Genomic DNA, 288,358 nt, shown 5'->3' with positions numbered 1-288,358 from the left:
GGTGCTCTTCAAATGTAAGGACTTATTCTTGCTGGTAGTTAGAATCTTTAATATTTGCAAACAAAATTAAGGTTTCCTATTTAGCATAATAAGCTGTCAGGTTAGTAAAACAGTGATATCAGAACTGATTCAATCATACAGTTTGTAGTGTACATATATTTACAAAACAATGGGCTAGAGGAATATGCCTGAACTTTTTGTCTCATGGTTACTGTGAAATTGTGTGAATGCATCAATGCAGTGCATGTTATACCGGCTTGCAGAGCTTGGATTCATTGAATGAATTTACCAAAAATGTAAATATTGCAGAATATACATCCTCACGCTACATAACTAAACGTTGAACTGTAAAAAACCTGGCTGATTCTGCCACTTCCTGTATCCCCCTCTCTGCGCTGACCATGATAACCATGGCCGCTGAGCACTGGCCACCGTGGTCAGTTTGCGTCCTTCCATCATCTGCAGCCCGATTCTCAGCTCTCCTCTCTCCCCCTCACCCCCTCTTCCCTGCCTGTCAACTCTGTGTCTCTGCCCCCCTCTGCCGTTATTAGTAAAATAAAAAATGATAAATGCTCACTGCCAGTCCCTCTATTATAGCCTGGTTTAGCATACTGCATTCGTTTTTTATAAAAATGAAATACCTGTTTAGCGTGATCTTCAGGCCGGTAATGTGACTCTCAGCCAGTTTCCAGGGCTACTACAGGAGGAGCTGAGCAGCCAAGTGATCTCCTCGGCTGATATCGGAGGGAGATCTCAGCCCCTCTTGCAGGAGCCATCCATCGGAGCTGTACAGTGGCAGTGAGTCATGTGATCGGCCTGAAGATAGGTCTAAACAGGTATTTACATGGCTAGTTTTTATAAAAAACGAATACAATGTACTATGCCTGGCTCTAATAGAGGGGCTGGCATTGACTTAAATGAATGGGTTAACAAGCACTTTACGATACTTGCCATCACTGTACATCATTAGTGGTGGTTGGAACCCGGTTCTTTGTGACCTAGTGGACAGCAGCCTATTGAACTAGCCCATCTACTGAAGGGGTTGGCAACAATTGATTGTAACATTATTTTGTGTATGTACTATAGATTGTTTTATGTATGTACTATAGACGCTTGGCTGCAGTTTCTCTTCCTGATGAAGCGACCTGTGAAACGTGTCAAGTCACAGCAAGCAACCCATCACCCATTTTTGAATAGGGATGATGAGGCAACTATTACATAGTACTATATTAACTTTGTGCACTTGTCATTGTCTGTATTGATATGTGTTTCTTACTGTGAATAAGTTTTTATCCTTGTACAATAAATATTTGATATTTTATCATATTCAAGTGGTACCATTAAAGTCCTCATATTTAGCTTCTAGGGTTTTTTTTGTGTTAACTAACCAAAGTGTATTGGGTTAAAGCCAGACTAATGACTGTGACCTGGTCATGTTCCAGGACAAGTCAAAATAAAAAGGTCTTCTTTTCCTTGACTAGTATGAGAACTTTGTGAACCTAGGGTGCAATCAAAGTGGGCAGCCCATAGTACAGCATCATGGATACCTAAACATGTGCTTATTATAATAGTGTAGTAATTTAGAAGTAGCTGGTCATCACTGACTGTTGATATGGTCTTTGGCAAAAATTGCTCTAGAATAGAGATGAGCTCAGATATCTTACAAACCTCCCCTATGCGCTCTTTAAAATATCAATCAGCTGTGGGCTGAGTCATTCCGCCCCGCAGCACACAATGACATTGTCTAAATTTAGGCATGTGTCCATATAAGGGCACTGACATCACCAGGATTACCCCTTTTGTTTATGTGTGCTGCGGGTGGGGATTTATCTGCCATGTAGCTCATTGGACCTTTGGTGAACACCAAAGCTCATCTTTACTTTAGAAATGCTGTGTATAGTCACCATGAATAAACTACTCGACATTGCTTCATTTGTAAACTCAGAAATGGCCTGGCCTGGGTTGTTCAGTTCACTTCTTTGTCCATTGCCATCCTTTTAGTGGTGTTTGAATTGTACATTGGAACTCATAGCGTTACACCCTAAGGGGGCATACCATTTTTGGCCTTGCAATGTTTCATGGAATGGACTACTCCATTCTCCCATAGGGGCATGCTACCAACTGTTCTTGCATGTAAGCATGTGTGCAAACATTTAATGTGCATCAAAGCATTATAATCAGATTGTACAGTCTTTTACATTCGTCTTAGGGGACGTATCTGAGCAGGTAAAAATGTAACTGTTTTTTAAGGTAGTCCCCCATGCAACCTAGTTGTCATTTAATTCAAAGGTGATTGTTTACAGATTGTAATGTATGCCAGCTTAAAGCCCCATTCTAGGTACCAGGAAAAAAAAAAAATCCTTATAGGGCGTACACACGGTCGGACTTTGTTCGGACATTCCGACAACAAAATCCTAGGATTTTTTCCGACGGATGTTGGCTCAAACTTGTCTTGCATACACACGGTCACACAAAGTTGACGGAAAATCCGATCATTCTGAACGCGGTGACGTAAAACACGTACGTCGGGACTATAAACGGGGCAGTGGCCAATAGCTTTCATCTCTTTATTTATTCTGAGCATGCGTGGCACTTTGTCCGTCGGATTTGTGTACACACGATCGGAATTTCCGACAACGGATTTTGTTGTCGGAAAATTTTATCTCCTGCTCTCCAACTTTGTGTCTCGGAAAATCCGATGGAAAATGTCCGATGGAGCCCACACACGGTCGGAATTTCCGACAACACGCTCTGATCGGACATTTTCCATCGGAAAATCCGACCGTGTGTACGGGGCATTAGTGTGCAGAGTTGGGGGCATGGCCCACTGCAAGGGCGTTCGCGTTCAAGTAGAACTATAGGCAAAACCCTTTTTTTTTTTTTCTCTTTGGATTGAGCAATGGAGGGTTGTAACCCTATCAGTCTATTTTTGGCATCTGTGTCCCATTGGGGAGATTTTCCTTCACTTCCTGTCCCGTAGGCAAATCAGAAAGTGAGATGAAATAGCTACAAATCAAGGGAATTCCTTGTGGACCCCCAGGTAACCAGAGCTAGTGTCCCTATCGAAAAATTTCCCCTCTGTTACTTTTCTGAGGACAACCCAAAATTGGGGGTTTCTTTTACTTTCCTTTTCATTGATAATGGTAAACAGGACATATATAGAAAGGGTGAATCTCCCTAACGGGGACACAGACAGCAATAAAAACCTAATCGTTGTTCTTATCCATCTCCACTCTATCCTAAACTATAAAAAAAGCTTTGCCTTTTAGTTATACTTTAAGTCTAGGGGTAGAGGAATAAGCTGTAATACTTACCTTATTCCTTGCTCCAGCAGGCTTCCTCCAGGCTTTATGACTGATCACCCTGAAGCTTTCTGATGGTGGTTGCCCGCTGACATCCTCACATAAAATGCAGGACCAATAGTCCTACATTGTACATGAGGGTGAAGAGGGCCTGTCTGAAACCCATAGTGTTGGAGAGAAGAGGTGAGGGGAGAGAAGAATAGGGCAAGTATTGCAGTCTTTTATCTACCCCTAGATTTAACGAGCATAGAAGTACCAGGTATTTTGCAGGCAACTCCCTCCTCATTGGATTACCTGTACATAGGCTATCCCTCCTTCAGTCCGTCATAAATGCTGCTGCCAGACTCATACACCTTACCAACTGTTCAGTGTCTGCTACTGCCCTCTGCCAATCCCTCCATTGGCTTCCGCTCACCAAACAAATAAAATTCAAAATACTAATAACAACTCTGCCCCCAGCTACATCACTGACCTTGTCTCAAAAAATAACCAACCAAATCGTTCTCTTCACTCCTCTCAAGACCTCCTGCTCTCTAACTTCCTTGTCACCTCCTCCCATGCTCGCCCTGAGGACTTTTCCCAAGCATCTTCCATCCTATGGAACTCCCTATCCAAATCTGTCCAACTATCTCCTACTCTGTTTTTATATGATCCCTAAGGCTACATTCACTAATAAGCGTTTCAAAGTCGTTCGTTTTTTACTGCAATTTTGTACAGGTCACCAATGCAAAAAGCAGAAAAACGCCTGTAATCTGCCCCAAAGAAGCTAATGTTTTTTTTTTGAGCTTAAGGCATTTTTCAGGCGTTTTGCTTCAGGGGACAAAACGCTCAGATGTGAACAGGTGCCATTCAAATGAATGGGATTTTGCTTGTTGGGCGTTTTTTCGGGCATTTTGCAAGCTGAAAACGCTCAGGTGTGAAGGCAGTCTAAGGCCTTATGTACACTGCTGCTACTAAACGGACGTTTAGGAGCAGGTGGGCATTCTTTTCAACTGCTCCTGAACTCTCCTTTACGTTATCTTATCAGTACACGTACATAGGGTTGTTTCTAGGCAGTTGAGCTTTAGAGGCCTTTTTTTGGAAAGCAAAAAAATGAGTTTAGACGCTGAGTTTAGAGGCATTTCAAGCGCTAAACGCGGTAACTCGCATTTAGCCGCGTTTCGTTTATAGCCGTTTTTCATTTTTTGGCTATTTTGAGAAAAAAAAAAAAAATATATATAACGCTTCCAAACGCAAACGCGGCAAAACTGACTTTTTAAACGTGGGTTAACATGTCGAGTTGAATAGTTCAGGAGAGGTTGTAAAAACGTCCCCTATACATGAATCCTAAAAAGTGAAAACCCCTCTCTTCAGAGAAGCCTATCCTGCACTCGCCTAACAACTGTACTGTTATTTTCCCCATCAGCTCACCCCCCACAGCTATGACTTTTTTGTATCACTTGGCCCTCCAGATTGTAAGTTCTAACAAGCAGGGCCCTCTGATTCCTCCTGTAGTAAAGTGTATTGTAACTCTACAGTCTACCTTCATGTTGTAAAGAGCTGTGCAAACTGTTGCCGCTATATTAATCCTGTATAATAATAATAATTTCTTCACTTGTGGAAGCTAAATAGAAACTGTGGAGAGCATCTGTAGAGCAAAGGAACACTAAATATATGCTGCTGGGGAGGGGTGACATTAAAACAAAGTTGTTTCTTTGCATTGCTTGGAATACCATAGGTTTGCATTAAAGGAGAAGTACAACAACTCATTTGGCTGTTCTTCTCCTGTGGATCACAGAAGTGCAGTTCGTTATGCACTCCTGTGAACCGTTTTCAGCAGACAGTGGGCTTAAGCCCGCTGTCGGCTGATGTCACAGAGCCGGTCCAGGTTTGGGCAAGATCGCAGCAATATGGTCGGGATCCACCCACAACCCTGGGCTGTCACCTGCCTCAGCCTCTCAGCAAACCACTGAGATCCTGAGCCAGCCGGTCCCGTCCCCTCCACAGCCCAGCGTTCCAATGAGCGTGATGGGGGGGGGGGGAGAGAGCAGAAAGCGGTTACTGACAGTCACCAGCTCTCTGCTCGGGAAGCTCTGAAAACCAAGCGATCGCTCAGTTCTCAGTATTAGAGTCTGCAGGGGATAGATGCAGCATTGGACCAATGCTGCATTCACCTAGGTAAGTATAATTCTTAAAAAAAAAAATACTTCTCTTTTAAAGCTTAAATATGACCAAAAACTATTTTTGTATATTTGCACAGTAAAAATGTGCCGCATCTCTGGCCTTTACCTTTATTGAACCAGCATTCCCATATCGGCGTTGAACGTCAGGCGCTAAAACTTGTAGTACAGATATCATGTGAGGCTGCTCACTTGGAACTTCCTCATTCAGAAAAAGCTGTGTATCCCTTTTACATTAAAGTGGAGGTCCTGACGATTTTTTTTTTTTAAAGTCAGCAGCTACATATACTGCAGCTGCTGACTTTTAAAATATCGACACATACCTGTCCAGCGCGCCCGCGATGTCGGCACCTGAAGCCGATCTGTCCCTCCGCTCTCGGATGGAGGCGCCGCCATCTTCGATTCAGGAAGTGGAGTCACGCTGACTTCTGGGACTGGTGTGTCTCCCAGAAGACAGCAGGGGGGACGGAGGAGGCACCGGATATGGCATAGATATCCGCGGGTACCCTCGGATATCTATGCCCGGAAGTTGGAGCAAATACCTGGATTATACAGGTATCTGCTCTCCCCTCCCCCCTAAAAGGTGCTGACTTGGCCATTTTATAGATAGGCAAAATGTGACACCGGGGGGGGCGAATTCCGAAAAGCGGAAGTTCCTTTTTTGGGTGGAACTCCACTTTTAAATTACAATATGGCTTGTGTTGCAATTGTATATGCTATATTATTTTTTTTATTTATTGTTTTCCAACGAAAGTGGAGTTACTCTTTAATTCACAGTTACATGAAGATTAGTCACAGTAGTAGTGTAAAATTTACAGGCGTTAGTCCAGCACATCAACATCGTCAGACGTGTTTATTGGCAGTGAGAGCGCTGCGTTGGGCATTAACAGGTGCCGTGATCACACTGTTGTGGCCGCAGATCCAATATCTTGCTGATCACTTCCCACAAATTCCACCTCTCTAATTGTTCCCAGCATCTTGTGGAAGTTTCCTGAGTGCAATCAGAAAACTGGGACAGCAGTTGATGACATTTTATTATTTATTTATAAAACACTGAATTTATTCATGAGATGTTGTGCAGATAAAAAATGCTAATTTTATATGTGCAGCCAGCTAGAAAACTGGAAGTAAAAAAAAATGACACTTTGCTTTTATGGAATGCCAGAACTGATTTATGAAAGTCAGAACAAACACATGTGTTTATAGAAACCAGTTTGATTTCATGTTTCACTCCCCCTTTGCCAGAAAGACAGAGAGATGAAAGCTGATTGGATGCTGTGGGATATACGTTTTCTTTGCTGAGATGTTTATTGAACTGTGATTTAGGTGGTAGCAACCTATCAGGAAGAGTGAAATGAAATGACATAATACAAACAGCACATGTCAACTAATTTTGATGTTTGATTTTTCTCAATGGTTGCTTTAGGTGTGTGTTTAGGTTACATATATGCATGGACTCTTTAGCCCTTTCAAAGGCATGGAGCTGGACTGGAGTTGATACATCTGCTAAAAGAGAACATGCATACGTAGGTCATATAAACCATTGAATAAAGCTAAACACCAGGTATGATTTTTATTGATATTTTCATTAGTCCTGTTTGGCACACTGTGACCCTACATAATTTGTAAGATTCTGCGCTTAGGAATGGGCTGGACTCCTGCCTCCCTGAGAAACTCCAATAATGGAGCGAATGTTTATAGGTAATAGAAAGAGGTAAGTGGCGCTGCCTGTCACCTGAAGAGTGAACCTTCGGGCCGGGTAGTCAATGGGCTGAAGTAGGATCAAAGTTGGACCAAAGTAGTACAGGGAGCATTTTCAAAGTCGGTCCAACTTGTCTCGGACCAGTTAAGACGGCTCCCATAGGGAAACATTGATTTTCACACGTCAAGCGACATGAGCGCCGAATGTCGGAACGTTTGTCGCATCAGTGTGAACCCGGCCTTACTGCTGCTGTAATCACCATGACGGATGTCACAAGTCAGATGGTTAGGACAAGGATCCTACTTTGATCCGACTTCAATGATATTCAATGGGCTGAAGTAGGATCAAAGTCGGACCAAAGTAGTGCAGGAACCTTTTTCAAAATCGGACCGACTTGTGTCAGACCTGTTAAGACAGCTCTCATAGGGAACCATTGAGCGAGTGCACCCCCCCCCTCCCACTCCTGAACCATACCAGGCCACATACCCTCAACACGGGGGGGTTGGGCGCTTTGGGGCGCGGGGTGCCCTGCGCCCCCACCCCAAAGCACCTTGTCCCCATGTTGATTGGGACAAGGGCCTCTTCCTGACAACCCTGGCCAGTGGTTGTTGGGGTCTGCGGGCGGGGGGCTTATCGGAATCTGGAAGCCCCCTTTAAAAAGGGGGCCCGCAGATCCCGGCCCCCCAACCTATGTGAAAAAAAAAAAAAGTGTCAAAAATAAAAACAGCACACAGGTTTTTGACAAAGTAAATTATTAAAGCAGCTTCGCCGTCTCTTCTCCTTCCGATTTCTTCTCCCTCCGGCGATGTCTTCATCCTCCCGTTCTCCCTCTGCTGATGACATCTTCCTCTAGTTCTTCTGCTGCCGGTTCTCCTCTCTTCGCTGTCTTCTCCCTCTGCCGGGTCGCCTCTCTCTGCTGTCTTCGCCCTCTGTTCTCTCTCTGTTCTTCCTGTTCTCCTGATGCTCTCTCCCACTGTAATACTGGGTCTGCCGTGTCCCATTACTTATATAACCATGGGGCATGGCCACCTAGTGACGTCATCCGGCGGCCCTCCCCCTTGTGACGTCACCACCCCATCATGCCCCGGGCGGTGATGTCACAAGGGGGCAGGGCCTTCAGATGACCTCACCGGGTGGCCACACCCCACGGCTATATAAGTAATGGCACACGGCGGGCCCAGCATTACAGCGAGAGAGAGCGCCAAGAGAACATCAGAGGAAGAACAGAGGGAGAAGACAGCAGAGAGAGGAGAACCCATGTGCTGTTTTTATTTTTGACACTTTTCTTTAGGTGAATGGGTAGCGGTACAATGTAGGGGTAGGGGGCCGGGATCTGGGAGCCCTCTTGTTAAAGGGGCTTCCAGATTCTGATAAGCTACCCGCTTGCAGACCCCAACAACCACCAGTCAGGGTAGTCTGGAAGAGACCCTTGTTCCCATGTTGAGGGCATGTGGCCTGGTATGGTTCAGGAGGGGGCGCTCGCTTGTCCCCACCTGCTTTCCTGACCTCCTGGGCTGCGTGCTCGGATAAGGGTCTGATATGGATTTGGGGGGGCATGCAATTGTTTTGGTGTGGGGTTTCCCCTTAAAACCCATACCTTCGGTCTGGTATGGTCCTGGAGGGGGAACCCTATGCCGTTTTTTTTTTGTTTTTGTTTTTTTTTTTAATTTGGCGTGGAGTTTCCCCTAAAGATTCATACTAGACACAAAGGGCCTGGTATTGTCGGAATCAAAGTTGGATCCCGTTCATTGAAGTTGGATGGAAGTCAGACTTCAATTCGCAGGGCAAAGTCGGATCTAGTCGTATGACTGTCGTGTCGTACCAGTGTGAACCCAGCCAAAATCCTAGAAACTGATTGGTTTCTATGCACAGCTACACCAGATTTTGCACTCTCCAGTTTTAGTAAATCAATCCCATAAGTGTTCATTAACCACTTGACGACCGCCTCACGCCGATTTACGTCGGCAAGGTGGCACGGACAGGCAAAATCACGTATATATACGTGATTTGCCTTCCGCGGGTGGGGGGTCCGATCGGACCCCCCCCGGTGCCCGAGGCGGTCGTTTCTGGTCCCACGGCGATCGGAGATGAGGGGGAGGCCATCCGTTCGTGGCCCCCCCCTCGCGATCGCCGCCGGCCAATCACATCATTCCTTTGCTGCTGTATGCTAAACAGCAGCAAAGGAAATGATGTCATCTCTCCTCGGCTCGGTAATTTCCGTTCCGGCCCGAGGAGAGAAGACAGGTATGTGAGTGCACAACACTACACACACACAGTAGAACATGCCAGGCACACAAAACACCCCGACCCCCCCCCCCCCCCGATCGCCCCCCGATCCCCCCCCAATCACCCCCCCCCCCCCTGTCACAAACTGACACCAGCAGTTTTTTTTTTTTTTTTTTTCTGATTACTGCATTGGTGTCAGTTTGTGACAGTTACAGTGTTGGGACAGTTAGTATTACCCCCCTTTAGGTCTAGGATACCCCCCTAACCCCCCCTAATAAAGTTTTAACCCCTTGATCACCCCCTGTCACCAGTGTTGCTAAGCGATCATTTTTCTGATCGCTGTATTAGTGTCGCTGGTGATGCTAGTTAGGGACCTAAATATTTAGGTTCGCCGTCAGCGTTTTATAGCGACAGGGACCCCCATATACTATCTAATAAATGTTTTAACCCCTTGATGGCCCCCTAGTTAACCCTTTCACCACTGATCACCGTATAAGTGTTACGGGTGACGCTGGTTAGTTTGTTTATTTTTTTTAGTGTCAGGGCACCCACCGTTTATTACCGAATAAAGGTTTAGCCCCCTGATCGCCCGGCGGTGATATGCGTCGCCCCAGGCAGCGTCAGATTAGCGCCAGTACCGCTAACACCCACGCACGCAGCATACGCCTCCCTTAGTGGTATAGTATCTGATCGGATCAATATCTGATCCGATCAGATCTATACTAGCGTCCCCAGCAGTTTAGGGTTCCCAAAAACGCAGTGTTAGCGGGATCAGCCCAGATACCTGCTAGCACCTGCGTTTTGCCCCTCCGCCTGGCCCACCCAAGTGCAGTATCGATCGATCACTGTCACTTACAAAACACTAAACGCATAACTGCAGCGTTCGCAGAGTCAGGCCTGATCCCTGCGATCGCTAACATTTTTTTGGTAGCATTTTGGTGAACTGGCAAGCACCAGCCCCAGGCAGCGTCAGGTTAGCGCCAGTAGCGCTAACACCCACGCACGCACCGTACACCTCCCTTAGTGGTATAGTATCTGATCGGAGCAATATCTGATCCGATCAGATCTATACTAGCGTCCCCAGCAGTTTAGGGTTCCCAAAAATGCAGTGTTAGCGGGATCAGCCCAGATACCTGCTAGCACCTGCGTTTTGCCCCTCCGCCCAGCCCAGCCCACCCAAGTGCAGTATCGATCGATCACTGTCACTTACAAAACACTAAATGCATAACTGCAGCGTTCGCAGAGTCAGGCCTGATCCCTGCGATCGCTAACAGTTTTTTTGGTAGTATTTTGGTGAACTGGCAAGCACCAGCCCCAAGCAGCGTCAGATTAGCGCCAGTACCGCTAACACCCACGCACCTCCCTTAGTGGTATAGTATCTGAACGGATCAATATCTGATCCGATCAGATCTATACTAGCGTCCCCAGCAGTTTAGGGTTCCCAAAAACGCACTGTTAGCGGGATCAGCCCAGATACCTGCTAGCACCTGCATTTTGCCCCTCCGCCCGGCCCGGCCCAGCCCACCCAAGTGCAGTATCGATCGATCACTGTCACTTACAAAACACTAAATGCATAACTGCAGCGTTCGCAGAGTCAGGCCTGATCCCTGCGATCGCTAACAGTTTTTTGGTAGCTTTTTATTGAATTGGCAAGCGCCAGCGGCCTAGTACACCCCGGTCGTAGTCAAACCAGCATGGCAGTAACACTTGGTGACGTGGCGAGTCCCATAAGTGCAGTTCAAGCTGGTGAGGTGGCAAGCACAAGTAGTGTCCCGCTGCCACCAAGAAGACAAACACAGGCCCGTCGTGCCCATAGTGCCCTTCCTGCTGCATTCGCCAATCCTAATTGGGAACCCACCACTTCTGCAGCGCCCGTACTTCCCCCATTCACATCCCCAACCAAATGCAGTCGGCTGCATGAGAGGCATTTTCTTTATGTCCTCCCGAGTACCCCTACCCAACGAACCCCCAAAAAAGATGTCGTGTCTGCAGCAAGCGCGGATATAGGCGTGACACCCGCTATTATTGTCCCTCCTGTCCTGACAATCCTGGTCTTTGCATTGGTGAATGTTTTGAACGCTACCATTCATTAGTTGAGTATTAGCGTAGGGTACAGCATTGCACAGACTAGGCACACTTTCACAGGGTCTCCCAAGATGCCATCGCATTTTGAGAGACCCGAACCTGGAACCGGTTACCGTTATAAAAGTTAGTTACAAAAAAAGTGTAAAAAAAAAAAAAAAATATATAAAATAAAAAAAAATAGTTGTCGTTTTATTGTTCTCTCTCTCTCTATTCTCTCTCTCTTGTTCTGCTCTTTTTTACTGTATTCTATTCTGCAATGTTTTATTGTTATTATGTTTTATCATGTTTGCTTTTCAGGTATGCAATTTTTTATACTTTACCGTTTACTGTGCTTTATTGTTAACCATTTTATTGTCTTCAGGTACGCCATTCACGACTTTGAATGGTTATACCAGAATGATGCCTGCAGGTTTAGGTATCATCTTGGTATCATTCTTTTCAGCCAGTGGTCGGCTTTCATGTAAAAGCAATCCTAGCGGCTAATTAGCCTCTAGACTGCTTTTACAAGCCGTGGGAGGGAATGCCACCCCCCCCCCCCACCGTCTTCCGTGTTTTTCTCTGGCTCTCCTGTCTCAACGGGGAACCTGAGAATGCAGCCGGTGATTCAGCCAGCTGACCATAGAGCTGATCAGAGACCAGAGTGGCTCCAAACATCTCTATGGCCTAAGAAACCGGAAGCTACGAGCATTTTATGACTTAGATTTCGCCAGATGTAAATAGCGCCATTGGGAAATTGGGGAAGCATTTTATCACACCGATCTTGGTGTCATCAGATGCTTTGAGGGCAGAGGAGAGATCTAGGGTCTAATAGACCCCAATTTTTTCAAAAAAGAGTACCTGTCACTACCTATTGCTATCATAGGGGATATTTACATTCCCCGAGATAACAATAAAAATGATTAAAAAAAAAAAAATGAAAGGAACAGTTTAAAAATAAGATAAAAAAGCAAAAAAATAATAAAGAAAAAAAAAAGCACCCCTGTCGCCCCCTGCTCTCGCGCTAAGGCGAACGCAAGCGGCGGTCTGTCGTCAAACGTAAACAGCAATTGCACCATGCATGTGAGGTATCGCCGCGAAGGTCAGATCGAGGGCAGTAATTTTTGCAGTAGACCTCCTCTGTAAATCTAAAGTGGTAACCTGTAAAGGCTTTTAAAGGCTTTTAAAAATGTATTTATTTTGTTGCCACTGCACGTTTGTGCGCAATTTTTAAGCATGTCATGTTTGGTATCCATGTACTCGGCCTAAGATCATCTTTTTTATTTCATCAAACATTTGGGCAATATAGTGTGTTTTAGTGCATTAAAATTTAAAAAAGTGTGTTTTTTCCCCAAAAAATGCGTTTGAAAAATCGCTGCGCAAATACTGTGTGAAAAAAAAAAATGAAACACCCACCATTTTAATCTGTAGGGCATTTGCTTTAAAAAAATATATAATGTTTGGGGGTTCAAAGTAATTTTTTTGCAAAAAAAAATAACTTTTTCATGTAAACGAAAAGTGTCAGAAAGGGCTTTGTCTTCAAGTGGTTAGAAGAGTGAGTGATGTGTGACATAAGCTTCTAAATGTTGTGCATAAAATGCCAGGACAGTTCAAACCCCCCCCCAAATGACCCCATTTTGGAAAGTAGACACCCCAAGCTATTTGCTGAGAGGCATGTCGAGTCCATGGAATATTTTATATTGCGACACAAGTTGCGGGAAAGAGACAAATTTTTTTTTTTTGCACAAAGTTGTCACTAAATGATATATTGCTCAAACATGCCATGGGAATATGTGAAATTACACCCCAAAATACATTCTGCTGCTTCTCCTGAGTACGGGGATACCACATGTGTGAGACTTTTTGGGAGCCTAGCCGCGTACGGGACCCCGAAAACCAAGCACCGCCTTCAGGCTTTCTAAGGGCGTGAATTTTTGATTTCACTCTTCACTGCCTATCACAGTTTCGGAGGCCATGGAAAGCCCAGGTGGCACAAAACCCCCCCAAATGACCCCATTTTGGAAAGTAGACACCCCAAGCTATTTGCTGAGAGGTATAGTGAGTATTTTGCAGACCTCACTTTTTGTCACAAAGTTTTGAAAATTGAAAAAAGAAAAAAATAAAGTTTTTTCTTGTCTTTCTTCATTTTCAAAAACAAATGAGAGCTGCAAAATACTCACCATGCCTCTCAGCAAATAGCTTGGGGTGTCTACTTTCCAAAATGGGGTCATTTGGGGGGGGTTTTGCCACCTGGGCATTCCATGGCCTCCGAAACTGTGATAGGCAGTGAAGAGTGAAATCAAAAATTTTCACCCTTAGAAATCCTGAAGGCGGTGCTTGGTTTTCGGGGCCCCGTACGCGGCTAGGCTCCCAAAAAGTCCCACACATGTGGTATCCCCATACTCAGGAGAAGCAGCTAAATGTATTTTGGGGTGTAATTCCACATATGCCCATGGCCTGTGTGAGCAATATATCATTTAGTGACAACTTTGTGCAAAAAAAAAAAAAAAAAAAAGTGTCACTTTCCCGCAACTAGTGTCAAAATATAAAATATTCCATGGAAAATATGCCTCTCAGCAAATAGCTTGGGGTGTCTACTTTCCAAAATGGGGTCATTTGGGGGGGTTTTGTGCCACCTGGGCATTCCATAGCCTCCGAAACTGTGATAGGCGGTAAAGAGTGAAATCAAAAATTTACACCCTTAGAAATCCTGAAGGCGGTGCTTGGTTTTCGGGGCCCCGTACGCGGCTAAGCTCCCAAAAAGTCCCACACATGTGGTATCCCCATACTCAGGAGAAGAAGCTGAATGTATTTTGGGGTGCAATTCCACATAGGCCCATGGCCTGTGTGAGCAATATATCATTTAGTGACAACTTTTTGTAAATATATATATTTTTTTTTTTTTTTTGTCATTATTCAATCACTTGGGACAAAAAAAATAAATATTCAATGGGTTCAACATGCCTCTCAGAAATTTCCTTGGGGTGTCTACTTTCCAAAATGGGGTCATTTGGGGGGGTTTTGTACTGCCCTGCCATTTTAGCACCTCAAGAAATGACATAGGCAGTCATAAACTAAAAGCTGTGTAAATTACAGAAAATGTACCCTAGTTTGTAGACGCTATAACTTTTGCGCAAACCAATAAATATATGCTTATTGACATTTTTTTTACCAAAGACATGTGGCCGAATACATTTTGGCCTAAATGTATGACTAAAATTTAGTTTATTGGATTTTTTTTATAACAAAAAGTAGAAAATATAATTTTTTTTCAAAATTTTCGGTCTTTTTCCGTTTATAGCGCAAAAAATAAAAACTGCAGAGGTGATCAAATACCATCAAAAGAAAGCTCTATTTGTGGGAAGAAAAGGACGCAAATTTTGTTTGGGTACAGCATTGCATGACCGCGCAATTAGCAGTTAAAGCGACGCAGTGCCAAATTGGAAAAAGACCTCTGGTCCTTAGGCAGCATAATGGTCCGGGGCTCAAGTGGTTAAAGGTGACCTCTGCTTATGCTTTTTAAACTCTATTTTTGAATAAATAGAACATGTTGGTAACAGATTTATTTATTTTATGCTTCCCTGATCTCTCTGCCATTGGCAGAACCACAGCATGGCTCTTTCTGATGCTTATATTGCAAAAAAATCTGGCCTATTTAAATATTTCCTGGTTATTTTTGTACTGGCTGAAGCTTAAAATTCCTGTTATTTTTAACTTAAGAACATAAGAGAAGAGATCTGTGAAGTTAATCTATTTTAAAAGGAGATTTTTGTTCTCTTAGCTTTGGGGAAGTCTTAAGCCTCATACACACGATAGGACTTTGTACAAACTTTCCCGTAGATTTTTGTACAAAGGGCGTTGGCCATAAGTTTGTATTGCATACACACGGCAGAACTTTTTCAGCCAACTTTCACCAAATCACGTGGTTTTTCATCTCTTTACCACCACCCTTTGGTCAACTTCTGTATTGTCTGATATTGTGTCAATTGGCGACATTGACACCTTGCGAGCCGGGTTCACACTGGTGTGGGGATCCGACTTGGATCCCCGCCAATGCCAGGCACTGTGTTTGGTATGAATCATGAGGGGGAACTCCACGCCAAATTTTAAATAAAAAACTGGCATGGGTTCCCCTCCAGAGGCATACCAGGCCCTTAGGTCTGGTATGGATCTTAAGGGGAACCCCTTACGCTGTGTGGGGGTCCCCCCCCAAATCCATACCAGATCCTTATCCGAGCAGGCAGCCCGGCCGGTCAGGAAAGGGGGTGGGGACGAGCGAGCTCCTGAACCGTACCAGGCCGCATGCCCTCAACATGGGGAGTGAGTGCTTTGGGGGAGGGGGCACCCTGTGGGCCCCCCACCCCAAAGCACCTTGTCCCCATGTTGATGAGGACAAGGGCCTCTTCCCGACAACCCTGGGCGTTGGTTGTCGGGGTCTGCGGGAGGGGGCTTATCGGAATCCGGGATTTAATAAGGGGGGCCCCCAGATCCCGGCCCCCCACCCTATGTGAATGAGTATGGGGTACATCGTACCCCTACCCATCCACCTAGGGAAAAAAGTGTCAATAAAAAAACACACTACACACGTTTTTAAAGTAATTTATTAGACAGCTCCGGGGGTCTTCTTCCGACTTCGGGGGTCTCTCCGGCCTCTTCTCCTGGTGTCCGGTTCTTCTCCGGCCTCTTCTCCCAGTGTTCAGCCTCTTCTCCTGCTCTCCGGTTCTTCTGCCGGGCTCCTCCGCTATCTTCTGCTCTTTTGCCGCTCTTTTGCTAGTGGTGGCCCGGTCTTCTGCGTCGTCTTCTTCCCTCTTCTCTTCTTCCGATGTTGACATGACGCTCTCTCCCGCTGTAATGCTGTGTGAGCGCCTCTCAATGACTTATATGGGCATGGGGTCGTGGTCACCAGGTGATGTCATCCGGTGACCCCGCCCCCTTATGACGTCACAGTCTGGGGCATGCTGGGACTGTGATGTCATAAGGGGGTGGGGTCACCGGATGACATCACCCGGTGACCACGCCCTATGCCTATATAAGTCATTGCGCAGCGCTTACACAGCATTACAGCGGGAGAGAGCGTTGTGTCAACATCGGAAGAAGAGAAGAGGGAAAAAGACGACGCAGAAGACCGGGCCACCGCTAGCAAAAGAGCAGAAGATAGCGGAGGAGCCCGGCAGAAGAACCGGAGAGTGGGAGAAGAGGCCGGACACCAGGAGAAGAGGCTGGAGAAAGTGGAGAAGAACCGGACACTAGGAGAAGAGGCCGGAGAGACCCCTGAAGTCGGAAGAAGACCCCCGGAGCTGCCTAATTACTTTAAAAACCCCATACTCATTTACATAGGGTGGGGGGCCGGGATCTGGGGGCCCCCTTATTAAAGGGGGCTCCCAGATTCCGATAAGCCCCTCACCCGCAGACCCCGACAACCAACGGCCAGGGTTGTCGGGAAGAGGCCCTTGTCCTCATCAACTTTGGGACAAGGTGCTTTGGGGTGGGGGGGCCGCAAGGTGCCCCCCTCCCCCAAAGCACCCACCCCCCATGTTGAAGGCATGCGGCCTGGTACGGTTCAGGAGGGGGGGGCACTCGTCCCCACCCCCTTTCCTGACTGGCCGGGATGGATTTTGCGGGGACCCCCACGCCATTTTTTCGGCATAGGGGGTTCCCCTTAAAATTCATACCAGACCTAAGGGCCTGGTATGCCCCCAGAGGGGAATTCCCTCTCGCGCTTGCCGCAATAGGAAAATGTGTTTTTCCTATTGCAGCCAGTGCGAGATGTACAGTACCCTGTCGCCGAGAACCAGCGCGATGGGATCTCGCTGGAAACATTCTCGTGGCTGCGTTCTGTAGTTTGTACAAAAGTCCGATGGTTTTGTGTACACACCACCGGACTTTGCTCTATCTGACTTTTGTTGCCGGAAAGTTTGTGCGTTCGCACAGCCAACAAAAGTCCGATGGAAACAGAAAAAGTTTGTCCGATGGAGCGTACAAATGGTCGGATGTTGCTCCAAAACAGCTAATTTGCATGTTGTCAAAAAGTCTGATCGTGTGTACGGGCCTTTAGAATGTCTGTTTAATTCTTATAGATGTTTGGATGCGTTTGGGGAAATTCCCCTTTTCTTTTTATTGTCACTGGGCTATCCAAAACTGGTGGTTGTTCAAGTGTTTTTTTCAGTGACATTTGCTAAAAGGAGGATTTTACTTTACTTTGGGGAGACTTCCCCTTGCTTTCCCACCCTTATGGTTTTCAAAGCTAAACAGGATAAAAACATATTTGCTGGGTTTCCTTTTTAAGGAAATTAGAAGGGTGACGATAGAAAAAGACTAAGTGGTCCATCAAGTCTAATTTTAATTTTTTTTTATTTTATCCTTTTGTCTAAATATAGATCTAGGTTTGTTCTAAGACTGTTTGTTTAAATTCACTTTACTGTTGACTGACTCACTAATTCTCCTGGATGTCTGTTCCAATCATTAACTAGTCTTTCAGTAAAATAATACTTTTCCATGGTTCGTTTTTTAACTTTCCTCCTGCTGTTTAACTGTAATATCCCCGTGTTCGTGACCTTGGCTTCACATTGAAAATACGTCCCTTCCTAGAGATGTAGAATTTCCAGAAATTTTAAAGCCATGCAAAAAACATGTATTTTTTTTTTGTTTTTTTTTTACTGGAAAAAAATTGCAATTTTTAGAACAATGTAAGAAAAAAAATAGTAGTTTTACAAATTGAAAGTTATTTTGTTACACTGGGAATTTAACCTCTTGACATCCGGAGGCCGTCATATGACGGCCTCGACTTTCGGGGGCTATATCTGAATGATGCCTGAGGCTACAGACATCATTCAGATACTGGCATTTTCAGCCGGCGATTCCGTACACCATAAGAATGATCATAGTGGCTGTTCCGCGCTTGATCGTTCTTACGGGCGGCGAGATGGGACGTCGCCCCACTCCCGCCGCCCTCCGGTGCTTCTACCGACTCACCTCAGCGATCGGTGAGTCGGAGAGCGGATCCGCCGGCGCCGGATGTACATCATAGAGATTTCCGGCGGACCAGATGGTCGCCAGAGTCTCTATGATTGTTCGGAGGCCAGACGCGATGTTATGACGTCACGCCCGGCCTCTGCATTCAAAAAAACGGCGCCGCTTCGGCTGGGAAGCGGTGATCTTTTTTTTTTTTTTGATTTTAGGCTTCCCAGCCTAGAGGTGAGATGTGGGGTCTCATTGACCCCATATCTCACTGTAAAGAAGACCGATCATGTCATATTCCTATTACAAGGGATGTTTACATTCCTTGTAATAGGAATAAAAGTGATCAAAAAAAAATTTTTTTTTAAAAAGTGTCAAAATAAAAAATTTAAGTAAAATTAACAATAAAAAAAAAAAAAAATTTTTAAAGCGCCCCTGTCCCCGTGAGCTCGCACGCAGAAACGAACGCATACGTAAGTCCCGCCCACATATGAAAACGGTGTTCAAACCACACATGTGAGGTATCACCGCAAACGTTAGAGCGAGAGCAATAATTTTGGCCCTAGACCTCCTCTGTAACTCAAAACATGTAACCAGTAAAAAATTTTAAAGCGTCGCCTATGGGGATTTTTAAGTACCAAAGTTTGGCGCCATTCCACGAGTGTGTGCAATTTTGAAGCGTGACATGTTAGGTATCTATTTACTCAGCGTAACTTCATCTTTCACACAATGCAAAAAAATTTGGCTAACTTTGCTGTTTTGTTTTTTTTTAAAGCATGAAACTGTTTTTTTTTTTTTAAAAACGCGTTTGAAAAATTGCTGCGCAAATACCGTGCAAGATAAAAAGTTGCAATGACCGCCATTGTATTCTCTAGGGTCTCTGCTAAAAAAAAACATATATAATGTTTGGGGGTTTTATGTAATTTTATAGCAAAGAAATGATGATTTTTGACATGTAGGAGCGAAGTGTCAGAATTGGCCTGGATGCGAAGTGGTTAAAGAAAAAATAGCTAAGGGGGTACCACATCCATATGTAAACTGTTTTAAGAGTGTAGGACCATTTGAGCCGACTTTGTTACACTGGAAAGTATTCTCTGGTAATAGTTTAAAATAATTGTCTTCCTGCCAATATCCATTTTCAGTTTTTGACAAAGCTGATCCAGAAGCATATATATTGCTCTTGCAAAAGCTTTATTGTCTCCTGATTTTCAGGTGTAATTTTCTCTATAAATGAAGGGATTGTGTATTTGTGGGAGACCGTGGTGTGGAACATTTCCTTACTTGAAGTTGCTGCTGGTGAAGAAACAATTTGTGATGACCCAGAAGCAGCAGAAATAGTGTTTCTGGAATGAGAACACTGGAGGGAAAAGCTACTTGCACTTTCATTCTGGTTCTTATTTCATTCCATAAAGGATTTTTTTAATGTCTTTAGGGCACCTCTTGCATGCCAGGGTGTGTTTTTTCATCCATGTAGCATTTGGAAAAGAATATTCCTTCTCACAATATTTGCAAATAGCAGAAATTGCACTGTGGAAATGTTTTCTGTTTCAATCATTTTTATTCGGGTTTAACAAGTAGTTAACGTGCAAAAGTTCCACCCACACAGGGGCTAGCATTGATGTTTGTAGCAGAAGTTAGCCCACTAAGGATAGCAGAAATAAGGCAGTATAAATAAGCAAGAAAAATGAGAGCTATCACAACAGCAGTAAATAGGCTTGTTCGTGAAGCCATAAGGACCAAGGAGTCCTCGAGAGGTTACCCACAACAACAGGGTGTCCCCTGGGCCCGTCAGTAGCCATACATTGGTGCAGTATACAGCCTATACAGATCTAAAAAAGAGCGGAAACCAGAAGGAAATGTTTTCAAACCCCTAGATGTTGGTCTCATCGTTTTACTGAGAGAAGGAAAATAAATACCAATTTACTGATCAGACTATAGGTAAATCCTATGCTGTGATGGTGGAGAACATTAATGGGAATCATTTAAATGTTAAATAAAATTAACTGATTTGTCAAATTTACCCTCTTACCTGTCAATTAGGGCCTGAGAGGACAGAAACTATCATCTACTGTATCCCAACAATCGCCCAACTGTAGGAGGTACAAGATAGAACGCAGACGCAAACTAAACTGGAGACTTTCCCCTGTAGTGACCACTTGTGACAGAAATGCATATTTCTCTTGTTTGAGAACTGCATTGAGAAGTACAGTGTTACTTGAACTGTATTCCAGGATTTGCTTGTCTTCAGCTGAGAACTTGCAATAATTTAAGCCTTTATGTAAAGTCTCAGATATCAGATATCTTTCATTGGGGTCTTCATGTTATATAGTGTGCATGCCTTGTTATATATATATAATTTAGCATTCTAAAAGAGCATATTCTACATTACTGTTTTTTTCCATTTTTTTCGAAAAAACCCCACAAAAAACAGCTTTGAATAAACCAGGAAAAAAAAAAATTTTCTCCCCTTCTTTTTTTTCCCAGGCCTTTCCATCTCTAGGCCTTCCTGAAACTTCTTCACATCATTTAATGTATTAAAGCAGGACTAAACTCCCTCAGTTAACATTATCTATTTTGAATACTTATGCTGCTAGCATTAGTAAATAGATGGGAAGTTATATTATTTACTGTTAAACTAATGTTTTTAATTTTTTTTCTTCATTTGCTTCCTGGATTTTGACCCAGTCCAAAATAATGGCATAAATCCAATGAGTCTTCACACCCTCCTGCCTGCATACCTGAGCTAGGGGAAGATGGATTCCAGGAAGTAAATGCATGAATCATCTTCCCTTACTCAAGATGGCCATGGCTAGAAATGCTTGGGGTGTTTTTTAATGTGATTTCTCAACAAATAAAGCATGGAGACATGGATTGATAGGAGACTTTGCTTTGAATATCAAAAATGAATTACATAGCTTTTTCAATTTGCAGTGCTCAGATACAGTTTAGTTCTGCTTTAACGAGTTCACCATCAAAGTTAACAGAAACACATTAATACGCAAGTCATTGTAATGTGTGACAACATGCATTTTTATATTAATTTTAATAGAAAATGCCTTAGGGAAAAACACACAAAACACAGACGGGTGAATCAGGTATTTGGGTTCCTCCTTTCTGGGATGTTGCTTTTGTATGATAATATTATGATGTGCCAGGTGTCTCTAATGCCCTATTATTATTGTAAGCCTGACAAAATTATGCTTCTGTACCTTACAACGGGAGAATATTCATGTTCTGCCTGCAATTACCTGGGATTATGTTTTTTGCCACTTTGCCGTAACCACAGTAGAAACAAAATTTATAGTTTAATGTATACTGTATGGATTCAAGGTTCCTTAGAACTATGTATTGTTGGTCTGATTTATCTATGTCTTTTTTTTGCGCTGTTAGGCCTCATGCACATGAGACGCTGTTAAACTCGCGTTCAGAGGCAGTTGGATACTTTTTTCAACTGCCCCGAACCCATTCAATGTTATCTTATGTGTCCATGTACACAATCTCGTTTTTTGGCGTTTTTAGGCAGTTGCGTTTAACCTCATTTTTTCCAGAAGCAAAAAAATGGGTTCAGACGCAAAAGTTTTCCACGTTTCAGACGCCAAACGCGGCTAAACGCGGGTACCGCGTTTAGCCGTGTTTGCGTTTATAAGTGTTTTCAAAGGAACATTTTATGACCCAAATTTGGGGCCCCATATCTCGAACCCCAAATTTAGTGTGCTAACACAGTTGGACTATAACATATCTAAAACTTGGGGTTCCTAGCACTAAGTGGCCCCAAGTTATGGGGCCCCAAAGTCGGGTCACAAAATGTCATTCTCTGCTGCAGAAAAGTGCTTGACATTTTGCGACCCGACTTTGGGGCCCCATATCTCTGGGCCACTTGGTGCTAGGAACCCCAAATTTGGTGTGCTAACACAGTTTAACACTGTTTCATAGCCAAATTTTGGGTTCCTAGCACCAAGTGGCCCCGAGATATGGGGCCCCAAAGTCGGGTCACAAAATGTCATTCTCTGCTGCAGAAAAGTGCTTGACATTTTGCGACCCGAATTTGGGGCCCCATATCTTGGGGCCACTTGGTGCTATGAACCCCACATTTGGTGTGCTAACACAGTTGGACTAACACTATAACATATCCAAATTTAGGGTTCCTAGCATCAAGTGGCCCCGAGATATGGGGCCCCAAAGTCAAGTCGGAAAATGTCATTCTCTGCTCTGCAGACGCTTCTAGACGCAAACGCGGTAAAACGCGGCTAAACGTGGCATGATGGGTGTTTCTAAATGCCGGTTTCAGCTTTTAAAAACGTGTTCAGCAGAGTTTGCACCGGCGTCTTGTGTGCATGAGGCCTTACTGGTAGTTAGGCCTCGTACACACTAGTGCTTACGCCCATGTGACACATCTTGGTACAGCATCTGGATATTGAGTATTTCAGCCTGTCAAATATTTTGACAGGCTGCTGACGGCAGGGCTGAAATCTGCAACTGTTCTGCTCAGGCGCCTGAATTCGCTGGGATTTCATGCACATGGTCTAAATGCCCAGTGTGCATAAAGCCTTATGCCCCGTACACACGGTCGGACTTTATTCGGACATTCCGACAACAAAATCCTAGGATTTTTTCTGACGGATGTTGGCTAAAACTTGTCTTGCATACACACGGTCACACAAAGTTGTCGGAAAATCCGATCGTTCTAAACGCGGTGACGTAAAACACACCCGGGACTATAAACGGGGCAGTGGCCAATAGCTTTCATCTCTTTATTTATTCTGAGCATGCGTGGCACTTTGTCCGTCGGATTTGTGTACACACAATCGGAATTTCCGACAACGGATTTTGTTGTTGGAAAATCTTATATCCTGCTCTCAAACTTTGTGTGTCGGAAAATCCGATGGAAAATGTGTGATGGAGCCTACACACGGTCGGAATTTCCGACAACAAGGTCCTATCACACATTTTCCGTCGGAAAATCCGACCGTGTGTACGGGGCATAAGATGATCAAGCAGCCCACTTTTTATTAACCAATTGCATATAATGTCACAAATCTGAGCAATTTAAACAGCGTATGGGGAAAGATACAGATGTTAGGGCATGTCATTTGTTCAGTAGATCCAGAAGTATAGGCAGTAGTAGTTATATGCAAATCTCAACTTTTATGCAAAAAATAGAGTTTGGCCCTGCCTGATCCTATGCCTCCCTATTGATAAGTGAGGCTCTCAAACTCATAAAGTGACCAATAGGAGGCCCAGGAGGCAGAAGGGGCGTGCTAATTACATGGGAAAAGTAATGAATGGCATATCACTTCAACTAAGATGGACAAAATGAAAACAAGATCACGTTTTTTTTTTTAACTAAAACTGGTTCAGCTCTGCATAGAAACCAATCCGCGTGCAGGTTTTATTGCCAAAGCTCAAGCTGAAGTTAGAAGCTTATCTACTATGCACAGCTGCGGCAGATTCCGAGTGCACCGGTTTTAGTAAGGCTCGGTTTTTATGCATTTTGCGTTTTTACGTTTTTTTGCTTTCTCTTTAACTGCTTGCTGACCAGCCGCCATCATTATACTGTGGCAGGTACATTGGCTCCTTTAAGAGCTATAGTTGGCTCGCGCCCGCTGCACGGCGGGGAGCTGATGACTGTGGCCGGCGGCCACGATGTCCGCCGGCCACCTGTGATCACCCCACAGAGAGCCAGAATGGGGGTCTGTCAATGTAAAAAAACAGATCCCCATTCTGACAGGGAAGTGAAGTCAAAGCACGGTCTTTTTTTGTTTATAGCACAAAAAATAAAAACCGCAGAGGTGATCAAATACCAACAAAAGAAAGCTCTATTTGTGGGAAATGGGTACAGCGTCACCTGCAATTTTTTTTTTTTACATTCAGCTGTCAGCAGAGAACCCCGCTGACAGCTGATGACTCACTGGTTGTTAAGAATGCGGCGGCCGGCTTCCCGACCCCCTCCTTAGCAACCAGCTATATACAGTGTTTAACCACTTCCCTACCCACATATAGTCATATGACGTCCTGGGATCTCCCATCCTGGGTGGACGTCATATGACGTCCTGGGATTCCCGGCCGTCTAGGGGGCACGCGCGCCCGCCGCGTTGCTCGGGAACCGGTGCGTGTGCCCGGCGGCCGCGATGTCCGCCGGGCACACGCGATTGCCCGTTAACCGGGCCGGACCGTGGATCTGTGTGTGTAAACACACAGATCCACAGCCTGTCAGGTGAGAGGAGAGCGATCTGTGTTCCCAGAACGGAGGAACACTGATCGGTCTCCTCCCCTTGTACGTCCCCTCCCCCTACAGTTAGAAGCATTCCCTAGGAAACATATTAACCCCTCCCCGCCCCCTAGTGGTTAACCCCTTCACTGCCTGTCACATTTACACAGTAATCAATGCAATTTTATAGCATTGATCGCTGTATAAATGTGAATGGTCCCAAAAATGTGTCAAAAGTGTCCGATGTGTCCGCCATAATGTCGCAGTCACGAAAAAAAATCGCGATCGCTGCAAAAAAAATAAATAAATATTTTAAAAAAAAATGCCATAAATCTATCCCGTATTTTGTAGACACTATAACTTTTGCGCAAACCAATCAATATACGCTTATTGCGATTTTTTTTTTACCAAAAATATGTAGAAGAATATGTATCGGCCGAAACTGAGGAAAAAATTTGTTTTTTTAAAAAAAAAATTGGGATATTTATTATAGCAAAAAGTAAAAAATATTGTGTTTTTTTAAAAATTGTCGCTCTTCTTCTGTTTATAGCGCAAAAAATAAAAACCGCAGAGGCGATCAAATACCACCAAAAGAAAGCTCTATTTGTGGGGAAAAAAGGACATCAATTTTTTTTGGGTACAACGTTGCACGACCGCGCAATTGTCGTTTAAAGTGCGACAGCGCTGAAAACTAAAAATTGGCCAGGGAAGGAAGGGGGTGAAAATGCCCGGTATTGAACCGGTTAAACAGAAAAATGAAAACCGCACAACACATCAAAAATCGCATCACAAACACAACACTTGCGCTTCTGGTGCAATTCCATTTAAGGCTTATTACATGCAAAACAAGGAAAAAAAGTCCCCGACCCTTTCCAAAAATGCACTTGCCGCAAAACACATAGATGTGGACGTGTACCATAGGAATCCATCTTAAATGGACTGTAGTGCATTTTTACAAACTGCAAAACGCTCTAAAAAATGCATAGGTGTGAACCTAGGGTTAATCAACCCCAGTATGTCCTGTAATGGATGTAAGGAGAACCATGCTGCTGCTTGGCATTTATAATTTTTTTTTTAAGTTTAAAAATGAGCATTCAGTGCTTTAATACTTCATTGTTTACTCCTATTGGTTAATGACCATCACTACCACAACCAATAGAGAAGGCTTGGAAGGAAGTAGGGGGACTTTTACAAGAAAGCTGAATATATGTATCCGGTGCCTGTAACTCTGGATCTATTGATCATTTTGAACATGCAGTTTTCTTTATTCTTTATATTTTCTTTATATATACAATCCCTTTATTACAACTGGCTAAGAAGATTGTTGGGTTTCAGTGATAACATATCTTAGAAACAGAAATTTCTCATTTCTCAAGGAACCCTTAGCAACCCCTTGATGAACCCTGCTTGAGAAAAGCGGCTATAGGTAATCTCTGTGTATACATTTGTTTATGCATACTTCACCTGTATGGGTCTCTTGAAAGCGTTCCACTATTAGGTGTTTATTACCTCTCAAAATAAATAAAAAAAAAAAAAAAACAGTTTAGCTAACAAAACCTTTCTCTTTCTACCCAGAAGGTAGTCTGTTCTTTGTTCAGGTGTTGCATAAGCATAGTCACTTGACTGGTGCTCAGTTATGTTATTTTGAAGATATACCGGAATTTTTTCTTTCTACTTTTGCTATTTTAGACATTTATTCACTCATATTTAAAGTTAATAGGCTGACTTTAAAACTTTAGGAATTTACTGTTTTTTATCATGGACTCCATAGAGTGAATATTATCGCCTTTGTGTTTATCTTCAGTTTGTGTGCTTGAACCCAACTTAATGTAATACATTGTAACATTATGCAACACATTTTATCAGTGTAAACATAATGTAATACACTCTATACAGTTCATGCCTAATACAGCCTATTTTGATTGCCCTAGTTTACACTTTAGCATATGGCACGTTCATCTTGGCTGCAGACTTCACGGCTCCTTGGGCGGTAGCAGCTCAGGCAAGACCAGAGCCACATGTGGCAGGAATGGTTTGAAAGAAGTTGTGGTTTTCTGAAGTTTATTCACTCACTAGTTTTTAAGTGCTTAAAAAAGCATTTTGATCAAAGTTATTATGATTGCAGCTTACTGCACAGCCAAGCCGTGCCTGACTATTGCAGTTGCTGGCTCAGAAGGTCAGATCAGCCACATAAAATGTTTTTTGAGCAATTAGTGGTTATGTTGTACTTTATTATTTCCATACCCTGTATTTTCTTGGTATTGTGTTTGCACAAGTAGATTGAAGCAGAACGAGGCTGCATATGTTCACTTGTTGAAACTGTTTTCTTAATAATGCCCTAACTCTTCTGAATAAATTACCAGTAGCCCTGGAATACAGCCCTCAAATTTTCCACTCACCTACTCGGGCTGGCGAGGAGCTGGGCTGCCTGGGAGCAGGGGGGCGAGCACCGCCGCCGCGCGGGGTTGATCGGGGGCCGTTCTCCCAGCGATCGCCCCGGGGGAAGAGAGTACGGAGGAAGAAGAGAGCCGCAGGATCACAGAGCACGGATAGCACGCTGTTACAGCTTACATTACGATTGCCTCCACTCTGCTCGCCGTCATACACATACACAGGTGATAGACAGAACGGGAGTCCAACGCTGAGACGCGTTCTGTCTATTATTACTATTACAGGCGCAGGTCAGGAGGAGGCGGGGCTGTGTATGATGGAGAGCAGAGCAGAGGCAATTGTAATGTAAGCTGTAACAGCGTGCTATCCGTGCTCCTGCAGCTCTCCTCTTCCTCCAGTCATGATCTGGCCGCTCTCTCTCTTCCTCTGCCCAGGCGAGGCTGCAATGGTGGGCGCAGTGTGGCTGCAATAGTGGCTGCAATAGTGGGCACAGTGTGGCTGCAATAGTGGGCGCAGTGTGGCTGCAATAGTGAGCGCAGTGAGGCTGCAATAGTGGGCACAGTGAGAAAGCAATAGTGGGCACAGTGAGGGTGCAGTGGGCACAGTGAGGCTGCAATGGTGGGCGCAATGTGGCTGCAATGTTGGGCACAGGTGAAGCCTGCATTAATGAGCACAGGTAAGGCTGTGCTGAGGGGCACTGATAAAGTTGTCGTTTAATGTTTATTTTTGTAACTTAAAGCGGAGTTCCGCTGAAAAAAAAAAAAAAATTAAAAGTCAGCAGCTACAAATACTGCAGCTGCTCACTTTTAATATTAGGACACTTACCTGCCCAGGGCGCCCGCGATGTCCTTACCCGAAGCCAATCTGTCCCTTGGCTCCCAGGTGGAGGCGCCGACATCTTCGGTAAGGGAATCAGGAAGTGAAGCCGTGCGGCTTCACAGCCTGGTTCCCTATTGCGCATGTGTGAGTCGCGCTGCACGATCTCACTGGTCCCTGCTGTCTTCTGGGACCTGTGTGTCTCCCAGAAGACAGCAGGGGGGACGAAGGAGGGGCCGGACATGGTGTAGATTGCCGCGGATACTGCGGTGATCTATGCCCAAAAGTGGGAGCAAATACCTGGATGATACAGGTCTCTGCTCCCCCCTCCCCCCTGAAAGGTGCCAAATGTGACACCGGAGGGGGGGAGAAATCAGAAAAGCAGAAGTTCCATTTTTGGGTGGAACTGCGCTTTAATTCTGCACAAAACATTTAAGTGTCATTTCATGAGATAATTTATTAAGGCGTGTTTAGGGGTGGAGTAGGGTAGGGGTTGGGTGGGGCAATTGGTGGCGAGGAGCCCTTAAGGCCTGGCTAGTAGCTCAGGACTTGAAATTTTGAGCCCTGCTGTAATACACATTGTTACATATAAAAGTAAGAGAATGAAAATCACATTTTTTCAGTTGTCGCTGGACCAAAAATAAAAAGGAAACTTTCCAACTGCTGCACTTGTTCCAGTGACAGCTGTCAAATGTGTGATTTGTCCTTAGGTAGATTTCTGCTTGGTCCCTGTCATTTATCCAGGTCAGAAAGTGAGTGGGAAATCTTTGCAATTAGAATGGAACCCAGCAATAACAACCTGACAAACTTAAAAAAAATAATAATAATTAACATTTCCACTGATACAGATATGTCAGCAAAGACACAATAGGTGGACAGTTACATACAGTAAAAATGTATCAAAAGACAGATCTGGTATTACATAGCCTTTAATCCCAAAAAAGAAAAGGGTTTAGTGCAGGGGTGCTCAACCTGTGGCCCGTGGAATCCTCTGATGTGGCCCATGACCTCAAACGAGGGAAGCGCATGCTCATGCTCTGGTATGGTGGGTCGTCCAGCCTAGGTCACGATCAATGAGTTACCTGCCTGCCATCCCAAAGAATCCAAGTGCATGGACAGCAGCACCGACAGTGGAGGAAGCAGGTGGCTGCGGACTGAGCAAGAGCCGCATAAGCTGATGCTTCCTCTGTAGCGCTGAAGAAAACAGGTGTTCCCACATAAAAGCTCCAAGCCATGACTAAGGACTAACGTCTGGAATGCATATGTTGTTTTACAGCTTTGTACATGTCTACGTAATAAAGAAATGCTATTTTGGATGTCATCCTGAGTGCTGATCATCCCTTTCCTTACTCTGTAGCGCTGACTTCTGTCCAAGGTGGAGTGATACCAAGTGCACTTTTGGAGAAATGCTGCTTCCTTCTCATAGTTATTAGTTACTGGCTGGCAGGAAGTGGAAACAGTATGTTTCAATGTACTATGTCCCTTACACAGTTCTTCAGCAAAACATGTGGATCTTTAAAATGTATGGAGTTTTGGAAGGAGATTAAAAAAGTGGGAGAGCTGAAATTGTGTACAGAATCCTGGTTCGGGGGTGTCAGATGGAATGAAGGTCTGACATTGCTTCCTCCATCCGTAGGCTAAACACTTATCCACTCTCAAAAAAGCTTGGGTATATTCACGACCTAAATACCATGGGATTGTTTTACTAAGCCCTGGTTCACACTGATGCAATTTCAAGAACGCATGGAATTGCATGACAATTGAATTCTATGGAGGCCGTTCACATATATGCAGCACAATTCTGATGCAATGTTGAAAAGTGTCCTATGTGAGTTTAGAGCAGTGTGAAGCGATTTTTAACTCCCCATAGGTTTGAACCGCATGCAAACGATTATCTGTCCTTGGATATACGATTCCAGTACTTTTATACAAGTCTATGCTTTCTGTCTTATCTCCCATCCTTGGAGAGAGATTGAGAAAGACCAGAAAATTCCAGCTGTATTCAAATGGCATGAAAATCGATTTGGTATTGCCTCTGGCATCACTGCAAAATGGAGTCAGCTCACACTGCATCGGTGTGAACCTAGCCAAAGGCAAATTGTTTTCTTTGCAAATGCAATTGCATTCTGAAAGGGCATTTGCACCAGAGCTTAGTAAATGAGGGGAAGCTCTGGTGACTTCACCAACTTTCAATCATGCACAAGCAAAAATGCTGTTTGTGTTTTGGTTTTTCTTCCTTGCATGTGATTGGGTATTTTTCTGCAACGTGAAGCTTTACCTCATTTACTAAGCTCTGCACTTGCAAAGTCTATTTGCCTTTGGTAAATCAACCCCTTTGTCTATGTAGCCTGGTACAAACTTGGGGTGACCCAATATAGGGGTCTGTAGGTTATTTAAATTGAAATACTACACAGATTACTGTAGAGTAGGCCCAATGAGTGGGTGTTTTTTCACCACCATCAAAGCTCCAGTCCCAGCCCAAGGGAGTCAACAACCCATTGATCACAGGCATGTAGTGGGTAGACTGTAACCAACCCTGCAGTGCTGCCAGGTCGTAATTGGGTGGACAGATGGCTGTGAAGGAGCCAGACATCGTGCAGAGCATTGCTACAGGGAGGCTACTCAGCCTCCTCTTGAAGTAAATAGATTATTTTATTAGTTACTTTTATCTCACCTATTCTAATGTAGGTAGCCTCATAGCTAGATCAGTGATGCACTGCATGGCATGGTCTAATTCCCTGTGCACTGCCATTTCAAGTCTGATGTCCAGGGCCTTAAAGTTGGCTCCAGAAGGTAATGATTTAAAGCAGTGGAGGTCAACTTACCTTTATAAGAGGGTGCCTCAAGACCTTGACATCACCAGAGGGCCACACATAATATTCCGTGAACATAATACTACAGAAAACTGTCAGAACAAAGACGTGCAAAATGAGATGGTCAAGGCTACATACAGTCAGGTCCATAAATATTGGGACATCGACACAATTCTAATCTTTTTGGCTCTATACACCACCAAAATGAATTTGAAATGAAACGAACAAGATGTGCTTTAACTGCAGACTTTCAGCTTTAATTTGAGGGTATTTACATCCAAATCAGGTGAACAGTGTAGGAATTACAACAGTTTGTATATGTGCCTCCCACTTTTGAAGGGACCAAAAGTAATGGAACAATTGGCTGCTCAGCTGTTCCATGGCCAGGTGTGTGTTATTCCCTCATTATCCCATTTACATGGAGCAGATAAAAGGTCCAGAGTTCATTTCAAGTGTGCTATTTGCATTTGGAATCTCTTCCTGTCAACTCTCAATATGAGATCCAAAGAGCTGTCACTATCAGTGAAGCAAGCCATCATTAGGCTGAAAAAACAAAACAAACCCATCAGAGAGATAGCTAAAACATTAGGTGTGGCCAAATCAACTGTTTGGAACATCATTAAAAAGAAAGAACGCACCGGTGAGCTCAGCAACAACAAAAGACCGCGGAAAACAACTGTGGTAGATGACCGAAGAATTCTTTCCCTGGTGAAGAAAACACCCTTCACAACAGTTGGCCAGATCAAGAACACTCTCCAGGAGGTAGGTGTATGTGTGTCAAAGTCAACAATCAAGAGAAGACTTCACCAGAGTGAATACAGAGGGTTCACCACAAGATGTAAACCATTGGTGAGCCGCAAAAACAGGAAGGCCAGATTAGAGTTTGCCAAACAACATCTAAAAAAGCCTTCACAGTTCTGGAACAAGATTCTATGGACATATGAGACCAAGATCAACTTGTACCAGAGTGATGGGAAGAGAAGAGTATGGAGAAGGAAAGGAACTGCTCATGATCCAAAGCATACCACCTCATTGGTGAAGCATGGTGGTGGTAGTGTCATGGTGTGGGCATGTATGGCTGCCAATGGAACTGGTTCTCTTGTATTAATTGATGATGTGACTGTTGACAAAAGCAGCAGGATGAATTCTGAAGTGTTTCGGGCAATATTATCTGCTCATATTCAGCAAAATGCTTCAGAACTCATTGGACAGCGCTTCACAGTACAGATGGACAATGACTCGAAGCATACTGCAAAAGCAACCAAGGAGTTTTTTAAGGGAAAGAAGTGGAATGTTATGCAATGGCCAAGTCAATCACCTGACCTGAATCCGATTGAGCATGCATTTCACTTGCTGAAGACAAAACTGAAGGGAAAATGCCCCAAGAACAAGCAGGAACTGAAGACAGTTGCAGTAGAGGCCTTGCAGAGCATCACCAGGGATGAAACCCAGCGTCTGGTGATGTCTATGCATTCCGGACTTCAGACTGTAATTGACTGCAAAGGATTTGCAACCAAGTATTAAAAAATGTAAGTTTGATGGATGATTGTTAATCTGTCCCATTACTTTTGGTCCCTTAAAAAGTGGGAGGCACATATACAAACTGTTGTAATTCCTACACCGTTCACCTGATTTGGATGTAAATACCCTCAAATTAAAGCTGAAAGTCTGCAGTTAAAGCACATCTTGTTTGTTTCATTACAAATCCATTGTGGTGGTGTATAGAGCCAACAAGATTAGAATAGTGTCGATGTCCCAATATTTATGGACCTGACTGTACATGCTTTACAATAATTGACCTTTTGTATTGTGCTGCAGTGTTGGTAACAAACTACCTAACATTTTCATGCTTGTGCTTCCTTTAGCCCCCTTTAAAAAAACTACTGTCTGAAAGGGCTCTGAGGGCCGCACAATAAGGGCAACAATAATTGCCAAAGGGCCCCGGGCTGCAGGTTGGTCTCCATGGTTTTAAAGTATAACTAAACCCAAGTGCAAAAATGCTATATGTTGCAGCTTATGTTCCTTATATGTGATGGCTGCATTCATTTTCTTTTCTTTTTTTTTTTCAAGCTAGGAACATTTTCAACAAATAGATAAAATACCATTTGATCTTGAAATGCATTTCTTTATTTTCTGTAAACAACCAGTCTACGCTCTAATTCATCCCAAAGGTGTTCTGTTGGGTTGAGGTCAAGACTCGGTGCAGGCCAGTCAAGTTCCTCAACCCCAAACTCGCTCATCCATGTCTTTATGGGCCTTGCTTTGTGCACTAGTCCAAATCATTTGGTGGAGGGGGGATTATGTAGTGGGGTTGTTAGTCAGGGGTTGGGCTTGGCTCCTTAGTTCCAGTGAAGGGAACTCTTATGGTATCAGCATACCAAGACATTTTGGACAATTTCATGCTCCTAACTTTGTGGGAACAGTTTGGGCATGGCCCCTTCCTGTTCCAACATGACTGCGCACCAGTGCACAAAGCAAGGTCCATAAAGACCTGGATGAGCGCGTTTGGGGTGGAGGAACTTGTAGATGAGACAAAACATTTACCACTGGCAGGGGTGCTTACAATTATCCAGCTTTTATTTATGTAAACAATACAATAAAAGGTAGCCTTCTAGGATGAGAGCGAGAGAGAGGATCCGAGCACCGGACCCAGTACCTCCCCACCCGAAGAATACATATCGGTATCCCCTTTGTCTTTTTGGAGCGCTGCATACCATCACTTTATTGGCTTTTGGAGGCTTCCCCCTCTGTTTCTGGATTTCTCTGCTGGACAGGAGTTCCATACATTACGATTGAGGATCGACCAAGCCTTATGGGAGGTTTGCACCATCCCTGTGGGGATACACGCGCATTTGACCTTCTGTGGCAGGGAGGTCCACCATCTCTGGTAAGCGTATCTGGGCTCATTTGGTGAAGGATATTGTCACTTACTACATCAGAAGGACTTTTCTCACTTCTCCACGAGGAATCTTATCATTCCTTCTGTCCGGTGATTGGAGTTTCCATCTGGATTGGACTTTTATATACATATTTTTCCCTTTTCCTTTTTTTTAGTTATATGCGCTGCACTTACCTTTTATTGTATTGTTTATTTGCTAGGTATATGTGATTGCCTATAGTGTTCAGCCTGCAACCTTCACGTTTATATTATTGTGTTTGCGCTGATTGCTCTTCTTATTTTTATATATTTAAAACATGGATCTGAAAAGGAAAAAAAAAATCGTTTGCTGTAATTCATTATAAAATATTATCAGGAATTCAGCTTCAGTTTGTAAATCTGCTAGTCCATCAAACATTTCCCTCATCTCAGACTGACAATGCTGCTGTCCAAAGGTACCCCTGTGCTCCTTCATCCTGAGTGGAGAAACTCTAATGCAGATGTGTTACTGGCCAGATCTCCAGATGAAATCAGATTGGAAAAAAGCCCCCCAAAAAAAGAGAAGAAATGTGGCCACCACATCTAATGATTGGTAAGCTGAAGTATATTACATTTTTGGTTTTGGGTTTAATACTGCTTTAAATGTGTTCATCTCTATGGTCTTAAAGTGATTGTAAACCTTTGTTTTTTTTAAATTTAAAATAACAAACATGTCATACTTACCTCCACTGTGCAGCTTGTTTTGCACAGCGTGGCCCCGATCGCCCTCTTCTGGGGTCCCCCGGGGGCTCTCGTGGCTCCTCCCTGATCAGATAACCCCCTAGGAGAAGCGTTCTCCCGGGGGGGGGTTACCTTGCGGGCATGCTCCCGAGTCCAGCATTTACTTCCATAGACACGAATGCCGGACTCGGCCCTGCCCCCCACTGCCTGCGTCATTGGATTTCATTGACAATCTATCCAATCAAGAGCCGGGACACCGTGCAGAGAGGGACAGTGCGTCTATGCCAAGGGAAATACTGTTCTCAGGTAAATAAAACGGGGGGGGGGAGGGGGGGGCTGGTCACTGACAGAAGTTTTTTCACCTTAACCACTTCAGCCCCGGACCATTTGGCTGCCCAAAGACCAGAGCGTTTTTTGCGATTCAGCACTGTGTCATTTTAACTGAGAATTGCACGGTCGTGCGATGTGGCTCCCAAACAAAATTGACGTCCTTTTTTTCCCCACAAATAGAGCTTTCTTTTGGTGGTATTTGATCATCTCTGCGTTTTTTTATTTTTTGCGCTATAAACAAAAAAAGCGACAATTTTGAAAAAACTGCAATATTTTTTACTTTTTGCTATAATAAATATCCCCAAAAAAATATAAAAAAACATTTTTTTTTCCCTCAGTTTAGGCCGATACATATTCTTCTACATATTTTTGGTAAAAAAAATAGCAATAAGCATTTATTGATTGGTTTGCGCAAAAATTATAGCGTCTACAAAATAGGGGATAGTTTTATGGCATTCTTATTAATAATTTTTTTTTTTTTACTAGTAATGATGGCGATTTTTTTTTTTTATCGTGACTGCGACATTAGGGCAGACAGATCGGACAGTTTTGGTGCGATTTTGGGACCATTCAAATTTATACAGAGATCAGTGCTATTAAAAATGCACGGATTACTGTGTAAATGTGAATGGCAGTGAAGGTGTTAACCACTAGAGGGCACTGCAGGGGTTAAGTGTGTCCTAAGGAGTGATTCTAACTGGGGGGGCTGGGCTACGTGTGACACAACACTGATCACCGCTCCCGATCACAGGGAGCTGTGATCAGTGTCACTAGACAGAACGGGGAAATGCTTGTTTACATCAGCATTTCCCCGTTCTTCCGCTCCGTGAGACGATCACGGGTATCCCCGTGGACATCAAGTCCACGGGACCCGCGATCACACTCACGGAGGTCGCGGCGGGCGCGCACGCCCACAATGCCGCGTCTTAAAGGGCAACACGTACAGGTACGTTAATATGCCTGTACGTGCCCTTCTGCCGATGTATATCGGCGTGAGCTGGTCGGCAAGGCATTAATGCATAGGATGCATTAACCACTTAGGGACCAGCCTCGTTTTGGAATTTAGGTGTTTACATGTTTAAAACAGGTTTTTTTGCTAGAAAATTACTTAGAACCCCCAAACATTATATATTGTTTTTTTTCCTAACATCTCAGAGAATAAAATGGCGGTCGTTGCAATACTTTTTTTCACACCATATTTACGCAGCGGTCTTACAAGCATGCTTATTTTTGGAAAAAATTCACTTTTTTGAATAAAAAAATAAGACAAATAGACATATATTGTGAAAGATAATGTTACGCCGAGTAAATTGATACCCAACATGTCACGCTTGAAAATTGCGCCCGCTCGTGGAATGGCGTCAAACTTTTACCCTCAAAAATCTCCATAGGGGACGCTTAAAAAATTCTACAGGTTGCATATTCTGTGGTACAGAGGAGGTCTAGGGCTAGAATTATTGCTCTCACTCTACCGGTTGTGGCAATACGTCACATGTGTGGTTTGACCACCGTTTTCATATGCGGGCGCTACTCGTGTATGCGTTCGCTTCTGCATGCGAGCTCGTCGGGACGGAGGTTTTTTTTTATTTTATTTTTTTTTATTTTTATTATTTATTTTACAATATTTTATTTATTTTTACACTGTTTAAAAAAAATGGTGTCACTTTTATTCCTATTACAAGGAATGTAAACATCCCTTGTAATAGAAAAAAGCATGACAGGACCTCTTAAATATGAGATCTGGGGTCAAAAAGACCTCAGATCTCATATTTACACTAAAATGCAATAAAAAAAAAAGTAATTTTAAAAAAATGACATTGAAAAAAATGTGCCTTTAAGACGTATGGGTGGAAGTGACGTTTTGACGTCGCTTCCGCCCTGCAGTGTCATGGAGACGAGTGGGCGCCATCTTAGCCTCACACGTCTCCAGGCACAGCAAGGAGACAGACGCGATTGCCGGATCGCGGCGGGAGAGGGGGGCCCCTCTCCCGCCACACATAAAAGTGATCTCGCAGCGAATCCGCCACAGAGAACACTTTTATCTGAAAGCCGACCGCCGCACGAAAATGGGGATACCGGTGTTATGGCAGCTAGCTGCTGCCATAAAAACAGTATCTGCCGCCAAACTTAGGACGTACATCGGCGTGCGGTGGTCAGCAAGTGGTTAAGGTGAAAAACCATGCGGGTTTACAACCCCTTTAAATGTGGTAAATTATTCTGCAGTAAGAACTCTTTATAAAAACGCAGTGCTCTGCAGTACAGTTGTGTGAAATGTCTCATTAAGTGTTCTTGCATAGCAAGACCACTTACTGTTATCTCACATATATATTATTATTATTATAGCCAAATTTACCACCCTAACTCCTCCCACAGTTTTTACACTACATAGACAAGTAATATACCGAAACGTGCAGATTGTACCTGATTGGTGTGCTATTACTTTGTGGAACATTTCACCAAATGGTTCATGAAATATCGCTGTTTTTGCGGCAAAATTATTCCCATAGGAATGAATGGCGAAATGTTCAATGTAATTTAATTGGTGTGCTATTACCTTGTGGAACTTTGTGAAAAGCTGAAAAATACCAGTGTGAATCTGGAATCAGTCATTTAATTGGTGTGCTATTACTTTGTGGAACGTTTCGCCGAATGGTTCACGAAATATCGTCGTTTTTGCGGCGAAATTGGTCCCATAGGAATGAATGGTGAAATGTTCAAAACTAGCGTGGGAGGTGACAAAAGCTGACAACCCCATGATCATACAACCCTAACTCCTCCCACAGCTTTTAAACTACATAGACAGTAATATACCGAAACGTGCGGATTGTTCAAGATTGGTGTGCTATTACTTTGTGGAACGTTTCGCCAAATTTTTCACGAAATATCGTAGTTTTTGCAGAAAATTGGTCCCATGGGAATGAATGGCGAAATGTTCAAAACTAGAGTGGGAGGTGACAAAAGCTGACAACCCCATGATCATACCACCCTAACTCCTCCCACAGCTTTTAAACTACATAGACAATAATATACTGAAACATGTGGATTGTTCCCGATTGGTATGCTATTACTTTGTGGAACGTTTCGCCGAATGGTTCACGAAATATCGTCATTTTTGCGATGAAATTGGTCCCATAGGAATGAATGGCGAAATGTTCAATGTCATTTAATTGGTGTGCTATTATCTTGTGGAACTTTGTGAAAAGCTGAAAAATACCATTGTGAATCCGGCCTCAATGTCATTTAATTGGTGTGCTATTACTTTGTGGAACGTTTCGCCGAATGGTTCACGAAATATCGTTGTTTTTGCGGCGAAAATGGTCCCATAGGAATAAATGGCGAAATGTTCAAAACTAGAGTGGGAGGTGACAAAAGCTGACAACCCCATGATCAGCCAAAACATTATGACCACCCCATGATCAGCCAAAACATTATGACCGCCCCATGAAAAAAAAAAAAAAAAAAAAAAAAAAAATCATTTTTGAAAAAAATGTTCAGCTCTTTCAGCTAATGATGGGACTTCGTCAACTTTTTTACTATATACTTTTTAAAATATTAAGCTTTTTAACACTTTTCACAGTAACTCCAGCCACTCCAACCACACAACAGTTACTCAAGCCACTCCACCCAGTTACTCCGCCCACTCCAGTTGTAGAGGCAAGAACACGTTTCACAATTTCCCCAGAAATTGTAGCTTTTCTAGTTTAATTTGTTTCCCAACTATCATGTGATGGTGGCATGTGTTAAACTGCTGGAAGGGTGAACTTAACTGTTTACTCCTGTTAAAGAGACCCTGTCAGTATTACAACAACAATCTTTCCATGAAATTGAACATATTTGATGCATGTTATTTATCTATAAAATCCTTCCATGTTTAGACCTTTAAAAAGCCTGATCATCTTGGATGTGATATCAGCAGCCCCATCAGTCTCAGCTGTCACTCTTGGTATTCCCCCTTGCTCTTCCCCCTGAGGTTACATAAAAGGTAATGTGGGGAGGTGAGAGGAGGGGCAGAGGAGCTTGGCCCGCATAGGTCTAGGGAATTAACTCCTTCCCAAAGAAGTAAAATTTGCTAATTAGTTCATTAAACATTGCAAGTGAATAAAAAAAGAAATCAAAGCTACATACAGAAGGTTTTTACCTTAATGAGAGAATGTATTAGGGTAAAAAATATTCTACCCTTAGGCTAACGATAGACAGTGCAAATTTCTTTCTTACAGCCACAGGTTGCAAGAAAGAAATTTGTACGATTCCCCTATCAACACAGACAGCGCTGACGGGGGAATCCCTCCTTCCGAGACATTGTATTCTCCCTGCCAGGAGAAGACAGTAATTACTGCTAGCTGCTATAGCAGCCACTAGGGATAATTACAAGTAAAATCCGGCAGGTTGGTTGTACCCATGTTGATGGATCGATCAACTTGATACATTCATCCTGCCCATATATGGTTCAAATCTCGCCCGGTTCCTGCTGAACCGTCTATGGCCGGCCTTACACTCTCTTTAATTCAGTATGCCTGTAAAATTGCTGCCAGTACACATTAACTTTGGTACCCTGCTGAATATCAGAATAGGAGACTGGCTGTTCAAATCAACATACATTTGGCCACCCATGTGTGCATGTGCAGAAATCTCCAGATGAGCCGCAGTGCTCTCCCTGATTCCAAATACCTGGCAGAGCCCTTGGAGCATGTGCTGGATTTGTGAAGATGGCCGCATGGAAGAGGGGTGGGGAGAGGGGATTAATGTGCCATGAAGTTCCGCTGTAATGTGAATGCAGTTTGAAGTGTGAAGAGGCTCTTAAAGCTGAACTCTAAAAGATACTAGAAAGTTACAAATGATTGCAGACCTGTAATCCTTAATACATCCCTAACCCCTTCCTGCTGACTGTACACATACGGCATGTGCGTCTTCAATTAAGTGAGACTTTTTTCATGGGGTTGCTTACTGTATATGCATATGTGTGTTTGTGCTGTGAGCGTACTGCATGTGTGTTCCCAGCACAGAGACCGAGCTCTTCCTGGGCCCTACTACAGGTATAAACAACAAATAACATACACATATGTGGTATCACTGTGATCATCAGAAGTAGGATCATTTGTTTGGTGTTAGGTAATGGTAATGGCAAGTAATATACAGCTAAAAAAAAATATATATTTTTTTTACGGTTTTGGACCAGTTTTCCCCTGATTAAAAAAAAATTAAATTCAGGAGATATCCGATACAATTTACCACCAAAAAAAAAGGCAAAATTTGTCCTGGGAAAAAAAAAAAATTCTCTCGCATTAAGGCCCCTTTCACATGACCGTTCCAATCAGGTCCGCCTCCCAGTTTTTCATTCCATTTACATCCACCTACCTCCAATATGATTCGGTCCGCTAAATAAAACAAAACAGAAATCCGTCATCCCCCTTCTAGGCGGTCGGGTGTAAATGGATAGCGGAGTCAGTTAGAGCAAGCCCTGTGTCTGCTCTGGATAAACTGAGTAGACACAGACCTGTCATCTGCCCCGCAGATCCCCTGCTGATCAACCACCCTGTGAAAGGGGCCTTAGTAGTTGCGATGTGATGTGCAGTTTTTCTAACACATGCCAAAGTTGCAAAACTGGTTTCAAGCATTAGGATTTGTTTTACCTTTATCATGAAGGGATTAGGCTCTGTTCACACCCATGTAGGCAAGCGCACCAAAACGCATAGTACTTTGTTTCCACAGTGCACAAATATGAACTTAACCTTAACTACTTCCAGCCCAGGCTGATTGTGACATTTCTTCTCTCCTACATGAGAAAATAATTTCTTTGCTAGAAAATTACTCAGAACCCCCAAACTTTGTGTGTGCGTATGTGTGTGTGTGTATATATATATCAAGTGGGATTGCTGCACAAAAATAGTTTTTAATGAAAAATTGTCAAAAAAGACATCAACAAGATAAGGCAGTCCTGGTGACAGTTTCGGGCTAATACAGATCATGCCCTTCTTCAAAACCTCATGCCTATAAATGACCACATACATGGTGGAATATATAGCTCATCGTCAATCAATTTAGAAAGTCAAACAATCTGGAATCGATTAGTTAATTAGTAAATCATTGCATGAATCTCTGTTTAAGTACATGATATAATACAATTCTAGAACAAAAGGTCATTGTGGTCATTTATAGGCATGAGGTTTGGAAGAAGGGCGTGATCTGTATTAGTCCGAAACTGTCACCCTGACTGCCTTATCTTGTTGATGTCTTTTTGATGTCTTTTTTGACAATTTTTCATTAAAAATAATTTTTGTGCAGCATTCCCACTTGATTTTTTTCTATATTTAAGCCCTTGGGAAGGCTTGATTGCTTTAGCACATACTGCTGCGACCGACCTGCACCTCACCCCTTGGACTTTTTGTGTGTGTGTGTATATATATATATATATATATATATATATATATTAAGCAGAGTCTTGAAGGAATACATTTTTTGTGTCGTACAGTATATGCACAGCAATTTTTCAAACGCAATTTTTTTGTTAAAAATACACTTTAATTTAAATGAAAAAACACAATATATAACCATAGTTATTTGTAAACTATAAAAGATGATATAGGGAGTAAATATATACTTATAACCTGTCACACGTTAAAATGGTGCATGCTCGTGGAATGGCAACAAACATTAATATTTAAAAATCTCCAATGCCAGCGTTTTAAATTCTTTACAGGTCACCAGTTTTTTTACACAGGAGGTCTAGCACTAGAATTATTGTTCTTGCTATAATATATATATATATATATATATATATATATATATATATATATATATATTATAATATAATGTTTGCGGTGATACCTCACGTGTGATGCGATCACCGTTTACATATGCGTGCGTAACCTACGTATGTAGGGGGGGGGGCTTTAAACATTTTTTTAAAATTATTTATTTTTTATCTTTACACATTTTTACACACCTTTTTATTGTGTTTTTTTTTCCTTTTAATCACTTTTATTCCTATCACAAGAAATGTAAACACCCCTTGTGATAGAGATAAGGCATGACAGGTCCTCTTTATGGAGACATCTGAGACCAAGAAACATGACATGTATTTGGGAGTGCCATAACATGTATTTGGGAGTACATAAACATCATAAAATTCCTACCCCCTCTTGTAGTGTGGCATGTTTAACCCCTTCACTGCCAAAGCCATTTTTGCTTGTGTGTTTTTTTTTTTGTTTTTTTTTTATTAAAAAATAATTTTTGCCCTAAAGACTACATAAACCCCCCAAGCATTATATATTTTCTGAAAGGAGACACCCTAGAGAATAAAAATGGTGGTAGTTTAAATTTTTTATGTTACATGACATTGGCACAATGGCTTAGGAAATGCAAAATTTCTGTAAAAAAAATACACTAAAGTTAATTTTAGGGCACACAAATTAACAACTTTTGGGTACATTTCAAAGATGAGGTTGCACTCAATAAATAGATACCCAACATGGCAAGCCTTAAAATTGCATGCACTTATGAAATTTTGACAAACTTCATTACCCTATATTTTCCATTGACGACACTTTAAAGCCTCTACAGGTCATCAGGTTAGACTTACCCAGGAGTTCTGGTCCTAGAATTCTTGCTCACGGTCTGGTGTGCACAATGATATGTAAGATGTGTAGTACAATCAATATTTTTGTGCGTAGGTGCTCCCCCAACGCATGCATTTACATTCATGCGTGCGTGTATGTGGGGGGAACCACAAATAATTTTAGTAGGGTTTTTAAGTGTTTGGTTACTGTTGTGTTTTGTTTTTTGTCTTAAAGAGGAGCTCAAGTCTCCTATGTTAAAATTAAAAGTCTGCAACTAAAAAAACTGTAGCTGCTGACATTTAATAAACAGCCACTCACCTGTCCCATATTCCAGCGCTGTGCTTGGCCCAGCCGTTTCTATCCCGTGTGTCTTTTCCCGGCATCTTTACTATGGGCACCTGGCTGTGACAGCGTGCGGCTTCACAGCTGGGTGCCCACTGCGCATGTGTGAGCGGCACTGCACACTGTGAATGGTCTAGCAGTCTTCTGGGACTTGTCACGTGACTGCAGGGGGGAGGAGAACTAGGCGATCAGAGCAGATGAGAACCTGTCACCAAAAAATGATCTCATAGTTAAAGCGGAGCTCCACCCAAAAGCAGAAGTTCCGCTTTAAGGCTTCCTTACCCTGGTTGTGAAATGGAGCTTTTGGGGAGGAAGGGGGTTGCAAGTACCCAATTTTGACAGGTACCCGCTCCCCCTGGCCTGCAGAGAAGCTGATATATGGCTGGGGAAAGTAAAAGAGGGACCTGAAAGTGACGTGGACAGGTGTGTGTGTGTGTGTGTGTGTGTTTTTTTTTTTTTTTTCCTTTTATTTCCCCTGGTACCAGTATCACACTTCATTTTTAAGGATGAACTCACACACTAGTTCATAGATGGTAAACATGGATTTATACAAATAAGACATATAGTGACATAAAATCTCATGAAGTTCATTCACTTATGAGTGTGCATACTGCATGTTCCTAAATAATCGCACGGAGGATTGCTTTTCTCTGACTACAGACACTTGTCTCATACTGCTATAATTACCCATCTCTTTAATCTTCTCATGATGTCACCACTAATGTCTAGCTGTGATTCATACTGCATTGTTTACTTTGTATTTCAAGCATGTTGGTACCCAAAAATTGTTGTGCCAACACACTGCCAGGAGACAAGTGGTTATAGCTAAGTCTTTCAGATTTAGTAAGAAAAAAAGGTTAGTAAATTTAACCTCCAAACACATTTATGATGCTAAGAGCAATTATATACCATAATTCTTTGCAACCATTCATTGCTTGAATTTCAGCTTTAATTCATCTGCCTGTGCTAAAATGCTGACTTCTGAATAATTACCTTACTTTATCATTGCTTTTACTCCATTATTAATCAAAAGGCATAGGTAGGTAGTAAAATCCATGCGCTACCGATGTTAGCTTGGAAACCCTGCAAGTCAAAAAGTTCCCCCAATTTACTTTTCATCCAGGTTTATATATAGTAAGTTGCTGCCATATGCATCAGGCTAGTATTATGGCTTGTCCCAGGGAGCGTACACCCTTTTCGTAGGAATGGAGATTACAGTAGCCTTTCTGGTAGCCTGTGGATCTGGAAGAACTGCTTATATACAAATTATATAATTGACAAAAAAGAAGAAATGAAAAACACTTTACATCCAAGATGACTTAAAGCAGAGCTCCAGCAAAAATTAAGTCAGCAGCTACAAATACTGTAGCTGCTGACTTTTAATATTAATACACTTACCTGTCCATGAATCCAGTGGTGTCCTCACCTGAGACGATTTTTCAATTGGTTCTCAGGTGCTGCTCCACCATCTCGGCTCAGGAAAACCAGCAGTGAAGCCTTGCGGTCCAAAGCCGGTTCCCTACATGCACCCTCCCAAAAAAAAAAGGAAAACTCTCTAGCGGTACACACCAAACTGAGCATGTACAGAGTGCCCCAAGGCTCTGCACTATCAGCAGATGGATTGGGGACAGTAGAAGGGGAGGATCAGAAGACAGGTTCAAACCTTTTTACACAATGTGCAGGATTAACTCCTTAGGTTCCACAGTGAGTATAACCAGCATGCTTTACTGCATATACAGACTGATTTTACTGATGTGGGTTTAGTAACCCTTTAAACTTATAGGGAAACAGCAGAAGCATTCTATGTCTGGCATCACTATTGACAGCCATGCTGAGGAGTAAGTGTGGCCACACACAGCTCCTGTGTCAGTTATTCCATTTGTGTGGTTGGGAAGGGCACCCCTCACTTAAAAGGGATTTTTCAATAAATTTCTTTTTTTTTCTTTTTTAATTCGTCTAATAAGTAGATTTAGGCTTTAGATTACTAGAGGCCAAGAAGGTTTTCTTTATCAGTCTTCTCCATATAATATGTGATCATTGCTTAATGTTACCCAGCATACCTTTGATTAAATAGGGAGCAGAACTTCACCATTATGATTTTCACATTATTCCTCTGTAGGTATATGCGAGCACAGCAGATTCTGAATGCCGCTAGCATATTTCTTTATCACTATACAGCACATAAATTCTAAAGGGTTGTGTTCTTCTTTTTGCATTAGTTAGGTGAACCCCACCACAATACAATAGCTGTTTTCCATATGTAGATAATCTAAGAATACAGGCAGTCTTTAAAAATCATTTTGGAAAGAGTTGAAGAGTACAAAGACCTGTGCACTGATTATAATATGACAGATGTGTTGTATAAGCAAAACATTTTCATAAATGTTAGCATGCTTTTCTACAGAGAAATCGAGTGACTGCATCACATTGTACAGCTGGTTTTACCATTGTGAGAGTATTGTGTTTGATAAATCCAGATGTCTTTGGTGCTGCATTAAAGGATGAGGGTAGAGACGCAAATGATTTGTGGATCAAAAAGGTGCCATCACAAACTTGATACTAACTTTTACCATGCATGGAGTGCTGTGACCACAACAGGCATTGCTGAGTGTTGATATTTTGATTGGGTGGATTAGAAGGTTTGTCCAGTTTTCTGTCATTGTTTACCACTTCGACATGTTACAGTCTGTCCAGTAGCCGTACTATATGGTACACCTTTAAATAGGCTGCCCGCCTTCAGTCTATTATGAGTGCCATCAGACAACTTTCTCAAGGGGATAGGGATGTATCCCCTTGAGAATATCCTCCAATAGCGAAACACATTGGGGGGTGGAATTTGGCAAAGTTCTACAGCAGGTGGAGAACAAGTAGCTGTACTGTGTTCCTGTAGAGGACTTTGCTTGTTCTCTGGGATACCACTGAGGCTGAACTTATTCTGCTCTACTTTTAAAAAGATTGAGATTGCACTTTCTCAAATACATGTAAAACGTATTGACCTAGGTGCGCTTCTACTCTATTTTATGTGCTTGTCATCGGCTGATCTCATGGACTTGGAGAGACTACCTGTTAGAAGTCTGCAGCCAAAATATCAGTAATGATGTATTTTGGAGTCTTAAAAGAGACAACTTCTGTTGTATGTCACAGGAATGAATTTACATTTGCACTCCTGTGACCCAGAATCAGCCAGCAGTGGGCTAAAACCTGCTGACATTACCAAGCTGCTTACAATATCGGGATCCACCCAGATGCCTTACAGGCTTACCCTCTCAGCCGCTCCTGTCCCCTCTCCTGCCTGGTGCTCCTGTGAGTTCTGGAGAGGCAGAGCAAAGAGCGGTGACTGGCAGTCAGAGCAGACCGATAACTAAGCGTTCAGTGGTCATGTGTTATGGCTGGTACCATAGCTGGTCAAATGTTCAGCACCATGACAACCGCAGATCCAAATAGAAAATGATCAAATTAGTTATTTTGCAGGTATATCTATGTGCATGGTTAGACTATTCATTTTTCATTTTGCCCCAGCAGGAGATGGGACAACTCTGAAAGAGGAACTCATGACAACCTTGTCTTTTTGTTCTTTTTGGATTAATGTTAATTTCCTGGGAGTGCTGGGTTTATCCTATACATGGAGTATGACATATTAGGAGATTGGGCCTAGTTGTGGGGTGTGTGGATACCTTGAGAAAGTGGAACCTTTTGTGAAGAACTCTGAAATCAGAGGTTAAGTGATCAGTTGTTTTTTGTTGAAAGTGAAGCTGATCAGGAGATATGTGTCCTGATCAGAGGTCACCTAAATGCTGCATAGATTATGCTAATAGCCGCACTAATATAGTGACAAGACTGAAAGAGCTTTGTAAGCGTCCTGTATAGGATGGTATTGGAATTTGTGTCACCAACTGGATAAACCTCTGTTACTGATTTTTGTTTAGAGCTGCAAGTAGAACCTGCAAACTTCACTCAATAATGTTGTCTGCAATACATAAATCACATTAACCTGACATTTGTGAAGGAAGTCACGAAGAAAGTCCTAAGACAGGGTTTTACAAATTCTGAGCTATTAATTATATTGGGATGAAATGGTAAAGAAGCATTTGATAGGGTATTATTATTATTATTATATTGTGGGACTCCTGCATAGAGCTACACAACTCTAAAACCCAGCTAATGTCAAGTATCATTGCAGAAGTAAATAGTTTTTTAAGGCTATATTAATAAACATCCAGATTAATTTACATTATGTAACAATCAACCAACTCCTGTGCACACCTATAGATCTGTTTAGCAGCCTGCAAATGCAGATCTGCAGGATGAATCTTTTTAGTGCTGGATACAGCAAAATGCATCACTAGTGCAATGCTGAAGGGTTTTTCAGGCAAAGGAACAGAGTCTCTTACTAGCCTACCCACCGACTTAGTTACATCTTACTCCAGTGGCAGACTGGCCTGCAGGGGCCAGATTATGTGGCTGAACAATTATGTAAAAAATCCCTGGGGGTGTGTGTCTGTCATTTTTTGCTGAAATTGTACCCATCACTTCCTGTCAGTGGCATGCCTGCTGCTGTGCACTGATCATTCCACCAGGGCCCCTAGCTATTTCATACCAATCAAGTCTATCAAAGCAGATCATCTTCAAAAAGATACTAACTTGAATGATGGCTGCCACTGCAACCCATCTTTCATGCACTGTGCCTGTGACCTGTATTGCTAGGTAGCATTGATGGTAATATCAGAAGAAAGGACCAATGTTGAACCACCTCCCATCAGCACTTTCTGCAGCCACGCAGATACTCTCTGGGAGATGCAGAGGAACACACTGCTTGGCTCTCCGGCCTAGGTGTCCAGGAAGGAAAAGACACAGAAGAGACAAATGGCATCCAGTTGACCATCTTCTTCAGTAAGTGAACAAAGAGCTAAGCTGAATAATTGACTAACTAAAATGAATTATCAGTGTCCTGTTGGGGCACAGTGGTGGTATAATTTTATGGGTGGTCTGCTGTTTGGTTTGCCTGGATTTGTTTGGGAGCTTCAGGCTGCCATCTAGCAAGTAAACCAGAAAGCCTAAACCGATCTGAATAATTGAACAGACTAGAAATTAATTTGGTCATTTATTTTTTCACTTATTCACTTGCACTGCATGGGCTTCTTATAAAATGGCCTTTTATACCCACACAGCAAGGCACTTCAATAATCTAAAGCATGTGGGAAGGAACTAAGAGCTCCCATTGGTGACTGAATGTTATTTATAAGCACAGGCCCAATGGAGCCACAGGGAGTGCAAATCTCTAAAGAATTAAAACTAACATTTGCAAATTTACATGTTAATTTGACTAAAGTTCAATAATTTAACTGCACTTTGATCTTTTTTATGTATGTAAATCTTGTATCGAATGTAATGTAATGTAATTTTGCCCCCCCTAGGTATTACAACCTCAACATAATGCTATCCTCTAGCCAGCCTAGCAGAACTGGTCTATTCTGGAGATATCCCCAAATCAGCACTGAACAAATAAGATGTAACACAGCAATGTTCTGAAGCAGCATTGCTGAGCAAACAACATATACCAAGTAAAATGCACCACAGGGATTTCCTCCAGCAGTGGTGTCCCATTCCTGATGCCATCACTAGGCCAGCAATTGCCAATAAATGTATAACACAGAGAGGTAAGCATAGCATTTTTTCTTAAATGGAAGCCAAACTTTGTCCACACCTCTACATCTACTTATGTTAAAATGTTTTTATTTTTTTCTTCCTAAAAGGCTGATTGCCACTACTAGTGCGGTCAACAGGCGGCAAGCTGAACACAATACAGAGAAAAGGCCTTCTCCATCTAACAGTCTTAAGGCCTAGTCTAAGGTAGGTACCAATATTTCCCAAAAATGTTTACTACACTTGTACAAATACATGCTGCAGAGGCATTTCAATTAACAGTATTTTATGCGATGTTAATAGGTTGTGCTTACACCTTCTTCTAAATGAAAATCATCCAGTCAGAAAATTAAACACCAAAAGTACAAAAAAAAATTACAAAAAAGCACTGAAGTTAAAGTGGGATCAGCTGCTGGTCAGTAAAAAGTACACCTGCAAAAACAATCTACCATTTCCAACACTGTACAATCTGCAATGTCAAGTTTTTTCAGTGACCTGGTGATGAGATGCCAAACACCAAATTTTGCTCAGGGATACACTTTTAAACCTAACTACAATGGAGGAATCAATTATCTCAAAGTGCCCTTCTGGAGCATTTGGTTAATACTGCAATTGAAAGGCACTTACCTGAGAAGAAGCTCTCCAGGAGAAGAAATGCCTGGAGAATTTTCAGAGGATGAAACCTATTCTAACCCACTTGACTCTTTTTCAATATGTTTTCTATGTAGGTCTTCATCAGGAGCCAACCAGACTGGAAGAAACATTCTCAAAAAATGAAACTAAGTAACATGCCACCCACTGGAAAGGTTAAAAAAAAAGGACCAAGCCCTCCTCAAAATCTCATTGATGGTGAAGCTGAGAATAAAAAACTTGAGGATGGGAAATGTTTAGCATGTAGAAGATTTCTTACTTGTTGCTGTGATATTTTGAGTCACCATAACTTGCAGTCTGCTACATAAACAATTTTTTTTTTACAGTTTATCAAGAAATGTTTGCTCTTGCATGCACTCAAGTGTCATGTGAAAGAGTATTTTTAAAGTAAAAAATTGTAAAAAAAATGAATTAGGTCTTCATGTTTTTCATAAAAAAAAATAATGCTTCTTTAAAGCTGAATTCAAAATCCAGGCAATCATCACAATTCCATAGAACTCTCCCCTTAGAGGCATAGGATAGTCCTGCAATATGTCGGCATTTCCAGCAACATGAACAGTAACAAAGCTGGTAATAAATACATTCTAAGGATATTTGAAAGAGGTTAAAGGTTGAAATTTTAGCTGAAAATGTTGTGGGTACAGCTGAAGAGCACAATAGCTCACTAACCATTGTTAGTCTATAAAATGAATATCAACATCCTAAGGACTGGATAATACAAGGAAATGAGCTCTATACCATTGGGCATCATCCTCATAATACCTATCGACACTTGCTTGCATAATTACTGGTCATCCTCCACTTACTTAACAACACTTGACAAGTTACTGTGTAAAATTTTATTTATCAGATGAGATCATTTGTCTGAGTAAAGTTGTACAGTTGTGTTCTAAATAAGACATGACTAATATCAACATTTTGAGGACTGTGTAATTTAACGTTTTCAGCTATGTACCATTTGTCATCGTCCTCATCATACTTGGCAACGATTGCTTAACCAATTAATGTGTGTAGTTTTTAAGTCATGTGTTTCATTGTTGTTACATACATCATGAATGTTTTCACTGAGCAAAACTAAGTAAAAATCCAACAAAATCATGTGTCTAAACACATTTGCATGATAATGTTATAAAATACAATGCCAATTACAAATCTTTTCTGCAAAAACTGAACTCGTGGCACAATAACTTTCATTTAACTATATTCCTGATTAGCCTTAAAGGATATAAATTTTGTTTATGTGCACAAAGTTAGTTACAATCTTCTAAAAGTAGATATGACTTCATCGTGTGCTGTACGTGGCCTGTTAAAAAATAAGAGCAGTGGGAGGGATGCAGCGGGCATTACCCACTACAGGGTGCTTGCAGAAAATTGCAGGAGTGGGTAGCTGCAAGACCAGTAACCTTGCACAAGGAGAGAGCGAGAGCAGTAGTGACCAGTCTTTATTACCAGAAACCCCTGCACAAGGCAATGTTTCATGCTGGATTACTGCATATCTGGACGAAAGCCATAAAGCACACTAAGGAAGAATGCACATGCCTCTTGTCCATTGTATTTAGACATTATTTGCTTATCCCAGCTGTGGCATCATTAATAAAGAATTGGATTAAGACTGTAGTTGTGTTGTGTTTAAAACTTTGATAGGTTGGCAAAAGAGCCCCAGATCTGAAATCCCCCTCTGGACCCCTAAGCCTCAGTTCGCTCCTGCATTATTGCCCCACTGATCTGTTCCTCTTCAGGCGCCATCACACATACCTAGTACCTCCAAGTATGAGGAAGCTTGTAACATCCTCCCAGGATGCATTTCTCGGTCCTAGACAATGCTCTCAAAGCTAAATGTTTTATTCATGTATTTTTATTGCTAGTAACAGGACAAAGAAGTCTGTCATTAATATTAGATTAGAACAGTATGTGTTTGATTAGTACTTCTGCTTCAGTAGTCATTTCAGGGTTTTAGTTCTCTAATGTTAATAAATACAGACGTGATATTCCAGAATCAGAATGTCCTAGTTTCTGTAAGTAGGAACAGCACAGCTTGAATTATATCTCCTTTTTACAGCAACCAAACTTTCATTCAAAGAAAGGAAATGGCCACCAAGGGTAACAAGTTGTCAGGTATCTACCCAGACATATCACATCTTCCCCTGGGTCCTACATGATGAATGTTTTGGTGACAGGTTCTCTTTATTGAGACATCAGTGGTCTAAAAAACCCTAATGTCTCACCTGTCCTCCAGTGATGCTAATGGCTTGCAGATAGCACTCCCTTGGCTTCTTCCCTGGCCAACTTACATCAGGACCCGGAAGTGATGTAGAGACACGTCTCCCCCCAGGTCATTAGCAGGAAAGGGGAAAATTAGCGAACAGTTGTTTGCTGATTTTCCTCCCCTCTACCTGGAAACACTTACCATGCTGGTTCCAGGGGTGCTAATGGGCACGCGGAGCCCGGAAGATATGGTGGGGACATGCACGTGGGGGGGGAGGGTGGAACCGATCCATATGGGATGTGTGGAAGCAGGTTGGCTTGTCAGACTTGCACACACACTCCCAGGGGCGGCACCTGTTGGGAGTGTGTGTAATTCCCCCCCACCGCCACCACTGTACTAAATACGGTGGTGGCAGTAGTAGGGTTAGAGAAATGAAATGTCATGTAGCTTTTTTGCTTTAAAGGAAATGTGTAGTGGTTTTGTAAGTATTTTCCTAGAACCAGAAATCAAATAAAAAAAATGTATACTATATATTTGTCAGTTAAACATGAAATCTTGCGTAGGATTTTTTATTTTAGCCGGTCAGCATGTGGATCGTAACCACTTAAGGACCGGAAGGATTTGCCCCCTTAATGACCAGGCCATTTTTTGCGATACGGCACTGCGTCGCTTTAACTGACAATTGCGTGTTCGTGCAACGCTGTACCCAAACAAATTTATATCTTTTTTTCCCCACAAATAGAGCTTTCTTTTAGTGGTATTTGATCACCTCTGCGGTTTTTATTTTTTGCGCTATAAACAAAAAAATAGCGTAAATTTTGAAAAAAACACAATATTTTTTGCTATAATAAATATCCCAATTTAAAAGAAAAACAAAAAACAAATTTCTTCATGAGTTTAGGCCAATATATATTTCTCTACATATTTTTGGTTAAAAAAAAATCACAATACGCATATATTGATTGGTTTGCACAAAAGTTATAGCGTCTAGAGGCATTTATGGCATTTTTATTATTATTTTCTTTTTTCACTTGTAATGGCAGCAATCAGCAATTTTTAGCGGGACTGCAACATTGCGGCAGACAGATTGGACACTTTTGACACTTTTTGGGACCATTCACATTTATACAGTGATCAGAGCTAAAAATAGCCACTGATTACTGTAAAAATGTCACTGACAGGGAATGGGTTAACACTAGGGGGCGATCGAAGGGTTAAATGTGTTCCCTCATGTGTGTTCTAACTGTGGGGGGATGGGACTGCCTGGAGGAGGATTGCTGTTCCTTATCTTTAGGAGCAGCAGATCTGTCTCCTGACAGAACAGAGATCTGTCTGTTTACATTCCTACAAGGTCGTTATGTGATTAAAGTGTTACTAAACCCACAACAGTAAAATCTGTCTGTATATGCAGAATAGCATGCTTGTTATACTCACTGTGGATCTTAAGGGGTTAAAGTGGAGTTCCACCCACTTTTAAAACTCTTCAGCATCCCTCACTAAACTGTGCACTGTAAACGAATTGGATATTTTTTTATTTTTTTTCTCAGCACTTACTGTATATCTGCTGTATTCATTTTCACTTCCTCCTTCCTGGCCGCGGCCCATCGCATCATTTCCTGTTTGCAATGCCTTCTGGGAAGGGGCGGCAACTTCCTCTGAAACTGCCGTTGCTATGGAAACCTGACCTGAATCCTATTACACTGCTTGTGCTGCACTGAGCATGTGCGAGATCTGCAAGGATGAGATCTAGGAAGAAATGCAGTCTGGCTTCAGATGCCCAGACTTAAGATGGCCACGGCCTGCTGTAAGTTTATAAAATAACAAACTACTCCTATAAACTAACAAAACAGACCTTAGTTTACAGACTAACTTTACTAGAATACATTAAGCTTGTGTATTATAGGGGTATTTTTATTTAAAAATTATCATTTCGGCCGGAACACCACTTTAATCCTCTTCATTCTGTAAAAAGGCTCTTTGACACTATATGGACAAATCTCTTCCCTCCTGCACTGTCTATCTTGCCAAGGCCATATAATACAGTGAGGGTTGCCATCCTGCACATGCTCAGTTTAGTCTCTATTGCTGGAGGAGAACATTTCCTGTTTCAGTTTAACTGTCTAGGTCACATGATAGTGACATCACACATGTGAGCATGTATACAGGCTGTAGTGGAAATCTCCTATCTGGAAACTCAGCACTGGACAAACTGTGCAGTTTATCATGTGACCTTGGTATACATATCAGCAAAAAAAGGTATATGGTGGCAGTATTTTAATGTAAAAAGATTTATAAGCTGTGGGCACTGTTGGGGGGGCAGAGGAACTATTTTCATATTACTGGGTTTAGTAACACTTTAAGGCTTCTTTTTAAGTTTTGCAGTTTTTTGTTGTATAAAAATAAAACTGTTTTACAAATCTTGGTAGCTGTATTTGTGCTAGTCGGAGCAATGACCCATTCCCCTCTCACTCCCACTTTCTCTCTCTCTGGCCTAATTTGTATGAGTATACCAATGTGTATATATACCCATGCGAAAGCCATCTTCTCCTGTGTGGGATGCTTATATGTTCCTTGCAGCCGCATTCAGGCAGCCCATTCAGATCAATGACAGGCGGGCAGCTGCAGGGATCTCCAAGTGCATCCCCCAATGGACATCCACAGCGACAGATGCAGGGATCAGAATGCAGACTGGTTTCTGATCTGTGCATTGGTCACACAAAGATGTATGGTTGGTGATGTGCTTGGAGATCAATGCATCTGCCAACCATCATTGATTTGAACAGGCTGCTTGCATTGGGGTGCATGGATTCCTTGTGCATCCTGCATGGGTGAAGATGGCCCTTCGCACAGGTGTATGAATCTCATGAATTCATCCGCATGCTGCTCAAGATAGTTTCTGTGCATCACGTACCCTCAATAATGTCTCTAGAGCCTGTACCCAGACCATGCTGGACTGCACAATAGGCGGGGCCTTCCTGTATGTGACCTTCAGGCACTGGACTCTGCTTTGTGGTGTTTTCCAGTTTTTTGTGCACTGTGGGGTTGATTTACTAAAACGGGAGAGTGCAAAATCTTGTGCAGCTGTGCATGGTAGCACATCAGCTTCTAACTTCAGCTTATTCATTTAGGCTATGATAAAACAGCCTGGAAGCTCTTTGCTTTCTATGCAGAGCTGCAACTGATTTTGCACTCTCCAGTTTTAGTAAATCGACCACTGTGTTGGTAAACTGCAGATCACTTTCTTCTTCCATAGCTTCATTATATGAGTAGGCCATGTTGTCCAAGCATCAGGAGCTCCTCAGTTTATTAGAACCATTTGGCACCATTACTACTAACATAGAGGAATGTGTTATTAGTCTAGAAATTTGTGGAAAGAGGTCAGCACCAAAGGAAAAACATAATATACAAACGTATCAACATCCCTAAAGTTAGTGAGCAAGAAATTTATTGAGAATGGGATTTTAAGGGTACTTCATATTGAAGGCAAGACAATTGATTAGTATAAAAATATATACCGTAAGTCATTTATTCAAAAAACATACAAAAATGATAAAAATATGACTACAGTTACATTCATAGTCCTGGGTATGCACGCCTATCTCAACCCTGACCTAATGAGAGAACTGAAGTTACATATATATAGTTCCTACGTCCTGAAGTTTCGACATGTTTCGCCGGAACGACTTCATCAGGAAAAGGACGGAGGCATTCAATAAATACATGTTAAAAACAGCAAATTGTGCATAACCTTAGGCGTAGAAAGAAAAAACAAGCAAAAATTAATACATCACGATACACAAAATAAATTTTTAAACACAATATAACATTGCACATGCATGGTTCATATTGGTGTACCAAGAGAGAGAAAATACCCCCAACCCACCCACAAGAAAAAACAAAAAAAAAAAAAACAAAAGCCCAGAGCCCAGCCCCCATACCTTGCGTCCCTGAATGAACTCCAAACTAAAGTATTTTATTGTGAGTAAAAAAAAAAATATTTTAGCTTTAGTTTTATGTATCGTTGTTGCAATTAGAACACCTGTCAAGTTTTTTTTCCGGCGTTGTGGGGTAGTGTTAGCAGTGTATTTCTCTCACATACTATCCTGGAGGCAATGGTTTCACCACACAGAAAGTAAAGAAAAAATTCCAGCAGCAACACAGACAAAAATAAAAAGCTGATAAAGGTTGTAGCCCTCCCCTATTCTACAAACATGGGGGAAAAAAATCATTTTTAGTTTTATTGATGTTGAAGATTTACCCTCATGGACTTGTTAACCTGATATAGTGCGCTCCATGGCAGCACAGTGCAACACAAAGATTTGATATTGTGTTGATAAGGTAAGCTCTGTAATGTCACCTCCTATAGTGTCACTCCAGCATGCACATTTTAGATGGGGCAGGCCCCATCCACTTCTGACCCGTCTACCTCTGCAGCAACAGCTCTTTGCAATAGTTATGTATTGCTTGCTGATAATGAGCAATAGATTACGGTTTTAAATGATCTACTGCTCTAGCGTTGCACAGGGAGGCTAGACCTCTCCCAGACCCCGTATAAAAATGAAAAAAAAAAAAAATAGATAAATTGTAAATCAATCAATAAACAAATTAAAACATCACCTCTTTCCATTAATCTACATTCTACAGGTTCCAACAATGTCAGATGCTCTGGATGATTTCCTTCGTGAGGGTCAAACACACACTTATGCGAGTGAAATGTGAATTTTAAGCTGCAAACTTGATTGCATGAATGAGAACTCCTCAACCCTATCCTGAGCTTATCTATAAAGTGCTACTCTACCCCCCCTCTTTGCCCTCCCTTCCTGAAGTTTTCCCCTACCCTGCTACTTTATCTTTTTTTTCCAGCTGGTCTCCCTTTCTTTTTGAACTAATGGATGCCATCATAATAGGTGATAATAGCCAAATTATATTGCTATTTTTTATAATACATTATATAAAAAAAGAGTCCCCAAGAGATATAACCATTAGCCTGGTGGCTTTACTCTCCATCAGTAGGTATAAACTGACATATCAGCCTGGGGTGGACCAACATTTTTAAAAATGTTATGGTTTTTGCTGGTTTAAAGCGGTATTAAACCAAAGACCAAAAAATGTAATATATTGCAGCTTACTGATCATTAGATGTGGTGGCTGCATTTGTTTTCTCTTTTTAGGCTTTTTTCCCCTCTGTTTTCACATGGTCATCTGGCCAGTAACACACCTGTATAAGAGTAGCTCCACTCAGGATGAAGTAGCACAGTGGGCACCTTTGGACAGCAACATTGTTATTCTGGGGGGAGAGGAGTGTTTAGACTACTTCCACACAGGGGCCTGGGGGCATTAGCAGTAAAGCGCTGCTAGTTGTAGCGGCGTTTTACCGCTGTTATAGCGGCGCTTTTAATCCCCGTTAGTGGCCGAGGAAAGGGTTAAAAGTGCCCGAAAAGTGCCACTGCCTAAGCGCTTTGCAGGTGCTTCAGCAGGGCTGCCCATTGTTTTCAAGGCAGTGGCAGGGGTGGTTTAGGAGCGGTGTCTATACTGCTCCCGCACTGCCCCAAAGATGCTGCTTGCAGGACCTTTTTTTCCCATCCTAGAGAGGCGCTTCTCAGGTACTTTACAGGCACTATTTTTAGCGCTAAAATGTCTGAAAAGCTCCCCAGTGTGAAAGGGGTCTTAATGTACTAGCAAATACACTAACAAACCTGAACTCCAGCTCACACTTAGGCCCCTTTCACACTGGGGCGGTAGGGGGCGTCGGCGGTAAAACAGCGCTATATTTAGCGCTGTTTTACCGCGGTATTCGGCCGCTAGCGGTGCGGTTTTAACCCCTCGTATAGCGCGGCTATAGCTGCGCTGTCCCATTGATTTCGATGGGCAGGAGCGGTTTAGGAGCGGTGAATACACCGCTCCTTCACTGCTCCAAAGAAGCGGCTGATGGGAGATTTTTTCTTCTCCTGCCAGCGCACCGCTTCAGTGTGAAAGCCCTCGGGCTTTCACACTGAACAAACAGCGGAGGCTGTTTAGGGGCAGTTTGCAGGCGCTATTTTTAGCGCAATAACGCCTGCAAACCGCCCCAGTGTGAAAGGGGTCTTAGTGTTACTAAACCCAGGACCTTGCATTCACTATATCTGGTCTCCCACAGTACACAGAACATGGAAATGCAATTATTTTAACAAATATAAACTGCTAAATACCCTTTCCCATCAGCAGTATATAGCAGTCTTATGACTTCTATTAGTGTCTGATTAAAGCTTGTAGGAGGAGTTTTCATTCTCTGACTGTCCTATGAGGCTGCATGACACCACACACCTAACTGAGCATGTGCAGAGTGCCTCTGAGGCTCTGTATTATCGGAAGATGGTTTGGGGACAGTAAAAGGAGGAGAGGATCAGAGAAGACAGGATCAAACAGCCTTTTTACACAAAGAAGAGGATTAACCCCCTTAGGTTTCACAATGAGTATAACAACCATGTTTTACTACATATACAGACTGATTTTACTATTGCAGATTTAGTAACCCTTAAAAAAGAAGTTATAGCAACAATTTATTTTTCTTTTGGGATAAAGATTTTCCATAAATAAAAGCTGATCATTGTAAACAACAGACTTACTGGCTGGATCACCAAATGAAATCAAAGCGAGATCTCCTTATAAAGAAAATGAATGCAGCCATTAAGAATTGGTAAGCTGAAATAATATAATAAATGTTTGCTTTTGGGTTTATTCCTGCTTTAAGGAAGGTTTAGACACTTGAACAGAAGAGTGGAACTTTTAGAGAGTATTGCATTACTCTACATCAGGGATCTCAAACTGGCGGCCCTGCAGCTGTTGCGAAACTACAAGTCCCATGAGGCATTGCTAGGCTGACAGTTACAAGCATGACTCCCACAGGCAGAGGCATGATGGGACTTGTAGTTTCCCCTGCTCTACATGGTCTGGCTCAGTGTTTCTCAACTCCAGTCCTCAAGTCGCCCCAACAGGTCATGTTTTCAGGCCTTCTATTATTTTGCACAAGTGATTTGATCAGTTTCACTGCCTTAGTAATTAACACATCTGTTTCATCTGAGGGAAATTCTGAAAACATGACCTGTTGGGGCACCTTGAGGTCTGGAGTTGAGAAGCACTGCTCTGGCTTACTCGGAAGTGAATAGATTTAGTATGAAGCAAAGGAAGAGCAAATCTGTGGAACACTCAGTTTAGGAAGGGCTGGGCAAAAAAAATCTTGGGTGGGGACATATTTTGGGCACATGCAGAAAGGAAAAGCAGGTTTGGGATGGATGAGCTATTTATTACATGCTTTTAGGGAATGTCTATTAAAACATCCATGAGTTTACGTTCATTAATGTTTGGTATTCATTATTTTGCATGCAGGCATTGGAAACATGTTGTAAAGCTGGATCTTTTTGTCTGTGATTATTAGCAGATGTGTTTGTACAGGAAAAAAAAAAAAAAAAAGTTACATTTGGGAGGTAGAAGCTGATTTGTAGGATATATTGGCACAGTTGGATGTGAGCACAAAACGTAATCCCTAAAGGACGGATTTGCCGCAGATCTTCCTGGCACAGATTAGATCCAGTTAATAAGTACTGCACATTCTGTACAATGGTAGAGTACAGTGTAAAATGATGTGCAAACTGCCCTATTTGTTTCTCAGAACTATCTTTTTCATAATGTGGTATGGGAAAAATGTGGATTAGTTTATTTCTAACAAAGCAGATTTGTTTAAAAAAGCAAACAAAAAAGAAATTGAATTTTTGGTCCACTGGTTTGCGTGAAAGTGATTTTTTCGGAACATCACAGAAAATATTGATTTGGGTGCCATTTGTCAGGAGTGATCATTCATTTTCATGAAGTTGAAGCCAAATCAATTGTTATCTAATGTACTCTTCAACTAGATGGACTTGTTTCTGTTTTTTCCACTACCGTATGTAAGGCTGGATATACATTATACAATTTTCTTATTCAATTTCCTTTAGATTTACCTTCAACTATGTAGCGCAAGGGCCTACTTGATTGCATACAAATTGAAAGTGTTTGGGTTTGACCTTATATTATACTGTATGGTTTTGGTAAATCTAAAGGAAAATTGTATAATGTATGGCCAGCCTTAGTATGACCTTTATTATATAGATTTGGTACCCATTAATTGCACCAAATACAAGGCTATGTTTAGCATTCCTGCTGGCCTAGGCACATGGAAATGTCTCCTTCGCTAATGTCTCTTCCCCTTTTGTCACCGACCATATTAACCACTTGCTGCCCGTGCTATAGCAGAAAGACGGCTACAGCACGGGCTAAAATTGCCGGGAGGGAGTACATGGATATCCTCCTATTCTCGTGCTCTGTGATCACCAAGTCTGTGCGCTCTGGGTTTGCCAAGTCCATGAGACCCGGCTGATCATAAATCGTGTAAAAGGCCAATCACAACAGGTTTTTTACCATGTGATCAGCTATCAGCCAATGACAGCTAATCACGGAAATAAACAAATAGCGGTTATCGGTTTTTGTTTTTCCTTAACGCTGTCAGTGTGAAGGAAAAGAAAGCCGTGGCTTCTGTTACTGTTCTGTTGCTGCTAATCATTGACATCTATCAGCGCCCACCAGTGCCACCTATCAGTGCCAAATCATCAGTGCTGCCTACCAGTGCCCATCAGTGCCATTTATCAGTGCCTCCTGATCAGTGTCCACCAGTGCTGCATCAATGCCCTTCATTGCAACCTGTCTGTGCCCATCAGTGCCACCTCATCAACGAACGTCAGTGAAGGAGAAAAATGACAAAATATGAAAAACATTGTTTTTTCAAACTTCTCTGTCTTTTTTTGTTTAGAAAAAAATAAAAACCCCAGTGGTGATTAAATACCACCAAAAGAAAGCTCTATTTGTGTGAACAAAATGCTAAAAATTTCATATGGGCACAGTGTTGCATGACAACGCAATTGTCATTCAATGTGTGAGAGCGCTGCAAGCTGAAAATTGGTCATCGCAACCGCCGGCCACGTTCATCGGCACCCCCGCAGTACAGCGGGCGCGCGCCTGCTATCCCACTTAAAGGAGCCGCCGTACAGCTACGACGGGTCGCGGGATTGTGCCGACCTGCCGCAGTATAGTGGTGGCGGCTGGTCGGCAAGTGGCTAAAGTGTGTGTGTACCGCTTCTTTGTCTGTTTGTGCGTGGTGACTTTACAGTGTCAGACTGCTGTACATGTTTCGTCACAACTGATATCATGGGCTTCTGGGACTGAAGGTCACCATGCATGTACGAACAGACAAAAAAGTGTTTTTTACACACTCTCGAGTATTCTGCTATACAAAGCACTGTGTTGATTTTAACATGTGAGTATTTTTTTTATTATATAACATTTTTTGTATGATTTTATGCGATGTAGAGCATTTTTTTTATGTCTTATTATATGATCCTGTGAATTGTGAGACCAAGTTGTCTAGTGGGGAGAGGCTAGACTCAAAATCAGTTTACTGAATCAGATCAGGCAGCAATTGCGATCGGTTGCCAGATGTTGCAGTGTATCATTACCTCTCACTGACTGGCTGCTAGAGATTACAGCACATGACTTCTGCTTGTTGATTGGTTGCTAGAGATTACTGTACATCAATACTACTCACTGGTTGCTAGAAGTTACTAGACATCCTTACCACTCACCAATTGGTTGCTAGAGGTTACAGCACATTGTTACTGCTCACTGATTGGTTGCTAGAGGTCACTGCATATCCTTACTGCTCAATGATTGGTTGCAAGAGGTTAGTGCACATCATTACTGGTCAATGATTGGTTGCTAAAGGTTACAGCACATCATCTCCTTACTGCCTGCACACCATGGACTGGGGAGGTGAGGGGACCCATCAATAGACAGAAAACTCTTAGGGATCCTAGGACTCCTAGCATCAGTGGCAATGCCAGGGGAGGGGGGTGTATGATCAGTGGCAATGCTGGGAGATTGATGGGATCAGTGGCAGTGGTGGGGGATTGGGATTAGTTAGGAGGCAGTACACTGGCAAATTCTAAATCAAGTAGAGCAAAGCTGGAAATTTGGCAAGTATATACAGTAGTTGGGAATTTACACTGACCACCAATTTGAGGGGGAATTTGCACTGACCACCATGTGAGGTGGGATTTTACGTCACCCACCAATATAAAGAGGGATTTCTACACTGACACCAATGTAATAGGAGCATTTACACCAACCACCAGTGTAAGGGGGAATATACAATGACCTCCATGTAATGGGGGTTTTACACTGACAGCCATTGTCGAAGAGATTTGTACTGACCACCAATGTAAGGTGACACTTTTATACCAACCACCAATTTTAGAGGGGATTTACACTGACCAGCTATGTAAAGGGGGCTTTACACTGACCATCAGTGTAAGGGCAATTCTGCAATTACCACCAATGTAAAGAGAAATGTACACTGATCACCAATGTAATGAAGAATTTAACGTACAATGTAATGGGGGATTTTACATCAACAACCAATAAAGGTGGATTTCTAGACTGGCCACCAATATAATGGGGGGGGGGGGGTTACCTCTCACCGCCAATTTAAAGGGGGTTTCTACATGGACTACCAATGTAAGGGAGGTTTCGAAACTGACCACAAATACAAGTTTGGAATTTTTTTTACCAATATAAAGAGTTTATACAATATAGAGTTCCTACACTTGCTACCAGTGTAATGGGGGTTTACACTGACCACTAATGTAATAGGAGCATTCACAGTAACCACTAATGTAAGGAGGGATTTACACTGACCACCAATGTAAGGGGGACCTTCACACTGGCCACTAGTGTGAATGAAAGGATTGTACACCAAGCCCCAATGTAATGAGAGGATTTACACTGACCACCAATGTAATTGAGACATTTAGCCTACTTTCACATTTGTGTGTGGGAGGAACGCGTGCAAAATCACTTTCCTGACACCACAGAAACATGCTGCCCTTTAGCAGATACACAGCAGTGCCATTAATTGTTAATGACACCCTCACAAATCTGCTGAGATGTGTGCTGTGGCACCATGTTATTTTGAAAAAGAGTTCCACCTCCAATTTGCTTACCTTTGCAGAACAGGCGGATGTTGGGCTTAATGACCACAGTTGTAGGCAGGACTTTCAAGCATGCCCCTTTATTTCCCCAGTGGGCAGCATTCAGCTCAAGTGATGGGGGGTATGTTATACATATGAATGCTGCCTTTATTTACATATCAATGCAGGTTATTTACGTATAAACACAGGGTCTTCAGGTGAGTAAACTGTACACAGCAATAGGGCAGAGCTGGGCAGTATTAGTAGCAGAACTTCACACTGAGAAATCGGGACACAGGATGAGACTAAAACTTTAAGGGACAAGGGAATTTAAACTGGGATAGTTGGCAAGTATGAGGCAGCTGCTTTGGGCCCCACAACAACGATGGGGCCCAGGCCAGCTGCCCTTTATGCCCTGCCTTAAAGACGGCCCTTGTTACATCAACCTAGGTGCTTTATGACCTCTCTGATTCAGGGGGTTCAGCCTCTTGTGTGAAATTAGGTGTAGGAGCACGCAAGTGGCATGGTTCACCTGAAATGAAATCCCCTTTTATATTTGCACATTGTTTGTTTGCACTGAGATTATTATTATGAGACTTTTTTGGCATATTCATTTATCTTCACATTTATCTTTTTTTTTTTATTTTTTTTAAATTGTTTATTTATGCCAGGAAACAAGTCCACAGGGACCCCAATTACACATTACATATATACAACATGTCAATGATATATACATTGGGGATCTATTATTACAACATATAATATTTAAAGTTCTGTTGGATCCGTAATGACACGATACCATATAGTAAATTATTAGTGTGTATTGTAATATTTAAACCTGTGTTTAGTATTCATATACTTCTTCCCTCTCCAGTCCTCTGAGAATGTTTGTAGGTTAACGGGAATTATTCTCATATCTGACATTGTTAGCGTGCGATTTTGCTGCTCCGTGGACACGTCTCCTACTCTTTTTCTAAATAACCTAAGAACATGAAACATGGTAAATAATAAAGGAAAAAAAAAAAAAATAATTTGTGGGGGGGGGGGGGGGGTAGTAGTTAGAGTGTAATAAGAAAAGGAGGGGAAAAAGTGAGGGGGGGGGTTCACGGTCATGCACAGCTCCGTTTATGTGTTATTGCTACCTTCGGCAGCACACCACTTCCCTATCATCGGGAAGTGTCTTATGTGCTCGTGTTGTGGGGGGTGCTCCCTAAGGCTTGTCCTTCTTCTGAGTACTTGAATATATTCCACAGTTGCCATGTCTTGGAATATCTTTCCTGTCTATTCTGGTGTGTTAGGATAAGATCCTCCATTCTGTTTATTTCCTCTATTTTCCTAAACCATAGGTCTATAGGCGGCGGGTGTGTTGATTTCCAAGTGAGTGGAATGCATGCTTTGGCTGCGTCAAGCAAATGGCGTACTACTGATTTTTTATACACTCTTGCCGGGGTATCTGTTACATGTAGGAGGAAGTAAGCTGGATTGTCTGGGACTTTGCGGTCGGTGAATTTTTGTATTATTCGACGCACCTCCCTCCAAAAAACTTTGATTCGTGGACAGGACCAAAAGATATGAAGCAAAGTTCCTTTATCCTGTGTACAGCGCCAGCATATATCTGACGTTGTTGGGAAAATTTTTTTGAGAACTGATGGGGTTCTGTACCAACGTGTGAGGATTTTATAATTGGTCTCCTGTATTTTGGCACAGATTGATGACTTGTGTGTGAATGTCAATATGTGTTGTTTCTGCGTGTCGGTAAATTGACAATTTAAGTCCTCCTCCCATTTGTCAATGTATGTGTTTCGGCAGTCCTCTGTAGGCGTTATTAGCAGTTTGTACATGAGAGATAGTGTGTGTAGAATTGTTCCCGTCTCTGTACATATCTCTTCCAGAGTCGTGAGTGGCATGTCGGTAGTGTTAGGTGGGGTCATCGTGTTAAGAAAATGGTGTAGCTGTAGAGCTCTAAAGAAGTCTAGTTTGTATTGGCCTGTCGAGTCCGAAAGCTCTGTTAATGTTCTCCAACGACCCGCGGTACTGAAATGAGATGCTTGATGGAAGCCTAATTCCTTTAAGGTGTGGAATTTCAAGTCGGTCATTCCCGACGTAAAACGCGGGTTGCCTAGAATTGGCCGAAGCGATGAATTGACATGTGACAGGGAGGTTCGGGAGAATAGGTGGGCGCACAGGCTGATAGTACATCCAATCAATGGGTGCCGTCTAGTGTCAAAAGGCAAATCCGCATGACACCAAGGTGTTCTGTTTAAGGGAAAGCTACTTTGTGCCTGTTCAATCTGCGTCCAGAGTTTGGACTCTCTATGCCTGCACCAGTCAATAAGTCTGCTCAAGTGCACCGCGTGATAGTAGGTTTTGATGTCAGGCATCGCTATGCCTCCTTGCAGTTTTGGAAATGATAATATTCTTTTGCTTATTCTGGGTTTTTTCCCCGCCCAAAGGAACTTTATAAATGCAGTGTTCACTTGTTTAAAGAAGGATGCGGGAATGTGGATGGGGACTGCTTGCAGTAAATAGAGGAACTTTGGCAGAATAGTCATTTTGAGTATGTTACACCGGCCGAACCACGAGTGGAGGCCGCTATCCCAGTTGGTAAGTAATCTTTGGACTTCTTTCAAAAGGGGTGGGAAATTTAATTTGAACGTTTGGGCAATTTTTGGTGGGATATATGTTCCTAAGTATTTCAATGCTGTGTTCGTCCACTTCAGGCTAAAATTGGCTTTGAGATTGTCTAGTTGTGAAGGCAGGACTCCTATACCCATTGCCTCTGATTTGGTGAAATTTATTTTTAGGTTGGAAAGTCTTCCGTATATCGCAAATTCGTGCATTAAATTGGGGAGTGAGATGTTTGGTTTTGTGATTGAGAATAACATGTCATCTGCATACGCAGATACTTTATACTGTGCGTTGTTAATTTCTATTCCCATGATGTCTGGGTTTGAACGGATATGGCAAAGGAATGGCTCTAAGGATAATGCAAACAGTAATGAAGAGAGTGGGCAACCTTGCCTAGTCCTGTTAGTGATCGAAAATGGTTCTGAAATTACACCATTTGCTCTAACTCTCGCCGTCGGGTTTGAGTATGCTGCCCTAATCCAATTAAGCATTTTGTTGCCAACTCCTATATGTTGTAGAGTAGCAAACATGAATTGCCAGTTCACACGGTCGAACGCCTTTTCGGCGTCCGTACCCAAGAATATGCTCGGTATGTTGTTTTTATTGGCTAGATGGAGTAGGTTGAGGACTTTGATGGTGTTGTCCCTAGCTTCTCTGGTCGGGACAAAGCCGACTTGGTCTAGATGGATTAGGTTTGGAAGATGGTGTTGTAGTCTGGAGGCAATGATTTTAGTGAAGAGTTTTAAGTCTGTATTTAGTAGAGAGATGGGGCGGTAACTCCCACAATGTGAAGAATCCTTCCCATTTTTCAGTATCACAGATATCTGTGCTTGTAATGTCGAATTATGTAGGTTCCCTCCTGTACTGAGGTCGTTGAATAGATCGACCATATGGTTACCTAAGGAGGGGAGTAGGGTTTTGTAATATCCGATGGTAAGCCCGTCCGGCCCTGGAGCTTTCCCTGTCTTCATTTTCCTTATGGCCAGTTGGAGTTCTGATAATGTGTTCGGCTCTTCTAGTATGGTTTGGTCTTCGGTCGCCAAAGTTGCCATATGGGCTGTAGTTAAATAGTCTAATGTTTCATTTAAGTGTGCGGACGGATTATCCAAATTATATAGAGAGTCATAAAATGATCTAAACTCCTTTGATATCTCTTGGGGTAGTGATAATTTCTGGCCTGCGGAGGAAGTGATATGTGGTATATATGATGCCTGTTTCTGTGTTCGAAGGGACTGAGCTAATAATTTCCCGCACTTGTTTCCCGACTCATAAATTTTCTTCCTGCTAATTTGTAGAGCCGCTTTGGCCTTAAAATGTAAGAGGTCTGTAATCTGCCTGCGAGTAAGATCCAGTTCTGTGTTAACGCTCTCGGGCGATGTCTGTTTATGTTTCAACTCTAGTGTGTGTAGTTTGTGAAGCAATGAGTTTAGTTGAGCCGTCCTCTGTCGTTTGAGTCGGGACCCATGTTTAATAAGAATACCCCTAATGACAGTTTTGTGTGCCTCCCAAACCACCCCTGGTGTGCTGTCCGGAGTGGTGTTAGAAGGGAAGTACTGCCTCAGTTCCTGCACTATCTCTGTTAAGACCTCAGGGTCTTGAAATAGGCTTTCGTTTAATCTCCAGGGTGGTCTCTGTGTTTTGTATATGTCTGTCAGTGCATACCGTAGTGTAATCGGGGCATGGTCTGACCAGGTGATCGATTCAATTGTGGTGGCTTTTATTGCTTGTAATTGTCTATGAGGGATCAGGAAATAATCAATGCGCGAGTAGGACTGATGCGGTCTCGAGTAGAATGTATAGTCGCGCTCCCCGGGGTGGAAAAGACGCCACACGTCGATCAGTTGCGCAGTGTGTAATGATGTAGAAATTCTTTTTCGCATTTCCCGTGAGGTCGAGGACAGTCCAGAGGAGGTGTCCACTGTTGGTGACAGGGGGATATTAAAGTCTCCTCCAATAATGAGTTGCCCTTCTGCGTATTGTGTGAGACGGTCTAGATGACGTGTCAGAAATGTGTCTTGGTAGGTGTTTGGAACATAGAAGTTTGCCAAAGTCACTTTCACCTCTCCAATTTGCCCTTTTAAGAATAAATAGCGCCCGTCTTTGTCAGTCTGTATGTCTGTCAGAGACCATGGTATCTTAGCCGAGATTAGAATGGAAACCCCTCTGGATTTCGACTCGGTATACATAGAGTGATACACCGTGGGGTAATACCTGTTTTTGAGTATTGGGAGGGCATTTTTTCTAAAATGGGTTTCCTGTAGAAGGACAATGTCGGCCTTCAAGCGCCTCATATCATGGAGCAACATCCTCCTTTTTTCTGATGTATTTAAGCCCTTCGCATTTAGCGAGATTATATGTAGTTCGTCCATGTCCGTGAATTTATGAGTGGGTAAATAGGTAATATATAATAGGGTAGGTAACGAGGGAGGAAAAGAAGGGAAGAGAAGAAGTCCGGACTACTGGTGAAATTAGTCCAGAAAGAAGGAAAAAAAAAAAAAAAAAAAAAAAAGGGGGGGGGGGAGGGGAAAAAGGAGGATAAAAGATCTACACAAAAGTGCAGGACTACTAGAAAAGGTAAGTGCTAATGTAGCTGTTCACAGCTATTACGCTCCCCAGTGTTTACTGGACTATGAGCGCAGTCCTAGGTGGGTTAGCGGATAGATAGAGCCGTGAAGCGAGCCCCACGGCCCCTCCCCCCACCCACGGCAATTGTAAATATGATGCCTGAATTCGCAATGCAATCGAAGTAAATGATAATAAACTGTTTTTTATTACCGTATATAACTCGCCACATATGTTAAGGCAACTAGTGTCCTGAACTATGAAACACTATAAAGTATAATAAACTTGTGAGCTGGTTTTCTATCCATGCTTTACTGTATGCACCCTACCAAGGTCTTATTAAGGTCACCTGCTCTCCCTCAGGTTTCAGCAAATCTCAGTCATATCTTAGAAAGTCTAATCCCCAACACATATGCTGCTTTCCTTCTGTTCCCTCCTAAAAACCAGTTATAATGAACATCAGAAGAAAGAAAAAAAAAAAAAAGGGGGGAAAATATCAGAACCAAAAAGTGGGGGACATTGCAAGATGATGATCGTGGATGTTGGGAGTGGGTTAGAGTTCAGTTCCTCACATCTCACAGTCTCCCAGTGGCCCCCCCTCCCCAGCCCCCGCCCCGAACAGGGCTTCTCAGGGAAGAACAGGTGTATCTCACACAGAGAGTTAGTGCAGATTTCTGTCAGATGCTTGGCAAAAAAAAAAAAAAACCCCTATATTGACAAGAGATCCCCCTTTACTATGTTCTAGGAGCTTCCAATTGCCTACCACAACACAAATCAGAAGGGAGCATCTGGTGTTTATGTCCTTCCCAATCCTGTGTCCTCCAGCCATGTTAAATCTGCTTACAGGCACATACCCCTCACAAAACATAGGTGGAGCTGATGTGTTCACATTTATCTTTATCAATTATTTCTACTGCACAGAATTGCGTTATGACGATATACATTTTTTTAATAGTGCAGCACTGTTTTTTCTACACCAACCATATTACATAGTATACAGTCCTTTTGGGAAGGAAGAACGTGTTTTTGCAGTTTACATTCATTTGTTTTGTGTGAAGACCTCTCCTTTGGTTTGTACAGACCAACAGTCAACAATTTACAGAGACAGATGACTCCTCTCAGCTCCCCTGAACCCCTTTGGTTTTCCTGCTGAATGTACCCCCAAGTTTTCATGTGAAGTCAGGTTCCAGAAAATAAATATATAAATAAATGAACTCCAAAGTTTTATGTTTTGGATCTTTCTCCTTTTAACCCCTTGCCCCTGGAACTGACTTTCAAAAACATCCTCAAAATCACTAACAGATTGGATAATTCATAGGAAACAAAAGAAAAGTTTTTCAAAAATTACCTAAACTTAGAAAAAGAGGGCCAAAATACCATTGAACTACAGATCTAAGAACCTGTCTTAAATGCAGATTAAGAAATTCAAAAAACAATTTTTGTATACTTTGGGTCTCTGACTTGCAACAAGTATAGAGAAATATAATTTTGTATTTTTCATAGGCTATGCCTCTATAGAAATGTAAAGGCCTCCTGAATTGCCAACCCATTTTTTACATTTTGATATGGCACCTGGCATGTTACATGTTATGAGGGTTATATTGCACACCTAATAATAATCTCCTTTAAATCTGGTCTCTGTTGGCCTATATTGCAGACCTAATATTAGCCTTTTTTACCATAAAAAAGTTAATATAAGACCTAATAAACCATGGTGGTCAGTAACTCCAATAGTAACTTAACAGCTTCTTATTACACCATTAGCACCGATCAGTCTAAAAATTATAAAATTGGGTTATGCACATACCTACCAAGAAGAGCAGCTTAAATGACTCAAAAATCCACATAGGATCGATCCACATGCTTGCCTGTTCAACTTTGGATGTGTCATGTACAGATCATCCATACTCCTCCATGGCAACTAGCCTGATCTAAGCCAGTCTGGGTGGATTAATGCAAAGAAAGTAGTTGTTGCTTTTTGAAGCAAGCTTTAATTTTTTTTCACAGTGGGTAGTGGCTTGAGAAGGGCAGGTATTTGCAGACCCAAATGGGCCTCTAAGCCCCATAAAGCCAACATGGGTTTCTATAGCTACAGATCTGCTCTTATGAAAATAATTGACTTTCCTGTTAAAGAAGATTTTATACCAAACTACAGTAGTAGTCCCAAGATGAATTTGTAAAAGGATCCAAAAGTTGAGGCTTGCATCTGCCCTTGATCTGTTCACGCTTGGATCATCCTCTGCTTCCACCCTTTGTCAGAGGAACAAAATTGTAAAATATGCTGGAATGGGTCAGCCAGAGAGGAAGCGGTGCTGAAATCTTTACAGTCATTACACAAGCAAATGTTCTGCTAAGCAGGAAGGTAAATGGGTAGATGGAAAATCTTAGTTTAATACTTGCTCAAGGAAGGAGAGAGGTAGGATTTTCATTAATTTATCAGTAGTGGAGATGAATGATGGAGCATTTTCAAAGGTTAGTTAAAACTTTACTCTCCATCTATATATGGATTGGTATGCTTTTGTATAGGCCAGGGGTGTCCAATAGTTTGTAAAAAAACATAAGTAATAAAAATAAACATAAATCTTGTGCAATATGTGTCACGGTTTTTGATAAACTAGCACATCAATATATGATGTTATGGATGTAGTAGCAATTCTCAGAGTGCTGATCAGATATTTTGGTTTTAACCTTCTCCTGAATGACGGCTACAACGCGGACCTTAATTGCTGGGAGGCTGTCATATGACAGCCTCCCGTGCATGAGCTGTCTGCGTGCTCCCTGTGGGCCCCCTGTACGGCGCGGCTCTGCACAGGGGATCCCAGCCCTTACCACGTGATCAGCTATCAGCCAATGACAGCTGAGCATGTGATCTAAACAGAAGATCGGTAAAAAAAAGCCAATCACCGCCTTCTGTCAGAGGGACATCTGTCCCTCACACAGAGAGCCATGGCTGCCTTATCTGTGCCCACCATTGCCACCGATGAGTACCTACCCACAGTGTCACCTATCAATGCCCACCAGTGCTGCCAATCAATGCCCATCAGTGCCACCGATCAGTGCTGCCTATCGGTGTCACCTACCAGTGCCCATCAGTGGCACCCATCAGTGCCACCTATCAGTGCAGCCTCATCAGCACCCATCAATGAATGAGAAAAATTACCTGTTTTAAAAATTTTAAAACAAACTATGAAACTGTGTTTTTTTTTTTTTTGTTGAAATTTTCGGTCTTTTTTCATAATTTTGTTTGTGTGAAAAAAAAATGATAACAATTTCATTTGGGTACAGTGTTGCATGACCGCGGAATTGTCATTCAAAGAGTGAGAGCACTGAAAGCTGAAAATTGGTCTGGGCAGGAAGGGGGTTTAAGTGCCCTGTAAGCAAGTGGTTAATTTTAGGGACGCACCGAATGGGTTTTTTGGTGCCGAAACCGATACCGAAAATAAATCTTCCTTGATCCCGAAAACCGAAACTGATACCGAAACAACACCGATACCGAAAGTGACTGTTTTTTAAAAATATTTTTATACAGGAGATGGACAGCTACTGGGGACATGGTACAGGAGATGGTCGGAGACTGCAGAGATGGTACAGGAGATGATCAGAGACTGCAGAGATGGTACAGGAGATGATCAGAGACTGCAGACATGATACAGGAGATGATCAGAGACTGCAGAGATGGTACAGGAGATCGTCTGAAACTGCAGTCATGGTATAGGAGATTGTCAGAGACTGGGGAAATGGTACAGGAGATGGTTAGAGACTGCATACATGGTACAGGAGATGGTCAGAGACTGAGGACATGGTACAGGAGATGGTCAGAGACTGATGACATGGTACAGGAGATGGTCAGAGACTGGGGAAATGGTACAGGAGATGGTTAGAGACTGCATACATGGTACAGGAGATGGTCAGAGACTGGGGACATGGTACAGGAGATGGTCAGAGACTGGGGACATGGTACAGGAGATGGTCAGAGACTGGGGACATGGTACAGGAGATGGTCAGAGACTGGGGACATGGTCAGAGAGTCAGAGACTGCGGACATGATACAAGAGATCAATGCAGCCTCACGAGTGCCCGTCAGATGCAGCCAGCCAGTGTCCCCAGTAGTGCAGCCTGTGTCCCCAGTAGTGCAGACTGTGTCCCCATTGCAGCCAGTGTCCCCAGTAGTGCAGCCAGTGTCCCCATTGCAGCCTGTGTCCCCAGTAGTGCAGCCAGTGAAGGGAGAGGAAAGCCGCCGCCTGTTTGATTACAGCGCCAGGAACATCACAGCTTTCATTTCAATAGCTGTGTGTTCCCCACTGCGCGCCGTCACATACAGCCCCTCCCTCTTGTCTGGGCACTTTGATAGACAGATCACCCGTCCCAGGATTGGACGGGTGATCTGTCTATCAAAGTGCCCGTACAAGGGGAAGGGGCTGTATGTGACGGCGCGCAGCGGGGAACACACAGCTGTTGAAATGAAAGCTGTGATGTTCCCGGTGCTCTAATCAACCAGGCGGCGGCTCTCCTCTCTTCTACGATATAGGAAGCCCCCCGATAGGCGGCACCAGGGGCGGAGCCCCGCCCCATTTTCGGCGCCAGTATCGGCAAGAATTCTCTTTCGGCTTTTTGCCGAAAGGGCCATTTTCGGCCGATATGTTTCGGTGGTGCATCCCTAGTTAATTTTGCCCTTTGTGTGCTTCATCCTTGAAAATAGTTGCTCACAAATGTGCTGCTGGAAACTGATGACATGAATAAGGCGTGATTGTGAAGACGGGACAGCAATTTTTTTTTTCTTCGGCCGGTTAGGGTCGCTAAGTGTAAAAGCATTTAAAAAAACAAAAAAAATGTTTTAAGTAAGTTTATGATTTTGTATTGGGGAGCATTCGTAGTCATTTTGGGCCACAGGTTGGACAGCCGTGATATAGACTATCATATCAGCAGACATTAGAGCTACACTATCATAATGCCCAGCCCAATGGATTTTCCTTTATTGTGCACAGACACATTGATCTGGTCATACAAGAAACAAACAGATCCACAGATGAGACCACTGATCAATCATGGTCCATATTGGCTGTTTAATATCCAAGTAAATACAGAGAAAGGTCTCTTTTCGTGACCTATGAATGCCTTGTAAAGGCCACCTTTATGTACATCTGCCAGATTTACAGATCAGAATAATATGTGCGCAGTGATGATAACATGAAATAAACACATCACTGAACTGTTCTGAGTTTCTGACCCTATGACTGGTTATGTATGAGTCATGCTGTTGTTTTTGGCTCTATATAACTAAAACATCTCCAGTGATTGTTTCTGAAAAGTCAGCTGCACAGGGACCTCCTATAGGATCCACACATCTGTAAAAGCAGGGTGGGGTTTGCCAAAAGGATTTGATAAAACACCTGTGAATTAACCCAATACTTCCTGAGGGTATTGTATAGCATTTATATAGTGTGTGTGTGTATATATATATATATATATATATATATATATATATATATATATATATATATATATATATATATAGTGTGTATATATATATATATAATATATATTCTCAAATGTATTGAATAAAGGAAAACAAAAATGTGCTGTTACATGATTATGATTATTTTTGTAATGTCCCAAATCTTTTATTCTATCTTGTGTATCTTTTTATCATATAAATTTGTATTTGAAATGATTTGTGGTCATGATGTGATCCCATATTTACTCCTAAGGCCCCCTCCATGATTGGTCTGCCCGTCATTTTTTTTTTTTTTTTTTTTTTTTTAGGCAAACCCGATCAGAAAATCCATTGCTCTCAATGGTGCAGCAGGTGTCAACGGACATGTGTCACACTGATGCAATCTCGCACTGAATCGAAAAACAATGGAAATAACTTTGCTTCCAATGGTGCCCGTTCACATCAATGCAGCGCAGCTGTGATGCAACTTCTGGAAGGGGTCTTGTGCTAGTTTGGCGTGATTTGGCCCCATAGAATATGCAAACAACATTCAAAATGTTGTTTGCAACGTCGCTCTATATAGTCGCACTACACCCTCTTTTAGTGGCCTGTGAGCGTCTGCCTCTCCTTGGGGGCCTTCCAGACATGATGTATTTTTTGTTTTGCAACACCACACTACACTGTATTAGATACTGTGTACACCACCTGAAGTGTATTAGAAACTGTACACACTGTATTAGATACTGTGTACACCACCAGAAAAGTAGTAGAAACTGTACACGCTGTATTAGATACTATACCGCCTGCGCTGTATTAGAAACTGTACAATGGCTGCACTGTATTTTATACTGTGTACACCACCAGTAGTGTAGTAGAAACTGTACACACTGTAATAGATACTGTGTACACTGCCTGTACTGTATTAGAAACTGTACTATGGCTGCACTGTATTTTATACTGTGTACACCACCAGTAGTGTAGTAGAAACTGTACACACTGTAATAGATACTGTGTACACCGCCTGTACTGTATTAGAAACTGTACTATGGCTGCACTGTATTGTGTACTGTGTACACCACCAAAAAGTGTTGTAGAAAATGTACACACTGTATTAGATACTGTGTACACCACCTGCACTGTATCAGAAACTGTACACACTGCCTGAAGTGTATTAGAAACAGTACACCATAGAGTGCACTGAAGATATAGGCTACATACGTGTGTGTGTGTGTGTGTGTGTATATATATATATATATATATAATCTATATCAGGTCTCAAAATTTCACATCCTGAGCTACTAGCCAGGCCTCAAATGTTACTCACCACCAGTTGCCCGTCCAACCCCTACCTTGCCCTGCCCCTAATCAAGCCCTCATAAATTATCTCATGAAATTACACTTAAATGTTTTATGCAGAATTAAGTTATAAAAATAAATATTAACAACAAATTTATCCATGTCCACCAGTGGAGCCTGTGTCCCCCCCCAGTGCAGCCTGTGTCCCCCCCCCCGTGCAGCCTGTGTCCCCCCCAGTTCAGCCTGCATCCCCCCCAGTGCAGCCTGCGTCCCCCCAATGCAGCTTGTGTCCCCCCAATGCAGCCTGTGTCCCGTCCCTCCCTATGCAGCCTGTGTCCCCCCAATGTAGCCTGTGCCTGCCAGTGCAGCCTGTGTCCCCCCAGTGCAGCCTGTGCCCCCCAGTGCAGCCTGCGTCCCGCCAATGCAGCATGCATCCCCCCAATGCAGCCTGTTTCCCCCAGTGCAGTCTGTATACCCCCCCTGTGCAGTCTGTGTCGTCCCCAGTGCAGCCTGTGTCCCCGTGCAGCCTACCTGTACAGGAAAAGAGAGAGGAGAGCCGCCGCCTGGTTGATTAGAGCGCTGGGAAACATAACAGCTTTCATTTCAATAGCTGTGTGTTCCCCGCCACACGCCGCCATAGACAGCCCCTTCCCCTTGTCCGGGCACTTTGATAGATCACCCGTCTAATCCTGGGATGAGTGATCTGTCTATCAAAGTTCCCCGGAGAAGGGGGAGGGGCAGTATATGACCGCACGCGGAGGGGAACACAGCTATTGAAATGAAAGCTGTTATGTTTCCCAGCGCTCCAATCATCCAGGCGGCGGCTCTCCTCTCCTCCTCCTCTTCCCCTACAATCGCTGGGAGAATGGCTCCCATACCATCCAGGCTGCCGGCAGTGCTCGCCCCCCACTCCCAGGCAGCCCACACTCGCCAGCCCTCAAACTCCTTTCGCAAAATGCGAGCAGGCGAGTGGAATTTTTGAGGGCTATATATATATATATATATATATATATATATATATATAAATTATTAATACACTGACTGAATATCAAGTAAACACTGAATATATAGTCTATGCTAAATGCAGAGTATATATATATATATATATATATATATATATATATATATATATATATATATATATATATATGGCTTTTTTTCTTAGAGAATAGGTGCAGGAACTCCCCCCGTCTGAGTCACATCTTGTTTCTCTGCCCCCTACCCACCTCTGACCACCGTCCCTTGATTGCACCCCCTACCCACCTACTAGTACTGCACCTTTTAGAAAATCCAGAACCAAGTATCATTTTGTGGTGTTAAATCATTTGTATGGAACATGTAAATGATAAAAAGAAAAGCAGTAAAATAGATCCCCTGCAGCCAGGAATAGAATCCCAGCAATAGATTCCCACACAACAATAGACTCCCCCAGCAACAATGGACGCCACCCCAACAACAACAGATTCCCTGCAGCAACAGTGAACTACCCAACAACAAAATATCCACCCAATCAACATTAGATCCCCCAGCAGCAACAACTGATCTCCCAGCATCCAGCATCAATAGATCCTCCAGCAGCCAATAAAAATAGACCTCTCCCTCAACGGTAGATCCCTTCCAGCAACATAAGACCCCCCCAGCAACAATAGATTCCCCATCAGCAACAATAGATCCTCACACAAAATCAGATCCCCACCAGTGACAATAGATCCCCCAGCAGCCAACATCAATAGACCCTCCAGCACACCCCACACCCCATGCTATTACATACATTCAGTGCTGGAGGTGCCGGAACTGCGTTCCCCCGCATTCCCGCTGAAAAAAAGCCATATATATATATATATATATATATATTAATTACACTGACTGTATGTATATATATCTCAAATACACTGCCACTAACTGAATAACCTTCCTGCTTAATCTAACTCAAGTTATCTCTCTGTCCACACCAACAACACTACACACGCCCGCCGTGTAAGCAGCCTTATATAGTGTGGGGCGTGGACTTAGTCCCCCTGAGCCATGATTGGCCAAAGGCAAATGATAAGAAAGAAAAAGAGAGCGCACCGGCCTAGTGCATTATCCTTAGGAAAATGATTTATTAAAAACAAGATTAAAAACTACTCACAAAAGGTAGAAAGTAATAATCGCACTGTAAGCAGCCACAAAGTGAAAAATCCGCTGGTGGCAGTCTCCAGGTCCTAGGAGGAGGACGCACGAACCGCCGCTGGCTGACGCGTTTCGAAGGTGTCCCTTCTTCTTCACCAGCTCGCAGATAACCCTGCCTTTGGCCAATTATGGCTCTTTCATCAGAGCGTGCTGTGATTGGCCAAAGCATGCAGGTCAGGTGCATGCTTTGGCCAATCATCATACAGCAATGCAGTGCGATCTCGCAGTGCATTATGCAGCATTCTGAGGCACTCGAATTTGCTGCAAACGCCCCATAATGTTTGCTGTTCTGCGAACGGGCGAACACCCGATGTTCGAGTCAAACTTATGTTCGACCCGAACATCGAGCTCATCCCTACTCAAGACCATAGTAGGGTTGGACTTTGACTCAAAAGCAGACAAAGAATTTGAATCATCCTTGATAGGGATGAGCTTCGTGTTCGAGTCGAACCCATGTTCGACTCGAACATCGGCTGTTCGATCGTTCGCCGAATTGCGAACGTTATGGGCCGTTCGCGCTAAATTCGTGTGGCGCGTCACGGCCCATAATTCACTGCGGCATCGCAGTGCATTGCTGGCTGATGATTGGCCAAGCATGCACTATGACCCGCATGCTTGGCCAATCACAGCGCCGTCAGTAGAGAGAGCTGTAATTGGCCAAAGCCAGGGTGGCTTTGGCCAATTATGGCTCAGGGGATTTAGTACACACCCCACACTATATAAGGCCGCCTGCACGGCGGCCCTGTATAGTGTGTGTTCCGGTGTGCTGAGAGATAGAGAGAGAGAGAGACAGTGTCATTTGATTTGAGTTAGATAGATTAGGCAGAACAGTCAGTCAGTTAGCTGCACTTACAGTGTATTGTGTATATATATGCATCCCAGGTGTTGCATATATATATATACACTGTATTCAGTTTAGCTAGATCCGTTCCTGTTATCTTCTATCTAGACTATTTACATTTAATGCAGTGCGTCCTGCTCACAGTGTTCAGCTAGATCCGTTCCTGCTATTTACATTTAGTGCAGTGCGTCCTGCTCACAGTGTTCAGCTAGATCCGTTCCTGTTATCTTCTAGACTATTTACATTTAGTGCAGTGCGTCCTGCTCACAGTGTTCAGCTAGATCCGTTCCTGCAATTTACATTTAGTGCAGTGCGTCCTGCTCACAGTGTTCAGCTAGATCCGTTCCTGCTATTTACATTTAGTGCAGTGCGTCCTGCTCACAGTGTTCAGCTAGATCCGTTCCTGCTATTTACATTTAGTGCAGTGCGTCCTGCTCACAGTGTTCAGCTAGATCCGTTCCTGCTATTTACATTTAGTGCAGTGCGTCCTGCTCACAGTGTTCAGCTAGATCCGTTCCTGTTATCTTCTAGACTATTTACATTTAGTGCAGTGCGTCCTGCTCACAGTGTTCAGCTAGATCTGTTCCTGTTATCTTCTAGACTATTTACATTTAGTGCAGTGCGTCCTGCTCACAGTGTTCAGCTAGATCCGTTCCTGTTATCTTCTAGACTATTTACATTTAGTGCAGTGCGTCCTGCTCACAGTGTTCAGCTAGATCCGTTCCTGTTATCTTCTAGACTATTTACATTTAGTGCAGTGCGTCCTGCTCACAGTGTTCAGCTAGATCCGTTCCTGTTAAATTCCTACTGACAGGCAGGCTTGTCTGGTTACAGTATATAAAGCTACCTGAAGAAAATTACAGGTGTTCTATTTGATCCTATTAGTACCACGGTCAGGCAGCTAGACTATTTACATTTAGTACAGTGCGTCCTGCTCACAGTGTTCAGCTAGATCCGTTCCTGTTATCTTCCTACTGACAGGCAGGCTTGTCTGGTTACAGTATATAAAGCTACCTGAAGAAAATTACAGGTGTTCTATTTGATCCTATTAGTACCACGGTCAGGCAGCTAGACTATTTACATTTAGTACAGTGCGTCCTGCTCACAGTGTACAGCTAGATCCGTTCCTGTTATCTTCCTACTGACAGGCAGGCTTGTCTGGTTACAGTATATAAAGCTACCTGAAGAAAATTACAGGTGTTCTATTTGATCCTATTAGTACCACGGTCAGGCAGCTAGACTATTTACATTTAGTACAGTGCGTCCTGCTCACAGTGTTCAGCTAGATCCGTTCCTGTTATCTTCCTACTGACAGGCAGGCTTGTCTGGTTACAGTATATAAAGCTACCTGAAGAAAATTACAGGTGTTCTATTTGATCCTATTAGTACCACGGTCAGGCAGCTAGACTATTTACATTTAGTACAGTGCGTCCTGCTCACAGTGTTCAGCTAGATCCGTTCCTGTTATCTTCCTACTGACAGGCAGGCTTGTCTGGTTACAGTATATAAAGCTACCTGAAGAAAATTACAGGTGTTCTATTTGATCCTATTAGTACCACGGTCAGGCAGCTAGACTATTTACATTTAGTACAGTGCGTCCTGCTCACAGTGTACAGCTAGATCCGTTCCTGTTATCTTCCTACTGACAGGCAGGCTTGTCTGGTTACAGTATATAAAGCTACCTGAAGAAAATTACAGGTGTTCTATTTGATCCTATTAGTACCACGGTCAGGCAGCTAGACTATTTACATTTAGTACAGTGCGTCCTGCTCACAGTGTTCAGCTAGATCCGTTCCTGTTATCTTCCTACTGACAGGCAGGCTTGTCTGGTTACAGTATATAAAGCTACTTGAAGAAAATTACAGGTGTTCTATCCCAGCTTAGTGCAGCTACAGGCCATTAGTATGTCTGGAAGGCCAAGAAGGAGAGGCAGACAGTCACAAGCCAATAAGAGAGGGCAAGCAGGCTCTGTGTCTAGTGCTGGTCGTGGAGACGGTGCATCCTCATCAGCACGTGGCCATGGGACACGCTTGGCCTTTTTTTCGGCAGCTGGCCGCGTTGAGCCGCAACATGCGGAAGACTTGGTCGAGTGGATGACCAAGCCGTCCTCATCCTCCTCATCCTCTCTCACCCATGCCCAGGGTGCTTTGTCTGGCAAAGCAGCGGCCTCTTCCCTCAGCTCAATGTCATCAGTGACTCCTTCCCTAGCTCCACCATGTCCTCATGAGGATTCCCTCGAACTGTTTGACCACAGTGTTGGGTACATGCTCCAGGAGGATGCCCAGCGTTTGGAAGGCTCTGATGACGATACTGAGCTCGATGAAGGCAGTAACATGAGCGCGGACAGAGGGGGTGCCCAAGAAGGACAGCAATCTGGCAGTCATGCTCCCCCTGCTGCAGCATACTGCCAGGTTTGCTCCAGTGATGAGGAGGGAGGGGATGATGAGGTCACTGACTCAACGTGGGTGCCTGATAGGAGAGAGGAGGAGGAGGAGGAGGAGGAGGAGGAGGCGGCAGCACATCACCAACGAGGCAGGATGCCCTCCAGGGGCCAGCCTAAGGGCAGCACATTGACTGCATCACACCCCAAAGCTCCACATGTGCAGGGCGCTGCAGTCTCTGCGCGTTATTCAAAAAGTTCTTTGGTGTGGGCCTTTTTTGAGACGAGTGCATCAGATCGCACCGCTGCTATTTGCAACATATGTCTCAAGCGTATCTCGCGTGGCCAAAACATCTCCCGCTTGGGTACCACATGCTTGACCAGACATATGTTGACCTGCCATGCAGTTCGTTGGCAAGCGTATCTAAAAGACCCACACCAAAGAACAAAGAGGATCTCTCCTTGCTCCTCATCAGCTGAGATTTCCAACCCCACTAGACCTTCAGTCCTCTCTGAGACCTGCAGTGAGAGGAATGAAGGTGTAGAATTAGGTGTGTCACAGCCAAGTACTTGTGGGCAATCTGCTTTTGGTACACCGACGTCAGATTGTACCAGGCAAATTTCCCTGCCCCAGCTGCTGCACCGCCGAAAGAAGTTTGCTCCCAGCCATCCACATGCCCAGCGGTTGAATGCTAGCTTGGCAAAATTGCTAGCACTTCAACTGCTGCCTTTTCAGTTGGTAGACTCTGCCCCCTTCCGTGAGTTTGTGGAATGTGCGGTTCCTCAGTGGCAGGTACCCAAACGCCACTTTTTCTCACGGAAGGCGATTCCGGCTCTCTACCGGCATGTGGAAGGCAATGTCCATGCCTCGCTGGACAGGGCGGTCAGCGGTAAGGTGCATATTACCGCTGACTCATGGTCCAGCAGGCATGGACAGGGACGTTACCTAAGTTTCACGGCGCATTGGGTGACTCTGCTGGCAGCTGGGAAGGATGCAGGACAAGGTGCAGTAGTGTTGGAGGTTGTTCCGCCACCACGCCTCCAAAATGCTGATTGTGACACACCTCTCTCCTCCACCCCCTCCTCTTCTTCTTCCTCCATGGCCTCTTCCTCGGAACCAGCGGTGCTCCGTAGGCGTTCAAGGGGCTACGCAAGTACGCAGGCCAAAAGATGCCATGCGGTGCTTGAGCTGGTGTGCTTGGGGGACAGGAGCCACACTGGGGCAGAGGTTCTGTCAGCTCTGCAGGGGCAGGTTCAGAGGTGGTTGACGCCACGCCAACTTAAGGCAGGAATGGTGGTTTGCGACAATGGCACCAACCTCCTCTCTGCCCTCCGACAGGGACAAATGACCCATGTGCCCTGTTTGGCTCACGTCCTTAACTTGGTGGTGCAGCGGTTCTTGGGCAGGTACCCGGGCTTACAGGATGTCCTGAGGCAGGCCAGGAAAGTCTGTGTGCATTTCCGCCGGTCATATAATGCCAGTGCTCGGCTGACGGACCTCCAAAAGGAGTTTAACCTGCCCAAGAACCGCCTAATCTGTGACATGCCCACCAGGTGGAACTCAACGTTGGCCATGCTGCAGCGGCTGCACACGCAGCAGAGGGCCATCAATGAGTACCTGTGCGACTATGGCACCAGGACAGGGTCAGGGGAGCTTGGTTTTTTTTCCCCACGCCAGTGGGCCATGATCAGGGATGCATGCACTGTCCTGTCACCATTCGAGGAGGCCACAAGGATGGTGAGCAGTGACAGTGCATGCATCAGTGACACTGTCCCCCTTGTCCACCTGTTGGAGCACACGCTGCGTGGAATAATGGACAGGGCACTTGAGGCAGAACAGAGGCAGGAAGAGGAGGACTTCCTTAGCTCTCAAGGCCCCCTTTATCCAGACAGTGTTCCTGCGTGCCCGCCGATCACACAGGAAGAGGACGAGGAGGAAGAGGAGGAGGAGGAAGATTGTGTCAGTATGGAGGTGGAGCCTGGCACTCAGCATCAGCAGCAGTCTTTAAGGGATCAGTCCCAAGAAACACATGGACTTGTACGTGGCTGGGAGGAGGTGGCTGCGGACCATGTCGTTCTTAGTGACCCAGAGGACTCCGGACCAAATGCCTCAGCAAACCTACGCTGCATGGCCTCCCTGATCCTGCAAAGCCTGCGTAAGGATCCTCGTATTCGTGGTATCAAGGAGAAGGACCAATACTGGCTGGCAACCCTCCTTGATCCACGTTACAAGGGTAAGGTTGCGGACCTTATCTTGCCATCGCAGAGGGAGCAGAGGATGAAACATCTTCGGGAGGCCTTGCAGAAAGGTCTGTGCAACGCGTTCCCAGAGACTGGGAGGTTACAAACTCCTGTTTCTGGACAACGTGTTGCTGAGGCTTCGGTCAGTCAAAGAAGGAGCGGTGGAGAAGGTGGCCGTCTGACCGATGCGTTCAGACAATTTTTTGGTCCGCAGCCCCAAGGTATGATCGGTTCCAGCAACCATCGCCAGCGTCTGTTTTACATGGTGCAGGAATACCTAGGGGCAAGATCAGACTTGGACACCTTTCCCACCGAAAATCCTCTGGGTTACTGGGTCTTGAGGATGGATCACTGGCCAGAGCTTGCACAGTATGCAATTGAGCTACTGGCCTGTCCTGCATCCAGCGTTCTTTCGGAACGCACATTCAGTGCTGCTGGAGGCGTGGTAACCGATCACAGGGTGCGTCTGTCCACCGACTCGGTCGATCGGCTGACCTTCATAAAAATGAATGAGTCTTGGATCACCACCAGCTACCAAGCACCTGATGCTGATGTAACCGAATAATTTTTTTTGAAATCTCAGATCCCTTCAAAGACTGCCTATGCTGATGCTGAGTGACTATCCCTGAGTAATTATCCTCTTCCTCCTCAATCATCACGCTGATAGCTTGTAAGAACATTTTTGGTTCTGGGCGCCACCACCAGTGCCTAAGGCACAATTTTTCAGCCCCTGTTTAACAGGGGCGTGTAATTACAATTTTTGATGTAATACTTTGCAGCAGGGCTCGTTCCTGCATTCCAACTAGAGTGTCTGTGAGGGGTTGCAGTGTTGTGGCACCAGCACCAGTGCCTAGGGCCCAATTTTTCTGCCCCTGTCTAACAGGGGCGTGTAATTACAATTTTTGATGCAATACTTTGCAGCAGGGCTCGTTCCTGCGTTCCAACTAGAGTGTCTGTGAGGGGTTGCAGTGTTGTGGCACCAGCACCAGTGCCTAAGGCCCAATTTTTCTGCCCCTGTCTAACAGGGGCGTGTAATTACAATTTTTGATGCAATACTTTGCAGCAGGGCTCGTTCCTGCGTTCCAACTAGAGTGTCTGTGAGGGGTTGCAGTGTTGTGGCACCAGCACCAGTGCCTAAGGCCCAATTTTTCTGCCCCTGTCTAACAGGGGCGTGTAATTACAATTTTTGATGCAATACTTTGCAGCAGGGCTCGTTCCTGCGTTCCAACTAGAGTGTCTGTGAGGGGTTGCAGTGTTGTGGCACCAGCACCAGTGCCTAAGGCCCAATTTTTCTGCCCCTGTCTAACAGGGGCGTGTAATTACAATTTTTGATGCAATACTTTGCAGCAGGGCTCGTTCCTGCGTTCCAACTAGAGTGTCTGTGAGGGGTTGCAGTGTTGTGGCACCAGCACCAGTGCCTAAGGCCCAATTTTTCTGCCCCTGTCTAACAGGGGCGTGTAATTACAATTTTTGAAGCAATAATTTGCAGCAGGGCTCGTTCCTGCGTTCCAACTAGAGTGTCTGTGAGGGGTTGCAGTGTTGTGGCACCAGCACCAGTGCCTAAGGCCTAATTTTTCAGCTCCTGTTCAACAGGGGCATGTAATTACAATTCTTGATCTAATATTTCACAGCAGGGCCCTGTGAGGGCTTACAGTGTTGTGGCCACAGCAACACCTAAGGCCCAAATTTCTGCTGAGTATATAGGGCAGGACCCTACTTTCAAACATCTAACTTACAAACGACTCCTACTTGCAAACGGAAGGAGACAACAGGAAGTGAGATGAAATCTACCCCTAGGAAGGGAAATTCTCTCCTGTAAGAGTTAATATGGGAAAACAATTTATCCTTTCCACTGATGCTTTCCAATCCTTGTTCCACAAAAAAACCCAAATTTTCAAAAAACATTTTTCATTGGGACAAAAAAGTGAGGTGAAATCTTCTGAAGAGGAGGAAAGACAGCAAAACAAATGTCACAGGGGTGATAACCCTTCCCTATGTTTTCCAAAAAGCTTAGAAAAGATTTTTTGGCTGGAGCTAAACACGTTAAAAATGTTCAAAATTACAAACAGATTCTACTTAACAACAAACCTACAGTCCCTGTCTTGTTTGCACCGCCTGTATACTGCTGTTCAGAGTATATAGGGCCTGGTGGCCCCACACCTTTCCTTATTTTAATTTGGGTGCGGGGTTCCCCTTAATATCCATACAAGACCCAAAGGGCCTGGTAATGGACTGGGGGGTACCCATGCCGTTTGTCTCACTGATTTTCATCCATATTGCCATGACCCGACATGACATTAAACCCGCAAGCAGTTTTAAATGAGATTTTTTCCTTTAAAAATGACATTTGGTGCAGGGACTGTTCTAAACATGGGAAACATGCGTCACTTTACAGGCATACTATAGACACCCCCCAGGTACGATATTTAAAGGAATATTTCACTTTTTTTTTTTTACTTTAAGCATCATTAAAATCACTGCTCCCGAAAAAACGGCCGTTTTTAAAAGTTTTTTTTGCATTGATACATGTCCCCTGGGGTAGGACCCGGGTCCCCAAACCCTTTTTAGGACAATACCATGCAAATTAGCCTTTAAAATGAGCACTTTTGATTTCGAACGTTCGAGTCCCATAGACGTCAATGGGGTTCTAACGTTCGTGCGAACTTTCGGTCCGTTCGCGGGTTCTGGTGCGAACCGAACCGGGGGGTGTTCGGCTCATCCCTAATCCTTGATAAGATTTCTGTACATTTTGTAAAATTTGCCAAGCCAGTGATCGATAATATATGTATGTTTCCAGGGTTATGTACAGAGTGTGCATTACCTGTAGTATGTTTTCAGATGCACACAGTGATCACTGAGATTGAAATACTTTCAAGTGTAGTTAAGCATAACAGTCTTCCCAAATGCAAGATTGCGTAACTGCCATGGCCTGACCCAGAGTGGCCAATCAGGTTTCAATTTATTACAGTCAATTCAAAAGAGAAGTATTGGATTTTTTTTATTTATTTTTAAAAAAATCATACTTACCTAGGTTGATGAAGCATCTGACCATCGCTCGGTTCTCGGTGCTCCCTGAGCAGAGAGCTGGTGACTGTCATTGGCTCTCTGCTCTGCCCCCTATGCTCACTGGAGTACTAGGCTGTGGAGGGGGTGGGAGCGGCTGGCTTAGGCTCTCGGCGGTTTGCTGACCATATGATCACGATCTTTCCCCAGCCTGGACCAGCTCCGTGACATCAGCCGACAGTGGGCTTCAGCCAGCTTACTTTTCCTTTAAGGTGCCTATACACTACTGTGCAAAAGTTTTAGGCTGGGGTGAAAACATGCTGTAAATTAAGAATGCTTTCAGAAATAGAAGTGTTAATAGTTTATTTGTATACATTTACAAAAATGTTTTTCAATTTACAAATTGTTTTGAGACTTCTAGTTCTGTAGCCAATAGGATGTGTCAGTTTTGCACGTTAGAATGGCCTGAGCTTTGACCATAACAGCAAAGCTTTCATTGCTGCTTTTATTTTCTGTTTTCTCAGGACAGAGTCTCTTTTGCATAACACTAGCTTCAGGCTGATGATAACCAAGCGAATTTCAAAAGGTGTCTATTGAGTAAAGAACAAAATAGAGCTGTTTATGATGGTGATAAAATCACGCTTTCTTAGATCTATGGAAAAAGAAATCAGGATTTCAACAATAGAATTCATATAGAAATAATAATATTTATATGACACTAATATTTATGTTTGGGAACTGGATTTTTTTTTTTTTTTTAAACATCAAAAGTTTTATTATGAAAGTTTTATGAGCAATACAAATCAAAGCAATGGATAAGTTACAGATCATTTCAGTAACATATTTCTGATAACTGCCATAGCGTATATTGACACTATTTCTAGATAAAGTTGAGCCAAGTTAGTTTTAGGATTGTCTAGCATATGACTTACATTTCAGCGTAACTATCTATTATTGAGTATCGTATAGTCATTGTTAACTCATATTAATGTCTGCTTTTATGGCTAGCTTTGATTTTGAGTGTATAGAGATAGGTAGAAGAGATAGGAAAGTAGATAGGGGTACAGAGAGGGAATTGGGGTACGAAAGGATATCTTGTTATAAAATATTTTGTTACTCACTTTATGTTGTATGTATAGTCTGGTGGAGAGTGGTCGTTATAGCTTACATATATCCTGAATTTCTTATCTTCATTTTATTTTAAGTTTCTTCACTGATTCATTAACGCATCATATGTGTTAGAGACCCTAAAAGCAAACCACGGGGACCATGTCTGTTGGTATTTTTCTGCTTTATCTGTGGATTGGGCTAGGGTGTCTTCCATGTAGCAGATTTCAGCAACTTTTTTTAACCAATCTTGGATAGTTGGGGGACTCCTATTTTTTCAATTAAGTGGTATTAAGGACTTAGCCACATTAAGTAGGTGTTTTGTCAATGATTTTTTGTATCGTTTAAGGGGGAAATTTGATATGTGAAGCAGACAACAAGCTGCATTAAGTTTAAGACTAGTCTCCCTGATTAGCTTCACAAGCTCCCCGACTTTGTTCCACAATGTGCTTATTATTGAACACTCCCACCACACATGTAGTAGAGTTCCTTTCTCTTCCTCACATCTCCAGCATCTGTCCAAGGTGTGTGGAAACCATTTCTTAAGCTTGTCAGGTGTAGCGTACCAGTGTGTCAGGAGTTTGACGTTTCCTGAGTTTTAGTACTAATAGAGCATTTGTGTGACATGATGCATGCCGATTTCCACTGTTTGTCAGTGATCTCTGCTTGTAAATTCCTTAGACCATGCAACCCTGAATCTATCATCTTTTGTCACTTTTGCCTTTTGTAGCCAGGTGTAGGAGACCGAAGTCGCTCTGCTGAATTGTGAGCCATTTATACAGATTTTCTCTAGTTCTGTCAGCTTCCTAAGAAAGAAGGGCTTTCTTGATTTGCTATCGAGGTAGCTACGTATTTGAAAATAGGACCATAGGGGAGTCCTGCGAGGTCATTATCTCTCTTGAGTATAGTAAAGTCTTTAATTTGGCCCTTATTTATACAGTTCATCGCTGTGAGTGGTCGTTTACAGTCTGGGGTCTGTAGAGTCTTGTTCTTAAGTCCTGGTGGAAAATCTGGGTTGTTCATCAATGGGGAAAGTGGACTGAGGACTGAAGTCAGTTATGTGGTGTTTGCTATTTTGTGGACAAGCTTAGTGTAGTGCCTGTCGGTGGGTGTTTTCTGAGGAAGATGCTTTGAGTCTTCCATGGTATCCAGGGGGAGAATTTCAGAGGGGTTTGACTCAGTGAGGCCTCTAATAAGACCCAATGTTTAGACTCTGCATGGCAGTGCCAATCAATCACCCTTGTGAGGTGTGAAGCAAGGTAATAGTTATAAAAATTTGGTATCCCCATAATGGCATTATTGCAAGTCTCTACCCCCACCCCAACCAATTTAACACAGAACAAGGTGAGGCATGTTGGAAGGAAGACCTGCTGCGCAGAGATATATAATACATTTTTAAAGTTCTTTTCTTTTCTGGGCAATGTGCTAATATGTGGATGCCGGATGTGAGTCCAGGGGAGCGATCTCCACCATCTAAATACGGCTCCTATTGTGGTCATCAGCAAGCTTAAAGGCCTAGGCTGGGCTAAAGCCACCTGTCCTTTAAAGCTTGCCATCCGGTAAGCTCAATCTACAGCTACGGTGGTCGGGCACTTTATTTGTGGATGCACACTGTGGTGTTATTATGACCCTTTGTATTTTTTAAGAACACTCATCTGTTTTGATGGATTTTATTTTTAGCGCAGCTTTTTCCAATCCATAGACTGTCGTAATATGTGCCTTTGAGAAAGACGTATCTGCCCTCAGGGTCCACTAGGCTATCTCTGAGGCTAAAAGGGGCATCTCTACTCACCAGGGTCGAAACTCTCTTAGTTTTGGCGGTGTCATTCATCGCATGATAAACTGCCGTAAAGTAGGTATTGGTGAGTTTTGGTACATGTCCTGTCTTAAAATGGGTCTCCTGAAGGAAAACAAAGTGTGGCTTACCCTTCTTCAGTTCCCTAAGAAGTGATGTCCTTTTCTCTGGGATATTCAGTCCTCTTATGTTGTGCGAGATCACTCTGGGGGAATTCCCCAGTAACGAGTAGGCCATCAGTGTAGTCGGGTGGTTGAGGTCAATAGTTGTTCCCTGTAATAAATTCTGAAGTGCTTGTTAACGACCAATCTCCACCGCAGTTTTTTTATTGGTTGGTTAGGAGGTAGGAGGGGGAAGGGTAGAGAAGGAGATAGGAAAAAGAGAGGAGTGTTTTTAGAGAAGAAAGGTATTCAACAACAGAGGTGAATTCACCTTCAGATAGAGTAATTATATATACTTTACTCAAAATACAAACTGCGCTAAAGTAATTAAATAGTATTCTGGAGTCGAGAAATCTCGGCTCAGGTATACTTTGTGGTGACGTGGGAAGTCAGCGCCCGATATTTAGGTAAACCTGTATTAAACAAGGTAACTATTAGGTCAGGTAAAACGGAGAAAGAGAACGACATTTGTGTTTGGGTCCGGAGAGAGCATCCCGCCCCAGAACCCCCTCCCACAGTTCTCATATGTATATGGTGCACTGTCCATATCAACTGGTAACCTGTGTGTTAAGTAACTGTCATCTTCTAGAGGTCATCTTCCGGGTTTTGGTGAATTTGGAATTGGTAGTCCGGCCTAACAGACCCGTGGTCCACTATAGTCCATGATAGTTGACTTAGAGTCCATGTCCTATGAATATCTGGTACGGATCACGGATACCTGTATATCATCCTATTAGTCCTGTACCGAAACACATCTTCTCAAATTGCAACTGGTTAGTAACCACTTCAAGGCCTTAACTGCAGTGGACCGAAATCAACCTAAGGATAAAACCTCAACTCAGTTATATTTGCTTTGGCCGTTAACTGAGATGGTTTACATGAGTCTTTTTGTATTAAAATGTCTATGCATATGAGAAAATGGCCAATAGTAATTACATAACGTGTTGCTCAGTCATTAGTGTGGGAGGATGTTGGGCAGAGTTCAGGTAGGAAGAGTGCTTGATTAGTCTAACTTGCGTAACCTGGAAGGCGTGGAACGTGGTGCGGGGGTCCCCCTTAGTGTTCCTCCCCCTCGACCATGTTTCATTTTCTTGGGGTAGAGAAGGGGGAGCTGGGAGGGCTTCTGGTGTGAGGGGGTAAAGTAAACTCCTGATTCCATTCAGGTAGATCAATTAGCTCCAAATCCAGGGCTGCACAGAAATCAGGGAGGTCATCCGGCGTGTGTAGCACAAGTTGTTTCCCTGAGACCGTAACTACAAGGGCAAAGGGGAAGCGCCATGTGTATCTTATGTCTCTTTCCCTGAGTTTATCCAGGAGGGGTCGCAGAGCCCTGCGGTTCTTCAGTGTAATCTGTGAGAGGTCTTGGTATAACATAATGTGAGCCCCATTGAAAATGATGTAGTCATTCCTCCTTGCTTTCCTCATGATATCTTCCTTAAGAGGAAAACTCTGCAGGCAGCATATTATGTCTCTTGGGGGAGCAGTGTCTGGGCCTCTAGCTCTGTGTGCTCTGACAAATTCTATGTCTGAGTCTTCCTGTCTTTCCAAGAGACTGTTAAATACTCGTTTCAGTGCAGGAATTATCTGTTCACTATCCACAGACTCAGGAATCCCTCTTACTCTGATATTGTTTCTCCGTCCTCAGTTATCGAGATCCTCTATGTGGCGATTCATTTCAATATCTTGCAGTCTTGTCTAATCTGACTAATTCTCTGTCTCTGTGCTTCCCCTGCACTTCTACCGCCTCCATCTTGTCAGACAGCACTAGCAGATTAGACTTTAAGTCTGTGATGGCTGCAGAGAACGTGGCTTTGATGTCTGCTGCAAAGTCAGACATGTCCATGTACGTGAGGGGTTTGTTGGAGCGTGCCCCACTCCTACCTGTGTCCTCCAGAGCAGATTGTGAATCCTCGCTAAAGTCTTCTTCCTCCTGCTGAGAACGCGCCATCTTGTGTCCTGCCACGCTGCTACGGTCCGCGGGTTTGGCTTTCAGTGATTCCGAGATGCTCCTGGACGAGGAAGAAGCTGGCGTTTGGCGGGTTTTGGGGTGAGGGGTCTGGTGAGTCAGTCTGCCCATCTCCCGACCCAGGCAAGCAAGGTAATGTGCTGTCAGCTGTGTCCGTTTGCGGAGCTCCGCTAGTGTGCTACCATCTCAGTCGCTTGCTAGGCCACTCCCCGGGAACTGGATTTTTTTTATAAGAAAATAATTAGAGGAAAAATGTGTGGAGTTAAAGCTGAACTCTAGGAAACCCAAAAATTCTCCCTTGCAGTGAAACAGTTTGAACTGATCCATCTTGGTCTCACCATTGTCTACTAGGCTTGATTCACACTATGAAGTGCATGTGAATCGCACAGGAACAACACCACCTTCCTGTTCAATTTACATGCGATTCAGTGAGGTGAGATTTGAGACCATTTATTTTGAATGGGCTCAAATCACACCGCATCGCACCAAAGAAGTGCAGACACCTTTTTTTAAACCGCACCGCAACCAGATTGTATGGTCCTTTTATACCATGCGTTCCGGTCCAGGCAAGCGCACTGCATTTGCAACCTGCATTTTGGATGTCATTAACTTTGTTTTGATGGCTGCAGCAGATCGCAAGGGCAGTGTGATTTGCATGCGGTGCAGAAAGCGCTAACCGTTTGCATTGTTTCACGTACCGCATATGTGTGAACCTAGTCTTAGGCAAACTAGGGGAGACTCTCTGTTTAAAATATATCTAAATAAAGCAAAACTTTTTTTTGTTTTACATAGAGTGGAGAGGGATTAGAACACCTGTCAGGTTTTTATTGCTTTCTGTGGCCCTGGTAGGAAGTTTCCTTGCTAAAAGTGAAAGTAAAAGAAAAACGCACATTTTGGGTTTATATCAGAACACTAATAAAGGTGAAATCTTCCAATGGGGACACTGGTGACCCTGGTGAAAAAAAAAAAATAAAGATTTGCCTATGTCTACTTTAAGCAGTATTACAATAAATAAAATAGCATTTACTAGTGTACCTGCCTTTTTTGCCCATATAGTTTATGGGCTGTATTACCGGTCAAAACGTTGTATTTGGCACAGAATCATTTAGTACATTCTTTAACCTGGGCTGGGCCATTTTAAAACCTTTTATATACCAAGAGATCTTTGCTTTATTACTTGCTGGAACCACTTAAAAAATGTTGAGATACACAAAGGCTTTAACTTGGATTAGATAATGTAAACATTAGGAAATTCTTTATATATTACCACTTGATAATGGAACATGTTCTGGGCAAATATGTTTTTACTGCTGAAGTTATAGACTGGGCATCACTAAATGGAAGACTGTCGTCTGGATCTGGATTGAGTCACTTGCCCATCTGGACTGCAGTGGCCCTTTTCCCCAGCTCCCCAGTTGTCTTTTTTTTACAACAGAGCGAAGGGTGCTAAGCACAGCAAAATTAGACGGAGGGTGAGAGCGTGAGCTGCCCACGTTAACTTTTCTGGTTATTCAGCAGCTGACTGGTTGCTAGGATGCAGCTTCTTTATATGAAAAGTTAGCGCCAGCAGCTTCCGCCCCGCCCTATCTAGTGCTACTCTCTCCCACCCTTCGCTCTGCTGTGAGTCCCTGTGAGGTAGGAGAGTGAAGGGGCTAGGACACAGCTGTGAAGGATGGGGGGGAGATGATGTGAAGGGGGCAAAGGAGGACACTGCTGTGGGGAAGTAGAAGGGGGGAAGGTGACGTTACTGGGGGGATGAAGGGGGGCTTAGGAGGACACCACTGTGGGGGGGAAAGGTGGACACTACTCTGGGGGAATGAAGGGGGGCAGAGGAGGACACTACTGTGGGGGGGGGGGGTGAAGGGGGGCAGAGGAGGACACTATTGTGGGTAGGATGAAGGGGAGCAGTGGAGGATACTACTGTGGGGGGGGTGAAGGGGGGCAGAGGAGGACACTACTGTGGGTAGGATGAAGGGTAAAGAGGAGGATAGTACTGTGGGGGGGATGAAGGGGGGCAGAGGAGGATACTACTATGGGGGGAGTGAAGGGGGGCAGAGGACGACACTACTGTGGGTAGGATGAAGGGGGGCAGAGGAGGATAGTACTGTGGGGGGGGATGAAGGGGGCAGAGGAGGATACTACTATGGGGGGTGAAGGGGGGCAGAGGACAACACTACTGTGGGGGGATGAAGGGGGCAGAGGAGGATAATACTGTGGGGAGATGAAAGAGGGAGAGGAGGACACTACTGTTAGGGGATGAAGGGGGTAGAGGAGGATACTACTGTGGGGGGGATGAAGGGGGGCAGCGGAGGACACTACTGCGGGGGGGGGTTGAAGGGGGGCAGCGGAGGACACTACTGTGGGGGGATGAAGAGGGGCAGAGGAGGATACTACTGTGGGGGGGATGAAGAGGGACAGAGGAGGATACTAATGTGGGGGGATGAAGGGGGGCAGAGGACGACACTACTGTGGGGGGGATGAAGGGGGGCAGAGGAGGACACTACTGTGGGGGGGATGAAGGGGGGCAGCGGAGGACACTACTGTCGGGGGATGAAGGGGAGGAGGACACTACTGTGGGGGGGGATGAAGAGGGGCAGAGGAGGATACTAATGTGGGGGGATGAAGGGGAGGAGGACACTACTGTGGGGGGGATGAAGAGGGGCAGAGGAGGATACTAATGTGGGGGGATGAAGGGGGGCAGAGGACGACACTACTGTGGGGGGGATGAAGGGGGGCAGAGGAGGACACTACTGTGGGGGGGATGAAGGGGGGCAGCGGAGGACACTACTGTGGGGGGGATGAAGGGGGGCAGAGGAGGACACTACTGTGGGGGGGGGTGAAGGGGGGCAGCGGAGGACACTACTGTGGGGGGATGAAGGAGAGGAGGACACTACTGTGGGGGGGATGAAGAGGGGCAGAGGAGGATAGTAATGTGGGGGGATGAAGGGGGGCAGAGGACGACACTACTGTGGGGGGGATGAAGGGGGGCAGAGGAGGACACTACTGTGGGGGGGATGAAGGGGGGCAGCGGAGGACACTACTGTGGGGGGATGAAGGGGAGGAGGACACTACTGTGGGGGGGATGAAGAGGGGCAGAGGAGGATACTAATGTGGGGGGATGAAGGGGAGGAGGACACTACTGTGGGGGGGATGAAGAGGGGCAGAGGAGGATACTAATGTGGGGGGATGAAGGGGGGCAGAGGACGACACTACTGTGGGGGGGGTGAAGGGGGGCAGCGGAGGACACTACTGTGGGGGGGATAAAGAGGGGCAGAGGAGAATACTAATGTGGGGGGATGAAGGGGGGCAGAGGACGACACTACTGTGGGGGGGTTGAATAGGGGCAGCAGAGGACACTACTGTGGGGGGGATGAAGAGGGGCAGAGGAGGATACTAATGTGGGGGGATGAAGGGGGGCAGAGGACGACACTACTGTGGGGGGGTGAAGGGGGGTAGAGGAGGACACCACTGTGGGGGGATGAAGGGGCAGAGGAGAACACTGCTGTGGGGAGAGTAGTGCAGCATTGTTGCCACACTATCACGGCTGCATTAGGTAGACTTCTCTGGCAGACTCTTCTGGTATCTCTGGGGAAATTAGTGCAGATGCACATATAATTGTGTGTTGCCGCATGTTTTTCCATAATGTGAGGCCATAGTTCTTCTTTACGGGGAGGAATATTCTACTTGCACATGCTACAACTTGGTAGAAGACATCCTAAGGTACCAGAGAGTCGTTTTGTTTTTGAAAAAGCCCTCTTAAAAGCACATCACCCTTGAAATATCTTGACTTTGGGGATATGTGACTGTGTGTGTGGTGTGTAAATCACCTAAAACAAAGCCTAAGCAATGTCACTGTGGACATTTGTGCCTTTGCAAGAACCTCTATGGCCTGTGGTGTTTTATAAAAATTAAAGAAGATTCCAGCAACTTTAGGGCTTCAAGTGTATCTGTGCTTTATTTATCATAGTGATTTACTAAGAGTTAAGGTAATACAGAAGGCCAATTGTTCTCAGGTATTACACTGCTTTTGATGACCACTGCATAAAACAGGAAGTACATAAATCATTTTATGGTGTGGGGACATAGAACACGGAAATATCCGAAGGGACAACTGTTGCAACTCTGTTGCTTGTAGCAGTCAGTGATATTGCACTATTAATTCTTATTTTTGGTTAGTGTTTTGTTATAGGCTCAAATTTCCTCATTACCTAAAAATGGGGGCATCTTCCGTACATTCAGAAGTACCATTTATTTTAGCAGAGAAGACTAAGCCCATCAGTTTAAACACAACAGTATGTAGTATGGCATTATTGTATATAAAAGCACAATTGGATGATTTATGGGTCAGCATTCTGTGTTTACTGGTTTATTCGTTTCTAGAAGAAAATGCATTGATATAGACCCCACTCTGTATTACTAGTACCCAGCATATACAGTACGTCATTGTCCATATTCATGTATGAATTATGTCACCACAACACATTGATAAATGTTTTTCATATAGCTTGCTGGAAGCAGTGATGACATCTGTAGCCCGGATGAAAAATGCACATAACCTAACCTTTGTCTGCAGTAACTAAACGCAGTAACTAAATCTTTTAGTTGTAAAATATATTCATGTGCCTACAAAGAAATGCTAATGGTGTCTGTAAATGTTCTTTATGATCAACATCACATTTAAAAAGCTCAGGGCCCTTTCACATGGGCGTTCCGCTGAGCAGGCGGATGACGGGTCCGTCTCCGTTCACTGTGCAGAGAATGACCTATCAGAGTCCCGCTCTACTCTATGGGGAGATCGGATGAAAATGGACCGCCTGTCCGTTTTCATCCTATTCCTTTTTTTTTTTTTTAAGAAAAATACATGTGTGATAAGTGTTCAGTGAAGGCTTCTGGCTTGTTTCACTACAGTTTTTCCTTACAGTAGTTTTAATTGTTTTTTAAATTTGCAGCTTTGAAAATAATACCTACCATGAAGGTCCATCTTCAGGCACTTATCAATCCTTATTGTTATTATACATGATAAAAAGGGAGACAGTACAGTTCTAATATAGTGGGGACGAAAAGTATTCAGACCCCCTTAAATTTGTCACTCTTTGTTATATTGCAGCCATTTGCTAAAATAATTTAAGTTCATTTTTTCCTCATTAATGTACACACAGCACCCCATATTGACAGAAAAACACAATTGTTGACATTTTTGCAGATTTATTAAAAAAGAAAAACTGAAATATCACATGGTCCTAAGTATTCAGACCCTTTGCTGTGGCACTCATATATTTAACTATATTTAAAGATGCTGTCCATTTCTTCTGATCATCCTTGAGATGGTTCTACACCTTCATTTGAGTTCAGCTGAGTTTGATTATACTGATTGGACTTGATTAGGAAAGCCACACACCTGTCTATATAACCCCTTACAGCTCAAAGTGCATGTCAGAGCAAATGAGAATCATGAGGTCAAAGGAACTGCCTGAAGAGCTCAGAGACAGAATTGTGGCAAGGCACAGATCTGGCCAAGGTTACAAAAAAATTTCTGCTGCACTTAAGCTTCCTAAGAGCACAGTGGCCTCCATAATCCTTAAATGGAAGACGTTTGGGATGACCAGAACCCTTCCCAGAGCCGGCCGTCCGGCCAAACTGAGCTATCGGGGGAGAAGAGCCTTGGTGAGAGAGGTAAAGAAGAACCCAAAGATCACTGTGGCTGAGCTCCAGAGATGCAGTCGGGAGATGGGAGAAAGTTGTAGAAAGTCAACCATCACTGCAGCCCTCCACCAGTCGGGGCTTTATGGCAGAGTGGCCCGACGGAAGCCTCTCCTCAGTGCAAGACACGTGAAAACCCGCATGAAGCTAAAAAAAAAATCACCTCAAGGACTCCAAGATGATGAGAAATAAGATTCTCTGGTCTGATGAGACCAAGATAGAACTTATTGGCCTTAATTCTAAGTGGTATGTGTGGAGCAAACCAGGCACTGCTCATCACCTGTCCAATGCAGGCCCAACAGTGAAGCATGGTGGTGGCAGCATCATGCTGTGGGGGTGTTTTCCAGCTGCAGGGACAGGACGACTGGTTGCAATCGAGGGAAAGATGAATGCGGCCAAGTACAGGGATATCCTGGACGAAAACCTGTGACTGTTCTTGAATGGCCCAGCCAGAGCCCTGACTTAAACCCAATTGAGCATCTCTGGAGAGACCTAAAAATGGCTGTCCACCAACATTTACCATCCAACCTGACAGAACTGGAGAGGATCTGCAAGGAGGAATGGCAGAGGATCCCCAAATCCAGGTGTGAAAAACTTGTTGCATCTTTCCCAAAAAGACTCATGGCTGTATTAGATCAAAAGGGTGCTTCTACTAAATACTGAGCAAAGGGTCTGAATACTTAGGACCATGTGATATTTCATTTTTTCTTTTTTAATAAATCGGCAAAAATGTCAACAATCCTGTGTTTTTCTGTCAATATAGGGTGCTGTGTGTACATTAATGAGGAAAAAAAATGAACTTAAATGATTTTAGTAAATTGCTGCAATATAGTGAAAAATGTAAGGGGGTCTGAATACTTCCGTCCCCACTGTATATTTCAAGACAAGAAAGTTAGGAGAACCCTGCTTGTGAGAGCTTACAATTTGAAAGGTAGAGTCAAGTGACACAAAAAAGAATAACTGTTAGGCCCCTTCCACATAGGGTGGGCCCTGCTCAGCGAGAAATCTGTCTGCTGATCCCTGCTGAGCAGGTGAATGGCAGTTCCGTGTCTGCCCTGCTTATGCAGAGTAGACACAGCCCACTCTACTTTATGGGTGGTCGGATGTAAATGGATGGACTGTCCATTTACACCCAACTGCAATCTGATCCAATCCACCAGCAGGGGCGGATCCAGGGGGGGGGGGCAACGGGGCAATTGCCCCCTCCGAGAAATGCGGGTGTGTCAGAGAGCCGGCGGGCGGCTCCGTAAGTGACAGAGCGGCTCCATAGGTGACAGACTAGGGGCGGATCCATGGGGGGGCAACGGGGCAATTGCCCCCTCCGAGAAATGCGGGTGTGTCAGAGAGCCGGCGGGCGGCTCCGTAAGTGAAAGAGCGGCTCCATAGGTGACAGACTGAGCCGGCGAGCGGCTCCGTAAGTGAAAGAGCCGCCGGGCGGCTCCATAGGTGACAGATTGAGCCAGCGAGCGGATCCGTAAATGAAAGAGGTGTCGGGCGGCTCCACAGGAGAGAGACAGCGGGCTGGCCCGGCGGCTCAGTTGGTGAGATGTGCCGGCGCCGCTCGATGTGTGAGCGGGCTGCTGGCCAATCAGGGGGCGGGGGAGCAAAGAGATGACATCATCTCTCACCGCCCGGCGCCCGCTCTGCATCCCTGCAGTTCCCCCCTCACCATGCAGGCAGCTGCGGCAGCAGAGAGATTACATCATCTCTCTGCTGCCTGTCTCTGGGACACAAGAGACCACCTTAGCAGGTGGCAAGTGACAATCTTCATCTGGTGACAGGCGACCTGGCAAGTGACAATCCGCAACATGTGGCAGGCGACGTGGCAAGTGACAATCTTCATCTGGTGACAGGCGACCTGGCAAGTGACAATCTGCAACATGTGGCAGGCGACGTGGCAAGTGACAATCTTCATCTGGTGATAGGCGATCTGGCAAGTGACAATCCGCAACATGTGGCAGGCGACGTGGCAAGTGAATCTGCATCTGGTGACAAGCGACGTGGCAAGTGACAATCCGCAACATGTGGCAGGCGACGTGGCAAGTGACAATCTGCATCTGGTGACAAGCGACGTGGCAAGTGACAATCCGCAACATGTGGCAGGCGACGTGGTAAGTGACAATCTGCATCTGATGACAGGTGACGTGGCAAGTGACACACTTGGGGCTCCCACTGATTCTGCATTATGGTGAGTTAAACTATTTAATTTTTTATAACAATGTAATAATAGTAATAATGCGCTTCAATCATCCTGACACCATAACAACCATGGTGCCGTGATGATTGAAGCGCCAACACCAGCCATTTCCCCGATAGATGTACCCCAAAAAATATATATTTTCTGGCAGTGCCCCTCCCGAGACTAGACTCTGGATCCGCCCCTGTCCACCAGAAGGATGGGGAACGGATCCCCATTCGTCTGTTTTTAGCTAGGATAGGATTGGATCAGATTTGGGTAAGGAGTTTCAAAGGATAGGAGAGGTTCTGTGGAAGTCCTGGAGGCAAGCCAGGAAGGAGGTGAAGAGGGAACTAGAGATCAGGAGGTCTTCGGTAAGGTGACGAGGACTGTTTGGGTGATATTTTGAGACATGGTTGGTAAAACAGCTTGGGGGCAGAGTTGTGTATGGCTTTGTATGTTAGGATTTTTAGTTTGGTTGGGCAAGCAGAAGCCAGTGGAGGGCTTGGCAGAGAGGGGAAGAGGACATTGACTGGTTGGTAAGGTAGATGAGTTGGGCAGCAACATTAATATAGGATTATAGGGAAATGGAAATGGTCCACTTTTGTCGAAATTAGGAAGCTGGACCACAATAATGTTACAATTGCACATGCATTTAGACAGACGACCGAAAGAGCCAATGAAAAGAAAACCATGCAATTAAATTTGGTAATGATACGTGGTACTTTAGTAAACCAAATATAATCTAGTTAGGGTCAACATCTACTGTTTTTATGAGCAGATGTCATTGAAGCCTTGAATGACCAATTCAGTAGTGTCAGTATGCACTATTTACCTTGACAATAATATCTATCAAATTTTAGGCTGAGGCTAGGGTCTGCATAAATATGACAAAAATTAACCATACATAAAAAAATCTGCCCTAACAGAGACATCCTTCAATGACGATATCTATATCTGTATCAAAATTTAATTTTATTTAGACTAAAAAATAAAAGACCATAACATTCTCTCCCTAACTACAGTGGACTAATAAGTGTTTCATCCGGAATTCCGGTTATGTAAATATTAACTGTCCATCGTAGCTTAGCTTCTGGTTTTTGAATCGGTCAAATGTTGCAATCGATGCAATACTTTTTGATAAATGGCACACTATAATTTATATTTTTAAAAATTTTTATGTAGGTGTATATGCACGAAGAAATAAGTTACATAGTGAGATAGTATTGACAGGTTGTGAATATATTTCTTTTTGTTTAAATGCTATAAAAGAAATGTCTTTGTGTGCAGTGAATGCAGAGAGCAAGAAATATAGTGCCAGCTGCCACTGTTGTGCCATGGTGGTCACATGACCAGGAACTATGCTAATTGTTTGCTGATATGAGTTGAGATCAGGAGCCATTAGTGACAGCACAGTCCTACCACTAGCAGCACTCAGCATTGCACACTCCTGTTTGTCTAATTGGAACATTGATTAACATTCTCACAGCATGGGGCATCAGGCTGAGTGGAATAATAGTCTACAGATTGTGAGCAAAAAGGGGTTTACCACCTTGATGACTTGTCACCAAAGACTCTATTGATACATACTGTATTTATTGGCGTATAACACTCACTTTTTCACCATGAAAGTTGGGTGCAAATAGCGTGTGCTTGTTATACGCCAATACTTCAATTTTAGCTGCCTTGGAGGGGACAGGGAGGGGGGGCGGGACAAGCGCCATCAGATTACATACAGTGAGAATCTCCTGTTTACTTGGCGGCCTCTGTAATAGAAAGTCCTGTCTCCTGGGCTGCCATTGGACCACTGTTCTGCCTATCATAGGAGATTCTCACTGTATGTAATCTGTCGGCACTCGTCCCGCCCCCCTCCCTGTCTCCTCTAGGCTGCATATGGGCATTGTTCAGGCTGCACTGATGGCAATGGTGAGGCTGCATTGATGTGGACTGATAAGGCTGCATTGATGGCACTTGTGAGGCTGCAGACGGGCATTGATCAGGCTGCATTGATGGCAATGGTGAGGCTGCAGATTGGCACTGACCCTTATTTTGCTTCAAAGTCCCTTATTTAAAATTTGTTTTTTTCCTGAAACTTCCCTCTTAAAATGAATGTGCGTGTTATACGCCTGTGCGTGTTATACGCCGATAAATACGGTAGTTGCCCTTTGTTTTAGGTCAGAAATGCTCTACTGGATCACATTGCATTGTGTAAAGATGCTGGTTGGTGTATGTAAGCCATGCTGGACGAATGGACGCAGGCTTGTGTGTGTGCTGTACTCCAATTTTTATTGAATATTACATTTTCTGCTAAGCAGTGCATGTATGAACAAATGTGTGGATTCTTCGTATCTTGTTTTGTACTGTTATGTATGAAGACTTCTTTTTATCAAGTTTTAACTGCCATTTTTCTTCTACATGCTGGATGTAATCCTTTGATATACTGAATAGATCTGTGCAAACTGAAGCTATGTGCATTGATTTGAAGTTCTATACACACGTCTTCAGGACTAGTGAACCTTTTTTTGCTCTGGCACATCTATCGCAGAGCAGCTGCATTCCCGCAAGCATGAAAACCTTTCCATATATTATTAATCCATGCTATCTTGTACTGTCTGGGCTTACACTCTGTGATTCTGAGTCATAGAAAGCATGCAGAACAAGTGAGATTGGGGGCAGGTGTTCTTTTCTCCCCCATCCAAAGGTACCAGTAAGTACAATTGTTTTCTAAATTGTTGACTGCAAAATCATTGCCACTGTTTAACCACTTCAGCCCCCAAAGGATTTACCCCCTTAATGACCAGGTCATTTTTTGTGATACTGCGTTACTTTAACTGACAATTGTGCGGTTGTGCATCGCTGTACCCAAATAATTGATGCCCTTTTTTTTCTACAAATAGAGCTTTCTTTTGGTGGTGCTTGATCACCTCTGCGGTTTTTATTTTTTGCGCTATAAACAAAAAAAGAGCAACAATTTTGAAAAAAAAAAAATATTTTTTACTTTCTGCTATAAAACCTATCCAATAAAAATATGTAAACCATCTAATTTCTTCATCAGTTTAGGCCAATTTGTATTCTGCTACATATTTTTGGTAAAAAAAAATCCCAATAAGCCTATATTGATTGGTTTGCGCAAAAGTTATTGTGTCTACAAACTATGGGATGGATTCAGGAACTTTTTTTTTTTACTAGTAATGGCAGCGATCAGTGATTTTTAGTGGGACTGCGACATTGCGGCGGACAAAATGAACAATAAGTGGCACTTTTTGGGGACCAGTGACACTAATACAGTGATCAGTGCTAAAAAAAATGCACTGTCACAGTATAAATGAAACTGGCAGAGAAGGGGTTAACATCAGAGGTAATCAAAGGGTTAAATATGTTCCCTGGGAGTGCTTTCTAACTGTGTGGAGGATGCTGACACTAGACAGAGAAAGAGATCTGATTACTAGGAATCACAGATCTCTCTTTGTCTGTGACAGAACGATAGTCCGCCTTGTTTACATAGGCAGACCGGTGTGCTGTCATTCCCGAGAACGATAGCAGGTCGCTGGCGGCATGCGCGTACGCCCCAGGCCAGGGAGAGCGGACAACATACAGGTACGTTGTTTCATGCAGCCGGGCCGCCCTGCCACAGTATATGTGCGGTGGACCGTCCAGAACTGGTTAAAGTATTCTGTATTTCTGGGTTTTTCTTTTCAGTTTAAAATTTAAAGTAGATGAAAATCCTAAGTGAATGACATTTAGTTTGCCTAAAGCTAAATTCCAGGTATGGGTTTATTGCATTGTCTGATCTAGCTTGAACTAATGTAAGTAAAATGCCTTACCTGCGGAAGCAGAGAATGAAAAGGGGGCACAATATGGGCCCACTTGGGTGAGAGTGTGGCCATCCCACCCCTGGTGTATTTAGTTAGTGAAGTTAAATAGGAAGGATACTGCACCTTTAAGGATAAGGAAAGCAGATTGCTGGCAGGATCCAATAAGAATTCAGGGAAGGTTCTGGAATACTGAAGAGGCTATATAAGGGGGTTATGCATAGGAATTCCCCCTCTTCCGGGAAACCAGCTGAGAAGACAGGAGCCCCCTCCCGCCCGCCCTTGTCGCGAGCACTTTTATGTGGTAGGGTCACCCTGGAGGTCAGGGGGGACTGGTTATTGATATCATATTGTGGATGGCTGCTCGAGTTCTGATAACTGAGCAGATAATAATAAAATAATATTGGTTGATCAATGATGTTATTGTTTGTTAATAAAAGAGTAATAAATATTTATGTGTTTAAACCAATAAAGGTGCCGCGGCCATATTTTTGCCATAATTCAATGTTTGGTGTTGTTTATTATGATGGTTTAATGGGTTTAGATTGTAGTTGGGTGGTGTGGCCTACAGTCTCATCACATGTCAAGTTGCTGACCTGCTACTTAGGGTATTGCTGGATCGGTACGGACCAGATTTAAAGAACACCACCTTGCATTTTTTTTTTTTAATTAACGCACAGCTTTCTCTGATAGGATGAGGTGGAGAGGCTGGGCAGTGATGTCATGATCTTTACCTCATCTAATCAAAGAGTGCCTTGCATTCATTGAGAATAATGCAAGGCACTCTGTGAATGGCACCCATGCTGCGCAAAGGACCCTGACTCAGGATGCGGAAGGCAGCAGCAATCACTGTTAAAGCGGCGACTACTACAGTGATTCTCTTCTTTAAAGTGGATCTATAGTCACATCATATACTTTATTTTAAAATATCAGCATTTTAATAGCGATACAACTATTTATTAGTTATTTTTGACAATCCAATGCTCACCTTTTGATTGCTGCCTGTCTGCTGGCCATCTCCTCACAACTTCCCTGCATGCTTTTCAGCTTCTCATTTGCATTCCTTTGATTTACTTTCAATTTCTAATGACTACATGTCCCATGATACCTTGCTGCCTGCAAGCAGTGATTCCTGTGCTGACTCCTCCTTCAGAAACTCCTCCTCTCAGCACCTCTGTAGTTCAGAAGGCAGGCAGGAAATGGAAGGAAATGGGATGCTTCAAAAAAATACTGTACAGTAAGTTTCTACATATTCACAAGAGAAGGCTATACATATTTGACATTCAGCCCTTGTTCACGCTGCCGTGGCTTTGAATCCGACATCCCTGCGCGACTTCATCGCGGCTTGCATACGACTTTTAACAGAAGTCGATGCAAGCCGTGTTGAAGTCGCCCCAAAGTAGTGCAGAAACACTTTTCTAATTCGGAGCGACTTGAATCGCACCGATTTAGAATGGTTCTGTTGCCGCTAATTTGTCATGCGACTTTGAAGTCTCAAGTCGCACCAGTGTGAATCGGGGCTTAATGTGGAAATGAATAGCTGAATCTAAATTTTGACCATAAACACACTTTAAACAATTTGCATCTAGAAATAGATTTTGTTGTTTTTCACCTTTTTCTTCTTGGTTGCACCTTCAAGCAAATTTTTTAAAAATCCAGCAATTCTATGAAGACATATGGCTTGTCTGCACAGCAGAGATTCTTGCGCATGCACACAGATACTGCTAGTTTCTGCTATCTAGGACATGGCAGGGACCCATGGCATCTTTGTGCATACATGAGAACCCCTGGCAGACAAGCTTGTGGGTCTCTGCAAGGTTTGATTTTCATGGGTTCTCTATTCAAACCACATGCAGCTGTGTTCAAATGAAACAATAAAAGGCTGACTTTGATTTGCTGCAACAACAGTATAATTGCACCTCTATAGAGCATGCATCACCCAAAGAAGCACAACGCAATTTAGCTCAAATGCAGCCTCTAAAATATTATGTGTATTGCTACATTATAGTCAAAGGGATTTTGCTGACCTGCGTTTGACAAGTGGTTGAAACAAAAGAAAACAATGCCTGAGAACGTGGGCCCTTACAACAAAGCTTTGGTAAAACGAAAAATCCTACTGCGTCTCTACTGCAAGGGTTAACTACTCGTTTAGGTCTAGGCCTAGGGGGACTTGGTACAGCCGTTTTACACCTGGAACTACTCTGTTTCATTCATCTGCAGATTAACCCCTTGGGTTTTACCCCCTTCATGAGCAGGGTATTTTTTGCTTTTCTACTTTTAACTGGCAATTCAGCAGTCATGCAACACTTTACTCAAATTAAATCTATATCATTTTCACACAAAGTGAGCTTTCTCTTGGTGGTATTTGATCACCACTGGGTTTTTTATTATATAAACGAAAAAAGACTGAACATTTTGAAAAAATATATACTGTATATTTTTTTACTTTAAAAAAAAAACAAAAAAAAACATATTTAATAAAAAAAAAATCAAAATTCTTCATACATTTAGGGCAAAATGTCTTTGGTTTGTGTAAAAGTTATAGTGTCTACAAACTATGGTGTGTGTGTGTGTGTATGTGTATATATATATATATATATACTTTTTTTTTATTTATTATAAGTGACTTATAGGCTACTTTCACACTGAGGTGCTATAACACTAAAAATAGCGCCTGCAAAGGGCCTCTTCTGTCTCTCCAGTATGAAAGTCTGAGTACTTTCACACTGGGGCGGTGTGCTGGCAGGACGCTAAAAAAAGTCCTGCAAGCAGCATCTTTGAGGCGCCTAGGGAGCGGTGTATACTTTGCTCCTAAAGCACCTCTGCCAATTGAAATCAATGGGCAGCGCTGCGGAAGCACCAGCAAGGCGCCACTGCAGCTGTGCTTTGCCGGTACTTTTAACCCTTTTTCGGGCGCTAGTGGGGCTTAAAAGCGCACCGCTAGCGGCTGAAAAGCGCTGCTAAAAGGACAGTAAAGTTCCGCTAAAAATAGCGGCGCTTTACAGCCGACGCCCCCGCGGCTCAATGTGAAAGTGTCCATATATAGTGGGACTGTAATAGTGTGGCAGCCAATCTGACACTAACTGACACTGGGTGGGAAATGAGTAACTGACACTGACATCACCAGTATCGGTGCTGATGCTAAGCATTTGCATGAGTACTTGTGCAAATGCTCGATACCCAAACTGATACCTTTGTGGTGTGATTTGAGCCCATACAAAATGAATAGGCTCAAATCGCACTGCAAAGAATCGCAGGGGACTTGAACAGGAATGTGGCGCAATTCCTGTCCAAATCATACGCAGTTTCCCCGACTGCTCCTGTATGAACCCAGGCTTGTCATAGTGACTTTAGCCTGGGTTCATACAACTGACAATTGTGCAGTCGTGCGACGTGGCTCCCAAACAAAATTTCTTTTGGTGGTATTTGATCACCTCTGCGGTTTTTATTTTTTGCGCTATAAACAAAAAAATAGCGACAATTTTCAAAAAAAACCCCACATTTTTTTAACTTTTTGCTTTAATAAATATCCCTCAAAAAATATTAAAAAAACCCATTTTTTTTCCTCAGTTTAGGCCGATACGTATTCTTCTACATATTTTTGGTAAAAAAAATTGCAATAAGCGTTTATTGATTGGTTTGCGCAAAAGTTATAGCGTCTACAAAATAGGGGATAGTTTTATGGCATTTTTATTAATATTTTTTTTTTCACTAGTAATGGCGGCGATCAGCGATTTTTATCATGACCGCAACATTATGGCGGACAGATCGGACACTTTTGGCGCTATTTTGGGACCATTCACATTTATACTCAGTGCGATTAAAAATGCATTGATTACTGTGTAAATGTGACTGGCAGTGAAGGGGTTAACCACTAGGAGGCGCTATAGGTGTTAAGTGTGTCCTAGGGAGTGATTCTAACTGTGGAGGGGCTGGGCTATGTGTGACACGACACTGATCACCACTCCCGATTACAGGGAGCTGTGATCAGTGTCCTGTCACTAGGCAGAACGGGGAAATGTTTGTTTACATCAGCATTTCCCTGTTCTTCCTCTCCATGAGATGATCACGGGTTTACCCGCGGACATTGAGTCCGCGGGACCCGCGATCACACTCACGGAGCTCACGGGGGGGGGGGCCCGCAAGCTGCTTCTTAAAGGGCAGCGTACAGGTACGTTAATATGCGTGTACGTGCCCTTCTGCCGACGTATATCGGCATGAGCCGGTCGGCAAGTGGTTAAAAAAGGGGGTACAGCCAGGCCTCAAGTATGAGGCCTGGGCAGCTGGCAAGCAGGGGGGAATAGATTGTGAACAGGAGAGGGTGATGAGTGAGGTGGGGGGGGGGGGGGGCAATTACTGGAAACGATCCCTCTGTGTGGCTTTCCCTGCAGCTGCTGAAAGCTGGTGAAGGGAGAGGAGGAAAAGCTGGCTTTCATTCCAGGTGCATTAAAACAAAAGGTTTTGCAATTGTTTAAATTTTTTCTTTAGAAAGCAACCACTGCCTGAGTAGAAAAGCCATTTCCCTGTCGGAATGCTGCAGAGAAGGACCCTTGTTCCCTATGTGGAAGCAGTAGTCTCTCTGTAGATGTCTAACATGCCCCCTCCAGACCTAAATCTCTGCCAATCAGCTAGGAGCTTGAGCTTTGCAAATTGGTGAGCTCTAGCTGTAACTCAATAGGGGCATGTTGCGGAGAGATCACTGCTTCTTCACAGAGAGCAAGGTTTCATCTCTTCAGTATGCTCTCAGGGGACAGGCTATTCTAAGACCCCTTTCACACTGAGGCGCTTTGCAGGCGCTAGAGCGCTAAAAATAGTGCCTGCAAAGCGCCCTGAAAGAGCGCCTGAGGGCTTTCACACTGGAGCGGTGCGCTGGCAGGACGGTAAAAAAAGTCCTGCTAACAGCATCTTTGGAGCGGTTTATACACCGCTCCTTTACTGCTCCTGCCCATTGAAATCAATGGGGCAGCGCGGCTGTACTGCCGGCATAGCGCTGCTGTGGCAGCGCTTTGCGGTGGTTTTAACCCTTTCTCAGCCGCTAGCGGGGGGGTAAAACCCCCCCGCTAGCAGCCAAATACCGCCGCTAAAACAACGGTAAAGCAGCGCTAAAATAGCGTCGTTTTACCGCCGACCTCGCCCCAGTGTGAAAGGGGCCTAATGCAAATGAACTCTAAAACCTTGGAAATCTTTTTTGTTTTGCATGCATCTGGAATGTATTTAGCTGATTTAACCCAGGTTCACATTTCATTCCCGCATGTCAGTCCGACAATTTCAGAGACATCTGTGCTGGTTCCTGCACAGATGTCTATTGAAATCGCCAAAAGCAGTACAGAAACTACTTTTGAGAATCGGTGCGGCACTGCAAAGTCGGCGTCGCACCAATTCGAACGGTTCCATTGTGGGCAATAGCCGCCAATTTGGCATGCGATTTGACATGACGTCCAGAAATTTGCTCAGACCAGGAAAAGGAAGTGAGTACCATATGCACACTGTATCCACATTTAATACATCATCATTGTGTTGCCTTGCCTCTTCCTCCCTCATATAGGTTAGAATAAGGTACAGTTTTGTTTTACATAACTTCTTATAATAACTTTAACTTAACATAACTTTTTTTCCTATATATATGTCCAGCTGCAATGTTACATAATAACTCTTGTACATGTAATGTGGACAGTGGGCTAAAGAAGCACAATAGTAAAGTAATGGAACAAGTGTAATAAAATGCTTCAGACACTTCATTAAAACCCTGTCCATTGGAAAGCTGTCTACTTTTGTAAAAAAATCTTTGCAGATTCATGTCAAGTAGGGCCACAGTAGGGAACAACCTTAATTTATTGTTAAAATATATGTAGTTATTTTCTGTATGAAGGAATAATTCTGCAAATGGTAGTAAATATGTACAAAAATAAATCCTTCTAAATTGAGCTTTGCTTAGCAGTGCAAGCATAATTGCTTGCTTTGATCATTGCTGTAAATTATCATCTGATGTTGCCAAACTTTTTCTCCCAGCAGGCTTTAAATAAAGAAGAACATAGTATGGAGCATTATTGCCAACATTGATCTGTCGTTATTTCTTATGTATTTTATATCACTTTTATAGCACTAACATTTTACATTGTAGTTTGTATCTAACCACAGGCACACACCTAGCCTACATAGACACTGGCTGTGTCTGTCAAAAAAATAAATAATTCCTGGCATTTTTGGGAACCCCAAAATATCTAAAAAAATATGGCGGGTACACATCCCTGAATGCATATGGCTCCAAAATGAGTATTGCTTGCTAGTGTCCAGCCACCATGTATTTCAGAGAGTCGTTGGGGGGGGTTATTTACTAAAGGCAAATCCACTTTGCACTACAAGTCACTTGGAAGTGCAGTCAGTGTAGATCTGAGGGGGATAGGGTTGCCACCTATCCAGGATTCACCCGGACAGTAGGGGTTTTGAATCATGTGTCCAGGTCTCCTCCTGCCTGGTACCCGGACACATGATTCAGACAGCACTGTGGCTCTGTGCTCCATCTGCTCCGCTGGTGGAGGAACATGAGTAGTTGATGTTATGAAGAGTAAGTTCTTATCTTTATTCAGTAGTTCTGACAATCTAATCTGAGCCCCGATGTCCACTTCAATACAGATCCACCGGACAATGTAATTGCCAGGAACTGCAGCACAAGGATTACTCTGTAAGGACTATTTGATGATTTTTGGGCTCAGGCGGAGTAATCCTTGTGCTGCGGTTCCCGGCAATTACATTGTCCGGTGGATCTGTATAGAAGTTGACTTCGGGACTCAGATTAGATTGTCAGAACCTGGAATTTCTGCAGACAAGAGGTTACTCCACAGAATATACTGGAATGGCTGAACAGACTTAGGCCCCTTTCACACAAGCGCCTGTCAGTTTTTTTTAGGCGGACCTGAACAGGTGCTCCATGCAGGTCTATGGAGCGACGGATGTCAGTGGTGACATGCCCGCTGACATCCGATCTGCTGAATCCAGACGGATGGAAACCCTATTTTCCATCCATCGATCGGATCAGATGAAAACACAGTCGGTCTGTTTTCATCTGATCCCTCACAGAGGAGAGGGGAGCTCTGACAGATCCATCCCTGCACAGTGAGCAGAGACAGATCTGTCATCCGCCGGCTCAGCGGGGATCAACGGAGCGATCTCTGCTGAACAAGCGGAGCCCGTCAAAACGGACATGTGTGTGTGAAAGGGGTCTTAGCCTGGGTTCACATTGTGCAAACACAGAGATTGCATGTGATTCTCACCCACACTGCTGTGCCGATCACACACGATGTCTGTGCAATGCGAGTTCAGCTATATAGTTGTATGGCTGAACTCGCATTAGATTTGCAGGAAAAAAGTGCTGGGACTTTTTTCCCCCCCACATTGGAATCGGATCGCATGGGTGTTCTCACCATGCGATCTGATTCCTGTGCGAATTCACGCACTGTGATCTGTGAACCGATATGGGGGTGTCATTAACATTGTAATGAGTGTAAGCTCCTTGAGGGTAGGGACTGATGTGAATGTACAATATATATGTAAAGTGCTGCGTAAATTGACTGCGCTATATAAGCACCTGAAATAAATCAAATAAAAAATAAAATAATGACACCCGCAGCAGTTCGCAGAGGGCAGTGTGAACTGCCTAGGCGAGAGGTGCGATGCAGGAACTGGCACTGGAATTGCGCTGGTTACCACATTGCATATGTGGGAACCTAGGCTCAGGGCTCGTTTACACATGTGGTGCCCTCTGAAGAACAATCCATATTTGGATTACTCTTCAGAGGGACTTTGACAGGCAGTGAGGTGTTATATCATCTCCTCACCACCTATTTAAACCCCACAGCAGCACCCTGCAACTGAATGCATTGCACATGGATGCAGGAAACCCCCATTCACTTGGATGGGCCACATTCAGTAGGCACTACTGCTCGCTGAACCCAACAGTGCAGACAATTTTTGCCACACTGTGATGCAAAGAATTTTGGCCATTGTGTGTGTACACCCCCCCTCTGCTGCCTTTGCAGCTTAAGAAGAACAGTTGGGTAGCAGTAAAAACACAGCTCAACCTCTATGTATTACTGTCCCCCAACCATAAGTGTAAACAAAGACGCAAAGCACTCTAAAGCGTAATCAGTGGATCATTTTTTAAAAGTATTTGACAGCGTTTTCTCCTCACCGCCTGTTTTTAACCCCTAAAATCCCATGCCACTGTACTGTAGCCATGTGTATTGCACACAGTTACTGCACAGCCCCATTCAGTTGAATGGGTCGAGTTAAGCAAGCACAGTGCCATACACTAGTGGGCTCTTTCACACGGGCGATCCTGCCTGCGGACTCCACTTTGCTCAGCGGGTGATCCATCTGCTGATCTCCGCTGAGCAGGCAGATGACAGGTTTGTCTCCGCTCAATGTGCAGAGATGGACTTGTCAGAGCCCCGCTCTCCATTTTCATCCAATCCGATCCGATCCACCAGACGGATGGAAAATAGGGTCACCATCCTGGACAGGATTGGATAACAGCGGCTGTCAGCGGACATGTCACCGCTAACGCCCGCCGATCCATAGAGGTGAATGGAGGCTCCGATCAGGTCCTCCTGAAAAACTGACAGACGGACCTGATTGTGAAAGCCCTGTGTGAAAGGGGCTTTAGTGTTTGGGTTTGGCTTGAAGAAAAGGTGGCAACCCTAGAGGGGGACATGCAAGGAAATAGAGCTGCACGATTTGGGCCAAAACGAGAATCACTATTTTTTGGCTTAGAATAAAAAAAATCACGCTTCTCTCACGATTCTCGTGACGTAAAATCTTTTACATTATACAAAAAAAATGGGCTAACTTTACTGGTTAGTTTTTTTTTTTAATCCATTAAAGTAATTTTTTCCAAAAAAATTGCATTTGAAAGACCGCTGCGCAAATACAGTGTGAATATTGCAACAACCACCATTTTATTCTCTAGGGTGTCTAAAATATATATATATATATATATATATATATATATATATATATATATATATATATATATATATATATATATTATATATATATATATATATATATAATGTTTGGGGGTTCTAAGTAATTTTCTAGCAAAATAAAGTGATTTTATCTTGAAACCAACAAATGTCAGAAAAAGGTTTAGTGTTTAAGTGGTTAAACTTTTTTCACTTACACAGGATTCTATTCCATTGACAGATTGTTACAATGTTTATACTTAAGTTCAACTGATAAAGAATGTTTTGTTTCTTGGCAGACTGCCCAATTTTTCTCTTCCTTTCTTTTGATGGCTGTCGGCTTCAGAGGAGCAGAGAGAATTCTTTGCATAGAAAGAATTGTGAAACACTTTAGTCAAGATCGCGATAACGATTCTTGACGATTAATTGTGCAGCTCTACAAGGAAAACAAAAAAATAGCATTTTTGCTTGTATATGATTGGATGATAAGATCAGCAGAGCATCCCCTCATTTCAGATCCCCCCCCCCCCCCATCTAAAGGGACTGCACTTCCATTTGCATTTGTGGTGCAAAGCAGGTTTGCCTTTAGTAAATCAACCCCATAGAGTTTGACAGGCTGCGGGTAGCAGGGCTCAGTGCTGCACCTGTGTCTTCGGGGTGTCTAAAAATGCCGGGATGTGACAGACATGAGCAAAAAAAGGCACTGTGCATGAAGCCTAATTTGATAAACATTGAAATGTCCCTAAACACAGTACCCTGCATTCACTATATCTGCTCTCACAAAGTACACAGAACATGGAAATGCAATAGTTTTAGTAAATATAAACTGCTAAATACCTTTTCTCATCAGCAGTTAGAGCAGTCTTTTGACTTCTATCAGTGTCTGGTTAAAGCTTGTAGGAGTAGCTTTCATTCTCCCCTGATTGTCCCATGAGGCTGCAGGACCCTTGACCCTCTGTCTGGACTGTGCTGATTGGCCCTGTGCTAATCACATGCACCCTCCCAGGAAAAAGACTCTCTAGCAACACACACCAAACTGAGCATGTGCAGCTTGTCCACTAGCCAATGTTCTATCAGGGGATAGACTGGGGCAGTTGAAGAAGGGGAGGATTAGAGGAGACAGGATCAAACAGCATTTTTACACAATGCAGAGGATTAACCCCTTAGGTTCCACCGTGAGTATAACCAGCGTGCTTTACTGTATATACAGACTGATTTTACTGTTGTTGGTTTTAGTAACACTTCAAGGTTCAGTATGTGATCATCTGGAAATCAATGATCGGGTATTAGAATGATCCTTCCTTCACATACAATATTTTAGTCTTCCCATAGACTTGGATGGAGACCAACAACAGATTTGCATTCATTTCTGTTTTATCAGCAGATAAGAGGAAAACTGAAAAAACATTTTTTTCAGCCCTGTTCACTTAAGACATGGACACCAGTCTCCTGATACCCACTGATAAAATTGAATAGGCTTCATGTTCCATGAGATCGAGGCCAGGGTTGTAATTGTGTTACGGAGCCCAATAGTAAAACAAATACAAGGGCCTCTCCTGTCTCTAATCTCTGTCTAATGCAACACACGGTCGGACTTTACGGCAGACTTTGCCCGGCGGACTTTTCAACGTACTTTACGACGGACTTTCTGAATGAACGGACTTGCCTACACACAATCCACCAAAGTCCGTTGAATTTGTACGTGATGACGTACGACTGGACTAAAACAAGGAAGTTCATAGCCAGTAGCCAATAGCTGCTCTAGCGTGGCTTTTTGTCCGTCAAACTAGCATACAGACGAGCGGACTTTTCGACCGGACTCGATTTCAACGGATTGATTTAACACATGTTTCAAATCTAAGTCCGTCCAACTTTTGAGAAAACAAAGTCCGCTGGAGCCCACACACGATCGAATTGTCCGACGAAATCCCATCCGCCGGGCAAAGTCTGCCGTAAAGTCCGCTCGTGTGTACGCGGCATTAGAAGCAATTCTTCTTTTGATAAAGGTTACTGACTGCTTTCATAACAATAATAAAGATATTACCATATAATAACTATGTTAAAGTGACACTTAGTCTGGGTTCACACTGAATTCGGATGTGGCTCACAGCAGGGGTCTGCTGCGTCCCTGGTCTCCGTTTCAGGGGCAAATCAGGTCCGAATTTTTGCCTGAATTCGGACCTGAAACGAAGCCAAAGACGCACAGGACTCCTGTGCAATCCACTCCGCAGTCGCCCTGGAGATGTGTGAACCAGCTCCATAGAGAGCCAGTCACAGTCTCCTGTCATGCGAATTGAAAACCCGCATCCACTACTTAATGGCTCTGTAATGTATTTTTCTGCTTCCTTGCAATGTCCCCCGTAAGCTCCCGAACCGCTTCCTTTTTTTTTTTCCCTCGCATCCATTTTTTTTTGTTTGTCTTTTTGGAACAAGCAGTTCATGTTAGTTGAGTAATGCTCTAAGCACGCTACAAATCCCATAGTCCATCTTGGGAGCGAGCAAAAGCGAGCATGACTATGTTCCTACATACAGTGGGGCCATGGAGAACAATGTAGCCACCATCTAACAGGAAGTTGGATCCCAGCAGCCAAAAATAAAGGAATTTGGAGGAGGCTGAGAGCAAGAGAAGGTCCTTTTTGAGTTAATAACACATTAACCGCTTGCCAACCGCCGCATGTACATTTGTTGACAGAATGGCATGGACAGGCAAATGGGCTTACAGGTACGTCCCTTTAATTTTGCCGCTGTGCGACCCTGCCGTGAGCTCCGTAAGGGTGATCACGGGTCCCGAGGACTCGATGTCCGCGGGTACACCCGTGATCGTCTCACGGAGAGGAAGAACGGGGAAATGCTGATGTAAATCGGCATTTCCCCGTTCTTTGTAGTGACAGGACACTGATCACAGCTCCCTGTGATCGGGAGCGGTGATCAGTGTTGTGACACACATAGCCCACCCCCCTACAGTTAGAACACATCCCTTGGACACACTTAACCCCTGCAGCGCCCCCTCCTGGTTAACCCCTTCACTGCCAGTCACATTTACACAGTAATCAATGCATTTTTAATCGCACTGATCGCTGTAAAAATGTGAATGTCCCAAAATAGTGCCAAAAGTGTCCGATCTGTCCGCCATAATGTCGCAGTCACGATAAAAATCGCTGATCACTGCCATTATTAGTAAAAAAAAATATGAATAAAAATGCCATAAAACTATCCCCTATTTTGTAGATGCTATAACTTTTGCGCAAACCAATCAATAAATGCTTATTGTGATTTTTTTTTTTTTTTTTACCAAAAATATGTAGAAGAATACGCATCGGCCTAAACTGAGAAAAAAACGTTTTTTCATATATTTTTTGTGGCTATTTATTATAGCAAAAAGTAAAAAATAATGCGTTTTTTTCAAAATTGACGCTTTTTTTGTTTATAGCGCAAAAAAATAAAAACCGCAGAGGTGATCAAATACCACCAAAAGAAAGCTCTATTTGTGGGGAAAAAAAAGGACGTCAATGTTGTTTGGGAGCCACGTTGCACGACTGCGCAATTGTCAGTTAAAGCGACGCAGTGCCGAATCGCAAAAAGTGCTCTGGTCTTTGGCCAGCCAAATGGTCTGGGGCTTAAGTGGTTAGATAGAATTTTTTTTTAACCATAGTTTGGCATCACTTCAAAGTGTAATTAAATCAGGCCTTTATTTTTAGTATTGATTGGATAGTAAAGAGTTAAACCTGTGTTTTGTTTTCTTTTTCCTGTCTGGCTCTGGGGGAGATTTCCTTTCACTTCCTCTCCCATAGACAAAACAGGAAGTGAAAGGAAATTATTCCAAGGTGAGGGAAACCCTCTTTTAACTTTTAACAGAACAAGTACTCCTACAGAAAAATTCCCCCACGTCCTGTTTGGAGACCACTCAATATTTAGGATTGTCTTCAGGACAAATAGATTCTCTAAAAAAAAATACCCTAGTAGGGACATAAATCGAGTTTCTAACCCCTCCCTATTCTTTCTAAGGTAAAAAAAAAAGTTTTGACTTTAGATACACTTGAAAACCCATCTCCAGGTAAAAAAAATAAAGATTAACTCCAGGATCATTTCACCTTCACAATATATGCTATATCTCAGAGCTGCCATTACATCCACATTACATTTTCTCCCTGTTTGTTACTAGTGCTGTATATAGCAGTTGAATGTACCTGTGATGTCATAGGTTCTCTCCAGCGCCGTTTGCAAGTTCAAGAACTCTGGAGGAAGTTCCTGTTTGATGCCTATGTAATTTGCTGAAACTACATGTCCCATGACTGTCTGGGAGCCATGTAGTTTCAAGACAGATTTGGCCATTACTGTCGGTAAAGCTCGGGAGGTAGGTTTTACTTGCAGGCTCATAGTACAAGCAGGACTTAGAACAGGGATCTTCAAACTACGGCCCTCCAGCTGTTGCGGAACTACACATCCCATGAGGCATTGTAAAACTCTGACATTCACAGACATGACTAGGCATGATGGGAATTGTAGTTCTTGAACAACTGGAGGGCTGTAGTTTGAAGACCCCTGACTTAGAAGGTAGGCCTGAGTGGAGGGGATTGTCTGCTATTTGCAGACAATCCAATCCCAACCAACATCAGCGCTTGTAAACTGTTGGCATCACCTCGGTAATCTAAACATGAAGTGTCCCTGCCATGCCGGAAATAGGGCGTTCAGCAGAAGGGGGAAGCAATTTTTACTTTGCAAATACAGACAGGCTGGCGGCATGGAGAGAGAATGAACTCCAGGACAGGTTTTAGGAGGTATTCAAGAAAGTATGTGTACTTTTTTTTGCAAAATTAGAGTTCCCTTTTAACCCACCTCTCCCCCATCCTGCACTCTCTTCTGTAGCATATTACAGTCACCTAAATATTCTGCATGGGTCCCTTGGCGGCGCATTGGTTCTGGTAATTCCTCTTGCTAAGATTATCGGAGGATCAGCTTTAATTTTATTAAAATGCAACTGCTATATGCTACTGCTACCTGCATAAATCATTGTATAGGCAGACAACTTGGCCCCTTGGGCTACTGGACCCCACAGCAGTTGCAAATAATGTTTTAGCTTTAGTAATCCCCCTGATTGTTGTGCAGTGGAGTCAAAAATATTAGTAACATTTGCAACATGTGACAGTCTTCATCCATCTATGATCATCTCAAGGCCAATTGACCAAACTGAATATTTTGGGTTGTGGGAGGAAACTGAAGTGAAGTATTATGACCAGTTTTGATGATCTCAGCATGATTCAGAATTTTGACTTGGGTCCCAAATATCTGAATCACTTATATTTACACGCAGTTTTATTCCTGTGCTGATAAAAACAAACATCTTAATCCATAAGGTCTGGTGACACTTGATTTTTTTTAAAAACACTTAGAAAATGGCTAGCCCCAAAACGGAAGAACCTCCAAACATTATATATATATTAGCAGAGAGAGAATAAAATGGCGGTTGCTGCAATTTTTTATGTCACGTTTTTTGCGCAAACGCAATTAAAAAAAAAAAAAATACGGTACACTTTTAATGAATAAAAAAAACATTTTTTGATCACTTTTATTGCTATCGCAAGGAATGTAAACATCCCTTGCGATAACAATACAGCATGACGGGTCCTTTTTATGGAGAGATCTGGGACCCCAAATCTCTCCGCTACCCTTTAATTTTATCTTTTGCTTTAAGAAAAAAAATAAACATATTTACATGGCCCGAGAACTGGAAGTGATGACCTCACTCCAGTCCCCCAAGTTCAGAGAGACGGGCGGTTGCCATCCATCATCTCTATAGAAGAACAGTGGCAACACTGGATGCTTTCCGGTCTCACCGATTGGTAAAGTAAGACCGGGAAGTGGCGGGAGGGTGGGCACCTCTCCCACCGCTTCTAAAAGTGATCTCGTGGCAAATCTGCCGCTTGAATCACTTTTATTGGAAAGCTGGCTGCCTGAGGGAGAAAAAAAATACCAGAGTTATGACATCTAGCTGCAGTCATAACCCCGGTATTTAACGTCAGAATCATGACGTACATTCCCAGTTAGGCGGCCGGCAAGTAATAGTAGTAAGTACAGCTTCCCTATGTATCAGCATACCATTAATGTATTGTACCTCTGTTCTAAAAAAAAAAAAAAAAAAAAAAAAAAAGATTTCCCTATATTCTAGGCCAGGCATTACCTAAGCCTCCAGTTACTTCTATAGAAAATTCATGATTTCCCAGTATATGGCCTACAGGAAGTGAAAACTGTTATGCCCCGTACACACGGTCGGACATTGATCGGACATTCCGACAACAAAATCCATGGATTTTTTCCAACGGATGTGGGCTCAAACTTGTCTTGCATACACACGGTCACACAAAATCCGATCGTTCTGATCGCGTTGACGTAAAACACGTACGTCAGGACTATAAACGGGGCAGTAGCCAATAGCTTTCGTCTCTTAATTTATTATGAGCATGCGTGGCACTTTGTGCGTCGGATTTGTGTACACACGATCGGAATTTCCGACCGTGTGTGCAGGGCATTAGTGTAAGGAAGTACTTTAGCAGCTGAACTCATTAAAACACACCCTGCACCTGTCCTTCCCTTCCAGGAGATTGCTCCCACCCACCTCTGTAGTTTCATGCAGTAATTGTCCATGAACGCTGTTCTCCCTCAATACACAGTCAGTGTTCTACTCTGCTGATGAACCCTTTTTGTACTTTACCTTTTTCTTGCATAGATCCTTCATTTGACAGAGTGTGCAGGAGCTGAACGAACACATAAAAACCTATGTGGAGCAGAGCTGTGGTATTGAAAACAGGAGACGTGTGTCCCTGAAATCTGTAAAGCTCACCATACACTATGCAATCTCCTTTAAATCTGCCATCAACTGTGTAGTGCAGTTATGTGCCCTATTTATACCAATGTTGATGTCATGTCAGTTTTTTTTTTCACATGCAGAAAACTGAATACACCTTGCAGATTCCTGTGCAGAAAAAAATCTGCACGTTGTGGTGTGAACAGAGAACAATTGTTTTTTTTTGGTGTCCTTGCAGAAAGCGTTAGCAGGAAAACTGACGTCTTAAAGGAAGGCCTTAAAGGAAGAAGTAGGACAGTGGGTGAAAACAAAGAGAGGTGTCCAGTAATAAGGGAGGTGTGGTCCATAGACGTAAACATGCCCTATTCTGTAAGGCAGTGCATGATGGGATATTCATTTTCCTGTATGGTCACATGATGTTACAGGAAGTCAGGGCTCAGAATGCATTTTTTTAAATTATGAACAGAGAGTTGCAGATTGAAGGCTGCCAAGGACTGGATAATGACAGATAAACACATTGGGATGGCTTGGGCAGAAAATACATTAGAAAAGGCTTCTCGTTATTTTTAAACATGAAATTCTTCCTGAAAAGGTGAACTTTAATATGTTCAGTCAAGCTGTGAATTTATTTTCACACTGCATTTACAGACAACAGAGGGGGGCGAATGGTATTTCAAGGAAGCTCTGATTGTACTTCCATCATAAATATTCCTCATGGTCTACTGGCCTTGTGCGATTCACTAGCATTTTATTTATCAATGTTACATATTCAATTTATTCTTAATATATAGCATTTTTTCGGACACAAAACATTTTATATCCTTTTATTTATAAACTGTCTACATAAAGTAGCTGTGTTCAGTAGTCATTCAACATCTGACCCTGATTTGGTTTAAAATTGACTTTCCATTGCAGTCTAAAGCTACCCTTGTGCTGTCCATCATAGAAAGACCAGAGCTGAATTTATTGTACTGTATCAATCAGCTAGAGCATGCTTATATGCTTATGCAAAAGTGTAATTCTCATTTAGTCTAGTGGTAAATGCATAAGGTACATCACTTACCCTATCCTTTGGTCCAGCAGGCTCCAGCCTTGTTCTTTTTTGACCGAAGCTCTGGGTTGAGGCCACTCCATCATCGTGATGCACAATGCAGGGCATTTAAAGCTGAGTTCTGAGAGTTATGCCACGTACACACGATCAGAATTTCGGCCCACAAAAGACCGATGAGTGTTTTCCGTCGGAAAATGCGACCGAGTGTATACTCCATTGGTCTTTTGCTGGCGGAATTCCAGCCAGCAAAAGATTGAGAGCATGCTCACAATTTTTCAGTCGGGAAAAGTTCCTATCCGAAAATGCGATAGTCTGTGGCAATTCCGCCGCGCAAAATCCCTACGCATGCTCGGAAACAATTCGACACATGCTCGGAAGCATTGAACTTCATCTTCTTGAATTTCAGCAAACTTTTGTGTGACCGTGTGTATGCAAGGCAAACTTGAGCGGAGTCCCGTCGGAAAAGCAGTCATATCTTTTTCCGACGAGAAATCCGCTCGTGTGTACGCGGCATAAGACAAAATCTACCCTTGCAATAGGGTCCCTCGCACAAGGACAGGATACTTTGTAACACAAGTACATGTTACAACAGACACATATCAGGAACATGAAATGTTGGGGGTAACATATTTTTTAAATGCTTCTTTAGCCTAGGGGTGCAGGGATAAGATGTAATACTTTATTGCTAGCTCTGGCAGGCTCCCTCAATACATTCAACCAGTTTTGCATGCTCGCCTCCTCCACATACAACATTGAGGGCTTCTTTTTTTTTTTTTAAATAGCACTCCAGGCAGGGTTAAAAATACTCTTGGCTCTTTTTCACTCTGGCTTTATTTCTCACTTTTATACCAGGGTGGTCGTTTACAGCAATTCTTCACAAGATTTCTGTGTTGAATGATGCACAGTCTTATTCAACCTGGAAGACTGAACACATGCTGTGAGTGCAGGGCATTATGGCCCCTCCCCTGAGGAGGCATCACTACAGCACCCTTCATTCACAGTGTACTGATGCCGAGAGTGACACTGATGTCGCATCAGCTCACATCAGATCTCTACATCAGTAAGGACCAACCAGCCTAGAAAAGAGGCAAACACATTTCCTACCTGGGCTCTATTTCTTTCACTGGAAGAATTGTTGATCATTGAAGCATGAGACTAGGGGAAGAACGACACACATCTCCTAAAGGGTAACTGTGCTAAAATTAGTTATTCTTTAACCTCTTGTTGACCGTATAACCTATGGGCGGCAAGGTGGCTCTGCTGCGCAGGATCATGTACCTAGTATGTGAGCCTGCACTTCTGGGTCTGGGGTGCGCATGCGCACCAACGACGACCTGCTCCCGCTGTGATTATACACAGCGGGAGCTCATCTGCGGGTACCGCAAACTCGATGTCCGCCAATCATTAGGCAGTGAGCCAGAACGGCAATCTGCCTATGCAAACAAGGAAGATCGATGTTCTATCAGTAGGGAAGGCATTGATCTTGTGTTCCTGCAAAGCAGGAACATGGATCAATGCCTTCCCCTAGTAAAAGTACCTCCCACACAGTACAGTATACAAGCATTGGCTAGGCATACAGTTAACCCTTTGATCGCCTCTGATGTTAACCCCTTCCCAGCTAGTGTCAGTACGACAGTGCATATTGTTTAGCATTGGTTACTGTATTAGTGTCACTGGTCCCCAAAAAGTGTCAATTAGTGTGCGATTTGTCCGCCACAATATCGCTATAAGTCGCTGATCGCCGCCATTACTAGTAAAAAATAAATGAATAAAATTCCATAAATATAGCCCATAGTTTATATGCTTATTGGGATTTTTGTTACTAAAAATATGTAGCAGAATACATATTGGCCTAAATTGATGAAGAAATTATATTTTTTACATTTTTTTTATTGGATGTGTTTTACCCCAGTTGAAGCCCATTAAGACGAAACACATCAGTTATAGAGGGCCTGCTCCATACATTGCGCTCATTGGAATTCACTGTGATCACTTTTATTTTATACACATCAGCCTTGATGTTTGTTTTTATGTTTTTTAAATAAATTCATCCATTTTTGATCTATGCTATGCGGAGGCCCTTTTTTTTCTTTTTCCTTTATGATCTAATCCATGATCATCAGCTGGACGAGACGTTGGCACATTACATCTGGTTCTCCAGTGACGGTTCGTCAGAGTTCCTGTCTCTTTCCTTGCGCTTGTTTGACTCACTGCCGCTGGCATGCGAGTCCACATTCTCCGGTAAGAGTACCTACCCCTACCCTTGGGTGGTGGACGCACAATCCCCGGTGATCCTGTAACAGATGATTATCCATCACTTTCTTCAACAAACTCTTTCCCAGATTTTGAATACTTTTCCACATTTGTTCAGTTCCCCTATGAACTTTTATTTGTTGATGTCAGAGAACATTCCATCTTTAGCCGAGCTTCATTGATTATTCATTGTGTCACTAGCAATTGATTTTGCATGTATGATATGTTTATAGCACATATGCACTTATATTGGCACACACCTATCCAATACTTGTCATTTATATATTTTCATAGTGTTGGTTTAAATCACATCAAATTTTATTGTATATCAGCGTTGCACTTTTTACTTTCACCTTTACACAATTTTGTCACATTGTAGTGTCAGCAGCTACTCTTGTTGCACAGTAATGCAGTCATTTTTTTATTGATTTGTGCTTTATAGCAGAAAGTTAAAAAAAAAAAAAAATATATATATATATATATATATATATATATATATATATTTTCAAAATTGTCAGTGTTTTTTTTGTTTATAGCGTAAAAAATAAACGCACAGGTAATCAAATACCGCCAAAAGAAAGCTCTATTTGTAGGGAAAGAAGACCTACATTTTATTTGGGTACAGCAATGCACGACCGCACAATTGTCAGTTAAAATAGCGCAGTGCTGTATCGCAAAAAAATGGCCTGGTCGTGAAAGGGGGTAAATCTTACGGAGGTCAAGTGGTTAAAGAGGCAGTCGCTAGAGTTCAAAATAATCCTAATAAATGTGTGGGAGATTTCATTTACTGTAGATTTAGAGATGCAGATTATCTAGTGAAATCAGCTTTGTTAGGGATCAATCTTCTTTAATTTTTTTTTTTTTTAATTTATAAAATATGGTCATCATAGCTGGCTACTGTAGACAACGAAAAATTATATTCTTCAAAGGAAGAAGTAGGAGCCAGGGCTCAGAAAGCATTTTTTTATTGTATTTTGATCAGAGAGTTGCAGATTGAAGGTTGCCATGGACTGGGTAAGTGACAGATAAACACATTAGGATGGCTTGGGCAGAAAAAATATTTGAAAATGCTTCTCTTTCATTTTCTGTAGATGTAGAGATGCAGAATATCTAGGATAATAAGCACAGTTATGGGACAATTAGTCTTTCATTTTGTATTAATCAAAATATTTATTTTATTTAATTTATTGAATTGAAATATGATTGTCATAGCTTGCTACTGTAGACAACACAAAAGTTATAATAAAAAATTAGCCAAATGGGAAAACAGATTGACTATGTTAACTTTGCTAGGCGACGGCGTTCTACTTTTTTTATTTGATTCTTTGTATTACTGAGATAAATACAGCTGCATACACAGAATCACAATATATAAATGTTGGATCCAGGCACTAATTAACCTCAAGAAACATATTTACATAAGAAGCTGTAATGATGGACTTCAGTGTAAGTATGATCTGACAGTGCTAAGTAAAGCCAGTGCTAGCTTTATGCCTGTGGGCCTGATTACATGACATGCAGACAGCAGGTGAATGTTATTTATGTGATGCACAAGGCTTTTGGGATGAGTCTGGGGAAATGAAAGGTGCAAATGAAAGGATTTGTGGCAATTACAACAGATTTGTTTATTACACTGACTGAAATAGTTTAATGGAGTAGAACAAGCATGCTTTTAGTTATTCTTTGTATAATTTTGCCTTTTGTTCACCATAAAGCCATTTATTTATGGACTAATTTGTAGGCTCCAGACAAACATAAAAAAAGCTTATACCTAAGGAGACCCTGTTGCCAGATCATTTAAACAAAAACCTTTGAATATGATTATGAGTGCAATTAATATATTGTATGCATTTTATTTACCTCTAAAAGCCTCACCCGTGTTCACATCTACTTGCTCTGAGACCGCTTGTGGACACAGCCATCTTGGATGTGAGGTGGCAGCCCCAACATGCTCAGAGCTGTCTATAGTATTCCCATTTTCTCCCCCTACAGCTACACAAAAGGTTATGTAGGGAGGTGAAGGAGCTGGGCCAGCACAGAGAGCAATTAGACACTTCCACAAGAGGGGGGATCAAGATATACAAGGAGGGAGGGGGTTGTGTTAGGTAATTAACGCTTCCTGGCGTAGTTGAATTTTCTGTCAGGTTTAAGGCGCATTGCATACGCTTAAAAACAGTTAGGTAAAGAAAAAAAAAATGCATTTTTAAGCTTAATTAGGGAATCCCACGTACTTAAAGAATTGTGCTATTCTTTAGAGTCCTATTATACTTCTATGTTGTGGTTATAGCAACACACCTACACTATATTACCAAAATTATTAGGACGCCTGCCTTTACACACACATGAACTTTAATGGCATCCCAGTCTTAGTCCGTAGGGTTCAATATTGAGTTGGCCCACTCTTTGCTGCTATAACAACTTCAACTCTTCTGGGAAGGCTGTCCACAAGGTTTAGGAGTGTGTCTATGGGAATGTTTAACCATTCCTTCAGAAGAGCATTTGTGAGGTCAGGCACTGATGTTGGACAAGAAGGCCTGGCTCGCAGTCTCCGCTCTAATAATCCCAAAGGTGTTCTATCAGGTTGAGGTCAGGACTCTTTGCAGGCCAGTCAAGTTCATCCACCTCATGTCTTTATGGACGTTGCTTTGTGCACTGGTGTGCAGTCATGTTGGAACAGAAAGGGCAAACTCCAAACTGTTCGCAAAAAGTTGGGAGCATGAAATTTTCCAAAATGTCTTGGTATGCTGACTCCTTAAGGATTCCCTTCACTGGAACTAAGGGGCAAAGCCCAACCCCTGAAAAACAACCCCACACCATAATTCCCCCTCCACCAAATGATTTGGACCAGTGCACAAAGCAAGGTCCATAAAGACATGGATGAGCGAGTTTGAGTGTGGAGGAACTTGACTGGCCTGCACAGACTCCCGATCTCAACCCAATAGAACACCTTTGGGATGAATTTAGAGCGGTGACTGTGAGCCGGGTCTTCTCGTCTACATCAGTGCCTGACCTCACAAATGCGCTTCTGGAAGACTGGTTAAACATTCCCATAGACACACTCCTAAACCTTGTGGACAGCCTTCTCAGAAGAGTTGAAGCTGTTATAGCTGCAAATGGAGGGCCAACTCAGTATTGAACCCTACAGACTAAAACTGGGATGCCATTAAAGTTCATGTGCCCGTGAAGGCAAGCGCCCCAATACTTTTGGTAATATAATGTATATTGTAGCGTGTGGCTTTGATTGCATTACAAAAAAGGTTCATGTGCAATTTTAGGCAGGGTGGATTGGCAGCCCATTTATTGATGCATGACATGATACGCATTAAATCACTGCAAAGAAGTCATTGGACCCCTAATTCTAGCCTTTATCGTCTACACCAGTGGTCTCTAAACTATGGCTCCCCATTTGTTCAGGATCTACAAATCTCCCATCATGCTTGGTCATGTCTGTGAATGTTAGAGTTTTACAATGCCTCATCCCTGGTCTACACCCATAGTCTCCAAACTGCGGCCTGGGGGCCAGATGTGGCCCTTTGCTTACCGTTATCCTTTTTTTGGGGCACTTTTCCTCCACCAATACAAGACACTATGCCTCCTACCAACAATGGGGAATAATTCCTGCTACTGGCATCAATAACGGGGCATTATTTCTCCCACTGGAACCAACGATGAGGCACTATTCCCCAAACTGACACCAACAATGGGGATCTATTCCACCCACTGACACCAACAATGGGGCACCACTGATACCAATGATGGGACACTATTCCTCCCACTGATACCAGTGATGGGACACTCTTCCTCCCACTGATACCAATATGGGCACTATTTCTCCCATTAATACCAAGGATGGGGCATTATTCCTCCCACTGATACCAATGATGGGCACTATTTCTCCCACTAATACCAAGGATGGAGGCACTAATACTTCCACTGACACCAATGACGGGGCACTATTCCTCCTCCTAATACCAAAGATGCATTGTTTACTCCCACTGACCACAGGACAATTTCTACTCCCACTGGCCACAATCCGGCCACCCTAAAGTCTGAAGATCAGTAAACTGGCCCTTTGTTTAGAAGGTTTGAAGACCCCTGGTCTACACCCATATTTTTTATAGTCCCTATCTCTGTGTGTACTTGAGTATGACCCTGTGAAAATGCAAACTGTTTTTTAAATCCAGCGCTCTGAGACTGAATCTACTGCAGTTGGATTATTTAAGGGAGGCAGGACATCACAGAATCATTAGCCTGTAGACCTGAATAGAAATTGGCTACAGTGCTATTCTAAAACTCAAGTCACAAATAAACAAAAATAACCGTGAATGATCAAAGTGAAGAAAATGTCGTCAGCACACTAAGGATTCCTTGAAAGGTTCCAAAGCATTATTTCCATGGTCACATGATAAACATTTCGAAGCAACGCCACATTTTGAAGCAACATTTCGAAGTCACGCAGGACCCCTTCGATGAAGGCATCCCTCATCTAAGTGCAGATACTCTTTTTGGTCTTTTTTTCATATATAGTCTAGGGGTTACCAGGCTTCTCTGCCTATTCCCTGCTCTTGCCAAAACTTGACCTCCAGCCAACCCATTCCGCCCTTGCCCCTCCAAACCATTAGGCATTTTTATTTCTTTCACTTAGGTTAATTGGAGGAGTAGCACAGATTTACTGGATTGAATGTTGTCTTTATAAGGTTTGCTTATAGTTTAACATATATTTAATGGATAGTGTTGGAATTTTACTGATTTTGCTCATTGCTTTGAGTGTAATGTGTTTAAGAAAATATTCTGCCCCACTGGTAGTTGATGGGTCGTTCTTCTTAGCTGAGATGTGGTTGATCCTGTATAGTGCAGCCAGTCTATGGAAACAAATAAGATTTCTGATTGAGTGCTCGTGGACTAGTATAATTCATGACATACAAAAAGGAAAGGTATTTGGATGGAAATTATTCACAGGAAATGTTTGTGTGTGTTGTATTCAATGGTATTGTTTTGCAGGAAAAAGGAGAGTTTGTGTTCAAAAGCAAGTCATCTGCCTAAAAATAAATGCTTGTGTAACAGCGCTCACATGACAATATAAATGCACATCTCTCCGCTGGGAAAAATATAGAGAACTGATTAGCAGCCCCTGTGGATGTATTTAATAGCATTGTAATCATCTGCTAATCAAACTGTAGCTTTCATTTTCTAAGCAGCTAGATTATAGAAGATGATTGCTGATTGGTTGTTGCATTAACTGAAACTATTTTAAAGCCCAACTCTGAGAAAAGCAAATATTGTCTAAATACAAGAGTTGTGCGTCCATCCTTGAATCTCAGTATGCTTTGTGTATTTCTTCCAGATCTGTGCTGCAATCCAGGGTGAAACTTTGCCTCTGTGCAGGAGCTTCCTGTAATAAAGACTGGTGTTCTGTCAGATTAGGCGACCCATCAGAATTTGTAACGAAAGTGACGTTCTGTCGCTGCCATCTTGCTACACCCCGCACTCAACCACAGTAAGGATACAGTGAGAAGGCGTCAAGCGGACATCTTGTTACACCCACCGGAGTCTTGCATTGCACACTTATTTTTAACAGTAAACTCAGCTTATTTAGTGAAATTCATTATTTTCAAATTCCTCACACTGTTTTGATGTTTATTTTTCAAAGCAGCAGTGTTCTGTCAGATTAGCAAACCTGTGAGATCAGCAGGTTTGCAGATGCTTTTAAAATTCAACATCTAAACAGACGGATTTTTAAATACTGTATTTCACTATATAAGCTCTGTTTACTGTTAAATAAGTGTGAAATGCATGACTCCGGTGGGTGTAACAAGATGTCCGCTTGCCACCTTCTGACTGTATCCTTACTGTGGACGAGTATGGGGTGTAGCAAGATGGTGGCGATGGAATGTCACTTCTGTTACAAATTCTGACGGGTCTTCTAATCTGACGAAACACCGGTCACTTCTGCTCTCTCTCCTTGTGCAGGGTGACTGGTCTTGTCTCTGCCCCTTCCTGTAGTTTTCTACAGGTGGCCTGTAGTGGGTCGTGCCTGCTGGGCACCTCCCAAAGCTCTGCTCTCTGCACTGGCTATATAAGGCACACTGCTTCTTTTACAAGGCACTATATGGGTTTGTAAAAGCATTTGATGCGCAAAAAGTGGATTTATATCCTTTTATTGCTCTTTAGGAATACATTTACAGGGAATTTTTTGTGCTCGGAATCCAGCTTTAAAGTGCTATTAAACCCAAAAATGTAGCATGTTGCAGCTTACCAATCATTAACCCCCCCCCGTTTCACCTGGTGATCTGGCCAGTAACACATTTCCTGTATTAGAGTGCTCCCACTCTGGATAAATGAGCACAGGGACACCTTTGGACAGCAACGTTGTCAGTCTGGGAGGAGGGGAGTGTTAGATGGACTAGCAGATTAAGATACACTAACAAATTGAAGACTATCTCCAGCTCGCTCTTTACAGTCAGTAACAGCAGCTTTCACCTTTTTGGGATAAAGGTTTTACATAAATAAAAGCTGATCTTTGTAAACACCCCTGCCAGTGGTAAATTGTTTGTCCCATCCCTGTAAACTGTTACATTCCGCTGATGAGCTTGTTCTTTTTAAAAACAACAGAAATACTGACTGGATCATCCGATGACATAAGAAAGCCTAAAAAAGAAAATGAATGCAGCCATCACATCTAAGAATAGTTAAGGCGTTTGTTAACCTAAAAAAAAAACATATTGATTCTGTTCCCTTAAAGCATGTTATACAGCACAGTGCTTGTGCTGTGTAATTTCGCCCCTTCTATCATCTGAAATAACTGGTTGATCCTGCCTGGTTTTGCCCTCCCCCTGTACTGACCACAGTTTACCATTGCTGCTGAGACCTGACACTGTGGTCAGTTTACATGCCTCCGTCATCCACAGCTCTCATGTCCACCTCTGTCCTCTCTCCCCCCTCCCTCCCTGCCTGTCAGCTCCTGTGTCAGTGCCTTCCCCCCTCCCCTCTTGCTGCTGAAGTTTCATTTAAAGTTTCATACCATCCTCTGTGTTTAATAATCCTATGTGCCCCTGTGTCTGTGCCTTGTAAAAATAAGCCGTTCTTTACCTATTTTCAGAACTCTGATCGCCGCTCATGTGACCGGCCGCCTCTCTCCTCCTTTCTTCCTCCCCTCCTGACTGATGTCAGTGGGGAATCCTCAGCCCCGCCCACTGCAGCTATCAGATGGTGAGAGCAGAGAGGCGGCGGGTCACGTGAGCGGCGATTGGAGCTCTAAAGACAGGTAAAGAACGGCTTATTTTTATAAAACACAGACCCAGAGGCACGTAGGATTATTAAACAGAGAGGATAGTATAAAGTGGCTTAACCACTTTAAGCTGCAATAGAATACATGTTTGTTTTTGGGTTTAATACTGCTTTAAGGTATATTACATTTCAATTACATTTCAGTGGTTCTAAAGACAAAAGTTTTTTTTACCTTTTAAGCATTCTGCAATGGAAACATGTGGAAAAACAGTATCTTCCTTGCAACCACGTAAACCAGTGGTCTCCAAACTGCGGTCCGGGGGCCAAATGCTGCCCTTTGCTTGCTTTTATCCGGCCCTTGGGGCACTATTTCATCCACTGAAGCCCAGTGTGGCATAATTTCCCCTCCCCCACTGACTCCAATAAAGGGGCACAATCCTCCCAATGACCACAACGATGGGGCACAATTCAACACCAACAATTGGGCCTAATGACACCAGTGATGGGGTACAATTCCTCCCAATGACACCAACGATGGGGCGTAATTCTTCTTGATGACACCCACAATTAGGTCCAATGACACCAAAATGGGGCATTGTTTTTTCCCCACTGATGTCAGGACCTTCTCTACTCCCAGTGGCCACAGTCCAGCCCCCCAAAGTCTGAAACACAGTAAACTGGCCCTTTGTTTAGAAAGTTTGGGGCCCCTGAAGTAAACAATAAAAGTTTCTGTTTGGATAATTCAGCTTCTGAGTCTTCTGCTACTCTGATTTGTTCATGGCTTTTCCTGGATGTCTGTACAGAACTTGAGGTCAGATCTCAGACATCCCCTAGAACTTGAGATTTTGATGCAGTACTTTCAATGAAACCATTCACAACTGAGCGTATTTGGGTGACTGTTCACATCTCTACGTTCAGTCACTTGAAGGTCGAAAAGGTACATGTGTATTTTTACGTGCTGTGTTAGACATTTTTGGCTTCATAGATTTTAATAAAATTGCCAGCATACGCGGGACACAAGCCTGAACAACCGCCTGCTCTCCTCCTTCTCTCTTCCCACCTAGGAATCCCAGCTACGGGACAAAAATGGATAAGTAAGACTTTGTTATGCTGGATGTGGAGATAATTATTTGTACATACTCCAATCTTTATGCCAGAGATGAGCATTACAAAAGCACTAGCAAGAGGCAGAGGTCCTGGGAGGACATTGGGAAGCATGTTGGGAGTCACCTATGGTAATTCAGTATGCATACCAATGATGTCACAGATTATACCGCTTTCCTTTTACTCAAATAAAAAAGCCTGAGTTGCATACACATACAAAATTGCCTGCAAATTACATCAAAAATGAACATTTCTACCTGGAAATACGCACAAAATAAAGCTTCAAAATGGCCTGAAAAACACTCAGCTCAGGTGTGAATGGAGGCTAAAGCAGAAGAGAAGCCCAGATCTGGCATCAAAACGATCTTTATTTGCAAAAAAAAACCCCTTATTCTTTTCACATTTAGCAGGCTTAAAATATTTTTGCACACAGCCTTGGGCACTATGCAGGAAGAGCAGAAGACGATCAAATCCTCAACACCATAGAGAAGATAGACCAGAGAGAGAAACCCCCCCTCTCTAAGCACGATCTACGCTCGTCTAGCAGCGGCCAGAGCCCAGCAGCCTTTGTATACCTGCTTTCTTCCTGTATCATGTTGTTACCTTGGCGATGCATATATGTAGACTTTCATGGATAATTGAACAAGCTGACACATTAACCCTTAAAGCTAAAGTCCAGAAATGACATTTTATGCATACTTGGGCCAGCTTGGCTCAGTGTAACTATGCATGTTTGGAGGCTGGTGATGCTGTAAATCACTGTAGTAGTCCATGCTGCATACAGTGACAGTCTTGATTTTCTGGGTTCTGTGTTATTGGCCTCCCTTCTGCACACAATGACCACAGGTAGTCGTTCGTTTGACACATCACAGCACAACCTGTATCTTTTACAATGAATACAAGGCCTTTTCTGATTGGACAAGGTGCCTATTGTGAGATCACCACCTCTCCTCTCCATCTCATCCAGTCAGGGATTGTCTTGTATCCATTAGAAAAAATACAAGGTGTTGTATAAATAGTAGCAGTGTTGAGTGAGCAACTAACCCCTCTGTGTTCTGTGTACAGAGGCGAAGCTGCTCACACAGAGACCCAGCAAGACCCAAAAGATTGCGGCTGTCGCTGTAGTAGCGCCAAATACTACAGTGATTGTCAGCTTCCCCAGCGACTCATCAGGTATGAGATATGCATACTTTTTTTATTGTGCCAAGCTGAAGCTGAACTTATATAAGCATACAATAAAGATAATTTCTACCGTTTAGCTTTAAATCTACATGGAATGATAAGCCAGCATGCCTATCATTGTACATTGTTAAATGGAAAAGTTGTACAATATTATTATTTTACAGTTTTGTACAATGTTAAACAAAAAATATTGGCTGGAATACAACTACACCACTTAAAAGAAATATAAAAACCTCTGCTATCTAGATCACGTGTCAAACACAAGGCCTGTGGGCTGAATCCAGTCCACCAGGCCATTTCATGTGGCCTTCGCAATCAGGGTTTTTTTTTTTTTCAGCCGAAACATGGTGGAACGGAGTTCTGCCACTTTAGCTATCTCCCTCCTCTACCCGCTCACCACTGTCCCCTTTGTTTACAAGGACAGCTTTCCACTAGGTGGCTCTCACAGATCCCTACCTGCCCTGCGCTCATGGTAGGGACAAGGGAGATGCAGGTTTACGTGGCAAGCTTCACTGTGATCCCCATTTGTGGCTGGATGCACAGATGCCGACCAATGATCTCTTTGCAAGTGATGGAGATAGGTGGAGCTGCCTACACTCCTGGGTGGTACTTGAGCTGTGCCATGTAGGTGAGGTGCAAGGAAGGTAGGGGGTGAATGGTGCAGAGGTCAGAGTCGAGGAGGGGTGGAAGTGAGATGTGGACAGCCTATGAAAGAGAACTGAACTCTGCACACTGTGCATAGCACACTCCTAAACCCTGCACTCTGTACGTAGTACACCCCTGAACGCTGCACTCTGTACGTAGTACACCCCTGAACGCTGCACTCTGTACGTAGTACACCCCTGAACGCTGCACTCTGTATGTAGGCCACTTCTGAACTCTGCACTCGGTGCATAGCGCACCCCTGAACGCTGCACTCTGTATGTAGTACACCCCTGAACGCTGCACTCTGTACGTGGTACACCCCTGAACGCTGCACTCTGTACGTGGTACACCCCTGAACGTTGCACTCTGTATGTGGTACACCCCTGAACGTTGCACTCTGTACGTGGTACACCCCTGAACGCTGCACTCTGTACATGGTACACCCTTAAACTCTATACGTAGTACACCCCTGAACTCTGCACATAACGCACTCCTGGTATTTATTTCCCTTTTAAGATCCTCCCACTGTGCAATTTGGACACTCACCCCCATTCAATGCCATTCAGTGGGGAGGGGGCTATGGTTGAGTTCCTGCACCTATTGTCTAAGAAAAAAATTCCTGGATAAATGTATATAGTCTTACAGATACAGCCAGCCCTTTGAGGACAACCATAATGCTGATGTTGCCCACAATGAAAATAAGTTTGACACCCCTGACCTAGATAAACAGAGGTGCACATACAAAAATTCTGTTTTGTAAAACCTCTGTTTTGTTTGTTGGTGCTATAAGCCTTGGTGCACACTATGAACCGCATGTGTATCTCACAGGGACTGTACCGCATTCTTGTTCAATTCACATGCGATTCAGTGCGGTGCAATTTGAGCCCATTCATTTTGAATGGGCTCAAATCGCACCGCATTACACTAAAGTTGTACATGCACTAATTTTGGAACTGCACTGCAACTGGTTCGCATGGTGCTTTTGTACGATGTGATGTGGTGCGGGCAAACGTCCTGCGTTTGTGGTGTCGTTAAGATTGCACTGACACCTGCTGCAGATCACAAGGGCAGTGCGATTTGAATGCGGTGCAGGAAACGCACACAAATCACAGGGTTTGCCAACACCGGATTAGGGTTAACCTAGGCTACAAGAGAATTCATGTGCACAAAGTACCTCCTGCTTATCTAGATAAATAGATTGTAAGCTCTTATGAGCAGGGCCCTCTGAACCCTCTTGTGTTTTATTGTATTGTAACTATGTTGTCTCCCTGTATATTGTAAAGTGCTGTGCAACCTGTTGGCGCTATATAATTCCTGTATACTAATAATAATAATAATTATAGCATTCTTTTTAACTGAGTGGTATCCAGCATACTTTAACCTCATTTTTGTTTTGTTTATAGTAAACCTGTATCTGGGACAGGATTGAACCATTTATAACACCCCCATATCCTTCATGTCATTTCTGCTTACAGCATTTCTTAAAAAAAAACCCAAACTGTCCATACACAAGTAGAATGATTTTTGGGCACGTAATAGTTTAGGTCTCGGGAAATCCTTTTTTTTTTTTTTTTTTTCCCCTTCGCATGTGATTCATCATCAGAGATGAAGGGAAAGTGTGGCACGATTCATGGGTTGTTTACATGGTCCTCAGACAAGCCAAATGCAGCATGTTTCCAGGAAAAATGGCTTTTGTCTGACATCCCTGTGGTTTGCCTCTGAACTCTACCAGGGATTGAGCATTGATTCCTCACCCCACATGTTTTAGCCTAAATTCTTCCATTTGTATCTGGCATTGTCTTTTTGCACACTCTGCAGAAGGAACGTCAATCCAGGGCGTGAATGTAGCCAGTTCCAGGAATACAAGTGTGTCTGGAGTCAACATATGCCATATTACGCAAACGCTAATTTCTGTGTTCAAACATTTTTAATACAACTTTTTTTGAAAGATGTGGAGTAATTCAGATACTTATTTAAAGTGTATCTAAAAAATAAAAGTGTATCTTAGTTTTAGATACATTGGTGAGGGGTTAGAACATCTGTCAGTTTTTTATTGCTTTCTGCATCTTTCTAATTGTCCTAGTGACCATTGTCACCAGAACTGAAAGTGATGGAAATTCCAAACTGTTAAGTAGTCATCGGAGCAGAAATAGGGGAGAAATCTTCCTATGGGGACACTTGTTAGAGTAATTACTGCCTAAAAGGGAATTTCCCTCACTTTGGAGAGATTTTCTCTCAACTTGTTGTCTACTGAATAGGAAGTGAAGAGAAATCTCCTTGTGTTTTAACCAACTCTATTCAAAAAAAAAAAAAAAAAAAAAAGGAAAAAGGAAGCTGTGGCTTTAAATATACATACAGTGGGGACTGAAAGTATTCAAACCCCCTTAAATTTTTCACTCTTTGTTATATTGCAGCCATTTTCTAAAATCAAGTTAATTTTTTTTCCTCATTAATGTACACACAGCACCCCATATTGACAGAAAAAACACAGAATTGTTGACATTTTTGCAGATTTATTAAAAAAAGAAAAACTGAAATATCACATGGTCCTAAGTATTCAGACCCTTTGCTCAGTATTTAGTAGAACCACCCTTTTGATCTAATACAGCCATGAGTCTTTTTGGGAAGATGCAACAAGTTTTTTACATCTGGATTTGGGGATCCTCTCCAGTTCTGTCAGGTTGGATGGTAAACGTTGGTGGACAGCCATTTTTAGGTCTCTCCAGAGATACTCGATTGCGTTTAAGTCAGGGCTCTGGCTGGGCCATTCAAGAACAGTCACAGAGTTGTTGTGAAGCCACTCCTTCGTTATTTTAGCTGTGTGCTTAGGGTCATTGTCTTGTTGGAAGGTAAACCTTCAGCCCAGTCAGAGGTCCTGAGCACTCTGGAGAAGGTTTTCATCCAGGATATCCCTGTACTTGGCCGCATTCATCTTTCCCTCAATTGCAACCAGTCGTCCTGTCCCTACAGCTGAAAAACACCCCCACAGCATGATGCTGCCACCACCATGCTTCACTGTTGGGACTGTATTGGACAGGTGATGAGCAGTGCCTGGTTTTCGCCACACATACCACTTAGAATTAAGGCCAAAAAGTTCTATCTTGGTCTCAGACCAGAGAATCTTATTTCTCACCATCTTGGAGTCCTTCAGGTGTTTTTTAGCAAACTCCATGCGGGCTTTCACGTGTCTTGCATTGAGGAGAGGCTTCAGTCGGGACACTCTGCCATAAAGTCCCGACTGGTGGAGGGCTGCAGTGATGGTTGACTTTCTACAATTTTCCCCCATCTCCCAACTGCATCTCTGGAGCTCAGCCACAGTGATCTTTGGGTTCTTCTTTACCTCTCTCACCAAGGCTCTTCTCCCCGATAGCTTAGTTTGGCCAGACGGCCAGCTCTAGGGAGGGTTCTGGTCGTCCCAAACGTCTTCCATTTAAGGATTATGGAGGCCACTGTGTTCTTAAGAACCTTAAGTGCAGCAGAATTTTTTTGTAACCTTGGCCAGATCTGTGCCTTGCCACAATTCTGTCTCTGAGCTCTTCAGGCAGTTCCTTTGACCTCATGATTCTCATTTGCTCTGACATGCACTGTGGGCTGTAAGGTCTTATATAGACAGGTGTGTGGCTTTCCTAATCAAGTCCAATCAGTATAATCAAACACAGCTGGACTCAAATGAAGGTGTAGAACCATCTCAAGGATGATCAGAAGAAATGGACAGCACCTGAGTTAAATATATGCGTGTCACAGCAAAGGGTCTGAATACTTAGGACCATGTGATTGTTCAGTTTTTCTTTTTTAATAAATCTGCAAAAATGTCAACAATTCTGTGTTTTTCTGTCAATATGGGGTGCGCTGTGTACATTAATGAGGGAAAAATGAACTTAAATGATTTTAGCAAATGGCTGCAATATAACAAAGAGTGAAAAATGTATGGGGGTCTGAATACTTTCTGTCCCCACTGTATATATAAAGCTGTGCATACTATTTTTCCTCAGCATGAAATATATAAGTAGCCCCAAATCAAGCAATATAACATCCCAATTCATTTGATGCATCAGGAGCAGTTTCTGGCCTATACTGTGTAAGCGAGTGGTGGTCAACCTGCTCAATATAGGGGGCTTCAGGTACAGCCCTGGACATTACCAAAGGTTCACATATGATGTTCAGTGAATGTAATAAAACAGAAAGCTGTCAGACGCTGAAGGCATGGTCAGAGACTGCAGAAATGTTACAGGAAATGGCCAAGGACTGCAGTCATGCTACAGGAGATGGTCAGAGACTGCAAACCTGATACAGGAGATGGTCAGAGACTGCAGACCTGATACAGGAGATGGTCAGAGACTGCAGACCTGATACAGGAGATGGTCAGAGACTGCAGACCTGATACAGGAGATGGTCAGAGACTGCAGACCTGATACAGGAGATGGTCAGAGAGTGCAGACATGTTACAGGAGATGGTCAGAGAGTGCAGAAATGTTACAGGAGATGGTCAGAGACTGCAGACATTTTACAGGAGATAATGTGAACAATGAAAAGCAGCGTTCAAAAGATGTGATAATATTTAAAAAAAACACTATACCAAGTGAATGAAGTGTAAAGAGATAAAAAAAAATATATATATCAAGATACTATTACCATCAAAGTATATAGTAAAATACAAACATATAAATGTGCATATTAGATATACAACCGACTGGTTACCAGCAATCATCCACAAGTCAAATAGAAGTCCGTGAATAATCCATAGTTGGATTAAATCAATCCATCCGAAAAGTGCACGGTGCAATGTAAACAGGTACAGAGATCCATCACCAGCAAGACCCTCCTAAATACCCCTCTGACCAGATAAGCAGTACCATGGATTATAATGGTCAAACACGCCCAAACATCTAGCAAGTACAGCTGATCATCCACAGGGGGGAGAGCGGCCATCAATGGACAGTGGTTTCCATAACGTAGCTAGAAAATGTCTAGAGAAAAAATGCTCCCATATCGAAGCCCATCAAATTGAAGAAGGTTTATTCAACAATGATAGCAACAATTACCTTGATCCAGATAATATACAGCAAGTAAAATAGTAACGATGTAAATCCAGCAAGCTGTTGGCTCTTTCCACTGCCGCTGGGTCGCGGCTTGGCGTGCATGAGGTCATCACCTCTAGGCCACTCCATATGCCTTTCATCACCAATGATGTCTATGGGGGAGGGACCAAGTCCTGTTATAGGAGATGGTCAAGGACTACAGTCATGCTACAGGAGATGGTCAGAGACTGCAGACATGCCACAGGAGATGGTCTGTGATTGCACCATGCTGCAGGAAATGGTCAGAGACTGCAGACATGCTAAAGAGATGGTTGGAGACTGCACATATGCTACAAGAGATGGTCTGAGACTTCAGCAATGCTAAAGGAAATGGTCTAATATTGTGCCATGCTATAGGAAATGGCCAGAGACTGTAAACATGGTACAGTAGTGGTTGGAGACTATAGACGTGCTTAAGGAGACAGGCATAGCCTGGAGACATGGTACATGAGACTGCTAGAGAACATGGTTCTTGCAACCCCTTTACAACGCAATGCTTCCACATAAAGGCTTAAAAATGACTTGCGGCACATTTGATATCTCAGAAAGATCCATTATAAAAGGACAGAGGACAAAAAGAAAATGTAAAAAGAGAAAATGGATGGACAGCACAGAAAAAGTAGGACTTGTGTTAAAGAAATTACCAAACCATTAACTACAAGAAGCTACTCTAAAGAATATTGAGTAATCACCTAAACAGTCCACTTTCTGCAGTGGCCCTGAGGACAGTAAGTGCCAGTGGGTACAGGTTAGGTACCAGGAGTGCAAGCAGTGCTGTTGGTTGGCTTTAGGAAGGTGTAGGCAAAGACATTTAACATATGTTACTTTGTTAGATCCTTAACTTGATATTAGCTGCTCACCATGGTGTTCATTGGCTATATTTAGTAAATTAACTTTTCCTTTTTTTACCACTAGCCTGCTTTTCCTAGTCCAAAAACCTTTCTTTAGCTTGAGCAATGCAGGATTGGTGAAATAACCAGGGCAGGACGAGGTCATCTTATTTCATATAATAACCTGTATTTCTTTCAGATGGCACATACACTACATGTAACTGATGAGGAAAGTACTTACTCACTTTTTGGAGCATATTATTGTCCTTATTATGGAGTGCACAGCTGTGTGCACAAGGTCTTGGGGAGCCAGAAGCAGTCTTTCATTTTAAGGAAGGTTTAGGATGTAGAATTTGGCCAACATTCAGGACCTGAATTTAAACAGAATAATAGAAATAAAAATGAATAGCATGTTTTTTTTAGGAATTCTCAACATTAGCAGTGAATTAACTAGACAAAGTGCAATGTGTAGTAATAGTGACAATCATTGTTGATAGTTGGCTGGCATGCATTCAGTAAGCTGAGATGTGATTGGCTTGTGGTTAAGGCCGGCCATACACAGTTCGAATCTCGGCTGGTTCAGCAAGAACCGGCTGAGATTCGAACCGTTAATGGACAGGCTGAATGTACCAAGTTGATCGTACAACCAGCCTGCCGGGTTATCTTCCGATTATTGCTAGCGGCTGCTGTAGCTGCTAGCAAAAATCACTGCATCTCCCAGTGGAGGCGGCTTCCCCCACCACCCCCCAGGGAGAAGACAATTTCTGATACCCCTGTCAGCACTATCTGTGTTGATGGGGGAATCTCTCAAATTCTTGCAGGAAAAAAATTTGCACCGTGTATGGCCAGGGTAAGTGTGCGCTATACTTAATCATTGCACTGCTCCCTTAATTTTGCCTTTGGCTTATTCACTGCCTCCGATATCTGCTGTCATTATCTATAAAATTGCTAACCTTATACAGTATATCTTAAATCAAATCTTAAAAAAAGGAATTGGAGTGTTAAATTGTGCATTTCACGTTTCCAGGTGATTTATTTTAAATCACCTTGTCTGGTAACATGATGGACAGGCGCTAAAAATAAAATGGCTTACATGATAAGAACCTTAAGCATACATTACTCAGCAGGGACTGTTCTTTCACTAGCTGAGCAACACGGATGGTAATTGTTTTATAGTGAAATCATTTTCAAAGGTTAGGAATGCTTTCTATTTATTAAAGTCAATAGTTCCATTTTGGAAGAAGATCCCTGCTTGACTTTATGTAAAATTATTATTTTAGTCTTATGTAATCATTACATGCACCCTTTGGACACCTTTGCACATTTTTGAATGGCTTTTACATGTGTATTTACACAGTATTTATGAATAAGATAACTGAGTTCAATTAGTAACTTTTTGGAATAGTGTTGATCGATAATTGTATGTGACATATTCAACCCAATAGATTTTGATGCTTGCTCAGGTAATACAGCAAAATATATTACAGCTTGACCTTTTAACGTTTTTTCTTTTTGCCATCATTTGTGTTCTTGGCACCCTTAGAAAACAAGTCTGATAAAACTATGTGGGAGGGAGGTATGGGAACAATACTGCACTTGGCATTCCCAGTAGATGGAAATTCTGCCTCGTAAAGGAGGATTTCATTGTCGTCGATGAAGCTTTGCTCAGTACTGAACACATTTTGCACACTTATGTAACTGCGAGATACTTTTAGCTCTGAGCAAAGTGTTATTATTGACACCTCTATGTGCCAGGGAAATCTATTATCTCTTTGCAAATCTGGTATGGTTAAGGTCAGAACAGCACTAAAAAGTAAGAAAAGTTAACTGACATTAAAGAACATTAATCCTCATCTTTTAGTCTGCAAATCCTGGGGATACCAGGTGCAGTATACTAAGCCCTTAAAGGAAACCAATACCAATAGGAATATGCCATTGCTCATCTCCTTCTCTTTTCCACTACTCACCATCTCTGGCAATCTGCATGGATGGTTCCTATTAATGTAGTAGGATTCTACCACTTCTGTCATTTACTGTGTAATATTTACCATACATGTATATGTTTTTCTTGTGTTTTTTTTCCATAAGAATTCTGTTTTTATAATTCATCTTGCATTAATAAATGTATATATGTATATATATATATATATATATATATATATATATATATATATATATATATATATAAATATACATATTTTTTTTTTTTTCTAAAATTGCCTTTAAAATCCCATCTTGAGGTTTTGTTTCAGCTTCAATTCTTTCGGACATGATGGCAATTTACACGCCAACCTATGTAAGTCTATCAATTTTCTGATAATTCTGGTTGCCTGCCTGTCAACTTTCAATTCTTAGTGTCACTAACCTTCGTCAAACACAACTGCGTCACAGTGAAGTCAATACTGGAATTACTGAAGCACAATCTCTGGCAATAATGTCTGGGAAACTTTATCACAGCTGTGCTAAGTGATTGTAAAGTGCTCTACAAGCAAAAAGAGGTCAATAATCCACAGTGAACATTTGAAGATAATAGAATATATTGAAGCTGGGCAGTCTTTCTTTTGTTAAAGATTATTTAACAATAAGGGAGATGCATATCAGACTGTACAGAGCATAACACAAGGCAGAAGTCACACCAACAAAATGACATCTACATATCCTCATACAATGTTAAACATTGTCCGGAGTGGCACCTTTTTACAGTCATTTTCTAGCAGACGAAAAAATAATACTGTGCATCAGATCAACAGCATAACCATACAATGGTGGTCATAAGGCAACGACCACCCCTATACTTTTTTGGAATAACAGCGAGGAGGGGAAAGGGAAATGTCAAAGAAGGAAAAAGTGAAGAGTAAAGGCTGACCCATGGCTAAGAAAATGGGGGGGGGAAAGGGGGAGAAAAAGGAATGAGGCGGGGCGGGAAGGGATGGAATGTCTCTGTTCCCTCAGGACCCTATCACCGTCTTAGAGGACAACGCAGCATCGAAGCCCTCCAGGATGGACTTGTATTCGGTGGAGAAAGTAAATTCATGCCCGTAAAACCTATTTTTAATGAAAATATCACGAGATTCAACACCAATCAAGGTGAGGTCCTCCATTCTATTAATCTCTTCAACCTTGGACAACCACTGAACTATAGAAGGTGGTCTCGTCTGCTTCCAACAGTCAGCCAGAACAAAACTTTTTTTTAAGGTCTTACGAGGTATGGTGTGGGAGGAGCCAGGCAGGGTCCTTGGGTACTTCGTAGTCAGTAAATTTTTAAGTGATCTGGCGGACCTCAGACCAAAAAGTATTCAGGAGGTCTCTGACAGCTTCACCACACCTCAAGCAGAGGTCCAAGCTGGGCAGTCTAAAGGCATTCTCTGATACTGGTCAGTCAGATTGCTGGTCAAGGCCTGGCGTTTAGGGACTGGTGTCTGAGATCCGCATCTGTAAATACATTTTTTACGAAAAGGTTGTTCTATGCTGTCCGAAAATTGCTATATTAATAGCCAAAGCTGCATAACAATATTTAATGATGTGCCCTATTAATGCAACATATGGCTGCAGTGACATTTCCATGAGAATACTGTGTGCTCTGCATATGTACATTTTAATTTGCAGAGAGGAAAAGTGATAAGGGAGAGTGATTTCCTGGCTTACTACAGCACTTTTCATTTTCATTCAGTGAAGGAAATCCCCTTTTAAAGCTAAGCTCCAGACAGTATAAAAAAATAAGATAGTGTGTGTGTATGTGTATATGTATATGTGTGTGTGTGTGTGTGTATGTATATATATATATATATATATATATATATATATATATATATATATATATATATATATATATATATTGGATACAATATACAGCGGGTATATAAATGGTGACGTGTTCAAGTATTGAACACGTCACCATTTATCAAGGTAAATATATTTCTAAAGGCTCCTATTGCTATTATATTTTCACCACATGTCGGTAACAACCCATGCAATCCATACATACTAAGAAACCAAAACAAATAAGTTCAGAAATTCACTCGTGGAATGGCGACAAACTATGGCACCTAATAATCTCCATAGGCGATGCTTTAAAAATTTCTGCAGGTTACCAGTTTAGAGTTACAGAAGAGGTCTAGTAAAAGAATTATTGCTCTCGCTCTAATAATCACAGCGATACCTAACATGTGTGGTTTGAACACTGTTTACATTTGTGGGCGCAAGTTAAGTATGCGTTCGCTTCTGCCAGCGAGCACGGAGTGAGGGGGCGCTTTAGTTTTTTTTAGTTTTTTTTCTTATTTATTTTATTAATTTATTTTTTATTTTTACGCTGTCCCTTTAAAAAAATAAAAATTCTGATCACTTTTATTGCTGTCATAAGGAATGTAAATATCCCTTGTGACAGTAATAGGCAGTGACAGGTACTCTTTATGGAGGGATCTGGGGTCTTTAAGACCCCAGATTTCTCCTTTGCACCTAAAAGCATTCAAAACTCCAAGTTTGGTTGTTTTGAAGGCTGTAATTTTTTTTTTTAATTTTAAAGTCCTCTGTAAACTGGAAGTGATGTCATGACATCGCTTCCAGGTTACTAGATCTGAGACCCACCTGTAGAACCCAAATGGTGGTGCAGATCAGAGGACCCATCAGCAGTGAAACAGGACTGCAGGTAAGGGTTTGGGGACTGGGCAGGGGGGATGCGGAACTAGATAAGACATTTTTTGAACTTAATGCAGAATAAGCATAAGCTAAAAAAATGGCAAGCATTTAGTACCACTAAAGGGGCTTTTGCTTACGGCTGGTTGAGCCCGGTAAATGCATGAATGGCTGTGCGCCGTTGTACTTGTGTATATGGCGGTGCTATCGAAAACATAAAAACAGTAGTATAGTAGTAGTATAGGCATGTGCAAGTAATAGATAAAAATTTTTCTTTTTTTTGCATACACCTGTATGTTGTACTTGTGTCAGGTGGAGGAATTATGCCAGAAATTACGCTGAACAGACTCAGCAAACCTGTGTGTAAGAGCCCTAAGGAAACAAAAAGAAGAGGAAGGACCTCATCAGTGTTGTGATATTGTAGGAATGAGGAGTGCTAATTATTATAATTATTGTTGTTGAGGCAAGAGTTCACTAGCCAGTATGGAATGCAAAACTCCTCTATCCAAAAAGGGAATTAGTCCCACAACTCAGTTTATCCAGAGAGATGCATTTTATTAAATCCCAGCACAGAACAAAGACCACAAGATACTTGCAACAGATGACAAAGTCCACCAGAGTATTTGTTAATATTAAAGTAAACAACAGCCTTTAGGCCCCTTTCACACTTGAGCGACCTGAAAGTAGCATTATTTTCCCACGATTTTGATGCGACTTGAAGCAATGCCTGTGTAATCTTGAGGTCTATGGACCTCAAGTTGCATCAAAGTTGGACCAAAGTAGTGCAGGGACTAATTTGAAGTTGCACAGATATGAATGGTACTCATTAGAAATCATGGGGATACGACTTGTAATGCGACTTTGCACAAGTGTGAAAGGGGCCCCAAAGTCCCTTTGTTATTCATGTCATAGAAAGCATTAGAGACACTATAATTCAGCACAATATGTCCAATCTATAATATGCAGCTAGGTAGCTTCCATGCATACAATAATACTGTATGTGTTATATTCTATACCTGTGCTTCCATAATGATGAAAGAATGAATATGTGAATCTCCCTAAACAACTAAAAACTTCCCCTGATATACCGTTGTCTAACACTGGAGGGGTTCCTGATTGGTTGACCAAACACTTTTGATCTAATGTGTGACAAATCATGCCCCCTGGCCTCAGACAACTGCAGGTATAGGTTTTAATTAAATTTGTTCAGAGATTTCCTGTATTGTTTAAGGCACGAATCACATCTTAACTACCCTTAAGTGGGTAAGCAAGTTCCCCTTTGTAAAATGATTTTTACCATAACCAAATACTAATAAATACTTAAAGTGGTTGTAAATGCTGTTACACCACTTGTACCTACAGGTAAGCTTATAATAATGCTAGGTACTGTAAATATCTCCTAAACTTGCACGGTTTAGGAGATATTCACTATATGCGCTGCTGCCGACGTCATTGGCGCATGCGCACTGAAGAAACAGGCCGCTGGTGCCGTTCCTTCAGTACCCGTGTCACAATTGGCGCATGTGCAGGAGTGACGTCATTGCAGCTCCAGCCAATCACAGCTCCAGAAACCCACGAACGCGGAAGTAACCACGGTAAAATGTGTCGGCCGTGGGAGCGGAGTGCAGGCGGCACTGCAGGGCATCGTTTTTTTCAGGAATTTACAACCTCTATAAGCCCCCTTTTCATGTCATCATTAGATTCTGGCCAAATTGCATTCAAAACCCCCATGGACCTTTACTATTAATTTCAAGTCTGATCAGACTAATCTACATTTTTACAATCCTCTGTAGATAACTTCCTTTGACCCTTTTGATATGTAAAAGGGTTAGTACACACTTGTGTACAATTAAAAAACTGTATACTGTGTGTGTATATATACAGTGAGGGAAAAAAGTATTTGATCCCCTGCTGATTTTATACGTTTGCCCGCTGACAAAGAAATGATCAGTCTATAATTTTAATGGTAGGTTTATTTTAACAGTGAGAGACAGAAAAACACATTTCAAAAAAGTTTTAAATCGATTTGCATTTTAATGAATAAAATAAGTATTTGACCCCCTCGCAAAACATGACTTGGTGGAAAAACCCTTGTTGGCAATCACAGATGTCAGACGTTTCTTGTAGTTGGCCACTAGGTTTGTACACATCTCTGGAGGGATTTTTTCCCACTCCTCTTTGCAGATCCTCTCCAAGTTATTAGGGTTTAGAGGCTGACGTTTGGTGACTCGAACCTTCAGCTCCCTCCACATATTTTCCATGGGATGAAGGTCTGGAGACTGGCTAGTCCACTTATTGTGCTTCTTCCTGAACCACTCCTTTGTTGCCTTGGCCGTGTGTTTTGGTTCATTGTCATGCTGGAATACCTATCCATGACCCATTTTCAATGCTCTGGCTGAGGGAAGGAGGTTCTAACCCAAGATTTGACATTACATGGCCCCATCCATTGTCCCTTTGATGCGGTGAAGTTGTCCTGTCCCCTTAGCAGAAAACCCCCCCAAAGCATAATGTTTCCACCTTTGTTTGACGGTGGGGATGGGTTGAGTTCAGTTGATGCCAAAGAGCTTGAATTTGGTATCATCTGACTACAACACTTTCACCCAGTTCTACTCTGAATCATTCAGATGTTCATTGGCAAACTTCAGAAACTTCAGAAGGGCCTGTACATGTGCTTTCTTGAGCAGGGTGGCCTTGCGGGCGCTGCAGGATTTCAGTCCTTCATGGCGTAGTGTGTTACCATTGTTTACTTGGTGACTATGGTCCCAGCTGCCTTGATATCATTGACAAGATTCTTCCTTTGTAGGTCAGGGCTGATTCCTCACCGTTTCCATGATCATTGAAACTCCACAAGGTGAAACCTTACATGGAGCTCCAGACCGAGGGAGATTGACAGTTATTTTGTGTTTCTTCCATTTGCGAATAATCGCACCAACTGTTGTCACCCTCTCACCAAGCAGCTTGGCGATGGTCTTGTATCCCATTCCAGCCTTGTATAGGTCAAGGATGTCGGGGACAAGATTGTAGGACAGCTCTTTGGTCTTGGCCATGGTGGAGAGATTGGAATTTGATTGAGTTTGATTGATTGCTTCTGTGGACAGGTGTCTTTTATACAGGTAACAAGCGGAGCACTCTCTAAAAGAGTGCTCCTAATCTCAGCTTGTTGGTTGTATAGATAACACATGTGAACCAGAGATCTTGCTGATTGATAGGGGATCATATACTTATTTCACGCATTATAATTCAAATCAATTTATAACATTTTTGAAATGTGTTTTCCTGTATATTTTTGTGTTATTCTGTCTCTCACTGTTAAAATAAACCTACCAATAAAATTATAGACTGATCATTTCTTTGTCAGCGGGCAAAGGTACAAAATCAGCAGGGGATCAAATACTTTTTCCCTCACTGTATATATAGATAGATAGAATAACCTACATAAACCAGCCTACAATCAGTATAGTAATACCCTAGTAGTAACAGCCTAGGGAAGGGAGCTGGCCCCATCGTATAATTTAACGTTGATAAAGAAACTTCTGAAGCCTATGCAGTGTGTCAGGGTGTGTGAATCACGAAATGATAAATAAAGCAGTACACGTGTGTGTATGTATATCATCAGTTTGGGTAGCTATTTGGCCAGAGTTCAGCTTTTACTGTTCTTTATATATGTAATTTACAGTACTGTAAATTTGGAGATTATTATAGACCAGAAGTGCCAACATATCAATTACTACTAAAAGGGGCTGATAATGTAAGTAAAATCTAAAAATGTTTTTGATAGAGTCTGTGTTGCCATAGCAGCCAGACCTTCCCTTTTAATATTTGACTGGAAAAACAAGAGCTGGAGTATGGTCGCTATAGACAATTTTTATGCATGAGGCCCACTGTAATACCAATGGACAAACAGTAGGTGGATGTTACGTATCCCATGCTCACAGATGTGCTCCACATTGGGTGAAACCTTATAGTGCCCATTTGGAAATGATAGTCAAAAAATCATTGCTCTATGCCATAGGTTTGTACAGAATTTTAAAAGAACACATCGCACAGCGTTATGCTTAATTTATGAACACATATGACCCAAAGGTAATTTTCCTCCTCACCAGCTCTTCTAACTGCTACCTCAATCTTTTTTTCTCTTCATTTCCAGAGCTGACCTGTCCTCCCCATTTGCACTGCCCAGCATCTGCAAAGGGCAAGGGGCACTTGAGGGAATGTTGAGTGTGACTGCAAAGAAAAACCGGGAGGGAAGAGTCAACAAAACTAACAAATTGAGTGTGTGCTGTAAAAGGCCTCCAGCACGGTTCCTGTTCCTTCTTGCCAGAGAATTGAGTGTGTGCTGTAAAAGGTCTCCAGCACGGTTCCTGTTCCTTCTTGCCAGAGACCACCATTTTGTTGAAGCCCAGAGCAGTCACTTCTGTACTGAGAACTCTCCCCCTCTCTTTGGTCTCAAAAACTACCGTATATGTCACTTTTTATAATTAAAATGTGTGCATTTCCAGCCTTGATTCTACGTCTTGGCTCAGCTAGAAAAGAAAGCTGACAACATTTTTATAGTGCTCAGGAGCTGTCACTGCCAAGGGAGAAAGAAGAGAATATCAGGGATATAAGATAAGACCTTTTCCTTTTAAGTTTTTAAGTCATGGCCATACACCGAGCAAATTTCTTTCCTGCAACCCAAACAGACATTGTTGATGGGAATCCCTCCTGCCGGGCCATTGTCTTCATAATCACCGTCTGCGCCCGGCGGGGATGGCTTCCCCTGACCACACCCCCCCGCTTTATTTCTTTTTTTTTAAAGTGAATCTATACATTGCCCATAAAGGGCAAGCTGTGGGCTCATTTTAATGACAGCTGAATGGAGCAACAGGAGATCGAATAAAATTTAAGTACATGTTGTGGAGGATCTGGGGCAACTATTCTTATTTCTTGCGTAACCCCTGAAATATTTTCAGGTTCTTGGGGAATGCAATCTATTTAGCACAGTAACTTAAGCCAGAAAGATTACTCAGTTTACTCTAAAGTGATAATAAACGCTCAGTTTTTTAGCACTTTCAGCAATTGATTTCATCAGAGTATACTTCTTTCTCTTTTAATCCTTACCTAGGTTCCATTTTAATCTGGTGCCATGCCTGTTACCCCGGGCCTCTTTTCTTCAGGGTGGCTCCTTTCTCTTGCAGCATCCTATGAAACCACCCTAGCATGCAGAGCTGAGAGATGTGGCTCCTTACATTATGTGCATCAATAGAAACACACAGATTCATAGACTAGGATGGCTAGGCACTTTGCTGCTCCTCCCTCCTCTCCCCCCTTCCTTCTCCGGGCTCACAGACTGCCTGGAGATTGCTTTGTCTATTAACAGTTTCCTGTGAAGGCTGGAAGTTCAGGGAGGCACCACGGAGGGAGCAGGAGCCAGCAGCATTGAAAGTTGGAAAAATGCTGGGCTAAGAATTTTAACAAATAGTTTACTGGGAAATGCTTATTTTATTGTGCTAAATTGAAAAACGCTGAGGATTTAATACAACTTTCATCTTAGATAATAGACTAGTGCAGCAGGAATCCAAAGAGCACCTTACCAGGTCACTGAGTGTGTACTTCCTCTGTATTATGTAACTTCCTTTCTCTCCTTGTATTGCCAGTGGAATTTAGATGCCCAAGACATTTAAAGGAGAAGTATAGCCTATGCTCATTTGGCTGGGCTTCTCCGATGGGTCACAGGAGTGCAATTTGTTTTGCACTCCTGTGACCCGTTTTCGGACTGAAGTCTACTCTCTGCTGATGTCACAGGAATCAGTCCAGGCACCGTGTCATCACGACAATGAAGTCTGGATCCGCCAGGTGCCTGGACTGATACCCGTCTCAGCCTCTCAGTGAGCCGCTGAGAGCCTGAGATGGCCACACCCCACCCCTCCACAGCTCAGCACTCCAGTGAGCGTGGAGGAGCAGAGAGCTGCTGATTGACAGGCAGCAGCTCTCTGCTCGGAGAGCTGTGAGAACCGAACCATCCGCGATGTTCGATCGCTCAGTTCTTTGTGTAGAGGCACCGGGGGACAGATGCTGCATCCACCTAGGTAAGTATGATGGGGGGGGGGAAGCCCCCAAACCCATACTTCTCTTTTAACATCAAGCTTTCTGTATACTAGAGGCAGCAAGGAGCCTGCAGTATGTGTGTTGGGTAAAGCTCTTCTACATAATCAGTGCTCTTTCTGCTATCGCCAAATTACTAATAAGAAGTACAGGGTGAACTGATGCACTACAGCAATACCTGAATGATAAACAGAGGTACTGAGCAGGTAGGCTGTGTGTATGCATCTCAAAGATTAATTTACAATTTGGAGTTAGGCCTTATGAACTCTGGCGGCTATAAAAAAAGCCAGTAACGTTAGCTGTAGAAAGCTGTAGAGTGAGTTTTTTTAGCTTTTTTTTTTTTTTTTTTTTTTAGCAAAACGATACTCCCATAAAAGCTTATGGCTCAAAAATGCTGATAAACTCTGAATAGCTGCGTTTTTCTGCGTTTTTTGCAGAGTTAGAGCATTTTTACAGCTGAAAAACTCCTCTCAAAACCCACTAGTTCTGGGTTTTTTTCAAGCTAGAAAACGCCCCTGCCAAAAACTGCTGATAACAGCCTATGTGTGCATGGAGACATAGGATAACATGTTGGGGAGTTTATTGATTGCAGGAAAAAAAACGTCTGCAGCCAAAAACAGCAGCTGTAAAAACGTCCAGTGTGCATGAGGCCAAGTGAATGGAGAAATGCTGCTACAATGGTTCTGCAGGCCATTGAGCTAGTAAAGTTGCGGAAGGCAAACTTGCAGTACTAAGTTGACCACCCAGCTTACAGCACTTTCTCATTTTACCTCTATATTTTTATGTGTGTGTTTAGATGGTGGAAGAGTGAATCTTTATTTTACTGGCATGTTCCAGAGGTTGCAGCAGGATAACTGCGAGAAATGCTTTTTCTTCTTACTGGAACAGTATGTGAACCTGCGCATTCTGAATTTGAATCAGAAAATAATTAGGCATACTTCCTTGATGCCTGAAAGCTCTTGAAATATGCATTTCTATTTTTGAAAACCTCCTCGCAACCATAATGATATAAACAGTGAGTTAAAGCCATCAAATCATTCCTTGAAAATACACGTGCTGAGTACCTTGCAGAGCTAAAACAAGAAATGTTTTTTTATTTTCTGATGAGCTAATCTGAACCTTATGCTTCTCTAGTTCTAGAGATCACACCCGCTTTATAATTTTGTTTTGGCACTTGTACCAGAACAGTACCTGGCATGTATGGAAAAAAGACACCCAGCTGAAGACGAACAATGCATACATATTTTATTGAGTGTTTTCCAGCCTTTCAAGTCATGACACACTATGTGAAAACGTTTATGACACAGGCATCATTGGCATCATACAATTACATGTTTTGTGGGCTCTACAGCATATACACAGTGTATATATATATATATATATATATATATATATATATATATATATATATATATATAAAATACATATACAGTAACCCAGGAAACCAGTGGGTGATATATCATGCATCTTTTGCTGTTTTGAAGGGAGTTTACTGTGTATATACAGTATCTCACAAAAGTGAGTACGCCCCTCACATTTTTGTAAATATTTTATTATATCTTTTCATGTGACAACACTGAAGAACTGACACTTTACTACAATGTAAAGTAGTGATTGTACAGCTTGTATAACAGTGTTAATTTGCTGTCCCCTCAAAATAACTCAACACACAGCCATTAATGTCCAAACCACTGGCAACAAAAGTGAGTACACCCCTAAGTGAAAATGTCCAAATTGGGCCCTATTAGCCACTTTCCCTCCCTGGTGTCATGTGACTTGTTAGTGTTACAAGGTCTCAGATGTGAATGGGGAGCAGGTGTGTTAAATTTGGTGTTATCACTCTCACTCTCTCATACTGGTCACTGGAAGTTCAACATGGCACCTCATGGCAAAGAACTCTCTGAGGATCTGAAAAAAAGAAATGTTGCTCTACATAAAGATGGCAGAAGCTATAAGAAGATTGCCAAGACCCTGAAACTGAGCTGCAGTACGGTGGCCAAGACCATACAGCAGTTTAACAGCACAGCTTCCACTCAGAACAAAGAAGTTGAGTACACATGCTCAGCGTCATATCCAGAGATTGTCTTTGGGAAATAGACATATGAGTGCTGCCAGCATTGCTGCAGAGGTTGAAGGGGTGGGGGGTCAGCCTGTTAGTGCTCAGACCATACGCCTTACAGTGCATCAAATTGGTCTGCATGGCTGTCATCACAGAAGGAAGCCTCTTCTAAAGATGATGCACAAGAAAGCCTGCAAACAATTTGCTGAAGACAAGCAGACTAAGGACATGGATTACTGGAACCATGTCCTGTGGTCTGATGAGACCAAGATAAGCTTATTAGGTTCAGATGGTGTCAAGCGTGTGTTATGGCAACCAGGTGAGGAGTACAAAGACAAGTGTGTCTCGCCTACAGTAAAGCATGATGGTGGGAGTGTCATGGTCTGGGGCTGCATGAGTGCTGCCGGCACCGTGGAGCTACAGTTCATTGAGGGAACCATTAATGCCAACGTGTACTGTGACATACTGAAGCAGAGCATGATCCCCTCCCTTCAGAGACTGGGCCGCAGGGCAGTATTCCAACATGATAACGACCCCAAACACACCTCCAAGACGACCACTGCCTTGCTAAAGAAGCCGAGGGTAAAGGTGGTGGACTGGCCAAGCATGTCTCCAGACCTAAACCCTATTGAGCATCTGTGGGGCATCCTCAAACTGAAGGTGGAGGAGCGCAGGGTCTCTAACATCCACCAGCTCTGTCATTTCGTCATGGAAGAGGACTCCAGTGGCAAGCTGTGAAGCTCTGGTGAACTCCATGCCCAAGAGGATTAAGGCAGTGCTGGAAAATAATGGTGGCCACACAAAATATTGACACTTTGGGCCCAATTTGGACATTTTCACTTAGGGGTGTACTCACTTTTGTTGCCAGTGGCTTAGACATTAATGGCTGTGTGTTGAGATATTTTGAGGGGACAGCAAATTTACACTGTTATACAAGCTGTACACTCACTACTTTACATTGTAGCAAAGTGTCATTTCTTCAGTGTTGTCACATGAAAAGATATAATAAAATATTTACAAAAATGTGAGGAGTACACTCACTTTTGTAAGATACTGTATATAATAGAAAGGAGATATATATAGACAGGGCTTGACAAATTTGCTTTGAATGTAGGAGCCAGCTAAAAAAAGTTAGGAGCCTTTTTGTTTTTAATCACTTGCAACTTTTACCCCTTTCCTGCCCAGACCAATTTTCAGCTTTCAGCGCTGCCAAACTTGAGCAGTCATGCAACACTGTACCCATATGAAATTTTTATCATTTGTTTTTCACACAAATCAAGTTGTCTTTTAGTGGTACTTAACCACTTGCCGACCACCTGCCGTCATTATATGGCTGTTGTTTGAAGGGGAATACCGTTGTTATGGCAGCAGCTAGCTGCCATAACCCTGGTATCCTCTTCAACAGCGGGCGGTCGGCTTTCAGATAAAAGTGGTCTCAGCCGCAGATTTGCCACGAGATCACTTTTATTGGGGGCCCCTCCCATCACGCTACGGTCGTCTCCGCCGCTTATCGGAGCCGTCGGTAGCAGCAGAGATGATCGGGTCCTCTTCCCTCACAGGCTGGATGCCGAGTCAGGGAAAGATGGCCCCAGCTCGTCTCCACCCCATTGGATGGTCTTAAAGGGGATATTCATTTTTTTTGTAAAAAAAAAAAAAAGTTTTATATTTATTTTTATTGCATTTTAGTGTAAATGTGAGATCTGAGGTGTTTTTGAACCCAAATCTCACATTAAAGAGGTCCTGTCATACCTTTTTTCTATTACAAGGGATGTTTATGTTTGTAATAGGATTAAAAGTGACCCCAATTTTTTTTTTGTAAGAAGAGTGTAAAAATAAAAAAGTAAAATAAATAAGAAAATTAAATAAAAATATTAAAGTGCCCCGTCCCGCCGAGTTTGCGCGCAGAAACGAACGCATATGAATACTGTGTTCTAACCACAAATGTGGGGTATCGCACAATAATTCTAGCATTAGACCTCTGTAACTCATAACTGGTAACCTGTAGAAGTTTTTAAACGTTGCCTATGGAGATTTTTAAGGGTAAAAGTTTGTCGCTATTCCACGAGCAAGCACAATTTTGAAGCGTCACATGTTGGATATCAGTTTACTCGGCATAACATTATCTTTCACAATATAAAAAAATTGGGCTAACTTTACTGTTGTCTTATTTTTTAATTCAAAACAATGTTTTTTTCCTGTATGTACTTGATCTTGTAGGAGGAGCTCCAGGATTAAGTCCACACCGCCATGGTGTCACTGAGAGCCAACCTTTCTTCCAAAAATGCTACAAGTCCCATGAGGCTTTGCAAGGCTGACAGTTACAAGCATGACTCCCACAGGCAGAGGCACGATGGGACTTGTAGTTTCACAACAGCTGGAGGGCCACCAGTTTGAGACCCCTGCTATACGCGGTGACGTAAAACACGTACGTCGGGACTATAAACGGGGTAGTAGCCAATAGCTTTCATCTCTTTATTTATTCTGAGCATGCGTGGCACTTTGTGCGTTGGATTTGTGTACACACGATCAGAAATTCCGACAACGGATTTTGTTGTCGGAAAATTTTATAGCCTGCTCTCAAACTTTGTGTGTCAGAAAATCTGATGGAAAATGTGTGATGGATCCTACACACGATCAGAATTTCCGACAACAAGGTCCTATCACACATTTTCCCCCGGAAAATCCGACCGTGTGTACGGGGCATAACTATTTTTAATTTTTTTAATTCATTGAAGTATATTTTTTCCTAAAAAATTGCTTTTGAAAGTCCTCTGTGCAAATACAGTGTGACATAAAATATTGCAACAATCTCCATTTTATTCTCTAGGGTTTCTGCTAAAAAAAAAAATATATATATATAATGTTTGGGGGTTCTAATTTTCAAGCAAAAAATACTGATTTCAACTTGTAAGCAACAAGTGTCAAAAAAGGTTTAAGGGGTTGTAAAGGTAAAAATTTTTTCACCTTAATGCATTCTATGCATTAAGGTGAAAAAATTTTTGACAGTACCGCCGCCCCCAGGCCCCCCGTTTTACTTACCTGACGCCTCGAATCTTCGCTCCTCGTCCTCGTCAGCTTCATTGCAGCTCAGCCTGGTCGCTGATTGGCTGCAGTGGATGGATTGAAAGCAGCGCAGCCATTGGCTCGTGCTGCTGTCAATCACATCCGATGACGCGGCGCGCCGGGGGGCGGGGCCGAGTGATACAGCGAGCGGCTATAGCCGCCGGCTGTATCACGGGAGCGCGCCCGCAAGCACTCACCACCGTGCGAGGGAGCTCGCATGAAGGTGGTAAATGCTTGCGGGGAGGAGCTGAAACAGCCGCCGAGGGACCCCAGAAGACCAGGTTCGGGGCCACTCTGTGCAGAACGAGCTGCACAGTGAAGGTAAGTATAACATGTTTGTTATTTTAAAAAAAAAAAAAAAAATAACTTTACAACCCCTTTAAGTCTTTAAGTGGTTAAACTGACCTCATTTACAGCTGAAGTTCATTCCTTTTGATCTAAAAGAACCAAGAGATACATTGTTTCTCTTTATCGCAGCTGAGTTTTTTTTCTGTTCTTTTGACAGCTCTGAGCAAAGAAGGCTCTGCATTTGTTACATAGAATCTGGGAAATGCTGTATTAAGATGATGAGATCATCAGCCCCTAACCTGTCAAATGTCCATTTCTTTAGTGATTCCAAAGTGTATAGAACAGCAAAGGAACATCAACATAACAAAAAATTCATATAGAATCCATTCAATTTTAAAGTTCATAAAAAATAGTGGTAAAGTGAAAAAATTATTTTAATCAACAAATTTGGTGACCCTTCATACGCGCTCCCCCCTCAGGTCCGCACTCACCAAAGGGATGTACCCCTGCAGGGGTAAAAGGCCTCACAATGGAGTCAGCTCTTTGTTCTCCATTCGCTCTTTGACATCCACGATCTTTCAATGCACTCACATATAGATGGATAAGAAAAAAGGGGATCCTATCATGTAAATCTGTAAATAAAAGTTTATTGCATAAATGTTTAGTAAGAAGCACTGTCACCAGTCATAGTACACGATAAACAACAAAATCGTCTGGGACGCCTTGCGTTCCAAAGACCAGAAACTCCAAAACTGGAAGTGGCGCAGTGACGCTGTAAGCTCCGCCCTGCATAATTCGTCGTGCAGACGTCATCAGGTGCGGCATTTTATATTTTATGTATCGTGTAATAGGGTAAATAGCTACCCCATCCTATATCTTATGTATGATGTAGTAGAGTAAATAACTACCTATATCTTGTATATAGTGGAGCAGGGTAATAATCTACCCCATCTCATATCATATGTCTGGTGAGGCAGGGTAACTACCCCATTTTATATCTTATGTATCATGTAGTAAGGTAAATCGCTACCTATATCTTGTATATAGTGTAGCAGGGTAGTTATCTACCTCATCTTATAACTTTTATATGATGTAACGTGGTATACCAGCCTCCCTCTTTCCATCTATGGGCAGGCTGGTTGTACTAAAGTTGATCCATCTGTAAATTTCAGTACAAACAACCTGTCAGATTTTTTTCATGCAATCACGACCGGCGGCTATAGCCGCCAGCAGTGGCCATTGTGTTCTGCAGGTAGGCAGACATAAAAGTTTTTATTCACCCAGTGTGTTGAAAGTGTGGGATGCTTTCCTACATGTGACCAAACATTTTCTCTTTCTGTTTGGTCATGTTTTGCTTTTTTACTTCTGATATTGTCTTTTCTGGTACTGTTGACAATAAAGACTATGCATGTATCCGCATTAGCTGTATCAAAACTGTCATTTTTGCCTGATTGATTTCTCTGTTGCTATGGTACCTGTACTAGGTGGTATCACAGCGCTGGTTAGTAAAAACAAAGTAGATGCCTGATAAATCATAGGAATGACAGTCCGAGTCACTGAACCTTTACTGACAGCTGTTTTGAAAGGTCTAGTAGACAATTATTGGACACTGGGGAAAAAGCAGCACATAAAAGACAACCAGACTTATATGATAATCAAACATTTTGTTCTGATTTTTTTAAAACCAAAATGTACAGCTTATCAACTGTTCTGAAAAGTTAAAGGGTAAGTTCACCTTTGTACGCTTTTTTTTTTCTAAATTCCAGCTCCCCTATGCACCAATATAGCATTTGTGTACTTTTTTTGCAAAAATATCAAAGCTTTTCATTAAAGCGGGGTTCCACCCAAATTTTGAACATTATCTCTATGCATTCTCTTCCTTGACTAGATGCTGACATGCTGTGTAAAAAAATTGAAATCGCCGTAATTACCTTTTTTTTTCTAATCTTCTTAGCACTTCCTGGTTTTCCTCCCATGGGAGTAGGCGTGTTTCTAGCCTCTCCCAGACCTCCCCCTGGGAGCTAGTCTCAGGCTTCCCAGCATGCATTGTGCAACAGCGTCATCACAACATCTCGGTGAATGCTGGGAGCACAGCATTCACCACATCCAGGAAATACATGCTTGTGGGCTTCAAATGCCCACAATGAAGATGGAAACCGCCTTCAGTGAATTTTATAAGTTATTCTTTACAACGAAATCGGACACAGGCGGACTTATTACACAGAACATGTGAGTAGATAATCATGAGAAGAAAAGTTTGTTAATGAACTCCAAAAAAAAAAAACGATAGATAGGTGGACCCCCACTTTAAATCTACAGTCACTTATTTTTCTTGTGCTCATCCAGGTATCCAGACATTTTCATTTGTAACGTTGTCTTCCTTACAGATTATAGGTCATGACACAAGAAGGAGTTGACCAGCTGACCTCATTAGCACATACCCGGCATCTTCCACCCACCCACCCATTCCCAGGTGCACATTTTTTAAATGAAATGCAATCAATCAGTGATCACCCTTCTCACTAAATACACAATCAATTGCATAGTGTATGGCCATCTTTATAGAAGTATATAGGAGGGAGTGGACAGAAACACTCAGCCCATCCGCCTGAATGAGTTGCCCTACACACAGCAATCACCCCAAAGAAGCTTCAGAACTATTTTTTATAGCAGAGCTTAGTGCCTTTTTTTACTGTGATTTTTGGTGCAGAGCATTTCCGAAATGCAAGGAAACGCACAGATGTGAATGGAGCCTCATTGTTCTTGTGTTATTGCACCAATTTCACTACATAGTTGATGGCAGATCTAAAGGAGATTGTACAATTATATTGTATAGTGTATGATGAACGTTACAGAACCCAGGAGACCCTTCTTCTGTTTATAATACTACAGCTCTATCCACATAGGCTGTTATTTCATCTCTCATCTCCTGCACACTTCAAAATGCCAAATGAAAGATTGATGCAAGATTAAACTTAAAGGCTAAGTTCACCTTTGTTCACCTTTTTTTCTAACGTCCAGCCCCTCTATGTACCAATATACCATTAATGTACTTTTGCAAAAATATCAAAGCTTTCCATTAATTCTACAGACACTTCACTGTCTTCATGGATGTTTGTACAATCATATTGTATAGTGTATGGCCATATTTATACAACTAAAATTACTAGTTGGGCTTTCTGTGCCATTAACTGGTAACGGCACACCAAACACAGAAGCAAACACACATTTTGCCATGTGAAAAAACGAGGGGCAATTGCTGCAAAACACACAGTAAAAAACACACAACCCACAAAACGCCAAAATGTCCTATTAACCACATGTAACCAACAGACTGCCCTATACATGTCACAGGAAACGATACACAAAACGTTCGCTCCCACTATGTTAGATGTGAATGGGGCCTGAAAGTGAAATTGGTGAAGTAACACAAGAACAATGAGGCTCGATTCACATCTGTGCGTTTCCTTGCATTTCAGAAATGCGCTGCACCAAAAATCACAGTAAAAAATGCACCAAGCTCCACTCTAAAAAAAAAAAGTTCTGAAGCTTTTGTGGGGTGATTGCTGTGTGTAGGGCAGCCTATTCAGGTGGATGGGCTACCCTATGCATGATGAGTAAAAATGCTCAAATGCCCCCCCCCCCCAGTTAAAAAAAAAAAAAAAAAAAAAAAAGACGCATGTGGGAATGCGAGTTCACGGTATGCAGAGATGTGAACGGGGCCAGCTGAGTGTTTCTGTTCACTTCCTTCTATATACTTGTATAAAGATGGCCATACACTATGCAATCTGAATTGAATTATGTGTATTTTGTAAGAAGGGTGATCACTGATTGCACTACATTTAAAAAACGAGCAGCTGGGAATGGGAGGGTGGATGGTGCAGGGTGTGTGCTAATGAGGTCAGCTGGTCAACTCCTTCCTGTGTCATGACCTATAATCTGTAAGGAAGTAAAACATTACTAATGGATATGTCTGAATACATGGATGAGCACAAGAAACATGACTGTAGATAGGGTTGCCACCTCATCCCTTTAAACCCGAACACATATGAATTACACAGGTTCTGAGGCTAATTAAATGCAGATAAGGCAGCGAGTGAGTTTAATTACCACCTTAAGCAGCCACAGAACCTGTGTAATTAATATGTATTCGGGTTTAAAGGGATGAAGTGGCAACTCTAACTGTAGATTTAATGGAAAGCGTTGATATTTTTGCAAAAAAGTACATGAATGCTATATTGGTGCATAGAGGAGCTGAAATTTAGAAAAAAAAAAGTGTACAAAGGTGAACTTACCCTTTAATCTTTCTTAATTGCCTTAAAAGTTAATGTACTTTTTTTATAATGTATTTATGTATGACATAAAAATAATATATATACATTATTTTTATCTTTATGGTAAATAATATAATATACAGGTGTATATATATATATATATATATATATATATATATATATATATATATATATATATATATATAGCATACATTGAAGCATTCCTCCTAAAGGGACATCCATACATTCTTCTAGAACGAGTTTGATCTAACACCAATATACACTTGGATTGTGGGAGGAAACCAGAGCATCTGGAGGAAACGCACAAACCGAGAAATGTACAATCTTAGTGCAGGTAATGTCCCTGGTCATTGAGCTAATTCTTTATTAGTAAACTTCTGAAAACCTTCGCCTACAGAAATCTAAGTTCTTCCATATGGGTGGAGAAGAAAACCCACATATGATGTAACTGTGTAATCATACCACATGTGTTATCAGTTACAGCTGAACTCCAGGAAGATATAGAAACCACAAATTAATGCAGTTCTCTAATCATTAAAGTATACTGTAACTACAGACCAAATGTTTTTTTTGCGTGTGGATAGAATGGTTAGGTTTTTATTATTGTCTGGTCCCCCATTGGGAATGTTCACCATCTCTATTTGCTCTGTTTTACCATTATCACCGAGAATGGAAAAAAAAATCTCTAGTTTTGGGTTGTCACCAGAACAGGAATAAATGGGAAATCTTCCTGCACTTTGTAAGGATTTCCTCTCACTTCCTGTTTTGGCTATCGGACAGGAAGCAAAGTGAAACCTCCCTCGTGGCAAAAAAAAAGGGGGCCGGGGTTGTAACCCTCTCTTATTCTCTCCAAAGCGTAAAAAAAGTTTTTGTCTTTTATTGTACTTCAGTGCATAATGAATACATACGTTTTTTTTTCTGTGTATTCAGCTGTTTGCCCAGCTTTAGGAAACAAAAAAAATTAGGACATGTCAGCTGGCAGGCTGTTGGTAAGTTTATATGAAGAAATACTTTGAGGTACCCATAGACCACACATGCCAAACACAAGGCCCCTGAGCCAAATCTGGCCCACCAGGCCTTGTTATGTGGCCTTCACACCCAGTTTTCCAGGAAGAATGTGGTAGAACTACATTCTGCCACCTCTGGCTCTCACCCTCCGCTCACGCTCCCCACTTTCACTTGTAAACACAGAAGCCTTCTGTGTTTACAATGGATAGCTTTGCTCAGCAGCTCCAGAATCTTAACAGATTCCTTCCACATGCTTACGATGTGGCACGGTAGGGACACATCTCCATAGAGAGAGAGAGAGAGAGAACAATTTCCCTACAAGGTGCGCCACCCACACAGGGAGGTACTAGAGCCAGGTCAGTAGGAGAAAGAAATGCGAGGAAGCTTTGGATGGGGGTGGGGGTTGGCATTAGGGTTGCACATCCTGCACTCCGAACACAGCACAACCATAAGCAGGGCTGGTGCAAGGATTTTTGACACCCTAGGCGAAACCTCAATCCCTGACTCCACCCCCTTTGCCCTGCCCATGTGACAGGAGCCAGTGCTATACAGGAAGCATCGGCTCTGCTTCCTCTAGTGCCAACTCCATTCTTCACACTGATGCTCGGGGGTGGTGGGTCAGGAACCCATAATCTGGGCTTGCCAATCCACCATCCCAGAGCAGGAGGTGGTGGGCCAGCGGTCGGGCATCCCTGCTGTAAGGGATGCATTGTGTGTTTCTGTGTGGAGGACGGCGTGCAGGGGATGTTAGCTTCTGTTCTGTCGGGAGACTTGGGACATGTAATACAGGCTCCAGTGCTGTGCTGCACCTCTAATTACACTATTGGTTGGACGGAGCAGTTGCCTAAGACTGAGTTAGTTACACGCTGCAGCTCGCATAGCATGCAGAAGCGGAGGGAAACCAGTGGCTGGGCACCCTAGGCAGCAGTGCGCCCTTGGCGGCTGCCTAGTTTGCCTAGTGCTAGCGCCGGCCCTGTACACTCTGTACATAGCGCGCCACTGAACTCTGCACTCTGTACATATTGCACTCTGTATGTATAGCACTCCTGAACCCTGTACTCTGTATGTAGCGCACCCCAGATATAACTGGCCTTGTGAAGGCAACCTTACTGCTGATGCAGCCCGCAATTAAATTGAGTTTGACACCTATGGTCTAGAGAGTGTCATTGGCACTCAATGAACTCTGCATGCTGTACATAGCACACCCCTAAACCCTGAACTCTGTACACAGCACACCCCTGGACACTGCACTCTGTACACAGAAAACCCCTGTACTCTGCATTCTGTACTCTGTACATAACGCACTCCTGAACTCTGCACTCTGTATGTAGTGTACCCTAGATACAAGCAGCCCTTTGAAGGCAACCATACTGCTGAAGCGGCACGCAATAAAATTGAGTTTGACACCCCTGACATAGACAATAGATCAGTCTCCCAGTCTGGCCATTTCACCTGTATTGTGTGACCATCTAATGGCTATGGGCAGGGTAAGAGTCCTGATCGGGGAATTTAAAACATCAGGTTTGCCCCAACCCTGAGATGAGCTGACACCAGGACTGTCTTACTGTGGTTCACTCTCTTTTATCCATTCCTTAAAGAGGCGTGATCATTCATTGCACCATGTGAAATAAATGGAATGTAACTGTAAGTCATTAGTCATTTTCTCTCCTTAGATTTAAGGCTGAATATTCCATTTTCTTTCTTCCTTAAGCTGTTTCCAAATTTACTTGCCCTAAAAATATTATAAATGCCAGTTGGTGTTAAGTGACTTGTTCATGGATATTTATGAAATCACACTATTTCTTGTGCTTTTTTGTTTGGTGTATGAGTTAGTGTTATATGTGCTGTTGAAGCTTTAAGATATTTACTTTTGGCAGGGGGAGAAACTAATAAACTGCAGAATTACATGACTAAAGTCTCATGCCAGTGGTTGTCGTGTCGTCTAAAAATGTTCCCAGCTTTTTCCACTTCCTTGAAGGGGGAATGTCCAACTCAAAACTTTGCAGTACACAGTAAAGAATATCAGCAACAATGACCCGTTTCAAGGTAGCTGTATGCTGGTTGCTTATGAATAGAGTTCAATGTTCAGGACTGTTATTTCATCTTTCCTATTCTTCCTTTCTTCAGTGGAACACAATTCATGTATAAGGCTTGGGCTGCCGAACTCTGCCTTTTAATTTACGGCAGACTATGGTGAGGGGCCAGTAGGAGTCCAAAATCTCTCCACCGAAATACTTTGAGCTGTAATATTACCGCTTTAATATATTGCACTGATGAGTACAAACAAACCTAAAACAGAGGTGCAGGATTGATAAAGGGCTTTCTATTGTAGGCTATAAGTGAGTGGGCTAGCATGTTTGGTTTACCACTGGGGCTTTACGGAAATGCTAGCATGGTGTCATCATTATCCTTACATGAGGATTAACCCCTTTTTTTGTTTAGTTGATAACCCATAACATCATCCACTCTATTACTATTCTACTGTAGTGTCTAGTATGTTATTCCCAAACTGTAATCTACTCATAATTGGTGTTGATCAAAAGCTGAGGTGTTGCTTAATTTTTAGAGAAGCTATGCAAGGCAGAACAATGTGTACACTTAAAGAAAAGAGAATCCCCCTTCGTTGGGATTTTGTAGGCAACAACCACACATGTATGAATTAGAAATATAATTTATTAGTTATACATAAAATCATTCGATCATGGAATGACCAATAGTTAAAAAGACATAGCAAAAATAATACACAAATGTACATTTATATGTATATTTTTTTGTACATTTGTGTATTATTTTTGCTATGTCCTTTTAACTATCGGTCATTCCATGATCAAATGATTTTATGTGTGGTTCTTGCCTACAAAGTCCAACGAAGGGGCATTCTCTTTTCTTGAAATACAATTAGGGATGTGACAACAACACACTGGTCTGACATGGTGAAATCCTCTTTTTTGCTATGTGTACACTTTAATGCCCCGTACACACGGTCGGATTTTCCGACGGAAAATGTGTTAGGACCTTGTTGTCGGAAATTCCAACCGTGTGTAGGCTCCATCACACATTTTTCATCAGATTTTCCGACACACAAAGTTTGAGAGCAGGATATTAAATTTTCCGACAACAAAATCCGTTGTCGGAAATTCCGATCGTGTGTACACAAATCCGACGGACAAAGTGCCACGCATGCTCAGAATAAATAAAGAGATGAAAGCTATTGGCTACTGCCCCGTTTATAGTCCCGACGTACGTGTTTTACGTCACCGTGTTCAGAACGATCGGATTTTCCGACAACTTTGTGTGACCGTGTGTATGCAAGACAAGTTTGAGCCAACATCCGTCGGAAAAAATCCTAGGATTTTGTTGTCGGAATGTCCGAACAAAGTCCGACCGTGTGTACGGGGCATAACTCTTCCCACCTAGTGTGGGTGGAAGGTTCAGGCCCACCATCCAGCCCTGCTGCCGACAGCCCATAAAAGTCTATGCGTGGCTGCCTGCTGTTGTGGCTGGAGGGTGCACCAAGCAGTACTTCTGTTTAGGGAAGTATGTTCCCAGTGATGAATGCCTGGAATGCAAGCTAAGAACATTTTCAGCAAAATACAGAAAATACCTACAAGTAAGCCCTGTTGGGCGAAATGCGTTAGTATGGGAAAAGTCCTGGGGGAGGGCTGTTGCTGTGGTTGTCAGCTCTAATAAATCAGAAGCTATGTGATGTCAACGGCTTGCGGTGACTTGTTTTTTTTTTTTTTTTTTTCTACCTGTGTGTTTGTAGTCTAGACAGCCCCGTATGCCAAGCTGTACATGGTGCTTGAGGTAGAGTGGGAGGATTTGGCTAAGGATTGGAGGAGGAAAGCAAACCCGGAAGGTAGACCGGGTAAAGATGAAGCTCCGGGGAGCCGTGACAGCGCTGCCTAATGTATCATAATGTGCTAGGATGCGGTGCATACTAGTATATTATGAGTAAAACCTGCAGGGGGCCCAAATTTTATTTTTTTTGTGGTGGTTTACTGCCACCTCACGCAAATGTTCTTCTGTTTTGCATAATATAATTAGAATTTACCTTTTTGTTACCAACTTGCCACTCACATCTGTCTTTGCAAAGTTAAACTTATGTAATTAAGGTGTGTCTTGTTTTGTGCGTCTTTGCATCTGGGGAAATGCGTAAAAACAAAACAGGCGTAGCTTGCAGAACTGCAATAGCGTGAACTCATATTATGCAATGACAGTCGTAACAGCAATCCAATCTGTTAGCATAATTCAGTGAAGTTAAAGCCAAAATTTGTCTCATCAGTGTTACAGGAGACTGATACAGAATACTGAGTTATCTCCCATTGCTGCTGGGTGTGGACTTGGAAATGATAAGCAGAAGTTCACAAGGGCTGTGTTGTTTGATAACCCCGAAAGTTCTGACATATTCTTCCTCAACCCTTTCGCTGCCAGAGCCGTTTTTGCATTTTTTCGTTTACATGTTAAAAAAGTAATTTTTGACCTAAAGATTAGTTAACCCCCTCTCAAACATTATAAATTTTCTAAAGACATACACCCTACAGAATAAATAAGTGGTAGTTACAACTTTTTACGTTACATGATATTAGTACAATCGTTTATGAAACAAAAAATTTCAGTAAACAATATACTAAAGTAAATTTTAGGGCACATTAACGCAATAATATACCTGATTTTTTTGGTAAAATATAAAAGATGAAGTTGCACCAAGTAAATAGATACCCAACATATCAAAAACTAAAATTGCGTGCACCCATAAAATACAAACTTCAGTACCCTATATTTTCCAGAGGCAACACTTTATAAGCTCCTACAGGTCATGGGGTTAAAGGATAAGTTCATATTTAAAGAAAACAAAAAATAAAGGCACATATTTTTGCAGGAAAAAATGGTGCATTTTTAATTTTTTTCCTGCAGGAGCCTGAAAAGCATTGCGCTCATGATCAGTGGATCAGGGGTACAATGTCAGACTTCTGCAGACAAGCGTTGCAACTTTCAGCCCATACCCGTTTACGCTGCAGGGCTTGTCAACGAACTACAAGTGTGCTCATCAGCTTTCTCGCAGTTCACTCAGAACTACAAGTCGTTAGCCGCGGGGGCTGACAGACAGTAGTTGTAGTCTATTAATCCACAGGAAATTGTGAATGAATGGCGCGGCCATGTGGGCATTGTTTCACACAGCTGCACGGTTTTTGAATCATGAGTGCAGGTGTTGGGAGAGGATCCCCTGCCTACTGTCACACTAAGGCAGGGATTGGGGGGGGGGACATGTTCCCAAAAGGTGAAATTATCCTTTCAAATTAAAGTGGTAGTAAACTCCCTTTGGACACTTGTACCTACAGGTAAGCTTATAAAAAAGCTTAAACAGCAGAAAGAGGGCGCCTGGGTCAGTGTTATAGTAAAAACAAGTAATACACTTACATAAAAGTATCTTGCAAGCTGCACACAGGGTGAATGTGGATCACCAGTCAAGCAGCCGGTTGTTATTAGGGATGAGAAGACCGCTGTGGGGATAAGCTCGGACCCGCCATATGGATGTATATAACTAGCGGCGTCTCCAGCTCTCGCACAGCTAGCAAGAGACCAAATCAGGATGGGAGCGGGCTGCAACGTGTTTCCGAGGTACAAACTGTTTGTACTGCTTTAACTGTGAATAATGGCTCTAGAATTATTGCTCTAATTGCGTGTGCGGTGATATGTAACATGTTTAGGGCAATTGATATTTTCATGCATAGGCACCCCCAACGTGTGCATTTACGTTTGTATGGGCATAAAACATGCACCCTTGATGTTTTACCTATCCTCCTGTAAACTACCACTTCAGCTCCTGTCAAAGGGAAATGTTGGAAAACTTTTGTCGAGTCCCTTCGTCAGATATCCTGGCGGGGGATTTCTCCATGCACCTCTCCTGTGTGGATGAAGGAATCTGTTTTTTTTTTTCTTGTGGGTGAATAAAAAAAAATTACTTGTCCATGAGCTTTAGTGAAGTTCATTTGTTTTTTGCTGGCCTGTACCCTAGCCACCCAGATGAGTACAGAACAGCCAAAGGAATGAATGAAGTGAGCCCAGGAGGTGCAGGACCCATCCAGGATTTTCTTCACTAAAAGACAAAGCACAACACTACAGTTGGCCCTACAACACCCAGAAATTAACAAATCTTGTGCAAAACAATTTTATTGTGATAGGGTAAAATAATAATATCTACGATAATAACAAATTGACCCTGCCTTTTCTTTGACACATCTTAGAAAGTTGCCTTCCATCTTAAAAGGTTGATGTCATCAGGCTTCTTCCTCCCCTAATCTTTCAGACCTGCTTTTTAGCATCTCCGTAAACAAACCTTTTTTTTAGAACTGGGGGTGTTTGACTCCTTCAATTATATTTTTGCATGCATTATATAGCAGAAGTTCTTTCTCCTTATTCCTTCAAAGACTACTATTTTTCTCAAACTTATGCCCTGTACACACGGTCGGACATTGATCGGACATTCCGACAACAAAATCCTAGTAATTTTTCTGACGGATGTTGGCTCAAACTTGATTTGCGTACACACGGTCGCACAAAGTTGTTGGAATTTCCGATCGCCAAGAACGCGGTGATGTAAACCACGTACAACGAGACTAGAAAAGGCCAGTTCAGAACCAAGCGCAGCACCCTTTGGGCTCCATTTGCTAATCCCGTGTTAGTAAAAGTTTGGTGAGAGACGGATCGCGCTTTTTCAGACTCGTGATTTTCAGATCGTTTTCTGCTGTTCAGTTTGTGCTTGTGGGTTTGTATCTGCTCTTCAGTGCGTGCAAGCAAGCTACGCGTGACTTTGTCATTGTGTTCTTGTTCGTTTGTTACTGTTTTTCAGGTCGCTCTTCACAGGCCTTGCTGTTCTTCAGTGTGTTCTGTTACTTCGTTCTGAGCAGCCGACCGTTTTCTAGCCATGTTGCGTATACGTACTCCTCGTAGAGTTCGTGCTGTGCGGGGGCTTGGTGTTGGGGTCCTGACCTTGACACAAGTCCAGTCCATGAACAGGGTGGGGAGGAGTTCATGGACCAAGAATTGGTTGCTTCAGCGTGACCAGTTCTTTCATATGCCTTTGCTCCGTGAGATCCGTGAGAATAATCGTGATGATTTCAGGAACTTTCTCAGGATGACAGACCCCGTATTTCACCGTTTAGTGGCTTTGCTGACCCCCTATATCAGCAGGCAGGATACCTGCATGAGGCAAGCCATCACTCCGGAGCAGAGGCTCATCGCCACCCTGTGGTACTTGGCGACGGGGAGAAGCCTGCAGGACTTGAAGTTCTCAACAGGCATCTCCCCCCAGGCTCTGGGGATCATTATCCCAGAGACCTGTTCTCCCATCATCCAGGTCCTGCAGAAGGAGTATATTAAGGTAAGATTTATCCTTTAATATCGAATTTTATTGTATTTAATGTTTGTTAATATATTGTATTTCTTTCCTCATTCCCTAATTACCATGATTGTAATATGCTTTGAATCCTTTGTCCTCATGCATGCTGGATTTTTATGTAATTATTTTTTTTGTCCTTCATACATATTTGCCTTCACTTACCTCGCCAGCATGCTCTCCTGGTCCTATATTCACCTCATGTAGTCACTTAACAATGTATTTTATCAGGTTCCATAGTAGTGCTTTACCCCAAACACCCCTTAAAATGTTTTTAAATGTGATTTGTGCTTTAAATTCAGGCAGGGTGCCAAAGGCTTTTTTTTGGGGGTCCCCAAATCATTTTGAACCCTCCCTCCCCCCAACTGCTAAGTCAGCTGATATCAATTCTCTATCTATCCTCAATCATCTATCTGCTGACTTTGCCAAACCCATACACACTATACCCACCTCTTTTGTGGTCAGATTTGTGGATGAATTCCCCAAAGCATGTAGTGCAAGGGCCTGCCTGTATACTTTCAAATGGTACTGTTTAAAGTTTTTGTATACTATTATCTTGATAGGTAATAGCAGAATGTCCAAATGTGCTAAAATGTGTACAATGTGTATTTATATCTTTGTATTTTGACACTTCTTACCTGTCCAGTGGGCTGCCAATAGTGTAACTAAAAGGAGGGGCTGTTCAAAGTAATACATATTATTTAGGCATCATCTCTCAATGAAGTGGAGAGGGTTACCTGTCCAAGAGCTTCCCCCCCCATAATGTTAGAAATGGCCCATGAGAGGTGGGGAGGGGGATTATGATAGGTGTACATTATACTTTGGTCTTTAAAAATTCCCATAAATAAATGTTATCTTGATGTTGGCCAAGAATGTTTGTGTCTAATCTGCTTTCCATGTTTATGTGCAAAAAGACTATTTTTTTTGTTTTCCTCCACAGTTTCCTTCCATGCCACAGGAATGGCAGACTGTGGCCTCCCAATTTGCCCAGCGGTGGGACTTTCCTAACTGAGGAGGGGCAATTGATGGGAAACACGTCCACATCATCCCACCACCCAACTCGGGGTCGTACTATTATATTTATAAGGGGTTCAATAGTATTGTGATGTTGGCGGTGATGTCGGCTACTTATGAGTTCCTGTATGTGGACGTGAGGAAGAATGGCCTGATGTCCGATGGTGGAGTCATCGCCCAGACGGAGTTCTACAGGCGTCTCCAGAATGGCAGCTTGGACTTGCCACCTCCAGAAGACAATGTGGAAGGACTCCCATTCGTCTTCATTGCGGATGAAGCCTTTGCGCTGGGGGACCATTTTATGCGGCCATTCCCGATGAGGACCCTCACCCCGGACCAGAGGGTTTTTAATTACTGGCTGGCCAGAGCCAGAAGAGTGGTGGAAAACACGTTTGGAATCATGGCCAGCCGGTTCTGCCTATTTCTTACACCCATACACATGGCGGAGTACAAACTGAATCATATTATCCTGGCGTGCTGTGTTCTACACAACTTTTTATGGCAACATTCTGCCAACTATGCTGGCTCAGTTGGGCCTGAGGCCGGAATTCAAAATGAACCAACCCTGACGGCGCTTGAAAGTGGCCGTCCTGGCTTGCCCTCCCTGAGTGCCCATGATGTCCGGCTAAGATACCTTGAATTCTTTGCGGGTAGGGGGGCTATCAATATGCCAGACAATGTGTAAAACCTTTTTCAAATAAAAAAAAAACAAAATAAGCAAATCTTTGGTGACATTTACTGCTTGTGTTTGTTTTAGCTGACCCTGACAGAAATGTGGTGAGTCCTGAAAATGGTGTGATTGTGTAACCTTACAAAGCACTGTTGGGTGTTATTTACTAAAGGCAAAGACACTTTGCACTACAAGTGCACTTGAAACTGCACTTGTAGTGCAAAGTGGATTTGCCCTTAGGAAATAACACCCATTGTCACAGAAAGCAGCAATTAGAGCACCCCAAAAGTGTTGTAGCGTTGAGACAATAATCCACACATTCTTTATTAACAATCTTTTTAATACCTGCACAATCACATGTGCATTTAGAAAAGGTTTTTAAAACAAACCAACATGTTTGTTGTATAACAATTGTTGGGGTCACATTAGAAAAAGTAGAAATGTCCATTTAAGATAAAACAGGCATGTTTAAAACCAACAAGAAAGACACAAATCTTGAACTTACAAAGTTCACATTTGGTAGAACTTGAAGGCAATATCAGACATGAGTATTTAGGAACTGTGTTTGATATTGCGTTCAGATGGGGTGAAGTCACCCCCGGAAAAGCCAAATTTTGAAGATGCATACAAATAGCCGAATGTCAACATGTGCTAGCTGCCATCATGAGGGATCAAGGGACGTGTTTTGGGGGAGCAACCCCTTCCTCACAGCTACTTTATTATTGAGGAAGGGGTTGCACCCCCCCCAAACGCGTCCATTGATCTCCCGTGATGGCAGATAGCACATGTTGACACACTGTGTGCATCCTCAAAATTTGGCTTTTCTCCAATTAGACAAAAAATGTAAAAATTGTAGCACACCATAAAAGAAAGGGCTTTGGAGGCGTTTTAAACTCTCCCCAAAACATCAATGATGTTCTTATATTTTTGAAGAACATCATTGATGCTTTTCTTGATGTTTTCCAAGTCCCTATTACACCCCATGATCTCCCCAATCAGGATCTGTGCACTTTCCGAGGTGAAATGCCCTGGATCCACAATATCACGATCACCTAAAAAGATATAAACCAAAAAAAAACATGGATTATAAATATGCAGGCATCCATTACTTCCTTAAGCCTGTGGTCGCAGACACTCACCTGTTGTGGTGCCAATTTCCACCACGTCTTCCTCCTCCTGCTCCTCTTGTCTTTGGGGGATTTCCCCTTCTTCCAGAGGTGTGGGGTCTCTGGTCTCCTCGGATGAGGGGTGTCCTCCCAGTCTTTTCTCCCCTATGTAATAACCAAATGGTATACTTAGCACACAGATATTTGATGGCAGAACTATAAATATGAAACATTGCTTGGAAGTGGGGTACAATTGTCTGTTTTGGGAGAGTTCCAAGATGTAGAATTTTTAGTGTCCTTTGTCAAGCTTCAATACTTACCTGTTTTGTACAAGCTTCACACATGGAGACACCCCTATAGTATACACTGGAGCACCTGTGTGGGACCCCCTAAGAAAAAGGGTGTTCTGGTGTCCCACACTAGTGCTCCAGCGTCCAGATGTGTAAACAGCTGCTGAGTGTCCTCTCCTTACACAGAATCTAGTTTGCATTTCATTCTATTAACAAACACATCTACACAACCAAATTAGTTTCAGACAAGTAGGCCCTAAAAAATGTTGGCAAATGCATATGGCCCAAACAATGGTGTTTTATAGGCCGAAAGAAAAATGTTTGATACGAACGAATAATGTGCCCATGAACATGAAAGTTGACATTTTAAACTGGATTAACAGTTAAGAAAAGCACATGAAGCTGCACGAACGTAATAAAGACAAAAAAGACTAGGAACACAGGACAACTACTTACTTTTTTGCAGCACTCTCTGGATTTTTCTGTACTGCTCGTGTTCTCGTAATTTCAGGTCCGACCACCGTTTCCTGAGCTGATCTTTCGATCGACGTACCCCGAAATTCCGATGCAGACTTTTGACCACTTTCGCCGTGATCTTGGCCTTTCGGACATTGGGGTTGGGGTAAGGTCCATACTTTCCATCATAGTCAGCCCTCTTCATTATGTCGACCATCTCCAACATCTCCCCAAAGGACATATTTGATGCCTTAAATCGTCTCCTTCTGGATCGGGATGTTTCAGGCTCCGGGCTTTCCTCCTCCTCCTCGTTGGTGTAAATATCAGACACCTGCTCTGACTCTGCCATGTGCTCTTCCTCACTGCGCCGAACGAGAAGGGGTGGAAAATAGACTAGAAAGAACGTCAGGGGCGGGCGGAGTTTCACGCATGCGCAGTGTCTATAAAGCGTAACACGCGTGCGTAGTACGTACGATCTGTAAGCGGAGGAAGGAGTAACGGAGGCGCCGATCGTGATAACGAAGATAAGATTTAACATTGGGCCTATACTGCTTCTAGATTGAAGCCCTTTATTTGCACAAGTTTAGAAGACTTTAGGCTGACATTAGGGTTTGTCTTGTGTTGTGTCTTGCAGTGAAAATGGATATCTTGAAAGATCAGGACTTTATGCCAATCTTCATTGATATGTTCAGGGAGCTGCCTTGTCTGTGGCAGATAAACCACCCGGAATATAAGAACCAAACAAAGAGGAAGGCAGCGCTGGATCAATTGCTGGAATTTGTGAAGACGGTGATCCCCACGGCAGACATGACCTATTTGAAGATCCTAATTGGTGGCCTGAGGAGCACTTATCTAAGGGAGCACAAGAAGGTCCAGGATTCCCAGAGATCCGGAGCTGCAGATGGCATCTATGTCCCCAGGCTGTGGTACTATGACAGGCTGCATTTTCTGGCAAGTCAGACTGAACCCAGGTCAGCACTCTCCACTCTTCCTTCCACGCTTCCTTCCACCTCAGCTGAGGCTTCTGACGCCCAACCTGGGCCTTCCAGGCAGCAACATGTGGAGGAGCCCAGCTTGAGCCAGGTATAGCATTCCTCTAAATATTTCTGCATGTCCAATCAATGATGTTAACTAGATGTTAGTTTGGAGTACTAATTTCTGATTGTGATTGATGATGCAAAAACTAAAACCATGTCCCTTTTTCATACACAGGAAAGTCTCAGCCAGGAGGTGGCCGGGCCAAGCAGGCTGCCTGATACCCAGGTCCCTCCCCTACACCTTCAAAGACAAAGTGGCAGGAAGAAGAGTAACCTGGAGGAGGCTGCCATAGGCCTCTTTTGGAAGGCTACAGAGGCCCTGAGAAGCCCCCACAGTGTGGAGGAGGACTTTGCTTGCATAACTGCCTGCAAAATGCTGCAGATGGAGGAGGGCCAACGACTCCTGTATGAGTCCTTAATTTTGGAAGCTCTCAATAAGGGGTTGAGGGGCCAAATAACATTTGCTACCCACATTTGTGACCTCACACATAGTCCTCCTCCTCCTCCAGGTCCTACTACTCCTCCTCCTCCAGGTCCTACTACTCCTCCTCCTCCTCCTCCAGGTCCTACTCTTCCTCCTGCCACATCTCCAACACCAGAGCCACAGCCAGGAAGGAAGCGTGGAAAGAAGACCAGAAAGTGATGACCATGGGTCCAGTCTGGTCTGGCAAAAGATGCAGCCTCTTGTAGTACCACAGCCTGGGGACACAGATGTCATCTGCTGCTTTCCGGATCTCTGGGACTTCTGGACCAGACTGCACTCCCTTAGATATGGACTCCTCAGGCCACCAATTTTGATGTTAAATAATTGATGTCTGCCCTGGGGGTCCAAGGCTTCGCCAATTTCTGTTGTTTCTCCAGCGTTGCCTCCCTCTTTGTTTGGTTCTGAGCCCTTAATAAAGGATTTTTTGTTTCAATTATACTCGCCTATGTGTGTTTTCCTTCAAAAAGGACAGTTTGTTGGTGAGGAGGCAAGTACATTTCAAAACTACAATGTGAAATTAACAAGAGAGACCAACACCAAACAATCTCATTGAGATTAAATAATACAAGATAATAATGGTGTTGTGGTAACTTGACACACAAAACACACACAAAAATATTCTGGAATAAAAAGCAAAAAAAAAGTAAAAAAAAAAAAACAGCCTTGAAAAAAAATTTTTTACAATTAAAAACAAACAAAAAAAATTGTTGTTTTTGTTTGTTGTTGAGTGCGCTGTATTAAACCATTTTTTATATTGCAGCGTGACGAAAGTGCTGTATCCACTGCAAACGCTAATTTTACTAGACCGAGCTGTTCCGTCTGGGAATTTCTCTGAGCATGCGTGGCACTTTATGGGTCGGAACTGGCCACACACGGTCGGAATTGACGCGATCGGATTTTTTTGTCGGAAAATTTTATAGCCTGCTCTCAAACTTTGTGTGTCGGAAAATCTGATGGAAAATGTCAGATGGAGCCCACACACGGTCGGAATGGCCGACAACACGCTCCGATCCGACATTTTCCATCAGAAAATCCGACCGTGTGTACGGGGCATTAGTCTTTTCTTACAATGCAGTATTTGTTGTAAACATATATTTGAAGTTATGGTCAAGATTCAGTTTAATTCAAATCTCTAAATGGATATGTTCATGCCTACTCCAGTTTATTGAGATTCTAAAATCTTCAGTTATAAACAACTTTTACACTCAAAATTATCTAATATATTTCCATTACATGGAGTATTTATCATTCTTTTTTATTAACACTATAAAAAACTGAAGTCTATTATAAATTGAATTCATTTCCATTTGTTGTAAACATAGAGTAACATTTTTTCTTGCAACATCTGTACTTCAATATTATACTCTAATAATTTTGTCAGATATTCTGCATTTGTTGATATTCAGTGTTTCTAAAATAAAAAACTTTTGAACGAGAAAAATGTGTGAAATTCTAAATAAAGCAGAATTAAAATAATTTTCTCACAATTTTAGTCAGACACTTTCCTTTACCAGCATGACTGTGCCCTTGTGCACAAAACCAGGCCCACAATGACATGATCTGACAAACTTGGTGTGGTGGAATTTGAGTGACTTGACCCCAGTCCCATTGAACACCTTTCCGATGAATTTGAATGACAATTCGTGCCCAACATCTGTACCTGACATCACAATGCTACAGGGGCATACAATTCCCACAGACACACTCCAAAATTTTGTGGAAAGCCTTCCCAGGAGAGTAGAGGCTGTCAAAAAGTGGGGATGGCTCCCATGGTCTTGGTTTAGAATGTCAAAAAAGTTTTTATACATGTGATGATTTATGTACCCACAGATTTTTGGCCTATATAGTGTATATCTAACCCTCAAACACTTGAACCTTAGCATACATACACAATTATTTTATGGACAACAAGTGTTCACTGGTAGTATGTACATGCTTGCACAAAATACAGATAAAGTCTAACAAATCTGCCTTTGAACACAACACAGGTAAGCATATAAAGCCATTGATGGCCAAATAGTGCAAAGGAATACATTTTTTGAGCGCAAATTTCATCTCGGGTGGGATCACCAGTATTGGGTAAGTGATGAGTCTGATAAACACACATACAGTTACTGAGCAGCAAGCTGTATCTGTCAAGCTGTATGGCTGAATGCCCATCATAACAAGCTCTTATATTTAGGGGTCTATTTATCATTGTTTTTACCCAAGATTTGCACAACTTTAACTTGAGATTGACACATTTTGTAATTGAATTTTATGTTGTAAAGTGTGAAAACCTTAATCAATAGATTCAGATGAAATATTTGTGTCTGCTTCTAAAATATTCAAATTAACCCCCTGCTCTTTATCTCTTTCAGTTTTTGGGGATAGCCTTTCTTGGAGTTGGCCTATGGGCATGGAGTGAAAAGGTATGTATTAAAATTGTAATTTGTGTGGTGTATGTGTGTATATGTGTATATATATATATATATATATATATATATATATATATATATGTTATATTCAAAGGATACAAGTGTTTCTCTATGTAAAAGGGTTATTTATAGAATACCACATTTATATTTAATGACATACATAGCTTCTTATTCCGTTAGCTAAAAAAAGAGTATTAAGCCTCGTACACACGATCCGATTGTTGACAGACAGAGTGTCAGACTTTTGTCCGAAGGGTGTGTGCCTGTATTTTGTCTTGCATACTAACGGCACACAGTTGTCGGCCAACAAACACGTACGTAGTGACTTTGTGGAATTTCAGCTCTTGAGCGCCACCCTTTGGGCACCTTCTGCTAATGTCGTGTTTGAGCATTGATTCTGAGCATGTGTGTTTGGACTTTGGACTTTTGTGTGACGGACTTGTGTACACACGATACGAAAATCTGACAACAGACCATTGCCGCCAAAAATTTATAAGCCTGCCATCCAACATTTGTTGGTCGAAAGTTGGACAACAATTGTCTAATGGAGCATACTAACGGTCGGATTTAGGCAGTCTGTCATCACACAATTCCCTGTCGAAAATCCGATCATGTGTACGGGGCGTTAGTCTCACATTTCATTGTGTGTTATGAAAACTACTTTCCATACCGCCTTTATTTCAGTTTTTATATAATATCCTGAAAGTTGTACCTACTGGGTGTATTCCTGAATGCTGTTACTATGAACCTATACTTAAGAAATAATAAATGAATCACATCATAACAGGTAGCGAGGCACCTACATTGCATTGTAGAAGATGCTGGAAGGGGGAGCTTAAGCACCAACTTGGAGAGAAAAATAATTTTCATATAACATGTACACTGAATTAGCATGCCTCCTAAAGTATAACCAAACCCACCTATTCTTTACAGCCAAAGAAGCTGCCATCTTAGTCTCTGGTTGATCTGCAGGTGCTATGGTGCTACACATGGGATCAGTTATGATGCCAACCATTTGATTGATTGACAGTTTGGTTGAGAGCACAAGCAATTGCGACTGTTATCATTCACGGCATGTGTTGACTGTAACTGTTTTGGAAAACCGTTAAATTGATAGATTTAGTTATGCTGTAAATGTCCTTTTGTTCCATTTTGATTGAACAAACATGACGTTAGATCTTTTGATATTTCCCTTGGGCTGGTGCTCTTTAAGTAAAAGCTTACCCCTTTAGTAATTGAAGGCCTAGCTAAGCTATCCAACTAGTGGTTTAACCACTTGCCGCCCACCATATAGCAATATGACGTTGGCAAAGTGGTTGCGATATCCTGACCAGACGTCATATGACGTCGCCAGGATATCAAGCCGCTGCACGCCCCCGGGGGCATGCGTCGCGGCGATCGTTGTTGCGGTGTGTCAGTCTGTGTCCAGTCACGGCTGATCATGATGTAAACAGGAAGAGCCGTTGATTGGCTTTTCCTCACTCGCGTCTGTCAGACGCGCGTGAAGGACAGCCGATCAGCTGTTCCTCTGACGGGGGGTCTCTGCTAATTGATTATCAGCGCAGCCCCCCCAAGGATGCTCACACTGGACCATCAGGGATACCACTAGGGATGCCAACACTAGTCACCACCAGGTATGCCACCCTAGACCACCAGGGATGCCAATCAGTGCCCACGATGGGCATCACTGATTGGCATCCATCAGTACCATCCATTAGTCTACATCAGTGCCACCTATCAGTGCCCACCCATGCCCATCCATGCCGCCTACCAGTGCCCATCGGTGCTGCCTATCAGTGCCCACCTGTGCCGCCTATCAGTGCCACCTATGTGTACCCATCAGTGCTGCATATCAGTGCCACCTATCAGTGCCGCAGATTAGTGCCCATCAGTGCCACCTCATTGGTGCCCATCAGTGCCCGTCAGTGAAGGAGAAAATGTACTTATTTACAAAGTTTTGTAACAGAAACAAAAAAAAAATGTTTTCAAAATTTTCAGTCTTTTTTTATTTTTTTAGCAGAAAATAAAAATCCCAGAGGTGATCAAATACCACCAAAAGAAAGCTCTATTTGTAGGAACAAAATTATAAAAATTTAGTTTGGGTACAGTGTAGCATGACCACGCAATTGTCATTCAAAGTGCGTCAGCGCTGAAAGCTGAAAATTGGTCTGGGCAGGAAGGTGTATAAGTGCCCGGTATTGAAGTGGTTAAATAGTTTGCAACAACTGCTTTCCTTTTTTATTCCAGTTACCCATTCTTAGAGTAGATACAGTGCATAGCTTTCCCTTCTGGCAAGTCACACATTATTTGCAAAGTGAAAAGGATTTAATTTTCCTTTTTCTATGGAAAATAATGATAACATTGTTAGAGGTTTTCCTGCATGGACATAATTGGTCAATTGGTCACACTGCATTCATTAGGCTTGTGTTGGCAGGGCTGTAGTTACAATTCCATACAGTAGACCTGTACCTATGGAAGACATAGTCAAAGAGACAGCTTCCCTGTAAAGTCAGGCTTTGATAACACAGGCAAGCGTAAGCGTGCGCCCTTGCGAAGGCTGTGTTTGCCCGTACAGCAATGACTATGTTTTTACATATGATAGGAAAACAAAAGCAGTGGGGTATAAGGCCTCCTTCACATGAGCATACTATAGCAGGCACCCATGCAAGGGCTGTGTTTGCAGTCTCATTCATGTCAGTTGAGATGCAGAGGCTGCATAGGCACAGCCGATGCCCCCAATTCGACAGCTGTGTGGGTGTGGGTGCACAGGCCTGAATGTAGGGTAAAGCCCACCTCCTTTTTTTTATAAAAGTAAAAATGTAGTCATCTCATATAATCTATTTATTACCAGTCAGAATATTCCAAGCCAGGTTAGGAGCAGTAAAAAAAAAAAAAAAAAAAAGTTCCATGTAAAAGCAGTGATCTTAGCAGATGGGCGTTGCATTGGATACCAAAGATTGTGTAACTGCAATCTCCAGGGATGGAAATTTGGCCCTGGTTGTATCTGATACTCCAATGGCCCTTTAGACTAATGCCACGTACACACGATCGGAAATGCAGCCAGCAAAACTCTGATGAGAGCTTTTTGCCAGAAAATGCGACCGTGTGTATGCTCCATCGGTCTTTTGCTGGCGGAATTCCAGCCAGCAAAAGATTGAGAGCATGCTTTCTATTTTTCGGTCGGGAAAAGTTCCTATCTGAAAATGCGTTTGTCTGTATGCAATTCGGACGCACAAAAAATCACGCACGCTCGGAAATAATTTGACGCATGCTCGGAAGCATTGAACTTCATTTTCTCGGCTCTTCGTAGTGTTGTACGTCACCGCGTTCTTGACGGTCAAAAGTTCAGAGGACTTTTGTGTGACAGTGTGTATACAAGGCAAGCTTGAGCGGAATTCCGTCGGAAAAACCATCCAAGTTCTGATGGAAATTCCGATCATGTGTACGCGGCATAACTGTTTTGGGTCATCTACACTGATGTTTGCTTAGAAACAGAATAGGTGCCACCTAAGAAAATAAAAATGATTCTTCATTGTGTCAGTTACACAACTGTAGACCAGAAATAATTAACCAGATGTAGGGAGGTGCTGGTGAAATAATCTGCATTAATTATGGAAATTGGACATCGGTAACGTGAGGAAAGTAATGGCATAAAGAGAAGAGAAATACTTGAAGGAATGGTTAGGAAAGTAAAAATAAAATACTGAGCCTGATATTTGTGTGGCACTTTATTGATTTCCTTAGCAGTTTGTGATTATTTCCTAACCATTTACTTTTCTCCTTGGGGGCAGAATAGTAAGACAGAGTTCCATTTACCTGTCTGTTCTAGTTACATCAAATGCACTTAGTGCTATACAAGAAACCAGAGTGTTCTATCTGGTGAAATCCCAACAAAGCAGAAGACACTAAAATGTCTTCCTTAACTATGTCTGTCTGTTTGGCTCCAGAATATGTTTATACTTTAAAAAGACAGGAATCTGAGGACTCGTATATTATCAGTAGCTTCTGAGTGGTTTAGTGGTTAGCACTGAGGTCCTCATTTTGAATCCGAGCAGGACACTACCCACAGGGAGTTTATATGTTCTCCCTGTGCTTGTGTAGGTTTTTTTTGGGTGATCCGATTTCCTCCCACACTGGTAGGTAAACATGCTGGTAGGTTAATTGGCACCTTTCTAATTTGGCCCTTGTATGTTTGTGCATATACCGTTTTTTATCGGCGTATAACACCCCAGTTTTAAGAGGATAGTTTAAGGAAAAAATGTTTTCACAGTCCCCATCCCCGTCCAGTATACAGCCCCCATCCAGTATACAGCCCCCCTCTCTGTCCAGTATACAGCCCCCATCCAGTATACATCCCCCCATCCCAGTACACAGCCCCCCTCCCCAGTACACAGACCCTCAACCAGTATACAGCCTCCCATCCAGTATACAGCCCCCCTTCCCAGTATACAACCCCCCTCCTCAGTATACAGCCCCCCTCCCCAATACACAGCCCCCCACCCAGTATACAGCCTCCCATCCAGTATATAGCCCCCCTCCCCAGTATACAGCCTCCCTCCCCAGTATACAGCCCCCCATCCAGTATACAGCCCCCCATCCAGTATACAGCCCCCCATTCAGTATACAGCCCCCCATCCAGTATACAGCCCCCCTCCCAGTACAGAGCCCCCATCCAGTATACAGCCCCCCTCCCCAGTACACAGTCCCCCATCCAGTACACAGCCCCCATCCAGTACACAGCCCCAATCCAGTATTACAGCCCCTCATCCAGTATACAGCCCCCCATCCAGTACACAGCCCCCATCCAGTACACAGCCCCCATCCAGTATACAGTCCCCCATCCCAGTATACAGCCCCCCATCCCAGTATACAGCCCCCATCCCAGTACACAGACCCCCATCCAGTATACAGCCCCCCTCCCCAGTATACAGCTCCCCCCATCCAGTACACAGCCCCCCATCCAGTATACAGCCCCCCTCCCCACTACACAGACCCCCATTCAGTATACAGCCCCCCACCCAGTATACAGCCCCCTCCCCCTGCACTCCCAGGAAACCCCCAGTCTCCTGGGACAGCACTGCCAGCATTCTCTACAGTTAAGAAAAAAAAATCACTGCCAGCCCCTTCTACACTACTCCTTCTGTCTCACTCCTATTGTAAAATGAAGCTTCCATATAGCTCAATAGCTCAGTTTTTTCCATTGACCTGGTCACACGACTGCTCTCTGATGTTACATAGATGGTCATGTGACCGCTCTCCTCCTCCAATCTAAAGCTAAAGCTAGGAGGAGGAGAGCAGCCAGAAAAAAATGAGCTATTGAGATATTTACAAGCTTTGTTTTATAAGGACACTGACAAAGGAGGAGCGGTGTAGGAGAAGGGGCTGACAAGTGATTTTTTTATCAACTTTAGACTATGCAGGCAGCGCTGTCCCAGGGCCAGGAGAGGCAGGGCGCCGGCCTGGCCCCCCCCCCCCCCCCAATGGGTGGCTCTCGGGGCGGACCGCCCGATCCCGTCCCGTGTTGGTAAAACATAGTATCGGCGTATAACACGCAGGCACTGTTTGTCCTCTGTTTTCAGGGGAAAAAAGTGCATTTTATACGCAGATAAATACGGTATGTGTTTATGTGATAAAGGAACCTTAGATTGGGATTTTCTTGAGGACAGTCTGATATGAATTACATTATGTAAAGCACTAAATTGTTGGCACTATATAAAATACCTGTAGTAACAATATTGTAGCTAAAAGTGACCCTAAAGCCTTGTTTACATTAGCTTTGCTCTCTGACCCTTTCACTTGAATGGGTCATGTTCAGTGGGGCAGTAGTGCCCACTGAGTGCGACAGTGGGTATAAATGCAATTGGGAAATTTGGAGGAAGCTGAGAGCAATAGAGGATACATTTTTGAGTTAAGATTACATACTTGAATTTTTAACCAGAGTTTATTGTCATTAAGCCATTTTGTGTCAATTCTGTTTTATAGCATTGATGCTTCTACATTCCATAGTAAAAAGCAAGTCCATATTTATTGGTAAACTGTGCATTTATTTGTTATGCTGTTGTAGAAAATTAATTACTTAATAGAAGTATCATGTATGTTCAGCAAGTGTGAATTATATAATTGCAGTGGTGATTATATAATTGCAGTAGCGAAAATTAAATAAAAAAAGTTTTCTACAAACGAAGATACTTAATACTACTTTGGCAGGTGCCAAGTCAAATCTTCAATGTTGCAGAGCTATGCTGTCCAATAAATCTTCTACAGTTACTGTGTTGTGTGCCTCCGCCACCCACCGTGTTCTATGGTTCCATCTGCTGGTCCCAGCATCACTTCTGTGTCCTGTAGTGATGTAGGGGCTGGAGGATGGAATCACAGAGTTCAGTGAGAAACCTGGCATCAGATGTAGACTAAATCGGGGTCTGTCAGAGAAGTATTAAGCATTCTAATTTGCAGGAAATTTAAAGTGGTTGTAAAGACAGAGCATTTTCTGCATTAAGATAAAAAAAACCTTCTATGTGCAGCAGACGCCCCCCCCCCCCCCCCCCCCAATAATAAAATAATTAGCCCCATCTTGATCCAGCGATGTTGCACGAAAGACTCAGCTGCCTGGGACTCTCCCCCTTCTCATTGGCTGAGACAGCAGTGAAGCGCCATTGGCTCCCGCTTCTGTCAGTCAAAATCAGTGAGCCAATGAGGAGAGAGAAGGTACAGGGCCAGGCCGCGGGTCCGTGTCTGAATCGACACAGAGCTGCGGCTCAGCTTGGGTGCCTCATAGCAAGCTGCTTTCTCTGGGGGCACTCAACAGAAGGGAGGGGCCAGGAGCACCGAAGAGGGACTTGAGAAGAGGTGAAAAACCACTGCCCAGAGCAGGTAAGTATGACATGTTTATTATTAAAAAAAAAAAAAAAAAAACTGAGACTTTAGTATCACTTAAAAAATAAAAAATGGTTTTAGTGAAAGTTGATTTAAATTAATTTTGTTATGACTTTCACAATTGTAGGTGCTTGTCCATATATTTTGCTGTTGTGTTGAATACAGACATTTGTAAATTAACCACTGAGGGAGCTCTGTTTGCGATTTTGGTTCATTCAGACTTAATTCTTTACAACTGTAAAGAATAACTGACAATAAGTCCATTGACTATGTGAGAAGAAGTAAGGCCCCATCTTACATGGGGGAGAATCAAATCTGTTCTCTGATCCCCTGCTGATCAGAGTAGTGTGGTCACATGACAAGTCTGTGTCTGCTCAGTTTATGCAGAGCGGATATGGACCGAGCCCACTCTGCTCTATGGGCAGCTGGGTTGTAAACAGACTCCACTGTACATTTACACCTGACCGCCCTCTGATCCGATCTGCCTAGACAGAGAAGGACGGATCCCCTTAGATTTTTTTTTTCACCGGACCAGATCAGATTGGAGGTAGGCAGGTGTAAACAGACACAAGTCTGTTTACACCTGCCAGTCCATAGACGTTAACAGACAGTCCGATCAGACCTGCCTGAAAAACTTACAGGACGACCTGTTCGGACCCTTCATATGAAAGGAGCCTTAATCACCAAGATCTAGCTCTACAAAGCAGGAAGCAACGTGTATGCATATAATGAGCAAGTATAGTGGCCTACATGCAGCTATACAGTTATAAACTAAAGATAAGTAAGAGCAGTTCACATTTTTAAAAAACTTGCATCAAATCTTCGTTTACATCTAAACCAGGGGCTCCAAACTTTATAAAAAAAAGTCCATCTTACTGTCCTCTAGACTTTAGGGGGACTGGAATCTGGCCAGTGGGAGTAGAAATTGTCCTGTCATTAGTGGGAGTAAACAATGCATTTTTGGTATTAGGAGGCGGAATAGCACTCCATTGTTGGTGTCAGTCTAAAAAATAGTGCCCCATCCTTTGTATTAGTGGGAGAAATAGTCATTGGTATCAGTGGGTGGAATATTGTCTAGTCATAGGTGTCTGTGGGAGGAACAATGTTCCATCATTGGTATCAGTGGGAGGAACAGTGCCCCCATCATTGGTATCAGTGGGTGGAATAGTGTCTAGTCATAGGTGTCTGTGGGAGGAACAATGTTCCATCATTGGTATCAGTGGGAGGAACAGTGCCCCCATCATTGGTATCAGTGGGTGGAATAGTGTCTAGTCATAGGTGTCTGTGGGAGGAACAATGTTCCATCATTGGTATCAGTGGGAGGAATAGTGCCCCATCGTTGGTATTAGTGGGAGAAAAAGTCATTGGTATCAGTGGGTGGAATAGTGTCTAGTCATAGGTGTCTATGGGAGGAACAATGTTTCATCATTGGTTTCAGTGGGAAGAATAGTGCCCCGTCGTTGGTATTAGTGGGATAAATAGTCATTGGTATCATTGGGTGGAATAGTGTCTAGTCATAGGTGTCTGTGGGAGGAACAATGTTCCATCATTGGTTTCAGTGGGAAAAATAGTGCCCCGTTGTTGATGTCCGAACAGGAATTATGCCCCTTTGTTGGTGTTAGTGGGAGGAATAGTGTCTTGTAGCAGTTGTAGGAAAAATGCCCAAAGGGCCTCATCTGGGCCACAGTTTGGAGACTACTGATCTAAACCATTATACAAGAAATCACCGAAAAATACTAAGCATTCCCTTTAACTAGCATGCAGCTACCTACATAGATTCAAGTGCTGTATTCCGTTAAAACACAGAATATGAAGGCATGCATTTCAATTAAACTACATTTCTTATCTTTAAATGTAATTTGGGCTCCCAAGTTAATAGTTGAATATAAATGTGTAGCTGTAGGAAATGTTGAGACGTTAATCTTGTACCTGTGAACTATTTTGCCTCCAACTTTCCCTGTGATGTTAGAAAATTATGTTTTTTATTAAGCGGCAGCAGAATCACCATGTAGCCTACAGGGTTAGTTTTCTACTGAGGTGTTTGATCATTTTGGAAGCTATTACTAAAGGGGATGGGTTGTCATCTAGTTTGGGAATATATGGGTCAACTGGGATTAAAAAATGCTGGGATTTCAGAATCCTGAATTTAGTTACGGTGTGAATTGTAAGCATTTCTGTATTGCTTGTTGTACTCGCTTGATGTTGGAGCGGTACTCTGCAGTTTTTCACCAAATTCAAGCGACTCCCTGATAGTTTTTCATTGTGTTGAGGCATAAGTGCTTCTTCCACACCCCCCCACCATGACCCACTCCATAATATACAAAATACTCTGCTTCTATACATCCCTCAATTAGCCTGTATAATTCTAAAGATGTAAAGCAGACTTGGACGAAGGCAACATTACCCTTCAAGCTGTGCAAGACAAGTCATTTGATATTTTTTGATATAGTATTTGCAGTATACATTCTGCAGATACTGCTTTGCCCAGGTTCACTGTCATTCATTCTATAGCACTGAGTGGCTGCAATATGGCCACCATATTAATGGTGGTGCAAGCTAGTACTGGGCCATTTTTTTTGTTCTTAGTCCCAGCCATCTGATAAAACCGTCAATGTTATCCAGTAATCACAAGCAGGTATGGGTGGTATATTATGGAGAAGAAAAACGCAGCTCTCTGCAAAGGCACACAGAAAACATTGGTTTCCTATGTGCTCTGTTGGCACTTACTGAGAGCTGTCTTTGGCAGGACAGAGTGGTGTAGAAAAATGAAGACATGTTGCAGGTGAGCTTGGTCAAAACACACTGAGAACACTTGCAGCAGGAAGTAGATAAAGATTGCAATGGTACCGATTGTAAACGCAGCAATTGGTAAGTGCATTGGGATGTGTAGCAATGTGGTTAGAAATATCAAGTCGTGACAGGTACACCTAAGTTAACCATTAACCACTTCCCATCCGGGCCAATTCTGGCACTTCGCTCCTACATGTAAAAATCGTCATTTTTTTTCTAGAAAATTACTCAGAAACCCCAAATATTATTTATGTTTATTTAGCAGAGATCCTAGGGCAGGGATATGCAATTAGCGGACCTCCAGCTGTTGCAAAACTACAAGTGCCATCATGCCTCTGCCTCTGGGTGTCATGCTTGTGGCTGTCAGAGTCTTGCTATGCCTCATGGGACTTGTAGTTTTGCAACAGCTGGAGGTCTGCTAATTGCATATCCCTGCCCTAGGGAATAAAATGGCGGTTGTTGCAATTTTTTATGTCACAAGTTATTTGCGCAGCGATTTTTCAAACGCGTTTAAATAAAAAAAAAACAAAAACAGTTTCATGAATTGAAAGAAAACAGTAAAGTTAGCCCAATTTTTTTGTAAAATGTGAAAGATGATGTTACGTTGAGTAAATAGATACCTAACATGTCACGCTTTAAAATTGCGCACACTCGTGGAATGGCGCCAAACTTAAAAATCTCCATAAGCAACGTTTTAATTTTTTTTACAGGTTGCCTGTTTATCGTTATAGAGAAGGTCTTGGGCTAGAATTGTTGCTTTTGCTCTAACGCACGCGTTGATACCTCATATGTGTTTTGAATGCCGTTTACATATGTGTTCGCTTCTGTGAGCAAGCGCAGGGGGACGGGGGGCACTTAAAAATTTTTTTTTTTTATATTCTTTATTTTACTTTTATTTTTTTATTTTGACACTTTCTCTTAAAAAAAAAAAAAAAAAAAATTGATCACTTTTATTCCTATTACAAGGAATGTAAACATCCCTTGTAATAGGAATAGTGCACGACAGGTCCTCTTTATGGAGAGATGTGGGGTCTATAAGACTCCACATCTCTCCTTCAGGATGGAATGGCTGAGATGAAAAAATAAATAACCTCTCTCTGCCTTTCCGGCCGCGTCACAGCATTGTTTACTTCCGCTGGCCCGAACGCGATTTCAAAACGTCGTGCCCGGGCCTCCGAGGGTCATAGAGAAATCCTGTGAAGAAGTCGATGTGACGAAACATGTCGGAGGCGTGGCTGTACGGCGACCTATCATCTGTGAGTAACATGTGACGTGCTGTGCTGTGTATGCTGTGCACTAGTCGGCTGAGACCACCTCGCACTGCTGAGGATCCAACGAGGGGAAAGGGTGAGGTTTAAACACTGCATCCCGGGTCCGCCGTGACCATAATACATCACTACAGCCTTGTCACATGAAGCTTTCGTTTTATGCCTTTTATTATTAGAAAAGTGTGAGTACAATGATTGAAGATCTTGATTCTGCATCTTAAATAAATGTTTTCTACGGTATTGCACTATTGGAAGCATTATTATTTCTTTCATGTGGATACACTTCTCTATGATGAGTTATGCTGCTTATTGAAGAATTTCACTCGCTTTGAACACGGTTTCATTTACTCTGGTTAGCCACCGGGAGGCTAAATTTCTGCCTATTGGCCGAGCATGAGAATGCAAGGCAAGATTTTCCAGTGAGTGCGGCTCCATAAGAGTGGATCACAGTCACGGATGGTGTGGTGGAAGACGTTTTATTGCATGGAAAAATTGCTTCATCCACTTTTTTGACACTTAATACTTTGCATGGACTTTGTTTCATTCATTTTTTATTTATCTCATTCATTTTTTTACTTATTTTGTACGGATTGTTGTCACTATTAATTCTTACACTTTATATGGTTATTTAAGTTAAACAGGTCCTGACCATCAGTGGTAGGGAATATTGGATGAATATTACACGGACTCGCTAGCATTAGGGGGTGGCTCACCACATTCACTTAGTTTAGTTTATATTAATTCACTCATTAATAGGGTAATTTGTTATTTAGCACCTCTATTTCCATTGGGAATATCTATCATATCTGAATGATACCCTGCAGCTACAGGCATCATCCAGATATGATCTTTTTCAGTGTGCGATTCTGTGCACCGTAAGAACAATCATAGCTGCAGTTCAGCCTCTTGTTTATTCTTACAGGCGGCGGGAGGGAATGGATTGCCTTAACGTAACAGATGAGATAACTTGTGTTAACACCATGTACCAGAATGGAAAAGTATGACTGGACCCTAAATAAGAACTCTGATAAGCATTATTGGTATCTAAATAGGTCTCCTAACATAGCATATACCTTTTTGAAGCTCCTTTTACACCCTAATGTGCATACACCACAACACATGGTATATTATTGTAGTGCATAGCCATCTAATGTAAATGGCACCCCAGCATTTATGTATATTTTAACAAACTTTCAGCCACCGTATCACTGCATGGGAGTGAGGACTGGTGAAGTGGCCAGCAAGAAAGATAAGTATTTTTTATTACAGGTTAAAAAATATCATCTAGCAATAGAGAAGAAAAAAGAAGAAAGTAGCACACAGTACCTTAAGAAGCCAAGCAGGTGCCAGTCTGTCAAAGTCCATATATGGATCCAGGGATGAGGGAAAAGTGAGAAACAAACTTTATCCTGCAGTTCCTGAAGGTCAATGGCTGGTGGCAGAGCTCTGAGTTGTAATGTCAGCCAGAAAACAGCAACGTGTTTCAGGGCTCTAAGCCTTCTCAAGCCTCTTCAGAGAGGGGTAGAGCCCCAAATTGTGTTGCCTAGAAATTTCGCCGGAAGCAAATCCTCTCTCCAGGGTCATCCGGGCAATCGTGTATGTCCCAACCAGAAATCTCTCATAAGGTCCCAGGCTCTGTATGTTGTTTGCCGGCTGACATTCCATCCCTTTCACCAGCTTATGACTGCTGCACTTTCACCTTGGATTACCTAGTGATAGGCACTCCTCTGTTTGCTATAAGAGCCCTTTCACACTGGGGCGGTTTGCAGGCCCTATTGCGCTAATAATAGCGCCTGCAAACCGACCCGAAAGTGCCACTGCCTTAATTCCAGTGTGAGAGCCCCAAGGGCTTTCACACTGGAGCGGTACGCTAGCAGGACGGCTAGCAGCATCTTCGGAGCGGTGAAGGATCGGAGTGTATACCGCTCCTTCACCGCTCCTGCCCATTGAAATCAATGGGACGGCGTGGCTATACCGCCGGCAAAGCGCCTCTGCAGAGGTGCTTTGCGGTGGTATGTAACCCTTTCTCAGCCGCTAGCAGGGGGTAAAACCGCCACGCTAGCGGCCGTATACCGACGGTAAAACGCCGCTAATAATAGCGGCTTTTTACCACCGCCCCCGGCTCAGTGTGAAAGGGCCCTTAGTGATTTTATGCTATTAGTAATTAAAGTTTACTTTTAACACAAAAGTGCACTTAATGTGGTAGAAGGGGAATAAAATGTGCAGTGCATCTCAAAGAAAACCTCCCTTCATATACAAATGATCATTCACTGTTTGTGTAAAAAGCTACATTTTTGCAGTGGCCAGCTTGTACAAAGAATGGTGAGGATCAGGTTGTATAATTATAAAAGAGCTCCATAATTTTAATAAGTTCATGTATAAGAAAAAGCTTCTTTTCTGAATAAACACCATCCAGTGTGACAGCAATCCACTACCACTGGTGATGGTCATGTCATGCTCTTGGAGCCTTTAGTGCCAGCAGCTGCATCAAAGATCCATCCAGTGTGTTTTAGGAGCAGAGATGAGCTCAAGCCTGTTTGGACACAGTCACAACCTGCCTAAGCTATCTGGGAAGCTGACAAACTTGACAGCCAATGATAGGAGTGTAGCTCCCTCTAGTTTGCTAGATAGATATATGTTTTTTTTTGGGTCAGGGTTGAGTGACTCAGGCAGAGCTGGTGACTCACAGGCAGCATCATCAAGACCTCCCTCTTCTTTTCAGAATATTTTAGCATCTTCTGGAAAGGAAGGAGGAGAGGAAAGGTGGAGCTGCCTGGGGTATTCTGAGGAGTCCTGACGAATCCCCAACTTGGATTGGCAGGAGGCAGGCCTCCTTAAATACCCAGGGTCAACCCAGCTGGGGAGGGGTTGTTTGGGTGGAAGCTGGAGATGGAGTGCTAGGCTGTCATGGCCCTGAGGGAGCTCCCCAATCTAAGGGGGGTGACCATGGGCCTGGGTCTCGGGTGCAGACAGGACCCTTGTCGTGACACACGAAGGTGTCCTGGACAGGTGGCACGGGAGCAAAGAGACAACAGCAGGGGAGCACTGCCAGGCAAAGTCTCCAGGGAGGAACAACAGGTCGGAGCCAAGAGGGCTGGTGAATGACCCACAGTCGTGAAGGACTGGGAGGCACGCCTGAGAGGACTGGGAGATTGCAGTCTGCGATGGGTGCAGAGCCAGTAGAGTGGACTGTGGTGGCACGGGCTGTGGAGAGAGGCAGCTGGCAGGGCCTGAAGAGGTGGTACTGGGAACAGTAGCCACGTAGACAGCTAGCATTGGGACTACCTATATTTTGCTACACCAAATGGGCCCGTGGTCCCTCCCTGTAAAGGGCATTCTCTTTGGGCTGGAGAATGAGATCAAGAGCCAAGTTGTGCTGGAGGCAGTTGTGTATATACAGGAGGTTTATATATTTCCTCAGTCCCTAACAATTTCTGCAATCAACTGGGCATCTCATAACTACCTTATCCCCATCCAAGTTTAATCCCCCTCAATAAAAATACAAAACAAAGTGCATGGACTGTTTTCTGTCTGAGTGGCTGGGAATCGTATGCCTGGCTGGGCAGGGCGACAGATGGACTACAATTACCAGCAGCCCCTACGGGGGTACCATTACAGGAGCATACGTACAACTGTGTGTTAGTGAATAACTCTGCCACCTATGATTAGCTGTTGGCTTTGACCGTTTCCCAGTAAGATAGCTCAGGCGGGTTGGGAACACGCCTGAGCATATTGGGGAGGAGATCTTTGCCAATCTACTGCTGGAGGCAGTCCCTGTTTCCAGGGGGAGGAGGACTGTGGTTGGCCACTACTAAGGCTAATCACAGTCCTTCTAGCCCTGCCTACCAGACCTGGGGAAAAGAACAAAGGGAGCGCACGCTGCCAACAGAGGCAACCACAGTCGAGGGATAATGGTAAACTGTACAGCAGTATTTTGGGGTAGGGGTACACTTACTACTGACTTGTGAACTCTGTGTCACTTATTACTGACCTCTGAAATCTGCCTTACTTATTTCTGAACTCTGCCTCGGTTACTGCTGACCTCTGAACATTGCGTCACTTAATACTGACCTCTGAAATCCACCTCAGTTATTACTGACCCCTGAACTCTGCCTCACTACTGACCCCTGAACTCTGCCTCACTACTGACCCCTGAACTCTGCCTCACTACTGACCCCTGAACTCTGCCTCACTACTGACCCCTGAACTCTGCCTCACTACTGACCCCTGAACTCTGCCTTACTACTGACCTCTGAACTCAGCCTCACTTACTACTGACCTGTGAACTCTGCGTCACTTATTACTGACTTCTGAAATCTGCCAAACTTATTTCTGAACTTTGCCTCGGTTACTGCTGACCTCTGAACCCTGCGTCACTTAATATTGACCTCTGAAATCCCCCTCACTTTTTACTGACCCCTGAACTCTGCCTCACTACTGACCCCTGAACTGCACATCACTTACTGCTGACCTCTGAACTCAGCCTCACTTAATACTGACCTCTGAAATCAGCCTCACTTAATACTGACCTCTGAACTCAGCCTCACTTAATACTGACCTCTGAACGCTGCATTACTAGTGACCCCTGAACTCTGCTTTAGTTACTACTGACCCCTGAACTTTGCGTTACTTAATACTGAACCCCTGCCCCATTATTCAGCAGAATGAAAACCACTCTGAATTTTTGCTGCTGTGCGTGACGCAATTTTTTTTTCTCAAGCAGGAGGGTCCAACTTATGATCTTGCACACAGGCCCATGCTTTCAGAAAGGGCATTGGTGACACAAATGATTGTCTAATAAACACTTGGAGCAATCACTGCTTTACCTCACACTAGCCCACAAGGCTTGAATTTTGTCTCTTTCCTGCTGAGCCGTGTCCCTGATGGCAACATGCGGTTCAACAAGCACTGAACAATGATTTAATCCAATCAGATGCAGTCACTGTTCTGGTATTCAGACAACCATGGGGCTGAACAAGCGAAATCTACAAGAGTATGGCTCGAATAATGCTCTTTCTAGAATGCCTGTGGAAAGGTTATCTCCAGTCTGGGATATCCCAGTCAGTTATCAGCAGGCTCCTGCCTGTCCACTTTTGCCTTTGCTTTAGCACAGTTAGGGCTTGTTTACACAAATGTAAGCCCTCTGAAGACTGATCTGTGGTGGATTGCTCTTCAAAGGGTGTTTGACAGGGGGTGAGGAGGCATTATGTTAGCTCCTCACCATCTGTTTTAACCCCTAAAAACCGGCATGCTGCAACCCCCATTCAATTGGATTGGTTGCATTTGGCCGGTGGTACTGCATGTCGAAAGTGAAGGAGGGTCATTTTTGAGAAAACTGAAGCAAAGTTGAGCTGTTACTATAACAACTAGTACAATGCTATTATATTTTCACAGAGAAAAATGAAATCTTGGTTGCTGTGGGTAACAACCAGATTTCCTTTACTGTAGTTCCAGAAATCCGTTTCCATTTTCTGACGGTCTGCCTTCATTAGATTTCAGCTCCATGTGGTCCAAAGAGTAAATTCTACCTTACTTGTGTATTGAAATGTTGACATGGCCCCATAGTGTGCTTCGTGCCAAGACAACAGCTGCATTTCTACTTGGATTTTTATGAGTCCACTGCCCTCTTTTTTTCCTGGGCCTTTCCCAGCCCTTTCTGTTTTCCCATTCTCTGGCTCTTCAGGCTGTTCTGCAGAAAAAGCGTGTGTGTAAACTGAGGCAGAGATAAAAAATATTCCTCACACAAATTTCTTCATGTGTTTAAGTATTTATGGATCTGTCAGGGCTACAGACTTTTTTTTTTTTTTTTTTTTACAGTCAGTAACTTCAGAATATAGCTTTGGCTGACTGCACTTGTCTGAATTTAGAATAAAGGGGAAGTAATGAGGTGTGAGGAAGAGACACGGATCCCTAGCAGTTTGCACATTCAGCATTTACTGGCTATTCCTACAGACTTGCAGGACTTCATGCTAAGCTTTCCATATAGATACACTATATTACTAAAAGTATTGGGACACATGAACTTTAATGGCATCCCAGTCTTAGTCCATAGGTTTCAATATTGAGTTGGCCCACTCTTTGCAGCTATAACAGCTTTAACTCTTCTGGGAAGGCTGTCCACAAGGTTTAGGAGTGTGTCTATGGGAATGTTTGAGCATTCTTCCAGAAGCACATTTGTGAGGTCAGGCATTGATGAGGACGATAAGGCCTGGCTCGCAGTCTCTGCTCTAATTCATCCCAAAGGTATTCTATCATGTTGAAAGACAAAGACAATTCCATACCTCAACTCACCAACCAGTCTGCTGACCAACCAAATTAGCCTGTCTAACCGTCTGTTAAAAGCAGGGGTTTAGTTAGCACACATTTGCAAACGCATGTGAAAGCTGCAAGGCCTCATCAAGGCACCCTGTATTACTTGCATTCCTAACACTACAAAATTTATAAGTGTCTCCACAGTGGAAGCACATGCATTGAATGGATAGGTGTGAGACAGGTGAGCCTGGAGGCCGCCCTAGCCCCCTTAAAGGGACAGGAGCACACTGGACACCCAGCGAGAGCACAATGGCAGCAAAGGTGTCCAGTGTGTCCCCGACCCCCATATATACAAACAGTAACAAAAAAATGGCCACCGCCCACACCCATAACTGGCCTTCACAGTAAGGAGCATATGGAGGGCATATACATGTAAGACAAAGACAATTCCATTGCTCAACTCACCAACCAGTCTGCTGACCAACCAAATGAGCCTGTCTAACCGTCTGTTAAAAGCAGGGGTTTAGTTAGCACACATTTGCAAACGCATGTGAAAGCTGCAAGGCCTCTTTTTTGTTACTGTTTGTATATATGGGGGTCGGGGACACAGCGCCCTTTAGTACCAGCTATTCACTCAGATGGGCTGTAATGCAACTTGTTTAAAATGTTCTGTTCTTTAGTTAAAAACACATAGCGTGTTTTAAAAGCCCCACAGTGTAAAAGCAACCTAAGGGTTGTATTTTTTAGAATTTATTGCTAAATAACTTGAAATAAGAGAGCAGTTCAGCAGGGGTTCAGTATACTCCAAAACAATATTAGAATCAGTAGGAAAACAAACTTCTTTGCATAAATCCTTATAGTTGCAGGCACACAGGAAAGTCCCGAACTCAGGTCTTACAATGTCCTAGGAGCTGTCTGCCACCCAGCTTTCTCAGGTAGTTCCTCAGTGAGGGAGATAAAAGATCCTTCTCCAGACCATGACCTCCAGCAAAAATCCTTTAGCAATCTTTTCCCAGGCCCTCAGTCCAACACCTGCTAAGGCCCAAATAGCACAATTCTTCAGAACAGTCTAGCTGCCTCCCAGGGGCAGCAGCCCCAGGAGAAGAGGAACCCTCCCAGCAGACAAAAAAACACTTTGTCCAGGCCTCCCAAACATTTATCACCTCTTCAGCCACCTTCTGCATGCCCCCTCGTCCAAAGGCATGATAAATATTCATAACTGAATATTTGATCCTCCCTGCCCCATATTCTGGATGCCTCTTCCAGAAGCAGGTAGGAAAAATCGAACACCCAGCTTAGACAGCCCTGACCAGACAAAAACAATAGATCACTTCTTCACTGACTACAATGAAGCCATCAACTAAATTTAGCCTAACCACCTAAGGGGACGCTACGTATTCTATTAGGTTTAATGGGAGCAATTGTCGCAGCTTAGGTTTGGCAGCCATATTTTTGACTAGTGGGGTCAAGTTCAACCTGGCATATTCTTGCAGGAGGTATTGGATCACAATTCCTAAATATTGGAATTTATCAACCCATTAAAATGGAGTGTCTTTTGGGGAGAAGTCTGACTGGCAAACTCATAGCAAAGTCCAGGGTACTTGCCTTGTAAGAAAGGTCAACATAATCAAGGGGTGGGGTCAAGGCAAGTGTAGTGATAGGTATAGTACGGTTACAGGTATAGGGGCTATAGGGAAACACTGCTGTGCAGTGAAAAGACAGACCGCTAGGTGTGCATGTGACCACTGTATGGTTGGAATCCCCTTATCCTGGGTTATTATGCCTAAAAGAGTGTCTCAGAAGCAGAGTATTTAACATGTGGAAGATCTATTCTGCTGCAATGAAAAATAGTTGTAGGCCTTATGCACACTGGTCCTCAAAAAAATGCCAATTTTACAGGCGTTTGGCATTTTGTTTTTTCAGCCCGTAAAAGCACCTCTATGTTAGCCTATGTGTCCATCTTTACAGGCATATTAAAAAAGGAGTATTTACAGGCTGAAAGGAACTGTCGAGCAAAAAAAAAATGGAATGCACATAAACTCTAGTCGCATTTAAGTGCATTTGCAGTTAATGCATCCTAATAGCCAGAATAAATTAATATTTTATTAAACGAATTAACGTGCAAACGCACATGCATTACGTGGATTTTACCATGTTTTTAAGCAGCTTTTCTCCTGCCAGGAGAAAAGCTGTTCAGAGAGGCTAATCAGACATGTACACGAGTCCTTACCCTTCCACTGGACACCTAACTGATCTAGAAAAAGCATGGAATACAGGATATTCCTCTGATGGAGAGCTTTTCTGGCTTTATTGAACTTGGCTTTGGTTTTCTGGTTTCTGCCAAGAAGTCAGGTTTGATGGATAATATCTGAACTGTAGCTGTGCTTGTTCTCTGACCTTTTCCAAGATGACTTCTCAGTCTTTGTTGTTGAGAAGTTTAAAGTAGGTCTTCAGCTGTAAGTGATGTTTAAATAGTTGGTTTGGATCAGCTTCACTAATAGATGCAGCGGCTGTGTGTGCTGTTTAAACTGTATGTAGCTGAGGCTACAGCATATACAGCGCTATGTTCTGGTAGCGGGACAGGAATTTTCCTATTCTGCTCCTGGAACAATATCAAGTTGTGCTGCTCAGCCATTCACAGGCAATGAAAGAATACAACCCTTCCTCTGATTGGCTGAGGCAGTAAGGAAGGTGGATGATGTCACAATCTCCACCCCAGCAATCAGAGGAAACTTTGTATTCATTCATAGAATGCAAAGCTCCCTGTGAAAGGTTGAGCAGTATTCAGCCCAACTCGATTTTGTTCCAGGAGTAGAATGGGAAGTTCCTGCCCTGCTGCCGAAATGCAGTGCTGTATACTGTATGTAGCTGAGGCTACATACAGTATATATAAGCGCACACAGACGCTGCATCTGTTAGTGAAGGCAATAGTTTGCTTGGACCAGCTTGTTCCAAATGAACCATTTAAAATCCACTAAAAGCTGAAGATCTACTTTAAGGATTTCTAAGATAGATAGATGTACTGCAGTATCAGAGGTAGTAGAGGTGGCAGGTGAGGTAGGACCAGGGGAGGGGAGGGGGAGGGAACCCATGTATCCTATTTGACAGCCAGTATCTTTGCAGGAGGGGGATTTCAGGAGTGTTACGGGTTGTTGCAGCTGTTACTGTCTCCTGCCATTGCTGATTGGCTGTACCGCTGGTTCTGGAAGCATTACAGTTCTTCCTGTTGCTCAGTTGTGGAGGCTCCTGAGGTCCAACTTTTTTATATACCTGTGTACATATAGTATATTCACTACGTTTATCCTAAGCATGTTTAAATCCACCTAATGCTGTCTAACTGCTTGAGTCTACTCTAGACATCAACTCTCCTTAGGGCCTGTTCATACCAGAACGTTGTGTGGGAAAGGAGCGTTTCTGTGTCCCATACTGCATGGATATGCGCTGCACTTGTTAGATGTGTGCAGGGGCTATTAATTGTTAATGGCACCCCAAATGCATCTAGCAAACACAGGGCGTTTGCCACCAAACTGCATGATACCACAGTACCATGCAATTTGGTGTGGCACAAATTTTAAAAGAAATGCCTACTTTTTGAGTGTTCCAGTGCGTTCAGTTTGTTGATATGCAAGGACTGTCAAGAATGGAATGCACGTGTTATGGTGTGAACCAACTCTTACTGAAGAGATCCCCTGATGGGTCAGCTGTGATGCCATCTTGGTCTAAGACCTGTGTGGTGCTGTGGTGGCCCTGCTCACCTACTTACTGCTGTCTGGTCTGCTAACGGGGTTGATTTTTAACTGGAGAGTGCAAAATCTGGTGCAGCTGTGCATGGTAGCCAATTAGCTTCTAACTTCATCTTGTTCAATTAAGATTTGACAAAAAATTCTGAAAGCTGATTGGTTTTTATGCAGAGCTGCCCCAGATTTTGCACTCTCAACTTTTAGTAAATCAATGTGTGTAGAAGGCTGTTGAAGTAAACCTAAAGTGATGGGTGCCAGCTCAAATATAGGGATATTTGGAGCTTAGTAATACTGATAGACATACCAGATCACAAATGAGTATTTGGAACTGCAGCTTCAGTACATCAGACCTAAGCACAAAACGGCCACTGTTCAAAATCAAGTAGAAGTCTAATGGACAACAAGTTCAAATACTGCCACATACCTCAGATTTTCTGAAAATGTTTCATTCAGCCTCTGTGGTCTTGTCATAGATCAGTCCCCCCCCCCAATACTTACCTGAGCCCGGGACTGAGCTTGCACGTGTTCCCCCATAGGAAGTGGTTTCCTATGGTGGCAAACAGAGAAGAGGAGAAGCCCAGAGCACTGGTGAGGGACACCAGAAGAAGAGGATCAGGGCTGCCATTGCACAGAGCAGGTAAGTATAACATGTTTGTTATTAAAAAAAAATAACTTTACAATCACTTTAATCTCTGCTTTCTGTTGTAAGGTAGGTAACCCAGTTGGGTTCTGCACCTTAGCTATGTGCACAATGGCTCTCTGGGTTTTTGTGTAATTGCCGTGAATCAGCTCAGATTGGTTCAGGATTGAGGTGCTATTTGTGCTATTTGTGCTACCTGAGGTTGCTGCTTTGTCCATTACCATCCAGTCATACTCGCCTTGAGACAAGCATATTAGAGCACCTTGGGATTTTGGGTACCTAAGATTTTCTAGACGATATGTATGCAGGTTGTTTATTAGTATTATGGAACTGACAGTTTTACTATGCTTTATGAAACTATTATTGCATGAACATGTACTGTATGCTTTTCTGTATGTTTGTAATGCTTTGATACATGGCTGTGTCTTGTTTTTTTCCTTTTCAGGGTGTGCTCTCCAACATCTCCTCCATTACTGACCTCGGGGGGTTTGATCCAGTCTGGCTTTTCCTTGTAGTAGGAGGGGTGATGTTCATCCTCGGATTTGCTGGGTGCATCGGTGCACTCCGAGAAAACACCTTCCTCTTGAAATTTGTAAGCACGTTGTAGAACCTATTCGTTTTTTTTTGTGTACGATACACTTGGGTAAATGAGAATTTCAGTAAATGTATGTGTATATGCATATGAATGTAAATATTCTTGTTTTCATGCAGCTTCAGGCTGCTTTACATATTCTTTCTCTTATTTTATTATTTTGTTGTTTAACCTTTTACAGAGGGCATTAATGCCAAGATGCCCAAGCCAAATTTAATAGTGTTAGCTTGTATGTTAACTTAACAATAACACCTATATCTAATTGGCATACCTAAATAATGTTAAATATATATGGTATTTATTTGGTACGCTGGTTAAATATAAAAAAAAAATATCCTGCACTGTTTTTATTATAGGCTTACAAATGTGTGAAAATGTTAACAAAGAAAAAAACTAAAAAAAAAAACTTTTGTATTTTTTTTTTTTTTTACTCATCCCCCTCAGTTCTGAAAACATTTGTATTATTTTTATAAGCAAAACTGTATCTGACAGTTGAACTATTTTATATACACGGCACTGAAGACTAGCATTGCAGGTTGAAGGTGGCAGTCTTTTATTTCTCTCAGTGAAGCCTTCAGCCTGCATCTATATCGGAGCTTACACAGTGATCAGATGATTTGATACCACTCTGGTTCCTGATCATCAGTGGGGACCTCATTCAGAGACAACCAGAAATGAGAATCACCAGAGACCTAAGGGTAAAACAAATGTTAATGCCTAAGCACAATTTTGCTACTTTGTCATGTGTTTGTAAAACCGTACATATCATCACAGCTATTTTGTGCATGCAAGTGGACTATACCTTGTTTTTTCAGGACAAATTGGGCTTTCATTTGGTGCTAAATCTTAATGGATATCTCCTGATTTTTTTTTTTTCCCTAATGCTCCTAATATGCCCAGTAATAAACTGTCACAGTGAAATCACATTCTCAGTACAGAAGAGGAGCCTGTAGCAAGGTGTAAGGCTAAAGTTAAGGCTGGAGTTTAGCTTTAAGTGTTGTACAAGTTTCCCCACACAGGGCTAATGCGTACGTTGATTTCTATAGGTTTATAAAGTTCAGTATATAAATGGAGAGTCTTGGCTTACAGTGATTGTAAACGATCACAACCCATTCAGTTTAAAATAGAAATGAAAGGCAAAACATTTTTTATAGATATAAAAAAATTATATATATACCTTTTTTCCCTTTTTTTTTATAAGTGATCACATCCCCTCTGTTCTCAGCTGCATAAGAGCTGGAGGGAGGAGAAACAACAGCACACTGAGCTTCCCAGTGAATGGCTGTGCAGCGGGGGGGGGGGGGTGTCAGGACAAGTCTGATCATTGGAGGAGAGTTCCCAGCATAGCTAGAGAACTGACCACATTGTGCTCTCCTACTTGTGTGGTCAGTTTTTAATAGGTAAGCAGAGGGATTGGCAGGAACACCAGGGATTTCACATAAAGGGAGCAATACAAAGAGAAGAGGATATTTTCTCACACATGGTACACCAGGCACATATCAGGAATATGAAGTGTTATGGTAACAAATGCTTTAAAGACCCTATTCAGAGAGTGGTGATTAATGTTTTATACTCTGAATGTTCTAGTGCACAGATGTCACACTGGCGGCCCCCCAGCTGTTGCGGAACTACAAGTCCCACGAGGCATTGCAAGGCTGACAGTTACAAGCATGACTCCCACAGGCAGAGGCATGATGGGACTTGTAATTCCGCAACAGCTGGAGGGCCGCCAGTTTGACACCCCTGGTAGTGGTTAGTGGTGTGCCCCAAGATTTAGTTCTAGGACCATTACTCCATCCCAGGGGGTTATTGTATCTCTTCTATCAAATGATAAGTAAAGAAATCTCAAATCTGGGTGGATAGGTATATGATATCCACGCAATTGTATTATTTGCATTGTATACACCAGTGTTTCTTAACTCCAGTCCTCAAGGCGCCCCAATAGGTCATGTTTTCAGGATTTCCCTCAGATGAAACGGCTGTGGTAATTACTAAGGCAGTGAAACTGATCAAATCACCTGTGCAAAATAATGGCAAGCCTGAAAACATGAACTGTTGGGGCACCTTGAGGACTAGAGTTTGGGAAACACTGGTATACACTGTTATACTGTACTTGCGTTTTGCTGTTAGTTACCTCTTGTAATATGTCTCTAATTGCCTTTGGTATCAAGTAACTTGGGCTGAGACCAGAGCACCATATTGATATACTTCTGTTCAGACTACCCCAATTGATTCAAACCATGCTCCCATAGCACCTTATTTTTATAATACTCCCTCCACAGCACCCTCCTATATTTTGGTCTGTGGCCCATGTTTTAGATCTGCTTTTAGACCTACAACAGACCGCTTTGTAATGCTTGTATGTAAAGCTCAAATCCTTCACCTCCAGTTGTCAATTCCTTTTCCCTATAGTTTCTCAAATATAGTTCATTGTGTATGGCTCAGGGTCCGCTGTTTTGTTGCTGCAGTTATTTTTTGAGTTAATGCCTGTTAATTTCTGTTCCTCCATATGGGTATAAACCTTGTTGGGTACAGCATCTATTTGATTACAGTGGTTTACCCCTCTCTGTTAGCAGGCTTCCCTAGCCAAGTTGAACCCGATCACTTGTAGTAGACTTTGTGCTAAACACTCTCATTTCTGTACATCTATTTCTCTGTTATCCAACAACCTTATGGCTTGTACTGATAGGTTCATATTAAACATCCTATGCTTGATTGGTTGGGGGAGTGAGTCATTGTGACCATTTTATTGTCTGAATAGTATATTGTTTCATCATTTTCACCACAGATGGTCAAGCTGGTATGAGTCTACCTGCTGCTCCTTTTTTTCCTATTCTTCCCCTTCTCTCCCCTCTGTCATCTCTCCTTTCTGCCCATTGCCAAAGGATGCATGCCACCCTCTCTCATATAGGTTCAGTTTGAGTCATTGCCAGTAGCTTACACTCTTCTAGAAGATTTGGCTCTCAAAATTATCTCTCTAAATGTACAGGGCCTCAGTGCACCCAGAAAAAGACGTGTTCAGATAATCTAGGTCCAAATATGCTGATATACTGTGCCTCCAAGAGACCTTCTTCTCTCATTCATCCACTCCCAAAAATGTAAGCGTTTCTACTCCCACATTTATATGGCAACAAACAACATAAGCGCAGATGTATCTAATTGGGCTTCAGGAGATCAGGTAATTTTATTTGCCAATGTGTCAGGGATATTAGACCATTCCAATATTTAAAAAAGAAAACCCCACAATATTACCAATAATGAACCTTTTAGATATCCCCAAATTAATTTAGAACTATACCTCACAGATTGCCTCCACACTTTACTGCTTTGAAAATTTGGAACTATAATATCCAGGTGAACTTTACAGCCCTGATCTCATCTTTACTTCATTCTCCCTCTACAACCCCCTAAGTATATTGATATATAGTAAAAGGCCCTGGGGACCCTATTTGGGGAGGAAGTGGATTGACAAGTCTGGCTGACCACCAGGTCATGTTTTTATAACCATCTATGGTAGCCTTGGAGGCTAACTTCAAACTTCTATCTCAATGGAATCTGGTTCCCATTTGTTGCAGGGTTTTCTCCTCATTGCTTTTGTGGTTGTTTGGACCTTGGAACATTCTTACATATGTGTCTAATTGTCCTAGGAAAAGCCATTGGCTGGAAACCAGGTGAAGCGCTTGCTATAGAAAAACCATAGGATATTACTTTGTCTCAATTTAATCTCTATATGTACATTTTCACAGCAACTATGTAGACTGTTGCCAAGGCTAGGAATACTCCCCACTTAGGCTTTCATAAAGTCAAGAACCAGATAATTTGGATCCTGTGCAGTAAGATAAGCATTATAACTAAACTCAATAAAATCTGGGCTCCCTAGGTGAAAATTTTCTCACAGCTAATTTGATCACCGATTTCTTCATTTATAATCTGGTGTGCCAAACCCACAGGTAGAATTGCCTCCCCCTTTCCTTGCTCTGTTTTTGTTTCTTAGCTTGTCGTAGCTTAGACCTTGTTCTCTTTCGCATTCTTCATGCTGACCAGTTATAGTATACTGGTAACCAAATATTTGTTTCATAGTCCCAAAGCACACAACTTCTTTTCTCACACTTACCCATTTAATATTTATTTCTTCTTCCCTCATTAACAGGAGTACCTGTACCCCAATTTCATGTTGGCTTATCATTTGACCCATTCTCTCTTCTTTTTTTTTTTTATGCATTCTTTATTTATAGAAGGTTTTCACAATTACAGTCAGCAGAAAAAACATAGTAATACACAAGATACATAGACCTAACCATCTACGTACAAATTCAGAAAGGGTACCATCAGGATACCACCATAAGTCTAGTTCTAGAATCTTCAACATAGATACCTTCTAAACCCATCTTGGGCCACAAGTAAAGCCCAACAGACTTCAAGGGACTAGATGGTTTGTCAATCAAAAGCTTGTCATGAACAGTTGACTCTTTCTTGAAGAGCTGGGATTGCTCAATTGACTCGATCAGTGCTTATTGGCTACCTTTAACTACTTCTCTTTTCGTGTCACTTTTAGTTTGCAAATGTAATTAAAAAGTATTGAATTGAAATAAAAAAATTCCTGCATTACCTCATTACCTCCACTCAAAGGCCCTTGTCCTTCACACACCTGCCAGGAAGGACATCACAATTTTCGATGTACTCTCTCCGCCTGCCGCAATCAGCAGGAATATTCTCTATCAACAGCCACATTGTATTTTGTAGTTTTAGCATCCATAGTCCTTGTACAAAAACCGAATGACACATACTTCATAAAAATTGCATTCTTTTTCTTTTGTACTATGAATAAAAAAAAAAAGGAAGTTGCTAGCTATCATTTGTTTACAGGCAATACAAATAGTGGAGATTTGACTCTGGCATCATGTATAATAAAATATGTGTGTGTAAATCTTTTTTCTTTTGTGACATCCCAAAGTAGTAAATAAAAAGAATTTCACCTACAAGGCCGCAATTGGTGAAACATGTATTGGACAGGGACTGCTTTGGGATGGATTATGGGGGAGGGGCAGGAATGAGGTGTAGCGGGATCCAACTTTGATTTCTCTTTACAGCACTAGCAAGCAGATCCATTTATGTCCCTGTATGGAAACAGCCTTTTAATTGGTCAGGGCTGACGACTAAGCCGTTCTGGCACCAGAAACTGTCAATCAGCCACTCGCATGCCAACTGGAATTCTTTCCGGCGAACAAGCTGTCATTGGTCAATTTTTAGCAGGCTGCTGCTGCTGTACATGTGCCTTGGTCCATTATATAGCCTCCCACCCAACTTCTTTGTTCATCTGGTTTATAATGAGTTTATCAGTGGTAGATTTTCATTTTGTGTAAAGCTGAGTGGTGTTGCTTTGTATATTTAATATTTTATTATTTGGTTCTTTGAATTTAGCCTATTGTGCTATAGCTGTCCAGTAGCTTGTGGTTATCTTATATAAGGTACAATAATTCTAACTGAATTGGATAAACCCTCAAAATAAATACTGAAGTCTTTTCTGTTTCAATCGTTTTTATTAGTATTTTGTAAAAAGGCAAAAAGTAAATGAGTACTGTACAGAGCAGCAAACAATCTGCGCATGCTCTGAATCATACAACAAGAATTGGTACAAAAATGAGGGGGGGGGGGGGGGGAGAAAGCCATCAGGAGAAGATCTTGGTAAATGGGTTAGGTCTTCAATAAGGCCACAGATGAACATATGGACATCAACATAAATAAACAAAGAAAATAAGCTTTGGGTTATGAACAGAGTATATTACAAAAACATTGTTAACACTGGGAGATAGCGGTTAGGACTATTGCCCTGTAAGTCAGAGTAAGGACCAATAAGGCAGAGAGAATACTGAAGTCTTTTAAGCCATTTTGAATCGTTCCATTGTTGGTTTTTATCTATTTGCTTGCTAAATGTTATATTAAATATTTATTTCTCATGTAACATCATGTGCAAACAGCAATGGGCATATACACACTGGTAAATGACAGCTCATTTCCTCCCTCCTTCTCCTCCGTGCCCATTAGCTAGCTAAACACAATGGGGGTGGGATATTACATCTTGATTGATAGAGGCTTTACCTCCCTCTTATTCTAAGACACAGGCTGTTTTCCAAAGGCTGTTTTTTTTATTTTGAACATGTGACCAGCAGCAGAGGACTAGAAGCTCCTCCTGCTTATGTTTCTCTGCAGACAGGCTGGGAAAGGGCTGGGTCATGTGACACCTGTGTATTGATTAGGAAAAAGGTACTTAGATGCTTTCTTTTTTTTTATATTAAAATATTTTTAGTGCCATCATCCACATACAGAAATCGAAGGGACAAAGTAAATTAATAGATATTTTTGCCCGAAATACATTGTTTACAAATGAAATATGATAGGTTTCAGGAGACATCTTTGACTCCATGGAACCTCTGTGTACCTATTATGTAAAGTAGGCCTTTATTGGCAGCCAAGGCAGAGAGTAGTAGTAGTGATGTAGTATATTTCATTCTTAGAAAAGTACTTGGACAAGGATCTTGTACAGTATGTACAGTTCATTATAAATGAGTTACAGGGATTCAGAATATGATCTTGTGCAAAATAAATAAATACAGACGAGTGGCAGCCTTAGGGCAGATATGGCGACATTTACTTTGATCCTCTAGGAAGACTCCCAGCCGCCTGTCTGCAGCTGTAGCAATCACACCATCAGTAGAAAAGCGATACGGTAGAAGGAGGAAGCTATGCATTGGCTGGTGCTCCAGAGAAATTCATCTCTTTGCATTGTGTTACATTACAGCTTTGTGTGGCAGCAGCAGTTAGCAGCTGCAGCAATCAATACTAGGACACATGTAAATCCACTGTAGTAATATGACATTCTGTGCATTGCATTGCTGAGTTGAATAAAAGAAAATACAGGAAAATTTGTGTTTAGAAAAAAGCAGTATTGTCCACTGTTCACTATAAATGGTTTGGGTAAAAATTCCTAAAGCAGCTGACATGATTGCACTTATAGACTTTTAATATGTATGAGGTCAAATAGACAATGCATTTTATCCCTGTGCTTCATCAATAGAAAATAACATTTTTACTTATACTGCTTCCACGATATTAGATTTGTATATTTAGACAGTGGCCATACAGTGAAGAATACAAAAAAAAAAAATTTAAAGCAGAACTCCGGGATTTTCAAAAAATCCCCCATTAATACACCCCCCCAGTGATTGCATCATATCCTCTTCTCTCTCTAAACTGTAATCGGACTACATTTCCCATGAATCCTTGGGATGGGAGTGAATGTGGGAGGGTACACTAGGCTTGTACATGTAAATGTGAACTCGCCCCCTTCAACATAAATCACACCCCTCATTCTGCAGCCAGCAAGCCATACATAACACACGGTATGATAGGTTACAGCCTTATAAATGCAAATCATTTTACTATAAATGCATATTAATAGGGAGCCACAAGTTATTAACTTCAACTGGGTTGGTCTTGATCAATTCAAGGCCAACCAAAGAGATGTCTCAGATGTAACTTTGCAGGCTCCTGTAGGAAAAAATTATACTTTTTTTTTTTTTTCTCTACAAAAAATATGTGCATTTTTTTCTTTTCATGAAAGTCAATGTGTCCTTTAAATGTATTTTCAAATGCAAGCAGTGTAAGTACCTGAATTCAACCTGGTATTAGCTATTTACAGTCCATATACAACAAAGATGGAGCGTGAGAGGAAGAAGGAGCCAATTTGTGCTGACAATGAACATGATGATAGGAAGAGAAAGCATGATGATAGAGAGATAAGCTCATTACTATGCTGCTTCTTATTTCCCTGTCCAGTCACACTCTGAGGCAGGTCCAGAATAATCTGGGCTCAGGGGAAGCGGGTTGAATAGTGCTGGCCATCAGACAAACCCAAACCCTAGCAGTAGGAAAAAAAAGTATTGCAAGGAATGTTGCAGCAACAGCTGGTTATATTTTTATCTTTTAATGGCCTTTTCATTTTTATTTTCATTTGTTATTTTAAGGTGGAGTAAATCTGTGGGATTGTAGTTGTAAGTTTGGAAATTAAAAGAAGGGCGGTGTCAAAAAAACAAAAAAGCACACAATAGCAAGGCCCAGTATGCTTGTTTTTTTTTGTTTTTTTAAACATCATTCGGGCGATAGGTGTCATAGCCAAAGTATATATGAGGGTAAAGGGGATATCCCTGTCTTGTTTCGTGTCCTATCTGGAAAGGGGTGGGTTTAAAGCCAAAGTAATGGAGATTGCCAGAAGATAAAAATATAAAGCTGACACCCACTTACGAAAGTTTGTTTTCATAGCCCCATCTCTTCAGGAAACAGAAAAAGCTTTTTGTATATCTAATGAAAGAATCGCAAAAGGAAGATTTCATGTTTCTTTAGCACCATGTATTAGTACAGCTAGTTTAGGGACTAGGGGGTTGACCGATATCGTTTTTGCAGACTGATAGCCGATATCAGGTGCTGATATTCTATACATCACTGTCACTTGCCACTGTCACCTGCCACCCAGATGCAGCCTGTCACTTGCCACTGTCACCTGCCACCCAGATGCAGCCTGTCACTTGCCACTGTCACCTGCCACCCAGATGCAGCCTGTCACTTGCCACTGTCACCTGCCATCCAGATGCAGCGTGTCTCTTGCCACTGTCGTCTGCCACCTAGATGCAGCTCGTCTCTTGCCACTGTCACCTGCCATCCAGATGCAGTGCGTCGCTTGCCACTGTCGCCTGCCACCTAGATGCAGCGTGTCACTTGCCACTGTCACCTGCCACCTAGATGCAGCGTGTCACTTGCCACTGTCACCTGCCACCCAGACGCAGCCTGTCACTTGCCACTGTCACCTGCCACCCAGATGCAGCCTGTCACTTGGGGACAGGGGGAGGAGGTCTGACAAATATCGGTAAGTTTCTGACCGATACCAATTATTTGAAAATGTGAATATCAGCCCCCAATAATTGGCCGCTACGATAATTAGGGACATTGTCACATGATTGTCTAGTGGGTATGAAATCAACCTTAACCTGATCTTTATGAATAAGGCAGCCTACACCCCAGTTGGATGTGGGCATCATACAGATTGTAGCACTTATGCCCTGTACACACGATCTGACTTTCCAACAACAAAACCGTGGATTTTTGTTCGAAGGATGTTGGCTCGAACTTGTTTTGTATACACACGGTCACACAAATGTAGGCCAACAATTACGAACGTGGGAACGTGGTGATGTACAAGACGTTCGACGAGCCGATAAAAAGGAAGTTCAATAGCCAGTGCGGCTCCTTCTGCTTGATTCCGAGCATGCGTTAACTTTTGTGCCTCAGGCTTGTGTACACACGATTGGAAATTCCGACAACAAAGTTTTGTTGTTGGAATATTTGAGAACCTGCTATCAAACATTTGTTGGCGGAAAGTCCAACAGCAAATGTTCGATGGATCATACACACGGTTGGACTTTCAGCCAACAAACTCACATCCAACATTTGTTGACGGAAAATCTGATCGTGTGTACAGGGTATTAGACTATCAGGGGTAAGTGAGCCATCCTTCGGGTTTATAGCCACAAGCATGGGAAATATGAGATCTGAATATACTGTATTTGTAATAAATAGACATAAAAATCCATCAGGTCTCAGTTTTTTTTAGATTTGAGTTGTTTTTTAGCACTTTTGATTTCAAAAGTTGTTAAAGGTTGTTTCAAAGTGTCAGTGTTGGTTTGTGGGATGTCAGGAAGCTGAAGATGAGATTCATACAGTGTCTGTATGAAATTCAGAATGGGAGTTATAAAAGTTATATGTGCTTTCTGAATTCCAGTAGGATCTTTTTAGGGTTAGACGTAGAGGTAGCTTTCTATGTGTAGTTTGATGGATTTTAATGTTGGGCCTAGATTCTTAAGTTTGGACATGGGCAATGGTATATTTGTTTTCTTTAAGATAGAACGTATGTTTAGTTCTGCCTTATTGGTACTCTTCTTTAGTTGGGCGCATATTGAAGCAGTATTAACCCCCAAAACAAAAATGTAATCTATTGGAGCTTACCAGCCTCTAAATGTGATGGCTGCATTAGTTTGGGGGTTTTTTAGGCTTTTTTTTCTTTATTTTTACCTGGTTTCATGGTCAGTAACACACCTTCCTAAGGAGAAAAATAATTACTAGGAAAAGAAAACAAATGTAACTACCACAACTAAGAATAGATACACTGCAATGTACCTATTCAGAGCTGTGTACAATGTACAGTGCAATGTGTGTTTTGGGTTGCTTTAGGTATAAATTTGGCTTTACCTAGGTTTTGGTAATTCATTGCTGAGGGGTAATTTTTATGAACATGGTATTTGTTATATATCCATTGTTTTAAGTTTAGTTTTTTATGCCCCTTGTGCTAAACACCCTCAAATTATGGTTTTAGTGAGTCATTCAGAGATTAGTAATATTCCATATTTTTGTGTATTAATGGGTAGAAGGTGGGGGGGGGGGGGGGGGGCACAGCGTTATGATTAGTCAAGGGTATCAGAATAATTTCCAAATCAGTGACCGGGGGAAGAGAAGCACTTGTGAAATGGATAGTCAGTATGCAAGAAGTGATATGGTGAGAGTAAAAAGTGTAGTCCTGATGATTTAGATTGATTTCCCTCCAGCAATCTACAAGAGTATAGTGTTCCAGCAGTCTGCAGAAAGTCCTAGAGTCTTTAAAGTCATCTAAATGTTTTGTGTGTGGTCAGGTTGGAATCTCCACAGATTAATGTATATCTAAAACCAAAAGCAACAATGTAATTTATTGTAGTATACAGTCCTTTGAGTTTGTGGCTGCATTACTTTTCTTGTTTTAGGCGTTTTTCCTTTATTTTCACCAGGTTATCTGGCTAGTAACCAGCTTCTTGTCTTAAGGTGGTCTATGAAGGAGCAATATAGCCACCCCTGGACAGCAACATTGTCAACCTAAGACTAACAAATTAAAGTCTAAGTACAGTTAACACTGGGATAAAACTTTAACTTAAAAAAAAAAGAATGGATGATCATTATAAGCACCCCAGTCAGTGTTAAAGGGAGATATTTGTTAAATGTACTAGATTGGCATGATCAAACTACATTTAAATCTAAAATGACCAAGTTTATTAATTGATATCATATCAAAGGAAAAAAATCTGTAACCATTGCCAGCCAGTACTAGGTTGTTAGATAATATACTGTCAAATGTTTGTGCTGTTATTCATTGGGTCTGTACATATAATTCTTGCTTTATTTGCAGTTTTCTGTATTCTTGGGAATTATTTTCTTCCTGGAGCTCACGGCGGGTGTCTTGGCATTTGTCTTTAAAGACTGGATAAAGGACCAGCTTTATATCTTTATCAACAGCAACATTAAAGCTTACAGAGATGATATTGACCTGCAAAACCTCATTGACTTCACACAGGAATATGTACGTATGATTTAAAGAAAACTTTAGTCCAAGCAAAATCTAACATCAGAATGTTTATATTCCAAAGGATTTTTAACTCTGCTCAGCCAGGCTTGTGATTTTGAAACCCTAGCCAGACAACACAAGCATGTCCTGGATGTGCCTGCACACTACAATGCAGTTCAACAATAGAGGACCTACCCTATGACTAGATAGGGCTAGTGTTAGAACAATAAAACATTAATGAAAACATCACTCTGCTCTCCCCTTCTGTAAGATTGCGCATGTTTACTATGTGAGCCAGTTTAACCCTGATTGGCTCATAATATTGTTCTTCCCGCTATCAGTTTAAGTGCACCTGACAGAACTTTACAAATTTAGATACTTTTGCTAGTTTTATGCGTAAATATCTTTAGCTATTTTAATCATTTATGACTCGATGCCAGTAATAGCCAACATTGCATCACTATGATTGACACAGGAAAGAAAGCTCCAAATTCTTAATGGAAAATCATTTTTTCTTACTATTAGATGCTTAAAAGGTGACCACATAACACATATGACCCCTGTTGTTTAGGTTTTTCTAAATGTATAGTTTTTCACAGAAAGTTCTTTTATAGTGCATAAATTGGTATTAAACCTAAAAACAAAAAGATCATCCCCTCCCTGCACTGTCCCCCTGGACAAGTCCGGATAAGACACAATGAGTGGAGTCAGGCTGCTCAGTTTGGTCTCTATTGCTGGAGAGAACATTTCCTGTTTGATCGGAGCTAGTAAGGTCGCATGGTATTGGCATCACACAGGTGAATGATTAAAGTGTTACTAAACCCACAACAGTAAAATCAGTCTGAATATGCAGTAAAGCATGCTTGTTATACCCCTTAGTGTGGAACCTAAGGGGTCATCCTCTGCATTGTGTAAAAAGGCTGTTCGATCCTGTCTTCTCTGATCCTCTCCTCCTTCCACTGACTCCAAACAATGAGCTGATATTCACAGAGCCTATGGAGTCAGGCTGCACATGCTCAGTTTGGTGTGTATTGCTAGAGAGTTTTTTTTTTATTGGGAGAGTCCATGTGATCAGCACAGGGCCAATCAGCATTGTCCAGACAGAGGGTCAGGAGTTTTGCATTCTCATAGGACAAGCGTGGGAGAAATGAAAACTCCTCCTACAAGCTTTCCACAGACACTCATACAAGTCACATGACTGCTATATACTGCTGATGAGAAAAGATATGTATCAGTTTATATTTAGTAAAATAATTCTATTTCCATGTTCTGTGTACTGTGGGAGACCAGATATAGTGCATGCAGGGTCCTGGGTTTAGTAACACTTTAAGGCCTCTTTTGTACGGGTAAAAACAGGCTGTTGAGCCATGGTTTGACAGCCCACCTAAAGCTACCATACAGAAGGGGGGCCTGTACTGTACACATGCCATGATGCCTTGCTGCAGTGTCAAATTTAACACAGCCTGTCAAACTCAGCCATTCTAGTCAATGGGGCCATGCTGCAACAGTGAGCCAAAGGCTTGAATCAGGGTTGCAGAGCATTAGACCATTAAATTTCCATTAAGCAAAAAAAAAAAAACCCATTCAGGAGGTAGTAGGATCGCCCCCTAACGCTTGACAGTGACATCTTGGCCCTGACTCCTCCCAATAGGCCACACCCCCTGGCAAATGTCATCATTTAAAAGTAAACTTGTCAGTGGGCATGGCCTGTTGGGAGGAGGAGGCAGGGCTGAGGCTGCTTTTTTTTTTTTTTTTTTATAACAGAAAAGTTTTTATTCATCTCCATTGGAGAAAAGTTTAATTACAAAAGAAAACAGAAAGTACAATTACAAATATAAATAAAAAAGATTAATAAAAGAGGAAGGAAAGTAACAATCTAATAAAAGATATTTTCCAATATTACACCAAAAAGTAAGACATTTCAGTTTACACCTTAATTATATGTTTTTTTTCTTTTTTCTGCAATTGCATATCGGTAATCATACAGTCTTCATAAAGAGAAAGGCACATTTTAGTGATAATTTCTGCAAGTATCCCTATTATTCATTAACCATGTTAGTGATAGAGGGGCCCAGAAGGCTCCTCCGGGGGGGGGCAGCATCAGCAGATATTTACCTAGTAGCCCATGCACCCCATATTTTCTCAAATTTTTTGGGGCATTTCCGGCTCATTTATGTGAGCTTGTAAAGTGGAAGGGTCTTGTCAATGAGTGTTTTCCACTGTCCCACCATCGTCGGTGGGGTCAGCCTGCTTCCATTTGATCAGAATGGCTTTTCTCGCATAGAATTGGGCATAGAAGATGAATAGCCACTTATGGGTGTTCATGGTAAGGGTGTCACAAATCCCCAGGAGAAGGACACGGGGATCAAGTGTAATTGCCAGGTTCCCAATTGAGTTGATAGATTGCACCACCTCCCTCCAGAACTGTTGGATAAGGGGGCACGACCACACCACATGAAGAAAAGTACCTGTTTCAGAGTCGCATTTTGGGCATCTATCAGAGTAAGAGGAATATATTTTAGCAAGCCTTTGGGGTGTATACTATGCCTGATGAAGGAATTTTAGCTGGATGTACCTGTCCCTGGCAGATATCATCAGAGGAATATATTGTTGAATGCCTTCCTCCCAGTCATCATCCGTCAGGGAGGGCACATCCAGCTTCCATTTATTGAGGCTGCTTTTTAAACTCTGCAATACGTTGTAACAAGTGAACTGCCTCTACACAGCGTACACTTGCACTTGTGCTTGGACCATAATAAACACCCGCTGGTGTGAACAGGCCCTTAGGCCTGGTTCAGACCTTTGCATTTTTTAGTGTACTTTCAGTTTTGAAGAAACACACTACAGTCCATTTAACATGGTTTCCTATGGATGTAGTTCACATCAGTGCATTTTAGGGAAAGTGCCAGGGATTTTTTTTCAGATTTTTGGTCCCATAGACTTCAATGGATCAAAAATGTGAATTGAAAAATGCAAATTGCACCTGGAATATTGCAAACTGCAACCTGCATAGGTGTGAATCCGGCCTAAATATTTATTCCAAAATGCTAATGTGAAAGCATTGTTTTTATAGTATGTTATAGCTTTTTATACAGCTGAATGACTGTTTTCGGACAGTTTGACACATAGATTAAAAAATAAAGATCAAGTAGTATATACATAATTAAAAGGTTATTTAATTTATTTACAGCTATGTGATTACATCATCTAAATGTATTAATCTGAGAAGAAATTGAATATTTATAGTGCAAAGCCAGTATCATAAACCTGTATCTCCATAATTACCTAACAACAATAGATTAAAACTTTAGTGAAGTACAGTATGCAAGTAACAAGCAGGCTTTCACTTTATATGCAGCGAACAATATCTAAAGCACCACTACAAAGTCCCAGAAAAGGCTGCAAATTACCTGAAAAATAAGTTTTATCAGGCGGTCACATGATAGAATGAATGCACTTTATTCCCATTGCTTTCTCAGTGGGTGGGGAGTGTGGTTACACCCGAAGGATCTGCCTAGTGTCAGAGGCTAATGCCTGGTACACACGATGAGATTATGGGACGAATGATCGTCCGTTTTTTTTTCTTTTTGCATGCTAATCTCATATTGAAAATGAAGAGGTCTCGAAAATTCTCGTACGACAGAATAAAAATTTGGAAGTGATGTATTGTATTGTATATGAACATGAAAATTTGAAAAAATGTTCATGTTTGTCCGATCTTATGAACTGTCATTATCGGCTCACGAAAGCTTTGCATTAATGATCCGATTATCGTATGATCGCTTTGATATATACTGTGTATATAGACAGTGCCTTGAAAAAGAATTCATACCCCTTGAAATATTGCACATTTTGGTATGTTACAACCAAAGATGCAAACGTATTTTATTGGGATTTTATGTGATAGACCAACACAAAGCGGCACAAAATTGTGAAGTGGAAGGAAAATGATAAATGGTTTTTAACATTTTTTACAAATATATATGTGAAAAGTGTGGTGTACATTTGTATTCAGCCCCCCTGAGTCAATACTTTGTAGAACCACCTTTCACTGCAATTACAGCTGCAAGTCTTTTTGGGGATGTCTCTACCAGCTTTGTACATCTAGAAAATGACATTTTTGCCCATTCTTCTTTGCAAAATAGCTCAAGCTCTGTCATGGTTTGGGAATACCTTAACCAGGAACATCTCCAAACAAAAGCTAGAACAGATGAAGCATATTCAACTAATGCTGGCCATACACTATACGAAAAATCGGCCAAAAAATCGTTCATATAGACACTTCGTTCGTTTTTCGGCAAGTTAATGGGCACAAATCGATAATCGTTTGTGACGTTTTTGTGGAAAAAAAACGAATGGGAAGTTTGGAAAATTTCTGCCGAACGTACGATAAATTGCAAGGTTAATGTGTTTCCCGTCCGAACTGTCTGCACTAGGTATATGTAAAAAAACGAACAAAAAATTATTTATTCATGTCTACTGAACAATTTATCGGTCATTACATGATGGCACGATCGTTTGCGGTCACGGTCAAACGTTCGTTTTTCGAAAATGGGTTTGGCCGATTTTCTGTATAGTGTATGGCCAGCATTAGTCTGCATCCTGTGCAAATACATTCCAATCAGTTGATTTAAAGCACTCTTGCAGGAGTGAATTTGACTCCTCACTCCAAACCTTCTACACTACCTTACTTAAAAGTTGCACTAATGTGATATTTCAGTTTTTTTTCTATTTATTCCTAATATAAAACAATTAGATAAAAATGTATGTATCCAAATGTCCTACCAAATTAGGCCCTATATGTCCTGAAAATGATGTATAATATGTTAGGGTAGACTATTAATACTAAAAGTTATAATGCGTGGAACCAAGACATTGTCAAAGTGGAAAAACACTTAGAGACTCACGTAGATAGGGAGAAATAAGGCCTGGGGAATCAGGTGGTTAAACAGACTTTTTGCTCTGTTTACACAGTTTAGTATGTATTAACAAACCTCATGTGATCATCATATCACAGCTGTCATGGTGATCACATGATAAAAAACCGTGCAGTTCATGATCGTTCATTGGTAATGGAGCTTCAGTGACAAGTGCGCACTGCTAGCTGTCAAATGTGGAACATAGATGGACATTTCTTCTGCACGACCTGTGCTGCCTGGGAATGTTAATCTACAGATTGCAGATGTCTAGCTTTTAAGTAAACAAAGTTACCTGTGTGGCACAGTGGTTCTTCTACTATTCCTTTTCAAAATAGAAGTCTGTGTGATACAAGTAACAGACACTTTAGTGTTTGGATGAGTTGGGCATGATCAAGTCCAGCTTATCAATGGCATCTTTCTGAGAACACCTATTACAGTACTCTACCACAGACACCTTTGTGCCTACTTGCTCATGGTGTCCATGACCTTCCATTGCATATGACTATGTTAGCAAGAGAATACAGCATACTTTTAAGTGGTTGTAAATCTCAGACATGAAAAATGAATAAAGCATATCCCTCTATAATGTGTAGTTTTCCTGACACCAAGAGCAAAATGGTGACAGGGGAGGGATCTCCAGCCAATTCACAGCCTCAGCTCTGTTCCTGTGTGCTGTGTGAAGGGGGGTGTGTCCCTTCCCTCCAATCAGTTCTCAGAGCTCTCCTCTCCTCCCATAACCTCAGCTCTCTGCCCCTTCTTTTCAGAGCTCAGAGATCCTGTGTAAATTCTGCATCTTGAATGTAGGGAAAAGACCGATGCAGATAAACGGGTACAATTCATGTAGGAGGATTTGTTTCATCTCTGAGTATCACCTGAGTTCAGTGACTTCACTGGGTATATGTAAGGGTTTACAACCACTTTAAGGAAGACCAAAATGAACCAGTCTACTGGAATACATTGCCTAAAGCTCAATACACACTATTAGATTTCCTGCAGATTTTTGTTTTCAGATTTACCAAAACCATATAATATGAGGTCACACCTTAAAGACCCGTACACACGGTCAGAAAATCTGAAGATAAATTTCGTCCAATAAACGATCTGGGAATTTTCTAATTGTTAGTATGCTGCTTTTGACAGCCGATTTCGAATTTTCGGCAGACAAAAACTGGATGTGCAGGCTTGAAAATTTTTGTCCGATGTGACCACAACGTGCGATTTTCTTTTTGTTAGTATGGTTTTTTGACAAAAAAAAAATCTGAAGAGCAAGACTAGGCATGCTCAGAAAGAAAAGATAACATACAAAACAATCCAACACATTACATCACTTCTGACGTTGAATTCTTTCGTCAGAAAATTTTCTGAGGGTGAGTACCCTCTTCACTTTCGATTTGAGACTAGCATCAATCAAAAAACTGCCGAAAATTTGTCCAATAATCTGACCGTGTGCACAAGGCTTAAGAATTTCAATTTGTATGCAATCAGGCAGGACCTTGCACTATATGGTTTTGGTAAATCTGAAGACAAAAATCTGCAGAAAATCTAACAATGTGTATGGGGCTTTAGCCTTGTCTTTATACAGCACAAGCACATAATCTGTGTGAAGGGGTCGAATTGTCAGTTCTGACTGTCTGCCCTAAGGTCCACTTGGTCCAGATAGTTAAAAAAAAAAAAAAAATATTATGCTTGATCAAATTAGTTAGAGGTTGCTTTAGGATTGCAGGAAAAGCTATCTGCAACAAAGGAAACAGATAAAGAAAACAATTTTGTCGAACTAAGTAGAAGAGCCAAGAGTTAACTCAGTTTTCATGTAGTTTCTTGCAGTCATCAATCATTTTCAGCCTAATCAGTTTAAACTGGAAACATTATCTGTCAGGAAATTGAACTTCCATCTGCTAGTTATGCTGTTTCTCATACATTTTTTACCACCGCCTTTAAATTCCTGCTAATGATAATGTTTATTGGGACCAATAACAGTGCACGACTTGTCACGTAAATGCTGCTTGTTCAGACTTTTACCCTCCTAAAATATTGCCAATGATTATCAATCTTAAAGTATAAATGCACTTATAAATGCACCACTACTATTCCTTTATATCGGCCTTTGGAATTTAGAAATGCAGCAATTTAGGAATCAGACAAAAGGTTTAGCGCTGGAAAACACTTTTTGATAGCTAAAAAGTGCATTTTTTTATACATCTATATAGATCAGACCAAAATGAGGGACAAATGAGGAGGGACAGTCCCTCAAAATCAGGGACAGTTGGGAGCTATGAGTTTGTGTGACCTCCCCACGTCTGCTATGGTTTCCTTGCACAGTCCAAAAGCATACTGGAGAGTTAACTGGCTTCCTTTGTACATGAGTGTAGTAGTGCTTTAGGTTGGGAACTGCTTTGGATCAAGGGGAGGTACAAATTGTTCTATGTACTCTGTAAAGCACTGCATAATGTTCCAGTACATGTAAATATGGGAAATAAATAATAGGTTTCAGTACCTGACAGCTGGTTATGCATCAATTGGTCTCTAGCATGTTCTTATTTCAGGTCTGCAGTCTGAAGCCATTCATTACCACTTACAGTATATAGGGAAAGAAGCAATGATTTCCACATATTCCATTGTGTAGGAAAGCTGTAAAGTGAGACCCTTAATGCAAGATTAACAAGAAGTGCCTACAAATTGTCCTTTTACATTTTGGGTTAAAAAAAAAATATATATAAGACCAGATGAATAAATATGATCATGTCCCTTCCAGATGTTCCACAGTTTGTTGAATAACTCTAATGCACTGTATTAGACTGTGCTGGCAAAGATAAAATTTGGTAATCAGGTCTGATCACATCTTATCAGACAGCAGTTGCAAATTGTTCGCTTGAAAGGGAACCTTTCTTCTTGCATGTTTTGCAATATTTGCTGAGTCAGGGAGAAAGATCACACACAACGTCAAATGCATGCAAGGACTGGAAGACCTCATACTGCCCTTCAATCTCAATCTACCATTGTCAAGGCAGTAAACAAGCTTGTAAATGATGACTGATTGAATTATTCAGCTTTAATGTCTAAAGCAACATGGAATGTATTTTCTCTATTTTTTTCCTGTGGTGTAAACAAAGATAAATTAATTTGTCAGCAGGCTAAATATTTAGGCCTTTGGAGGAGAAATTTGTTTTAAAACCTGTTTCTAGTGTGCAAAACCTAATGCCAAAAGCAACTGCCAGATTTGAATAATAAATCTTTTCTTGGGCAAGGTTTACACTTTGGGTTGGGAAAGGGTTCAGAAAAACATGCAGTTGAGCTTTGTTCTTACCCCCTCCCCCCCAACCCTTCCCCGTAAAGTGTCACTAAACCCACATCATAAAAAAAACTATCCATAAATTGTGTATTACACGCTGTTCATACTCACTATGAGATTTGTTTTCTGCATTCTGCAAAAAACCTGGTTGATCCTGCTGCTCTCTATCTCCACCTTCTGTTCATCTCCCCAATTCAGCTAGGGATTTTGCAGCTGTGGAGGCAGCTCTGCACATGCTCAGTTTTCAGTGAGTTTCTGTGCTGAGCATTTCTTCCCTATCACATCTGAGCAGCCCATGTGACTATAGAGTCACAGATGTGGGCATCTACACAGTGGTAAATGACAGCCCCCTCCCTCCCTCCTCCTCCATGCCTGCTAACCAGCTAAACACAAAAAGCATTAAAAAAATTAAGAGCATTATCATTTAGAGGAAATTACAGTGCTTTTCTCTGTCAATGCTTCCAGGAAGGACCAGATGGATTCTGAATGGTCAGCACCATTAAATTGACAGCACTGACCAAGAAGAATTTATCTGGTCCATCCTAGAAGTGCTGACAAAGAAGCCTCAGCTAACAGCTACTCCTGTAGCTGTTAGAGCAGCTACAGGAGTGCTAGCAACTTGGCCAGTCCGGAGGTAAGTACAGTGAGACCATGGGTGTTTGGTTATGGTACACCTTTACACTTTTACTGTAAAGGTGAACTAACCCTTTAAGGGGCTGTTCACACATGTAGCGTTAGACTGCTGTAGGCAGTGTTCCCTAGCACAGTCCCAATGCAAGAAGAAGACATAATGCCTCATGTCCTATGGTCTCAGTTCACCAATACACTGTGTTGGTGTGTACTGAAAAAAGGAGGACATGTTGCATTCTTGTGTAACGTGTCCCAACGTACTGTAAAGTATATGTTTTCTAAAAGTGGGGACCCTGCAGAATAAAATTAAGGTAGTTTCTATGTGGCATGATATTTGCACATTTATCAGATGCATATTTTCAGGAAAAAATACACTAAAATGAATTTTAGTGCAGAAGTGCTGCATGATTCTGGAAAAAATTAGAATAACGATTTTTTTGCTTAGAATAAAGATCCAGATTCTCGCGTAACATAATTTTTCACATTACACAGAAAAATTGGGCTAACTTTACCGTTTCGTTTTTTTTTTTAATTCATTGACGTGTATTTTTTCCCCAAAAATTGCATTTGAAAGACCACTGCGCAAATACGGTGTGACATAAAATATTGCAAGACTGCCATTTTATTCTCTAGAGTCTTTGCTAAAAAAATATATATAATGTTTGGGGGTCCTAAGTAATTTTGTAGCAGAAAATACTGATTTTAACTTGTAAGCAACAAGTGTCAGAAAAAGGTTTATTCTTTAAGTGGTTAAACTGACCTCATTTACAGACTGAAGTTCATCCCTTTGATCTAAAAGAACCAAATGATACAATGTTTCCTTATCTCAGCACTGAGCAATGTTAATAAACATTTGCTGGGTGGTTTCTTTTTTTTTTTTTGAAAGCTGTGAATGAGCAGAGAACAGCTCTGTGCTTGTTACATGAATGAATTGTGGAAATGCCGGATTAAGATCGTGAGGGGGGTTGAATCGAGATCGCGATTTTTTTAACAATGAATCGTGCAGCTCTAGTGCAAAAGAAACATAGTATTATAACCAATAGGTTGCATTGAGTAAATAGATACAAGATGTGTCACATCTTAAAATTGTGCAAGCCTGTGGAATCGCAAATAACTATGTTACCCAAAATTCTCCATAAACAACGCTTTAAAAGCCGTTACAGGTTATCAGTTTAGTGTTAACCATGAACTATAGCCCCAAAATTATTGCTCTCACTGACATTTGCAATGATAACATGCATAATATGCAATGTGTGGCGCAATTGAGGTTTACATACACATACTTGCCCTATGTTGCTATTTTTTATAGGGGTATTTGTGAGGGTGACAGCAATGCCTTAATTTATTTATTTTTTTATTTTTTGTAATTTTTTTTGCACTTTAAAGAAAAAAACTTTATTGCTACATTAGCCGTGGATGATAGCCGCAACCCCTGTCATTAGTCCTGAGTTATTCCTACATTTTCCCAGGAAAATCAAATTACATATATACAAAAGCCTGTGATATTGATAACACTTAACTGTGGCAAAACTAGACTAGAACTAGACGAGAGTGCGCTTCCCTACACACCAAAAGGCCACTTAACTAAAACGTAATCTTTATTGTAAATCATAAAAAGTATGTAAATGACCATAACAGGTATACCTATAGGATGTCATTGCTATTATATATAAAAATCTACGTTCTATCTCTATGTGGTAATATTAACATCTACCAAGTTTAAATGGTGAAAGCTTCTCTTCAATATATACATATAGACAATATGAGGTTATGATTTCCTCCTATATTCAATATAAAGGCTCCAGGCTGTATTAGAGGATATGTAAATTAAAGATCTACTCACCAACACCACCTGGTATCAAGAGATGGGGGTATATCTGTCTCTCCTCCCATCTATTGGCCACATATAAATATGAGATGAACAGAAAAAGAGAAGGTATGCTAGTAAATACTGTCTTACTGACGATATGGGCTATGCATCTTCTGCCCTATGAAATTATCTATCTCTCAGATATGTGATACGGGTACACTCATCCATGTGGACACAAATAACCACTGATGTACGAGCCCCATATATCACTATTTCCACAAACTTCATGCCAAAGAGGGTTAAGGCAGTGCTGGAAAATAATGGTGGCCACACAAAATATTGACACTTTGGACAATTTGGACATTTTCACTTAGGGGTGTACTCACTTTTGTTGCCAGCGGTTTAGATATTAATGGCTGTGTGTTGAGTTATTTTGAGGGGACAGCAAATTTACACTGTTATACAAGCTGTACACTCACTGCTTTACATTGTAGCAAAGTGTCATTTCTTCAGTGTTGTCACATGAAAAGATATAATAAAATATTTACAAAAATGTAAGGGGTGTACCAGGGGCGGACTGACAACTCATGGGGCCCCCGGGCAGTAGAAGATCATGGGGCCCCCAGGCTTACAGATGGCCGTTACGCCAGGAGTAATATGCAAAACAACATATAGAGTACAGCAGTCAGGATGAGCGCCATGCTCACATCAGAGTCCTTCCTTACACCAAAGTCCCAACAGTCTCCCTATACATCACAGTCCACAGAGTGCCACCTTATGGCAAAGCCCCCAAAGTGCCACCTTATGGCAGAGCCCCCCGAGTGCCACCCTACGACAGAGCCCCCCAGTGTGCCACCCTATGCCAGAGCCCCCCAGTGTGCCACCCTACGCCAGAGCCCCCAGAGTGTCACCTTCCATCAGTGTCCCCTTACACACACCTTTGCACCTTAGTGCTTGATGTGGCAGGCAGCTGGTGGGAAAAGGCTTTTAATTAGAAAAAAAAATCTACTTGTTGCAGCCTCTGAAATTGCGCAAGTGAGTCGTACAGCCAGCGGAATAGTGAACTGATGTGGTTGGCCTTAGATCTGGCAGTGGGGCATGTGACTAAAGGCCATGCTTGAAGTGTGCCATGATGTCACTGCACAGGTGTGCACTCAGACCTGCCCTACTGCCTGATCCGAGGCCAAGCTCTGCAGTGCACCAATCAGATGGCTCCAAATGGCACCAAGTGCATTTTTCACGGGCACAGGATTGTTAGATTGACTTCTGTTGAGCAGCAGCGGGCACACATGGATCATACAGTATACACACACACGCATGCACAGTATACATACACACAGACACACACAGTATACATACAGTAAACACACAGATGCAGGCATGCATAGTATACATAGACCCACACAGTCAGTAAAACATGGACAGATGAGGCAGAAATCAGCTGAAGAAGATCAGCAGCATTGAAATGGAAATAATTTTTTTTTTTAAATTACATACATACATACACACAGTATACATACCATACACACACACAGTATATATATATATATATATATATATATATATATATATATATATATACACACACACACACTATACATACAGTATATACACACACACACATAAAGTATACATACATACACACACAGTATACATACAGTATACCCACACACAGTCACACAGTATACATACAGTATATACACACACACAAACAGTATATATACAGTATATACACACAATATGCATACAGTATATACACACACAGTAAACAATCAGTATACACACACATACAGTATACACACACACACACACACACAGTATACACACACCAGCACTTTTCACCCAAAAATCAGCCTGATTGAACCCACTGCTGCCCCCATCTCCTGGCATGCTGGTACTTGTAGTGCCCCAGCAGCTCACTGACACGTTAGGTGGTAATACAGGAGAGGAGGGGACTGTGCCTGTGTATTGGTGGGCAGGTGATGAGTAGGGAGGTGTAGTAGAGATTGGGGGGGACATTCAGAACACGTCCTACCTCCAGTAGCATTGCACTTCTCACACACAAAATGTATCTGCTTCAGAGACAGGAGGAGCCCTGCTAGAGGAAACACATTGTCCCCCTCCCTCTCTGCTCACCAGGGTAAGCCACTGACAAGAATCCATTTTGTACAGCTCAGCCAGCTTACCTTATCAGGCAGCAGTCCGTCCCACACTGCAGGCGGTGTCTCCGCCTCCCTCTCCTCTCCTCCAGCAGTCGGCATCTCCTGCTCTTGCGCCAAATAAGCCACGTTGTGGAAGGCTGAGGGGGCAGTGCAGAGGTGGAGCAGATAATAGCCTCGGGATTTTCACATCAAAAGCATGTCGGTGTCGGACATTTCAGGGACAGATGTAAAAAAGCACAGAGCTTTTTTTATACTGTCCCTGGTTTTACTGAGGCTGGCCGCCCTGATGGGGGCCCCGGGCCCTCGGGCAGTGCCCGAATGGTCAGTAGTCCGCCCCTGGGGTGTACTCACTTTTGTGAGATACTGTATGTTCTTGAGTTTAGATCCATTTTGAATTTTGGGGCATTTAAGGGATAATTTGGAATGTTTGTACCTCCCAAATTTGCCCACTGATATCTTTGTGGGAGTGCCACAGTGGAAAAAGTTGCTTTTCTAACATGCAAACCATTCAGTATATGATTTACATTTTTGGTATAGTGAAAGAGGTGCCTAAACTGATAATAATTACCTTAAATTGAGCCTACATCGTTTTTAAATGCCATTGTTGCCCTTCGACCTCATTCTGCAGATAGCATGTGCTTGGCCCACTGTGCCATCGCATTGTTACACTATGGGTAATCTTAACCTCTTGAGCAGTATATGGAGGTAAAGCTTCTGTTTTTTTCTTAAACTAAAATAGTATTTTTTAAGGTATTTTTTAAGGTAAAAGGTAATATACTACTTTTTTTAAATTTATTTATTTTTATTTTTACTTAAACAGTTCAAGTCGAGTGAATAACCTTAAATTGTACAAAGGTAAGGGGTAAACTGCTAGTGGGTAAAAAAAAAAAAAAAAAAACTTTAGGCTAACAAAAACTGAAAAATAATGTGCATTTAGGAGTTCTACAAAAGGGCATTTTCGGGGGGAAGAAGTAGTAGGTTAACAACTCACAGTTGTTCTGCAGCAATTTAAGTGAAAGTATAAAAGTTTAAGCTAACAATTCCTAAGGTGTCCCAACTTTTGTTGATTATTACAAGCAAGGAAGTAAAAAAATTGCTATCAAAATGGCGAGATAAAAGCAAATAAGGTGGTTTTAAAGCCTAAAGCAATGTGCCCGTCAGCAGTGGCTCTCTCTCCTCACTTCCTGGTCTCACAGGCTTTGCTGAGGCTGCAGGAGCCATTGGCTCCAGCTGCTGTCAATATAGGCCAGTGATGAGTGAGAGGGGGGTGGGCCAAAGGGAGAAAGGTGGAAGCAAAGCAACCTACAAGTACAACACATTTGTGCAAACTTCTGCAACAATACTTGGAAGAACTTTCTGAACAATATTAGATTTCCATTGTAGAAAGAATGCCGCCAGTGTGTTCAACTGTTATATCTGCAAAAGGTGGCTACTTTGATGAGACAAAAATTTAGATTACATTTTGTTAAAGCGGTAGTAAAGCCCACTTGGTGATTTTTACCTAGAGGTAAGCCTATAATGCTTACCTCTAGGTAAAATGATTATCTGCCCGTTTAGGGGATATTCACCCTTGATGTAGCCAGTTACTTCACCGGCGCATGTGCTCTGAAGGTCTGGCATACCTTGCCGGAACTGAGGGGTGTCCCTCGTCCAACACTGCTCCAGCCAATCGCATAGCCAGAGCACGCAAACCCAGAAGAAAGGCTGTCAGCGGTGACAGCGCGTCACTAGAAGGTTTCGTTCGAAGGTAAGTATTTCATAATGTGCTAGTGTACGATGCATACACAGGTGTTGCCTTACTTATTTGTTCTATACTTTTTTTTTCATGGTACAGTGAAACATTAAACTGCAGAAGTTTCAATAAAATAGGGGAGTTCTAAAACTTTTGACTGTTAGTGTACATTAAAAGGTTCAAACAAATTCACCCTTGCTTCAAGAGGGACTGTATCTGAAGAATTGGGATTGAGGGATTGAGATCCAGGTTTCTTATAGAAATTTGGTAAACACCAGAAAATTGTAGGACCCCTCCCTTTCACTAATATTTGCTGGAATCCTGTTGCCTATTTGTTGTATTACTATTTTCCATTGCGGTTCTACATATGTGATCATTCTGTATCTGTATTCCACAGTGGCAGTGTTGTGGTGCATTTGGAGCTGACGACTGGAATCTAAATATTTACTTTAACTGCACGGATGCCAACGCTAGTCGTGAGCGATGTGGAGTACCATTCTCCTGCTGCACTAAAGATCCCGCTGTAAGTTATTTTTCTTCTGCTCCATTTCCCCTGCCACTTATCTGAATTCACCTGATGTAAGATGTGTGCCTTTGAGCTTTCCATGCTCCCATTTCATATGACCAAATGAACCCAAGTCAGCTTTCTTAAGTCATAGAAGCCTGTCACTCAGCAGTTCATTCCTGGCCCTCCTGTCTCATCACCCGGGAGTTACATGACAGAGGACAAATTCTGCATGGCGCTATACTTATGTTAGAGCTGGAGAATGCACAGTGATGTTGCTCCTTTACAGCACACAAAATCTGCTCTGTTTCTCATCTACAATGCCCAAGTCATGTAATATTGAAGCCTGGAAATGTGGGTAACATTTTATTTCATAGATGGATTTCCTGGCAGTACTGAAGCTACACACTCATTTTCTGGCACAGTTTCTTTTGCTTGGAAGGGTGATGGAATTATAATTTTGCTGGTATTACGTGATTTAAAAAAGCAATTGTAACTGCGATGCTCTTACCGATAACCATTATTTTTTTTCAGTTCAGATGTTTTTGGCTTTTATTTCCTTGTATAATACATTTTACAAAGCCTTTAACAATGAAAGGTGTCATTTTATTGTGCGTAGCTGAAAAAATTGCTAAAAAATGTTGTGGCTTCATAAAGATTACCATTCAACACGGTTCAAAAAACGTGTTTTGAGCTGTTCACAGTGCTGACCCCATGTAAAAAATACAGAAAATTCCTTGGAGGATTAATGTTCTTATTTTGCCATGCTCGTTACCCACATGCTTGGGGACCATGCCATTTCTTTCTATTAAAAACAAAGTTAAAATTCAATACATTTTTTGACAGCCCCCCAAAAAACAAAACCCCAAAAAACAACATTACAGCAGATAAAATAAGTATTGAACGCGTCACAATTTTTCTGGGTAAATATATTTCTAAAGGCGCTACTGACATGAAATTTTCACCACATGTCGGTAACAACCCATGCAATCCATACATACAAAGAAACCAAAACAAATACATTCAGAAATCAAGTTATGTGTAATAAAATGGAATGACACTGGGAAAAAGTATTGAACATGTTAAATGAAATTTATTTAATATTTCATACAAAATTCTTTGTTGTATTTACCGCTTCAAGATGCATCCTGTATGGAGAAACTAGTCGCATGCATTGGTCAGGTGTGATTTTGGCCCATTCTTCCACACAAATAGTCTTCAAATCTTGAAGGTTCTGTGGGCCTCTTCTATGACTTCTGATCTTTAGTTCTTTCCCAAGATTTTCTATTGGATTCAAGTTATCTGATTTGGCTAGGCCATTCTAGCAGCTTTATTTTCTTTCTTTGAAAGCAATTGAAAGTTTCCCTGACTATGTGTTTGGGATCATTGACTTGCTGAAATGTCCACCCTCGTTTCACCTTCATCATCATTCTGGTAGATGGCAGCAAGAATATCTTGTTACATTTTTCCATTTAACCTTCCTTCAGTAACATGAAGTTTGCCATTACCGTATGCTGAAAAGCAGCCCCACACCATGATGTTCCCACCTCCAAACTTCACTGTTGGTATGGGGGTGTTTTTGGGGTGATGTGCAGTGCCATTTGACCTCCAAATATGGTATGCATTATGGCATCCAACAAGTTACATTTTGGTCTCATCTGACCAGACTATATTCTCCCAGTATTTCACAGGCTTGTTTAAATGTTGTGCAGCAAACTTTAAATGAACTTCAACATGCCTTTTCTTCAGCAATGGAGTTTTTCGTGGTGAGTGTGCATACTTATTGTTTTCTTTTAAACAATTGCACCTGCTATATACAGGTCTGTCCGAAGCTCTCCACATGTGGTCCATGTGACAGACCTAACCAAGATAGGGGCTTCTGGAGAGGACTAGGAGCAAGCCTCTTACCCACTGACTAGGGTCCAGGGAGAGAGCAGATCATTCTCCAATGATGGACCATACATTAATGGACACTGAGAACGTGGTTTGGATTACTTCAGATGGGACAGTAATATTTATCCACAATATCTTCCAGGAAATATATAAAGACTATTCCTGGTTTGTTTGATTCTGAACTATACATGTTAATTGAAATAGCTGGGCCCATTGGCCTCAGTTTCATGTACTTCAATGTAGGAGCTGAACAATCTGCTACTGAGGTCTCCTGCTATAGTCTGTTGCCTACTAGGCTGAGGAGGGGGGAGATCACTGTTTGCACTGTTAATTGTTCTAATTGGAACACCTTTTGTCTCTCCTAGCAAACCCTTGTGGGATGTGTTTATACTTATGATAATGTGTCCTTTGTATTCACTGTTGTAGGGGCCGGATAGTCTAGTCATCCAGGTAACCAATTAAGGTAATGTTTATAGTATGTCAGTTGTTGTAATTATGTTTTTGGTTACAGTTTGTATTGTTAGGGTAATATGATCAGAAGGGGGGGGGGATGTTCTCCTGTGCTATATTTGGTGTGAGTTTGTTCAAATAAACATTCCATGTTCCAATTGGTAACTGAGCTAGTCTCGTCTGGTTCTTGGTTACGACATGTGGCTGTAATATCTGATATCTGAAGGTCCAGACTGGAGAAAGCGGTGTACTGACGGAAGCACTCAAGTAGAGTGTGACGGGATTCTGTGACAGTCCTTGTCTGTTGGACAATTCTTCTGATAATTCTTTTCACTCCTCTTTCAGAAATCTTGCGAGGAGTACCTGGTCGTGGCTGGTTTATGTTGAAATTATGTTCTTTACACTTTCAGATTATGGCCCCAACAGTGCTCACTGGAAAATTCAGAAGTTTAGAAATTCTGTAACCAATGCCATCAGTATGTTTTGCAGCAATAAGGTTGCGGAGGTCTTGAGAGAGCTCTTTGCTTTTACCCATCATGAGATGTTTCATGTATGACACCTTGCTAATGAGACACCTTTTTATAGGCCATCATTTGAGACTGGACCAACTGATAATAATTTGCTCTGACAAGGGGCAGGATTGCTTTCTAGTCACTGATAGAGTTCCGCTGGTATCTTGGTTTTCCATGCCTTTTTGCAGCTCCCTTTCTTCATGTGTTCAATACTTTTTCCCTGTGTCATTCCATTTTATTACACATAACTTAATTTCTGAACATATTTGTTTTGCCTTCTTTGTATGTATGGATTGCATGGGCTATTACTGACATGTTGTAACAATTTTGTGTCAATGGCAAATTTTGAAATATATTTACATAGCAAAATGGTGACTTGTTGAATACTTATTTTACCCGCCTCTGTATATATACAGTATTTCACAAAAGTGAGTACACCCCTCACATTTTTGTAAATATTTTATTATATCTTTTCATGTGACAACACTAAAGAAATGGCACTTTGCTACAATGTAAAGCAGTGAGTGTACAGCTTGTATAACAGTGTAAATTTGCGGTCCCCTCAAAATAACTCAACAGACATCCATTAATGTCCAAACCGCTGGCACCAAAAGTGAGTACACCCCTAAGTGAAAATGTCCAAAGTGTCAATATTTTGTGTGGTCACCATTATTTTACAGCACTGTCTTATCCCTCTTGGGCATGGAGTTCACCAGAGCTTCACAGGTTGCCACTGGAGTCCTCTTCCCCTTCTCCATGATGACATCACAGAGCTGGTGGATGTTAGAGACCTTGCGCTCCTCCACCTTCCATTTGAGGATGCCCCACATATGCTCAATAGGGTTTAGGTCTGGAAACATGCTTAGCCAATGCAGTGGTCGTCTTGGAGATGTGTTTGGTATCATGTTGGAATACTGCCCTGCGATCCAGTCTGCGAGGAGAGGGGATCATGGTCTGCTTCAGTATGTCACAGTACATGTTGGCATTCATGGTTCCCTCAATGAACTGTAGCTCCCCAGTGCCGGAAGCACTCATGCAGCCCGAGACCATGCCACTCCCACCACCGTGCTTGACTGTAGGTGAGACAGACTTGTCTTTGTACTCCTCACCTGGTTGCCGCCACACACGCTTGACACCATCTGAAACAAATAAGTTTATCTTGGTCTCATCAGACCACAGGACATGGTTCCAGTAATCCATGTCCTTAGTCTGCTTGTCCTTAGCAAACTGTTTGCGGGCTTTCTTGTGCATCATCTTTAGAAGAGGCTTCCTTCTGGGATGACAACCATGCAGACCAATTTGATGCAGTGTGCGGTGTATGGTCTGAGCACTGACAGGCTGACCCCCCACCCCTTCAACCTCTGCAGCTATGCTTTCAGCACTCAAACATTTATTTCCCAAAGACCTCTGGATATGATGCTGAGCACGTGCACTCAAGTTCTTTGGTCAACCATGGCGAGGCCTCTTCTTAGTGGAACCTGTCCTGTTAAATGGCTGTATGGTCTTGGCCACTATCCTGCAGCTCAGTTTCAGGGTCTTGGCAATCTTCATATAGCTTAGGCAATCTTTATATAGAGCAACATTTTTTTTTTCAGATCCTCAGAGAGTTCTTTGCGATGTGGTGCCATGTTGAACTTCCAGTGACCAGTATGAGAGAGTGACAGCGATAACACCAAATTTAACACACCTGCTCCCCATTCACACCTGAGACCTTGTAACGCTAATGAGTCACATGACACCGGGGAGGGAAAATGGCTAATTGGCCCCAATTTGGACATTTTCACTTATGGGTGTACTTCCTTTTGTTTCCAGCGGTTTAGACATTCATGGCTGTGTGTTGTTATTTTGAGGGGACAGCAAATTTTCACTGTTATGCAAGCTGTACACTCACTACTTTACATTGAAGCAAAGCGTAATTTCTTCATAGAGGTGGGTAGTGGGGTCCCCCAGGGTTCTGTGCTGGGACCAATCCTATTTATTTTGTTCATAAATGACCTGGAGGATGGGGTAAACAGTTCAATCTCTGTATTTGCGGACAATACTAAGCTAGGCAAGGCAATAAGTTCTCTGCAGGATGTGGAAACCTTGCAAAAAGATCTTAACAAATGAATGGGGTGGGCAACTACATGGCAAATGAGGTTTAATGTAGAAAAATGTAAAACAATGCATTTGGGTGGCAAAAATATGAATGCAATCTATACACTGGTGGAAGAACCTCTGGGGGAATCTAGGATGGAAAAGGACCTGGGGGTCCTAGTAGATGATAGACTCAGCAATGGCATGCAATGACAAGCCGCTGCTAACAAAGCAAACAGAATATTGGCATGCATTAAAAAGGGGATCAACTCCAAAAAAAATGGTAAAACGGTAATTCTCCCACTCTACAAGACTCTGGTCGGGCCGCATCTAGAGGATGCTGTCCAGTTCTGGGCACCAGTCCTCAGGAAGGATGTACTGGAAATGGAGTGAGTACAAAGAAGGGCAACTAAGCTAATAAAGGGTCTGGAGGATATTAGTTATGAGGAATGGTTGCGAGCACTGAACTTATTCTCTCTGGAGAAGAGACGCTTGAGAGGGGATATGATTTCAATCTATAAATACCGTACTGGTGACCCCACAAAAGGGATAAAATTTATTCCCAGAAGGGAGTTTAACAAGACATGTGGCCACTCATTAAAATTAGAGGTTTAACCTTAAACTACGTAGAGGGTTCTTTACTGTAATGCCCTGTACACACGGTCGGACATTGATCGGACATTCCGACAACAAAATCCATGGATTTTTTCCGACGGATGTTGGCTCAAACTTGTCTTGCATACACACGGTCACACAAAGTTGTCGGAAAATCCGATCGTTCTGAGCGCGGTGACGTAAAACACGTACGTTGGGACTATAAACAGGGCAGTAGCCAATAGCTTTCATTTCTTAATTTATTCTGAGCATGCGTGGCACTTTGTACGTCGCATTTGTGTACGCACGATCGTAATTTCCGACAACGGATTTTGTTGTCAGAAAATTTTATAGCAAGCTCTCAAACTTTGTGTGTCGGAAATTCCTATGGAAAATGTGTGATGGAGCCTACACACGATCGGAATTTCTGACAACAAGGTCCTATCACACATTTTCCATCGGAAAATCCTATCGTGTGTACAGGGCATTAGAGCAGCAAGGATGTTGAATTCCCTTCCACAGGCAGTGGTCTCAGCGGGGAGCATCGAGAGTTTCAAAAAACTATTAGATTAGCACCTGAATGACTGCAACATACAGGAACATACAATGTAATGTTGACATATCACACACATAGGTTGGACTTGATTTTGTCTTTTTTTCAACCTCACCTACTATGTAACTATTGTTGTCACATGAAAAGATATAATAAAATATTTACAAAGATGTGAGGGGTGTACGCACTTTTGTGGGATACTGTGTGTGTGTATATATATATATATATATATATATATATATATATATATATATATATATATATAATAGTTGTATGCAAAAGTTTAGGAACCCCTGACAATTTCCATGATTATCATTTATAAATATTTGGGTGTTTGGATCAGCAATTTCATTTTGATCTATCACAAAACTTGTAAGGCCTTATTTGTAAAATAGAGTGTAATAGGTATACCTACCCACATCCCAAAATACTATAATCAAAGGCAAATAAGGGGGTAGAGACGTGATGACAGTTGCTGCTACTGTCAATTCCCGTCTAGACCCCCCAAAAAAGGGGGAAAAAGGGTGGGACTATTCCGGTACTAGGTAAGAGAGTACAGTAATGGATATACAAATAAATTAAAACATTATATAAATTCAATTTTTAATAATAGAAAAATTTTTTACAAAATACAATTACAGACAGAATAACTACATACAATCATAAAAACAAAAGGGATATACCACCCTGACTAAGCAAGTGGATCCCGCAAGATGTTGAGTAAGGAGTGTATGTAAAGCTTTTAGTCTCGACCGGTTTCGCTGTTAACACCGCTTCTTCAGGAGAAACATATCTATACCATAGTGTAAAATAGCTTTAATACATACAAGTAAATATATTGAACCATTGCAGCAAAAATAATTACAAGGGTAACAAAAAAGCACAATACATATAGGGTAGAAATGAGGACAAGCTCACCCGTTCAGGCGGAATCCGTGGATATGCAGGACCCAATATAAATCCCCCTGCGGTGGACACAGGGGATGATAGACAGACTCTAGTGAGTAAAAATTTAATTAAAAGGAAAAGGGCCACCAAACCATCACCCATAAAGGTGCTTAGGGCTGTGACAGTTTAATTAATTATAGTAATGCACAGACAGCAGCAAAGGCTGGCACTCACCGACTATTGATTGAATTGATATAATACGCATGAGCTGTAGTTGCTACAGGATGCCAATTATAGGTAACGTAGGTGAACAGCATAAAGTAGAACCATATGAAGTACTACAGCCTCAGGGGACCAAGTTACAAGGCTGATGGGCACATCACATAGGGGCCAATTCAGCTAAAGGTAAACATATAGGCATCTGGGTCAACCACTATGGTCGGTATGAGAAGGTAATAATCAATAGAGGCAGAAATAAAAGAGAAGAGAAAAATGCTGCAGAGACCTGTCTAACAACAAACAGGAACTGTTGAGGTGTAGATGAAAAATAAATAGTCAAAAACAGATGACTAGGGTAAAGATAACTGCGCCCTGTAAAGGCTGCAGAGGCGCACGTGTAAACAGTTACAGGGTTAAACACCATTAAAGCCAGGTCTCTGCACCTGGTAAGAGCGCAGAGCAATATTAACACAAGAGACAGTAGGCGCGGAACGGCGCTGATATAGAGACAGAGATACAGGTGATGTAACAGTATAGAGGAGGGTGGTGAAAGACTGACCTTCCCATAAGCGATCCATGCAGAGATCAGCGTGGAGTGGCTGTCATGCACACATAGCAGGCCTAATGTGGCCGCTATATGGGCTCCCCAACCCGGAAATCAGGGCGCGCCAACGTCGGCGGCCTCTGACGTCACCGGGTCTGTTTGCCTGCACTGCGCAGGTGCACGAATGCGTGCTACTGTGCAAGCGCGCGCCAGTGTCAAAGGGAATCATGTTCCCAGACGCATATTCACAAGCAGCCTAAAAAGGCTGCCAGGGCAAACATATGTCCACCGCGGGGAGAGAAAAACAGGACCCCGCAGAGTACCCACACCGTCTGAGAGGAGGGGGAGGTTGTCCTCGTACAGCACTAATTAAAACGAATTCAATACAAAAAGTTAAACAAAGGAACAGATAACATATACAATACAATGTGTAATGATCAAAGATTGTCACCACAGGACAAGTAATTGTCCCAACATCATTAGTGGGTATTCACAGATCAACAGACATGCTATGATGGATAAATCCTAGATTAAAGATTGATAGGCACGTACACAAGGGGGAAGAAGGGACGAGGGGAGGGGGAAAAAAAGGGGGGTAGGGGGGTTGGGGGGGGGGGGGGGGGAAGGAGGGGAAAGGAAGGGATGGGGGGAGGGTGGAAAACGTCCCTTCCTCCCCCTTGTGTACGTGCCTATCAATCTTTAATCTAGGATTTATCCATCATAGCATGTCTGTTGATCTGTGAATACCCACTAATGATGTTGGGACAATTACTTGTCCTGTGGTGACAATCTTTGATCATTACACATTGTATTGTATATGTTATCTGTTCCTTTGTTTAACTTTTTGTATTGAATTTGTTTTAATTAGTGCTGTACGAGGACAACCTCCCCCTCCCCTCAGATGGTGTGGGTACTCTGCAGGGTCCTGTTTTTCTCTCCCCACGACGGACTTGCCCTGGCAGCCTTTTTAGGCTGCTTGTGACTATGCGTCTGGGAACATGATTCCCTTTGACACTGGCGTGCGCTTGCGCACAAGCACGCATTGGTGCACCTGCGCAGTGCGGGCAAACAGACCCGGTGACATAAGAGGCCGCCGACGTTGGCGCGCCCTGACTTCTGGGTTGGGGAGCCAATATAGCGGCCACATTAGGCCTGCTATGTGTGCATGACAGCCACTCCACGCTGAGCTCTGCATGGATCGCTTATGGGAAGGTCAGTCTTTCACCACCCTCCTCTATACTGTTACATCACCTGTATCTCTGTCTCTATATCAGCGCCGTTCCACGCCTACTGTCTCTTGTGTTAATATTGCTCTGCGCTCTTACCAGGTGCAGAAACCTGGCTTTAATGGTGTTTAACCCTGTAACTGTTTACACGTGCGCCTCTGCAGCCTTTACAGGGCGCAGTTATCTTTACCCTAGTCATCTGTTTTTGACTATTTATTTTTCATCTACACCTCAACAGTTCCTGTTTGTTGCTAGACAGGTCTCTGCAGCATTTTTCTCTTCTCTTTTATTTCTGCCTCTATTGATTATTACCTTCTCATACCGACCATAGTGGTTGACCCAGATGCCTATATGTTTACCTTTAGCTGAATTGGCCCCTATGTGATGTGCCCATCAGCCTTGTAACTTGGTCACCTGAGGCTGTAGTACCTCATATGGTTCTACTTTATCCTGTTCACCTACGTTACCTATAATTGGCATCCTGCACCAACTACAGCTCATGCGTATTATATCAATTCAATCAATAGTCGGTGAGTGCCAGCCTTTGCTGCTGTCTGTGTGCATTACTATAATTAATTAAACTGTCACAGCCCTAAGCACCTTTATGGGTGATGGTTTGGTGGCCCTTTTCTCCCATTCACTCCCCAATCATCTCCCCTTCCCTTCCCCTCCCTTCGTCCCCCCCCCCCCTTTTTCCCTTCTTTCCCCTTCTTTCCCCCCCTCATCTCTCCTTCTTTTTGCTCCTCCTCTCTTTTCCCTACCATATCCTTCTTGGCTCCCCCTGTTTTTCCTTGCCCCTCCCCCCCTCCCTTTTTCCTCTATCTCCTTTCCTTTCCCTCCCCCTTCCTTTCCAATGTCCCCCCTTGCCCCTCTTACCTCTTTCCTTTTATTCTGGTTTCTCTGTCCCTCTTTCTCCTTCCCCTTCCACCATTTCCCCGCATGTCCCTTCCCCTCCACACCACCGCCCTGGGTCCACCTTATACTTATGGGAATTGCACACCCCTTCATTAATCAGCACATCATCATCAATTTGATGTTCACAATCCTTTTAATTCAATTTTTACTCACTAGAGTCTGTCTATCATCCCCTGTGTCCACCACGGGGGGATTTATATTGGGTCCTGCATATCCACGGATTCTGCCTGAGCGGGTGAGCTTGTCCTCATTTCTACCCTATATGTATTGTGCTTTTTTGTTACCCTTGTAATTATTTTTGCTGCAATGGTTCAATATATTTACTTGTATGTACTAAAACTATTTTAAGTTATAAACAAATATATACCGCGCTGTCTCAAAAAAAAAAACAAAAAAAAAAAAACAAAACTAAAGCAGCCAGCACAGCAGTGGATAAAGTTGCAAAAATGACAAATAGGGTGAAATGTGCTCAAAAATACTCCAAGCAGTCCTCTATTATGACATGTGATGTCTATAAACAGAGTAACTGGACGTGTGATGTCCAAAAAAGAAAAAAGTCAGTGACAAGCTTCAGTCATGTGTGATGATAATCCTCAACCACATGTGGATATAATATAGTTACAGTCTTTAACTTCAAATAAGTATGATGTAATAACAGTTAATAGTGGGTCCACCACCAAAGACACCAGAAGCTGCTTACCAGAGGGATTGAACTCAAATAGGTGTACACCTAGTGAGTCAATCAAGCTTTGTGGTATAATATACCAAGGGGATCAGATGCTCTATCCAGATATGACCTCCAGATGGACCTCCGAACAAGTGTAAGGTATGGATGGACTCAGTAGATATAGGCAGTCAGCCCCATAATTAAAAGAAAGAGGAAGGCATATAGTGTAACTCCGTATGGAAATTTTAATACATAAAAAGCAAAGAAAATACACTCACGTGTTAAGCAGTAAAATCAAGCGCTTGTATAAAAGAAGACAGTGGTCTCAGCATATCCTTCCGACGCGTTTCGACTTAGAAGTCATCATCTGGGGTTGGGGCTGACTGCCTATATCTACTGAGTCCATCCATACCTTACACTTGTTCGGAGGTCCATCTGGAGGTCATATCTGGATAGAGCATCTGATCCCCTTGGTATATTATACCACAAAGCTTGATTGACTCACTAGGTGTACACCTATTTGAGTTCAATCCCTCTGGTAAGCAGCTTCTGGTGTCTTTGGTGGTGGACCCACTATTAACTGTTATTACATCATACTTATTTGAAGTTAAAGACTGTCACTATATTATATCCACATGTGGTTGAGGATTATCATCACACATGACTAAAACTATTTTACACTATGTTATAGATATGTTTCTCCTGAAGAAGCGGTGTTAACCACGAAACCGGTCGAGACTAAAAGCTTTACATACACTCCTTACTCAACATCTTGCGGGATCCACTTGCTTAGTCAGGGTGGTATATCCCTTTTGTTTTTATGATTGTATGTAGTTATTCTGTCTGTAATTGTATTTTGTAAAAAATTTTTCTATTATTAAAAATTGAATTTATATAATGTTTTAATTCATTTGTATATCCATTACTGTACTCTCTTACCTAGTACCGGAATAGTTCCACCCTTTTTCCCCCTTTTTTGGGGGGTCTAGACGGGAATTGACAGTAGCAGCAACTGTCATCACGTCTCTACCCCCTTATTTGCCTTTGATTTTGATCTATCAAATAAACTGAGGGACACTGTAATATTTCAGTAGTGAAATGAGGTTTATTGATTAACAGAAAATGCACAATTTGCATCAAAACGAAATTAGACAGGTGCATAAATTTGGGCACCCCAACAGAAAAACCACATTAATATTTAGTAGAGCCTCCTTTAGCAGAAATAACAGCCTCTAGATGCTTCCTATAGCCTGTAATGAGTGTCTGGATTCCGGATGAATGTATTTTGGACCATTCCTTCTTACAAAACATCTCCAGTTCAGTTAGGTTTGATGGTTGCTGAGCATGGACAAATTCAAATCACCCCACAGATGTTCAATAATATTCAGGTCTGGGGCCTGGGATGGCCATTCCAGGACATTGTACTTGTTCCTCTGCATAAATGCCAGAGTAGATTTTGAGCAGTGCTTTAGGTCGTTGTCTGGTTGAAGTATCCAGCCCCGGCGTAACTTCAACTTTGTGACTGTTTCTTCAACATTATTCTCAAGAATCTGCTGATATTGAGTGGAATCCATGCGACCCTCAACTTTAACCAGATTCCCAGTACCGGCACTGTCCACACAGCCCCACAGCATGATGGAACCTCCACCACATTTTACTGTGGGTAGCAAGTGTTTTTCTTGGAATGCTGTGTTCTTTTGCCGCCATGCATAATGCCCCTTGTTATGACCAAATAACTCAATCTTTGTTTCATCAGTCCACAGCACCTTATTCCAAAATGAAGCTGGCTTGTCCAAATGTGTGTTTGCATACCTCAAGCGACTCCGTTTGTGGCGTGTGTGCAGAAAAGGCTTCTTTCGCATCACTCTCCTATACAGCTTCTCCCTGTGCAAAGTGCGCTGAATTGTTGAAGGATGCACAGTGACACCATCTGCAGCAAGTTGATGTTGTAGGTATTTGGAGGTAGTCCGTGGGCTGTTTTTGACCGTTCTCACCATCCTTCGCCTCTCCAATATTTTATGTGGCCTGCCACTTCTGGCCTTAAGAAGAACTGTGCCTGTGGTCTTCCATTTCCTCACAATGTTCCTCACAGTGGACACTGACAGCTTATATCTCTGTGATTACTTTTTGTAGCCTTCCCCTAAACCATAATGTAGAACAATCTTTGTTTTCAGGTCATTTGAGAGTTGTTTTGAGGCCCCCCATGTTGCCACTCTTCAGAGGAGAGTCAGAGAAAACAACAACTTGCAATTGGCCACCTTAAATACCTTTTCTCATGATTGGATGCACCTGTCTATGAAGTTCAAGGCTTAATGACCTCACCAAACCAATTGTGTGTTCCAGTTAATCAGTACTAAGTAGTTACAGGTATTCAAATCAACAAAATGACAAACAAAAGGGTGGCCAAATTTATGCATACCTGTCTAATTTCATTTTGATGCATATTGTGCATTTTCTGTTAATCCAATAAACCTCATTTCACTACTGAAATATTACTTTGTCCTTTAGTTATTTGATAGATCAAAATGAAATTGCTGATCCAAACACCCAAATATTTATAAATGACAATGTCATGGAAATTGTCAGGGGTTCCTAAAGTTTTTCATACAATTGTGTGTGTGTGTGTGTGTGTGTGTATGTATGTATATATATATATATATATATATATATATATATGAAATACATCAGTGCAGTAACATGACCAGAGTACTTCTGGACAATTTAATACGAAATCATCATCTACGTGTAGCAGAAAGCCAACAGCTAGGTCAAGAGAAAATTTAGCGAAGACCCTTACTAATATACATGTCCATATGACTTCTGAACTTTCATTCAGATGATTGGTTGCTCGGGCAGTTAAGCACTCTGTTGTAGACAAGCAATGGGGGTGCCAAGTGTTCCCCATACTGAGAAGTAAGTAACTGCGGCTCGTCTAAGCCAATCCTGGTTAGGATGTGTGTGTGTGAAAGCCTCAATACCGCTCCTCAGGCTGTACTCATTTTACGCGTTTCGCCCTACCCACCAGGTCTTAAAGCATAGTTCCATTCAAAAGTGGAACTTCGACTTATCTGTCCCCCCCCTCCTGTGCCATATTTGGCACCTTTCAGGGGGGAGGGGAAAGGGTACCTGTTTTTGACAGGTACCATTCCCCACTTCCGGGAGACAGGGCCACGGCGCCGCCTCTCTGAAGTTCGGCCCCCTTCTCCTCCCTCCGTCGCCAGACCAATTAGAAAGCGCAGCGTGATTCGTGCATGCGCAGTAGGGAACCGGCTGTGAAGCGTGAAAGGCTTCACTGCCGGGTTCCCTTAGCAGGAATGGTGTCGACTGCACCCGACAGCCAATCCAAAGATTGGCTGGGGTGCCGACATCGCAGGCTCACTGGACAGGTAAGTGTCCACATATTAAAAGTCAGCAGCTGCAGTATTTGTAGCTGCTGACTGACTACTTATGGTTCCTCTTGTAACGTGCACCTGTTACCATTTAAGCCAGGCAATAAATGGGATCTTCTCTTGCAGCATCTCTGGGAACTACCTGTGTAGACAGTGTGCTAACTGACAGCAAAGCATACTAGAAAATTGCGTTTTATAACCGGCAGTGAAAAAATGTTAATGTAGTTCTAAATTCAATTTAAAAATCATAAATAAGCTAAGAAAGAAAAAATGGGTAAAATGGTTCTTTAGCAAACTGTCACAAACTGTTAACATGTGACATTTCTATATTTACATTAATGTATTCTTCTCCTTGTAACTTTTAGGAAGACGTCATCAATACACAGTGTGGCTATGATGTCCGACAAAAGCCAGTGAGTACAAGAGAGCTGTCCAGATGTGTTTTATGATTTATGGTTCTTAAGATAATACATTTCTCTAGCACTATTCAAATAGTTAATGTTAACCCTCAGAGGTTTATAACTTCTTTTATATGTAATTACTACAGAACAGATTCTTTTGAAATGCTGTGATTTTTATTTTATTTATTTCTTTACATTAAGGAACTAGACCAACAAGCCACCATTCACACCAAGGGTTGCGTTCCTCAGTTTGAGAAATGGCTGCAAGACAACCTAACCATTGTGGCTGGGGTATTTATTGGCATTGCCCTTCTACAGGTAAGTGATCTTGATTGCAAGAATTGTAATAGAAGAGGGAAGCAAACTTGAAACTTGCTCTGTTAGCAGTTTGCCTGATCCACAACTCTCCTACGATCGGTTCTGAGTTGCCAAATATAATGAACGACCCACTGCTCTGGTCAATTTGAAGACCTTTGGAGAAAAAAGTGTCAAACCCAGAAGCTGACTATTGTTAAAGTAATTGTTTTCATCCCACAATGAAGATAAAGCCTGGAATAAGAATAAGAGCCTTTTAAATAGATTTCTAATATACACTAAATTACCAAAAGTATTGGGATGACTGTCGTTCTTCCAGAAGGGTATTTATGAGGTCAGGCACTGATGTGGACCAGAAGGCCTGGCTCGCAGTCTCCGATCAAATTCATCCCAAAGGTGTTCAATCCGGTTGAGGTCAGGCCACTCAAGTTCCCCCAAACTCGCTCATCCTTGTCTTTATGGACCTTTCTTTGTACACTGGTCCAAATCATTTGGTGGAGGGGGAATTATAGTATGGGGTTGTTTTTCAGGGGTTAGGCTTGGTCCCTTAGTTCCAGTGAAGAGAACTTAAGGCGCCCGCATACCAAGACATTTTGGACAATTTCATGGTCCTAACTTTGGGAATGGCCCTTTCCTGTTCCAACATGACTGCACACCAGTGCACAAACAAGGTCCATAGAGACATGGATGAGCGAGTTTGGGGTGCAGGAACTTGACTGTCCTGCACAGTCCTGACCTCAACCCGATAGAACACCTTTGGGATAAATTAGAGAGGAGTCTGCGAGCCAGGCCTTCTCATCTACATCAGTGCCTGACTTCATAAATGCGCTTCAGGAAAAACGGTCAAACATTCCCATAGACACACTCCTAAACCTTATGGACAGCCTTCCCAAAAGAGTTGAAGCTGTTATAGCTGCAAAGGGTGGGCCAAATCAATATTGAACCTTACGGACTAAGACTGGGATGCAATGAAAGTTCATGTGCATGTAAAGGCAGGTGTCACAATACTTTTGGCAATATAGTGTATATATCTATTCGAGGATTGAACAATTAAGGCTGAACTCTGGGAATTCAGTCACTTTGTAAAATGTTCTGGATCACTATGGGTTAAGTCCAGTGAGTTGCATGACACCTCACATATCTCTTTTGCTTACAACTGACAGGTTTACTTAGTTCCGAGAGTACAACTATCACTACACTCCTGGTGTTTGGACAGGAGGTATGCTGCTTTCTCACCCATAGCAGAACCTCCCCTCTGCTGTTCATTGACAGAAGGCTTTGTATTTGTATATGGGTTCACATAATACAAAGCGCTCTGTGATTGGGCAGAAGGAAGGGAGGGGTGGGCACAATGTCTGCATGCGACTCTACAGCTGCAGGAACTGGGGCCAGAAAGTCCAGCACTAGAATTATAGCAAAAGCTATGCTCCCGGCTCTCAGTAAAAATGTCAATTGTATATTAACCTCTTCCTTCAGGTCGTACGCATACATGCGGCCTCTCGGCTATTTTGGTTTGAATGCTGAGAGGTCACATATATGCTGCCCTATGTGAACCCTTTTCTGTTCTGAGAGCGTGCGCCCCGCCTGCTCCCACCAGGGACCGGAAAGCTTCCAATGCATACTTGCGATGTGACAGCCAATCACAGTGGTCACATGACCCGAATGCTCACCTCCTGACATTTAGAAGCTCTTAAAGGGCTGGAAGGCGGTGGTGGTGGCGGAAGGGGTTAAAAAGAGAAGTACACAAGGTGGCATGCAGCTTGTTGGACTTGACCGCTAATAATCCAGTACATTTTACAAAGTGGCTGAGTTCCTGGAGTTCAGCTTTAAGGGCCGCCTTCTTTCTGTATATCGCACAACCCATTGGTTGTTCAGCTGGATGGGAAATCTGTGTATCCAGTTGGAAGTTGCAAAAGATGGAAGTGAGCAAGCCAGCCTTGAGCATTATATATATAATTATTATTTTATATATTATTAATATTATTTCGTCCATAGAGAGAGAGAGAGAGAGAGAGAGAGAGAAGACAATTCTTGGTTAAAAAAGATCAAAACTTTACCACAAAATAAGTCGCAGTTTTTACTCATTTCACTGTTCCTTTTTGGATTTCAACCTGAAAAAAAAATATGGTCCAAGGTTAAGGTTGGGAGAACAGATATCCCCTTCCTCTACTGCCTATGGCTTCCAGCAGCACTCCTTGTAATAATAATTTCTCTTAAAAGTAAGTAGTCAGAACATAGGAATCTCCCTGAAGTCTAATCTCTGGCACTATATAGCAGATCTTAGATTCACGTCATTGCAGGGCTGTAAGCAGCAAGGAACGGACACAGAGAAGCAACGTTTTAGGTATTATGTCCCTTCCCTGCAGTTTCCAGCCAGATATTTTAGTTCTAGACTCTTGGATATTCTTAACTAATGAACCTGTCATAATAAATTAATGAGCGCTGCCACTGCCAGGATGTCAGAAGCTGTGCATTTGTGGACTGTCATCCTCATTGTCAGTATTTAGTGAGTTCATGATCCAGAATCGGGGTGCAGCCAGTTACATCAGAACTCAACCTGCACTTTTACCCTAGGATAGTCATAGTGACACCCCAGGAACTTGTTCCATGTAAAACAAGTCATCAGTCACAGCACCATCTTAAATACAGTAACTGTATGCATCTGGTGTGCAGATGTTTTTAGCATGGATTGATTGGACATGATTGCTTGAATAAACAATTTTTCCATCACCATGCAGGGTTAATACAGTATTTGCCTGCATATACATGTTTATGTGTGAAGGGGGTAAAGACAGCCTAATGCAGCTTGGCCATTGCTGCCTCCCCTGAAAACAGTCATCCAGGGCTTCTGCTGCTGTATACAGACTGGATAACTATTGTCCACTCCAGAACTGACTTGATCAGGTTATTAATATTTTTTCGTCCATAGGTACATTTAATCTTGCTTCTTTCTCTTTAGCCATGTGATGTAGTCTGGTAATAATGAGGCCTTTGTGTATGCCAACCCTTCAGTGCATAAACAAACCTTTCTGCTAGGCACAGTAACAAAAGTCCAATCATCTGAAAAGACTTCAGTCATCGCTCATTGTTTTTATACATTGTGCATGAATTGTATAAGATTGTACCTAATCACAGATTTTTGCCACTGGATATACATAACCAGACTGCTTATTAGTCTGAGAATGTATTATTTGATCTCTTAGCCTTCAACAATGTGTTTGTCATATTCTTCTTTGTCTTTCATAAAGAATTACATTTTGTCAATGCGCATGAACTGGGTGAAGTGACATGCAATATTTGTCAAGCTGACCCAATGCATTGAGGTTGAAAGGTACAATCCATCTGAACTCAGGAATGTAGCCTGAAAATGCATACAAGGGACACACAACCCAGGACTTTAATTTTTCATCCTGGCAATTCCTATTTACACCCTGTCATTCTGCTCTGAAAAATCTTCTGCAAACCAGTATTCCTGTGATTCTGCAGGCTGGGCATTCTCTGTTCGCCTTCAGAAATCCCCTAGCAGTTTAATTACACACAAGCAATGCAATCTAGTTATAACACCCCCAGTTAAAAAGACAGAAAGTATTCATGTTTATCCTCCTCATCCATTGAAGGAAGTGTAGCCCTGTTATAGGGGGGGTCATATGAAGTTGCCTTCTCCACACAGGCTATGGCGCTAACCTGCAGAGCCTTCGCTAAAGGAAGAGTGGACCATGAATATATAATTGGCAGTGCCTTCATCTAGAACAGGGTTCCAGCGTATGTAGAGATGATCCCTTTATAGGACAATAACTAGTAACTCACCCAAAATAACTGACAGCAGTAGTACTAATACACCAAGCATTAGTGTAGCTTTATATACTGTATGATAAAGTGATGGCATTACATACAACCAAAGCAATAACAGGAAGAAAGTACATATGACATATGTCTGAGAAGAACAGTGTGTGTGTGTGTGTGTGTATATATATATATATATATATATATATATATATCTCACAAACGTGAGTACACCCCTCCACTTTTTTGTAAATATTTTATTCTATCTTTTCATGTGACAACACTGAAGAAATTACACTTTGCTACAATGTAAAGTAGTGAGTATACAGCTTGTATAATGCCGCGTACACACGATCGGACATTCCGACATCAAAATCCTTGATTTATTTCCGACGGATGTTGGCTCAAACTTGTCTTGCATACACACGATCACACAAATGTTGTCTGAAATTCCGAACGTCAAGAACGCGGTGACGTACAACGCATATAACGAGCCGAGAAAAATTAAGTTCAATAGCCAGTGCGGCTCTTCTGCTTGATTCCGAGCATGCGTGGAATTTTGTGTGTCGGAATTGTGTACACACGATCGGAATTTCCGACAACGGATTTTGTTGTAGGAGAATTTGAGAACCAGCTCTCAAATTTTTGTTGTCGGAAATTCCGACAAAAAATGTCCGATGGAGCCTACACACGGTCGGAATTTTCGTCAACAAGCTCCCATCGAACATTTGTTGTCGGAATGTCTGATCATGTGTGCGCGGCATAAGTGTAAATTTGCTGTCCCCTCAAAATAACTGAACACACAGCCATTAATGTCTAAACCGCTGGCAACACAAGTGAGTACACCCCTAAGTAAAAATGTCCAAATTGGGAGAGTTTGGGGGGTGGGGAAGTCAGCCTGTCAGTGCTTATACCATACGCTGCACACTTCATCAAATTGGTCTGCATGGCTGCCATCACAGAAGAAAGCCTCTTCTTTTAGATGATGCACAAGAAAGCCCACAAACAGTTTGCTGAAGACAAGCAGACTACGGACATGGATTACTGGAACCATGTTCTTATGTCTGATGAGACCAAGATAAACTTATTAGGTTCAGATGGTGTCAAGCTTGTGTGGCTGCAACAAGGAGTACAAAAACAAGTGTGTCTTGCCTACAGTCAAGCATGGTGGTGGGAGTGTCATGGTCTGGGGCTGCATGAGTGCTGCCGACAATGGGGAGCTACAGTTCATTGAGGGAACCATGAATGCCAACATGTACTGTGACATACCGAAGCAGAGCATGATCCCCTCCTTTCGGAGACTGGGCCGCAGGGCAGTATTTCAACATAACGACCCCAAACACATCTCCAAGACAACTACTGCCTTGCTAAAGAAGCTGAGGGTAAAGGTGATGGACTGGCCAAGCATGTCTCCAGACCTAAACCCCATTGAGCATCTGTGGGGCATCCTCAAATGGAAGATGGAGGAGTGCAAGGTCTCTAACATCCACCAGCTCCGTGATATCATTATGGAGGAGTGGAATAGGACTCCAGTGGCAACCTGTGAATCTCTGGTGAACTCCATGCCCAATAGGGTTAAGGCAGTGCTGGAAAATAATGGTGGCCACACAAAATATTGACACTTTGGGCCCAATTTGGACATTTCACTTAGGGGTGTATTCACTTTTGTGTATATATATATATATATATATATATATATATATATATATATATCCAGATATATAACTAAAGGCCTTTAACACCAATACCTCCAATTAGGCCCTGTGGCACAGTTCAGTTGCAGGGCCTCTGATGAGCTGGCTTGCAAGGTGTAACACAATCCGGCTTGAGAGGACGAACGCTGATGCATCTGTGGCTTCCTGGGGACACTTGTACAGATGACCATACCGATAGCGGAGAAGTCTGGAACATGCTACATGCAAGGCAAATCAGGCCTATCTAGCCTATCTCTTGGTCCCTAACCTGACTAAAGGCTATCAGTGTTACTGGACCACTACCTATCTAAATGGCCGTCGGAAGCCTATCCTGTCGCTACCCTGAGCTGTTTACCATTCCCTAGGCTAATACTAGTTAGGAACCCCCCAGACAAAAAAGGGACACTGTTGCTTTAAATAATGAAGTGGCAGATATACATATTCAACACAAACCAGTCACTTGGTTATAATCAAATGAGCTTTGCTGTCATACACTTGAATAGCAGAATAGCCCAAGTATATTGCAGTATGCAAATAGAAAGGTTCAGGGAATCAGAGAAGCCTCTGAAAACTATCTCTGATTCCCACACAGGAGTAGTAGAACAAACAGTGAGCTACACAGTGCAGTAACACTTGCCTATATTGTCCCTTTTCAGCCTAGATGGATGGATACAGTACAACATCAGCCTCCAGCACCTCCTGGCTTGCAAAGCACGTGTCTGGCCACTCTCTCCTTCACTTCCTGTAAGGCATCCACATATATAGCCTGGAGGGGTTTTCTGACCCTTTAAGCAGGGGCAGGAAACAACCTCTTAACAGGAAGAATCCGTGGTAGGTACCAGGCATGAATGTAAACAACCTCACAGACAGTGTACAAAAGAACACTTCCCTACAGAAGCATAGTTGCATTTAGATCTCGGGAGGGAAGTTAAAAATAACTAAATCTAATTTTTGTTTTGGATAGAGTAGGGTTAAAACCCTGTTAGTTTTTTTTGTCCCGATGGGGAGATTTCCCTTCACTTTCTGTCTCATAGGCACAACATGAAGTGAGGAAATCTCCCCAAAGTGAGGGAAATCATCACAAACAGGTGGATATCACTATAACAAATGTCTCAACTGGAAGATTTCCTCTATGTTCCTGTTATGGTGACAACTAATTCAGTTCCAGGTGACAATGCTGAAATAAAAATCTGACAGGGTCATTACCCCCTTACCATTCTTAAAAAAAAATGATATACTAGCCATCTTGTAATGATGAAATTAAAATTGTCTTGCAGTTCAACCTACTACTGCAAAAAAAAAAAAAAAAAAAAAAAAAAATTGAATGATGTGATTTGAATGAAAAATGTGCAGCGCTACTGAAACATGAAAGCCCCAGGTGTAAACCTAGAGAACAGTAAACATACACTCTTGAAATGGTGCAGAAATGACCATAGTACTTAAACCAAGGGGATAAGTGCATGTGAGAAAGAATTGTGGAAATTAAACGATGAAATATGATCAAATCAAAAATAGCGTAGGTCAAATGCTACTATAGTGACCAGCTAAACTGAATACAGGCATATATAACAATGTATAAATATATAAAGTGCACGTGCTATATTTGTGAATGTTCAAATACACAAAAACACATTATGACACAATGATGGGTCCATAAATAATATTGAGATCTGCTCCACAGAGGAAACTCTTGATAGGATATAAAGATGTTAGTATATCCTAAAACACAGATGGTGGTATTTCAATGTTCAAAATGCAAAGGCACCCAGGACTGTGCTTCCAACACCCAGGGGAGGGATAGGTACTCTTACCATGAGTTGTGGATTTACACGCCAGTGGCGGTGAGTCATACAGGCATAGATGGGAATATGGATATCAGGCTACGATCTCCTGGAGTGAACGGGATAGAGGCACACACCGGCGATGATGCAGCAGGCAAGAGGTGCAAAGGACCAGAAACTCAACCGCAAACTCATTTAAAAGGTGCTTCAGTGCACCAACTGTATACAGCGTATGTCATATAAAACCACGATGCTGCAGCTACTTCGTGCCTCTCACTGAAAGATGCAAAAGCATCTTGTCAAACAAATCTGCCCATTCCCCTACGCGTTACATCACAGGGTCTCGTGACTCATCAGGGGGGTTTCCAGATGTGATTGGCTCACTGTTTTTCCCCCAGAAGTTTGCACAGAGATGGGAGCTGAATCAGGACCTTGTAATAGGCATTTAGCTTTACCTAAGATACCTTTTTAAGACTATGCATGGCTAAAGAGATGCAGTTAATGCGCCCTTCTTTTTTGCATCACTGAGATTGTTCAAATGGTGAGAAAAAAAAAAGGCAGAGCCTCCCTTTTAGCAGTCAGTTTGATAAAGGATATGATTAGGCAAACAATTTTCATTCTTGACCATGGAAGGCCAGCGGAATTCAGAAACAGCCGTGTTATACTGCTGCACGCAGGAGGTTTGGGACAATGGCAAACAGAAAAAAATTTAAGCTAGCTTCCTTATTCTCTACTCAGCATGCCTTCGATTTTTTTTCTAGGGTCCGATTTTTTTCCTTGCTTCATGGAATTTACAGTATTTCCTCAGTGACTTCAGTCATGAACCTTTGCTGATACCGCTTCTTGAGCTGTTCTTTATATACATGTTTTCTCATCTAGCTTTGCAGGTCAAACCTGGATCCTGCTGGACTGGTTGTGTGCGGCCTGCCTGGAATGAAACTTTTGGGCACTGGGATCTGCATTCTGGTTATTTCCAGACCAGACGTGTGCTGTGTTAGTGGGGCTCTTTAAAGGTCCAGAGTTGTGGCACAGCCCAGGTGTGACCCTGTCTCTGCAGATTTACTTTGTGATCAAGGCTGTTCAGGCTAAAGCATAATGAGTTACCTCGCTGTTTGCACCACTTCGAGCCTTTTCAAATTTCCTGCCACGGTTGGTTTTACCACAGTTTGGGGTCAAGGCTGAGGGACTGAGTGCCATCTGTTGAGTGGAGCGATGCACTTGCAGTCTATGCTCTCTTACCCGTTATTCAGCCTGTGGTAACCACTATCCTGTTGCTGGTAGAGAAGCACTATGTGGATGTTCGGTCTTTGGTCTATTTCCACTGCCCACTTATAGCGACCTGATCACCACTTGCCATATAAAATTCCCATCAGCACCTGCTAGATTAATTTATGCTTTTTTGGTTTGAATAAATGGTTTTGGAAATGCACTGAGGCCAAGGTCTCCCACATGTCCACAAGGACATTATATCCACTCAGGATTTCATAGTTGTTTGTGCTCCGCTACTGGGGCACCCTGCCTCCAGAGGCTCTAAGCGCGTCTACACTCTGTGTGTCATTGGACCCTTCATTAACTGTCAGGAAAATTCCCCCTCCTTTTCCATCAGGGGTTAGTAAGGTGTTGCAGGAATACATTTTAACACAGCCCCCCCTTCTTTTCTTATTAACTTTCGGGCCTTTTCAGTCTCCCCCTCTATACTTTGGGTGTCTGGACTGCAGGCAAGAATCAGATGGTCTCTTTTAACCAGGAAGTCCCTGGCTTAACTCATCGGTTTCCTTGGTTCTATGGGGTTGTCTCTTCCCCTGCCCCAGGAGGATTCCACTTGCTAAGGTGTACCCATACCTGGCTCCCCAAAACAGATAGTCTTCTCTTCATTGGGGAGTCGGCCTGTGGGGTAAATTCCACCCTGTGATAGGTCAGGTGGCCTGGTCACTACACTAGATGATGCTAAGAGTTCTACTTTCGACCACACTGTGTTGGCTTGCATTGGTTTTTGGATGCCCTTAGCCCAACAAAGTGGTGATGATCCTCACCCTCTTTGGATATCTTATTTGTGAGATTGGTTGCCTGGTAAGAGTGAGGAGTGTAAGGTCTGGGTGTTCACATGTAGATCAGCTGCTTTCTGCTTTTTCTCTGTCCAAGGCTCCCTTTGGGGACCTATTCTCATGTGAACTTGTCCCAGAGTTTTTTATGTTTACCACATCTCGTTATTAGTCTATTTTTTCCCTACCAGGTTTTTTTCAGTTCACAGCCTCTTGTTTCAGGCTCAGTGTTCCCTTATGTGGGGACATTTCCTTTAGCAGTGAGCTCTTTTATCCTGTCCTATCTTGAGCATCAGGTTGATTCTCTGTGGCCTTTCCTTGTTTTTTGGCAGTTTTCCCATTTTGCAGGGAGCTTCTCCTCATCTGGTTCACATATAATAATTTGTTTTTCCAGTAGTTTTGAGCTGCAGACAGTTCCCGGTGCCTTTTTGGGCCTGTCGGTGGCTTTTGCCCACCTGTCAAATGGACTGCTTTTGGACATCCCAACGGTTTTTGTGTCCCTCAATGGATGAGAAAGAAAGATAGAAAATAAGATCTTTGCACTTACCAAAAAAATCTTTTTCTGGATGTGCATTTAGGGACATAAGTGTGTTTTTTTTGCTTCCCCTGGTACTGCTTTCTCACAGAACTGATGCATGCTGCGTACAGGAGGGGGACTGACTGAAACGTTTTTGGTTTGCCATGTTTCTGAGTTCCTGTATCTCTCCATGGACTCCAAGAAAAATATTTTACAGCGAGGACAAAAATCTGCAGTAACGTTGCTAAAATATCTGCAGTATATATAGCTCACGTGGATTGTTATCTTCACAAAACTGGACATTTATTTAAATGCTTATCCATCTTATTTGGTGTGGCTGATGAGATAAATAAGGCGCTTTACATACCACTACAGACTGGCTTAAACGTTTGTCTTTTTCTTGCAGATATTTGGCATATGTCTGGCTCAAAATCTGGTGAGTGACATTGAAGCTGTCCGGGCCAGTTGGTAGAGATGTTCCTCTTGAGATCAAGCTCTGTAGAACACACTGGAAGCAGATACTTGGCTTGGCAGCTTGATAGTGTGGACCGGCGCCAAGAATGTCCAGAACCCTCTTCTGAGCAGCAGAGAAGAATTCTTGGGCAGCTTTCCTCATAACTGATGGCACAAGCAAGCGGCACAGGTCTTTTCCATGCAGGAACCACTGTAGATCTCTGTCACTGAGACGTTAATGTGAAAATGAACAATTCTCCTTTTCTATTGTAAATTGGATTGCATGTGTTATCAACTACAGTGTAATTATTCCACCAAGCATTGTATCCCATACAGGGGATTCTAGAAGATTCTGTACACATATTTGGCAGATGGGTGTATTTCTGGTAATAGCACTACAATCAAATCCTGTTATCCATTTCATGCTTTAAACCGCACAGATGTCTTGTAAATACTCTGTGTGACATTTCACCAGATTAAATTTTGTTTGTATTTGTATAGTAAATGGATTTGGACTAAATTGATAGACTTGATGGTGGTGCTATGGCAAGATGAAATCTTAAATACAACTGCTTTTGTAAAAACTTCAACAAATCACAGGCGTGTCAGTTATTTACTTTGTGAAACATTTTGTAGACAGTGTGAAGAAGTATGATGGTCTGTTTGTGCTGCAGTGTGAAACACCTCCTCCAGTAACATGAAATCACTTTTTTTAGCCTCTATGAAACATAATTTACATCAACATTGGTTGCATAACACCAATACAATCCTTAGCATGCCATAGCTGACCAGGTCTAAGTTAGAGGGAAAAACATATTTGCTATCAGAAGTTTCCTGCAGAGTCGTTTCATGCACTGATGAGAGTGGCAGCATTGCCTACAGCAGTTGTGCCCAACCTTTTGAAGAGCGAGGGCCACTTAAACAACTTAGTAACCGGTTGCAGGCCACAATGAGTGGAGCGGGCAGATAACAGGTCCGTGTCCACTCCACATATGCTGAGCGGAAATAGACACAGCCTGCTCTACTCTATGGGCCCTTCAATCCACCCAGAGAGAAGGGGATGAATCTCCTTTTTTCTTAGCGGATCTAATTGGAGATAGATGGGTGTAAATGTACACAAGTCCATTTACATTTGCCGCTTCATAGAGGTGAATGGAGGGTCCGATTGGGTCAGACCGATCGTGTGTAAGGGGAATAAGGCTGCTTTCACACTAATGCGCTGTGGTTTACCCAGCACAATGTACCTGTAGCCTCCCTGTGGGTTAGCTGCACGTTCCCATGGAATTCTATTATACCCTGCAGGTGTGGTGCACTTTCCGAAAGCATACCAAACATGCAGGTAGTAACAGAAGTCTATGGTTCAGTGCAGGTAACCCGCAGGCACACTGTTTGAAAGCAGCCCAGTAACCACTACAGAACAGATATGCCCATATATACACTGTGATTTCACTTACCTTTAATAACAGTCTTCCATTCAGGTATCGCCGGCTGTTGCTGTCCCAGGCTAAGGGTGCATTTGGTATCACTCCACCTCTGACAGGAGTCGGCACTATACAGGAAGCATCAGCTTATGCAGCTCTGCTCTGCAGCCGCTTGCTTCCTCTACCGCCGGCTTCATTCACAGCACTGATGCTCTGGGATGGCGGGATTTGGGTTTGCCAACCCGCCATCCCAGAACAGGGGGTCACGGGCAACATCAGAGGGCTCCGTGGGCCACTGGTTGGACACCCCTGGCCTACAGTGACCTAATAATCTTCATGTTACTCTCAAGATATTGTTTTGCAGTAATGAAGGCACAACCTTTTTTTTTTTAGCACTGTTCATGTGCCTGTTGGAGGATTTCCCCTTAATTCTCAGTGATGGTGGTCACCAGGACAAAATTAAGGGCATATCTCTCAAACAGGAACTCCCCAACTTCCTGTGTTAGTGAAGGCAGATCTCTCCATAAGGAACTTGGGCAGTTAGTTTGGAAGAATTTCCACCAGGTCTTTGATGTGGTCTGTCTTTCCTTCCTGGCAAGGTAACAGTGAAAGTAATTCTCAGTTAAGAACTCAAAAAGCACTTGAGTGTAGTCTGGAAGGGTTGAGTCCTCTGTCTGGTTTTTATTGTTGTGCTAAACAGATTTCCTGTTAATGTAAATTATGTTTAGGTCCTGGAAACAGCATCTCCCAGTATAGGAAGTGAGGGGATATCTCCTCATCATTGATAAGCCAGCAAAATAAAAAACAAAACAGACAGGACAAAACCATTTCACACTCCAAAACTAAAAGCGAGAAACCTATTTTGGTTGGAGGTTCAGTTGCACTGTAAAGCTTGCAACACATTAACTGACTCTCAGCTTTAATTATTAGTGGATTTGTATGTTGGCCACCAGTGGCGGCTGGTGCTCCATTTTTGTCCCCCATTCGGTCAGGCGGACAAACCCCCCACCACCCCCCGTCGCTCAGTGAACAAGACCCCCCCCGGTCGCTCTTCCACCCCCTCCAGCCCCACACTTACCCCATCCAGGTCGCGGGCAGCTTTGGCAGCTTCTGCTCCCGGCCGGTCAATATGATCGCTTCTCCTCTCTGCCAGTCGGGTCTTAAGACCCACTTCCTGGTTGGCCAGAAGGAGAAGCAGGAAGACTATAGCGAATTTTAATTGGCTATTGTCACACAAGTGGGTGGGCTTGGTTGCTCAGTGCTCTGCACCCCCCAAGCCCACCCTTTTTGAAGCCAATTAGAGCCTCAGGCTGTAATCATGTGCTTAAAACAAAAACCCCCATTGAAATCCATGCGTACGGCGCCCTGCATGTAGATTAGGGGAGGCGGCGCCCCTAATGGAGTGGCCGCCACTGTTAGCCACCCTACTGATAACTGATTATGGTAAAATAAAACCTTTTCTAAAGTTTTTTTTTTTTTTTAATGCAGAACTGTTTGAAATCAGAACTGTTCAGAAGTTCATTAGAAGTTCATCAGAACTTCTGTTCAGAAGTTCATCTAGTAGTGTGTTTGTAGTAGTTTAGGAAATATCTGGAAGACTGCACGAACAGGTGAAATGAGACATGGCTCAGTTCTGTGCATGCTTTAGGGGCTTTAATATACACAAGTGCTTTCTCTTCACTCTCCTTCTCCTTTTATTCATCACACAAGGACAGTAGAACTGTCAGTGCTAAAATGTGATGTATATGATGAATGTGGCAGGTCGTGTATCCAGGCATCGGAGGTCACTGCTGGAACAGACTTCTGCTGAGAGTTGGCCCTAAATGTCCATGTGTACTGCTCAATGTATTCCCCAGGAATGCTGGAATGTCTGCAGAACCAGCCTAATTCTAACCATCCTGCAATCTAATATATATATATATATATATATATATATATATATATATATATATATATATATAATTTTAAACAAGAAGCTCTCATCTCTTGCCAAACCAGGCCTGGATGAGCTTGAAAATATATTATCCGTGTCTCCTTACTTTATCATACTGACTGAAAAACCCTAATAATGAACTTATCTTATTTTCTCCATTTTGGTCTGTTCAATATACCATTGGAAACGTTTTGTTATATCTGTTCGATAGCTGAAGTACAAAAAACATTTGTTGGTCTGATCAGAATTTCAGCAATGTCCTGTGTTGTTTCAAAGAGTCCTCCTAGTTTTTATCTTGCCTTTATGTTGTAGAGATCAAAGAGTGGGAGTAAGTGTGTAATTTAGAAAAATACACTATGCAGTTCTGACACCACTCAGTCCACCTAAATGTCAGGGGTCTTTATAGAGAAAAAAAATATAGAATCATGTACATACTACAGGGATGTACTGATTTTTTTTGTTTTTGTTTTTTTTGTTTAATTTTTTTTACGTTTTGCCTTCACATGGCCAGCTTGTTGTGCATTATGGGAACTGATATTGAGTTTATACTGCTTAGGAACGTTTTCCTTTATGGAATGAGAGAAGGAGCAAAATAAAGTTCCACTCAGTTATTGAATAACTCTACATGTATTGTAACATCCAGGATGAGATAATCTAGTGATAGAATAAATTACATTTATTCTGAACTACTACACCAAAACATATTATTTCAAGAAATAATATAATCAGTTTTACCAAAGGGGTGGGTACTTATCAGTAAAACCTCCTACTTTTTTGTTATCTAATTAAAATAGCCTATAATTACTATTATTATTTAAGGTACTTATATAGCTCCATCACTTTATGCAGCACTTTACATATACATATCCCTTCAGTCTATTATAAATGCTGCTGCTAGACTAATACACCTCACTAATCGATCTGTGACTGCTGCCCCTCTCTGCCAATCCCTTCACTGGCTTCCCCTACCCCACCGTATAAAATTCAAATTGCTAACCACAACATACAAGGCCATCCACAACATCGCCCCCAGCTACATCACCAACCTCATCTGCAGATATTGCCCAAATCGTCCCCTCCGCTCCTCCCAGGACCTCCTGCTCTCTAGCTCCCTTGTTACCTCCTCCCATGCTCACCTTCAGGACTTTTCCAGAGCCTCTCCCATCCTCTGGAACTCCCTACCCTGGTATATCCGATCAGCCCCTAACCTGTCCACATTTAGGAGATCCCTGAAAATGTACTTATTCAGCGAAGCCTAACCCACACCCACCTAACAACTGTCCCACAGCCACCCCCCCCCCCATCAAATCATTCCCTGCATCTATTCCCATTTGTACCACCATCCCCTCCCTTTTAGAATGTAAGCTTTATGAGCAGGGCCCTCCTGTCCCTTCTGTATTGAACTGTACTGTAATTATGCTGTCCCCCCTCTACATTGCAAAGCTCTGTGTAAACTGTTGGCGCTATATTAATCGTGAATAATAATAATATACATTGTACATTCACATCGGTACCTACCCTCAAGGAGCTTACAATCTAAGGTCCCTAACTCACATTCATATACTAGGGCCAAATAACCAACCAGCATGTCTTTGGAGTGTGGGAGGAAACCGAAGTACCCGGAGGAAACCCACAGGGAGACCATGCAAAACTCCAGGCAGGTAGTGCAGAGGTTGGGATTCAAACCAGCCACCTTTTTACTGCTACGCTAGAGTGCTACGCACTACACCACTGTGCCGCCCAATAATGATAAACAGCAACCAGAACAACACGTACAGAAGCCCCTGACATTAAACAGGATAGATGTAGCATATAGTAAAAGAAGATAAAACAAAGCAAGAGTTGGGATAATGGGTATGCAGATACAGATTAGGAAACACAGTTGGTTTCTTGTGGTCACATCTAGAATGAGGTTTGGGGTTACATCTGCCTTGGTTTTAAGCTGAATCCTGTGGGATTGAAATTTACACTCCTTGAGAATCCATGCATGTTTTTTTTAAAGCATAATGCACTGCATGGCCTATGTAATATGACAAGCAGGCTAAGTAGGGCCAAAAAATAAAGTTTTTCATAAGCAAGTCCCCTCACTATAAGATGGAGGGCACAGGGCAGCCATAGTGTCAGTGTAAAATAAAACCAGAGAAATTCCCAGCTCAACTTACCAACCAGCCTGCAAAAAACCCGAATTATCCTGTCTAATAGTATGCGTTAAAAACAGGGGTTTAGTCAGCATAGTGTCAGTGTACTGAAAGCTGCTGTAGAGGAATAATAGGGGAAGATAAAAAAAATGGCATAGAGATAGTTTAGGGTCAGTCAGCAAACTGCACTCTAATTGTGATTGCCGGCTCTTTAAACAAGCAACCCACTTGCTGACCTTTTTTTCTCCTTATATTGGGCGCTTTTACTTTACTTTCATTTTGTTTTTGACTTGGGTTCAGCAGTCATTTTCAGCTGCTGTCCATCAATAGAAAACTTATTTTGCTGCTGCAAAGCCTTTCTTTAAAAAAATGGGCTTTTGTTTTGAGGGGTTTTTAAATACCTTGACTGAAAAAAAAGGTGCAAGAACACAGTGTGCATGTAAGCCACATGAAGTTATTCCTATCACATTCACTCTACCCCCTATGCCCATAGTAAAAATACAAGTTAGGCTGGTATTAGACTGGTTGGACCTATTAACCCCGAGTAAAATGTCCTGCTGCTAGCCAATGTAAACCAGATGTATCTTCTGCAGAAACGTAATTCGTGTAGTAAAACCCTAGCCTGTGATCTTTGGCTCTAGTAATTTTCAGCACAGCCTTGCTCATTTCAGTTGTCCTGCTACTGGCCAATTTTACAATGTATATACCCCTTTTCTCTTTTTATCTCTGTACCCTCCTTCTTCCACTATCATATTTATTGTAGTAAAACGCCAACCTATACTTTTTGGCTTTAGTAAATGTAGGCCTAGCCTTGCTCATTAAAATTGCCTGCTGCTGGCCAATTTACCACTTCTGTGTCATCTACCATCTCCTAGTTCTTTATTAAAGGTGTTGGGAATGTTCACACAATAAATTGTTTAAATATTTAGTTCAGTTATCCAATTGTGAAAAGCAAATTCCTGTTTACTTATTTTTCGGCATATGACTGTATAATTAAAGTGAATATTCACACAACTCAAAGCTCTCTCATTAACAATTGTGCTGCTGGCTAAATTGTACAATGCTGTATCATCTGTGGTCCCTTAAAGTGTTACTAAACCCAAGGCCCTGCATTCACTATATCTGGTCTCCCACAGTACATGGAAATGCCATAGTTTTAGTAAATATAAACGGCTAAATAACTTTTGTCATCAGCAGTATATAGCAGTTATGTGACTTCTATTAGTGTCTGGTTAAAGCTTGTAGGAGGACTTTTCATTCTCCTCTGATTGTCCTATAAGGCTGCAGGACCCCTGACCCTCTGTCTGGACAGTGCTGATTCGTCCTGTGCTGATCACATGCACCTTCCATGAAAAATAAAATTCTCTAGCAATACACAACAAACTGAGCATGTGCATCTTGTCCCCTAATGCTCTGTTCTCTCAGGAGATGGAGTAGAGTCAGTGGAAGAAGGGGAGGATCAGAGAAGACAGGATCACACAGCTTATTTACACAATGCAGAGGATTAACCCTTTAGGTTCCACAGTGAGTATAAAAAGCATGCTTTACTGCATATATGAACTGATTTTACTGTTGTGGGTTTAGTAACACTTTTAATTCCTAATGAGAGCTTGATTGATTGAAATTGGCCAGTGGCAGGGCAGATGTACATCAGTAAGAACAGGGCCTTAACTACAGGCTTAGTCCCCTTTCACATCGGGTGATCCAATCCGGTCCATCTGTCAGTTTTTCAGGCAGACCTGGTCGGACCCTTTAGTCTCTTCTTTGGACACATGTCCACTGACACCTGCCACCATCCGATCCTGTCCGCCAAAAACAGATGGATAGGAGAACTGTTCCCCATCCGTCTGGAGGATTGGATCGGATGGCATCGGCTGAAAATGGTCAGGCAGTCTGTTTCCATCCGGTTGCCCTATAGACGAGAGCGGGCTGTGTCTGTGTCCGCTCCGCGTAGCAGAGCAGACACGGACCTGTCATCCGCCTACTCAGCAGAGAGATCCCCCATTGAGCAAGCAGATTCCGCTTCATGGAGGCACCTGTCTGAAAAGGGCCTTAGTGAACTCCGGATTAATTTATATCTGCTGGTCAAAGCAGGTCTATTACACTGCGTTGCTGCTAAATTTTATGTGAAAAAAAGTTGCTTTTCCTGGTGCCAACATGGCAGTATACATGTGGTAGTATGGTGCCAGGAAAGGGAAATGACAGTAAGTATTTGATACAATTTTTCATTTTCCTGGCGCCAGCATGGCAGCATACAACCACATGTATGCTGCCATGGATTGGCACCAGGAAAAATAAATTACAGTAAGTACTTGATACAATTTTCTGTTTTTCAAACTGAAATGAATCAGATTGAGGTGGTACTGCCGTGTGCATACCAAGCTAATCATAAAAGAATAAATAAATTCCAATAACATATGCACTGCCAGTGTATGTTGTCACAGAGACTATCCGTAATAATTGCACTGTTCTGTAAGACCACGTACACCTTTAAGGCAACCCCAAGCATGTTTTTTTTAATGTTTTTGTGTATTTCAATGTTACCCACACATGACAAGACCCTCTGTCTGATGTAGTGTTTTTTTACCACGGTATATGGTAGTCCCTAGCTTGCCTTGTGTTTATTAAAAAATATATATTTTTACAGAAGTTTGTGTATTAACCACTTGCCGACCGCAATACGAATGAAGATATCAGCCATAACCCTAGTACTGTTTTTTTCAGCCAGCGGCTGTCTCTGTCTTGAAAGTGTTTCGAGTGGCTCATGAGCCACTCGAACACTTTCAGATGCGGCAGGAGCGGACGTCCCCTACCTTCCGTCGGTGTCACTTGGTTTATCATTTCTGTTGACTTGCCTGAGAAACAATCCGATGGTGCTGCTGGCTGGTCACACAGGCGATCAAAGACTAAATCGGCTTTGATCGCCTCTATGGCCTTGAAGGACTGGAGTGGCATCATGACATCACTTCCAGGGTGGAAGTAAACAAATTTTTTTTTTTTTAAAGCAAAAGATCAAAAAAATATTTTTTTTGATCTTTTGCTTTTAAAAGTAAAGAAGAGATTTGAGGTCTTTTTGACCCCAGATCTCTTCAAGAAGAGGACCTGTCATCCTTAATTCTATTACAAGGGACGCTTACATTCCTTGTAATAGGAATAAAAGTGATCAAAAAAATAATTTAAGGGACAGTGTAAAAAAAAAAAAAAAAAAAAAGTAAAACGCCCCCATCCCTTCATGCCCACACGAGAAGCGAACGCATATGTAAATGGTGTTTACACCACACATGTGAGACATCACTAATTCTAGTGCTAGACCTACTTTGTAACTCTAGACAGGTAACCTGGAAAGGTGTTTAAAGCGTCGCCTAAGGAGATTTTTAGGTACAAATTAAAATGTATTTTTACCAAAAAACTTGTGTTTAAAAAAATCAATGCGCAAATACTCCACGCGACATAAAAAATTGCAATGGTCGCCATTTTATTCCCTAGGATCTCTGCTTATATATATATATAAAATATGTTTGGAGGTTATAAGTAATTTTCTAGCAAAAAATACAGATTTAAGCTTGTAACAAAAGGTGCCAGAAAAGGCTTGGTCTTCAAGTGGTTAACAATGGGCAGAAGTTGAAACACCTCCCATAGGCTTTGGTAGGATTCTCCGCTAAGTTCAAGTTCACTGGCTTTTACACAGGCATTGCTGAACCTTTGGTAAACTGAACCCGGGCAGATTTGCTTATCCCCATTCATAGCTGACTTTGTCAAGATAAAGAGTAAGCAAAATAAGTAAGAAAATACTACAAGCAAGGTGAATAAAAGGATTAAAAAAAAAAATAAATGTTGGTCTATAAAAGAAGGAAAAAGTTATGCTGCCACCCATTGGTCATTAATCAGTTAGCAAATGACTGGCTAGATAAAAAAAAAAAAACAACTACTGAGCAGGCCGGCCCACTCACACTTGCAGTACTCTAATGTACATATAGTAATGTGCATTTGGTTAGGGCAACTTTAGTATGAACAACCTGGCAATGCACCACAATTAAAAAAAAAAAAAAATGCACTGACCTTTTAAAAAATGAAACAGTGCACGGTATATGCTTTGTGTGTGCGCTGCAGTTTGTTGGGCTCTACCGTACAATATGTTGGGATGTAATTCATGGGGTGCCATTTATTACAGCACAATGCATCACACATAGAGCAGGTACGTTGTCCTGCATCGTGCCAATGTACGTTAACATGTGCTTTGCCACAATACACAAGTTTGAGTGCTTCATTTACTCAGTAGACCAGGGCTCCTCCAGAGGTTACAGGGGGTTCCTTGGGCAGTGAGCAATTTTTACCTCTCGGATAAGTTTCCAGTGTATCATGAGTTGTAGATATAGTAATTTTTAGCAAGGGTTCCCTGAGACTGGAAAATTATTTGAAGGGTTCCTCCGTGTTAAAAAAAAAAAAAAAAGTTGAGAAAGGCTTCATTAGACTTTTTGTGCCACAGTTTCCCATCGTGGATTTAGATGTACTCCTATTATTAAAAAAAAAAAAATATCTAACAACATGTTTCAGTAAATTATTAGATGTTATACAGCAATCACGATCATAATACAGTCATCATTACCAGCTTTTGTTTTCCCGTTTTAAAAGCAATCTTGTTAGTATGTGCTACAACTGCCAAAATGTTAAGGGTGCAAACATGAATTCCAGCATTACCTTTAAGGCCTCTTTCACACGGACTGTCTGTTCAGGTCCGCCTGTCAGTTTTTTAGGCGGACCTGAACGGACCCTCCATAGACATCTATGGAGCGTCGGATGTCAGCGGTGACATGTCCGCTGACATCCCACCCGCTCCGATCCGAAAAAGTGTAACGGAGAAAAAATCTACTTTTCCATTTGTTTTCGGATCGGATGACGACGGACTCTATGGTCCGTCGTCATCCGATCCCCCATAGGGGAGAGCGGCGCTCTGACAGGTCCGTCGCTGTACAGTGTGCAGCGACGGACCTGTCATTTTCCTGCTCAGCGGGGATCGGCGGAACAATCCCCGTGAGCAAGCGGATGTTCACGGGGCGGATCATCACTGATCTGCCCCATGTGAAAGAGCCCTTAGTCTTCAACAGTTGTACAGAAGTCTCTCCTGTACTGAAATTACTTACTCTGATTTCACTGCACACTGTGAGCTTCTCACAGTGTGCAATAGCAGCTACAGTAAGACGACAGATCCCCCCTCATTTCTTGGCTGGAGGACATCCAGCATCATATATCCCTTATCTATGTACTGCACCCTGCTGGCCTGTCCAATCGACTATTATGATCTAAAATCGCATTAAAAACGCTGCCCTATCAAAAGGTATAAGCATAAAGCCTCTGAACTGGTAAAATTATATCCTCTACACCGTGAGAATAATAATGTATAAAATATATGATGAAAAATATATAAAATAACAAGTGCTTAATAGCCAATTAATAAAGTGACAATGTGCATTCATATAGTGATGAAAAAATATTAAAGCAAATAAGTCAGTTGAAATTTAAATAGATCCAAATACTGGAATTATAAAAAAGTGCTTAGGTTTACTGTGCAAAGTTCAAATTGATCCAATTTACAGGTGCTCCACACTCCATGCGATTCAGTATGCTGTGAAAGTGATACGATAATCAGACGCTTGTTCTCACTCAGGTGCCCCCCCCCCCATGTAATGAAGGCTCACCTTAAACACCTTGCTGTTAAGCTTGGTCAATACACGCTTTGGAACCACTACAGGGTTCAGCAGTGCGTCCGGAATCCTGAATCAATCGCCAATGTGCCACAGTAAATCAATGAAAAAAGGATAGTGTAGTAGGCTTATGCCATTTATTGAAACAAAAAATAAACAGGTCCCACACAGGGTACTCACAATATCCAGGCGCTTCAGTGCGCCATTCCACATCAAGCAAAAAACGAATGGTTGAAAACGGCCGGTAACGGGATGGTAAGCTGATCGTTTCTAACAGCTGATCTGCTAAGCGTGCCGTCTTGTCCCCTTCCCCTATATGTGTCGACACAAGGGAATTTCGTATCTTCCTCAGGGGGTGATTGTTATGGGGAGGAGCACCTGAATGAGAACACAGTGTCTGATTATCCTATCACTTTCACAGCATACTGAATCACATGGAGTGTGGAGCACCTGTAAATTGGATCAATTTGAACTTTGCACAGTGCACCTAAGCACTTTTTTATAATTCCAGTATTTGAATCTATTTAGATTTCCACTGACTTATTTGCTTTAGTATTTTTTCATCACTATATAAATGCACATTGTCACTTTATTAATTAGCTATTAAGCACTTGTTATTTTATATATTTTTCATCATATATTTTATACATTATTATTATCACGGTGTAGAGGATATCATTTTACCAGTTCAGAGGCTTTATTCTTATACCTTTGATAGCACAGAGTTTTTAATGCGATTTTAGTACTTTTACATGTTTTTTGAGACATGTTTACCGCTTGCAGCTGATTCAAAGAGGATTTATTGGTTTATTATTGTTAGTGGAGGCTCACAGGACATTCTATATAATTTTAGACTATTATGCTCTGCCTGCATCGCAAAGAGAAGGACAGTGACCCAGTGTAGATGTCACTGAGTATAAAATATGTAATGAAAATGGAAAAAAGTCTTGCTTAAAAATTTTGTTGGCATGATGATGAGTGGAAAAAGGAGGAACCACAGAAAGGCAAAATATAAATCAGATTAAACACTAGCCTTTAAACATAATATAATAATATGTATAATACTAGTGCTTTTAAAAACAGATCAGTGAGAGTGCAACTAAAATACTAAATCACTGCTTACAAGATTTACAACACCGTAACTTTGTAATTTTCTCTTTATACACTATTGACTTGGACAAGGGCTAAACAAGTTGTGTCTATTGCCCCTGCTTGTAAAGATGGAGTTCCACCTTAAAGAGAGTGATCACAGCCCAAATCCAGGTTATTTATTTCAGTCCCCCAGGCAATAATACATAGCGTTCTGTGAATGGACGGGGGGGGGGTTGCGAAGGTAACATAGCATCATTTTTCCTGAAGTACAGCAATTGCTGTAGTATCTGGCATCAACTCAATGATTTTGAAGGACACAGCGCTATATATATATAAATAAAATTACAATAAAAAATGTGCCTGGACTTCTGCTTTAAATTTCAATTCAAACTGACTGTGCACTTCTGCCCCCTACTGTTTAAAAAGTAGAAACATAACTACAGTATACTAAGATCAAGATGACACTTTGGGCAGTTTAAGCAAATGTGTTTGCTGTTGCATTGATGTTTCCAAAAACCCAGGCCAAGCAATAAAAGTGTATTTTTACAATATTTCTTATGCAAAACATATTGCTTGCGGGGATGAGCATAACTTTGACAGGGTTCATACTCCAGTGTTCATATGTACATCAGCACAGTTGTGGTACTAAAAATCAATGGAATTTTCTGTAAAGTTTTAGGGTGAATCTTACATTTCATTTACTAGCAATACATTCTGAAGTGTATAACAATGGTAGGAAAAAAAAAACAAACAAAACTGAAGTAACGAAGGCCATAGCACATCCCTCAGCCATTGCAAGCAAATACATAATTTCATATGTATGGGTTTTGATGTTTTCATACCTTTATACTCACACTGCTTTATACAACATATTTTTTTTTATTTGCTTCTTTGCTACATGCATAGTTAATTGGCAATTGTGATGCTTGTCACATTCGTTTTTCTTTTTAGCAGAATTTTATCACATTCCTTAATTTAACAGTCCTATTTGGATGTTTAATGCAAACGGGGACAGAGATGTATGTATTGAACTTGAGTGTATAATTTGGCAGATGTTAGGATTACATTTACTGGATGCACAATAGGCTGTGTCTCCATGTGAACTCCATTGAACACAAATGTACCAGTCTTCATGATGAATTCCACCTGTCCTAGTGCATCTTTTTCTTTAAATCAATCACTTTACATTTCTGATGCGTGTATTGTATCTGAAGTGCTGCTCAGCTGGTAATCAATCACAGTCTTGATCATGGTAAATATCTGTCAGTCTGTCTTGGATACAGCTTTACCTCCAGGTTATCCCTATGGTGCTCAGGACCCATTTCTCCTCCCCCTCTGTCCAAGTGATCCCCTAGGGTGCTCAGGACCTATTCCTCCCCCTCTGTCCAGGTAATCCCCATGGTACCAGGACCCATTCCTCCTCCCAACTCTGTCCGGGTGATCCCTACTGGGCTCAGGACCTATTTCTCCCCCTCTGTCCGGGTTATCCCCATGGTACCCAGGACCCATTCCTCCTCCCAACTCTGTCTGGGTGATCCCTACTGGGCTCAGGACCTATTTCTCCCCCTCTGTCCAGGTTATCCCTATGGTACCCAGGACCCATTTCTCTGTCTGAGTGATCCCCATGGTACCCAGGATCTAGTCCTCCTCCCCCTTTGTCCGGGTGATCCCCACGGTGCCCAGGATTAATTCCTCCTCCTCCCCCTCTGTCCGGGTGATCCCCATGGTACCCTGGACCCGTTATTCCTCCTCCTCTGTCCGGGTGATCCCTACAGTGCACAGGACCCGTTCCTCCTCCCTCTCTGGGTGATCCCCACGGTGCCCAGGACCCGTTCCTCCTCCCCTTCTATTCAGGTGCTCCCTACACTGCACAGGACCCATTCCTCCTCCTCCTCTGTCCGGTTGATCCCTACAGTGCACAGGACTCATTCCCTTTCCCCCTCTGTCTGGGTGATCCCCACGGTACCCTGGACCCATTACTCCTCCCCTACTGTCCAGGTGATCCCTACGGTGCACAGGACCCATTCCTTCTCGCCCTCTGTCCAGGTGAGCCCCATGGTACCATGGACCCATTCCTCCCCTCCCTCTGTCCAGGTTGTACCCAGGGCCCATTCATCCCCCCCTTCATTATCCATTCTACCTCTCCCTCTGCTCATGTTGCTGTGAACTGGTAATCCAACTGGAGCACCCCTCCCCTCCATCATGATCTATTTATTTTTAGTTATGTCTCCTGGGACAAAGTACTACATGTACTTTATCCCATGTTTCTAAGTGCTTTCTAACCCTATTTATGAAGACCGACCTATCCCCCTTCACTCCTGCCACAGCCAATCAACAACTCTGAAGGAAACGGCTGATTCATAAGTGCAGGTTGCAGCCGCAACAAGCAAGAGGAATGCAGATGGCGACAGTCCTCCCTCCCTCTGCATTCCTCTTAAGCCCCGTACACACGGACGGAATGTCGGGACAAAAAATACCGGCTGACATTGGGCCCGTGTGTATGTCGAACGCGCATGCTGGAAAACCAGCAGTCGACAAACTCCCGCTAAGCACTCTCAGCCAATGGCAGAGAGTGCTGATTGGAATGCTCTGGTGGGGGGGCGTCCCCCTGTCAAAACGCGACAGCTCAGCGGGGGAGATCGCTGGACTAATCTTGCATGGTAAGTACAGTGGCTTCCAATCAGAGATGTCAGGCTTGTACTGTAAAACTGTAGCGTGTACCTGGCTTTAATAAGGAAAAATCTCCGCGCAACGGACTAAAGGTTAATGGAGGGTTGGAGGGGGTTAGAACTGCTGCCTCTACTAATTACTACCACTGGGTGGAGCAATGATACAAAATAAGAAAACAAAGTAGATATGGCGCTGTTCTGCTACTATCACATAGTGGTATAAAAATAATGGGGTGTTTCCTTTGAAAGATCCTAGAATCTAAGAAGAGATTACACTGTGTATTGATGTGTATTACCAAAGTGTATGAATCAACCAAAAATTATTTTACATTAAAGCTAAAGCCAAACAAGTGATTCCTAGTGCAAAAAAATCGGTATATTCGTAAAGGATGAGTTACTAAGCAAAATTGTGAGACTTGCTGAATCAATCTAAACTGCAATTACAAATGATATGCTTACATAAAACTTTCCAACATGCTAATTATTAAACTTATCAACGTGCTGATTATTAAAACCACCAAACAGGCAGATTTCCTAGGTCTGCATTTCTATAGTGTCCATTATCCATATAACAAGTGAAAAAAAACTTCAAAACCCAAAACTGCTGAATGATGAAAATATGAAAATAAATGAATCAAATAAAATAAAAATAAAAAAGTAAAAATAAGAATGTAAAAAAAACGATAATAATATTGGATTTTAAATTATAAAGTGCTCTGGCGCTCGAGAAGAAAATCCTCTTTCTAGTCCGATGGACTTTTCAGTGAGTGAAAACATCGTGCATATCTTAATTCGTGTTCCTATTGCAGCTGCACTCACCAGATTCTTCTCCCCCTCCTGGGGTTAAAAGCATTCACAGTATGTGCCACTGTGTAGCAATAGTAAAAGAAGACCATCCTTAGTGCTGGCTATGAGGGATTCCATTATAGTTGTATACCATGGAAGAGAGAGAGGGAGCCCAAATATACTCCATGGAAATGGTAAACAGCAATGGAGATGGGTGGCACACAGAGCACTTTATAATTTAAAATCCAATATTATTATCATTATTTTTACATTCTTATTTTTACTTTTTTTTTAACTGAGCTAACATCGATGGAGGATGATTTCTTAATGTAATCAAAAGTGTATTTAATTACCCACTAAGGTGAGGCTACTCGGAGCACTTAGGTGTCACGAACAGGTGGAAGCACACCATTTGTTTTCATGTTTTCACACTAAAGTTGATATAACGGAAAAAGGACAACTGGGCACTTTAATTACTGTTGGATATGAACGATTATACGCTTTCAGCACACGTGCACTTTTTTGTATATTTATTTTGATGCTGATTTGATTATATATGTATTACAGATTATTTAAGTATAATAGGTTATTGTTTTACCTTTTGGTTTGCACAACACCTAATGTATGTATATATTGTTAGGTTCAACTTTTAAATAAGTTGCTTATAGTTTATATTGCTTTGCCAAATTATTGCTTCTATAAGAAACATGACACGGAGTCAGGTATGTCTGTATCACAGTTCTGAGCATCCCCCAAAAGGACTGCTCCCTTTACTTCTTTTATAGGCAGTTACAAAAGCAGTAATCTTATCGGCATTACCAAATGAGGTTAAGGTACAAAGAGTTTCTCATCAGCGAACATGTAATGATTATTCAGCAGTTCCAAATTCCATCTAGATACAGATTGATAGAACAATTGATACGTACACAGGTAAGAAAGGAGCACAAACAATTTAAATAGAACAATTGATACGTACACAGGTAAGAAAAAACAGAAACAATTAAAGTGGAACTCTAAGTCATTATTTCCTTGTCAAAAGAAGTTTATTGAGTATACAATGTTATAAAGATACATAAAGTAAGTTTACAAGGATCTATAAAGTAAGCTCATTGTTTTACAGTAGGGTTTATATAGGTAAATATCATGAAATTTCAAATATTAAACATTGGGGTCACGTAAATCTAAATTAAAGATATATATCATTTCCTTAGTTACTTTTGTAGGTATTTAAATGATTTATACCTACTATACATATTGTTTACAGGTAGAGTGTATATAGGTCAAATAAATTCTGATAATGAGCTTTAATCGTAAGGTGGAGAAAAGGAAAGAGAAAGAAGAAAAAGGGTTCAAAGGTAGAGGTATGGTCCACAAGGTTGTCCCGCTCGTCAGTTTATTATTCTTTTTAGTTCTCTTTGAAGCCTTAGAATGGGTGTCTCTGTAAGTCATTTAATCTGTTACCATGGCAACAGGACAGAGTCATTGAAGTTTGACAGGAACTGTTGTTTTATCCAAGGATGCCAAAGTTTTTCAAATTTCGGAATTTGATTTTGATCGATGGCTACCATCTTAGCATGGGACATTGTATTATTCATTCTGTGAATTGTTTCTGCTAGTACCAATGTAGGAGATTTCCATGCCTTGGCCACTGTTTGTTTTGCAGCCGTTATTAGTTGGATCATAAGTTTGAATTGAGAGAGTGTTAACCATTCCGGTTTTAGATTAAGTAAAGTTAAATATGGATCTGGTTGTATTATTTTTTTAAATATTTTAGATGCAATCACGAAGACTTCCTTCCAGAAGGTTTGGATTACTGGGCACGTCCACCATATGTGTAAATATGTGCCTATTTCTGGGCATCCTCGAAAACAAAGAGCTGAGGTATTAGGTGAATATTTTGCCACTCTAGCGGGTACAAGGTACCAGCGAGTTAGGACTTTATAATTTGTCTCCAGTGCTAAGATGTTGGGTGAAGATGACTTAGATGTGAGCCATATGTTAGACCAGTCCGTGTCTTCTAAAGTTCGTCCCAGGTCCTCCTCCCACCTCTGAACGTAAGAGGGTCTATTAAGATTTGCTACTCCATAAAATTGATTATAAAGTGATGAAATTGTACCTTTAGCAAATGGATCTTTTGTACAGATTGATTCAAAAATGGATAATTGGGATAATGGTGTATCCCCCTTTAGGAATGGTGTATAGAAATTTTTGATTTGGAGATATCTGAATATCTCAGAGTTTGGTAGATCATATTTTTCTCTAAGCGATGGGAATGAAAGGAATGATTTAGATGCTATGAAGTCATTTAGTGTCTGAATGCCTGATGTTGTCCAAGCTTTAAAAGAATTTGGGTAGATCCATGCCGGATAAAAGGCCGGATTTCTGATAAAAGAAAGGAGAGGATTGTGTGGAGATTGTAACTGATATTTGGTTTTTAGTTTATCCCAGAGAGATAAGAAGTGTTTAGTTATGGGATTATGAATTTTAAAGCGGTCTTTAGGATCAAGCCATAATAAATTTGATATTAATAGAGGGTCATTTTCTGAAGCCTCTATAAATACCCATAATGGGATTTCCTGTTTTGCATGGTATTTGGACAGACTGGCCAAATGTGCTGCTCTGTAGTAGTTAGTAAAATTAGGGTATCCCAGGCCTCCTTTATTTTTGGGAAGATGTAGTGTGTGTATAGGTATACGTGGTTTAGAAGAGCCCCATATAAACGAAGTTGCTCTTTTTTGTACTATTCTCAAAAAATAGGAAGGAATTGGAATAGGGAGGACTCTGAATAGATAAAGCAATTTGGGTAGAATATTCATTTTGATTGCATTAATCTTCCCTATCCAGGATAAAGGAAGTTGCAACCATTGTTTTATTAGATTTGTGATCTGTCTTAATACAGGAGGATAATTGGCTGAGAATAAGTCAGAATGAGATGCTGTTAAATGAATTCCAAGATATGGGATTGATTTTTCTGCCCATGTGAATGGGAGTGCAGCCCTAGCCGGGATCAATTCCATGTTTGTGAGTGAAATATTAAGCACTAGGCATTTCTTAGGATTAATCATAAGGCCGGATAGGGCTGCAAATCCATCAAGAGCTGGTATTAAGTTAGGACCAGAGACCTGTGGTGATGATAGAAAAAGTAATATATCGTCTGCAAATATACATAATTTGTGTGTAATACCTCCTACTTCAATGCCAGTTATAGTTTGGTTTGTTCTGATGTATTGGGCCATGGGTTCGAGTATAAGGGCAAATAATAAGGGAGATAATGGGCAACCCTGTCGGGTACCTCTTTCGATATTAAAGGCTTCAGATTTGTATCCAGCATATTTTATATAGGCTTTGGGTTTATTATATAATGCTTTGATCCATGTTAAAAAATGGGGTCCAAAACCCCATTTTTGTAATGAATATTGCATATATTGCCAGGATACTGTGTCAAATGCCCTCTTAATATCGAGAGATAGAAAACATAAAGGGATTTTCCGTTTTTTAGCAATATGTGCCAATAACACTGCCCTGCGTATATTATCGCCTGCCTGTCTATTTGGCATGAAGCCTACTTGATCTCTATGTATTAATTTTCCTATAATGCTATTGAGGCGTTTTGCTATTATTTTTGCTAATAATTTAATATCGAGGTTTAACAGAGAGATAGGCCGATAATTCACACAGGAAGTATCATCAGAAAGGGGTTTTGGGATCATACAAACAATTGCCATTAGTGTTTCTTGCCGAAAAGAATGTCCATCTAGAAGTTTGTTAAAAGTTTCAGTGAGAATGGGAGAGAGTATTTCTGAGAATGTTTTATAGTATAAAGCCGAGTAGCCGTCTGGGCCTGGTCTTTTGTTAAGTTTTAGGTCTTTTATGGCGTTAGCAACTTCATCTATAGTTATAGGCTCATCCAAACTGCTTTTTTGATTCTGAGATAACTCAGGTAAGGTTATTTTTGAGAAGAAGGATTCAGCTTCTGTAGGATTAAATTCATTGTTTGTCTTGTATAAAGTTGCGAGATGTGAGTGAAATTTATGGACTATTTTAACTGGATTACAAGTGTAAACATTTTTTGATAATTTCAAACGTATTGGTTTGAAAGATTTGTTAGTTGAATTTAATGCCCGAGCCAAATATGTACCTGGTTTATTTGTATTCATGTAGAAATTGTGTTTGGAGCGTTTGAGGGATTTATCAACTGACTCAGTGAGAAATAGATCGTATTCCAATCTAGATTTTTCCAGATGAGATTTTGTACTCTGAGATGGATTATCTTGAAATGATATGTAGGCTGCATTAAAATTGAGTTCTAGTTTTTTTGCTAGATTTTTGCGTTCCCGTTTAAATAGTGCCATTTGTCTTTGTATTGTACCACGCAAGACAGGCTTATGAGCTTCCCACAGTGTTATTGGGGAGATGTCTGTTGTATTATTAATTGATATGTATTCCTTTAAAGCTTGTTCAATGACCATCTGATGTAGTGGGTGTTTGAGCATTATGTCCGGTAAGTACCACGTTGGGTCATGCGCTTTTGGTATGGCTGAGGCTATAGTAGTGTATACTGCATTATGGTCAGACCACGGAATCGGAATTATATCTGATGCAATAATTTCTGGTATCATTCCTATTGTTAGAAAAATATGATCTATTCTGGTGAAGGTTTGATGAGGGTGCGAGAAATAAGTGAATTTCTTTTTCATTGGGTTACTTTCTCTCCATGAATCTACCAGATTGTATTTGGAAAGAAGTTGAGAAAAAGGTAATCTAGAGGTTATTTTGGATGGTGTAAAAGGTGATTTATCTAGAAATGGGAGGAGGACCTGGTTCGAATCCCCACACATTATCACTGTTCCTATTTTGTGTGTATTAATCACTTGTAATATATGTGAGAGGAATGGTGTAGGTTGTTTGTTAGGAGCGTAGTAGGAAATCACTGTGATTGCTGTATCCATTATATAACCCATGAGTATCAGGTATCTACCTTCTGGGTCTTTAATTTCTGATGATAAGGTGAATGGTGTGGATCGGTGAAATGCAATTAGAGTTCCCCTTTGCTTGGTACAGGCAGAAGCCGTGTAAATTTGTTGATAAAAAGGAGAAATATATTTTGGAGTAGAATCTTTGGTGAAGTGTGTTTCTTGGAGGCATACTATGTGAGCCTTCTTGTTATGGAAAGTACGGAAGGCTTTGGTCCTTTTTTGAGGGACATTTATTCCCTGAACATTCAGGGAAAGTATATTCAGTGGTGCCATGGCAATAGATCAAATAGTTTTGACTTACTTTTTGTTATGCAGAGCTGACTGCGCAGATCAACCTGTGTGGACTGAAGAGATGAATAGATAGAAAAGAAACCAGTGAATTCTGGAGTAAAGAGTAAACAAAAAACATATGAGATTAGATGATACATTGTATAAATTATTTTTTGCAAGTAATCACAATTTACCCGTGAAAGAGAATAAATATCTCTCTCAGGGGAATAAGTGCCTTCGTCACACTCCCACATAATATGGTTGGGAGAATGAGGAGGGCTAATGGGGGTACACGGATCTTCCGCTTACAGGAGAGAAGTGCTATGTCAAAAGACATCAAATGATGTTTCATTAATTGGAGTGCAGAATATAGTTTTTGTTGAAATTATTTATTCCAGGGTGGTTGTATATGGTTAGTCTTGCCCTAGGCTAAATAATTCAGTTAGAAAGGTACTGTTAATAACTTTGGTATTGATGAAGATAGTTTGAATTATTTTGGGATTTTAACCCTTTTAGAGTAAACAATTACATATTTTATTCATATATAACTGTTTAGATATGTTAACTCATAAAATTGAGGTTGTATTGCTTCAGATTAGAATAAACAAAAACATAATTCTAGGAACTAGTTAGGTAATAATATATTTGTTTTAAGAAAAGAAAGAAAAAGCTTCCATTACTTCTGGATTATTGAACATATTTGTCCTAAAAAGTAATAAATCTATTGTTATTACCTAAAAATATATAACTGAACAAGAATTTCCTTATTTCACTTATATATTCTAAGGCTATATGAATCAGAAGTAATAAGAAATATAACTGGAATGTAACATGATCCCACACAGTGTGTGACTACCAGAATGCAGTTACATTCAGTTATAAATATAGGTTTTTTATAGAGAACCATCTCTTAGTATAATAAATGAAGAGATATCAGGAATTAGGATGTCAGTCCATTGAATCTTCTTGGTCCATGGATGATGTGGCATAACGGCCTCTTTTGTGAGATTGATGATTCCCATTTTGTTCTGAAATTTTCTGGGTGCTGCCTGAAGGTGAATATGATGCCATTCTTCTGCGTGGGGGAGTGTTGCTGCTTGTGGGTTCTGTCAGATTTAATTTTAAAAGGGTTTGTTGTAGTTCATCTGCTGATCTGCTTCTGTAAATTGTACCTTGGTAGTTAAATCTGACTGAAAAGGGGAAGCCCCATTGATACATAATGTTGTGGCGTTGCAGTTCCATTAGTTGGGGTTTCATGGATCGTCTTTTAGTAATAGTAAGTTGGGATAGGTCAGCAAAAATTTGATAATTGTGTCCTTGAAAATTAAGTTCCTTTTTTTCTCTTGCAGCAATTAGTATTTGTTCTTTCGTTCTGTAATAATGAAATTTTGTGATTATATCACGTGGGGGTCCATCTTTCTTTTTGGCTGTGAGGGCTCTGTGTACTCTGTCCAGTTCTAAACGTTCAATAGGGATATCTGGCTTTAGTTCTTGTAATAGAGCAGTAATAGTAGATTGCAGGTCTGTCACAGTTTCAGGTATTCCCCTTATGCGCAAGTTTGAACGTCTGGCTCTATTTTCGTAATCTTCGAGCTTAGTTTGAAGTATTAAATTCTCTTTTTTTAATTGTTCCAATTCTGTTATATTTTCTTGGGTTGTAATTTCAATTTCATCCATTTTTATTTCTAAGGCTGCGGTGCGGTTTCCCAGCTCTCTTATTTCTTTGGTTAGGCTTTTTGTTATTTGGTCTGAGGTTTGTTTTAAAGCCTTATGAAGCATCTTTTCAAATTGTAATAATATTACTGGGGATACTGAGGAGGCTTGTGGAGAAGTTTGTGAGAGAATTTGTTCTGTATCTGACTCAAATGGAGAGTCTTGCTGTGACATTTTCTGTCTGTGAGAGCGCCCTGATGCTGTATCTTGTGAGGTGACTGGAGCTGCTTCAGCTGCAGTGAGTGCCTGTGAGCTCTTTGTGAGGTGATTTTTATTTCTGCCACGGTTTCCTCCCAGTACCATATTTCCTGCCCAAACTTTCACAGTTTGTTCCCTGGGGCAAAAAGGTTCAAATGGATACCTTTTGAGCCTGCAGGCTCCGCTTTGTCCTTCTCTTCTCTCCTCAGCGGTGTGGAGCTCTAACAATGCATGTCTGCTCCGCTAGGCTCCGCCTCCTGCCCTCCCCCTAAGTCATTATTTCAACCCTATCAATTTCCCCCTTTGACATCATCCTCTCCTTCCCCCTGGGTCCTCATGAATAAGTTCTAGTCAGTTTTTCCCCAGAGTCCTTTCCCTGACCGCGAGTTGTCAGAGGGGTAGAACCCATCCCCCTAGGTATTACCAACATCTTAAAATTCAAGAAGAGGAGTTTTATAGGAGTAGGGTGATGTCAATACACATTTATCAGTATACCCTGTCTATTCTCCTAATTTTCCTATTTATTTTCCTGTATACACATATATTCGTGATTGTAAGTGATATTAATATTAGAATAATAATTACCATTGGACTTAACAACCAGTGAAAGGTATTGGTTGCTGTAGAAGACATTCCACTAAATATATCCCACCAATGTGGTGCAGTATCCTGTTGTATCTGTGAGGAAAGATGTACTAGTCTACCTTTGTCAATAATAATTTGCTACTTTAGGATCATCTATAGCCCATTCGAAAGTTGTTGTTTCCTCTACTTCAAGTACATTAATACCAGGAGTCCATGCATATATTTGTAAAACAACAATCTTCAACAGAAAATATGTAAGTAGATATTTCATCATGTTGTTTTCTCGGGTTGTTTCTTGCAATGTGATGCGTGTATCCAGGTAGGTTTTCCTTCCAGCTTTACTGAGGTGGCTGTGGTCAAGAGTACTTGGTAAGGACCTTCAAACCTGGGTTCCAATGTCTTTCTGGTGTGTTTCTTCACATATACATAATCCCCTGGTAGCAGAGTATGTGTACCTGTTATTGAATTAGGGTCTGGAAGAGAAGAATACACACTTTTGTGGATCTTAGTTAGACGTTGTTGTAATTGTATCACATATGCAGTCAAACTATCACATTGCAATTGCATACTCTGTGGAAAGTATAAACCCAATCTAGGTGCATTCCCAAAAAGTATCTCATATGGGGATAATCCTGTCTTTCCTGTTGGAGTGTACCTTATAGAGAACAAAGCCAAAGGCAGGCATTCTGGCCAAGGCTTGTTTAACTCTTGCATGGCTTTTTGTATTTTTAACTTTATTGTCCCATTTACTCTCTCCACTGATCCTGAACTCTGTGGGTGGTAAGGGGTGTGAAAACTTTGTTGAACCCCTAACATGGTCATCACATTCTGCATGATTTCTCCTGTAAAGTGTGTCCCCCTATCTGATTCTATGGTTTCAGGAAGACCAAACCTAGGTATTAACTCAGTGATCAGTTTCTTAGCTGTGGCTTTAGCTGTAGCCGATTTTACTGGATAACTTTCGGGCCAACCTGAGAATAAATCGATACACATGAGGACAAATTCAAAGGGGCCGCTCTTAGGCATTTGTATGTAATCAATTTGCAGTCTCTGGAAGGGGTATTGGGCCCGGACCTGGTGTTTTCGTGGGGTTTTTACTCTCTGTCCTGGGTTATTCAGAAGACAGATTTGGCAGGCTGCACAGTAGTTTCTTGCAGTGCTACTGAATCCAGGGGCGAGCCATCCTTGGTTCACAATCCTATACATGGAATTGGAACTGACGTGTGTGGGTAGGTGAACTGCCGCTGCCATTGCTGGGTACAGAGAGGCAGGCAGGCATATTTTGCCTCCTTCCCTCCATACATTGTCAAGGTCTGGTGCTGCTCCCATCCTGACCCACTTATCTTTCTCGCTCTCCCCTGCTTGCTCCTGTAATTTACTCAGCTGCTGCCATGTTGGTTCTGGGATACTCACCTCTACCGCTGCTAAGGTCTCAGGGCTTCCTTCCCCTAGAGCTGCCTGTTTTGCAGTCAAATCTGCAAATGCATTTCCTTTTGCCTCAATTGTTTTTGCGCTCGTGTGTGCCGCTATCTTCATAATGGCTACTCGTTTAACCTTTTGAAGATTGTTCAGGACTCTCTTAATCCCTTCTCCATGTTTTACAGGTGTACCTGCTGCTGTCAGATAACCTCTAGCCCTCCATATGTGGCCATAATCGTGCGCTACACCATAAGCGTAGGCAGAGTCAGTGTAAATATTCCCTTCTCGTTCTTTTAAGTATTCTAGGGCTTGTTCTAAAGCTTTTAATTCTGCTTCCTGTGCTGACATGTGGGCTGGTAAGGCCTGTGCTTCAATTACCTGCGTATCAGTCACTACAGCATACCCTGTGTGATATTTACCCTTGTCATCAGCAAACCTACTACCATCTATATACAAGGTGTGCTCAGCATTTAAAATCGGTGTATCTGTAACATGTGGGAATCCCATTGTCTCCTGTTCCATGAGCTGAAAACAATCGTGCTGATCTACTTCTTTAAACAAAAGAGTGTCAGTGTCCTCATTTCTTTTCTCACTAGTACTATTAGTACTATCATTCCCCCTTGCCAAATCTGGTGACTGAAGAGGCAAAAAGGTGGCCAAATTTAAGGTTGTACAGCGCTGAAAAGTAACATTTGGAGGTAAGAGTAAAGTACACTGTAATCTTAACTGCCTAGCCATTGAAATGTGTTTGGGCTGTACCTGAGACAAGATTGCATGTATGTCATGTGTGGTATGCACTACGACTGGATTGTCTAGAACAATCTCTGATGACTTATCTATGATAATTGACACTGCAGCTACCGCCCGTACACAAGACGGTGAACCTCTAGATACTGGATCTAATGCTGCTGAAAAGTAAGCGACTGGTCTTTGTTTTACATGTGCCTGTGTCAGAACACCTGTGGCGTGTCCAGTGATCTCAGCAATGTACAGATTAAATATCTTGGTGTAATCTGGTATACCAATAGCCGGGGCAGAAATCAACAACTTTTTCAAAGTGATAAACGACTCATATGCTACCTCTGTAAGCATATACGGTACAATTTTCAAACAATCGTATAATGGCTGCATCAAAGCGCTAGCATGTGGTATCCACTGTCTACAATATGACACAATACCTAAAAACATACGCAATTGTTTGAAATTCCGTGGGGGTAACATTCCCTTTATCACTTGAACCCTCTCCTCAGTGAGATGTCTCGTACCCTGTGATATACAATGTCCCAAAAAGATAACTTTTTCCTGACACACTTGTAACTTTTTCTTATTAACCTTGCAACCTTTTTCTGCCAAAAATCGCAACAAATTAAGGGTGGTGGCCAAACAAGTTTCTTTGTCAGGGCAGCATAACAATAAATCATCCACATATTGTAACAATACACAGGAATCTGGTGGTACCCATTCTCCCAACACCGTTTGCAATGCTTGCGAATACAAGGTAGGTGAATGCGCCATACCCTGAGGTAGGCGTGTCCAGGTTAGTTGCCGATTTTTTATTGAAAATGCGAACCAAAGTTGGCATTCTTCAGCAAGCAGGACGGAAAAGAAAGCATTCGCTAAATCTATAACCGTAAAGTACATACTGGTTGATGGTATTTGTGACAGTAATGTATGTGGATTGGGTACTAAAGGTGTCATCGGGGCTAGTATTTTGTTGACCGCTCTAAGGTCTTGGACCATTCTATACTTAACCGGACTACCGGCTACTGATTTCTTTTTAACCGGGTACAAGGGAGTGTTTGCCGGTGATTTTACCTCTTTTAGAACTCCACTTTTTAAGAAGGATTGGACCTGCATTTCTATGGCCGTATCTTGAGGTGCACTAAGTGGATACTGCTTTTGTTGGGGAAGCACTGCTCCTGGAATCAGCTGTAGGGTAACCGGAGGTATGGGCAAAAGTCCAACATCAGCTGGATGTTTTTCCCATAGTTCTCCTGGAAGGGACGACAAAATCTGATCTAAGTCTGAAGGAGGTGTGCCGGACAATTCCGATTCCTCCTCTAGGTATTGTATCAGGTTACACATCTCCATGTGTTCTTGATTATCCCCTATAGCTAAGGTGACAGTGCCATCTGGGTGATAGGTAATGTTAGCTCCTATTTTCTGCAAAATGTCAGCTCCTAACAAATTAGTGGGGGCTCCTCTGGATACCAGAAAGCGTGAAAGGAACATGTGGTTTCCTACTTTAACTTTCAGAGGTTTTGTAAGCGGGGCGTCGGCTAAAATGCCATCATATCCAGTTATTAGTAAAGTGTTAGGTGATTCTTGCTCAGGGAGTAGTTCAGAGTCAGAAAGTAACGAGCGTGAAGCTCCTGTATCGACTAAACAAGAGATTTTCTTATTACCAACCGTTATATTTGTCTTAAGCATTGTTGTTTTGGATTTTTCTAAAACCGGGGTGAGTCATGCTCGTGGACCATCTCCCTGCTGCCTGATATGACTATTTTTGTTGTCCCTGGGCTGGTTCCTTCTCTGATTAACTGGAGAATCAACACCTTCCTCTCCTTCATCCCTTATTCTTTTCTTACAGTTGCGTCTGATGTGACCAATCTTGTTACAGTAGTGACAGGTAAGGGGTTTGCGAAAGGAACCTCTACCTTGCTCTTGGGGACCCCCGAGTGCGTTGATAGCATGATATTTCCTCCCTTTGGTTTCTGCTAAGTCCGCCTCTATGCCTTGCGCTTTTTGTAACAACGTCCCTCTATCTCTAGTTGCCCTCCACTCTGGTGTGCAGGCTTTCAGTCTCTCACTTATCTGTGGAATTAATCCCTCCATAAATTGTCTATTGAAGGCTCGGATTGTGACTGGCAGGGCCAAGTCCAATCCCTCATCTGCCATCATACTTTCCATAGATAAGTAAAATTCCGATACAGTCTGTCCTGGCATTTGCTTCATGGGTGATATGGACCCCCTCTCCTGTTGTTTTGCCTGACAAAAAGCTTCTAATCTAGCAATAAAAGGGGCCCTTGAGTCTATATGTCTGACATGTCCTGTCTCTAAATTGCCATCCCCATCAACTTGTCCTGCAGGTCTGTGTGGACCTATTTCTATCATAAACTGGTTAAACAGGGTCAGAGTCATTTTGTGTCTGCATAGATCCTCCCCATCCTGCCAGGTCGCTTCATGTGTATTCATTAACTGTGTCACAAATCTACAAAAAGCAGCTGGCTTTGCTACCGGGTCTGGGGCGCTCTGTATTAATGCCATAAGGGTGTCTGCCGACCATGGTGCCCAAGTCCTTATTTGCATTCTACGAGTGACAGTAGGCAGGGCATTTGGATGGGCTGCTTGTCCAAATTCTGGATTGTTTACCTGAACAATGCGCGTATCAGTGCGTACGGGAGCTACAGTTTCTGGATGAGGTTTTTGTGCCCCACAATGCACACATTCTACTGCCCATTCTGGGTTTTGTGCTCCACAATCCTGACAAACCCATCCTCTCCCCTCAAGTACCGGATATATCTTGTGTGGTTTGCATTCTACGTCAGTGTATGGGGGTGGGATGGCTGAGCTGGGAGCCTCGACATTTTTTGTTCTTCTATCTTTCATATCACAATCTGGATTATACTTCCACCCCTCTTCTTTCGCTCTATTTGAGACCTTAATTAAGCATTGAACCTGACGCATCCATTGCTTTTCTAACACCTCTCCTTGTCTGTCCCTTTTTATTTCACTCCATACATCCGGGTCTAAGCCCGCTGCTCCTTTCACCTTAAATTTACGAAGGACATCCTTTAAGTCCTGTGCTTCGGTTTTCCCATAAATGTTCTTAATTATCTGTGGCACCGTATAGTGCGCCACAATTCCCTGACGGGGTTTTGTGTTCCTCTGGCCCATTCTAACAGTCCTGCCTAGGTAGCGTGTGGGACACTTAGTGTACAATATAATGCGGCTACAACATATACAAGAATGAATAATTACTTTATATGCTAGCCCAATAGCAAACCAGCTAAGTTACACTAGTTCCTCGTTGCCTTCCTCCTAGGGTGCTAGAATTCTAGAAACCTCTCCGGAATGAGATTTCTGAAACCGAATTACTTTATATGCTAGCCCAATAATAAATAATTACTTTATATGCTAGCCCAATAACAAACCAGAATGCGGCTACAACATATACAAAAATGCGGCTACAACATATACAAGCATTCCTTTAAGTGGCCAGGTATCCGACTAGATCTCGGGACTTTGTTGAGACCTTATTCCCTCCCCGTATCTGGGAATCCCTCTCATACACTCTTATCCCTGCTTTATGGAGCAGACAGGGCTTATACTCTCAACCCGTCTATGGTTTATGAGTTAGATGTGAGGTTAAGCATAAGCGTCAGACCCCCAAGCTCACAAGCCCTCAGGTTCCCAATCGTGTGAGGTAAGGCGCATTCCGTTGCTTAGTTCGGCAATCCCCTTCTAACTCATACCATCCTTGACAAGGCTCATTCACTTTCTCAACAAGACAGACAAGACAGACAAAACAAACAAATAATTCCAGCAATATAAACTAAAATATCCAGTAATTCTAGACTCACCACTACAGAGGCTGGTGTTTTAAAACCAGGAGAACCGTAACTGACAGAACGGATAGGCACAAATCAGGGGAGCACAGAATATAAGAAAAATAAAGCTTTTTCTTACCTGCGCAGGTTTTTTTTTTGATCTGTGGTTCCCGGAATGCCTGTCTTTTTGTTCCGTCAGCGTAGCTCAACCACCTCTTGTAGTATCATCGGTGAGTCCCTGTTCCGAGCGCCAAAATGTTAGGTTCAACTTTTAAATAAGTTGCTTATAGTTTATATTGCTTTGCCAAATTATTGCTTCTATAAGAAACATGACACGGAGTCAGGTATGTCTGTATCACAGTTCTGAGCATCCCCCAAAAGGACTGCTCCCTTTACTTCTTTTATAGGCAGTTACAAAAGCAGTAATCTTATCGGCATTACCAAATGAGGTTAAGGTACAAAGAGTTTCTCATCAGCGAACATGTAATGATTATTCAGCAGTTCCAAATTCCATCTAGATACAGATTGATAGAACAATTGATACGTACACAGGTAAGAAAGGAGCACAAACAATTTAAATAGAACAATTGATACGTACACAGGTAAGAAAAAACAGAAACAATTAAAGTGGAACTCTAAGTCATTATTTCAACCCTATCAATATATATATATACATATATATATATATATATATATATATATACATACACATACACACAACATGGATCAGCCATGTCCTTCACAGATATGGTCGGATCAGCCATGGCAGGAGGGGAGGGGGGCCAAGTTGAACATCATAACTAGGGTTAGAGAGCACTTTGAAAAAATGATGATAGCTCTTTAAGGTTGAGGACTGGAGAGTTTCCATACTTGCTGTATACTTATACTACACATGCAACAGTGCAGTCACTGTAAATCTGAGGGGAAGCTCTGCTGATTTTATCTTCCAATCATGTGCAAGCTAAAATGCTGTTTTTTATTTTCCTTGCATGTCCCCCTCAGATCTACAGTGACTGCACTTCCATGTGCACTTGTAGTGCAAAGTGGATTTGTCTTTAGTAAATAAACGCCATGGATCAATTTGATTCTGTGTATCCTCCGTAAGTTGTTTTTACCACAGGGCCTTTCTCGCATGGATATGATCTCTGGAGTTTGTAATCTGTTACAACTGAAAATCTTCAACAACCCCGTAACTAGGGTTGCCACCTCATCCCTTTAAACCCGAACACCTTTGAATTACACAGATTCTGAGGCTAATTTAATGCAAATAAGGCACCAAATGAGTTTAATTACCACCTTAATCAGCCACATAACCTGTGTAATTCACACGTTTGGTTTTAAAGGGATGAGGTTGCAACCCTACCCGTAACATATATATGCAGCAAGGGTGGTTTAAACCTAGGCACCACATATGTGTTTCTGTTTGTGCTGGAAGCGTGTTCAATCGCGAGCTCCCAGCACTGGGATCAAGCAGTAATGACAGCTTCAGGTGTCGTACTAATGATCAGGAACCGGAAGTACCAGCTCTTAATCACATGATTGCTGTGAAAGGCTACCACAGTGATCTTTCCCTCTATAGCCCATCCCCGTGTTATTTCTCCTTTAGTGAGGAGATTCAGACCCCTTTCACACTGAAGGCACTTTTCAGGCGTTTTAGCGCTAAAAATATCACCTGTAAAGCACATCTCAAGCCTCCCCTGTGTGAGTGCTTTCACACTGGGGCAGTGGGCTTGCAGAACTGAATAAAAAAAATCCGGCAAGCAGCGTCTTTGGGGCGGTACATACACCGCTCCTAAACTGCCCCTGCCATTGAAATCAATGCAGAGCTGCACCAGATTTTGCACGCTCTAGTTTTAGTTTTTTTCTAGAGAAGTCTGTAAAAAAAAAAAAAAAAATGTATAGAACAGGGCTTGTTCTTGTTTAGGGAGTGTTAGTGGCAATGTGTTTTAAGCTGGGTTCATACCATTGCGAATTGGATGTGGCTTCCTCGCATCCAATTCGCAATAGAAGATTTTTGACCGGCTCTCTATGGAGCCGGTTCACATATCTCCGCAGTGGGTCCGGTGCGATTTGCAGAAAAACGCTGTGCATCTTTTGGTCTGTTTCAGGTCTGAATTCAGCCCAAAATTTGGACTGAAATTGGACCTGAAACAGTGAACCAGGACACACCGGGCCCCTGCTGTGAGCAAGATGCGCCTCATGTGTGAACCAAGCCTCAAGTAAGAAAACAATAATTTAGTTTCATGTCATTATGTTTGGGAATAAAAAAAATTAAAGGTGTACAAAGACTGCACACACGTGTGTGGTATCACGGCGATTATCAGAAGTAGAAAATTTTATTTTGCAGGTTTTTCTGGTGGTGAGTCGTGGAAATGGCATAAAAACTAACCGCTAAAGTTTTAAAAGGGATTTTTTTTTTTTTTTACTTTTTGGGCCAGTTTTTTTTTTTTTTTTTAAACACTCGCCGACCGCACTATAGCTGAATGACGGCTGCAGCACGGTCAGATAACTCTGGAGGGCGTACTATGATGTCCTCCCAGAATCTTGCTCTCGCGTGCAACAGGGAACAGCCGTGAACGCAGGGTCCAGAGGACCCAGCACAGCACGGTAAACGGCCGCTGATAGCGGCCACTTACCACGTGATCGCTCCATCGAATGACAGAACTAGTAAACAAACCGGCGTCACATCCGCCCCCTCTCTCACCTCCCCATACCTATTGGTACAGTGCAAGGGAGAGATCAGTGGCAGCAGTGCTGTGCGTTGGATGTGTAGTGCCCACAGCGCTGCTCAGTGCCCATTCCAGCCATCCATGCTCAGCATACCTATTCATACTCATCCATCCATCCATGCTCAGCATACCCATCCATCCATGTTCAGCATACTCATCCATCCATGCTCAGCATACCCATTTATCCATGCTCACCCATCCATACTCAGCATACTTATCTATCCATCCATGCTCACCCATCCATACTGAGCATACTCATCCATCCATCCATGCTCAGCCATCCATACTCAGCATACCTATCCATCCATCCATGCTCACCCATCCATACTCGGCATACTCATCCCATCCATCCTCAGCATACTCATCCATCCATGCTCAGCCAGCCATACTCAGCATACTCATCCATCCATCCTCAGCTATCCATACTCAGCCATCCCATCTATACCCAGCAATACTCAGTCGTACCCAGCCATCCCATCTATACCCAGCCGTACCCATCCGTACCCGGCCATACTCATTCATGCTCAGCCATCCCCATCCATGGCTCATCCATCCCCATTCATGCTCATCCATGCCACACCAGTTATCATCTATGCCACTACAGTGCCTCACAAAAGTGTAATAGGTAGTCAAATTAGATTTTAGAACACCTGATGGTGCTCCCTGCATGTTGGTCCTCTGTATGTGGCCACGCTGTGGAAAAGTCTCACACACATGGTATCACCGTACTCAGGAGGAGTAGGAGAATCTATTTTGAGGTGTAATTTTTGGTATGTACGTGCTACGTGTTGTCCATTTACACGTTTTTGTAAAAATAAATGCGTTTTCATTTTCTTTACACATTTTCCAAAAACTTGTAGAAAAAAATATGTTCAAAAGACTCAATATGCCTCATAGATTATACATTGGGTTGTTTTCTTTCCAAAATGGGGTCATTTTTGGGGCATTTCCATTGTCCTGGTTCTCCAGGGTCTTCAAAAGTGGTAGTCAAGAAATTATTTGTGTTATTTATGCTCCAAGAACGCCTGTTGGCGCTCCCTGCATGTTGGGCCTCTGTATGTGGCCACGCTGTGTAAAAGTCTCACACATGTGGTATTGCCATACTCAGGAGGAATGGTAGAATGTGTTTTGGGGTGTAATTTGTGCTATGCATATGCTGTGTGTGAGAAATAACCTGCTAATATAACAATTTTGTGAAAAAAAAAAAATCTTGATTTTGCAAAGAATTGTGGGAAAAATTACAACTTCAAAAATCTCACCATGTCTCTTACTAAATACCTTGGAATGTCTACTTTCCAAAACAGGGTAATTTGGGGGGTATTTGTACTTTCCTGGCTTGTTAGGATCTCAAGAAATGAGATAGGTGTGATCAATTTTCAGAGATTGGCACCATAGCTTGTGCACTCTATAACTTTCACAAAGACCAAATAATATACACCGATTTGGGTTATTTTTACCAAAGATATGTAGCGGTATACATTTTGGCCAAAATATATGAAGAAAAATTACTAATTTGCAAAATTTTATAACAGAAACAAAGAAATTTCTTTATAAAAAAACCCAGCGGTGATTAAATACCACCAAAAGAAAGCTCTAATTGTGTGAAAAAAAAAAAGACAAAAATTTCATATAGGCACAGTGTTGCATGACTGAGTAATTGTCATTGAAAATGTGAGAGCACCGAAAGCTGAAGATTGGTCTGGTTAGGAAGTGGGTTTAAAGTGCCCAGTGGGTAAATGGTTAAACTTGTTTTATTGAAAGAAGCAGAAGAGGCAAGTTATGTACAATAAAGAACATAAGAATACATCTTAGGAATCCATCCACTATGTAGTATTATACAACAGAAATACAATTGTATCAGTGGCAGAAAGAGAAAATATACCGAGACATTCCTCATAGTTACCAAAATCTATTTGTCACATTATTAAGGAACTGTAAACAAACCAGAGTAAAACATACTAAGTCTATATCCTTGGTTCCCATACAGGGAAAGTGAGTGCAAGCAACACAGTTATCTATTAGAATTACATATCAGGAGAAGTCTCTTGAGCGATGTCACCATTACAAATACTCCATGATTAAAGGGGAGGGGGCTAGATATCAAGTCTTGTTTCTTGTGAGTCAAGCCATGGGCCCCAAATTTCATGAATTTCATAGGGCAGCCCCTAGCCTCATAAGTTAATTTGTGCAGCGGGATTTGTAGGTTTATAACTCGTTTCCACAAACCAATATGTAAGGGTTCAGCCCGAGTCCAATACAAGACTACCGTTTTCCGGGCATAATAAAGCATTAGCCGTAATAATAGCTTAGACTTAGTAGGAAGCTCAACATCCCAAACACCCCAAGAAGACACCACCTGGGGCTGCAGATGTTGGGGAGCTCAAAAGGTATCTGCAATAAATGCAGTGACTGCTGACCAAAATGGTCTGATCCTATTACAGGACCATACCATATGGATGAAGTCTCCCTGTTCCCTCTCACATTTATGACAAGTGGGAGATAGCCGCCTACGCATCAGAAAGTCTTTTTGGGGGGTATAGTACGTTTGGTGGAAATATCGTAGTTGTATTAATTTATTTCTAGCAGAAATAACAGTATTTGGATAGGAGCTACAGACTTCCTTCCATTCTTCAAGTGTAAGATCGGATATGTCCGCCACCCACCTGGCATTAGCCCTTTCTGTTAGGGGTAGTGGTTTGTCCAGTAGCAGGGCACAATAGGTGGATATAAGCTTGGAGTGGACAGGTGATAGAAGCTTACGCTCCAATTTGGAATTACATAGCTGCACTTCTCTAAGTCCTACCTTAGCCTCAGCCGCATGGCGTAGCTGTAAATATCGATAGTGCCACGTCTGAGGTACTCTAAATTTCCATTGTATTTGTAAAAATGTTTTGAACACTTCATACTCATATAGCTGGTGGAGATACTTCAGGCCATATCCTGCCCAGTGTAAGCCATCCATCAGATCAGCAAAATGAGATAAACGAGGGTTAGACCACAGAGGCCGATTAGGAGAATGTATGTGGTTGGTTTCATTTAGGATGTTCAGACAATGATTATAGATCTGTAGTGAGGTTTTTATAGTTACAGTCCCCTGTGTGGTATCAATCGTGTGTCTATAGATAAGATTACCCAAAGCTTCATAAGAGGTTATAACCGCAGCCTCAGCAGCAGTGGCTGCATTTTCCATCTGCGGGAAAAGCCACCAATGAAGGTATACCAGTTGGGCAGCAAAGTAATAAAAACTAAATTAGGGAGTGCCAAGCCCCCCTATAACTCGGTAACTGTAAAGTCTAGGGATAGTCTGGGAGCCCCAGGGTGCCACAAAAATGAGGAGAGGTGAGACTGTATAGCTTGAAGGTGGTGTTTTTGAATGTAGATCGGGGAATTAGCTAAGAGATAGAGGAACTTGGGTAAAGACACCATTTTTAAAAGATTTGCACGCCCTAATAAAGTGAGAGGCTGGTTTAGCCATTGCATTAGTTTAGTGAAAAAGGAGATGCACGGTAATATATTATCAAAATAATATTCTAATGGGAGCTGAATCTCAATTCCCAGATACCATAATTTACTAGTAACCTGAAGGGGACAGGTTAGTGGCAAAGGATGAGGTGATTCACTGTCAATAGGGAAAATGCAGGACTTCGTCCAATTAACTTTAAAACCAGAGTATCTCCCAAACTCTTGAATGATCTCTAATGCTATCGAAATACTGCTTAAGGGGTCAGAGAGCTATAGGAGCATATAGAGACACTCTTTCTTCCAGTGTACCATTCCAGGGGCCGGAAAATGAGGAGAAACTCTGCATTTGCTATTCAACCCTTGGTGGAATTGCTCACACAAGAGAGGGGAAAGCGGACATCCCTGTCTCGTACCCCGCTGGATGGAGAAGGGGTCAGATATCTTGCCAATAACTCATATACGGGCCTGTGGTAAGGTATAAAGAATCCTAATCTATGCAATAAAAGTGTCTCCAAAACTGAAGTGCTGCAGCACCTACAAGAGATATGGCCATTCTATAGAGTCAATTGCCTTGTGAGTGTCCAGGGCCATAAGTACTCTGGGTATATCAGAATCATTAGGAACCTGTAGGCTAGTAAATAACCATCTTAGATTAATATCAGTGGAGTGGCCAAGTATAAAACCAGTTTGATCAGATGGGCAACCATACTGTTTAAACGGAGGGCAAGTATTTTAGAGAGGATCTTAAGATCCGTGTTAATCAGAGATATAGGTCTGTAGGATTCGCAGTGGTTAAGATCCTTATGTGGTTGGGGATAAGTATAATTAGTGCCTCTGTTCTTTTAGAATATATTTATACAATGGCAGCAAGCGGGGGATCACCCCCTACTTATGTGTTACATACCATTCCATAGGCAACCCATCCAGGCCTGGCGTCTTATGCTTAGCAAATTGGCCCAATGCCCTTTCCAATTCTTCCACCTAGATGGGGCCATGGAGAAAATTTCTATCCTCCAAGGTGAGGGAAGGAAGGCTCACCTGCTATAGATACTCCAAATGCTCGGCTTGAGTGTATTGGACTCCAGAAGTATAAAGATCAGTGTAAAAGTGGAAGAAGGCTGCCATAATAGACTCGGTGGACTCCTGCATGTGTCCTGTACCATCTAGCATTTTAGGAATTGTAAAGTTTCATGGATTGGTTTAGACAGAAAAGCCAAAAGCTTCCCGTTTTTATCCCGTTTCAAATATGTGTTGTGCAGAGTATAGCAGAAGCACTTTTTTTAGTCTTGTCTGTAAGGGCCACAGCATATGTCCTTTCAGCGAGTTGCCAGTATTGATAATTGGCCAATGTAGGGTCAGCCACATAGCTCGCTTCCAAATCAGCAACATTCTTGGCTAAATCACTGAGCCTAGAGTCATTGGCCCTTTTAAGCTCACGAACACCCTTCCTATATGAACCTCTCATAACAGCATTAAAGGCGTCCCAGTGAACCCCTTCAGAAACATCCTGCTCATTCTCTTCCCAGAAATGTTGCATGTCATCCTTACATTTATATAGAACCATAGGTTCGGAGATCCAAAAGAACTCATGCGCCAAGTCCCCAGGCTAGAAGGGCAAAGGACCTGTAGCTGTAGAACCAAAAAGGGGCATGTTCGGATATAACCTTTTGTAAGTACTGTATTGACGAGACTCTATGCTAGGAGTCTCCGGCTGCTAGAAAATCATGTCTAATATAGCTAGGGTACCATGAGAGGTAGAATGACAGCAGAATTCTTTACGGTCAGGATGTTTCCAATGCCATACTTCCACCCAGCCATAGCTCTCCATCCAACCATACAATGCAGAGTGGGAGATCCACCTCCCTCCCAGCATGTCCAGTGCTGGATCCAAGCTTGCATTAAAGTCTCCAGCAATAAGGACCGTCCCACGTGCTATCTAAAGCAGTTTACTTGTGCAAGTTAACAAGTGAGACATATCAAAGGGGGGGGGGGGGGGTATATATTTACCACAGTATAGAGAGAATCCATGTATTTAAGTACCACCATTAGATTTTTGGGCCAGTTTACCTTTAATAATAGTAATGGAAAGCTCCTCATTTTGTATTTATCACCAAATGATAACCCATTCTGGCCTAAGGTATAATCCACCTGGATACACTAATTAGTTCTGATATGTACTATGTACAGTTATACTAACATATCAAAGTTGCAAAATTGGGTTTGGGCTTTAAGGTTTGTTTTAAACCTGTGCCATTAGGAAGGGGTGGGTTCCCTAGGCTCACCTGCCCTCTGCCTATCCATTATAAAGCATATGCTTCTGCTATGGAGGCTCTCATAAATTTACAAGAGTTAGGACTGCAGATAATACTGGGATGCCATTAAATGGCTCTGTAGCATACACATGTATTTGCAAACGAATCCCCTGTTTTTAACGCATACTGTTAAGACAGGATAATTTGGTTGGTTGCAGGCTGTTCGGTAAGTTGAGCAGGGGATTTTCTTTGGTTTTGACCCTAGTCACGAATGGATTAAAAATATTTTTTTTGAACTATAGCCTGGACAAGCATAAAACACACCACCACTTATCTCTGTAGTTATAAGCATTGTGGAAAAAGTCAAACTTTAAGTTTACAACAGAAGCACTTAAATCACAACTGTCAGCTCCTTTTTTTCAAAGGAGATCAGAATGTTAGAAGCTTGCCCGCCTTCAAGTGTTCATAAGCTGTTGTAAACCAGCTAAAACTTTGTTGTGTGATCTTTAGGCCCCGTTCACATTTGGCGATTTGGGATGTTTGGCACCAGGGGTTTGAATGTAAGTGAAGTATAAATTGATCGTAGTTGCCATTTTTACATTACTATGCAAATAGGTTCTAACCTTTCTATGCCATGGCCCAAATTATTAAAGCAAACATATCAAACAACCATAACATTATGACCACCAACCATAACTTAACTTCTGAAGGTATGCTGTGGTATCTGGCATCAAGACGTCAGTAGCAGATCCTTTACATCTTGTAAGGGCCTCCATGCACCAGATTTGTTTTTCCAGCACATCCCACAAATGCTTGATTGATTGAGAACTGGAGAATTTGGAGTCAACACCTCACATTCGTTGTTATGTGTTTCAAATCATTCTTGAATTCACCTGACCGGGCCACCTTCTGCCATTGCCCTGTCCTGAGAGCTGGTCTGTGGCTACATAGCCCCATATGCAATAAACTGTGATGCACTGTTCTGACACCAGCAATTTGAGCTACGGTAGTTTCTCAATTCGATTGGACTACACAGAACAGCCTTTGTTCCCCACGTACATTAATAAGCCTGACTGTGTTGCTGGTTTTCTTTCCTTGGACCACATATGGTAGGTCCTGACCATTGCACAGCAGCAACATCCCACAAGAGCTTCCGTTTTGGAGATACTCCAACCCAGTTGTCTAGCCAGTACAATGTATTTGCTCAAATCCTTACATTTCCCTATTTTTTCAGCTTTCAACCCATCAAGTTCAGGGACAACATGTTCACTTTCTGCCTATTATCTCACTTATTTTCAGATCATTGTAAGAAGATAATCAACATTATTCACCTTGCCGGTCAGTGGTCATAATGCTATGGCTGATCGGTGTGTACCCCAAGCCAAGAAATATTTACAAACATTTATACTTTGATAACATGTGCTAAAAAAAACCCCTTCTGGATAAATGTCTTTTCCTTCTTTACTATTTTTATAACGGTCATATGACCACTGTGCAGAGTATGGAATTAGTGTTTGGTTTCATCTGCTGATGTTACACCTCCCATCTGAACCTCCTCTCTATGCAGCTCTGCCCAGAACTGTAGATAGCAATACTAACTCTACAGGAGCCGCTCTAACTCAAGCACTTTGGGGTCGGAAGAGTGGCTGCTTGTGATGGAACAAGTGGACTACAGGAAGGCCATGCATCATTAACACAGTGTCCTTTAGTCAAAATAAAGGTGTGCTCTGACACTTTCACATCAATAGGACCCTGTGGGTAATGTTATCACTCATTCACAGCAAGAAGCAGATCAGCGGAAGACTAATTGTTTCGCTCTTATTGCCCAAACAAGAAAAAAAGAAAGAAAAGATTCCCATGTTAAATTTAACAAAATAAAATTCGGCCTTTAAATGCAACTTGTTTTTGGGTTTACAAACAGGTTAAAGGCATTAGAACAGCAATAAAGTCAGACAACCAACCTTTTTTTTTTTTTTTTTTTAGAAGGAGGTTAGCATTGGCAGCTTTCATATATTTTGCACAAAAAAAAAAAAAAACCTTTTTGCACAAACAAATCAATGTACCAACAGAAATGTTCTTTCCTCTTTATTGGAAGTTAATTGGCAGAATCCTGCTGGCATTTCAGCAGTATGCAAAACTTTTTTTCTATTGAGAATCTGTTAAGTATAGATCGGCAAAGGTCAGGCCTGTGTTATTCAGTGCTAACTGTCCTCAACACATTAAAAGTGTTTGCAAGTTCTGACAATTACTGCAAAATTTCAAACATGTTGTAAAATGAGAGTCACTGAAATGTAACCTCTAAATCCAATACCGCATTATATGGCTTAAATAACTAATAAAAAAACATTAGCAGGAGTAATTCACGTAGAGAGCTTTTCAGTCATTAGAGGGCAGTCTTGTACTACAACTGAATCAACTATAACCTCCCCTAAAAAAACAGAAACGACGACTGCCATTAAGGGATTACAGAGCCATTTACGGATTAGAGGCCATAAAAGGACCATTAATAACCGTTTGCCATAAGGATAAGAGTGAATTACAGATTACATAATCATAAGTACACATATCAAGTTAGGGACAAAGGTAGATGGTACACTAACTATTTGTATCACTTTACTAACAGTTAAAGGGGATATTTGATCAGTATGAAAGCAGAATTGTAAAGGCATACTTATGAAACATGAATATGTACCCTGCTACTTGGCTGTTTTGTCCAAGAACAACTTACAGAGCTGACCACTCTTCTGAGGTCTGATAGCACCCGATATTAGATGACAGCAGCTTTTCTCAACTAAGGTTCTATTAAACAATCTGCAATTTCTGCCTTTTAAATATGTAACCACTGACCCCAATTGGGTTGATTTACTAAAACTGAAGAGTGCAAGATCTGGTGCAGCTCTGCATAGAAACCAATCAGCTTCCAGGTTATTTTGTCACAGCTTAATTGAGAATCTGAAGTTAGAAGCTGATTGGCTATCATGCACAGCTGCACCAGATTTTGCACTCTCCAGTTTTAGTAAATGAACCCCATTATTCCACCGACCACCAATGTAAAAGGCAACCTCCCCATTGACCACCACACTAAGACGTGAGCTGTAGCTATAGTATTTATTAACAGGGGTTCCCGGACACATTACATTTATTTCAAGGGTTCCACCATGTTAGAGAGAAAAGGCTGGATAACCGCATCATATAAGGTTTCACAGAGGAAAGTATTAAGGTAGCGCTAAACCCCAATTTAAAACTGAACTTTAAGGAAAGTAAAAATCCTCCCTCGCAGTGGGGTTGTTGTCACACAGCGAGGAATAAATTACTGGGCAAAGCTCCTGCAGGCTCTTCCATGTTGCAGGACTGATCCCCACAGGATCTCCTCCCCTATGCTTTGATGGTCGGATGCCCTTGACATTACAAAGACAAATGCAGAGCCCATAGTTATGCACTAGACATGAGGACGCTGTGGAATAGTCCACGGCCAGAATATAAGGGAGGGGTGTTTGACAGGAGAGCAAAAAAACTGACAAAAAAACTCAGAAACAAATGAGAAAATCACATGTGCAAGTGATACATAAACTAAAAAAAAAAAAAATGATGGTAGGTCTATGGTAAATAAAGAGCACATCTAAGAGCTCCTCTGTGTAGTGCTGTATAGTCTATTCAGAAAGAAATTTTTTTTTGAGAGATGTTTCTTCTGATGTTGATAAATATGAGGAAGCAGACTTCTCCATGCAGTAATCACAGGTGTGTATATGGGCCAACAGAGGGAATGGATACTCGTCTCCAACAGGCTCTCCAACCGGGACCTTTGTGGTACAATGGTGTATATCCGCGTCCACATCAGACAGGATGGATGGTGGATACTTCAATCACAATTCTGTGCTATAAAAGATTGTAGGTGTCTCATTTTTTGGCGCAAGCCGCACCCTGGCGCTTTTCTTACCGTTTCCTCCACACACTCTGGTAATACTCTGTAAATGTCCCCAATAGTGTTCCCCTTTACAGCAGGTGCCCCTACCAGAGTACTTCATTATATTGGGTGCCCCATCAGACTACCCCATAATTTAGTTGCCACCCAAGAGTGCCCCCTTACATCAGGTATTCGGGTCAGAGTGCCCCCTTACATCAGGTGTCCCCATTACAGTGTCACCTTACATCAGGTGTCCCCATCAGAGTGCCCCCTTAACATAATATGTGCCCATCAGCATGCCCCTTATTTTATGTTAAGGGGCAC

At 42.3% G+C, this 288,358-nt stretch overlaps 1 protein-coding gene across 1 annotated transcript; it reads left to right on the top strand.

Annotated features, from left to right (window-relative positions):
- Positions 1-47,942: 47,942 nt before the first annotated feature.
- On the top strand, positions 47,943-246,832 carry TSPAN5 (tetraspanin 5). Its single transcript, XM_073601239.1, has 9 exons — positions 47,943-48,118; positions 48,215-48,311; positions 172,646-172,696; positions 194,711-194,857; positions 206,121-206,291; positions 221,216-221,341; positions 235,615-235,662; positions 235,852-235,968; positions 246,189-246,832. The coding sequence occupies exons 4-9, from the start codon at positions 194,792-194,794 to the stop codon at positions 246,252-246,254; spliced, it is 594 nt and encodes a 197-aa protein (XP_073457340.1). The 5' UTR covers positions 47,943-48,118; positions 48,215-48,311; positions 172,646-172,696; positions 194,711-194,791; the 3' UTR covers positions 246,255-246,832.
- The last annotated feature ends 41,526 nt before the right edge of the window (positions 246,833-288,358 follow it).

The sequence above is a fragment of the Aquarana catesbeiana genome, linkage group LG01 (assembly GCF_042186555.1).
Source record: "Aquarana catesbeiana isolate 2022-GZ linkage group LG01, ASM4218655v1, whole genome shotgun sequence".
Lineage (NCBI taxonomy): Eukaryota > Metazoa > Chordata > Amphibia > Anura > Ranidae > Aquarana > Aquarana catesbeiana.
The sequence above is the reverse complement of the archived record's forward strand: the minus strand, read 5'-3'. Positions and strand labels throughout refer to the sequence as shown.

Excerpts from the sequence above, each read along its gene's own strand:
- TSPAN5 (XM_073601239.1), top strand. The coding sequence starts at position 194,792 with ATGTTCATCCTCGGATTTGCTGGGTGCATCGGTGCACTCCGAGAAAAC. Across the intron at positions 235,663-235,851 it reads ATGATGTCCGACAAAAGCCA|GAACTAGACCAACAAGCCAC; the intron begins GTGAGTACAAGA and ends CTTTACATTAAG. Across the intron at positions 235,969-246,188 it reads TTGGCATTGCCCTTCTACAG|ATATTTGGCATATGTCTGGC; the intron begins GTAAGTGATCTT and ends TTTTTCTTGCAG.